Here is a 288,358-nt window from a genome sequence, read left to right on the forward strand (position 1 = left end):
TTTCGCTTCTCTGCTTTCTAATAAATTAAAATAATAAAATTCTTGACTTTTTATCAAATATCTTCAAATTTTCTTTTCCTTACATTTTTCAAGAATTAGAAGAAGAATTTCTCTCTAAAGAATTATAAAAGGGAAGTGAATTCCTTAATTTTTGTAAATTTTCCTCAATTCTTTTGAATAAAAGAGATTTTTGCTGAAATGCTACAAAATCAATATAAGGCCACCGGAATCTCAGCACTAATGCTCCTTCTCATATGAAGCACCCAACAACCAGGTTTAATCAGCAAAGAAGGGGGATAATTCATGTAATACCCCCTCATCCTAAATCCCTGTGAGCCATGTTCTTTTCCAGTAACATGAACTGAAAAGTAAAATTAATTGGCCATTTTTGGGAGGGTGGTGAACTGAAAGTTCTCCCATCAGGAAGAAAAAAGATCCTCCAAAAGGCACCAAATGAGGACGGAAAATTCCCTGCCTAGGGACTTTTTCTCTTCCGGATGGTGAGTGTGTGTTCATCAGGGGGCAGAGAGTTCAACAGCTTTTTTTGCAGTAGCATTTGTTTATGCTAGAAGATGAGGGTGGTGCGTTTTTTGCCCAGGCTAGTCCTCTAAGGGAAAACCCAGCCAACACCACATGTAGTGAATTACCCCTCTAGCCGCTGCAGGGAAGAAGAAAAAAAATGTGGGGATGGTCGCATGTTATCTTTGAATGACAGAGCTGGTTGTTTAAGATTATTGCAGATTATTACGCATTTTTTATTATTTGTCCTATCTCGAATCTTTTTTGCCCATACACAGAGGGTCACCAGCCTAGAGGGGCAGTACAGCAATCACCCGCTGTTTCATCTATCGATGGGCAATTGAAGAGGCGACATGATCACGACGAAGTGTATGAAAATTTCACAGGACATTTGGTCAAATTGCAACGAGGGTTGATTCGGAGCCATTAAATCTCTTCATCCCCTCTGGTGCACTTACCTTAATTTCCATGTAAAATATTTGAGATTTATCCTTTGCATAAAAAAAAACTCCTTAAAATATCACTGATAATCCTTTTTTTCGTTAATCCTTCTCACTGGAATCACTTTTTTATTTAATAAAAAAAAAATGCTTAAGAACACGATCGTCCAGCAGCTAAATCACAACTGACTGACACTTTACATTCACCAATCTCTTTTGCATATTCTAAAGTCCTTCGCATAACATTCCAATGAAGAATATTCCCCGAACGCTTGCGCGCACCTTTTTAGCCCACCCCACGGAAACTCCCCCACAATTTCCTGTATTCAAAATAGCTCCCACTTGAATATTTTCCCTAAAAGAAGGAAATTTTCTCAAGAAACTCCAATACATCCTTTCGCGGGAAGACTCAAAATTCGAATGAGGTTTCCTTTTTATCCCAGAGATCGCTCAACCCCTTTGCTATTCTTTAGTCATTTCACCCTTTTTTGTGGGGTTCGCCATCTTTTTAGCATACCCCGGTGGAAGGGTGACTAAAAAACCCTCTCCTGCCAATGGAAAATGCATTTTGGTGGGGATGAAAGGGTGAAAAGGCCTCTGAAGTCCAACCCTTCTGGAAATGTGCTCTTCCGGGATATTCTTTTTGCGATTTTTTAAAAGTTAAAAATTAAAAATATGCCTGAAGATCACTGATTTATTGGCTGTAAAATCAAATTTCTTAATTTTATTAATTTTAGAATTAAACTAAAAGTGGCTAAGACATTCAGAAGTCGAATAGGACGAAATCTTACCCTAAAAAACTCACAAAAAAGGGGTGAGTGTGCTAAAAAACAGCAAATAAAACGGCAAAAGGGGTAAAAGCCATCTATCTGGCAATACTAAAATCAATAAATATGTAGCTGAGCCATGGAGGAAGCTAACAAAGTAAGTAAATTAAGCAACTAGATAGAGAAAAAGTGCGATTACGTGTGATCTTTGGGCGATTGGGGTCCCCCAGAGAAATAGCTGAAGCGTAAAGTTCAAACTCCTCACCTGAGGATTCTCAAATACCTGTTGGTTTTTTAATGATAGTCATCGGTACACACACTTATGGTAATTTCAACCCCCTAATATTCAAATACAATGCTTTTTGCCCTCTCGTGACTTCAACATTTTCAATTTGTAACCAAGTGTGATCACCTGTTACGCTAAAAAATGCACACCGAATACAATTGTGAAGGGATAACTCCCAGGAAATAATTTAGGGGGATAGGACAGTGATGGAGGTCAACAAAGTGCAAATTGCAAGGTTTCTCTTGCATGATGAATAATTTTAATTTTTGTAAAGCGTACTCTTCTAAGTCTGTGTATGAATATTTAATTTTAACAATTCATTTGAAATGCTTTTAATTCCAGGAATTCTTCTTTGCTTCCGTGTTTCGATCATCACAAGTCGTTGGAAGTTGAAGAGATGAACGTGGAAGGAACTCATCAAATTATGACGGAATTGTTCCATAAAATGCATCCCTAAAAGTCTTTAGGAGGGATAACGTCGAAAGGGCAATGAAATTGGCTAAATTTTCGCGTCACATTGAACCAATTCTTTTTTATGCATTCTTGCATTTTTCCACAAAGGGAAAATCAACAGAATAAATGTTTCAATTTAGCTTACACGACAAGAATACAGCTGAGAACAATATCGAGAAGTATTTCAGTGAAAAATTCTTTGCAAAAAACGTGGAATATTCTAAGATCTTGGATGATTGGTAACAATTTGTCTTAACTGCTCAGTCAGGATTCTTTTTTTTCAAATTATCGCGAATTCTGATTTCAAAATTCTTGATATACGGATTAAGAAGTTCTAAAACTCATCTTCAAACCAAGTCCATTAAAAAAAATTCCGAGTGTACTAAATTGTATACAAAGAGTAAATCTAGGAGAAGATGGTCCAAAATTTGTAGAAATTAGAGTTTAATAGGCAATATTTGAGTAAATTTACCTTATTATGACGCAGAAAAAGCCTAATGTTGACTCAATTCCTTTATTTAGACTCAACCTTTGCTTTATGCAGACTCAATTTTTAACTAATGTAGACTCAGCCTTGACCTTATGGTGACTGTTAAAAATTGAGTCTACAAGACAAAACTGAGTCTAAATAAGGGAAAATTTGAGTCGCGATAAGGGAATTGAGTCAACATTAGTAATTTTCTGTGTCACGATTAGATGGAGTTAATTTTAAAGCAAAAATGATAATTTCTCTTCAAAATTGATTAAAATTTAATACTTTCAGTTTTTGGAAATAGTTTATTTTATCGTTCATTTGAATTTTTTATTACTTTGGACAGTTCGTTCCCGTATCGTAGAACTTCCTGAATCTTTTCTTATTGATCTTTCCTTGATTGACAAAATGTCTTAAATAATTTAATTACAAACTACAAACCAAAGAGCTACAAATTAATAAAAAGAATTTAAAAAAAAAAACTTCCCCAAAAACGTAAAAAAAATCATTTTAAAAACAGAAAATAGAAACACTTTCACATATAAATATTATGATCAACATATCAAATTCAGAACAAAGGGTGAGAAAATGAAATTACCAAGCACTAACTTAAATGCTGAAATGCACATGGAAAATTGAGAAGAAAAAAGGAAGAACAATACCTGAATAACTGAGTACATGGGGTCCGGTCCAGCAGATAAGAATCCCATCAGAATTTCTGCTTATCCTGCTGCATCCTCCTTAGTCATTATAATGAGGAAACCATCATGCTTTTCGGGAGACTCTTCGTCTGCGAAATTCAATGAAGACAATGCGAGGAGCAAACTGCAACGTGTTTTGGATTATAACAATGTTGAGGGTGTTCCAATGAAGTTGCTTTGTGGAATGAAAGAGTCGGAGGGTCCGAGAGCTGGGCAGAAATTAGTGCAAATGTCCACTGATTGGTAATTGTTGTGTTTGTCCAATGAATGGAAGAGACAATGAAGCGATTTTATACAAGAGGGTATGCGACATTAACTAAACTTTTTGCACAGATTCTCCATGCTTATACTTCTTACTCAGCCAAATTCAAGGAGAGGGAGGAGACGTTGAATTGGGGATCGAAGAAGCTACATAAGGGGTGTGCGCATATTGCAATCGGATTAATAGAATTAAATATTGCATTATTTAGCAAACAAATTAAGGAAGTATTTACTGGACAAACATGAAAATTTAATTTTCCTCAATGTATGTTCCAATCAACCTCCTGATTTAAATTAAAAGTTTCTATAAAAAATTCCAACGTTGTAAATTTTACTAAAAGAAGACTCCTTTGGGGATCTAAAAGGATGAAAAAGGAAGAATTCATTTCCACATGAAAATATTTATGTAATAATTTTTAGTGAGGAGAATTTTTCCACTCTCCATCGCCTAGACTTCCATTTCTATGTATATGACTCTTTTTCCATTCACAGCAGAATAAAGTAATTAATATAAATAATAGCGGGTTCTCCGGTGCTGCAAATGAAACTGAAAAATTACGTCGAGAGCAAAATAATCATCACACACCAAGAGTGGTCGCACCCACCGCCCTGTCTCGTCGGAAAATATGAAAATACGAGAGAAATATTGTGGAAACAAGAGAAAAGCATCTCCGCCCGGTGGTGGGTTGTGGGTGGTATGAGGGGGGCTACACATAGTAGCATATGTGGTACCGCAACTGGACGATTTATTGATTTTCATTGTGTAATTATAACAGCAGGGTGTCTTCGCATACAATCACACGAGATATTCATCTCCTACACCCTACTTTTCTTCTCTTTTATTCCTCCTCAGGTTGAGATTCTGGCCTTTATAATAAATAATTTTACCTCAAAAATGCAGATGAATGTTTGGGAGAAATTTTAATTAGATTATATTTAATAAATTTTAAATTAAATTAGATTATCTCAGCCATCTAGCTTAGAGTTTTAATTAAGATAAAAAATATCTTTTAAAAAAATGCAGAAAGAGATTGAATATTTTTAGGGTGAATAATTTTCTTAATTAGGCACTAATTAGAGGCCTAGTAGAGAAAATTGAGCAAAGTTTGATCAAACATTAAGGTCATACTAACAATCAACAATCGTAACAACAAGATTCGATAGAACAGAATGAAAAAAGAAAATTAAATATTTAAATATTGAGTAATTTGGACAATATTTGACAAATATTTGATTAAGAATTGGGGTCGATTCTGTTTCAAAATCTTTTCTTTTCCTACAACTTAAACTTTTGTAAGATTTTGACAATTTATGTTTTTAAATGATTCTATAAAAGAAAATTAAAGATTTTTTTTGTTCCAGAAAACAGTCGGAAATATCTTTAAAGAGCCTTGAAAAATTAATTTTCCTTATGAAATACGATCAAAGGATAAATAAAATGTCAAAATCTTATAAGATTTTTCGCAGAAACAAATTGTAAGAAAAAAAAAGATTTTGAACAGAATCGACCCCATTGTGTCAATTTTAATTAAACAAAAGGAAAGCAAATGTTTCGTTTTTTAAGGATATTTTTTTATCATAAACATCTGACGTGGTCAAATAAAAATTAAATATTTTCGTAATCTTTTGCTGAAATACATAGAAAAATATTTTAACATCATTACAAAATATTTCTCCACAATCAATAAAATAATTTTACCTTTAATCCTATTAAGAGAATATATTGAATTTTCATTGACTTAACTGAAATTCTAATAAAAATTCAGTTTAAATAACCCCCTCCCCACGTCTTGTCATTTGTTCATTATAAAATGAATGTCCCTCTGTTTCTGAGAAATTAATTAATTTCCCTCAATAAATTCAATTTATGTACATGAAGAGAATTTTTATATCATTCCCAATATTTAATTTTCTTTGGTGACTCTTCTTGGCCACGCATCGATGAGCTCGCGACGATGATCAATTGTGAATTAGCTAATTGAAGTTATAAATTAAAATTAATTGAAATCAATGGGAATTCTGTTATTGATAGTCAATCAATGAGTCGGTAGAATATGTAATTAATGCCCGCCATGGACTCTGACTACACTGGCGTGCCATTCCATATTGAGAGATTTTGAGATGAAAAGATCGTCTCCACTCTGGAGGCAGAAGCGGAGGGAAATGCGATGGCAAAAGAGTGCCAAATTGCGCGAAAGGTAAATTAGACTGCAAATGAGATCCATTGAATTGTCATTCACATAAAAAGCATTCAATCTTTTTTTTTCTACTTGTTCAATTGAGAGATTCCACATAAAAGAGGAATTGGAATTGAATTGCGATTCTATCCTATAGGCAAATTGAACATTAATTTATTGCATTTACCTGTTTTCATTTTAATTTTTTTTTATTATACTGCTTTTAGAATTTCTTATATTGTTTTCTTCTTTATTTTTTCATTGATTCAACATGAATTTATTTCAAACATTATTTTTGTCCACTTTTTGAATTTGGCGCCTTAAATGTAGTTCTAAAAGCCACCACTATTATTCTTTGGTTCTGTTGAGGAAAAAATTAAATGGATGACATGCTATTTCACCGCGATTCCTCTCCTCGCACGTCACTGATACTGTTTCACTCGCATGGAAGGTTTTTCGCAATTTTCTCGCGTTTTACATCAAATTTTCACGGGAAAATTGTGTTTTTTGTGACCGGGAAGCGACGGGAAAAAACACATTTTCCCGCATTTGACACTAAATCTGGAATAAAAATGCATAAAGTCCTTTTTATTTTCATTAAAATAAAACACATTTTCCTACATTTGACACTAAATCTGGAATAAAAAAATGCATAAAGTCCTTTTTATTTTCATTAAAAAACACATTTTCCCGCATTTGACACTAAATCTGGAATAAAAATGCATAATGTTCTTTTTATTTTTATTAAAAAACACATTTTCCTGCATTTGGCACTAAATCTGGAATAAAAATGCATAAAGTCTTCTTCTTCTTCTTCTTCTTTTTAAAAACTTCAGGGCCGGACGTATGCATAAAGTCCTTTTTATTTTCATTTCACTTCGGGATACTTCGGCTTCGTGCCCTTCGTCCACTCGGGGACGGTACTTCGGATCCCACTTCGGCTCCTGTCGATGACAGGGTGGGCTCGTTTGGCTGGCTCTCGCTCGGCTAATGCTCGGCTCTCGTTCGGCTCTGGCACAGAGGCTTTTTAGTTGAATTTTATTTCTATTTTTATGCTGTCCTGTTAGTATCAGTGCAAATGGCCGATGAAATCGTAGCCGTCTAGGATTTTCTGGCATTTTCTGGCAAAAATCCTAGACGGCTACGATTTCATCGGCCATTTGCACTGATACTAACAGGACAGCATAAAAATAGAAATAAAATTCAACTAAAATTGAGCCTCTGTGCCAGAGCCGAACGAGAGCCGAGCGGAAGCCGAGCATTAGCCGAGCGAGAGTCAGCCAACCGAGCCCACCCTGTCATCGACAGGAGCCGAAGTGGGATCCGAAGTACCGTCCCCGAGTGGACGAAGGGCACGAAGCCGAAGTATCCCGAAGTGAAATGAAAATAAAAAGGACTTTATGCATACGTCCGGCCCTGAAGTTTTTAAAAAGAAGAAGAAGAAGAAGAAGACTTTATGCATTTTTATTCCAGATTTAGTGCCGAATGCAGGAAAATGTGTTTTTTAATAAAAATAAAAAGAACATTATGCATTTTTATGCCAGATTTAGTGTCAAATGCGGGAAAATGTGTTTTTTCCCGTCGCTTCCTGGTCACAAAAAAACACAATTTTCCCGTGATTTTTACGGAAGCTCCCCGGGGCCCCCTAAGCACTCCCGGTGATTTTGGGGCCCCAAAAATGTGTTTTTTCCATGAAAAAAAATTAAACTGTTTTCACAACTTCAAGCGGTTTACCGCACTTTTTTATCCAACGGAAATTTTTGAATTCAGCCAAGAATTGCAAAAAACCGATAGTGTGAACGAGACAACTGGAAGAATTGTGCGAGATAGCAATATCTGTCAAAACAAACGTGGAAAAGTGAGGTTATGTCAGATTGTTTTGATTTTCCGCCTTTGCGAAAATCCCTTTATTTTTGGTAGTTTATCGCTAAATTAACGGCAATAAAATGGTGAAAATTAATTGAAATTGCAAAAATAATCTCAAAACTAACTAAACCTTTTGAAATTTACAGGGAAAACGGACGAAAACGCAAAAAATTCAAAAGCAGAAACTTGCACAGCTGAAAAGATTGATAAAACCCCGAGATCATCGATTAAAGGAGAAGGATAAGGCGCCCCCGAAGAAGAAGAAGCCAGATCCGTACACAATAAAGATCCACGATGCCCCCCAGATGAGTTCTGCCCTCTTCTTCCAGTACAACACCCAACTGGGGCCCCCATATCACATTCTCGTCGACACGAATTTCATCAATTTCAGCATAAAAAACAAACTGGACATCATCAAGAGCATGATGGACTGTCTCATGGCCAAGTGCATCCCTTACGTGACGGATTGCGTCATGGGGGAGCTGGAGAAAATGGGGCACAAGCACAAAGTAGCCCTTCAGATCGTCCGGGACAGTCGTTTTGAGCGCCTCACGTGCCTCCACAAGGGCACGTATGCTGATGACTGCCTCGTGAATCGTGTCACGCAGCACAAGTGCTACATTGTTGGCACGAATGACAAAGATTTGCGAAATCGCATTCGGAAGATTCCCGGAGTACCCGTGATGTATGTGGCGCAGCATAAGTACGCCATAGAGCGTATGCCCGATGCCTACGGGGTACCCATGTGAATCTTTTTATTGATTTTGGCAAAATATTGTAACTTTAAACTTAAAAATAAAGAATTTTTCTGAAGAAATCAAATCAATCTTGAGCATCAAGCATATGCTTCTTGTTTAATTCCTCCGAGTAATAAAATCCTAACTAATAAATAAAACAACAAATTAGTAAGTAAATGATGTTTATTAGAAATTTGTTTTCTAAGGGCTCTCCTGCGTGCATTACAAATAATAAGAAGCCTGAGGATGGGGGCGCTCACGTGTTGAAAAGAAAAGACGAATAAAAATACTATTCTGAGGATTAGTTGATGGTATTGACAATGTCGTCAATCTTGAGGATTGACCGCACCGTCTCAGATGCCAGGGTGACAGCTGATGTGGAGACCAGGAGTGGCTGAACCACATTCTCCGTGAGAATGTCCGTGATGGCGCCCTTGCGTACGTTAATCCCGGCATTCTTCTCGCCCTGTGCATGACGATTCCTCAGCTCGGTGACAGTTGAGATGGGATTGAGCCCGGCATTCTCAGCCAGTGTCGACGGGATGACCTCCAGGGCCTCGGCAAAGGCACGGAAGCAGTAGGCGTCAACGCCAACGAGGGTCTGAGCATGATTGGCCAATTGTAGGGCCATCTCGGTCTCGGGGGCACCACCACCGGCAATCAGACGACGCTTCCTCACGAGGCACCGCACAACACAGAGAGCATCGTGCAGGGAACGATCCACCTCCTCCAGGACGAGCTTATTGGAGCCACGGAGTACCACTGACACGGTCTTCCCTGGGTTCTGGATGCCTGTGATCTTGACAAACTTATTCGTCCCACTGGGAACTTCCTCCGCCAGGTCGGCAGAGACGAGATTCTCAGCCACAAAGTGATCCAATGAAGCAATGGGGCGGCAGCTGAGGGTCTTGCAGACAAATTCAATGTCCTCCCGTTCGATGTCCTTAACCACCATCACCTTAATCTTGTCCAGGAAGTGCTGAGCGAGATCTGAGATGGCATCACGGAGGATGGATTTCTGCACGAGGAGCACGTTGCAGCCGGTCTTCTTGATCTGCTTCACAATATTGAGAATGTACTCGCGCTCCTGCTTCAGCACACGATCCATGGCAGCGTAGTCCGCAACGATGACACTGTGATCCATGTCCGTCTTCGGGGGAGAAATGCAGAACTGAATGAGTCCAATACGAGCCTTCTCCAGGCGTTTCGGTCCATTATTCCCGGAAGCACGCTGCGTAAAGACGAGCCCGTCGACAAGTTCGGTGTCCTCAATGGTGCCACCGAGGCTACGGATGCACTTGATGTCCTTGAGATCAACCACATCATTGCGCGTGGTGTCAGCCACCTTCAGAACAGCCTCCACGGCAAGTGGGGCCAGGAGTCCACTGTACTGCGACACAACTTTGGAGTTGAGCGATGTGGAGGCACTCTTCACGAGACTCTCGTGGTCACCCAGTTCAATGGGAATGGACATCTCATCGAGAATCTCCACAGCTTTAGCAGCACACCGTTGGAATGCATCCGAAATGGCGGTGGGATGAATGCCCATCTGCAGGAGTTTCTCAGAAGCTTCAAGAAGTGCTCCAGCCACCACCACAACGGACGTAGTTCCATCCCCAGCCTCAATATCCTGTGCCCTCGAGAGCTCAACGAGCATCTTTGCAGCTGGATGGATGACATTCATCTGCTTGAGGATTGTTGCGCCATCATTGGTAATTGTCACCTCCCCATTGCCCGCCTGAATCATCTTATCCATCCCACGAGGCCCCAAACTTGTCCGGATGGCATCGGAAACAGCTGCAGGCAAGAAAAAAAAGTGAGGTTAGGAACAATGTCAGAAACTTCCAGAACTCCCACACCTTATGGTTGCTTCCTGAACATTTTTCCACCCTTCTTCTCTCCCTTTGGGTACAAAACCCAATCAGAAAGCCCCCAAAAGCCTCAAAAGACCCCTAGCAAAGCCCTAGAATGGGAATTATTTACCTTTTGCTGCATTTATATTGCTCATCCGGATATCTGCCGGCTTACTTTTATCCTTGTAAGCACTCGCCTGGGGCTTCGCCTTTTGAGTCTCATTCTTGGGCACCATTTTTCCACGCAGAAAACTTACAAGAAAACTGGGAAATTCACAATTTATCGGAGGAAAAATGAGCTCAACACGCGCTCTTGTTCTTTTCTACACACACACTGACACAAAACACACACGCACACAAAGTAAATTCTCAGCTTTTCATCTGATGAATGGTGTTTGTGTTGGACGACAGAGGGCCAAGATGTTTCAATTTGGCGCCAATTTTGAAGATTTATTTTTGAAGAAAAAAGTAAATTTTTAACGTTTTAGCTGTGTTTCTTTGAGACACAGCTTTTGTGTACCGAGCAAAATCGAAAGTCGTCAGATCGGGCTCAAACTTGGGATGAGCACGAATTAGGGTCCCCACATTCCAAAAAACGTATGCGCCAAAAAAATTTTTCCGGCCGGCCGGCCGGCTGGCCGGCCGTCCGTCCAGCCGTGGTTTATGACTGAATTGCGAGAGAACGGTAATAGATAGAGACTTGCGGTAAACGGCAAAGTTTAAAAGTCGACTGGAAGACGTCCGATTATGACGTCAAATTTTACCCCCCACCCCCCGTCCGCCATTTTGAATAACCTCAAAATTTAGTTTTCGCTATATCTCAGCCCCTGTAATAGCTAAAAATCTGAAATTTTTATATGTTGTGGGGGACATAAAGAGCTTTCCAACGATACCTCATTTTCGAAAATCGGTCAAGCCGTTTAGTCAATATGGCCGCCACAATTTTTCATCGAAAATCGACCATAACTCGAAAACGGCTTGACCGATTTTGATCAACCCGGAGTCAAATGAAAGCTCTCAACAAGCCCTACAACTCTCTAGAACATCCAAAGTTTCAAAAGTGACCGCTAGGGGGCCAAAAATCAAAAACAAAATTTTCGATGAGTTTTCGATGAATATCTCGAAAACGCCATTATCGATTTGTTTCATTTTTTGATATGTTATAGCTGACCATGTTATCTAGCTCCATGCCAAAAATGAAGAAAATCTATGTCTCCGTTCTCAAGATATAGCCTTCCAAAGTTGTCATGTTATATCTCGGGTTCTACAAGTCCGATCTTGATCAACTCAAGTGCAAATGAAAGGTTTCGTGAAGCCCTACAAATGTCTAGAACATTGCAAGTTCGAGAAATGACCGCGAGAGGCGCTAAGGTCAAAAACAAGATTTTCGAAAATTTCGAACTCGAATATTTCGAAAATGCCATTATCGATTTACTTCATATTTTAATATATTATAGTTGAGGTTAAGACCTTTCCAACGATAGCTCAAACTCGAAAGTCTATGGAGCCGTTCCCGAGATATGGCGTTTTAAAGATTTCTTGGGGGATGACTTTTCAACTTCTCCCGACTTTGCGCGTATTTAAATTAATTCGCGTTCTAGTTTGCTCTCACAAAATTGGTACACTGAAAGAAACACAGCTCTCGTAAGCTTGGTCAGCTTACCAGTACATTTTATTTAATTAATTCTTAATTTTAATATTAAATCAGCTATAGTTACATGTTGTTTTATCCCTCTTGCGTCTACCACTGACGTACCGTCGTTGATTACCAGCATCCTGGTCAAAAGAAAACTAATAAATTCCTTCTAATTTCTTAAGGATTTTCATAAATCACATTTTTCATTTTTCTTTCATTTAGATTTAATTTAAAATTCTTCCTAATAAATCCCACATTAAATCACATCCAGAGAGTCCCTCTGAAACATTATTTAAGTTAGAGGCACATTTTTTTTTAGAAATCCATTGTAGGCACTTCCAGGTCTATAAGATGCGTCTCTGTGATCTTTTGCTCCTCCTGCTCAGCTAGACTACTCGTTAGGAGGGTGTAGTCCTGCTGCTGCGCATCCGTAATTGCCTGATGGGTGGATTTGGGCTCCATTGTGAGCGTTCTATCCTGATCCAGGTTCATTATGCAACTCTCCGTGCTGAGGAACTTCATCTCATCGAAGGAGGATTGAGAGTTGTCCAGCAAACTGAGACAATTCTCGGGATCACTGCTTGGTTGATTCGATGGGAATGGCGAGAAGCTCGTGAGGGTGGTCCATTCGAGGGATAAATTGCCCCGATCGAGGCACATGCTGTGATCAAAATTTATGCCCAGGAAGAGATTTGGGGACAGGCGGGCACCACAGGACGGTGAGAGGGGTACTTCGTCTACTTGGGGGGCTTTCATGAGGTCCGAATCGAGGGATTGGATGGGGATTTCGGTAAAAATATCACTGGGAGCCACAACATCGGGCAGGATGTCCGTTGGGGGTGGTTGTTGGGTGGGAATTGCCGTGGATTCGGGGAATTGCGGGAGAGGCATATCGAAGCAGGGAGCATCGGGTGGTTTCTCCTGCTTTCGCCACTTGGCACGACGATTCTGGAACCACACCTGCACCCTAGCCTCTGTGAGATCAATAACACGCGCGAGGTCCTCCCTGAAGAAGACATCCGGGTAGTGGGTTCGCTGGAAGGCACGCTCCAGCTCCTGAAGCTGCAGCGAATTGAATGTGGTCCTGATGGGAAACAAAACAAAAAGAGCGGAACTCTCAGGAGTTGGAGGAGGAATTTCTCATCAATCGATGGTCGCACCTGTATCGACGCTGTTTCCTCTTCATTCTCACACACCACCACCAGCACCTTTCTACGGCTTCATCCCGATGACGACAGAAATTTTTCCCAGACTTTTCAGCGCTTTTTCCACACGTTTCACGATAAAATAAAATTAAATCCTCTTCTTAGCACAAGAAGACACTTGAATCCACCTAAAAATCATTTTTTCAAATTATTTTTTTAAAGTTTTTCTTGCGAAGAAAATTGGAAAATTCTAAGCAGCAGGAATATGATTTCCTCGCCACTATTGATGTGCAACTGAAGACACGGTCACAGAGAACCGTTGAACTCTACCCATTTTCCCAGCAAAGAGACCAAACTCACCAGAGAAGGGCGGAAAAGCCCTAAAAATGCAATTTCTTCACCTCTCATTCATTTTCATTCCATTTTCTTGCTTTTCTTCGTTTTTCTCTTCTTCCCCTCCTCTCTCCTTCAGAGCATGGCAAGAAAATCAAGGAGAAGAATTCAAAAGAAAATAGAGAAATCCATCAAAATAATCTCCATTTACAATGATTTCATATATATATTTTCTTCAATCTTAACCACCATACATTTAAATACTTTTTTTTTTCTTATTTATTCTTTCTTTTTATCTCTCTCTGTTGTTTTTTTTTATTTAAATAGTATATATGTAACCTTTTTCAGTCCATTTTCAATATCCATTGAAAGATTGATTTTTTTTATACAAAAAATTAAATTCTTTCCCACCTAATTGCGCCCTAAAAGTGCTACAAATAATTTTGTCTTTTTTTTCATTCACAAAAAAAACTACTCTTTCTCCCTTCTCCCCGTGCGTTTAAAAACTCTTAACTCAAAAAAAAATATTCAAAACAAAAAAAAACTTAAATCTACATTGAACTATGATACAGAAGGTATTATATTCGATTTATTCCGGACAATTTTCATTTGATTTTTCTTTTATTTTTCAAAAATATATTTTAAAATAAGGTGAGAAGTAAATTTTTTTAACAAAGTTTTTTGTCGTGAAAACTTTTTTTTTTAATTATTAAAAAAATATGAAATTTTAGTCAGGAGAAAGCTTTATAAGTTTTAATAATGATCATAAAAAATTTTATGATTTAAAATTTTCTGCTAATTGATCAGAAAATTATTCAAATGATTAGAAAAATAATTTAATTTTAATAAAAAAAATTCTTTTTTCTCTCAATCAGAAAAATGATTAAATTAATATGGAAAAAATTTTTTTTTCAATTTTTAAATAGATAATTTATTCTTCTAAATCACTTAGAAATTAAAATTAAAATTGAATCGTAATTTATGAATCTAATTTTTCATTTTTTTTTTAATTTACGTTCCTAAGTCTGAAATTTGAGTTTATTTAAAATTTATTAAAAAAAGGAAAAACAAAAAATAACCAAAAACTAAAAACTTGACTCCGAAATTTTAGAAAAAAAATCATTAAAAAGCATGAAGATTTAATTTAAATAAAATTGAAAATCTGAGGAATTTTAAATTGAAAACTTTGCTTCTTCTTTATTTTTCAGAGATATTTTTGATTTTTTTTTTATCAATCAGTTAATTTTCTTTCTAAATTATTTTGACGTTTTCATGGGTTTATTTTAAATAAAATAAAATACAATCAACGACTTCTATCAAATTCACAAATATTTAAGAAAAACAAATTTAAAAAAAATCAATTGAAAATCGTACAAAATAACTAGAAAAAAATCAAAAATGATGGTAAAATAAATCTAAAGATAAAAATTGTCACGAAACCACCATTAGATTCTTTTTCCTTAAAAAATATATATAGATATAATTTTATTTATATTATCTACATTAATTTTCTTTCTTCTCTTTCATGAGATTGCAATGAGAAAAATGCACAACCAACAAACAAAAATAGGATAATTCCTTCACATCTTTGATTTTTCTTTTCACTACATTTTCTCTAATCTTTTTTTTTCTTTTCTCTTTAACATCTATCACTTATATACAATTAATACAGATTGGAAAAACATTTTTTTCTTCTTCATAGGTAATTATACAAAACTTTAAAAAATAAAAATCTTCTTCAAATTAAGTTGATAAAGTTGGGATGTAACGAATTTTACAACAAAATTAGAAAAGGAAGAATTTTATAAAAGTTTTTCTTTACAACCATCTCTAAAAATCTTAAAGATACAAAATCTACAGCAAAAAATAAGAGATTTTTAGGGGTTCTCCGTGAAAGTTGCATTGAGGGAGATCAAGGAAGGGAAGGCAATAATCACAAATATTTTTTTTACGTCATATAAAGAGATTCCTGTCAATTGGTTTACTTTTTGCTTATAGAAAAGCTGCATTTTGCGACATTTTTTTTTTACCTATTATCCATAATTCTATTGCCAATATTTAATAGACATTTTTTTCGTGCTACATTATAAATTGTCTGAATTCCATCGAAAAATTACTTTTCATTTCATTTTTTGTTTAAATTCTTAACATTTTTTTCTTCTTTATTAATATTGTCAGATTTGATTTTTTTTTTTAAATATTTCTTTGTGATATTATCTTTTTCTTTTTTTTTGAGGTGCATTAGAAGAGGGTAGCTACCAATCAAGGGGGAGATTTGAAATGCAAGCGTGGGCTATTAGGGAAGTTTTTTGGTTATAAATTTTAATAATGAAAAACAGAGTTTTTTTTTAAATATAAAATATCAAAAAAAAAGGAATTTTAAATTTCAGTAAAGAAAAATGAAAATAAAAAGTAATAAATTCAAAATTATTTAAAATAAAAAAAAACCGTTGTGGCTTAATTTTTATCCTTAGAAAAAATTCAATATCGAAATTTTAAATTTCATAGTTCAATAATGAAAAATTTTCGGTTTCCTTATGGATTAGAAAAACAATTTCAAGAAGAATGAAAAGACTTTTTCTTACCGGGGCCTGAATTTTAAATTTCAGTAAAATTGGTGTTAGCCACGAAGAGGAACACCAAACTAATAAAGCTAATAAAGTTAAAATCGAAAAACAAACATTAAAAATTTCAGAATCTTTTAAAAAATTTTCTGGATTTTGGAGGCATAGCGTAAAATATAAAAACAAAGATCTCTTTAATTTTAAATCGTATTCTTTGGACCAATAAATCATTGAAATCGTTGAAATTTCAAGAACAAATTCTTGAAATTTTAAAGATTTCTTACCCACTGAATAGGACCGTTCTGGAAAAGTCAACTTCAGACCAATTATCCTGAAATTTCAATTAAGATATTTTAACTATTTTAAAAATTTTTTCTTAATCGAATTTCGTGGAATTGGAAACTCTTTATGTAATTTTTATGCGCTCCAAGTAAACAAAGAAAAATTGCCAAGCGTGCTAAAAAAAAAACTAAATACTTACCTATAATTTTTTTTGATCTTTTTGCTTTGAATTTTAAAGGCAAGATAGAAAAAAAATCTTACATTTTAAGCACAAATTAAATCCTTTTAATGTTTTTATTTTAAAATTATTTCTTTAACCCACAAATGTTGTTTAAAAATCTTTAAAAAAATAGTTTTTCGAAAATAAAATAATAAACAATGAACATACACAACTTGCATAAATCTCCCCTTTGGAAACATCCTTCCACTCTGTATATTACTAAAATAATCTCTTTTAGACTAAAACACACATTTGAGAAAAATATTCAATGTCTTGTAACTTACTTGCTAAATATCCTTGGAAGGATGGTGTTGAGGTGTGTGTGTAGAAAAGTAAAATGGAGGCGCGAGGAAAAAGAGTTTTTGGAGTTTTCTTCTCTTTTTCATTTTTTTTTTTCATTTCTTTTAATACTAATTATTTCTGGGCGGCTGCAGATTTGGCGGCTGCTGAGCTTGTGGCTGCTGTACCCCGTGTCCGGAGCCACGACGCCGTAGGAATGCCCTGCTACCCGTTGGATACATCCGCGGCAGCGTAATGAGAGCTGAGGCGAGTGCAAGGCCCACGGGGGAACGATACTTGCCCGGAAGACGAATGAACACCGTCCCAACGGCCGCCACACCATCGGCCGTGGGTTCAATGGCAACGGGACGCACATCTTGTTGCTGCCCTTGAGCAATCATCTGCTTCACCCGCCCACGTGTCCGGCGATTCTGCACCGGACTCTCCGTGTCGGGATCCACATGCACGGTGACACAGGCAAAGGGGCGCTTCGCCATGTGCAGCATCTCGACGACATGCCGCCGTCGGGCACGTCGCACATCGGCCGCCTGTTTTGCCTTCCACGCCACCACGCACACAGCCAGGAAGAGGAAGAAGCAAGAGAAGAAGACGGAGAAGAACACAAAGAGGTCAATGTGGAGTTGATCTTGGCGGAAGAAGACGAGCCCATAGCTCGCCGCGGGTCCCGCACTTGCCTTGAGTGCCATAAAGAAGCGCGTTGCACTCAAATTGTGAGCATTCTGCGGTAGCGTCAGCACCAGACGATTCTTCAGCCCAAACACCCGCAACAGTGTATTGCACTGATTCAGCGTTATGTACGTACTGAGATCCCGTGCGTGCTTATCCTTCACATAGAATCCACTCCCACTCAGGGATTTGCAGTCATGAATGTGCGGTGTCCAGAAGATTTTCTCCTCGGACGTTATGGTCATGTTATCAAAGTCATACCGTGTGGCTGGACTAATATCGAGCGGCGTTATTATTTCCGAATCAATTTCCGTCACCCACCTGTAGTGATGATCCAATGAGATGTGATGATACCCCGTTGTTTGATTCGTTGTCACCACAAATGAATCCTCCTGCGGGCTCATGTACAGATCCAACTCACCCTGCGTCACATCCACAATTATCCGTATGTCCACATTCATAAAACGCGGCTGGATGACAAAGAAAACCGTCTGTCCAGGCTTCAGGGGTGACGGTTTTATTTTGCATTCATCTTATAATACACAAAGAAAGATGATTTTTAATGATTCTGTTCCTTTCTTTTCCTTTGATGGACTTGAAAATGAATTTTGTAACACTTTGAGGACAATAAGCAATTTTGAATCAATTTTAAAGCAGTTCTAGCAATTTTTTTCAATATTTAGAGCAGTTTTAAAACATTCCTGTCAATTTTAAAGGACTTCGGATCGGTTTTCGGTCATTAAATGCAGTTATAGCAAACTTTTAAAGGATTTAATTCATTTTTAAAGCACTTGTAGCAATATTAGAGCACTTCTGACAATTTTAGAGCACTTTTTAAAGCTTAGAAGCAGTTGAATTTTTTTTAACACTTCAGAGAACTTTAAATCATTTTTTTTTACATTTCTAGTATTTTCAATTCACTTCTAGTAAATTAACATTAATTTCAAGCAATTCTCGAGATTTCTAAGCAATTATAAATCAATTTTGAAGATTTTCTAGCACATTTGAAGCACTTTAATTGACATTAAGCAACTTTACAACAATTTTCAAGTACTGGCAATGTGGCAATTTGAATGAATTCTGAGCACTTTAATATAATTTTACACTATGTGAGTGAATGTTAGAGCACCTAGATCAATTTTCTAGCACTCCAAGTAATTTTGCATCAATTATAAAACACATCTTGTTTTACAACAATTCAATCAGTTTTAAATCACTTAAACATTTTAGAAGAACTGAACTAAAATTTTACAGCTCTTTATGCAACTTTAAATACATTGGGCAAATTTCTAAATCAATTTTAAAGCACTTCTCGTAGTTTTAACACACCAACTTTAAGTAACTTGAAGTCAATTTTGAAGCAATTCAATGAATTTTGCAGTTTCATCAATTCATTGCACTTTATACAATTTTGAAGCACAAGAATGAAATCTCGAGCAATTCTAGCAATATTAAAATCAATTTAGACACACATTTAAGGCACTTCTAGCAATATTGAAGCACTTTTATTAATTGTAAAGCATTTTATTACATTTTAAAGCTGTTTCAACTATTTTCAAACATTCTTGGAAAAAAAACTTTTCGTGCAGTTTTAATGCAATTTTGATGCACTTTCACCAATTTTAAAGCAGTTCTAGCAATTTTAGGGCACTTTGATTTATTTTAAAGAAGTTTGACCAATTTTCGTGCATGCAAAGAATTGGAAGTAAATTTTAAAATTCTTTGAAATGTGATATCAATTTTGAAGCAATTTTAAAGCATTTCTAGCAATTTTGAAGCACTTCAAACAATTTTAGGGAATTTTGATTTATTTTAAAGAAATTTAACCAATTTTCGTGCATGCAAAGAATTACTGGAAATAAATTTTAAAATTTTTTGAAATGTGATATCAATTTTGGAGCAACTTTAAAGCACTTCGGGCAATTTTAGAGCACTTCAAGCAATTTTAAATCACTTCAAGCAATTTTAGGGCATTTTGATTCATTAATTTTCGTACATTCAAAACATCAATCTAGATTTAATTCAATACTGTTTGTGGCATTTTACAGCAGTTTGAGGAGTTTTGAAACATTTTAAGCAATTTCGAATTAATTTTGTAGCATTTCCAGCAATTTTATAGCACTTCTCACACAAATTTATCAAAAATAAGACAAAAGTAATAAAACTCACCAATAATTTTGGCATCGAAGCACATTTTGGACTCAACATTGATGTGCTTGTAGCACTGATGCCCCTCAATGGGATTCCCACTGTAGGTCTCCTTGCACTTTGAGCACTGAACACTCCAGCACTGCTGGGCGGAATTCTTGCTGGCCGTTGCCGAGCATGTGGCATCACTTTCAGTGTTATTGCCACAATTGCACTTATCCCCCGTCACGGGGTCACACGTATTCCCATGCCCGTGGCACTCACACGGTCGGCATGCATCACGATGATTCTCCGTACCGCGGAAGTGCCCCGTGATGCAGCCCTCGCATCGATCTCCATCTGTCCTGTTGTCGCATCGCAGGCAAACGGCATCGAGAGTTGGTCCCTCTGTGAGGTACTTCTCCAGTTCGTTGCGCGTGAGATTGAACACATGGGCGTCTGAGGACTTCATCACGCACAGATCTGAGTGCCCATTGCAGTAGTCAATACATGGCACACATTCCCCATTATTCCGTGGATCACCCACGAAGAATCTCTGACACTTCTCACACTGTGCCCCCATTGTGTTGTTGTGACACTCCAGGCACTCATCGAGGCGATCGGGGCCACCGCAGTTGGAGTGCCCATTGCACTGACACTGAATACTGCAGTTGGCACCCACGTAGCCGAAATGACATTCACAGAGATTCGGTTCGATGCAGTTACCCCGCACACAGCCCTGCGTGCAAACTGGTGTACATTCTCCCTGATCCTCGCGGAATCCAACGCCACAGATGCACTCGTAGCCAATCTGGAGGAATTTGTCGATGAGAATTTTTGCAAGAAAAAATCTTGGCAAAAATATTTTCTTTTCTTTTCTTACAATTCGTGAGCTATAAGGCTTTTTTTGGTATTCTTACAAAAAAAAAACTTTTATTTGTAACTAAAAGTAAGGACTTTATGCATTATTTTTATGCTCAAGTTTTACTTTTAGACCACGTAGCCGAGACACATTTTACGCCATAATTGAAAAGAAAAGATTTCGGTATTCTGGCTAAAATTTTTCTTATAACTTGTAAGAAAATCTTACAAAATCATGATGATTTGCAAGGACCTATCGAGGTGTTTTTTTCATCTTTTTGTAAATTTTGTATCCTAATAAAAATATTCGGATTATTCGCCAAATAAATCAAAATATTCAGCAGACGAACATTCCTTTTTTTTTTTAGACTGAGGAGCTAAAACCATAAAAGTACTAAATTCTAGCCAAAAGAAGTGAAATTCAATAAAAATTTAATTTAATACCTTTTCCCATTGTATTCAGTATACTTTTTCAGCTTGAATTTACTATGGCTTCGGCTAGAATTTAGTACTTTTGAAAATTCAATCTTAAGAAGTAAATTCAATAATTAAAGGTAGGTACTAAATTCTAATCGAAAACTTACTAAATTCTAGCCAAAAATATAGTAAATTCTAACTGAAAACGTTCTGAATTCAATCGGAAAAAGTACTAAATTTAATCATAAAAAGTACTACAAAAGCAAAAAAGTAATAAATTTAGCCCTAAAAAGTACTAAAAATAGGCAAATATGTAGTAAATTTAACCTTAAAAAGTACTAAAAATAAGGTGAATAAGTAGGTACTAAATTTAATCCCAAAAAGTACTAAAAAAGCGAATAAGTACTAAATTTAACCCTAAGGAAGTACTAAAAATAATGCGAATATGTACTAAATTGAATCCTAAGAAGTGCTAAATTTAACCCAAAAAAATGCTAAAACTAAGGAGAATATGTACTAAATTTAACCTTAAAAGTACTAAAAGGCGAATATGTACTAAATTTAATCCAAAAAGTACTAAAAAGGCGAATAAGTACTAAATTTAACCCTAAAAAGTACTAAAGAAGTAAATTTTAACCGTAAATTCTAGGTGAAAATGAGAATATTCAGATCTTCGGAATTCATTAATTTTTTTCACTTCGTCTACTTTAGGTTTCACTTCGATAAAACTTAAATTTCAACAAAAACAGCGGATGTCTGTGTATGTGATAATGTACTACAAAAGGATGAAAAAGAAATTTTTGCTGGAATACCAAATCATACAAAAAGCCATTGTAAGACGAATGTTGTAGAAAAGAAATTTTTTTTGCCAGAATTAGCTCCATTGGAGTCTTAAACTCACCATGAGATCAACGCACTGTTCGGATTTGGGATTGCACGTGTGATGTCCGTTGATGCATTCATTTTCAGGCGGACATTGGACGTAGTACCACTTGAACTCATCCTCCGGATCGACATTTGTGATGTTGTGACGACTGGCGTAGATGATGTCACACGTGGAGGCTGCTGGGTACTCCGTGGGGCTCTCAATGCTCCCCTCCGTGCACACGCCATCCCCTTCGCTGCCTTCACGTGAACACCACCCGCAGTGTGCGTGCCTGAGACATGTTGAGCACTGCGTGAAGGAACTGCAGGGTTCGGGACAATTGAGGGGATCTTCGTGCGTGAGAACAAGCCCACAGACACCGCCAGCACAGTAGAGGGGTTGATAGCTCGGCGAGATGCATTCATTGAGCTGTGTTGACCACAAGCAATGCTCCCAGCCACCCTCTGAGGTATGTGCTGCGAGGCACGTACTGCAATTCCTGTGAATATTGCATCGTGGTGGACATGCCCCAGCAATGGGCGTCCACTTCTCCTCCTCAACCAGCTCAGTTGCCACACACTGCCATGGATCTGTTCCATTTTGAGCCCAGGAACACGCTGAAAGAGCATGACAACTCTCACAATCCGTAGCCGCGCACTTGAGACTCGGACACTGATTAACGAGCCCAATTGTCGTCTGCGGAGACCCACAGTCGTCGTCTTTGTCACACTCCTGCCCTGCTGGGATACATCGCCCCTCCCCACCGCATGACTCACACCACTGACAAGCAGGACTGAGTTCTGCATGCGACGGCCACGAAGCCAAGCATGTCGTACAGGTGTGAAAAGTTGAGCATTTCCGCTTCGACAGCCACGTATCGTCACACAGGGCGCCGTAGTTGAAGATTGTTCGAGCATTCTGACCCGTACACACCTCTGAGCGCCCACTGGAGAAGCAATGAGACGTATTGTCGACGGAACAGAAGCTGCAACCCATGAAATTGCGACACATGTACTTCCCACTGCTCCACAACTCACACAAATCCGACGGAACTGTGATGCGTGTCACGCGACTTCGTGTATTCCCATCCCAACCGCCAATCACGTAGATTGATCCACTCTCCTGCTCATACGACATTGCCTGAGCATACGTGGGCGACGGCAGGTTCCCCACAATCTCCACTTCCTCCGTCAAACGCACCCAATAGTTGCATTTGAACACATACGCCGCCATTACGTCCGTACTATTGTACGGATTAGTTTGTCCCCCGAAGACAATCATGTACCCATCTGTCGTGATGGCAGAATGCAGGAATCTCCCGCGTGGCATGTGATTCACCCCACGGATTAGCTCACTGAACACCGGCAGCTCACTCCACATCATCTTGTTGTACTGCAGTGCGTACAACTTATTCGAAATCACCGTGCGTTGTCCCTCAAACTCAACCCCTCCGTACACATACAGCACCATATTGTTGGCATGGAAGACCGTCGTGTGTCCATACACACCAACTGGCCCTGCTCCCGTTGCAGCCAACTTCTCCCACTTGCCCGTATTCACGTCGTACTCCCACAACTCATTCTGCATCCCACGTTCAGTTGAGAAGCCCCCAATGATGACCAAACACTCCCGATCGCCATCCTTCACGAAGGTCAATGTGTGTCCCGCAAGTGGTGGAGGTTTCACATCTTCCATCTCAACCTCATCCCAACGTTGATTTTGCAGAGAAAACTGCCAAAAGTCCCCGAGAATGCTATTTGCATACCCTTTGCCCTGTCCCGTGAGGCCGCCGTAGACAAAGATTGCCTGCTTTGAGGAGACAATCTCAGCTGCCTGGAAGTACCTACCCTGGGGCATTTTGGCTTCAGGCGTTGAGTCCACTGTTACCTGCATACGTAGAGAAATTAAAGGAGATTAATTCTTGGTCAGAAAGGAATTGATGCAACGACATATGAAGGATGATCCTCTATCGCAGAACAATTTTAATCCATCTCATCTTGTAGGGGAACATAAAAAATAGAAGAATCGCGAGAGAAACTCCCCAATATCCACTGGGATCACATAGAAAAGTGCAGTGAAAGTACAGTCCGGGAAAACATAACCTCAATTTGGGAACAACATTTAAATGAATAGGAGGAACTCCATTGTGTTCGACCAGCGTGGCATCGGGACCTCTTGAGCTTCTTTATAACCTTCCCAACCTTTCCTGCCTACCCGAATGAAGATTTGAATGATTTTTGCTTCACTTCTGTCTTTCCGGACTTCCCGTCGTTGAGTTTTTTTTTCTCTTCTTGGAGTGCGACTCAACGACGGAAAGTCCGGAAAGACAGAAGTGAAGCAAAAATCATTCAAATCTTCATTCGGGTAGGCAGGAAAGGTTGGGAAGGTTATAAAGAAGCTCAAGAGGTCCCGATGCCACGCTGGTCGAACACAATTAAGGTCCTCCTATTCATTTAAATGTTGTTCCAAAAATGAGGTTATGTTTTCCCGGACTGTACTTTCCCGAAACTTTTCTATGTGATCCCAGTGGATATTGGGGAGTTTCTCTCGCGATTCTTCTATTTTTTATGTTCCTCTACAAGATGAGATGGGTTAAAATTGTTCTGCGATAGAGGATCATCCTTCATATGTCGTTGCATCAATTCCTTTCAGAAATGTAAAAAGGAACATCAATCTCAGGCCCAGAAACACTGAATTCTGATCATAAACTTCAGAAGTTACAAAAACAGAACATCAATTTCTGGCCAGAAAGGAGTTCATGCCCGAATGTATGAAGGATGATCTTCTATCGCAGAACAATTTTAACCCATCTCATCTTGTAGGGGAACATAAAAAATAGAAGAATCGCGAGAGAAACTCCCCAATATCCACTGGGATCACTTAGAAAAGTGCAGTGATAGAACAGTCCGGAAAAACATAACCTCAATTTGGGAACAACATTTAAATGAATGGGAGGAACTCCATTGTGTTCGACCAGCGTGGCATCGGGACCTCTTGAGCTTCTTTATAACCTGCCCAACCTTTCCTGCCTACCCGAATGAAGATTTGAATGATTTTTGCTTCACTTCTGTCTTTCCGGACTTTCCGTCGTTGAGTCGCACTCCAAGAAGAGAAAAAAAACTCAACAACGGGAAGTCCGGAAAGACAGAAGTGAAGCAAAAATCATTCAAATCTTTATCCGGGTAGGCAGGAAAGGTTGGGAAGGTTATAAATAAGCTCAAGAGGTCCCGATGCCACGCTGGTCGAACACAATAAAGGTCCTCCTATTCATTTAAATGTTGTTCCCAAATTGAGGTTATGTTTTCCCGGACTGTACTTTCCCGAAACTTTTCTATGTGATCCCAGTGGATATTGGGGAGTTTCTCTTGCAATTCTTCTATTTTTTATGTTCCCCTACAAGATGAGATGGGTTAAAATTGTTCTGCGATAGAGGATCATCCTTCATACATTCGGGCATAAATTCCTTTCAGAAACGAAAAACGGAACAATTCTTAGCCAGAAACTTTAGAAACAGAACGTCAATTTCTAGCCAGAAAAGTGAAAGGAACATCAATTTCTGGTCAGTAATTTCATGAAGGTATTCACTGATTTCTGACAACAAAGTTCGGAAATGAATAACAGAACATCAATTTCTGACTAGAAACTCCAGAAACATACTACGGAACATCAACTTCTAGCCAGAAACTTCAGGAACGTAAAAGGTAACACCAATTTTTGGTAAGAAAATAACGTCAACTTTTAAGCAGAAACTTCATAAACATAACTGGCCAATAATTTCAGAAATATAACGCCAAACTTTAATTTCCTTTGCTTCAGAAACTTAAGAAATTAAAAACAGAACATCAATTTTTGGCCAGAAAGTTCAGGAAATTAAAAACGAAACAACAATTTCCTAGCCAGAAACTTCAGAAACGTAAAAAAGAACATCAATTTCTGATTAAAAACTTTAGGACGGAATCTAGAAATTTCAAAAACGTAAATGGTAACATCAATTTATGATCAGAAACTTCAGAAATGAAAGTCAGAACATCAATTTCTGGCCAGAAACGTTAAAAGGAACATCAGTTTCTGATTAGAAATATCACAAACGTAAAACGGTAAATTAATTTCTGATTAAAAACTTTAGGACGGAATCTAGAAATTAAAAACAAAACATCAATTTCTAATTAGAAACTTCATGGAATCAATTTTCTTTACTAGTTTCTGATCAGAAACTTCAGAAATGAAAGTCAGAACATCAATTTCTTGCTAGAAATGTAAAAAAGAACATCAATTTCTTCAAAAACGTAAATGAGGCATCAATTTCTAGCCAGGAATTTCAGAACACAATTTCTAGTATAGAAACTTCAAAAACATAACATCAATTTCTGATATCCTAACAAGTTAAAACTTCAACTAACCTGCATCCATGTATTGTTCTTCGTATCGAACTGTCGGATATCATTTAAGGGCCCATGAGAGAGTGAGTAGCCTCCAAAGATCCAGAGATAGGCCCTCTTGTCGGCGACCATTGAGTGTCCAAAACGCGGAAGGGTTTTCCTTAAATGTTCCAGACTTTCGCTGATGAGTTGCGAATTGAAGAGTTCAGCCATAACAACGTTCCGCAGTTTGAGCTTCACCGAACAATCTGGGCCTCCAAATCCTGTTGCGCAGAGACATCGACCGTAGGATGTGTCACAAGTACCCTGATTGAAGGCTACACTGCAATTTCCGGGGCACCTTTCAATACTACAGTGAGGTCCTGTGAATCCCTGTGGGCAGACGCATTTGCCATTGTCTGTGCAGACATGTGGTGGCTGGCAGGTGCCGGATGAGCAACTGTGGACGCTGTACATGGCATTGAAGCCCTGCCCAACGGGTCCTTGTTTGTAGTACACCGTCAAGTGACCCGTGTGAGCCTCCACAGTCATCGCGGTGCTGTCTTGATTGCAGAAAACAGCCAACAGTTGACTCTGCTGCGTGTTCCCTGTCAAATCGGGAAGTCCATCGTACACGTAGACCGCATTATCGACGCAGGAAACATTGAGATCATCCCTATTGATGTGGAGCTGAATGAGGCTGGTGTTGAGGAGAGAACCACCCGGAGTACGTGGTCGGATTATCCAGAGACACTCTCGCGTATCAGCTCCGCCCCAGAGGGATTTATGGGACTGCATGGAACCAATCCCTTGACGTCCAATGTGCGTCAACATCCCACGAGCTTCGCATTGAAAGAAACACTGTCCACCATCACGAGGATCTCCATAAAACTCTCTATTGCACACTTCGCAGTGAAAGCCCTCCGTGTTATCCTGGCAGAAACATTCACCCGTCTGCACGTCACACACCCCCAACGCCTCATTCCCGTGCCCATTGCAATTGCACGGTTGGCAGCCGATGAAGGATGTGGCATTGCCGTAACTTCCTGGAGAACATCTCTCACAGAATTCCCCTTCTGTCCAATTCTGGCATTCATCGCACTTCCCGACCTCCTCGACGCACGTTGAGTGATTGTTGCAGCCACAATTTATGCTGCAATCCGCCCCTGTCCAGCCTAAATTGCAGCGACATTTGTAATTGGGAGCCCCCTCGCAATAGCCATGGATGCACGTCTCAAAGCACGTCCGCACACACGATGTCCTGCCATCGCCTATGAATCCCCGTCGACAGTGGCAATTATACGATCCGTGGGTGTTTGTACATTTTGCCTCTGGATGACAATCATGCAGCCCCAAACCACATTCATCAACATCTGGACACTGAGCGTACGCCCATTCTGCCTCTTGCTGCGTTGTGTTCAGCGCAGCAGCGCAATCCTCTGTTGATCTATTGAAGTCACCCTGCATGCAAATCCCTTCGATGGGATTGTCCCGATCGAAGCACCAACCACAGCTCAGGGAGCGCAAACAGGACGTACAGTTTGAGAATCTGAACATCACGTTAAAAAAAACCTTTTAGGATATTTTCACTCCTTATTCCTTCTCCATTTTCAACCCATAGCTCGTTTTTTAAATTGCCGAATTTTAGCTACACAGAAAATAAAAGTTCGTAGCATTGCTCGTCAAATTTCTTGAAAGGTTCGTGACTCTAATGCTTTTACATGGGAATAATTCACCTTCAGCAGGGTTGTAAACTTTAAATTACCATTACTTTAATCCCCAGAAAAGATTACGATTACTTCGCAATTTGTAATTGACTTTCGGATTACGATTAAAAAGTAATCGTAATTGAAAGTAATTGCAAATACATGAGAAGTAATCGGTAATCGTTTTCCGATTACAGATTACAAAAAAATCGTAATTGAAAGTAATGACCATTACTTAGGAAGTAATCGTAATTATAAAGTTTTGTTTAATAATTACAAATGGATCGACGGCGTGGACCAGGACGCCAAGTCAATAGGGGTGCCGAACTGGCGGACAGTGGCGCGGGATAGGGACAGATGAAGGAGGATCCTTGATCAGGCCAAGGCTGGAGACCAGCTGTAGCGCCGGTTAAGTAAGTAAGTAGTAATCCAAATTGTAATTGAAAGTTCGATTACTTTTAATCCAGTGCTCAATTACACAAATACAACCTCGATTACTGGATTACATTTCAATTACTACTTCAATTTTCAATTACTGGATTACATTAGGATTACTCGTTTACGCTTCAATTACATTTCAATTACTTGCTGATTTCCAGCCAAATTAATGTATTATTCGTAGGCGCGTAGCGCCTTCACACAAAAAACTATTTTTTTTATTAATAAAAAAACTATTCACACAAAAAACTTGAAGTTTTCTATTTTTATTTCTATTAAAAACATATTTTATTTGGTTATCGCCAGAATTATTAACCCCTTATTAATGTGAGGTGGTAACCCTATGTATATGTAGTGTAATTTTGTTACCATATATATACACAACGTCTCACTCTCAATCAACTCACGCATCAGCAAACATCATCAGCATCAGTGCTCCTAAGTGAAAAAGTGCTCACAATCAATAAGGATTTGCGGAAAACAGATTTTGGGTAGGTGAAAATTTTATTTAACCTCTAGGCCGCCAAGCGGGGTCGTTGAACGACCCCAGCCCTATATTTCGTGCTATAACTTAATAAATATAAAAGATACCATTCCCATCTTTTGGAAATAAGTTCCTTGGTTATCTGAGGAGGTTGTGTAAAAATTTCAGCTCAATCCGTCCACCACAAGAAAAGTTATTAAGGAAAATGTAGAAGAAGGGAATTCAAAAATTGGTGTAACGGCCATGCTGCGGAAAATTTCTTAGAATGAAGTTAGTCACATCATAAATCATATGGTTGAAGGGGGTTGAAGGGTTGTGTTTACTTTCTCACTTTACCATCTCAGTGTCAGAATTATCGCGAATAAGTAACATAAACAACATAAAACATAATTAGAAGCATATAAATGTGCAAAACAATAAAGAATATTCGAGAAATATTGCCATTTATCACGGTGCGGGAAGTGAGGGGAATGTGGGGAAGTAGTGAAAAAAAATAGCAGTTGCAGTCAACTTCGTGGCAAATTTCTCGCGAAGAAATTGTGAAAAATGAGTGAAAAATGTTTTTCCCTAATATCTTCTTCTGCGTGTTTCCGGGTGGCGAATTTGTGATGCAAGGGGCAAGAGGACTATATAAGGAGTCTAAAGGTAGTGACCCGACAGTCCCCGGTTGTATGGTTTATGAGAAAATCGACTTCCTTCTTGGGGTCGTTCAACGACCCCACCTTGGCGCTCTAAGGAAGCTCCAAGGTCTTGGCGGCCAGCAGGTTAATAACTAACGAGTTTCCCTGAGAATTTCCCCTGAAGATATAAAATTTTTCTCTGAATTTTTCGTGAAAAGAATTTGCAATTATTTTCATAAATAATTGCAGATTTTTAGTGGAAAATTGATAGCACGTGGTGTGAAAATTACATTTGGTGATCAATGAGTTTCCCTGAGAATTTCCCCTGAAGACACAAAATTTTTCTCTCAATCTTTGCGTTAAATAAAATTTACAACTTTGACCTCCAGGTTCGTAAAATGGGGTCTCACTCCCAGGGAGGTTAACCCCATTTTACGAACCTGAAGGTGAATTTTCCCATGTAAACGCATTGGAGTTATGAACCTTTTACGAAATTTGACGAACAATGCTACGAATTTTTATTTTCTGTGTAATTAATTTTTATTTTTGTGTCAAAATGCAGCACGATGTCTTTATGATTTCTCGACATTTTGAGATCACAAAAGGACATCCCCAAAGACTCACAGGATCAGGAAGGACGAAAAATTAAAAACTAAAAAAAAAATGGAGTTTTGCCCAAAAATGTCTAATTTGAGCCCAAAGAAACCCTTAAAAATTATTTTCGAGTTACGTTTTTGTTAATAATTACACCTTGAATTAAAATTTATTTATTTATTTTATTAAAAGAAAACTTATTTTTCAGAAAAAAATTCAAATATATGTACCTGCTTAGCAGAATAAAAGAAAATGAAAAATAAATATTTTAAAAAAATATTCAGGTGTAAAAAAAAATTAAATAATGGATCATATTCTACGAAGAAGAGATCTATGAAATTTCAAGAATTTGTACTGAAATTTTAATGATTTCAAAGATTTCTTGATCGCAGTCCGACCCAATATTAAATTATAGTAATTATATGTGTGTATGAAGTGTTGCATAAGCGAAGTATATCTTAAATGTGAAACTCATAATAAGGTGACTAAATTCCTTTTACTTTAATAATAAAAGATTGTTTTGGTATTCAGCTTAGAAGATAAAAGAATTTCTGTATTCACCATAAAAATTAGTCTCCAAACTTTTATAAAGTCTCGAAATATAAAAAATAAAATAAAATTGGTATTCAGGGTAAAAGTTTTTATCGAGTTTCTTTTATGATAAAAGGGATAAAAGTGAGTTTTGGAGGTCCTTTTATGAGCGTTTTATGTTTCATTTTATGCCGTTTGATGATGTGAAAAATTATGAATCTGACAGAAATTGATCTCAAACTAAAATTATGAGGGCAAAATCATATTTTTTGTTTAGTTTTTGCTGTTTATTAACTACATAAATTATTTATAAAAAAAATAATCAACTAAAAAAGAACAATCAATTAAAAAAAAAAACAATTCTGCCCATCATGCATTCGATAAATTCTTCACAATTTTGTGGAATAATTTGCAATGAACATTTTAAAGGTTCTACCCATTCTGATTAAGAAAAATTGAAATAAAATTTATTATAACAAAATCGGCATTCTGCGTAAAATATTTTTTATCTTATAAAAGATTCTTTTGCCGATTTTTACGATAAAAGTTCATAAAATAAAATTAAAAGATTTTTTACGCTGAATATGATTCTCAGTCGACATTTTTAGACAAATCATTGTAGAATTATTATTAAATTTTACTTAAAAAAATTTTTTTTTTCGAAAAAAATATCAGAAAATGTACTGGTAAGCTGACCAAGCTTACGGGAGCTGTGTTTCTTTCAGTGTACCAATTTTGTGAGAGCAAACTAGAACGCGAATTAATTTAAATACGCGCAAAGTCGGGAAACTAGAAAAGTCATACCCTAAGAAATGTTTGGAAGGCCATATCTCGAGAACGGATCCATAGATTTTCATAAATTTTTTTTTGTTTGAAAGGTCTCGAAGTCAGCTATAACATATCGAAAAATGAAAAAAATTTATGTCGCCATTTTCGAAAAATTCGAGTTCGAAATTTTCGAAAACTTTGTTTTTGACTTTAGCGCCTCTTGCGGTCATTTTTCGAAGTTGCAATGTTCTAGACATTTGTAGGGTTTCTCGAAACCTTTCATTTGCGCTTGAGTTGATCAAGATCGGACTTGTAGAACCCGAGATATGACATGCCAACTTTGGAAGGCTATATCTCGAGAACGGATCCATAGATTTTCTTCATTTTTGGCATGGAGCTAGATAATATAGTCAGCTACAACATATCAAAAAATGAAAAAAATTTATGTCGCCGTTTTCGAGATATTCATCGAAAACTCATCGAAAATTTTGTTTTTGATTTTTGGCCCCCTAGCGGCCACTTTTGAAACTTCTGATGTTCTAGAGAGTTGTAGGGTTTGTTGAGAGCTTTCATTTGGGCCCGGGTTGATCAAAATCGGTCAAGCCGTTTTCGAGTTATGGTCGATTTTCGATGAAAAATTGTGGCGGCCATATTGACTAAACGGCTTGACCGATTTTTGAAAATGAGGTATCGTTGGAAAGGTCTTGATGGCCCCTACAACATATAAAAATTTCAGATTTTTAGCTATTACAGGGGCTGAGATATAGCGAAAACAAAATTTTGAGGTTATTCAAAATGGCGGACGGGGGGGTGGGGGGTAAAATTTGGCGTCATAATCGGACGTCTTCCAGTCGATATTTAAACTTTGCCGTTTACCGCAAGTCTCTATCTATTACCGTTCTCTTGCAATTTAACGTTGTACTACGGACGGCCGGAAAAATTTTTTTTTTTTGGCGCATACGTTTTTTGGAATGTGGGGACCCTAATTCGTGCTCATCCCAAGTTTGAGCCCGATCTGACGACTTTCGATTTTGCTCGGTACACAAAAGCTGTGTCTGAAAGAAACACAGCTAAAATTAATGAAATTTTAAAGAATTATTCATGAGTAAAACAAATCGTTAAAAATCTAAATAATTTAATATTTTGGTCATTATTCTGCAACAAGAAATCTTTGAAATCTCATGAATTTTTTCTGAAATTTTAATGATTTCAATGATTTCTTGGTCGCAGTATATGATCCAATATCAGATTATAGTAATTATATTTGTGTATGAAGTGTTCCATAACCGAAGTATATCTTAAAAGGAAAAAATCATAAAAAATGTTCAATCTAGAGACGGATAGAGATGAAGTTCATTTGGGAAATACGGAAAATATGATATTTTGAGCTTTTCCTAAACCCTTGTCTGATTTCATTAGCCCCAATCTCCCCTAAAAATGAAAAATAAATAAATAAATAAATTTCTCAACTAACCTGGCGCATGATTTGCATTGCTGTGCTGGAAGAGATTGCTGAACAGCCATAGCTTGTTCATCCGTCATCACCCCATCCATTTGCACGGAAGACGGCGCAAGAGGCATTGTCTGATCCAGCCACTCACGACACAACCCAAATTGGTACTCGCTCGTATAGACGGAGAAGCTGAAGCATTGCTGCGTTGCTTCGCACCAAACACACCGTCCACGCTCATCGAGACACGCTGAGCACGTCTCTCTGGCATAGCACGGAGCAGGACACTGCGCCACATCAGTCACAGCCAGTGGCGCTCTGCCGCGTCTTGAGCAACGTGCATCCTCTGCCCACCATTCACACAATCCCGATTCAACGCATTGCTCGCACGAAATGTAATTGGAGCAGTTTGCACAGTGTGACGGCTGAAGCGTTAGGTACATCCACTCATCGTCCATCCTGCACATGTCCATCTCATTGTCCGTCCGCCTGAGGCAGGTATTTGTCACCTCACACCATCCACACGCCGAATCCGACAAGCAGTGCAAACAATTCCGGTACACATCGCAATTTGTGCCATTGGAAAAGGGTTCCAAATACTCAAAAGTGAAAGCTTTTGCATTCTCATTCGTACGATTGTGCTGTAAACCCATTTTACTGTGATGATGATGATGAAACATATTCCCATTGCCAACACTTCGTCTAGCCTGGAAGACAAACATTTAAAAAAAAATATTCAGCAAAAACCAGTTAAAACTCGAATCGCTAAATCGGCTTTTTTAATAAATCAGGTGATAAAACTTCTATGCTCTCTTGACTCTTTTTTTTTTGCTCTCTGTCTCTCCTAGAATTTCACCTTGAAAACATCTTTTGACTGTTGCGACAAAAAAAGTCGTGGTTTTCGGATAAATTAAGGTGGTTTTTTTTTGTTGTTGAATAAATGCAAATTGGCATCAATTCGTTTCTCACTCAAATCTCCTTGATAATTGATTCAAATTTATAATTTACCCCAAGGGGTGTTTATCTGCCGAATATTTTGACAATTTTGGCGAATAATCCGAAGATTAATGAATAATCATAATTCTCATTTTCAGCTAGAATTTAGTACTTCTTCTGTTTGAATTTACTACTTTCTCGGTCAGAATTTACTTTTTCTAGTACTTTTTGGTATTAAATTTAGTACTTATTTGCCTTTTTAGTACTTTTCGGATTAAATTTAGTACTTTTTCCTAATGAATTCAAAACCTCTTTCAGTTAGAATTTAGTATCTTTTAATTATTGAATTAACTTCTTAAGATTGAGTTTTAAATAGTACTAACCTCTAACCGAAAAAGTACTAACTTCAATAATTAAAAGTACTAAATTCTAACCGAAAGAGGTTTTGAATTCATTAGGAAAAAGTACTAATTTTAAGCCGAAAAAATACTAAATTTAAAGCGAATATGTACTAAATTTAATCCCCAAAAGTACTAGAAAAAAGTAAATTCTAACCGAGAAAGTAGGAAATTCAAACTAAAGAAGTAGGGGAAACTGTGGTAATTCGGTGAATTTTTGGGAGATAATTTTTCCTGAGTTCCATGGAAATATTTGAGATTTCCCATGAGAACTATCTTATAGGAAATTTTCCGGGCTACAACTTTGTCTCAGACGATTTTTCTCTACCTCAATGGGAAAATGCTTTTTCAGGCCATTTTCCAAACCCTTCCAAATTTGCCTGTACCAAAAATCCTGGGGTAAAACGGTTAATTGCGTTTTTTGTTCGCTAATCTTAATTTAATGAAATTATTTTAGCAAGGCACTATAATATCTATTGAGAATGAGAGATTTGTATACCAATTAAAACTTTTTTTTAATAAAAAAATACAAAAAATTAAAAAAACGTTAAATTTAAGAAATTGCATTTTTTATTTTTTTAGTTTATAAAAATTGGTAATAGTGAGTGATCAAACATCGTAAATTGTATGTAATAGTTATACTGATAAAGAAAAAATATTTTTTTCAAAAATTTAAAAAGTTATTTTAAAAAAACACCAAATTCACCATTTTGCCCCAAGCGGTACTTTTTACTATCAGTGTTTTACGGGAAAACTCGGAAAATTTTTTCGGAAAATTCAGATTAGATTCGTGTTTAGCAATAGTTACTCTGTCTAAAAATGCATTTGGATCAAAAATATTGCAGAGAATTTCGCCAAAACTGAATTTGTAGTTGAGTGGTCAGAGTAACTTTGAAGTTCGAAAAATTTGTTTTTCAAATAAAAGCCAAAATATTGGATTAATTATTATGAAACTTTCTAGGCTTAGGCAGGGGTAGGAAGTGCAACTACTGACAATATTAGACAGATTAGCTCTCACTGATTCGTGAGATATTAATTTTTATTTTTTTTTCAAATTCACCATTTTACCCCAGTTACCCCTACTAAATTCTAGCTGAAAATGAGAATACAGTGGGACCCCAGTACAACGACCACTTGGTTGAGCTACTCTTGCACATTGAAAATAATGAGTGTGAAGAGTACATCCGAGTGGTCGTTGTACTGGGGTCCCACTGTAGTGTAGTGTGTACTTTTAATAAATGAATTTACTTCTTAAGTTTGATTTTTAAAAAGTACTAAATTCTGGCCGAAAAAGTATTAACTTCAATAATTAAAAGTACTAAATTCTAGACAAAAATATAAAGTAATTTCTAGCTGAAAAAGTATACTGAGTAGAATGGGAAAAAGTACTAAGTTTATGCCTATAAAGTAGATACTAAACTGAATTTCACTTCTTTGACTAGAATTTAATACTCTTTAGGCTTTAAAACTTAAAAAATGAATTATTCTTCTGTTGAATATTTTGATTTTTTTGGCGAATCATCCGAATAATCAGAATATTTTCAATCAGATAAACACCCCTTGGTTTACACAAAGAATACTCTTGAGGGGTGAGAAAGATTTCTTTTTTTTTTAATTAAAAATTAACAAGAAACTTTATTCAGTGACCAAAAAATCCTTCAAATCTGTAAAATTTGTACTGAAATTTCAAGAAAATTTCAAAGGTTTCTTGGCCGCTGAATAAGGCCCAAGATTTGAAAATAATCATCAAAAACATTTAGAAAATTGATTTTTTTTACCTGCAAATCAACCATGATACGGCTGCTCTTGAGCGGCGGCCATTGAGCCATTGTGCACTGAGTAGCTTCCGTTGAGATGTTTGCCGCCAGCGTGATGTCCCCATTCGTTGACATCCGCAGCGTGGCATCGGAGTAGCTGGCACAAACACGCAGCATCTCTCCGGACTTCTCCCACGAAGGCGGTGGACGGATAAAGCCGGCCAATCGTGCCACCATGTCCCCATGGAAGGATTGTTCGGTGTGCGTATTAGATGATGGAGCATTGAAGTCCACCATTGTGGCATTCACGATGGTCACCTGATCGGGCATTGTCCAATTCACGGGATGGAGGTACTTGATGAATGTCAATCCAGGACGTTTATCGAGTTCCGTGCACTGATTCGCCGCAACAATCTCCGTACCCTTTGTCCCCCACCATCCGGGTGATTGTGACGGAGTATCCTCCCCACAGACCCCATAATTGTCATCCTTGTGATGACATCGAGCATTCTGAACGCACCACGTACACTGCCCCAAACCCAATTTGTGCGCCACTGTCTGATGATTCTTCTCCACAATATCCACAGCACCGTGCAAGAGGCACGAATGACAATCCCCAAGAGCCGGACAAATTCCCGGACAACGCGTTGTCTGCAAATTCGTCGTACAATTCGCCCCAACTGTTCGTCCATAGCAAACCCCATCGGCTGAACACCACCCGCATTCCGGATCGGAGAGACATTCCGTGACACTTGTGTGCTTGTAGCAAAGTGGCTCCGGTTCAAATGTCTCCTCATCCTTAATCACCAGCATCGGTGGAAGAGTGTACGCCAGGAGATCCCCATTGACATTCCCATGATACCCTCCAACAATCAGCAGGGTATTCTTATTCCTCAATGATGCCGCGTGCGCAAACACCCCCTGTTGCTTTGGATACCGTGACCTCTTCCCCACACCCAACACATCCTGATTCACCCACGTATGGCATCCCAGATGATACAGGTACATCTGATTGTCGTAGCAAATCTCCTCTTTGTTGTGCCGATGCGAATACCCTCCAAAAACAATTAAATAATTCCCCACAATGGTGGTCGTGTGGAAGGCCCTCTCACGCGGAATGTAGGCATCCCTCAGCGGCGTTCGTGGGTACATAATCTCCGTCCAATGCCTCTTATCCAGCTGAAAGGCAAACATCCTGTCCGATAGCTTCGAGAAGCGTGCAACACCCGCAACAACACCCCCATAGACAATCAGGGAATTTGATGATTTGTGATAAACTGTCGTATGGGCTACAACACGAACATCCAGCACCTTCCCACCGCGTGGGGTCACCTCTTCCCACTGCTCATCCCCATCTTCCTCCGTCTGCCCCAGCACTTTGATCCTGAACATGCTGCAGGAGTCAAAGAAGGAAGATTATGCTGAATTAGCATGAAATTTATTGCATTTTCTCAAGGAGATTAAATTCGCTTAAAAAGAAAATTAAGCTATAGGGGACAGTTGGGTAAGTTAAGACGAAAAAATAGAATTGTGACGTCACTGATTTCATTTTTTGGGCAAATCTTTGGCGATTTGTAGTTTTTTGGTGATTTCTTCCACAATTCTCTTCAAGTTTAATGGAATTCTTTTTCTCTCCACGAATGAAGGGTTTTCCCATACACAAACGGATAAACTCCTTTATGTCTCAAAATTTTAGAATATGGTGTTGATACTGTTAAAAATCTTTTCCATTCTTTCCTTACAATTCGTCAGTTAGAAGATTTTTTGTATTTTGAAGAAAATCTTATAGGATTTTTACATTTTATATCTTTCTTTAATCGTGTTTTTGACGGAAAATTACTTTTCCAGAGCTCTTTAAGGATCTTTCTGGCCGTTTTTTGGACCAACAAATTCTTTATTTCTTTTTAATACTTATTGTAAAATGAAAAAAAAAGTGATTGAACACTTGGAAAATCGAAGTTTCTAACCTCAAAAGTTTAATCTTCATTTTTTCTGAAAAGAAAATATTTCTCCAAGTTTTCTTTCGACCATATTGAAGTATTGAAACTTTCCTATATAAAGATGTAGAATTTATCAAGAAATGTTTAATAGATTTTAATTCTTTGGCTATTATATTGAAAAAAAAGTAGAATTGGCCACTTTGGCCAGCAAAATCCTCCAAGGGTTCAAAACATCAACTGTCAAAATCTTATAATTACTAATAAAAGAAAAATTTTTGTCAGAATCAAACCCATTTTTCATTTTTAAATAAAAATTTAACAATAGGTAAAAAAAAAACTTTTATTTTCCTTCATGCCCAGCAATAGCAATTAAATGATTTTTTTTAATTTTATTAAACTTGTCCTTCGTTCTTAAAAAACATTTTAAAAAAACCATTAAAATACCCATTTAAACAACAAACAATCTCCCCGCATTCCCCTAAATTTTATTACAAAAACCATCTGACTGGTCTGTGAGCTCATTCGAGAGATAATTAAAATGAGCAAAATGGGTCTGCTGCTGAATAATCCACACACTGGAGAAAAATGGATTATCAAATAATGCGCACGTGTCACACGCGAGAGTTCTAAAATAAAATAAGGAATACCTAATAATAGTAAAAAAATCACATTCCAGCAAATCTAGCAAAAGCCAGCGCAAATTCATGAGCAAACAAGGTAATTGCAATGTGGTTGAAAATTTTGTCAGAATGAGCAAGAAAAATAATTATTTAAAAATGAAAATTCATCGCTTTGAGCTATTGCGCAAGCTTTTCAGACTTTCTTTCCTGTGCGCTAACATCGACGTGCCCCTGAACTGCGCGGGGTGTTGGGTGGGAAGAAGAAGAAAAAAGAAAAACAAGACATAGGCACACATCTTTGCAGATTTATCTGTGACTCACCGTGATGAGAATTCTCCATTGTCTCGACTGCCACCGAACAAGTAGAGGTAGTCACCGGCTAAAGTGAGAGTGTGTCGCGTGAGAGCTGGTGGCTTCACCGTTGAATTCATCGCCCTCAGCGTCCACTCTCCGCCCCCATTGGAGACATTGTAGAACCACAGATTGCTGGACAATCCTCCACTGGCCAATTTGCCCCCATAGATGATGAATCCATCTGGCATGAGGCACGCAGCATGACCATACCGTGCTGTGGGACGCGATCGACCGATAATATCCTCGAGAATATCATCGGTCGTGCGATTTATGTGCGGATGATTCGTTGACTGTTTATCCCGTATGGCCAGCTGATGGTCCGTGAGGACGGTGGAGAGAGTATTGCGGAGAAATGAGGCTGACGCACTCAATCCCCACTGGCTGCTATCTGTCTCCAGTGCCTCCTTCACGTGTGTCTTATCGAATTTATGTGAGCTCTTCAATTTCATGCCCCACTCATCTTCCCAGCGGCTCTTCTCAAAACGATAAATCTACAAGAATTGCATGCGCCCAAATGAAAGAGAAACCGCGCGCGAATAAACACCATGCGGTGTGACAAATATATTTTTTTTACATTTTAGTATTAACAAAATGAAATAAACAATGGTGGTCATAGAAAATGCAAAATAGTATATTATTGGAGTGTCAGGTACTTGAGGTATTTGTGGGATTTTCTAAAGAATTTTTTCTGATTTTTTATGGAATTTAAAGGTTTTTATTGAGATTTTAAAATTTATTTAAAGATTTTTTGAAATTTTTGCTATGTTGAAAATCTTTTGAAATTATAAAAAGTAGGATTCGTGGTATTTGAGGAAGAATATTTTATTAAAAATTATTCTTAATCCATTAATATACAACAAAATCTTCAGGTATTATTTAGGAAAGAAAATATTAATTAGGATTTTCTTGAAATAAAATATGGAATTTGTGGTATTTGTGGTACTTGAAGATGGAATTTTGTAACTGTTGTTAGAGATATTCTCCAATTTTTTTTTATCAAAATTATGGGCACTTGATAATTGTTCTACCATAAAATGTAATTATTTTTCAAGAAAATATTTATGGGACTTGTGGTATTTTAGGCATTTGAGTTTTTTTTAATAAAATTCATGGGATTTCGTGAGTCTTTTTGTGACGTATTTTTTTTTATAAAATTCAATTTTTTCCCTTATGTCCGCACCAAAAGATTTTATAAATAGACGAGGTAAATTGTCGCTTCGCTCCAATTTACCTCGCTCCGCTTCGCGGGGATTTGTTGCGCTTCGCGCAAATTTTAGAATGAGAAAAATTGTGATAAAGCATGCACTAAACAATATCAAAAAAAATTGTAAAGAGAAAAAGTGAAGTTCACACAATATTTATGGCGCCAAATTCAAAAAGTAGTCAAAAAAGCATGAATTTTATATGGGGGCTATGTGAAGGGAGGCTCTGGGGGAAAATGAATGTCGTTGGTAAAAACCGCCTGGTATCAGTAGTCTCTGTACCAAATTTCATCGCGATCGGACCAACGGTGTAGAAATGCATAGCTGTACAGACACGAAATCCTTTCTTTATTATATAGATTTCAAGGATTTGAAGGATTTGTAAACAAAAAAAACTCATTTTTATAATACTGCGGATTGCTTTATGATTTTTTTTTTAAGGATTGATAGGATTTACGGTATTTGTAGGACTTATGGACTTATTATAAGTAGGTACAGAAAAATCATATTTTCTAATTTTCTTACAACTTACAAGGACTCTAGGAAATATTTATTGCGTTAAAGGGAACTCTTTATAATTTTTCTATAAAATTTAAAATTTTTGTTTAAATAATTAGAAAAAAAAACATTAAATAAACGAAAAAAAATAAACGATTAAATAAACGAAATAAAACTTTTAAACTTTAGTCCAAAGTCTCACTTTCAATGACCACCACTGTATTTCACAAAAGACTGCTAAAAGAAAAAGAAAAAAATGGAGCAAAGGCAAATTGTTTATTTACCTGCAGAGAACTGAGAACATTATTGAGGTCGTAGCCACCGAAAACGTAGAGAGAATCCGTTTCGGGCACATAGACTGCCGTATGAGCGGCACGTGGGGACAGGCCCTCAATGGAATTTGAGAGCCAGTGCCATTCATTGCCCACCGGGTGACTTTTGTGGAGGCTACAGCTCTGCCCTGAAAACTCATCGCGGCACTTGCATTCACCCGAGCACACGCCGTGTCCTTCATCCTCACCACAGCGATCTGGGCAGGCATTTCCACTGCAATCCACCCCCATCCAGTCTCCGTGGCAAATGCATTTGTGATTCACGCACTTGCCGCGATTTGTGCAATTATTCGGGCAGTTCGTGACGGAGAATTCAGCCTTGAAGCCATCCAGTACGTAATTCGTATCGCTGTACAGGAGAATTAGCATCTGTTGCGTGCAATGTCAGCAGAATGCATGAAATCGAAAAAGGCAAGGACCCCACCAAATTACAAATTTTCATTTGAAGCTGAACTCCTCAAAAAGAAGATTTTTGTTTTTTCGGAGGAAAACTTACACTTCCGGACGTGGCCACCACACGCTGTGGCTCCGTCTTGCCGCTAAAACTGCCCAAAAGGGGAGACCTGAAGCTATCCCCGTCGTATACGAAAATGTAATCATACGAGCATTCTGTTCCCATACTCCGGAATGTAAGTGTTATGTATTGGCTATCGTTTTTCGCCTTGATTAGCCATTCGCAGTGTGAATCCTAGAGGAGAGATCGCGAGAGAGAAATAAAAACGCGCCAATTAGCACACCATTTCCATACAATCTTGCGTCTCTCTGTGGCAATCAATTATATATCAGATAAAGCTCTTCTCGCTCATTCAGAGAGATGCCTAAGTTGCTGCTGCTGTTGCCCTCCCTCCCCACCTGCCTCCCAAATCTCGACCTCACTCTAGCGTAGGTGAATGTATAAAAAACAATGGAGAGGAGATTGTTTGTTTAGCAAAGTGCTCGCAGCTAAATTCAACAATATTCCTTCAATAAACTACATACATATTTACTAGTTAAGATGGAAAATCTTTACGTTTCCAAAGCTTTTTTGAGAGTCTTCGACATAAGATACTAACTTTTTATGTTTTGTTTGCAGAGAAAAAGATTTAATTAACAATTTTTTTTTCGCTTAAAACATTTAGTCACTATTTGAAGTGTGTTTTAACCATTTTAGCATCCTCTGAATGATATTTAGTAAAAGATAATTAAATAAAAGTTATTTATCTTATGAATTTATGTAAAATAAAATTTTTTTAGCGTCAGTTGTGATATAAATTAATTAAGTACGCATAATAAAACTTTAATTACATCGTTAATCTTCCAAATATGAGTCTGTTCTGTATAATAAATAAAATAATACATGTAGCAGTTTCATTCAAAACAAGATTGTTAGCCGAGGGGTTCTAATTACGGCCCATTGTACTCGACCAGTGAGTATGAAGGTTCGAATCCCGCCGAGGTGTCAACAATTTTTAATCTTTTTTTATGTGATTTATTGATATTTTTTTACGTTAAAAAATCCTTTTTAATCCTTAATTCTATAAAGGTGTCCTATAAACTATCCAAACAAGAAAAAAAAACAATTTTTCTAAATTTTGAATATCCTGGTTGGGATTTCCGTTAAATCTTATTAAAATTCAAATAAACTAAGGGTGCAATAGTTAGAAGGCTTAGTTTATATCTAAAAACTCGCCGGTTCGAGTAAAAAACTTGCTAAAAAAAAGAATATCTTTCTCCATAACGTGCAGTTAGAATATTTATCATTTTTTTAAAACATTTGTTGTGAGAATTGATACACTCTCATTTGTTAAAATGCCCTCACGTTGTACTATACTGAATGCCCCCAACTCCATTAAAAGATGCATAAAATGTTTCAAAAGAGATTGTAAAAAGATACTTTTCTTTCATATCTGACAAGAATCTTCATTTATCCGAAACTTCTGGGAGAAAAGAAACTTTGGAATTGTGACGGGGGCGGGGGAGCAGAAATTTGGCTCTGACGACTATCTGACGAAGACCGGAAGTTGCAGATAAGTAAGAAGATACGCTAATGAGTCACGAAAGATTCTAAAATTATTGTAACAGAGTTCTTGAAAACGTTACGGACATTACGGTCTGGAAAATTCAAAGAATTTAAGTAAAGAAATTTTTAGAGATTTTACACTTTATCACTGAGGACGTTCAATACGGTCTCACTAAATTTATAATTCAGTAATTAATAAAATCTAATAATTAAAATTAAATGTTGAAACGTTTGATTGATCAATTACAATACTGCTGCACCTTCCGCGGTTGGAGGTGCGAGCTTGGTGGGGTAATTTGGCTGAAAAACGGCATCACCTGAGTGTAATTGAATCCGGACGGACCATCGCTGATCTCCCCGTAGGGCTCCGTGAAGATCCTCCGGGTTCGGTCGCATGGCTGATTGGGCGGCGGAGTCCCGGGTGGGGCTGCCACCCGCAGAGGCTCCGCTTGAGCCTGATTTTGGAGGATGGCAAATAGGAGGAGAAGTGCGACCCCCACGGGCCACGACCTCCTACAGCCCCTGACGACTCTCCTGGCCATCATTTGTGTGTTCTTTGTGTCTCATCTGAGTAAATCATGTGTGGTGACAACGATTGCGACGGCCGCAATTTCCAGCACTCTCTAAAAAACCCCCAAGATCCCCAAGGTTCTGTCGCGCTCTCACTGTGGAAGTGTTCTTCTTCACTTTTTAGCACTTTTTGCACTCTTGCACCGCAGTCCCGGCACCTTTTTCACATTCACCGTTTGCACCACGCTCATTGAACACCGTCCTGCCCACTACATCACTGATATGTGAATTATTTTGCACAAATTTCAAGCGGAAATCGCGGAAATAAAAATTTTTCTTCCAAAAGTTTTTCTTTTTGACACTTTTGACAAGTTGAACCCAGTGGGACAACCACCCACTACAAAGTTAGTACGCAGTGTTTCCAACGAGAATTTCAAATTTAAATTGACCGTTTTCATTTTTTCGCGATTTTCTCACGGTTTTCCCCAAATTTTCCGTGAAAATTGGATTTTTCGGACGCGGAGACGGCGGGAAAAACAAAAGTCGCGAAAATTAATTCCGGGGGAAAAAAGTCGTATAAAAAGACAAAAACGAAAACTGCCGGCGGCTTTTCCCCCCAAATTAACTTTACAGAAAAACCGCTCGAAAAACCCCCAAAACCCCCCGGAACACATGCCACCCACTAACAAAAACCCTCCTGCGGCAGGAAAACCCGGAAAATTGTATCAAAAAGGAGAAAATTGAGTTTTCCCGCAGCCGCCGATTTTTTTGCGCACTGCTCCTTTGGAGGTGAGTCAAAAATTACGTAAAAATCACATTTTCTGCATGGAAAAACAACACAGAGGCGCCGGAAAAGCTAACAAAGAAGCAGGAAGAACGAGAAAATCAGCTGAAAAGCCGGAAAGTGGCACCAAAGGATTTTCCCGCAGCCATCAAATATTTTCGGCACAGCACACCAAAATTCGCGCGTTGGAGCAAAGAATGCATTTCAAATTCTTTTTGTTTTTTTCTATATTCAATTGACGCGGTGCCACCTTCTATGCAAAAAAATCCAATTTCCCCGGAGAATTTGGCGGAAAACGTGAGAAAGTTTTGAAAAACTCTTCGTGTGAGTGAGACAGTAAAAGTGAAGTGTGCGAGTGAGAGAACCGAGTTGAGTTGACACGTCAAACATGCAGCGCCACCAAACTTCATGGTGGTTAGTTAGTATGAAGCCGGCGTTGTTGCGAGAGAGTTTGTGAAAAATATTTTTGCCATTTATCGTTTGAAAATCATCCAAAAAGGACGCAAATTTTTGCAAAAAGTGTTCCTTGTGGCTAAAGGATTGTGGATTAAGTGAAAAATTGTGTGAGGATAGTTTATTTGTGAGAGTAAAGCGAGAGAGAAAAAAGTTTTCACACGCGGTTGCAAAATGGCCGACAATGATGATCTTTTGGATTATGAAGATGAGGAGCAAAATGACCCCGTTGTTGCGGAAGTCACCGACGCCCCCAAGAAGGACGTCAAAGGTACCTACGTGTCCATCCACAGCTCCGGTTTCCGTGATTTTCTGCTGAAACCCGAAATTCTCCGGGCCATTGTGGATTGTGGCTTTGAGCATCCGTCGGAAGGTAAGCAAGGGGGCTCATTTGAGGTTATGTTTGGTCTGTGGGAGTTTTTTTTTCTTGCTCAAAATGATGAAATTTTTGATAGGGACATCAGAAGTAACAGATGATCGATTTATCAGAAATCTGATTTTGCGCATTCCCATCCGGAAAGATGTTTCCGGAAGGAGTTTGTGGATGGAGATTAATTTTTTTTTCTCTTTGAATTGCAGTTCAGCACGAGTGCATTCCACAGGCTGTCCTGGGTATGGACATCCTCTGCCAAGCTAAATCCGGTATGGGTAAGACGGCGGTGTTTGTCCTGGCGACGCTACAGCAGCTGGAGCCCACGGAGAATCACGTGTACGTGCTCGTGATGTGTCACACGCGTGAGCTGGCATTCCAGATAAGCAAGGAGTACGAGCGCTTCTCCAAGTACATGCCCACCGTGAAGGTGGCCGTCTTCTTCGGCGGGCTCCCAATTCAGAAGGATGAGGAAACCCTCAAGAGTACCAATCCGCACATTGTTGTCGGCACACCCGGACGCATCCTCGCCCTCATTCGCAACAAGAAGCTCAATCTTAAGCACCTAAAACATTTCATTCTCGATGAGTGCGACAAAATGCTAGAACAACTTGGTTAGTATTTTATTTTTGTTTTTTTTTATTCTTTTTTTTTATCAATTCAAAAACTTAATTTTTTTACCTAAAATTTGTTTTTCTTTGAAAATTTTCCTTGAAAAACTCATTAAAAGGTCTTTAAATGCGTTGCAAAAGGCTTATCAAAAGTCTCTTATCACCCGTACAGGGTATTCCCTCATTAAAAATCTCTCAAATGAATTTAATTAATTTCCTAACAATTTTTTAATTACTCAGAAGATTATTAATATTCTTTTCTCCTTTTTTCCAGATATGCGTCGGGATGTTCAGGAGATCTTCCGGAATACGCCACATGGGAAGCAAGTAATGATGTTTTCGGCCACGCTGAGCAAAGAGATACGTCCAGTCTGCAAGAAATTCATGCAAGATGTAATTAGTTGAACACTTTATTCCTCCTGATTTACTTCTACCATCAAACCATCCCGAGACACAGCCTCCTCCTCCTCCAGAGTAGATACGTGTTCAGCCAAATGTGTCACATACTTTAATTGGTTTGTGCGGCGCGCGGCTTACTGACTCTACGGTGGATGGAGCTAGTGCCAAACCGGGGACAAGTTATGGGGTCCCTTTTTTGAGAGAGTCGCACCACTACCTTCCCCCGCATAAAAGAAAAAATGTGAGATGAGATCGGCCACAAATCGCGTATTTTTGGGAAAATATCTTCTGGGGAAATTTGCAAAAGAAATAAGGGGTTGGGAAAAAATGGGGCAGAGCCTGGATAAGGAGAATCCTGACGTCGATGGAGCACCGAAGGGAGCTTCCAGGGAACAGCCACATGGACAACGTTGGACAGGAGGATTCCATGGAGAGGCTTCACTTGAAAAATGAAAAACTATAAAATCAAACAAAACTAAAACACAAAAATCTAAAATGAAAGTGATCCGAATTCCCGAACAATGAGAGAGATCTTCAAGCAGGGCTGCAGATTTCGAGAGAATTTCGTATGTTTTCTACATCAAAAAATTAATTTTTCTATAAAAGCTTTCTAGACCTAAAAAAAAATATCTACCCATTTTCGCCGATAAAATCACTTTAAAATACTTAAAAAATAAATCACAAAAATAATACGGAATTGCTAAAGAGAAAAAAAGGAAGAGAGCCTGGCCAAAAAAAGGGATGTGCCACAAAGACGACCATTCTGGACCCCATAACGTGTTTAGCTGGACTAATGGTTAATGGTGGAGCTGCGGAGATGGAGATTTTAACTAACAAATCCTTTTTTGCTCCTTTCTCTTTGCAGCCAATGGAGGTGTACGTGGATGATGAGGCAAAGTTGACACTTCACGGATTGCAGCAGCACTACGTGAAGCTGAAGGAGAATGAGAAGAACAAGAAGCTCTTTGAACTACTTGACGTACTGGAGTTTAATCAGGTTAGTTTTAAATTATTTTTATGCAAAAACACTTAAAAAATCTGTTAAGCCTTTAAGGTCCGCGATCAATCTATCGAGCTGATTAAACTAAAAATGATTTTTGGGGGTTCCTTTGAGCTCAAATAAGACATTTTTAGCAAAAAATCCCAAATTAAAAATTTTCGGTTTTTCGTCCTTCCTGATCCTTGTGAGTTCTTGGGGATATCCTTTTGTGGTCATTAAATGATCAGGGATTATAAAGACATCCTTGTACTAATTTGGATTCAATATTCATAAAATAACTATACAAATTGAAACATTTTCAAAATCGATCTTTTGGGTCAGCGTATGACCCAATGGACCTAAAGGGTTAACAATGTTTTATTCAACAAAATAGTATTCTGACCGATTGACATGACTTTAAAGAATAATTTTGTCCAATTTGTTTCAAGCAGCCAAAGTTTGTTTTCAATGAATAACTTCTGCTCTTTATTTAATTTTGTTATTTTAACCCTTTCGCGTTTTTTGGTTCATACGTAGGACCACACGTGGAACATTTTATTTTCACCTAATTTTTTGAATTTAACATTGGAGAACCGAACAATTTTTACCTACGTAGAGGATCGAAATGGTCACAGTGACCAACATAATAAAAAGGTCAAATATTAAATGTTTTGTTAATTGTATATCTGTTTATTGAATGAGGATCGAAAGTTTAATTAATTCCTAATCTAATTGAAGTATTTTTGAACTCAATTTTTAAATAATTTATCAAAAAATTAATAATGAAAAAAAGTTTCGTAGAATCAATGCAAAATTGCCAATTCAAATGAAAGTTTTTGCTATAATTTTGCCGATTTTCTTAATAAGTCTGAATAATCACTTCATTCAATTCAGTTCTCTAAGTAACTACCTGATCACTTCCGGCAATAAAATGAGTTCACACTAATGATTTTCATTAGTGGAAAAGTTAACAAGTGATCCTGATTTGGAAAATATGCGGAAACATAACCTCAAAAGGCTGTCAAAAAAATGTATGAGAATTTGAATGGCCACTGTGTCCATTTTCATCCTCCGCGTATAATTTCGACTTTGATCTTAATTATTATCTGATAAAAAGGAAGATATTTTCCGGTTTTTCTTTCACCAACTTAAAGTAATTGAAATTCTTTAGATAGATGTGATAGATAGGTCCAATACATTTTAATCTATTACGATTTAAAAACTCGAATTAGCCAGTGTGTTCACATAAATTCTCTAAGTGTTAATTGTTTTTCCAAGTTATAAAAAAACGCAAAAGAGGTCAAAGAAGACGTTCTGACTGAGAAAAGTCCTCTGAAAATATTCACAGAATTAATATAGTGATAAAAACAGCGCATGTTTCAATGTTTCATGAGGACACGAAAGGGTTAATTAAATAACATCAGTCTTTTTGACTATTTAAATTCGCATTTTTATCATTTTATTTTAATCATTTTATCAATTTGGCTCAGAACATCATTTTGAACAAATGAAATATTTTGCTAAAGTGTCTTTTTTTTATTTATTTTTTCTTCGAATTTTCTTCTAATAAGAGTGAAGAAAACTCTTTAAATAATAAAACTAAATTCCTTCCTTTTAAAACATTTTTAGGTGGTGATCTTCGTAAAGTCCGTTCAGCGCTGCATGGCACTGGCTCAGTTGCTGACAGAGCAGAACTTTCCTGCCATTGGTATTCACCGTGGGATGGTGCAGGAGGAGCGTTTGTCGCGCTATCAGCAATTCAAGGACTTCCAGAAGCGAATTCTCGTGGCGACGAATCTCTTTGGACGCGGTATGGACATTGAGCGTGTGAATATTGTCTTCAACTACGACATGCCCGAGGATTCGGACACGTATTTGCATCGCGTTGCCCGGGCTGGACGCTTCGGTACCAAAGGACTCGCCATTACATTTGTATCGGATGAGGCAGATGCAAAGATCCTCAATGAAGTGCAGGATCGATTTGATGTGAACATCACGGAACTTCCGGATGAGATTGATTTATCGTCATACAGTAAGTTTTTCTTTTTAAATATTCTCTCTACTAGAATCATAAATTAATAATTTTTTCTCGTTTTATTTGCAGTTGAAGGACGATAAAAACAGGATTATGGAGAGACAACCCAGATAAATATTAATTAAGCGAGTTTTTTTTTCAAATATTGTACAAGCTGAAAATGTGTGTTCACATTTTTTAACCCGGCTGATTTTGGTAGATTTAATTCTCACAAAATTTCACATTCAATGGAATAATCATTTTTTTAATCAATAAAAATTAATAATAAATGTGAGAAGGAAGATTTTCTTTTATTTTTTGTTTATTTCTACACCGTTGGACCGATCGCGATGAAATTTGGTACAGAGACTACTGATACTAGGCGGTTTTTATCAATGATATTCATTTCCCCCCCAGAACCCCCTTCGTAGCGCCCCTAAATAATTTTTATACTTTTTTGACTACTTTTTGAATTTGGCGCCTTTTTTGGTACATTTTGTTGAAGAGAAAATGAGATGGATGCATTTCACCGCTATCCGTCTCCCTCACACTTTCAGTTTTTCGCAATTTTCTCGTGTTTCCCGCCGAACTTCCCAATGGAAGTGCGTTTCTTGTGACCAGGAAGAAACTTTTGAATTTTTGGCATCAAAAATTCCAGAAGTCACGAAAAGTTCGTTAAAATTCAAATTTTATTATTTGGCGTGTTTCAGATATTTCCGCTGCGAGTTACGGCGCTGTTGGCTGAGGAGAAAGTGAGACAGACATATGTTACATTAGTGTTCTCGTTCATGTGGAAGAATTTTTACAATTTTCCGCCGGATTTTTATGGAAAAATTGGGATTTTCATGCTCAGGAAAGCGATCCCGGCTACTTTAGGACTTAGGAGCTTGCAGGGCCCCAAAAAATGTATTTTTCCCTCATATCTACATACATACATACACAGCGTATGTGTGGTAAGTCTCACTCACACCAACACACAAGATCGGTAAACGCACTCTAGTGGAAGAAATTCGAAATAATATTGGGTTGTCCCATAAAATTCAGGGATTTTTCTCACATATTTTCATTTTTCCTTATGGATTAAAATACAAATAAATATTGGACAACCCAATTGATCTGCAGATCTCGATCGCAAGTCGAATTCAGTCAATTCGATTCAGTTTTGCGCGACGGGACTCCGCGGGCGCGTCGAAATTTACAAAGAAAAATAAAAGAATTTTTTTGTTTGCCTCGGAGTGGACTTCCGGGGAGTTTTGGGAGTGTTTCCGGGTGCAGAAAGTGCTCGAATTGGTCGCGCGGGGGACCTGCGGAACGGGAAGCGACGCGATCGGAATTCGAGAAACTGCTATTTTTTGTTTCACAAGACGCAAAACAAGTTCAGAGAACCCAGCAATTACGCTTTTTGCGTTCAATTGCCTTCCACTCTGGCCAGATTGGCGCTGTCAACTCCAGGCAGGAGGGATCGGTCGTTGTGGTCCTTGAGAGTGCGGGCTGTTTTTTTTTCTTCTTGTTTCTCTCGAGACCTTGGAAGTGTGTGAGAAACGCATGAATTTCTCTTGAAATTCGTATTTGAGAGTGAATTCTTTTCATTGTTTGTGTTCCTCCGCTCTTTGCTTGTGCTGCTGACTGGAAGAAGATCGGAAGTAGTGAGTGGTTGTGGGGATTTAACCTGCCAAAAACTCGTTTTCGGTTTGGTGTCTCTTTCTCCTTCATCTTGACCGATTGTGCCACTTTCCGGACACTTTTCTCTGTGGCTTCCATGCGATGAGTTTGTGACCTCAATCGTCATCACTCAAGAGATCTCTTCTACTGTGTGTGGGCACCATTGCCGAGATGTCCCCGTAGTGTGGATATCACGAGGAAGTTCAAGAAGTGAAAAAAGTGCGCGCGCAATAAGCAAAACCCGTTCTGACCATTGAGAATTCATCCCATTGAAATCACCTGACCGGCAGACAATTAGCAAGTGCACACACAGGTACCTGTTTCCATCATTCAGCTCGTTTTGGTGGTTCTCATCAGAAAGAGAACGCAGACGTGTGGTGTGTTTGAGTGAAAAAAAAAGAGAGAGCAAAACCTAAAAGATTGAATACCTGGACCCAATTTCCTCCACGTCATGTCCAACAGTAGCAGTCAGAATCACAAGATAGCAGGAAATGTGTTAACTCTGGCCACGACGAAGCAGTCGCAGCAGCAGATTCAGCAGCCCAAGAAGAATCCACAACAGTCTCAACTCCAGAATCATCCACCACGCTACCAACCACCACCACTACCACCAGGAGGTATCCTCAAGCACATTGCTGCTCCTGGAACACTTTCAACACACCTCAAACGCCAGACAGCCGCCTACTATCATCACCCAGAGCATCCTCCGAATCTCAAGTATCCCCCAGAAGTGCCCAAACTCTCGGGAGTGTACCTACCGGATAAAAACCCTTCGCGCATCGTCCCACCACGCGTGCAGCTTCGTCTCTCTCAGGGTGGTACTGCAGCTGGTGGTGCACAGGCGGTACCAGTTTCTGCGGGGCAGCATCAGAGGATTGTGGCAGGTCCACCGCCACCACCACCACCGCCATCAGTTGCCCCAGTCGAAGAGGAGCCACCCTTTGCGGCGAGACTCTCTGGCGTTCAGCCCACGCAGGAAATGCTGAAATTCGTGCGGAAGCCAGACAGCGAGCAACCGTCGCCCACGTCTTCGAGCGGCGGAAGAATCTCATCTGCTGAACATAATCGACATTTGCAGGTAAGAGAGATCGTGATGTGTCCAATTCAAAAGACACCAGACACCTCCCCAAACATTTCTTGTCTCTACTTTCTGACTGTGAAGTCTTTAATCCGCGCAATGAGAATCTTTTTTTTTTTAAGAACAATTCTTCCGTTAATCAACTAAAAGAGATCTTAATGATATTTTATTTATAAAGATCAATTGGGAGAGAGCTCAAAGAGTAAGCAACTTAATGATTTTTCAATGATAAGAAAGCAAAATTAGATGAAAAATGCAAGAACATTAGGCAAAATTAATTTACAAAAAAATTAAAAGGGCCAACAAAAGCTACGAAAAATCTGCGAAAATGGCGGAAAAACTAAAGCTAAAAAGGATTTTTTTAAATGTGTAGGAATAAAATGACATACGCGGAGACAGAAAGGGTTTTTGGGTTTCTAAACTTCTCCAAAAGTTTAGTAAGTTCAATCATTTACTTTGAGGTCAAAACAAATTATTTTCATGCTAAAAAATACATTAAAAATTAGAAAAGGTGTTTTCAGATGTTCTAATCACATTAAAGGTCAAAAAACGTCAAATATTTAAAAGAAACGTCAAACGTGAGATAAGATCTTTTAAACGTCCATAAAAACGTTAAACTTTAAGAATTGTGTCAACCATTAATGTTTTTAAAGATATAGCGTCAGTCATTAAATTGAACGTCAAACGTTAGAAGATAAATGTCAATTGATTATAAAGAAATGCTATTTTGTTTTTTTTTAACGAGTAGACCAGGAGAATTCTATAAATAAAATTTCTATAAATTCTACAAATTGCCCTGATTTGCTCGTTAAAAAAAACATTGCATTTCTTTACAATCAGGTGACATTTCTCTTCTATCGTTTAATGTTAATATTTAACGTTTGAAGATTCTTTTCTAATCCTTGACCTCTGTTTTAACAACTGATGCTTCTTTTCTAACAGATATTTCTTTAAAATTGACGTTTATCTTCTACGTAAAAAGTATATTCTTATTTAACGTTTGACGTTTGTTTTAAAGAATTTAGAAAATTAAATAAATAGTTCATTTTTTAGTGGAAAATAGAACAAAGTTCTTAAAGAAAATGCCCTCAAAGACCAAAATATTGAAACAATTGAAACAACTTTTCCATATTTTTGCATTTACATGAATATTCTTGAGAAGAAAGTGCAGTCTGTGCACACAAAACAATTTAATATAATACTTTAAATTACAACAAAGAAGCAGCCCAATGAACTCTGCCATTTCTTCTGCAATTTTGCAGTTTCTTTTGCGCACAGAGATTGGGGGGCTCTATTGTGCAATTTAATCCACTTTATTCTGCATATAAATCCCACTCTTGTGTGCCATCCTCGTGTGCATATACTATATGCAAAAAGTCAGTCTCACCAGTGAGCGCGGGATGGACAGAAAAGAGCGATTCTGTTTGTGGCGGAATCAAAGCATATTGCCGCAATTTAAATTGCTGGGCGGTAAAATGGCAACAACATAATTTTTTCGCCATGAGAGGTGAAAGTATAGGCATTATATAGCATTGGAATCCCAAACATGTTGGGGAGACAATCGAAAATTTTCTCATCACAGCAAGGGGCTTACTCTTTTTTATTGATCTCTTAATGGGATCCCCCCAGTAAATGATACAAAATGTGGCGGAGAATATCATTAAATTTTATCTGTGAAACGCTCTTCTGCACCCACTCGAAATCATTGGGAAACGTGCGAGCATTTTCAAAACGTAAATGAGCAACTCTTGGGGATTGTTTGATATGCGCGCGCGGTGCGAAAAGATGCCAAAGAGGTGTTCAAAGAATATAATTCTCACCTACATTTAGTTTATAACATACGTAGGATGTGTGATGCTAAAATTAGAGCCTGAGAGTTGGCTGGAAAAGTACCTCAAAATGCTGTTCTTACTGCGCGAATTTTCTATGCTCTGCTCAGCTCATGTTGAGGAGAGACAATTTCTTATAAATTCCTTTTTATAGCTTCCGCGTGATTATCCAATTAGAACGCTAAGAAGCATTAAAATGTGCTTGATTGGGAAATTTGCTGATCACGTTTAACCATCAAATAAAATTCAGGTCAAAGCAAAAATGAGCGATGAAATCAATTTTTTTAAAGCTGAAGGAATTATCACGTAGAAAAAATTCACAAATGGCTCAATGTATTAAAATTGCAGAAAAAAGAAGAAATGTAAAAGCAACTAAAAGAATTTCAGCAATAATTCTCAATGGATCGCTACATTAATAAAAAAATTAATTGAACGATAAAAAAAATCACCATTAGGATGTAAAAGCATTTCTTTTATGACTTGAACATTTTAAAAACTTAATTGTCTGCTATTAATTGTCTTTCGTCTAGAGTGTGGATAGTAAAATTAACACCTTTTGAGACATTAATTTTATTGCGTTATTATCACGCAGACAAAGTTCCAAAGTGTATGGCTTTTTGAAGTGCGGAAAGCGAAAATGCATTAAAATTAAGAGAAAATCGTACGCATTAGGAATTGTATATATAAAAAAAAAACCTTTTGCAACAAAATTATTACAATTAAATCTTTTTTATTGAATGAATAAAAAATCGAAAGGTTTATTTTTTTGGTTTTAACGTCATTTTTGTTTATTTTGTGAACTTTCGATGGGTTAGAGATTAATAGATATTGTTTAGAGCTTTTATTAGACCCCAATTTTATCAAAATCCGATGAATAGAACCAGAGTTACAGCCGATTTTAGATGAAAGATTTAGGCGGCCATATTGACTAAACGACTTGACCGATTTTATAGTATGAGCTATTTATTATAAAAGTATAATGATGGCCTCTATTACAAGCCGAAATTTCAGACTTCTAGGTGTCAAAAAAACTGAGTCATAGCGAAAGCAAAATTATCCTTTTCTAGAAAATAATTCTAGATGAGTTTACTAGAAATACTTGGTATGCCACGATTGTGGTATATACCAATTAATTCTCGAACTATTCGCTGATTACGTGAGCATAATTTTTTGAAAATAAGATTCTTTTTTGGGTTTTTCATTTCAATAGGTAATGGTTTTGTTTGTAAGGTCTTTCTTTGTAACTTTGTTACGATATTTTACATGGGGTGTTTATCCGGTGAATATTTGAAATATTTTAGCGAATCGTCTGAATCTTGACGAATAATCAGACTTTTGACAAATAATCTGAATCTTGACAATGACTTCGAATCTTCTTGAAGAAAAATCATTATTTTGACAAAAAATATTCGAATCTTGACGAATAATTTGAAACTTGACGAATAATTCTAATCTCGACAAATAATTCGAATCTTCTTGAAAAATAGTTCGAAATGTGACGAATAATTCGAGATTTAACACTTGGAGGACCCAACATTTGGCACAACGCGGAGGATCAAATTGGTAATAAGTACCAGCTGATAAAATATGCGCAATAATTAATTATTAATCAGTTTATTGAACAAGGATCGAAAGTTTCACTAATCCTTGATTACCTTCAAGCAATCCTGCACCTAATTACTAAATATTTAATTGAGAAAATCGACACTGAAATAAAATTGCGTCGAATCGATGCAAAATTGCCAATTCAAACGACTTTTTTAGGTACAATTTTACATAATTTATTATTGTGCCTAAATCATCACAAACTTTGATTCTTCAAGTAACTTTTTAGTCACTTCCGGCAATAAAATAAGTCCACATTAATTATTTTCACCGAGGAAAAGTGAACAAGAGTACTTTATTTGGGAAATATGGGGAAACATAACCTCAAAACAATGGCAAAAATGTATGGGATTTTGACTGGTAATAACTACCAATTTGATCCTCCGCGTTGGATTCTGACTTTGCCCTCAATTATCTTCCAAAGAAAAGACTTTTCTCGAGATTTTCTTTCTGCTATCTTAAAGTAATTAAAATTCCCTACACATAGATGCTAAATTCATCGAGATAGATCCAATAGATTTTATTCTGTGACGATTTTAAGGTTCAAATTGGTAGCAAGTACCAGTAAAGTCCTCCGAGTGTTAACAAAATATCCGAATCTTGACGAATAATTCGAGTTTTAACACTTGGAGGACCCAGCATTTGGCACAACGCGGAGGATCAAATTAGTAATAACTACCAGCTGATAAAATATGCTCAATAATTAATTATTAATCAGTTTATTGAACAAGGATCGAAAGTTTCACTAATCCTTGATTACCTTCAAGCAATCCTGCACCTAATTACTAAATATTTAATTGAGAAAATCGACACTGAAATAAAATTGCGTCGAATCGATGCAAAATTGCCAATTCAAACGACTTTTTTAGGTACAATTTTACATAATTTATTATTGTGCCTAAATCATCACAAACTTTGATTCTTCAAGTAACTTTTTAGTCACTTCCGGCAATAAAATAAGTCCACATTAATTATTTTCACCGAGGAAAAGTGAACAAGAGTACTTTATTTGGGAAATATGGGGAAACATAACCTCAAAACAATGGCAAAAATGTATGGGATTTTGACTGGTAATAACTACCAATTTGATCCTCCGCGTTGGATTCTGACTTTGCCCTCAATTATCTTCCAAAGAAAAGACTTTTCTCGAGATTTTCTTTCTGCTATCTTAAAGTAATTAAAATTCCCTACACATAGATGCTAAATTCATCGAGATAGATCCAATAGATTTTATTCTGTGACGATTTTAAGGTTCAAATTGGTAGCAAGTACCAGTAAAGTCCTCCGAGTGTTAACAAAATATCCGAATCTTGACGAATAATTCGAGTTTTAACACTTGGAGGACCCAGCATTTGGCACAACGCGGAGGATCAAATTAGTAATAACTACCAGCTGATAAAATATGCTCAATAATTAATTATTAATCAGTTTATTGAACGAAGATCGAAAGTTTCACTAATTCTTGATCTCCTTCAAGCATTCCTGCACCTAATTACTAAATATTTATTTGAGAAAATCGTCAGTGAAAAAAAATTGCGTAGAATCGATGCAAAATTGCCAATTCAAACGACTTTTTTAGCTACAATTTTACATAATTTATTATTGCGCTTAAATCATCACAAACTTTGATTCTTAAAGTAACTTTTTAGTCACTTCCGGCAATAAAATTATCCATATTTAGTGATTTTCACCGAGGAAAAGTAAACAAGAGTAGGGGAGAGCGGGGTTAAAAAAGTCACTTAAGGGTTTAGAAAAAGCTCAAAATATTATATTTCCCAAATAGATAAAGCGAAATGTATAGCTCATTTCTTTAGGAAATTTACTGCCCTACACCTCTTTCTCAGATCATTTTGTTCTATCTAGCTAGGAAATATGATATTTTAAGCTTTTTCCAAACCCTTAAGTGACTTTATTAGCCCCGGTCTCCCCTACTTTATATGGGAAATATGGGGAAACATAACCTCAAAACAATGGCTAAAATGTATGGGATTTTGACTGATAGTTATTACCAATTTGATCCTCCGCGTTGGATTCTGACTTTGACCTCAATTATCTTCCAAAAAGAAAGCTTTTCTCGGGATTTTCTTTCTGCTATCTTAAAGTAATTAAAATTCCCTACACATAGATGCTAAATTCATCGAGATAGGTCCAATAGATTTTATTTTGTGACGATTTTAAGGTTCCAATTGGTAGCAATTACCAGTAAAGTCCTCCGAGTGTTAACAATATATCCGAATCTTGACGATTAACTATAATCTCGACGAATAATTCGAATCTTCTTGAAAAATAGTCCGAATCTTGACGAATAATTAGAAGATTTTCGTTCAGATAAACACCTCTTGATATATTTTGCCACTGAGCCAGTAATTTATTATTTCTAGAATGGCTAGATTTTTTTCTAACCCAAAAAATTGGATTTTCCCCAACATTTTCGTTCTCCTTGTATTCTTTTTAATTGAAGAAAAAAAATTATCAACAACTGTAGACTTAAAAAACAAACCTCTTGAATGAATTTCAGATTATTTGTGCTCCGCTCAAAAAACCTTCCATGAAAAGTATAAAATTTCCTCCCACGCGCGTTCAATGCCCGTTTTTGGGAGGAACGAACATCGTCGTTAACACCATCAATTTACTTTCAAGAGCAAATACGTGGGCAGTTATTCCCATATTTGTGGAAGGCACACACAGAATTTTTACAACTCGCCACTACACTCTCTAGTTTATAAATATTTGATCTCTTCCGCAAAAATTGTTACGAAATCGGAGATGAAATGGAAATTTAAAACGCCCAATGACCGGATTTTTGGAGAAGTAAAACAAAAAAAAAGAAATATTCTTTATTTTACCTTTGAGAGGCGAGGAAAAAAATATAAACCAATAGAGAAACCTCAGAAATGCAGTTTGAAAGCGGAAGGGAAGATAATTTCCACGAGGAATGTAGTCAATGGTGATTGAATTGATTTATAAAAGTTTATTCAATCTACATATTATTCTCTGAATACATGTATTAAATTGCATTGTTGAGGGCAGGAAGAAATGCAATTTTTGTGGCAAGAAAATGGGAGGGAAGGGTCACGATTTGTGGGGATGTTTAATGGTTTCATTTCTTGGCAATTTGTAGAGTCTCATCGCTGAATTGAGGGCCCTGAAGGAGGTGAATCAGCGGTTGAGTGATGATAATCAAGAGCTAAGAGATTTATGTTGCTTCCTCGACGATGATCGTCAGAAGAGTCGCAAATTGTCACGCGAATGGCATCGCTTTGGGCGCTACACGGCTAGTGTTATGCGACAGGAGGTCTCAGCTTATCAGGTTTGTTATCCTTCTTTTTATTTTATTTTATTTTATTGACAAATTGACAAATTTGTTTGAATAAAATTTTATTATTTTGTGGAATTTTTTAATAGATTTTTCTTTAATGAAATTTCAGTCTAACAATTTTCTTTCTGACTCATTTGCTTTATTTTCTCAATTTTTGTTTTTATGGACGGCCAAAAATGATGGGGTAAAATTAATCAGTTTGATTTTAAGGCCAATCCCGCCAATTCTGATTTATTTTGATGGTTCTCTTGGTTTAAAATATTAAATTCATTTCGTTTAAAGTATTTATTAGTAGCTTTTTTAGTCTTTTAATTAAATTTTGAAATTTAAAAAATCATGGGGCTAAATGAATCAGTAATATTTCTAAATTGAACCATGATTTGTTTTAATTAATCTGCATATAAAGCGTTCTGTAAAGGTTAAAAATATTCAGTTTTATTCAATATTTTTATTTAAATAAGAGCTTTAATGTTTTAAAAATGTTTTATAAATATTATTAAAAGTCATGGGGCTAAATAAATCAGAACAATTTTGTGCTATAAATTTTAATTCAATTAATAAGAAAAAAATGATTATTTTTGCCTTTTATTGTCTTTTTAATTTTAATAACTATTTAAACAGTTTTCTATAAAAATTCTTGAAAAAATATTTATTCAAACTTTTAGAGATTGATTTACTTTACCCCATTTTCCCCTATTTTCAAAAAAAGAATTGAAATAAAATTTTGCTTTTTTCCTCAAATATAAATCAGAACAAATTGAGGCAACTGGACGATAAGCAGCAAGAATTAATTCGAGATAATCTTGAGCTGAAGGATTTGTGCCTGTATCTGGATGAGGAGCGTGCCAATGCAGCCGCCATGGCGCGTGTTTGTTCCAATTGTGGTGCCACGATGGAGCCGGTGGTGCGCGACGATGGGGATGGTAGCAGTTCCAGCACAAATGCAGATGAACCAATGCAGACTCTGCGGAATTTCGAGAGGAGCATTCCCGTAAATATGAAGATGCTTTGTGATTATCGCTTTCGTTGCAAAACTCCCACCGCGGAGGAGTTTCCCGATGCCGGCCCCACGGGGTCCAGCACAGCGGGGAGCTAATTGCGGGAAAAATGTTTCTCCCGTTGCAGGAATTAAACATCCGACCGACAATCACTGATCAAACACTGCAGTACGTGCGTTCGCTCGAGCGACGGATCCGGCAGCTTGAGGAGGAGAACACCACCCGGACAACACCCACCCCACAGGCACCAGCCCAGAATGCCGCCACGGGTGCTGCTGATCCCATTTCGGGGCGTCCCGAGGCTGTCGTGCGGGCCCTCCAGGTGCTCGAGGTGCGCGAGCAACTCGAGAGGGATCCCCGGCATCGAGGTCACATTGCACTGGGTGACTCCACATCCCCGTCCGGAGACGACGCCGAGAAGGTCCTCATGCGCGAAATGTGCAACGTAATGTGGCGCAATGGGGGCAAAATGGACGACACATCGTCTAATGAACCAGAAATGGATTGCTGATTTACACTGAGATTTTATAAGGGGGGTCAATTGAAATGTTTTTTTTTCTCTTTTGCAATATTTACTTTTATAGCATCCTCTCAAAGTCAGAGAGTCAGCTTCTAAATTGCTGTAAAATCCTTAACTTTTGAAAGTTTTTACTTTTGTTCGCTGTTTTAGTTATTTTATAGCTTTTTCGTGTCAAGTGAAATTTTATAGCAAGTTCCAGAACTAAGATCACAAAAGCTATATTTTAAGACTATTCATTTTATTGCAAGAACAGTATTTTATATCACTTAGGTTTATTTTTTATAGGAACTTTGTGACCGTCTGTAATTATGGTACTTGCCAGTGACTCAGAAATATTATCCTTGATAGAAACTGACTTATTTGATTAACACGGATTTATCGTTTTAATATTGGACCCATTTTTTGTAGAACATGCCATAAAGGGATATTTTATAATAAAGTATAGCTTACATAGGTTTTTATAGAAGATGAGAATACTCTTCGTCAATTTTATGACGATTAAAAATTGATTTTTATTTAATATAGGATTAAATATTAGATCCAATTTTATGGTACTTGCTATAAAAATCAATGTATTAGTAATGGTGGCTTCGATTTATAATTCCAAGAAGCTCCAAGGATAATTCTATAAAGTCTATTAATACTTATACATCGAATCTCAAGGGTCAGTTTTTTATAGCATCTATAAGTTTTATAGAATCTTGCTTAATTTATAGGAAACTTAACAATGCTATTTATCTAGAATGAGGTGTATTTACTTGTTCTTTTCATATCAAATACAAACCTTTAAACTTTTTTATAGGAAGTGTGAAGCTGTATTTATAGCAAGCTATGTATTGTTGTATTTGGGTTCCATTAATCTTATTTATGAGCAATGATTAAAGGAAAAAGTATTTAAATGCATAATTACTAATGTCCTATAAAATCCATTTTTATAGCACGTCTTCTAATGTTGATAAAAAATCCAGATTTTGTTTTAATATTATGAAAAATATGCTTATTTTGTCAAAAAAATATTCAAAATATTGCCATAATTAAAAAAAAAAAAACATTTTCAATTGGCTCTCCTTATAAAATCTCACTGTTTCTGTACAAAAGTGCCCGCCAGAATCTCTCCAATAAAATAAAAAACTCTGTCATCTCATTTTTTTTTCTCAAAATAAAACATTTTTCTATATTTATATGAAAAGAAAAAATCAACCTAAATGAATTTATTGGGATGTGGTGGAATTGGTTGGGATTTGGGGGTTCTCCTCTGTGGCTTTCTTCTTTTCAAACTCCTGCGACTCGAGTCGCTCTTTGGTCTTTCCGCTGAGCTGCAGCAGTGTCGGCACTTCCAGTTCATCGGAATCCATCTCATTCTCAGACAATGAGAGAGAGCCTCCCGTGCGTTTGAGCTTCAGTGGCTGCCCCATTGGGTAGAGGCTCGATGGTTCTGAGATGTAGCCGTCAAAGTAGACATCCTCATCCGTGGATGAGTACTGATTCTCCGTGTATGTCTCTGGGACACGGCAGACAATCTGTGCGAGATCCGTAAAGGTGTACTCATTGAGGGAATGTGGGGTGGCCTTGGGAACTCCCCCATCTTTGAGGGACCACTGATTGAAGAACGAAATCCTCCCGGATTTGGCCATATTTTCAAACACCTGCTTCCCATGGGCAAAACCCACATCTTTAATCGTATCAAACTGCCCAAATGCCAGTGTCTTGTACTGATCAATGGGCGGACGGATGTACTCGCAGTAGTCGCTGTTCTTCACCTCCTCCAACTGCCGCACGCACGAAACGTACGCCAGGCGTGACTGGATGTCCGGTAGATTGGGCACCTTCACGGGAGTTGTGAAGGGATTGAATTTCTTATAGATGAGCCACCAGCCAGACAAGTAGTCGCCATAGTCCGTCAAATTCGTCTCATCCTGACTCCCCACGTCGATGGCAATTATGTGGGCAGCTCCCTGAGCCCTCAGAACATCAGCTGCAAACATATTATCTTCTCATTATTCCATTCTCTCTCTATTTTATGCGGCGCGTTAAAAAAGCGACAGTTTTGTTATAAAAAAAGACAAACACAAGAACACACAATTGAATTGATTAATTTTTTTTTTTTTTTTTAAAGATAATTAAGAAAATTTTAATTTTTTTAAAGAATTTTTATTATTGTTTAAAAAATTAATAAACGATAAGAAAGCTTATTTGTATTTATTTTAGATTTATTTAGCATGCATTTAGTAATGCAATTTTATATTTTAGTCATTTTAGTAAATTATTTTATAGAATTTGTACGACATTTTCAGTTTACTTCAAAATTTTCGAAATATTCAACAATATTTCTTGAGTATCAAAACTTCTATTGCCAAATAAATAATATTTTTGAGCTAATCTTCTATATAATAAAGAAAGGATTTCGTTCCTGTACAGCTATGCATTTCTACACCGTTTGTCCGATCGTGATGAAATTTGGTACAGAGGCTACTGATACCAGGCGGTTTTTACCAACGAATAATTCTTCCATTAAATCTATTTCAATTCGTCACAAATCTCTTCTCTTTTAAAAATTTGCGCGAAGCGCAACAAATCCCCGCGAAGCGGGGCGAGGTAAATTGGAGCGAAGCGACAATTTACCTCGTAAATAATAAATTATGGTGCTTATGACAGTGGTGGTCATAAAGAAATTTAATCAAAATTGTGAGTTTTTTTTTAAATTTTTTTATAAGGAGTTTATTGTTTTCAATATGAAAAAAAAAAGATATCTCTTCGATGAACCAATCAAATCACGTCTAATTTTGTAGAGGATTAAAAGAAGAAACCGCTAAAAAATCTTGCCATTTTCCACTGCGATCAGCTGGAAAAAGCCAGTAAGGATTCGCTCAAAAATTCAGACTGTGACGTCACCATTGTGCTTTTTGTTTCTTTAAATACATGAAACATTTGCGCTGATGTTTCATAGGCCGGTTTTCATAAGATATTTTTATGAAATATCAACAAAAGATTCCCGGAAATTTTTTAACGTATCTTAAATATAATTAGATTCGTTAATTTCAAACAATTTAATTATATTTGTAATTTTAATAATAAGTCCGATATTGCCGCATTTGATAGAGCATTCGACTCGTATACAAAAGTTCTCTGGTTCAAGTACAACCAATGTCTTCTACAAAAACAAAGACACAAAATCTTGCATATTTTTTTGCAAACAAACAAATCAATTAACATATTACAGTGTAGTGGTACAAAGCAATTGTGTTTGGCTGTGTGGAAGGCTTTGAAGAAAAAAAGGAGAAAAATTCCCTCCAATCCCATAAGGCAGAGACAAATTAAACTCCTTTTTTTGTGCTCTCTTCATTCACATTAAACGTGCCATTAGTGTTTGGTGGCGATTGAGGATAAACATTCAAATTAGAGAGGTTCAAAAGAAATTAATGCACATTGTACTACAAACATTTTTTTTCTACACAAATGATGGAAGACGAAGAAGTTTTTGAGTTAAAAATAAAAAAAAAATAAGTAGGCGGGATCTTCATTCACAGCAGCAGCATTTACCTGGCACATTATTTACATAACAGCCATCAAGCAGAAGATGACCATCGGTGTAATCACAGAAAGGTGGATAAATTCCCGCGACACTCATACTCGCACGACAATATCTCCAAAGACATCCTAATATAATTATTATTATCGCCATTGTAAATCATTTCCGCCTCCAAACTTCTTCTCCATAAATCAATTCTCTTTCTTTTTTGCCTTTGAATTCTCTCATAACTTTTTTTTTTTTAAATTCATAATATAGTTCTGAAATCTTCACAAAAAGCACAACAATAATGCTCCTTTTTACCGGTTAAAAGGAATATAAAAAGGAAATTTTTTTTAAAGGTAAAGGTATAAAATATGAAGAGAAGAATAATAAAATAGAATGCTTCCGCCAACCAATTGCTTTGTGAATTTTCATTCCTTAACATTTTGTGTTATTTAGAATAATAAAATGAGAATAATAAAAAAAGAAGGAACAACAATTATCGAGTCATATTGACAACAGCATTACAAGAACAATGAGCTTCTAAATGCGTTTTTTTACAAAAGTTTGCGGCCTAACTTTTTTTTTTTATTAATTCTACAAAGAATTAAAAGAAATTAAATTATCCGTTCATATTGAAAAATTCTTTTAAAAGTCTTTGAGGATCTGATTGGGGCTATTGTTACTAAAATGGTTAACCCTTTGAGGACCATTTGACGGACAAAACAAATAGAATTTGCCATTTGTGAATGTTTCAACCTTTTGGAGGTAATGTATAATTATATGAAAAAAGTGCTAGAATTCAAAGATTCTCAACGTGCTAACCCTTTGAAGTCAGGCAAACTCTTACACGACCTTTCTTGATACTTTAAGCATTCAAAACCAAAAAATTCTAGCAGTTTTTAATACATATTTAGAATGAATATCACCCAGCTATACGTATTGCAACACCATTACATCAAATATCGTTTGATACATCAAATACATCAAAAACTGCTAGAATTTTGTCGGAATCCTATATGCGCTAACTGCTAGAAAATTAGAAATTGTTTTTTTTAAAAACGTTCTCCTATAATATTTAATTAAAGCTAAATCAAACTTGTGTAATTTTAAAAATATTCGTAAATATTATGTAAGAACTACTAGAAAATTTACAGGAATTAATATTACTATAAAAGTAATTCATCTGATATGACATTTTCATCATATGAGCTGACTTCTTTTTATCCTTTAACGATTTTCTCGCAATTTTTTTTCCTTCTCGAATAAGCAATTCTAGCAGTTTGAAAAAATCCAATTAAATATTTATTTTCAGGTCTGCTGAATTTCTTGTACTTTTTCCTTATACTGTGAACTGGCATTTAAACTCTGTTGCTCGATGAATTTCTGAAAATTCTTGCAGTTTTTTTTTTATAAGTTTTTATACCGACCTATTGTGAGTTTGATGCCTTCAAGTGTCCCTTGGCCACCGAAGGGTTAAGTTAAGCAAGTTCGTGTTGTGATAGGAAAATTCTAGCACTTCTTTTATTTCAGACCATCAGTTTTTTTTTTTAATTAAGACATCTAATGATCCTCAAAGGGTTAATGGATTACAAACTTCTCCCATTTTCCCAACCGTTTATCATCCAAATAATTTCAAATGCGACCAAATAAATTAAATTAAATTAAAATTCTCAATCCGTCAGGCCACAAACTTCCTCAATTTCTTCTGCGTGAGCGCCGCAGACAAAACACCAAAGGAAAAAAAAAGAAAAATGCAAATTACCTGGAAGATTGTTGACATATCCTCCATCGAGTAAAAGATGCCCATCTTTAGGATCACAGAGCGGTGGCATGTAGCCACTGAGGGACATTGATGATCTTATATACCGCCACAGGGATCCTTCAATCCAATTGAATTTTGTTTGTTTGTTTATTTGTTAAATTCACAGAGAAATGGTTGAAATTATTACGTCAACTGATGGACTCATTAAAATGAACAAGAAAAATGATTTTGCGCAAATTTTTGCAAAAATCTCAGAACATTTATGAAAGAGAAGATGATTCTTGGCGTCTGAAATTTTGGGATTACATTCCAAGGGGTGGTGTACTATGTATAAAAAGAAAGATCTTACCGTGTGTATGGACTCTAGCACAGCTAGCCGTGATGTCTGTCGTGAGGGTGAAGTAGGGGATCCACAAATCCTCAATGTAAATCTCCCCAAAAGTATCCCGGATTGTTTTGTTGAAGTCCCGTCCGGAAAACATTGACGTTATAGGGTAGGTCAGATCAAGGAGCTGCCGACCCCACTGCGTCATTTTCTAACCAGAAAAAGAAATGTACTGGTAAGTTGACCAAGCTTACGAGAGCTGTGTTTCTTTCAGTGTACCAATTTTGTGAGAGCAAACTAGAACGCAAATTCATTTAAATACGCGCAAAGTCGGGAAAAGTTGAAAAGTCATCCCGCAAGAAATCTTTAAAACGCCATATCTCGGGAACGGCTCCATAGATTTTCGAGTTTGAGCTATCGTTGGAAAGGTCTTAACCTCAACTATAATATATTAAAATATGAAGTCAATCGATAATAGCATTTTCGAAATATTCGAGTTCGAAATTTTCGAAAATTTTTATTTTGACTTTAGCGCCTCTCGCGGTCATTTTTCGAAGTTGCAATGTTCTAGACATTTGTAGAGCTTCACGAAACCTTTCATTTGCGCTTGAGTTGATTAAAATCGGACTTGTAGAACCCGAGATATGACATGCCAACTTTGGAAGGCTATATCTCGAGAACGGCGACATAGATTTTCTTCATTTTTGGCATGGAGCTAGATAATATAGTCAGCTATAACATATCAAAAAATGAAGCAAATCGATAATGGCGTTTTCGAGATATTAATCGAAAACTCATCGAAAATTTTGTTTTTGATTTTTGGCCCCCTAGCGGTCACTTTTGAAACTTCGGATGTTCTGGAGAGTTGTAGGGTTTGTTGAAAGCTTTCATTTGAGCCCGGGTTGATCAAAATCGGTCAAGCCGTTTTCGAGTTATGGTCGATTTTCGATGAAAAATTGTGGCGGCCATATTGACTAAACGGCTTGACCGATTTTCGAAAATGAGGTATCGTTGGAAAGGTCTTGATGGCCCCTACAACATATCAAAATTTCAGATTTTTAGCTATTACAGGGGCTGAGATATAGCGAAAACAAAATTTTGAGGTTATTCAAAATGGCGGACGGAGGGGTGGGGGGGTGGATTTGACCTCATAATCGGATGTCTTCCGGTCGATATTTAAACTTTGCCGTTGACCGCAAGTCTCTATCTATTACCGTTCTCTTGTAATTTAGCAAAAGGTTCCGGACGGACAGACGGCCGGCCGGCCGGCCGGAAAAAATTTTTTGGCGCATACGTTTTTTGGAATGTGGGGACCCTAATTCGTGCTCATCCCAAGTTTGAGCCCGATCTGACGACTTTCGATTTTGCTCGGTACACAAAAGCTGTGTCTGAAAGAAACACAGCTAAAATGTTTTTAAGTCTTCAATTCTTGACTTTTTTTTTCTGGGAAGTAGTTTACCTTGGACCACTCTCTAGCTTTCTGCGTTACAGTCGTGATATTCTTCTCGGAGCACCAGAGTGCCCCCATGAAGGCTCCTATGCTCACCCCACCGACCATATCGATGGGAATTCCAGCTTCTTGGATGGCTTTCAGCATACCAACGTGAGCTGCCCCTCGAGCTCCACCACCGCCCAGCACGAGTCCCACTGAATTCCCCGTCAACCAACGTGCCAGACGAGAGAAATCCGAATGGAGATTTGGCTCAGTCAACAGCACTTTGCTGTACAATTCATTCTGAAAGTTTTTTTCACAGTCAGATGGGAGAATTTTTCACGATTTTATAATAAGAAAAGTCAATCATAACACGTCCAGTTATAAGAGTTGGTATTCCACAACGCGGAGAGGTCAGTCTATGCGTTTAAATTTAATTTATGAGCAATATTAGTAGGCAAAGTTGATTTCTTTTTTTTAAATTCAGCAATTTGAAAGATAAAAATTTGGCCATATTTTAAGTTCTTTTAGTTTCTGATGTTCCAGAAAGTTGTAGAGTTTTGCAAAACCTTTAATTTGATACCAAATTGAGCAAAATCGGACAAGCCGTTCAAGAGATATGGCTCCTAGAACTTTTCAAATTCAAGAATTTTTCAAATAGCCATATCTTCTAAAGGGCGACATAGATTTTCTTCATATTCAGGCTTGTGAAAGATATTGAGTCAAGCTACAACATATCAAAATTTAAAAGATTTGCCTAATGGGGATTCGGAGATATTGCCCCTTAAAGTTAGGCAATTTTTGTTTTTGATTTTAGCGCCTCTTGCGGCCATTTTTGGAACTTGGAATGTTCTAGACAGTTGTAGGGCTTCTTGAAATCTTTCATTTGATCTTGAGTTGATCAAAATCGGTCAAGCCGTTCTCGAGTAATATCAAAAAAACACTTTTCGCATTAAGCCGCCATATTTGCTAAACGACTTGTCCGATTTTCAAGTATGAATTGTTGATGAAAACGTCTCACTGAGCCCTACAACATACTAAAATTTTAGACCTCTAGCTATAAGGGAAGTGATTGACGATGTTTCAAAATGGCGGACGGCGGCCATCTTGGATTTTGAATATGTGAAAAAATGAAATTTTACCCCCCATTTCTATAGAAAACTTCAAAGTAGAAGTCTCTATCTCTTGCCGTTCTTGAGATTTAATGCAAAATGTTTTCCACCACCATTTTCGTAATGTGGGATGTCTAAAACGTGCTCATACCAAGTTTGAGCCCGATCTGAGGTGGTCGGTTTTTGCGACGATTACAATACTTTGTGTGCCACGATTGTGGTATACCAACTAATTAATCATCCGGAAGCATAATTTGTAAAAAAAAAAGAATAAATCTCAAGCTTCCGGACATTTAAATCATCCAAAAAGAAGCAAAATCTGGACAAATATTAGATACTTACAATTCTGTACTGACTCTTCCTGGTAAACATCCTCTTCTTGCACTGAATGTGATGATGCTTCATCACCCAGGATCGCATGTTTAGCCACTGGACTGTGTTTGTGGGCTTTGTGGTCGAATTGTCAGGATGCAGGATGACCAGCTCCTTCTGCGTTCGCAGCATCAATCGATCAATCTCCCTCTCCATGCTCCCCACCCCAGGACCGTGATCTCCCACACCCACAATAAGAATAACATCCGCCTGGCGCCAACATCGCTGTGTCCACGGGGAGACGATGTTGTCGCACTGATAGAGGGCAATCATATTGCGATCCTCCTGCTGAGCCAACCAACTCGTCAATCGGTACTCATTGGCACTGTCGAGGATATTTGCCCCCAGAGTCTTCCTCACAACGTCCGATGTGAGCCTCAGCGTGGGTCCAATGGCGCACAGGGAGTGATACAGTTCGTACGTGAAGGCAGACAAGGGAACATCCTCATTGACCGGCACGATGGCAACTGTTGAGTATTTGTGCTTAATGTGCGTTGGTTCAACTGTCTGCGGTGCCATCCTCGAGGAATGCCTTCCCTGCACTGAGCCCAAAAGTCGATGACTTAGTAGCCCAAAGAGCTGCGTCACCACCATCGGATGACGAAGTTTGATCGCATTGAAGAGTCCCTGTGGCAATTTAGCTAGCTCCGAATCTCTCACGGCCATTGCTGTGGTTGTGCGCGTTGTATCGGTGATCATCTCCACGAGTCCAACGAGATCTCCTTTCCCGTATTCCCCGACAATTTCCTTCTTCCCATTTGCGTGTGTTGCTACCGATCGCACGCGTCCACTGAGGACAATGTAGGTGCTATCGCTCTGCTCATCCTGCCGGAAGACAGCTCTCCCGGATTCGAGGAACATCCAATCGAGTGCAAAGTCGCATTGCCGCACCAACGGAGATAGCTTCCGTACTACCATATTGGCAATGTCCAGGACAATTGTGGGACGTTCACGCATGATGTTGTACACAGTAGAACGACTTAGCATAGCCACGCGGGAAAAGTGCTTGGCACGAATGGTGTAGAGACTCGCCTCGCCCGTGATGACAGCCAGTCCTCCATCGAATTCTCCTGGATGGATGGAGAGTACGTGAACTTCGGTATTCTCCTGCTTAATGTTCCCATTGTTGGAGTACGTGTACCGGAACTGATAGACCTGCAAACTTCCGCTCAGGAGGAAGAGCAATGAGACGTCATCTGTGTTGTCTCCCTCCCGGATAATTGTATCTCCTGGTTGATACTCCCGTACTTCCATAGCTCCCTCCAGAAGATGCTTATCCTCATCCGGAAGCCCCAATTCCCGCGTAAAGCTGTCCAAAGCGTAGACATAGTGAATGGACTTCTCATCGCACATCTTTGTGCTCGAAAGCTTCCTCGCACACGATCCTGTGGCACATTCAGTCGTTGCCAGATCAGCAAGCATATCCGGACGATCCCCTGAATGCCCATAGAGGGCCATAACTTCTTCCAAGTAAGTGGAGTTTGTGCGTCTGTGACCAGGAGAATTTTTCATCTTTTCCGGTTTCTTTGAAGCTTTCGGAGCGTGATAAACTAACTCAGCATGTAGCCCAAGGTAGTTCCTCAATGCAGTGAAGGTTACACGCTCCAGGCGAACCATAATGACCTGAACAACTCTGACTAGAAGGTCTGGACTCTCAGAGAAGACATCCTTGAAGGCGTACATTGGCAGGCGGATCACCTGCGTGGGTTCCATCGCTCTAGCTGTGACAGTTTTGTAGATACTCGGTGATCCCGCCAGGACGTCAATAAAGCTCAGCAGGGAGGTCACAGATTCACCCTTCCGGATGATTTTGAGTGACATTGTGGTCCCATCGGCATTATTAATGGAAACATTAACACTACCCGTCTGTACAACGTACACACTGTCATCGGTGTCTCCAATCTTGAACAAGTACTCCCCAGACTGGAGACTGATAACCTCCGTGAATTTGCAGAGTCGAAAGAAGACGGGCTTCTCAAAGTGCCCAAAGATCCGGATACTCTGCAGCATGTACAGAACATCCGGAGGCATTCCCAAACTCCCTTCGTGACTCTCCTCGAGAAACTCAGCAGGTGGTTCCAGGACTTTCAGCTGCATCGGCATGTTATCTTTCTGCATTTGCAAGATGCGTTTTGCAAATCTCATTACAGCCCTCCGCTTCCGTCCCTGCCCACTGTAGGCCTGATCCGATAGCGATTTCATCTTTCGCAACATCCTCCGACCGTAGAACATCACCTTATCTCGCTTCCGGAAGCGATAGGGCGTGTTCTCGTAGCCAGACATCCAGAGAGCCTTCGCGGCAATCTTCTCCAGGGATTCCACGTGCCATTTGCGCCACCGATAGAGGCAAATCATGAGCACGGTAAAGGCAAAGGCCCCAACTGTCCAGAAGACCTACGGGTGAACAATGGTCGAGGTCAGGGAGGTCAGTAAACAAAGAGAATGCAGCCCAAATGCAAAATACTCACACTGTCCTTGACACATTCCGAAAATACGACGTAATACGTGGTATCAGCCACCTCAGTATCCTCCTCCGCACTGGGGCTGGACTTGAACACACTAAATACATTCATTCTACGCACTCTACGCAATGATTTTCACGGAAAATTCAGCATTTTAGTGATAAGCGATCAAAAATTGTTTTGACTTCTTTTGCAATGCACAAAAAAATGACAGTTCTTCTTCTTCTGGAAAGAGAGAGATGCAAAATGAATGCTCTTTGTGCGAGAGTGAAAAGGAAGAAAGCCATATAAAAATGAATTCGATCATAGGAAATGTCGTAAGATATCGTACGATATTCTGAAGTTGATAAGCTGTGAGTTAACCCATCTCTTCACTTGTTGCATTTTTTTTTTCAAATTTTAAGGTTTTTTTTATAATTCATTTATAATAGATTAATTTAACAATTTTTTGTAGACTACTAAACAAAATCTTCTTTATAAATGATAAAAAATCTCAAAAAGGCTTATTATTTACTTATTTTTCCCAATTTTAGTTCCTTAGTTTTAAGATGGCGGTCGCTATAGGAATTCTATTTCTAATTGATGAGTGGAGAGCCAAAATCCAGAATTTATCTCTTTCCAGCTCATTTTATTCATTCTGTGATGCAACATGAAATATAAATTGATTAGATTAAATACGTAAATTATTATAATAATTAATCGTTCTTCCGCCATTTTTTTATGATCTTGTTCAACTTTTAATAAGTATGGTATTGTTACGTAAAAAACATGTTTTCTCAGCTTCTAGTCTAGTATATAGTCCTATTATAGATCATTATGTATCTGTTGGATATAATAAACTACCTTCTATTATTCTATTCTATTCCATTCTAGTGAGAAATTTTGATAAAATTCAAATATAGTAAACGTTTCTCCCAACAGCATAAAAAAATTAAAACAAAATTGATTTTCACGACTTGCATAAAACGACGCTCCCAAAGATTATGAATATGAATTAAAAGATAGGAATATGGTTCTCTTCGGACACGTCAAAGATCAGAATTAATCTAATAAGTTATAAAAAAGAAGTAAATTCATTTTGACAAATTATTAGGGAAATTTTAAGAAGATCCAAAAAACACCCCATGAATATTATTGTATTAAAACTCATACTGTGGAAAGAAAATCTTTAACATTTTTAGATGATTTTTGAAGAAGAAAATGAATAGAAGAACAAGATAAAAGTATGTATTATTGCGTGAAATTATGCTTTGTTTACATTTCCCCGCGAAAATGCAAAGTATCTCTTTTGCATTCCAAATGCCTGCGGCTGTGCGCATATTTTTAATAATTTTCCCCCTCATCGCAAATTGAATTAAGAAAGAAAATGCTGTGAAATATTGCTTGAAAGACTCGCTATTTGATGCAATTTTATCTCATCCCCTCAATTTCCGACTTTCTCTTCCTGCCTTTTATCTTTTACTGATAAAAATTTGTTTCATTTTTATTTAGTTTTAAATTCCATTTGTCCTACAATAAGTCATCTCTTCTTGTGCACACACCCCAACGCGAGAAGAATGGAGTCAGGCCAGAAGAAAAATATTTATGAAGTGGTTTATCATAGAGAAAAAGAAGCAGAGCTCCCATTACTTTTTTCGTTGAGCTCGAAGGGCTCATTGAACTGTGTCTTGTGGAGCCTCAACATTGCCTCTTGGCACGATAACAAAATAACTATAATTGTTAATTATTGCATTTGTGTCTTATGGTGGAGCGAGAGAAGTTGGAGAAAATATAAAGAGAATCTGCGCCGCCACGAGAAATTGGTTAAAAATCCCATCGACCGTAAAACTGTAACGGTTGCCTTGTATTATTCTTCTAGTGGAGTATACATATTACTGAACGAGGTAAATTGTCGCTTCGCTCCAATTTACCTCGCCCCGCTTCGCGGGGATTTATTGCGCTTCGCGCAAATTTTGGAGAGAGAAAAAAATTTTAATCAACGATAAATATCGAAAGATTATCTAAAATATTGGTAAGAATTAAATATTTTATAGGAGAAAGATTTATGGGTGCATTGGTGTCAATTATCAATCCCAAAAGAAGAATTTGCAAAGAGAAGAAATCATTTTCATACAACATTTCAGGCGCCAAATTCAAAAATTTGCAAAAACTGCATGAAATCTCTATGGGGGCTACCTGAAGGGGGGCTTTGGGGGGAAAATGGATACGGCCATCTGAAACGGCCTGTTATAAGGGGCCTCTGTACCAAATTTCATCGCGATCAGTCAAACGGTGTGGATTTGTATAAAAAAGTCGGAACGACGATTACCAACAAACAGGCCTTTCTTTATTATATAGAAATTGTATTTTATATACCTATGTACATAGTATTTCTCTTAAAGTACTTCTTTCTTTCTTTTCACACATCGATCAGTCCTCCATATACTAACTTATAATTTCTCTTAATTATTGCAATTCCATCGCACGAATTGATCAATTTGAAATCCATTAATTAATCTTTCATGTAATTGTTAACTTTTTACATCGCGTTTTCTTTTAGGGTTTTTCGGGGGGCGACTTTCATTCCTTTTTGACATTTTTCTGTACCAATTAACACCGCACACTCAGAGGCCACTCAGGTGAGCATTTTTGGAATGATAATTGATTTTTCAGGGCAATTTCGCTCCAATTTTTATTCCATTCCTCACCATAGGCGAACACACACGCCGTGTATCTGATTAATTATGACTTAAAACGTGTTTTTGCTGAACCATACAAAATGCGGATTAGCTAAATGCGGAGATGCTACATTTATAAGAAAAATTTCACATTCAGCACAATACTTTATTTTTTTTATTTTAATAAATTACACAAAATACCAAATCTATTAATAGATGTCAAGGAAAAGTGAAAAAAGTATTATGAGAAAGTTAAGAGGATTTTATCTTAAATCTCAACTTATTTCAGCTTCTTTTTTTGTAAATATTTAAATTCATGACGTCAATAGAGCATGATTTTTTATCTTTTAGTATGAAAATAACATATGGGTAAACAATTGGACATTTTTGGGTTAACTCGATTGAGCTTTTTGTTGTTTATGAGGTCACACGTGCTTCATTGCAAATCTTTGCAAATACGAAAGATTATTCTTCTTAAAAATTGAATTGTTGATACTTTTGTGTGATTTATCGACACGATGAATGGATGTGCTGTCGAAGATGGCATAAATCCCATAAATCTGATTATTGGTAAGAAGTTCTTTATATAAAAAAATAATTGTGTTAAATAAGAAAATTTTATCTTCTGTTCATGTTAACCCATTAAGAACAATTAGGACGGACCAAATTTTTAAGGTTTTTGTCTTGAATTTCTAACAATTTATTGTTACAAATGGTAAAAAAAGAGAACTCAAAGGTTCTCTAAAATACATCTAAAAAATAATTTACGATAAAAATTTCGAAAGTTTCAATGCTTTAATGATTAACCTTATCGCGTCTTCGTGAAACATAGAAACATGCGCTCTTTTTATCACGATATTTATTTTATGGATGCTTTTAGAGCTTTTAAAGGATTTTTCTCAGTCAGGACGTTTTCTTTGACCTCTATTGCGTGAATTTGATATATTTCTAACTTGAAAAAAAAAGATTGAATTCTTAAAAATTTGGGAAAATTCAATGTTTCATGTTTGGATTAACATAACCCAAAAAATGCGAAAGTGTTAAAAATGGATGCTAATGGGTTAAAATATTTGATTTTTTTAACCAGTTTCCCGTAATTATCTTAATATATAAAGCTGAAAATGTTTGTTTGTCTGTCTGTGGCACATGAACTCCTCCGAAACGGCTGGGCCGATCTTGATGAAATTTGGTAGGGGGGTAGAGGGGGTCAATACGAGTTGCAAGCGCTATATGGGATTCCGCCCCAACCCCCCTTTATAGCGCCCCCACAGAAAAATTGATTTTTTCCCATTTTCTACCTGTTAAAGAGTCAGATAACGGGATTTTTTTATTTTAAAAATTTTTCGGGGTACCGTATTATTCATCCCCCTACTGATATACGCCCTATATTTATAGCTTAAAATAGTGTTTGCTCACACGTGATTGGGGGCTCGGGTTGACTATTATTTTATAAAGCGCAATTTATGCAATTTATATTCTGAATACCCTATATTATGTACCATTGATCCAATTAGCCCCAATAATTCAATTAACCCCTCTGCTTCAACTCACCCAATTTGGAGTACCAAACCTTTTTTTTTTACTTTCAAATTCCGTCCTGATTATGCTTTTTTCGTCTTGAGCAATTATTTGCAAAAAAAGAAAAAGAAAAACAGCTAAATAAAGAGAGGTCTGAATAAGAAATTAATAAGAGCACTCGCATAATACTTTTTCTTCGAGTTTTATTTGAAGTAACGGACCAAAGTGCACGGTAGCGCTGAAGTAAATAAGAAATTTCAATATAAAAGATACGCTCGATATGACAAATTTGCATTTTGGCTCGTTAATTTCTCCATTTGCGATGATTGAAATAAAATGTAATAAATCTATCTACAGTTTGGAGAAATTTCTTCAATGTTACTTCTTTTTGCAGCATTATGCTGTCAAAATGATCTTTGATGTTATTTTTTTCGTTTTTGATGATCCGCATTGACCAAAAAAATACCACCTCCAAGAACTGGAGTATATTGTGAAGAAAGTTACGCCGGTAAGTGCGTTTGCAATGTAAATCTTATGCCGAGAGCAGAAAGATGTGAAATTTTCCTAAATTCAAAGCTCAAAAAATAAGAAAGAAAGAAAGAAGAAAATATATGCCATTTAATGCTATATATTCAACATGTGAATGTTATTGTAACGAGTGAAGAAGTTTGCGGTGGAAAGAGATTGCTGGGTTAGTTGGTTTTCTTATTAGGAGTTTATCATTTTAAGCTCTCAAGTGTGGTGTGATGGTATCAAAAATTGTGTAGAGAAAGAGAGTCAGTCAGGGGAGCAGCCAAAGAGTGGAAAAAAATGCAAAATAAAAGAAATTTCTTCCTTCCAGCAAAATTCATTGAGAAGATGTTGATGAAAAAAAAATCATAACTGCAAAAATGAGGTATTTTTTTTTCGTAAGTATGGCAATTTTTTTCTCAATTCATTTTGCACCTTTCTCCGGGAGCTTCTCTTCGTTTTTTTCATCTTCTTCTCCCAATCAGCAGGTGTGGAAAAAAATTGCAAAAGAGATTCTTATCAAGGTGAGTGTGATCGTTCGTGTGGTGAAAGATTGGACTGTTGAATGGGGAGTACCTCCGACAGCTAAATTGATGCGATAATGGAGAATTATGACCAAATGCTGTGCGGGAGGTTGAGTTCTGGTGCAAAAAAAAGAAGAAGAGTCTATCATTCATTAGAAATGATAATTTTATGATCAATTAGAAATATCCACCTTTTTGCGTTATTGTTTGAGATTAAAATAAAAATAAATATGAACGAAATAATAATTGGTGTATTAATAATGGAACTAATTGGAGCGTTGTAGAATGGAAGCTTTTTAATTTAATTTCCAGTATAATATCGCGTAATCTGTGGTACATGTTGGTACACATCGATGAGGAGAGAAAACATCTCGCGCAGCAATTTTTATTGAAAAAAATCACAATCTAACACCCCGGAAAGCGTGTTATTCACGAAAAAAAAAATGAGCCAAAGAATTTTGTTTTGCATTATTTATTATTTTGTTAACACTTCCTCCACCCACATGAGATCGCACATACCGCCCTGCATCACGAAACCACCGGCCCGAAATCGTGTCAAGCCGTGCAAGCAAACCCGTGGCAGACAGCCACGTCCCGCCAGAATAATGGTGCGCCGCAGTGTCAAGGGCAACGATGAGTAATAATTCTTTTCCTCCTCCGAATGAGACATTCCTCGTATACATCATACACTTTCCGTGGCGGCTGAGTCAACACCGGCGCATGAAGGGTGCATACGGAGAAACATACAGAGAATTTATATATTAAGGAGAAATCCCTCTTGAATATGTCGAGATTGTCGCCAACCCTCCTGAAATGTGTTGCATTCGAGGGAGACGATATGTATGGTGGGCTAATCATTGACAAATTACAGGGACATGAATTTAGAATTTGTTTAAAATTGTATATCACAAAAAAGTTAAAATTTTCTATGTTCCCAACTGCGGACAAAACCGCGACTAAAAGAAATTTTTGTGCGTATGATTTTTTAAATATAGGGACCATAATTCGTGCTCATTCAAAGTTAGAGCCTAATCTGATGACGTTGCATATACAGAAGTTGTAAAAAATGTTTAAACATCGTTCCCATTTTTTTTCTAATTTAGCATTTTAATCACAATCACAGTTGCTTTAACATTTTTTGCAATTCTAACGTTTGACGTTTTTCTTAACGTTTGATGGTTTAAAAACAATATTTTACGTATTTTCGGTGTTTGAAGTTTTTTTTAATTTATTTAAGACATGCCCTGAGTATAAAGATATACATATATATAGGACTATACTATATATTATATGTTATTATTTTCTGTATGACACGTCAATCTAACGTTTGTGGAATATTTTCTAACGTTTAACAGTTTAGATTAACTTTGAAGATTACTTTCACGTTTTATTTTTATTTTTTAATAACATTTTATTTTTATTTTTTCAACTTTTAGAAATATAATTTTTGAATTTATTCCTGTTTGCAGTTAAAAAGAAATTTCTAAAAAAAAAAAATAAAAAACCTAAAAAACCTTACAATTAAATCTTACTGTGATCAATTCAACCCTTATCTGTCTAATTTTTAATTTGATTCGGGCAAGTATCTTACCTTCATCAGGCCTACTGAATAAAGCTTTCTTATTCGAATTCAATTTTTTTGATAATTCAAGTTTTGAAAAGAAATCATTCCTATTTCAGCCACAACTTTTAAGAATTTATAAAACTTTTTTTAGTTCTTTCCAATCAATCAAAATAAAATTAAAAATTCCTGAAATTAGCGTCAAAATTATTTTCCATTGCTATACCCTCTATGAATTATTGAATTCCCTTTTCTCTGCCCTCCCTGCCGCGGTGTGCAAGTCCATTTCGATGGCAACTACTGTAGGTACGTTAGCTATGGTGATGGCCAAAAAATTGGCAGGGTAGAATGAGAATGACTCGATGCATCAATAATCGTGTTCGTGCTGCAGCCAGAGGTCAACAACACATCTCTCGTGATTCTGCACCATTTTTTTTTCTTCTTCTCAGGTGGAGTTCCTCAGGAATTTTATTGGCAAAGCCACAGAAGCAGCTTGAAGCGAGTGGCTTGGAAGGCGACGAAGAAGAAGAAATGTTGAGTGCGGAGCGGACACGCGCGGTTTCAAATCCCTGCAACTGCACATCGACTTGCGCCGTGGATGCCAAACAAAACAGCCCGGAGATGCTGGTCTGGCCGGGAGGTTGAGGAGCGAGGGAGACCGATGCAGATGGTCGAGCAGCAAAAGAAGCCACGAAGCTCCTACTTCCACCAACACGAGCTCATGCGGAATCCGGCAAAGCAGCGAAATGGATGAGATGGTGCGCAGTTGTGTCGTCTTGCTCTAGCACTCCTCTCCATGGTGCCGTGGAGTTGATACCCAGTAGAGCTTCACCGGAATCAGCAGTCATTCACGGACAGTCCATTGCAAAGTGCAGACACGGTGTTCCTCTTGGTGTCCCACACACTTCCCATTGTGTTGAAAGGAACTCTGTTTTTGGTTGTAATAAGTAGAAAGTTTTTTTGTTGTTGAGACGCGAAGAAGCTGGAGCAGGAAAGACGAGACAAATCTTCGACGAGGGTATTTTTAGACATAAAAAAATCTCAAGTCTACGACGCCCCTAAAAGTTGGGACCCATCAGACACACTCCATCGACTCTTGGAGACATTTTAAGTGGCCCCCGCGACGAGACTCTCTCGGTTTCTCAAACAAAAAGCAAATTGCTTGGAAAACGCCGTGCGTGGAATTTTTTTATCGCGTTGCTGAATAACGCAAAAATCCCCTCGAAAAAAAAACCGGACATTTTGCAATTTAGCTTGCAAATTTTTACGTGTGTGAAAAAAAGTGTGTGCAAAAAGTCTGCAAAAAACCCTCGTGAAAATAAAAAAAAGAAGGATTATTAGTATTCTCAACAGTAGAAGAAATTCGCCCCCAAGAAAGCCGCAGCGCCTTGAGGGATTAACCGAGAAGCCGAAGCAAAAGAGGAAGTTATTCAGGTATGTGTGTGAGGGCAAAATGGCTGCAATCCTGCTATATATGCTTAGCATAAATTCCCATTGTCTGGCCAAAGAATATCCATCTTTGGTCATGCACAAGTATTTTTTTTTAAACATTAAATAATCCACACCCTCACCCATTGTCCTCAACATTTATTCCATTGGCGTGCTAATGAAGTTGCTTTTATCGGCGATCGAGACACATATAACATTGAGAGTTTTTTTTGTGAGGGGAAAATGCCGGGACGCTCGAGTGGGTGAACTTGACACAAGGGGGTGTAGGATTTTCCGATGGCTGCTGAAACAAGGTGTGGCATTTTGGGAATAAAACCAACCCTATGGGATTAATAACTAAAATATATAGCAAAACATATTATAGCGTAAAATTTAAATGGGCTCTTTGCAACACTTGAGCGAAAATGTTGGATCATCCTTTTTGGAATGCAAATTTCCGGCTGTAATTAAGTTTCCCTCCAAGTTTAGTCATCCCTATCGATTGGACAAATTGCGTGATTTTGTGTATGATAAAGGGGGAAATACCCCGAGAGAGTTGTGAACTCACTGAACTAATAAAAAATATAAAAAAAGAGGGATTCAGATGAACTTGTTCAGAGAATAGCGATGCAGATTAATTTAATTAACGTACAATACTACGTGTTATAAAAGTTTCCCCAGGTAGAAGGGAAATGAAGTTTTTTTTTTGCTTATAGTGTTGAGTTTTGTAATTTAGGGGAATGTAGCCTAATTATGACACTTCAAATTTTTCTAGAAAAACATATTTAAATATTGGATTTAATCGACGGGACACTAAGTTATGGGAAGAACATGAAAATTAAATCAATATTTTTTAAACTAATAAAGCTAATTTTCTATTTTAATTTTTTAATTGATTTTTTTTATATGAGCAAGAAATCAAGATCATAAAATTCTAATTTCGTTAACGACGTTTAAGATGTGTGAAAATTGTGATTTTTTTTTTGAAAAATTTCCTTAAATTTTTTTTTCTAAATGCTATCAATAACCGACTCTACATGGAGGAAAAATTAAAGAAAATCTTGTATTTTTTCATGGAAAGCAATAAGTATTAACCGTGAATGTTTTTATAAAAAAAGTATGATTTTATAAGTTGATAAAAATAAGTAATTTAGATAATAAGTTACTAATACATACGATAATAAAAGACTTAAATAGTAGGCAAATGAAAACTTCTTAACTCCTATTTACTCATAAATTCGGCAATTTTATTTGATTGTCTTTGAACGCATAAAAACGACTTAAAAGCTTTTATTTTTATCAAATAAATTCGGTTTATGGAGGAGATTTAGAAATTTAAAAAAATATATAGGTATTGGTTGAGAATTAACAACTCCAAACATTCTTTTTAGAAAATTCACAATTTTAAGAAATTCCTTGACATTTTTGGGTTAATCCTTTCTGGTCCATTGGGTCATACGCTGACCCAAAGGCTCGATTTTTAAAATGTTTCGTTTTGTATAATTATTTTTCGAATATTGAGTCAAAATTTTTACAAGACTATGTCTTTACAATCTCTGATTGTTTTATGATCGCAAAAGGATATCCACAAGGACTCACAAGATCAGGAAGGATGAAAAACCGTAAATTTTTATGTTGGGATTTTGTGTTAAAAATGTCTTATTTGAGCCCAAAGGAATCCATAAAAATTATTTTTAGTTTAATCAGCACGTTAGATTAGTCGCGGACCTGAAAGGGTTAAATTGATTTTTTTTTCTAAATAAAAACTTTCTAGGATGACGAAGAATTTTTATTTGAAGGAAGTTTGTCATAGAAAAAAAATAAAGCTTTCCATTTACAAAAGTTTTTACGCTAAAAAGAAAAAGTGTTACAGAATTTACTTGTTCAACATGTGACTAATGAGTGCCTTATGCTACACACAAGAAAGAAACTCATAACCCAGCCTGATAATGGCCATAAATCTCCCTGACAAAGTACAGTTTCCCTACCCAACAAACACCTTGCAACTTTAACTTTGGAAACTCTGAAGCAACGTTGCAAGAGAGTTTACTTCTTAGTTGCTAAAGTTGCGAATACGGTTGCATGGAAAACGATGCAGTATACTTTATCGCGATGTTGCCAAAGTTGCAAGATTTTTTTTATTATTTCAATAACTTGAAAAATTTAAGTGTTTTTGCATTCTAAAGTCTTTTCTACAACTTCTCAAAGAATAATTTACCTAAAAACACACTAAAATCTCAATTTTAAGCAAAATAATTAACTTTGAAAAAATCACCTTAAAAATAGTTGCAGGAAAGTATATATCAACGTTGCGCTAGTTGCAAAAAAATATCGAAAAAGAACAAATTTTCCTTGAAATTGAAGTTTTTTTGGACTCTAAATGAGTTTTATGCATTATTTATCCCTAAAATAATTATTTTTTATTGATAATTTATCAAAAATTGTTAATTTTATTAAATATAATTTATTTAGTTGCTTAAACGTTGCATCAGGGTATGATGGCGCAACCCAAGCACGTTTTGTGCCTATGTTGCGCCTTTCACCGCAAGGGGCGCGTCTATCGCGAGAAATAACCCAAAACAGACAGAGAGTGGAATAGAAAAAAATGAGTCTGTCTCTTTCATTTATGTTTACAAACAGCAAAACTAGCGCCGCCCTGGTGGGTTGCTACCGAATCATTTTACAACGTTGTTGCAAAAGTTGCTGCATCGTTGCCTCAGAGTTGCAAAAAATGTCTAACATGGCCGACGGCATAAAAAAGTTGATTTTTATTTCATTATTCCGAGCAATTGGGAGCCCAAAATGATGTGGGAAGGCTTTCTTAGGGATAGTTGGGTGCATTACTTGTGTTTAAATAATTAATTAAAAAAAATTAAATTTTTGACCCCTAAAAAAAAATAATTTTCAGTAAAAAAAATTAAGAAAATTGAGATGGGAGCATCATTTAAGTTCCTTTGAGGCGATTTCATGACGGTAGAACCGCATGGCATATTTTTTTTCATTTGGAAAAAATCTAAAAACTCTATTATTAAATAATATAAATTATCCATTAGAGTTTGTCATTTATTATGATGGGAATATGGACGCCATATGATTATTATGGGCGTGTACCATATTTCCCTCCATTTATGACAGCGGAATGTTTTGAAATATTTTTTGAAACATTTTTGTTTCAAAAAATTTTAGTTGCGAGACGGTATACGAGAAAGGATATTTCAGAGTTTTGCAACGTTGAGGCAACTAGTTGCGGCAACGCAGATATCTATTGACCATCTACTTCGAGGCAACGCAGATATATACTGTTAGACATGGTTGCATTGTAGTAAATGTAACTCCGCGCAACGTTTAGGCAACTATCAATGGTTTGTTGGGTAATTAGAATTAGAAATCCCAACAAACACCTTGCAACTTTAACTTTGGAAACTCTGAAGCAACGTTGCAAGAGAGTTTACTTCTTAGTTGCTAAAGTTGCGAATACGGTTGCATGGAAAACGATGCAGTATACTTTATCGCGATGTTGCCAAAGTTGCAAGATTTTTTTTATTATTTCAATAACTTGAAAAATTTAAGTGTTTTTGCATTCTAAAGTCTTTTCTACAACTTCTCAAAGAATAATTTACCTAAAAACACACTAAAATCTCAATTTTAAGCAAAATAATTAACTTTGAAAAAATCACCTTAAAAATAGTTGCAGGAAAGTATATATCAACGTTGCGCTAGTTGCAAAAAAATATCGAAAAAGAACAAATTTTCCTTGAAATTGAAGTTTTTTTGGACTCTAAATGAGTTTTATGCATTATTTATCCCTAAAATAATTATTTTTTATTGATAATTTATCAAAAATTGTTAATTTTATTAAATATAATTTATTTAGTTGCTTAAACGTTGCATCAGGGTATGATGGCGCAACCCAAGCACGTTTTGTGCCTATGTTGCGCCTTTCACCGCAAGGGGCGCGTCTATCGCGAGAAATAACCCAAAACAGACAGAGAGTGGAATAGAAAAAAATGAGTCTGTCTCTTTCATTTATGTTTACAAACAGCAAAACTAGCGCCGCCCTGGTGGGTTGCTACCGAATCATTTTACAACGTTGTTGCAAAAGTTGCTGCATCGTTGCCTCAGAGTTGCAAAAAATGTCTAACATGGCCGACGGCATAAAAAAGTTGATTTTTATTTCATTATTCCGAGCAATTGGGAGCCCAAAATGATGTGGGAAGGCTTTCTTAGGGATAGTTGGGTGCATTACTTGTGTTTAAATAATTAATTAAAAAAAATTAAATTTTTGACCCCTAAAAAAAAATAATTTTCAGTAAAAAAAATTAAGAAAATTGAGATGGGAGCATCATTTAAGTTCCTTTGAGGCGATTTCATGACGGTAGAACCGCATGGCATATTTTTTTTCATTTGGAAAAAATCTAAAAACTCTATTATTAAATAATATAAATTATCCATTAGAGTTTGTCATTTATTATGATGGGAATATGGACGCCATATGATTATTATGGGCGTGTACCATATTTCCCTCCATTTATGACAGCGGAATGTTTTGAAATATTTTTTGAAACATTTTTGTTTCAAAAAATTTTAGTTGCGAGACGGTATACGAGAAAGGATATTTCAGAGTTTTGCAACGTTGAGGCAACTAGTTGCGGCAACGCAGATATCTATTGACCATCTACTTCGAGGCAACGCAGATATATACTGTTAGACATGGTTGCATTGTAGTAAATGTAACTCCGCGCAACGTTTAGGCAACTATCAATGGTTTGTTGGGATGTCTTTGCGAAAAACTTTTTGATGAGTATAAAGTTTCACATAAAGAGGTTAAAGGTCAATGCCGGTGAATGCCAATGCATCTCATGTAGTTCAAGTCAACGAACCACTATCATCGTTTTTCCACTTCCCAAGGTCATAAATCACATCTTGTCGGATATAAACAGTGATCCATCAATACTGAAGAAAATCGACTCCAGTTTCATGGAGCAACAATCGCGAATTCAGCAAGAGAGATGAGAAAAAATGAGAGAAGAAAACGAATTTGCAATTTTATGATCATTTTGCTGTAGAGCAGTACATACCTATGTATATTATTTTTTTTACAAAAAAAGTGAGGCAATCATGTGTTACAAATTAATAAATTGCCAAGATTCACCGAATCAGCTTTGCACAAGAACAAAGACGAATGAACTCTTTCTCAAGAGAAGCTCGCAGTGGATTTCTTGTCTTCCTTGAAACGTGATGCCCTCCGTGCAATCATCTCTCGATGGCTAAAGAGAGCATTTTGCAGTACCCCATAAGATATTGTATAAATCATGGTAAAATGGAGAGCAAAATGCGGGAATTGAACTGTGGAAAATAATATTCATCTTTACTTCTTGTATAGTGTTGTGTGGTGTAAAATATGTGAAAAACTCCGCCTTGTGGATAGTTCAGTCAGCAATATATATTCAGCATTTCTTTCACCGTGTATGCGCTCCCAAATGGGTTGGCTGCAAATGAGTTTTGTGGAGCTCTGAAAAACGAAATGGCTTCAGAAAGTAATCTAAAAAGTACCGGAAACTGTAAATATCACATTGTTGCTTTTCAGCGATGATTCACGCGGCAGAAAAAATTCTTTGTCAGCCACGATGGCAATTTATTTGTCAAAATAGCGCCATGGAAGACCCTTTTAGCTCAACATACGGCATGAATATCTAATCTTTAGCTTCTCTATTTTTACATTCTCATTAAATATGCATCGTGCATCATCTTTATCCCAGGATGGTCTATAATGAGTTAAGAAAGTGCGAGGGGTTCGATGTGGGTTGCTTTGAAAGTAAAAGAACTAACGATGTTTTGCATTCTTTTCGACTGATTTTTTGTGTTCTTTTTATGGAAGCTTTAGAATGAATAAACTCCTTTTAATTTTACCTTCTTTTGTATTATTTGAAATTAAATTAATTTAAATTGATTTAATTTTCAAAAAGAACCTTTAAATAATTTATAAGAATTAATCAATTTTAACTCAGATATGCCAGATATTTTGCTAAGTCTGACTTCAGAAAATTATTTAGAAAAGTGAGAAAAGTAAATTCTAAACCAAAATTTTAGAAAATTCATATAAAATGTTCTGAAAATATTCCTTGTATTGAATCTAATCAAATGTTTCAAATGTATTTTTATTGCACTCTACTATAAAAATATATATAATTCTCAATTTATTCATTTTATAATTCCTATAAACTGATAACTTTTAACGAAAAAATGAACAGAATTTATATATTTTTTAATAAACACGTGCAATACAATTTTAAAGGACATCCCCAAGGACTCACAGAATCAGGAAGGAAGAAAAACCGAAAATTTTTGAGTTGGGATTCTTTGCCAAAAATGTCTTATTTGCTTAATGCTCAAAGGAACCCATAAAAATAATTTTTAGTTCAATCAGCTCGCTAGATTGATCGTGGACCTGAAAGGGTTAAAATTCATCAAAAATGTGCATTGAGGAGAATTCTCGAAATTTGTGAGGCAGCCGCGATGTACCCATATGGTTTGCTTTTTTGCCTCATCGTACAAGTACCTCGAGGCACTGGCGCGTTTCGCATGAACGTTTGCCAAGTTCAAGGTCAGTTACTTTAAACAACAATTTGCCGGGAAAATCCGCCGCATTTTCCCTACAAATCCAACCTAAATTGACAGGATTTTCACATTAACTTTGGATTGAGGTGGCGCGAAAAGAGTTGAGGGCATTCAAAAGAGCGCACAGGTAGTTCATGCTGTGCAAACTCGCCATGGCACATGATGGATGGGAGATACCTTAATTGCCTTGTTCCCATGGACCTTCACACAGTTTAATGTTGGGTTCTTTCTTTTTTTTTTTAGAAATTTTCATGTGGAAACTGTGAAGAATTTTTCCATTAAACACACAATAGGTGTTTTGTGGCAGGTTTCACAAAATGTGTACATTATATCCACCTTTTGCGCGCGGGAATCACAAATGATTCAACATGGGAGAACATCATCTTCGCGGTGTATAATTTTTCTAATCAATAGACTGACTTACCAACCTGTGTGTTCGATTACAATAATAACGGCAAAGTGAAACGTTTACGATGGCATAGTATATTTGCAATCATTGGCGAGAGTCTCGCGCAAGAAGTGAAATGTTGCGCGTGCTTCCCAAGATCTAGATCTCACAACTTTTGCGCATTATGTATGTATATTCTTTTTGTAATTACTTATCACGAGAACTCTCATCCACGAATTTGTTACACATGAGATGGTCTTTGCGCTCATCAGGTGGGATTGTATGTAATATGCACTTTTTGGATATGAAACGAGAGAAAATGGGCCGAAAAACATCAAGCGTTACACCATGTTTCAATTATTGCAAAGAAATTTATGATTGTAAATTGAAACTTTCAAGTAATTTCTCTTGAACTTTTCATTGATTCTTTAACTTCACTAATAACCTCTTTATCAGGTGTTAATAATTTGTTGCAAAAATTAAAAAAAAAAACTGTTGGCATGAAAAATATTTCAATGATATTTGATATCAGATGAAGAAAATGGAAACAACTTATTCAAAAAAAAAAAATATTGAATAGCAATTTTTCCACAATATATCACTTTCACCTTTTTAAAATTCACCTTTTGAACGAATATATTGATCGATATTATAATATGAAAATTTAAATAATGCTTTGTGGTGATTTATTGAAGACCTTTGACTGTCATAAAAGCTTCAAAATAAATTATTTACAATTTAGGGATCGTCTCGTTAGATTCAAAAGATTCAAGAGAAAAAAATCTAGAAGTTTTTCTAAAATATAATGTGCTTTGTTTACGAGATTGTAAACTTTAGAAAGGAATTTTTGTAATAAAAGAAATTATCTTCTCATGAAAAAAGTCTTTGAATGGAAGTTGAGAAAAGGTCAATTCGTAATCAATATCTACTTAACTTATTTTTTTAAAATTATATTTATTTAATTTGAAAACTATATGTACTTTGCAAAGCTTTATCTTTCCTAAATGTAGGTATACAGCGAGCTTATCTTTCAATTGGATATTTATACATAGTAATTCGTATATTAGACGTTCAGAATTGTTGAGTAATAAAAAAATCTAAATATAAAAATTAAAAGAAAAAAGTTTTGTAAAAGGTCAAGAAAAAACATCTTATTGCATTGTCTTAAGAATATTTAAAAAAAAAAATAAATACCTATAAATTTTAATCTAATATCTAAATTAATTTTATCTGCTTTAATTATTCAATTTAATACTTATTTAATAGAAATCCAAAAAAACATTTTTTGTTTCAAAATTCACTCAAAAAAAGTCCATAAGAGTTCTCAAGTTTCCATAATATATTAGACTATTCTTTATGGTATCAAAATAATAAAAAAAAATCTCTTACACCTTAGAAATATCACAACTGATAAAATAATCATCTAATCTGTTGATAAAGTTAGTAAATCAGAGGAGATAAATAGAAACTAATGTCATAAACAAAACTAATTAGCATCGGTCCCTTTGAGCAGTGCATCGTATTTAAATTCGTTTTTTGGAGAAATATTTCACGGAATATTTCAAAAATTAGCATTTCGCGAAAAATACCATAAGCACCGCAGCTTCTCCATAGCACCGGGAGATCTAACAGTTTATCTCTTGGTGTGAAAGTAAAAGAAAATTTTTCGTGTTTCGATACATTGTTAGCAAGGTGTGTTAATTCCACTGCGAGACGAATAATTTGAAATGTTGAACAGAATGATGAAGAAGTTGACTAACTGTAACTAAAACTCTAATTAAGTTGTATACATACGTGGTTTGCAGCAATTAGGAACATTGTTGGGTCTTTGCACATGCAGTTTTTTTTCTTAATCTTTGCAGATCTTGAGGGCGCGAGTGGTGATCACGTGGCATTGGCTTGAAAAAAAAAAACAATAAATAATTCTCGGGAAGGATTTAGGGAAGATGAATGGGCAGAGCATTGAGTTGAATGGATCGTCAAATGGGGATCTACTGGCGCAGAATCAAATGAAGGGCTGGTGGACAATTGGGCTGATAAATGGACTGCACAAGTACATGACAGCAGAAACATTTGGATACAAACTCAATTCCAATGGTGTGAGCTTAAAGAAGAAGCAACTCTGGACGTTGGAGCCATCAAATACTGGTGAAAGTGAGTCTCATTTCTCCACCTCTCTATGTTAAATGCTATTAAAGCTCAAAAGATGCCCCAACGTCTCAATCGATGCATTTTCCGTGCGCGATCTTCTTTCCATTTCAAATGAGTCTCCCATCAGACGCACACACAAATAACTGGAGATAATTGGAAATTGATAGAGTCTCGTGACTATCTAGTGCAGTGAGAGGAATATTTCTCTTCCACATACCAAGAATTTGGTGAAAAAAAATCATTAGAGTTTGCATTATTTTTCCCCACCTCACACCGTATATTTTCATCAATAAGCGCCATTGATGATGACTTTGCAGAGGAATGGGGAGTCTCACTGGAGAATGAAGAAAATCATTGTCCGAGACAAAGAAATTTCTGGAGCGTGAATCTCAAAAGAAGATCTTCCTCATGTGCCTCAATTTTTTTTCTCCTTCTTCTGCTCCAGCGTATTTTTATTGTTTATTGTTGCCTCTGTGACTCTTTCATGTGTGCAAAAAAAAAAAGAACGAATCGAGATGCGCGATTCTTTATATAAAGAATAAACATCGCATTTCCAAACCGAAGACCTATTATGGGTAATTTTCTCGACAATAGATACTCCCAAGAATGGAGCTTAGAGGCAATTGGAAATTACCGAAAAAAGATTCCATTTATTGCTCCAATTAAAGTTAGATGGAACAGTAAAACAAACCCATGGAGCCACACACAGACAATTTCTTTATTACTCTCAATCATTATTTGCAATCTAATGCGCGATATCTTTGCTATATGGATGTTGCTGTAAAACGTTAAAAGTATTTTCCGATGGAATATTTTCAAACAAGAAGATGCAACTAATGGCAGCGAAAAGGGTGAATAAGTAATGGAATTTTTCACGTTTAAAAGCTCATGATAAGAATTTTTTAAAATTTAATTTTCTTAATGAAAGGAGAAACTCATACAAAAGCTATTGGATTTGATTTTGATTTTCGTATAAATAATATGCTATTAAGAAATCAAGATCTTGACATATTGATTCCCGAATTTGAACAAATTCTACTTTTACAATTTTATAATTCTGAATTGGATCTGAAAGATTAAATAATATTTTTGCCTAAAGGATAAAATCGTAATTTTATAGGTAAAATAAAGCTCAAAAACTAAATTTTCAAAATGTTTGGAAGAAAAATTGAGTGAAAATAGAGGCGATTCTGAAAAAATTCTTTTCTTTCCTTATACTTTGCTATAAGAATTTCTGACATTTATGAAAAATATTGCAAGATTTTGACAGTTTGTTTCTTACAGTCAACTGTCAAAATCTTGCAAGAACTTTCAGTTATATATAAAAAAAATAGAAATTTTTAGAAAATTAACTTTTCCCCCGGTCAGCGTTGGAAAGCACAATTTTGCCAGAGCTTTCGGCACAAATTGTGCCTACAATTCTGGACTGAGATCCGATATTCCGACGCTGAATGCGGGAAAAGATAATTTTCCAAAAATTTCCATCACACATTTACGTCGGCTTCAAACAATTTCATACAAATAAATGATTTGAAACAGATGCAACCTTAAAAATCAGGAAAAGAAAAAAAGGAATCTTGAGGAATCAGAAAGCTTTTTTTACATTAAAAAAAATTATGCGAATACATTACTACAATTTCATAAATAATACACTTTTTATGACACTTTAGACATTGTGAGAAAGACCAGAAAAGTAATGGATTCTAGCATCCATAATTTTTACGTGAGATTTCATGTGGTTGAAGCATAAAATTGCAATTATTCCCTGGTAGCCACTCCTTAATCCCACACGAATTATCTCAATGCTGCATTTTGAGCACGCTATGTAATAAAAATGAATGGAATATGTCTTCAGTTCGCCTAATTATCCACCCCTGGAGGTGTGTTAGCAAGAAACTTTCACTGCGGTTTTACCTGAATGATGGGAAGCATCACACGGCAAAGATGAGCACAGTGAAGAATCTATTTTATATCTCCGGGGCAATTTGCCAGTGAGAAGTGGTTCATCAATTTTTATTGTTTCTCACCTCACTTTTAATGCATTGCCTGTACCTATACAATATTTTCTCTTGTGAAAAGGCATCATCTACTTGAGATCTCACCTGGGCAAGTACTTGTCCGTTGACTCCTTCGGGAATGTACTGTGCGAATCAGAGGAGCGCGACGCTGGTAGTCGCTTCCAGATCAGCATCGCCGAAGATGGTTCCGGCCGGTGGGCACTGAGGAATGAGTCCCGTGGATATTTCCTCGGTGGCACGCCCGATAAATTGGTTTGCACAGCAAAGACAGTCAGCAAAGGGGAATTCTGGTCTGTGCATCTTGCCGCTAGGCCTCAGGTGAGTCCGCCTCTTTATGTAATCTATATACTTTAGTAGACAAATTTTCCACAATTTCTCCATTGCCTCACTCTCTTGCAAAACAATGATTGTGATTCATTGTAAGTTCTTTGAACTTGGACATTAGAAGGAGATTTATTTGAAGCACTATAAGCTTTCTAAATTAAATAAAAGGCGGCATTTAGATGTTTTATATGTCCAATAGTGGCTAATTGTTGGAGTTTATGATTTTCAATTAAATTTTACTGCCTGCATTAAATTTCAAGATACTCCAGTTTAGATTATTCGATGAGAAAATATTTATAAAGTTTTTTGTCTTTGTAATAAAAATTGATATTGGTTACAGGAGAAATCCTTGGAAAGAAAAAGTTGTATGTGTATTTTGGAGATTTTCTCTTTGTCACTTTGAGAAATTAATATTTTTAAATGAATTTTTAAGAATTTTGGAAAGATGTTTTTTTTCGTTTATTTAACTTATGTTTTCTTAAATTTTGTGTTGAATAAAATAGTAATTTTATGTAAAAAAAATCGTGAGAAGTACTCTAATTTTATATTTTACATTATGCTAAAGTTTGTAAAACATCTAAAGAAACTTAAATGAAAAGTCCAACAAGAGGTTTTTAAGGCTTTCACCCACTTCTAAAAAAATGTTGGAAATTTTTTTTAAATAAACTTTTATCTAATAAAACCCAATATTAAGGATCACTAAATGATGAAAAGCTTCAGAAAAGTTCGATCATTGTTCTTCGGCAGAATTCGTCTAAAGAAAATTATCAAAATAAAAAGAAATAATTGTTTTAATTAATTAGAAATGAAGGAGAACATATTTATTTCTTGAAAAGAAAACAATTATTATTTTTTATGGTTAATCTAGACCATAATAAAAAAAATTGCAGTTTTACGAATTGTTTTGATGAATTTATCATATAAAACGAAAGAATCTGATGAGAATTCTTTTACTATTTAACATTCTTTTCTGGCACTTGCTGCGCATTCCACTGCAATCAGATAGAGAAAAGAAAAATATTTTTCTGGGGAAAGCTCTTCTTGTGTGCAAAGTTGAAAATAAATAAATAAATAAATAAAAAATCATCTGCAAGAGTTGCGGCAGTTGAAATTGATGATTATGGAGAGTGTTGAGGTTGCCTATTGTAATACACATTTTATTATCAGGTTAATTTGCGGTCTGTTGGTCGGAAACGGTTTGCTCACCTGTCGGAAACTCAAGATGAGATTCATGTCGACGCCAACATTCCGTGGGGCGAAGACACGCTCTTCACATTGGAGTTCCGAGCAGACGAAGGAGGACGTTACGCACTGCATACTTGCAATAACAAGTATCTGAATTCTAATGGAAAGCTCGAGTCTCAATGCACTGAGGATTGCCTATTTAGTGCTGAATACCACAGCGGTCACCTGGCGCTGAGAGATCGGTAAGGAGAAAGTCTTTTTCGCTTCACAAAACAATTCAATTTGCCGTTCAAACTTTAATATCACTCCACTAAATTATAATATTCATCAATATCTCAATTGAACTGCAAAATATCCAATTTAATGGAATTTCTCCGAACAAATATTTTTTGCTAAAATTCTTCCTTCTTCTTTTTTTTCAACATCCCATTTTCCAAAGTTTTGCTTTGGCTTTAATTTTTGTGCCAACTGTTGTTTATTCATTGTAAAGTAATATATTTTGGAAAAAACATTCATGCTAATGTTTGTTTGATTATGCTACAATGAATGTTTCAAAAAGCAGCTGTTTAATTACATTAAAGAAAAACTCAATGAAGGGTGGTATTCTAGGATAGAGACACCTTTCAAGATCAAGATAAAAATCAAAATAAAGACCAAGACTCTCGGTATTCTACTTTACGACGAATTATCCAGGAAAGTAAAATCAAAATTTGCGTTATCCTACTTGTCAGTTTCTTGTTTTCAGCTTCGCGCCAAGAAAACTTTAGCGATATCTCTTTCAAACGCATTAATTTTTTCTATTGCGCTTTATCGTTCGCTCTCGGATGACAATTGAACGAAATTTAAACACTTCATGGGAATTTCTTCCCTATTGCCATTACATCCAGGAGCCCTGATTGTATAATCTCGGCTATTATTCCCAGGCATTATTGCTCCGGGAATGGAATGAATATTGTCGGAGAGGTGCTTTCTGCCTCCAGATTATGATAATTTGGCGGTAACTGGGGGGGGGGGGGTATGCTACTGCAAAATTTTAAATTTTTCTTAGGAATCGTGGTCACTTCTTCTTGCTATTGATGGAGTGACCTCCGGATTAAGGATCTCATCCCAGGATTGTCGTATCCTGGACAATCCTGGGATTCTGGGGCAATTTTTTAATTTTTTTCCAGGATTAGTGGTCACTTCTCATTGGTAATGATAAAGTGATCTCCGGATTGGGCATCTCATCCCCGGATTGTCACATCCTGGACAATCCTGGGATGCTGGTGCAAAAATGTTTGTTTTTCGCCGGAATTGTGGTCACTTCTCATTGGTAATGATAAAGTGACCTCCGGACTAGGGATTTCATCCCTGAATTATCAAGCCCTGGACAATTAGGGAATGCTGGTGCAAAATTGTGGCTTTTTCGCCAGAGTAGTGGTCACTCCAACATTACTAATAGGAAGTGACCATAAATCCGTCGAAAAACCCACAATTTTGCACCAGCATCCCCTAATTGTCCAGGACTTGATAATCCTGGGATGAGAGCCTCAATCTGGAGGTCACTCCATCATTACCAATCAGGAGTGACCACAATTCCGTCGAAAAACCCACAATTTTGTAACAGCATCCCAGGATTGTCCAGGATGTGACAATCCTGGGATGAGATCCCCAATCTGGAGGTCACTTTATCATTACAAAGGAGAAGTGACATTAATTCCGGCAAAAAACAAACATTTTTGCACCAGCATCCCAGGATTGTCCAGGATGTGACAATCCGGGGATGAGATCCCCAACCCGGAGGTCACTCCACCATTACAAAGGAGAAGTGACCACAATTCCAGTGAAAAACAAAAAATTTTGCACCAACATCACGTATTTGTCCAAGATTTGACAATCCTGGTACAACCCGGAGGTCACTCTATCATTAGTAAGATGGAGTGAACACAATTCCGGCAAAAACCCGTCATTTTGCATCTGAATCCCATATTTGTACAAGAGTTTTCATATCTCCCATACTGAATTTACTTTGCCTTTACCTCATTTGAAAACCAATTTTTCAAAGGACCCCAAAACCGTCTTGGAATTTCACATAAATCCAAGACATTTTACGTTATAATAAGACCGTAAATCTCTATCGTAGAATACAGAATCTTGGAATATTTTTATCCAAGTCTCTTTTGACAATTCATTTTGTAAATCTTTATTTTGATTTTGATTCGTATCTCAGAATACTAAAAGTCTTGGAAGTTGTATGAAGAAACAAGATTTTTAGGTTATGGTTCGACCGTAAATCTCTATCTTAGAATACCAAATCTTGAAATATTTTGAATTTCCAAGATTATCCTGAAAATTTCTTGGAATTTTAAAGTAGAATACCAAATCTTGGTTTTTTTCTTTATTTTGATCTTTATATTTATCTTAGCCCAACGAGAACTATTTTCCCAAATGTTGACTTTGTGGAAATAATTTCCAAAATATGTCGAAAGTAGCTGCCCTATTTTGGAAGGAAATCATCTTTCGTAATATATTCGGCATATTTCCTTATCAAACAGCCCAATTTCTGCCCTATTTTTAAGTAAAAAAATTGGGCAGCCCAAGTGGAAGATATCTCGAAAAAGTTTCGACGCCTTCCCAATAGGGAATTGGGTGTGGACAGTCTGTCGAAATTTTTCCTTCCTCCATTTCCTTTAATATTAGGGAAAAAATAAGGCAACTTGTCGACTAATATTCGACATGCTTTCGACAATCTTCCCAATTTTTGCCCTATTTCTTCCCAATTTCTGCCCTTCTCCAGATTTTTGATTTCATATTTTGTCAACAGATGGACTTTAAGGTTTGGAGGTTAATGAGCTCAATGGCGTACTTATTCGTGCGCGGCAAATCAAAAATTTACTTGCTAAAATTAAATTCGATTTATTAATTATCTGAGACTTTTGAATCCAAAATATGTTGACCAACATGTTTCAGGATGTGTAAAGAAATTTTAAAAATACTTTCAACAAGGTTTTGGAAAATTTCATTTTTTAAGTGAAATTAAAATATAATAAAAAAATTAAATTTTTGTGAAATGCAATGGCATTTTATCGCCTATGGCAAATATTCATGACGGGAAAAGGGTGTGGCATGGTTTTCCAAAGACCAAGCGTCAGGATAAGTCGCAATATAAAAATATTAATATTTATTAATATCGTGTTCCATTATTTTGTCTTGGCATTTTATTGTTGTCATGTAAAATAACGCCATGGAGGCCCCAATATAATCATGTGATGTGTGAAAAGAGCAGAAGAATATAAAAATATGTTGTTTGAATTGAATATTATTGGAGAGAAAGAGACAAATAACGAGGAAATCAAAGCAATATATGTCGACATACTTTCGAAAATTTTTCCTATTTCTGCCCTATTTCGACGGTAGGTCGGAATATGGTCGGCCACGTTTCGACATCAGCTTCCCAATTGGGCAGAAATAGGGAAGATGCTTTCGACGAACTGTCGGCAGAAAAATTGGGATTTTTATTCCCCATTTTCGTCGAGGCGTCGAGATTTTGACCAATTCTCGACAAATCCCTGCCGACGGATTTACGAAAATTTTCCCTATTTTCAAGCAATTTCTCTCGTTGGGAGAATACCGCCAGAAGTTTTTATTACGGCCTATCTTTTATTTGCTGTTTCCGTTAAATTTGCGAGCCATTTAATTAATGAATGCAATTAAAATCTTCTCCTGCAGTTTTTTTTTTTAATAAAAAAGCTTTAAATTAGTATTTTTTAAAGGATTTTTTGCAATAATTTCTATGAATTTTGAAGAAGAATTTCCATGTTTAAATTATGATTACACGAAATTTTTCAAAAAATCTCTGTTAAAAGAATATTTGTTTTCTTTTAAGTCAATGAAATAAAAATAATTAATTAGATGGCAATAAAAATAAATTAAATGTGTACGATCTAGTTCAATTAATCAATTCCTTGGCAAATTTATTGAAAAGATTAAGAGTGAAAAGTACATAAAAACCTCGTGTTTGCTGATAAAATTTCAAATCATGTTTTAATTAACACCATCAGTGACTTTAATCGTTTTTAACTTATCTCTAAATTTGTGTGTATAAATTTTATATTTAAATAACATTTTCAAACTTCAATCTTTCGTATACTTCGTATATCAGAATTGAAGCAGAAAATTGAATTTTTATAGCTCCACGAGAGCTTCTTTTGGAATTCCCGTTCACGCGGAAATTGATAAATTCTGCAAATTGGAAGAAAATTGGTTGGAATGTGTTGTGTTTGCAAACAGGGCAATGGATCAGTTCATCTTTTGGCGTAATGAAGCGTGATCTTGTAATAAAAAATCAATGATCATGAAATGCCAAAGTGGGGAGTTAAAATGTATATAAATTTTTTTTTCTTGGGCCACAGAGGCAACATAATTTCCGCGATAGGTAATTAAAATATCGGCCAATGTCTCTGCTATGCCACCTACTCGCGTCATATTGAATTAGATAGTAATCATGTGAAAGTGAACGAGCTTTCCGTCTAATTTTACTACATATCACAGATCGCTCGCAATGACCGCAAAAGTCAGTGAGTTGAGCACAAAATGATGAGATCACGGGGAGATTAGTTAATTAAAGATCGGGCGAACTTGCTGTGTGGAAATAATTTAGCTGATGGCGTGTTATTTAATTGCAGCCATGGGTTGTACTTGTCACCAATTGGATCGAAGGCTGTGCTCAAATCTCGCTCTCAAACAGTTACCCGGGATGAGTTGTTCTCCCTGGAGGATTCCCTGCCACAGGCCTCCTTCATTGCAGCCCTCAACTCCAAATACGTCTCAGTGAAGCAAGGTGTCGATGTGACTGCAAATCAGGATGAAATTGGGGAGAATGAAACGTTCCAGTTGGAATTTGACTGGTCAGCCCATCGTTGGGCACTGAGGACAACCCAGGATCGGTACTGGTGCCTCTCAAACGGTGGTGGAATCCAAGCAACGGGCAATAGACGGTGTGCCGATGCTCTCTTTGAGCTCGTCTGGCATGGCGATGGGTCAGTCTCCTTCCGCTCCAACAATGGTCGATTCCTGGCCACAAAGCGCTCAGGCCACCTCTTCGCCACATCCGAGACAATTGAGGACATTGCCAAGTTCTACTTCTACCTAATCAACCGACCCATCCTCGTGCTAAAGTGCGAACAGGGCTTCGTCGGCTACCGGGCACAGAATAGCAATAAACTCGAATGCAATAAGGCCACATACGAGACAATCCTCGTGGAACGAGCAGAAAAGGGTATTGTCCACTTCAAGGGACACAATGGGAAATACTGGAGAATAGATGGAGATGGAATCACCGTGGATGCTGACACTCCAAAAGATGGATTCTACTTGGAACTTAGAGAACCAACAAGGATTTGCATCCGGTGAGTTTGTCTTCTTCAAATTGCATGAAATTTTATCAATTTTTGTGTAGAAAACGTTTGAAGACAGAAATTTTAGAATTTCTGTCCAGGTACTTCTAAAAATTCTAGGGAATATCTATTAGATAGGAACTTCAGAGTTTCTAGTTTAAATTCTCATAGTTTTTTTTTCTTCAGAAACTTCATAATTTGATAATAACTTTCTGGTAAAAGCCTTAGAATTTCTCTCAAGTAATTTCAGGATTTCTGTTGTGGACCAGGAGCTTCAAACTTTTTAGTCAAAATGCTCAGAATTTAACCAGAATTTATATAGCGTGGTGAAGATAAGGTGGACTCAAATTTTCAATCTAGAAGTTTCAGAAATTCTAGTTAGAAGTCCTTAAATTTTCTGGATACAAACTTTACAGATTAAGATCAAAAGTCTCAACTTTTCTCACTAATATTTTCAAAACTTTGCAGGATTATCAACATTTCTTTTTAGAAGTCACAGAATATTGGCTCTAGAAATTTCTGGTTAGAAAAATAAAAAAAAAATTCTGGAGATTTTTAAATTCTAGTTCTTCTAGTTATAAATTTCTAAATTTCAGACTATCAAGTCAAAAGCATTAGGTATTCTCCAAAAGTTTTATAATTTGTATTCAAATTTTCTCTTTAGAAATTCAGAATTTCTGGACAGGAACATCAAAATTTTAGATCAAGGCTTCAGTTAGATTTTTCTTGAGACATTTTAGAACTTCTGAAAAATAACTTCAGAGTTTTTTGTTAGAAGCAATTCCTCTGGATTTTTGCTTAGTAATTATAGGATTCTAGCCAATCTATCCAGAAAACTTCAGACTTTCTAGTCAAACAAATCTTCAGATTCTCTCCAAAATTATCAGAATTTATCTACACGGAGTTCTCAGATTATCTCTCCAGAAACTTTAGAATTTCTTTTAACAATTCTCAGAATATTTGTTCAGGAATTTCAGGATATCTCTAATTTTACGAATTTCAAAAGTCTTAACGGATATATTCTAGTCAAAAATTGAGAGAAAATTAAGATCGTGTCACCTCCAAAATATAAAGTCTTCAAAAATCGTGAATTTTCTAGTCTCTTACTACTCTTACTTAATACCTCTCTCTTCTGAAGTCATCAGGAAGTCCTCTATCAATGTATTAAATTTAATTTATCCCTCTAAAAGCTTTCAAATCAAATTATTTGTCAATCTTCGACCAAATTAATCATGTGCCATCGCTTTAATGCATCACTTTTTTTTCTTAATGGCTTCAATCTTGATGAAGAAAGTGCCAAAATCTTGTAAATGAAATGCAGAAATTCGTGTAGTGAAACCATCTGGGGAATTTGATACCTCACGGCGTCAATTTTGCATTAATGAAGCCCCCAAAAATAGCTCCAACTTTCTTCTCCCTCAAAACATTCGCGAGCGATGTTTGATGCGAAATTTGCGTGATTAACATAAATTCTACACTGTAAGTCAAAATTTCGTTATCATTACTAAAACTGGCACTGACTGGACTTTAGTAAAGAAATTTAGTAAAGAATTTTTACTAAAATTTTTAGTAATTGCCCAAAACGAAAAATTTTAGTTCTCTCAACAGAATATTTAGTTATGGCTATTAAAATGTTTTACGTCTGTATACTACTAAAGTTTAGGAATGCCAACAGAAATTTTCGTACACATAACTATTTGTTATAAATTCTTGGATTACTAAAATTTAGACATACAAACTAGAGATATAGTTGATACACATAAAAATCTCAAATTCGTTGACTACTAAAGTTTAGGAATGCCAGCAAAGGTTTTAGTGGACATAACTATTAATTATAAATTCTTGGATTACTAAAGTTTAGACATACAAACTGGAGATATAGTTGATATGCATAAAAATCTCAAATTCGTTGACTACTAAAGATTAGGTATAATAAATAGAATTTCAGTTGGGATTTCTAATAACCAATATTTTCCGGATAACTAAAATTCAGTCGTTGTAACTGGAAATGTAGTTGTCCTTAAAAAAATTTAAAACCATCGGATTAATAAAAATAAACTCATTCTTTTTGGGTTTTTTTTTATTTTGACAGTTACTTATAAGTAAAGGTATAATAACTTATAATGATAAGCTAATATGTTAAACTTAAAATATAATAAGAGAGATTATTGTAAAAAGGATCAAACAGCTTATTTTTGCGACTTTTAAAGTTTTTATAAAACCATTGCGTGTGAGCCAATCTTCTATCTCGTGCTGGTTTGGTTTATTTTTAACTTATTTGAGATATAAATAAAATAAATATTAACTAATTATATCTAACACTTACTTTTAAAACACTTACATTTATAATATTACTTCTATTTTTGTGTGAACTTTATTTTCTTTGATTTTGCAGTTTTAATACATTATTAGTAATTAGTTCCACTTCATGCTTAATACAAAGTTTACTCGTTATTCTTTTTTAAAAGCTTCTGCTCGATTTTAGCCACTGTGGCAGTTGGTTTCATGCTTTTGTTTTCATAAATGTATATATTGAGAAAAGACAGAAAATGTTTCAATACAGGAGGGAACTTAATATGCAGAACAAAGTAGAGCTTAAATAGTATGTCCAGGCATCGCAAGAATGATGGTGACGTCAATGTCACTATGAATCCGTCGACGCATACCGCCCTCATATCATCTGTCTTGGAAGACAGTATCATCGGGTATTTGGGGTGTTTTGGATTCACCGCCTCCTCCTTGAAGTCCTCGTGATCCACAAAAATTACGAGGGGTTTCAATATTTCATTCCGCTTGAAGATTGTAATTGCGCTTGTTGGTGAATTGCGTTTGTAAGCAAATGCCACAAGGGCCCCACATATGAACTGAAGAGTTTCTAAACATAAAAAAGAAGATTTATATTATAAGCATGCAAAGGTATTGTTTTGGCATGTTCAGGTTCAGTCATTTACCGTCATCACTTGTAAAAATTACGTCGAAGACGTAATTTTTAATATTTTCAATTTTGCCATCATGATCTGACAGTCTAGCAAAATCATTATCGATCTGTAAAAAAAAGAATCAAAGCTAAATATACTGAGAAAATGCAAACCTAATCTGCAACATAAATATATGTACGTAATATACCATTTCTCCGTTTGTCCCAAGAATATTGGGATAAATGTCCACAATGTCTGCCACAGATTTGGACGCCTGTATAAGTGCCCGACGTTTTTCAAAATCGTCATATTCTTCCCCTGCGACATTTTGTGAGTCCTATTAAAAAAAAAAGAGAGACCTTAAATTAAACTTTATTCAGTAAGTCTAGAGTAAGTTGTTTCGCTCAATCTTGTATCTACGTGTAGTATAAATTCTACAGATAGTTATTAGAATTGCTGAACTGATACATAGAAAAAATACTTACTGTCAGCTTTCGAATTTTTGATTGGCGCGGGGTGTATTTTTTTTCTTCTTGTCTCAAACGCCTCGCATTGTTCTCTAACCACTGTTGGAGACGACCAGCAGGTTTCTTTCCGTTCGCAGATCCATGGTCATCAAACCAAAGGTTCTTAAAAAGAAAATAATAAAAAAAATAATAAATAGATATCAAGGAATTGTACCAATAAATTAGACATACGTAAGCCGGTGTTCGCGGATGAAGATGCTTTTTAGCCAAGTACGGAAATGATTTTAGGAGAGCATGACCCATATTGTTTTTGTCTGTTGTTGTCGGATAACTGTAAATAAAATACACAATAGACGGTTAATAAGATTTTATGTACATAGTTTTAATATAGTAGAAATTATATAAATAATTCTAATGAAAAATATGAGATTTACACTTACTTTCCACATTTTGTCACCATGTCTCGACCAATAATTTCAGTCAATCTGCGTTGATCAATCTCTTCCAGAAATTGGGACGCAATTAGCTTATTATATAGATTTTTATAATCAGCTCCTTTTTTTGTCATTTGTTCCACAAGAACGGTAAGGTTGCGATCCTAAAAGTGATAAAGAAAAGAAAAAAAAATAATAGTAAAAAAATAATAATAAATAATAATAATAATAAATAGAAAATATATACCTTGGGATACACTGTACGTATGCCTTTCTCATGAACTTGTGTAGAAGATTCTAGCTGTTCTTCTTGAATTGAATTTTCTGCTTCAGGATCATAGATGATAATATTTTCTTCAATAGCACATGACGAAGTAGATGGTTTCAACATTCTTAAGACCCGCATTACCTTCTTGCGATCCGCCAGTGTAATATTGAGGGAAGCAATGTCATTTTCCGTCGTGTCTTGTAGTATGTCTTCATCCAATCCTTGATCTTAACGTAAATTATAATTATCTAACTTATATATTTAATTACATATAAATTTACTACTACGCTACTAATAGAAAATTCTAAATAACAAATACATTAAAATTTTTGAAAGAAATCGTTAAATATTCACAGGTTATATTATATTTTTTTGGTAGAATCTGTTATGTAATCTAATAACTAATAATAATATTTTACAGAAACGTATTCTTCATTAAATGAAACCCAAATTGAATTTGGATGAATATCATCTATATCAATGCCATTAATAATCTCATTTTGCGTTACTTTTTCAACTTTAAAGGCATTAAGCAGCTCATCATATTCTATTATATCAAATTTTTGGCATTCTACGTGTATGTCGTTATTGATTTTGAATATATCTACGATTTGGAATAAATCAGGATACGTAGAACCACTTTCTGTTAGATTATCTAAATTAATTATTAATCCTTTTTTGTACTCTACGCTATTCTTAGTAAAACTTTGAATTTTTTGAATATTGTCGGTGCAATCAGTATTTAAATTTATTGTCATGGATATTTTTTCAAACTTAGCTGAAATTATATCATTACACTGGCTCAATGCTTGACGCTTTATAATACTTTTTGGGACGTTTTTAAAATTTTTCCCCGCAACAATTTGCGTTTTAATAGGAAGATGCTTGCTTTCGTACCTTATACAGGACATGTTTGAAAGTGGACCTTTATTCCAAATACACTCACGGTAGTGCAACATATGATGAAGCTTATTTATCATATTTACGTCAGGAAAAAGTTTTTTAAATAAGTGATGATGTCTTTCAATTAGGTCATGTAATAACGTAATCATGTATTGTGAAAGCTGTCTTGAAAAAACTATTGAGGTGATTCGAGACAAATAGGACAATAATCTTATGTAATCCTCACAATCTTCTGGAATAATCCCGTGAAAAATGAAAGGTATGCACCTCAACAACAACCAGGTTTGAACTGATTTTTGTTTAATACAATTGGAGTTAGAGTTCAATACCATAGTTGTAAATGTTGGGCTCGGTTTATTTTTATTTTCTGTCTGACCATAATTGAAATAATAAAGATTATTATTGAATTGTGACAATGTCATAATTTTTTTCTTTATTATGAGATGTTTCAATACTAATTTTATTACTTTTGGTCCTACACCTTCAAAAATATCGTGCATAGGGTCAAAATTGTAATTAAGTGTGCAGTGATAACCTGGTACGGAATTTAAGATTGAATTATTCTTAACGCCACACAATTTGATGAAATCCTGATTTTCTTCTATTTTTCTTAAATCAGCGTTATGGCTCTCCACAGTACGATTAGGAGACCAACTCCTCCAGTCTGTTTGAAAATCTGTTCTATTTATACAACATTGTCTGCAAAAGAAGGAACTTGACGGACTACTAAAACCTAAGATATCATGAGCTGCCAAGGTGTCTCCAATAAAGTTTATAAGAATTGCACGGAGATCATACATTTCGCCATTGTTTAATGAAATTGATATTCCATTATATAATTCTTGCATTTCTGAAACAAAACGACCAAGAATTGGTTCGAATCCATATTTTTTTATATCTTCTGAATAAGCTGCGCATAATATGTATATATTTTTCAAATCTGAATTGAAAACTGCGCCGACGTTTTGGATTGTAAAGTAAAAAAGACCTATTTTATGAATAACCGTATGAGAACCTTGCGCATTTGCTGGCTCAACATCGTCATAATATAGGTCAATGCGCAAAGCATTTTTATTTTTATTAAAGTATTCATTTTTCTTGTAAGACTCACTGTCTTTAAACGATTTTATTATATTTTCATTATAATTCGTTTCCTCATTATTGATAAAATTCCGAAAACTGTCATTTTTTATCAATGATATGAGTGTTTCTTTAATTGATAAATAACTGCACGTTTCCTTCCTCTCAATTAAGAATCGTTTATTTTTACGATTAATGTATTCTTTTCTTGTTCCAAGAATGATCTCTTGATTTTTAATATATTCAGCGCTGCTTTTAAAAAAATTTACTTGTTTACTGAAAGTAGCTGAACTTTTAAAGAGTTCTTCGATATTATCTACGTTCGTATTCTTTACGTAATTACTTACTGTTTTAGTTATTTCAGTGCATACGGTATGAAAAGTTTGAATTTGACTTTCTGGTATATTAGTTTTGCACCTTAATGTGCAGAATTGTTTGTTTATGTACTCTTCAATGTTATTTTTACGTAAAAAAGATTGTGAAATTAATTCTTCTGAAGAGGAAGATGTAGTAGTTAAATGTTCTTCATTTAGCACTGGCGTCATCAATATTATTTTGATTTGAACTTATAGGAACAGATTGATTATGTCTCTTTATATGTTGAACATAACTTTTTAAATTTGAAAAGAACACTCCATTTTCACATCTAGGACATTGAATATTGTCATACCACTCTTTTCCTAATTCTAAATTGTGATGCGTTCTCAAATGATTTTTTAGTTCTGCAACGCATGTACAAACTACATTACATCTATAACAATCCATGTGAATGTATTTTTTTTATATATATAACTAACTTCTTAATAATGTTGCCACGCTCTCCGTAATACCATTCCGGATTAAAAATTGGTAGATTTCTTCCACATTCATCTTTACACGCTTTATGTGGTGTTTTTACTTTTCAAGGTTGATTATTTAGTCTGAAATCAACGTATTACAAAAAGTATTAATATAAAAATAAATAAAATAAAAAGTTTTAAAAGTAAAAAAAAAACAATATAAAAATTTTGTTATAAAACATAGAATTTGTATGAAATGTTACAAAATTGTGTTGAAAATCTTTACTTGCGATAGTTATGGAGTAAATCTCCCTCATTTTATTAGCTGTGATTCTTTCTTCAAAGAAGCTTAGCTTCTGTGTACACTCTAAAATGCAGTCGTCAGATCGGGCTCAAACTTGGGATGAGCACGAATTAGTGTCCCTACATTCCAAAAAAACATATGCGCCAAAAATTGGTCCGGCCGGCCGTCCGTCCGGCTGGCCGGAACCTTTCGCTAAATTACAAGAGAACGGTAATAGATAGAGACTTGCGGTCAACGGCAAAGTTCATATATTGGGTGGAAGACATCCGATTATGGGGTCAAATCCACCCCCCACCCCTTCGTCCGCCATTTTGAATAACCCCTAAACTTTGTTTTCGTTATATCTCAGTCCCTATTATAGCTAGAGGTCTGAAATTTTGATATGTTGTAGGGGCCACCAAGACCTTTCAAACGATACCTCATTTTTAAAAATCGACGAAGCCGTTTAGCAAATATGGCCGGCACATATTTTCATCGAAAATCGGTCATAACTCAACAACGGCTTGACCGATTTTGATCAACTTGGGCTCAACTGAAAGCTCTCAACAAATCCTACAACTCTCTAAAACATCAGAAGTTTCTAAAGTGACCGCAAGGGGCGCTAAAACCAAAAAGAAAATTTTTGATGAGTTTTCGATGAATATCTCGACCAGCGCTTTATAGAATTACTTCATATTTTGATATGTTATAGCCGACTTTAATATCTAAAACCATGCCAAAAATAAAGAAAATCTATGTAGCCTTTTTTTTTATTAAAAGGCGGATTTTCGGTCTCTCACTCGGCTAATTAATTTTTATTTCCGGCCAACGTTTCGGACTATTTAAGTCCTTCCTCAGGGCAAGTAATAGACAAAATTAACCACGTCAAGAAATAACAAAAAATCACTACATCCACAACACAACTCTCCTTATCTTCTCTCATTGGTGGCCAAGCTGTACTGATTTATTTAGTTATTTCTTGACGTGGTTAATTTTGTCTATTACTTGCCCTGAGGAAGGACTTAAATAGTCCGAAACGTTGGCCGGAAATAAAAATGAATTAGCCGAGTGAGAGACCGAAAATCCGCCTTTTAATAAAAAATACATTTCGCCTACGGTCGTCCCTTACAAATTGAAAATCTATGTAGCCGTTCCGGAGATATCGCTTTTTAAAGTTACCATGTAATATCTTGAGTTCTTAAGTCCAGCTAAGGCTTTTAATTAACGATTAAGGCTTTTCATAAAATTTCTGCGCGTTGGCTGTGATTCGGTGCGCGAGAAAGCCTTCCTCAAAATTTTTCCATCCCCAATTTTCAGACAATTTTACAATTCACTGACAAAGAAAGAATCACAGCCCGTAAGTTTTACTTACAGTTCATTCGCCTTATACTGTCTATCCATTTTTTATTCGTATACTAACCACTAGCGGAAACAAAATTTTAGGCATTGCATTCTTTGCTTTTTGTCTATTTATTTCTTTTTCTATAATTTTTTGTTGAAAAGACCAGCCATGTCCTTTTACGGGACGTATTGTAACTCTTCAAGCGATTCAACGAAACATTCCTGTGATTTTGCTTAAGAAGTCACTCCTTTTTATATCAACAAAGAATATGATAGATTTTGTTTTTTAAACAACACAATTTCATACTATTTTCACTCTATTTAACAAGATAATCACATTTTCCATTATTTTTGTACTTTTAAAATTCATTTTTCGAACCAGTCGAACAAAGGTGACAAAGGCAAACAAAGGAAGAAAATCTTCATAGTGAATAAATGTACAATCACGCATACAATTTAATAAGCACCTATTACTTACCTTTGATCTGTTTTCGTTCCACTGAATTTTAGCACTTTTCACCCACGAAAATTGTTCCAAGATCAATTAAACTAATATTCTCTAATCACAAAATAATTCCAGAATGTTCTGTCAGACCACAAAATATTTTGAGTTGTTTTCTACAGAAAATCTTACAGAGAACTGAATATTGTGAAATACTTACACGAATGCTCAAGAGAAATTTTCAGGAAGAGAAGATAAGGGTGAAAAAAGATGGATATGTAAAAAAAATACATACATTTTTCATATACCCCACACAAATCTCCGTATGTATATTTTCGGAACCTCGAAACCCTAATAAAGCAATAAAGTTTTTACAGTTGCAACATTTTTTTTTGTTGCGAGTGTTGCTATTATCGAACACGTTCCATCAACTAAAACATAAATCGATAGATATATGTAGTAATAATGGGTCTGATTACAACTTTAATATACTATAAAGAGCATACCAAATAATTATTTTCAATTGTCATGTCTTCTAAACCATGGTAGTGTACAATTTGGGATTTTTAGACATGTCAACTATATTTTCGTTTGCCATGTCTTAACTTTAGTAATCAAATAATTAATAATTGTAGTTATACCTACTAAAATTATGGTTGACAAAACTAAAAAACTTTAGTTTCTTATATTTACAGGAAACTTTAGTAAAGAATTTGACTAAATTGCCTACTAAACTTTAGTAAAAGAGCAATAAAACTAAAAATTTTAGTTACCTTCACTAAAAAATTCAGAGCCAAATGAAATTTTAGTAAAGATGACAAAAGATTTTAGTGATTCCAGGCAACATAACTAAAATTTTCTGTAATAACTACTAAAATTTTTAGTAATTGTTGCATTACTAAAGACTTTAGTAGCAGTTTACTAAAAATTTGACTTACAGTGTATGTTATGATTTTTTTCTTATAATTTTCAGATCTACCGACGGCAGGTACTTGGGCGCCACGAAAAATGGGACATTCAGAATAGTCGAAGGTGGATCAGATTCAGCCACGCAGTGGGAATACTAAAGCATTAATCTATGGATCTACCTAATGAAAAGAAAAACATATTTTAAATGTATTGTGCTTAATTAATTAATGCTATTTATATTATTACACCGTATATCATATTATCTTCTTTTTTATATAATATAAAATCCGTGTGCGTGGCTTTCAAGATTCCTTCTAACGGATTTTTTCTTTATTTCTTTCATAAGAAGATCTTTTCACTATTTAAGCCACTAAAAAAAAAACTTTTGCAATAATGATTGTTCTTTTGGAAGGAAAAATATCAAAGTTTTTTTTTTTATATATAAATGAGATATTTTATAGATGAGACGATGAAGTTGTGGGGAAATGTATTTCCTCGGATTAATTGTAATATTTTTTATTTTATTTTAAAGTATATTATATTGATTTATTATCTTTCATGAGCATGTTGGAAGCTGAATAAAGTCATTCTTGATATTTATATTTATATAAATAAAAAAATAAACGCATAATATTAGTCACACCACTGAATAATATCAAAGGGAACGAAGAATGGAGTACTTATGAGAACACCCAGAGAGAAACTGCCAAAATACTGTCCAATTTTTTTTAAATAATAATAAAACGTAAAAGTGGACCCATCACGAGGATATATAATTTTTTTTGATACCGAATAGGATTTTTGCAGACACACACTTACCGCATTTTGCAGCGCATTTTTGTAACAAGATAGATTTTTTCTAGAATAAATTATTGCTAAATAAAAAAAAAGAAAATTTGAATAGCGATATCGTAATTTACACGAAAAATTATAAATAAAGAAGAGATAAAAAATATTTTTTCTTGCCTTTTTATTGTGTTAGAAAAATGTGTATGTGGGGGGAGAAGGGAAATGGTGAGCTTTTAGTTCTTCGTCACACTTACTGGTGGCTTTACATTGCAGAGGCGACACAACTCATTCCGGATGGGACGAATTTCCGCAATATCCTGTCCCCAATTAGTTTCCGACAGCAAATTCAGCACCTCATCCATATTCTCCTCTGCAATTCCCGCCGTGTCACCGTGCACAATGAGTGCTTCGTAGAGTTTTATCGCTGCTGTCTTCCGCACGTGCACAACAGGACGCCCCAGGAAGACCATCAACTTGGACAGGATCTTCGGGCACAGCCGTGGAACTTGTATGAGTTGACAGTAGACATTAATGCTGGAGGCGAGCTTATAGATCTTCTTCTGTCCCGCAATTTCATTGCTAACCTGCTGGAACACCCGATCCGGGAATGTGGATTCCGGATCAATCAGAAGGCAATCAATTGTCCCCGAACCAATAAGGAGATCCAAGAAATTCAGCAGTGGACACGTAATGCGCTCATTGTGAATGTTCTCCTGGAAAACCATGAGAATCTCCTCGCCAATCCGCTTCACATGATCCGGATGAGATTTAAGGAATTGAAAGAATGATGCTGATGAATATTTAATCTGTACAATTAAAAAAAAAGTCAAACATAACGCGTCCAGTTATAAGAGTTGGTATACCACAACGCGGAGGGATCATGCGTTGTAATTTAATTTGTGAGCAATATTAGGAGGCAAAGTTGATTTTATTAATAAAAGTCAATCAATTCGAAGGACAAAGATGGTCATATCTGAAGTTCTATAAGATCTACAGAAATATCTTGACTAGTTTTGGAAAGGTATTGAAATAAGCTATAATTTGATATATATCTCAATAATTTTCAAGGTCACCTTTAGAACACAAAATGTCGGCCTTTTGTTTAACCAAAACAGTTTTTGGTATTTTTGTCATCAAGGAATAGTTCTAGAGGATTGTAATGTTCTAGAGAGTTGTAGAGAATTGCAAAACATTTAATTTAATATACCAAGTTGAGCAAAACCGGAAAAGCAGAACATAAGATATGGCTCTTAGAACTTTTCAAATTCAAGAATATTTCAAATGGCTATATCTTCTAAACGGCGACATAGATTTTCTTCATTTACGGACTGGTGAAAGATATTGAGTCAGGCTGCAACATATCAAAATTTAAAAGATTTGCCTAATGGGGATTCGGAGATATTGCCCCTTAAAGTTAGGCAATTTTTGTTTTTGATTTTAGCTCCTCTTGCGGCCATTTTTGGAACTCGAAATGTTCTAGACAGTTGTAGGGCTTCTCGATACCTTTCATTTGATACCAAAATGGTCAAAATCGCTCAAGCCATTTTCGAGTTATATCGAAAAAACACATTTTGCTTTAAGCCGCCATATTTGCTGAACTGCTTGACCGATTTTCAAGTATGAATTATCGATGAAAACGTCTCACTAATGCGTACAACATACTAAAATTTCAGACCTCTAGCTATAAGGGAAGTGATTGACGGTGTTTCAAAATGGCGGACGGCGGCCATCTTGGATTTTGAAAATGCGAAAAAATGAAATTTTACACCCACATTTCTATAGAAAACTTCAAAGTGGAAGTCTCTATCTCTTGCCGTTCTCGAGATATAAGGCAAAGTTTGAGTCCGATCTGAGGTGGTCAATTTTTCCAATGATTGCAATACTTGGTATGCCACGATTGTGTTACACCAACTAATTAAATATTTCATTCGTGCACCGCATAGACTACCAAACTCACCAGAGACTCAGAAAGCTGCCCAATACTGGCAGATAATCCCAGGAGAATCTTCGGGGAGTAGACGGGAAATGCGAGCATTTCGCAGAAAAGCGGGAAAGTGTGATCAGCAAAGAGCCAGAGGACACTATTGCTATCCTCCGGGAAGATTTCTTTCAATCTTTCGTGCTCCTGAATGTGCGGAATGGATGGATTGTGGTGGATGAGATTGCAAAAGAGCTTCCCCGCCAGGCCACGAGTTCTGTCAATTTTCTCCACAGCTTTCTGGGCGAATTCCGTCATGATGCTGTGAACCACACTAGGCTGGAGGATATCCTGCGGACAGGTGGTGACCACCGTGAAGAGACCATTCATACTGGCTTCCCTCACCCACGCTCCAATGTCTCCACGATTGTCCAGCGTGTACTCCTCGAGGGCCAGCAGGAGGCAGTTGAAGACTCTCTGTAGGATTTGGGGATTCCCAAAGCTCTTCTCCCCCTCAAATCCCACCGTCTGAGTCATATTTGTGAGAGCCTTGACACTTTCACAACGAGCTTCTGACCATTTGGCAGTGATGGGATTTTCCGTTGTGCCTGTAGTTGGAGGGACAAGGCACTGCTTCAATAAAACTCCAAGAATCTCTTCGAAATTCTGCATATACATGAATTTCGGAAGAGCTCCCAGTGCTGCCAGGAAGCCCATCCGGATGTTCTCTTCGAGATCATTCTCTGCCCCTTTAAGGTAGCTCCCAATAATCCCAGTATTGGCGTCTTCCCTCCCAGGAACTGCGTAGTAAGTCTCACAGAGAGGCTTAAGGGCAGCAATTGCAGATTCCCGGATTTGTGCATTTTTATTCGTCAAGCATCTATCGATAATTCCCTGCCATGTTGATAAGCAGCCAACTGTTGCAGGAATCCTGGCGTGGCTGCAATTCCGGATGAAATCCGTACAAGCTGGCTTCATAATCTCCCCACTCATTCCACGGAATTGCTCGCGATTTGTGAACTTCTCAATCAATCCATTCGCCTTCTCGACAATCTCCTTCGTCACGAGATCCGGATTAATCGTCCTGAGTGCGAGAATTATCTCTCCAAGCGCGAGAACACTTCCATGTCGTGTGGAGACATCCATTGAGTCTGTGAGATCAAAGAGTTTCGGAATGATTTCATCCCTCATGTATGGAGGATTGTGCTTTGTGAGCTTGTTGAGAGTTTTTGCAGTTAGCTCCCGGATTGCCTGATCCCAGTGATTAACCTTCCTGTCGATGAGATGATCAATCAGGGGCTTGGTGTACTCCTCAAATTGCGCAATGTAGTCACTGACAACGAGGTAGGAATTGTTCCGGATGCCGACTGAGAAGAAATCCGCCCGGGTGAGGATATCTATGCCATGAGGGAAGTTTCCCAGCCTCCCAACGCTCTCCTGAAATGCCGCAGAGGCAGCACGACGGCAATTAATCTCTCTGTCAAAGGATGTTGTAACCAGGAGAGCTGATGCAATCTTCTGGACGAATGGTTGGAGATCTTCTGGGTTATAAGCACGTGCAAAGGCCCAACTCATGTAGCACGCAGCATCCCGGATGTGCTGCCCCACGGACATGTAGCCCTTCATTTCATCGTACATTAGGGCTTGAATGAGGATGGGAACCATTGTGGAGAGACGATGAAGCAGGAGGAGTCCGTGTTTTGCCAATTCCGCCATGGCCAGTGCAGCTCCGTGCCATGCTTCATGGGGCTCAAGGGGGTTAAAGACCTCAATGAGTGTGCCCACAACTTCATCCCCCAGTGATTTAGGCAGTCTGTTTGTTACTCTGCCGATTCCCTTAGCTGCTGACCACCGAACTTCGCTACTACTGCTCCGTAGTGCCTGCAAAAGTTCCTCAATGATGTCCTCAATCTCATCCGGCACAACAATCTCTTCATGTGGTTGTTGAACATCCCCACCAGAGAAAGAATCTACAACTGGGGTATTTTCTTGCCCCGCCGGACGTTCCAAGTTCGCCACAATCGACCGAGATCCCCTCTGGTAGCGCCAGCGTGCTAGCTGTGGCTTCAGGAATACCAATCCCAGCCTCTTGACAATCTTCACGTGATACAGGTGCTTCAGGTAGTCGTTGGAGTCCTTGAAATTGCACCCAGTCACCCACTGGAGGATTCTATTTGTATGTGGGAGGATATCTTCCCTCTTGCCATGCTTCAGAATCGCCGAAATAGCCCGTAGTTGGCCAATTTTGATCGCTTCCTCATCCTTCTGGCTCCCCTCGATGATCCAATCGATGAATTTGGGTAGCAAACTATCCTTCACATCACTCCTGATCAAATATTTCGCCGATAGGAATGCCGCAACTTCGGAGCATGAGTCATTGCTATCGCAATTTACTTGGCATAACCTATAAATTCTCTCCATTTTGCTTCCTCTCTGGCCAGACGTTGGGCCACCTTCGGGTGAATAGGCATCCAAGCGACTCATGTGAAAGGGATTGAGGACGAGAATTGAGAGCCAAAGCAAGAGGACGTACCGGCTTTCCCAATTCTCAACATTCCCAGTGTCCTGCCGCTCTAGGAGCTCCAGCACAACGTCCAGGTCGCTAATCTCATGTGGGAGGAACTTCACGAAAGCCTTGTAAGTCCTCACCTTGGACAACTGATAGAGATACTTAAATGTGCAGTGCTGCAGCTCCTGATCGGTATTCTCGCGAATGTACCGAAGTAATTCCGTCACCAAGTCTCCCAGATGGGGATCCAGGAGGTGGGGCTGCTCCTGATATCGCGACAAGATAGCAGAGTACGTCTCGTATGCCTTTTCGAAGCTACTCTTGTAGATATTCACCAGATTCCGGATCATCTCCTGCACTTCGGGAAGTTCAGTGAACCACTCAAGCGTGTTCCGTGGAAGGTCGTCATCCTTTAACTCCTCAATCTGCTGCACCATTGTCTTATTTATCTTTTGCAAACTCAGTTAATTGAATAATTTAAAGAAAATCAGGGAAATCTCAAAGAAAATCACAGAAAATCCGCCGCAGATGGTCTTTGTTGTGATTTTCAGCTGTCACTGGAAATTCAAGGGGCCGGCAAGTCGTGTTTTCTGTGTTCCAATCGTTCCAGTGGAAAATGGAAATGTTTAAATTTTTACCCGACTGAAGAAAAGGGTTTTTTTTTTATTTTTAGTAAAAGTCTCAATAAAAGGTTTATAAAAATTAAATAATTGATGAAAATGATTTTATTAGAGTTTTTTTTAACACTAGGAGGACCGAACACTTTTTACCTACGCGGAGGATCAAAATGGTCACAGTGTCCATCATAATAAAAAGGCAAAATATTAAATGTTTAAATTATTGTAGATCTACTTATTGAATGAGGATCGAAAGTTTAATTCATTCTTAATCTATTTCAAGTATTATTACACTAAATTTCTAAATAATTTATCAAAATTAATAATGAAAAAACTTTCGTAGCATCAATGCAAAATTGTCATTTTAAATTAATTTTTTGCTACAATTTTGCCAATTTTCTTATTGAGTCTGAATAATCACTTCCTTCAGTTCTCTAAGTAACTACCTGACCACTTCCGGCATTAAAAATGAATTCACACTAATGATTTTCATCGTGGAAAAGTTTAAAAGAGATCCTGATTTGGAAAATACGGGGAGACATAACCACAAAAATATATGAGAATTATAATGGCCACTGTGTCCATTTTCATCCTTCGCGTATAATGTCGACTTTGACCTTAATTATCTTTTAAAAAGAAAAACTCCGGATTTTCTTTCACCTAACTAAAAGTAATTGAAATTTCCTACACATAGACGTGATAATTATCACGATAGGTCCACTACATTTTAATCTATAACGATTTAAAAACTCGAAATGGCCACGATGTCCACAAAAATCCTCCAAGTTTTAGGGATACTATTACCCGCCTCGTGCAGAATAATTACTCCCTGGAATAATTTGCAGTACTCACGTGTAGAGGCGCTGAAAAGACCACGAAAAATAAAGTTTGAACTTGGAAATCAAATCCTGTAACAGTCATAACGTTTCTAAATTGAATCAAAATATTTTTTTATTAATGAAAAATAAAAGAAATATCAATTGATAGTAATAATTTACTCTCATCATTCACCTCCACATGTCTCTGGGATACACTGGAGTTCATATACATAATGTAGATGTTTTTTATATGTTTAAAATAGGTATAATTTTGCGGTTATTGTCCATGGACGGTGATATACCTTAACAATATTAATTCAAAAGGATGTACCACAATTAATTAATATAATTTTGAATATTACTTCATCAATATAGACTATGCTATGTATATTGCAATATAATGATATAATTCACTACATAAAGTTTGGCATTGGTTTTGAACAATTTGTCATTTTTGTGTGGTTTTTATTTTATACAATTTTTTTTTTGAGTTAAATCAACTTCAGCAGACCATCGATTGACGATCCAAACAGCACAAAAGTTATATTACAGAGATTTTTTTTTCTATGAATAGGTATGCCACGCGCGAAGAAGGATAAATTTGAAAAAGGATTGGTGGAAGAAAAATCTTCATTAAATTGAGAGATTTCTTCTCATTTTGTTGTTAAGAATAAAAAGATCCTAATGTATATCACGAAGGTGGAACTCATATATCAAAAAATGTATCACTTACATCTTAATGGCAGTCAATAAAATCTATTACAACTGTGTATATAATATTATAGAGCATTAAACTACTTAAGTGGTATATTTTATTATGAATTTACACACGTAGGAATCGCGTCTTCAGATATAAAAGTTTTGGCCTTGCGAAACCCTCAGGGTGGTCGATTTTTATCTTTGGGACTAGAGAGCGTCGCGAGGGGGCTACCGCCGCTCTGGAGGATGGTGTAGAAGGCAATGCCCGTTGAGTCGCAGATTGCCTGCTGGGAGTCCTCGTCAAGTTGAACACTGCTGTCCGCCGCTGAGGGGATTGTGGGCAGGAAGCGGACCCCCAGACGAGGTGGTGAGGCTGACAAATCCGCTGAGAGTTCCTCCTGAACGGCGGATTGTCGCACCAATCGAGGCTTTGCCCCCGGAATACTGTTCCTCGGTGTATCTGTGTGCAATGAATAAATGATGAAGTAGTTTGATTGATAGGGGTAACTGGGGTAAAATGGTGAATTTGAAAATAAAAATTAATATCTCAAGAAGCAGTTGGAGCTAATCTGTCTAATTTTGTCAGTAGTTGCACTTCATACCCCTGCATAAGCCTAGAAAGTTTCATAATAATTGATCCAATATTTTGGCTTTTATTTGAAAAACCATTTTTTCGAACCTCAAAATTACTCTGACCTCTCAACTACAAATTAAGTTTTGGCGAAATTCTCTGCAATTTTTTTTGATCCAAATATGCATTTTTAGACAGAGTAACTATTGCTAAACATGAACCTAATCTGAATTTTCCGAAAAAAATTTCTGAGTTTTCCCGTAGAACACTGATAGTAAAAAATACCGCTTGGGGCAAAATGGTGAATTTGGTGTTTTTTTTAAGATAACTTTTTAAATTTTTGAAAAATTTATTTTTTCTTTATCAGTATAACTATTACATACAATTTACGATGTTTGATCACTGACTATTATCAATTTTTATAAACTAAAAAAATAAAAAATTCAATTTCTTAAATTTAACGTTATTTTTTTTTTAATTTTTTTTTTATTAAAAAAGGTTTAAATTGGTTCACAAATCTCTCATTCTCAGATAGGTATTATAGTGCCTTGCTAAAATAATTTCTTTAAATTGAGATTAGCGAACAAAAAACGCAATTAACCGTTTTACCCCAGGATTTTTGGAACAGGCAACTGTGTAAGGGTTTGGAAAATGGCCTAAAAAGCATTTTTCCCGTTGAGATAGAGAAAAATCGTCTGAGACAAAGTTGTAGCCCGGAAAATTTCCTATAAAATAGTTGTCATGGGAAATCTCAAATATTTCCACAGAATTCAGGAAAAAATATCTCCCAAAAATTCACCATTTTTACCCAAGATTCCCCTATTTTATACGTTGAAATCAGCATTACATCAGACAAGAGTGGTCCCAAAATGCAAAAAGTTCCAAAAATCTTCTTGAAGACAAAGCAAAAATTTCTCAAAATGAAAATATTAAATTTTTATCAATATTCAGTCATTGAATTTAATTCAATAGAAGTTATTGAATTTTAAAGATCATAAATTTGCATAAATTTTATCAGTTGATTTTCAAACTTTTGATTTTTTAAGAATTGTGAATTTGCTGTAAATGTTGAATAAAACTTATTGTAACTTCTTGTAAGGAGAAACTTCAATAACATTCAGTGTGTGTGAAGAGGATGTCTCATTCAGAACTTCTTCCCCAAAGACTTCTCTCTTGACTTCCTGAATTATTTTCTTACAGAGTGAAAGTACACACACACCTCTGAAACTTGTTAAGTTCATAAAAGTTAAAAGTAGCTTTGAACTAAAATTGAGATGTTTTTCTTCTTAAAACTAAAATACATCTTGAGTGCTGCTATTGATACAAACTAAAAGTTCTTTCAAAGTATCTCCTTTCATCGCCCACAATCTCTTCAACGTTAAATATTTTCTTCATATTTCTCTCGCCAATGAGTTATGTCGTTGTAAAGTGCAAATATTTACTTTTTTTACCCTTCTGGGAAGAGGAGAAATATCGCGAAAAATGTTTGAATAAAGTGCAGTTGAATGTACAATTTCTTTGAATAAAATGGAGAAACAGCATAAATCATTGGGAAAGCAATTGCGAGAAAAAGGGAACATTTTTCATCCCCATTAATAGGTCACAACATTTTCTTGAAAAACTTTATAATGCACATTCACTGCTGGAATTATCCTTTTCTCTTCAATTTTGCACACCCCATGTCTCATTGTCGACACTTATTGCTTAATAATTGATTTTGACGAATTTATGATCTCTCTTCATTTTATTTTTGATTTATTCTCGCCAATTTTCTTTTATTTTCTCGCTTAATATATTCCATGGCGCTCATAAATTTTATGATCCTTTTAACTATCAAATGAGATTAAACTTTAACTTGTAATTTGGGTAGGTAGGTACCCTAATAAAAAAGACAAAGAAATTTATTATATCAGGAACTTTTACTTACTAAGTGGCGGCATTGGTGTGGAACTCCCAGCACTGGATCTGGACATCCGGAATGTTGATGTGCTCGCTGTGGTTGCCGATGTGGAGGAATCATTGCGCGAGCTGGACAAATTGGAGTCCTGCGACGTCTTCCGCGTGACCAGCCACGAGGAATGCCGTCGTCTGGTGTCCAGAATCCTCAGGGGGATGCCACAGTGATGATGTGGTGGACCATGCCTCCATGAATCCGAGCGGGATGAGCTAAAATTCTCACTGGATGACATAGAGCCAGCCCTCTTGTGATGCTGCTTCTGCTGAATCTCAGCAATTTGGTACGCATACTGATCCGACTGGTTGCGTCGGCTATCAGGTGGGCGTTTGTTGCACATAAATTGTCGCCACATCTTCGACAGTGTGCTCTCTTGATGATGATGACTTGTCCTCTTGCGAGCTACTTGCTGCTCCAGCAGCTTAGCACACCCACACTGTGGCCCCGGCAGAAGGGGTGGCAATTCCTTTGAGGATCTCTCCACCAGCGAATTAGTATTTGCCGGTGTTTGACGATTGCTAAAATTGGAGCTGTGCCGGCAGCGTCCAATCCCACGTGTAACACGTGACTCCTCAATGGCCTTACAGATGAGGACACAGTCTTTCTTGAATTGTTTCGTGAGAATAGCATACAAGAAGGGATTGCAGCATGAATTGAGCGGCAGTACAAAAACCGTGAACACCTTGGCCTGCTCCAGGGAGATGAGATGCAGCCCAAAAGCCGCTGTCAAGGAGAAAAAAGCAATAGGAGACCAGCAGAGGAAGTCTGTGAAGACAAGCAGAGCCATTCTCTTGGCTATCCGGGAGTCATTGCTATTCCACGCCTGGGAACCACGAATTGCGCAGTACATCTTCAGGTAGCACCCCATTAGGATGAGAAATGCAATCCCATTGATTAGCATGAGGAACACCACATACGCCAGACTTGCTGTGCTGTTTGTCGTCTCAAATGGCAGACAAACAGCAAACTTCCGGTAGTCGGAAATTCCAAAAAGTGGCAGAATAGCCATTGTGAGGGCAAAAGTCCACCCAATTGTCATAATATAACCAGCATGACGCAGGGAGAGTCTCTTGTTGAGGTGCATGGCGTGCGTGATGGCGTAATTCCGTTCCAGTGTGATCACAGCTAGAGTGTAGACCGATAGCTCGGAGGAGAGAACCGCCAGGAAGCCTGCCAGCTGGCATCCGGCGCTCATTTGCCACGGAATGGCAAACATACGGAACTCTCCGAGTGTTGAGGCATCCACAACGGCCAGGATGCCAAGGTAGACGCCCATGAAGAAGTCTGCAGCGGCTAAATTGCAGACAAGAAAGCGCGGGACGTCCATTTTTGAGCGGGAAAAGATGAGGACGAACACAACGGTGCCATTGCCCAGCATGGCTAGGAGGAAGACTACCCATACTCCACATCGAAGGGTCCACCAATCAAAAAGGTCAGAGCAAGGCAGGAAAGGTCCTGGCAGTGGTAGGCATTGAATGGATCCTAAAAAAGGAAACAACGTTAGTAAGACTAAGAAATATTTAAAGAAATTCTTTTCCTCATTTTAAGAAGAACATTTAATTAGGGATTTTCCTGCTGTTTCAATACTAAAATAACATTTTTTTAGAAGAAGAATAAAATAAAAACTAAAGAAAATCCCTGGTTTTAAAGCTGAATCATTATTCTTCCTTTTAAAATTGATTTTTTTTTTTTATCAAAATCGGATAAAAAAATAGTTTAAAATTATAATCTTAAAATATTTTAAAAACTAAATTTTCCGTTTAACCGACAAGACATTTTTTTCAGAACTATGTAATTAAAATTATTTATAATTCTGTTTTATTTTTTATCAAAATCGGTTCAATTAATGATTTCTTCAAAACATATGAGCATAAAAATAAAAAATAAAAACCTGCATATAAAATTAAATTTTCCTGACAATTTAAATCAAACGTTGCACTGAGGCTCTAACCCATAATTAAGAATAATAGATTCTTAATTATTCTACTTATTATTTTTCTTTGATTTGAATTACATAACCTTCTAACTGAAGGCGGGGCTTAGATGCGAGGTTGAATTGAAGGGAAAATAATTTTCTCCAAGTTCACTTCTACCACAAAATTCTTCATTTAATGCTAAATTATTTACCACACGCACCTGTATGTTGTACCAAAAAAGAACTCAATTGGAAAATTTGCTCTTGAGGGAAATCGGGGAAATCATTGCCTTTAATGATTTACTTTAAGCCCAGAAATTGGATAAGATCAGTAAATTGAGTGGAGATTACAATCGATCCCACGGAAAGAACATTCGTGTTATTCGCCCCAACAGTTTGCCAACTTTAACGACACACAGGCAACTTTGCAAACTTCCTCCCCCGGAAGCCATTTCCCATGTTGGTACTACACACCACCAGAGAGACATTGTCGGGGTTGATTTTGAAAGCGAAATAAACCTGCTAAATCGTCACGGATTTGCAGGAGGGTGAATGAGGGGAGAGGGTGGTTTGGTGAAAATTAAGTTACAAATAATGTGTGTTTTACCTGGAAGTATTTCGGGTATGAAATTCCTCGTGGGTGCCACATTCTCCTCCTCAAAGTATTCCTCAACGTAGGCGGGTAAATTTCCCGGGTAGGTGAAATCCGATCCGAATGAATCCCACAATTCATTGATTTGCGGTCCGAACTTTTTGCTGAGATTGTGCAGCTGTGGCCAAATGTCGGTCAGGCTGTTGTTCCACAGACTCATGTCAAATTCATTGTCTGAGGGAAAGAGCACCGCTTCCTGCAGTGGAGGCGCCTTGTTTCGATGCCCAAGCGCAAGGAGGGGGAGGAAGGAGCAGCAATGGTAGGCGTAGGAGAGAACGAGCGTCTGGATGCGGGGGAATGTTTCGGGTGGTGGGAAATCACGGAGTTTGGGGTTGTTGAACGTTTTGAGATGGAGTAACCGATGGAGACCTGTTGCTGGGAGCTGTGGGAAAATATTATTGCCCAAATTGAGATCTTCCAGCTGCATAAAATCCGCAAAAGCATCAGCACTGATGCTGTGGATTCTATTGCTCTCGAGATCGAGCACTTGTAGCTTCTCTGCGCCACTGAATGCTTTTCGGGGGATTTCTTGGATTTCATTGTGTGCCAGCAGGAGATCATGTAGCTGCCCCAATCCCTGAAATGGTGCCCCATGGAGGGATGTTATGAGATTTCCTGCCAAATCCAATACACGCAACTCCTTGCAGCTGGACAGCTCGGGTACAACACGCAACCGATTGGATTTTAATTCTCTGTACATGATGGGAGATTTTGAGGGATTAGTTGGACAGTGAGTGGTGACAATTTAATTAACCAAAATACCCCACTCCGGGGCAATATTAGACAAACTTACAGGCTCTTGAGGCGGGGGCAGGTCTTACAGAGATTGAAGGGAACCTTGGACAGACTTGCCCTGTCTACTCGTAAAATCTCAAGAGCACCACACCCATCCAAACTGGGTAGCTCCAATAAACTCCTGGCGTCCGACAGCACTCTGCATGCATTTGGGGACATGATGCATAGGGGATGGCGATGGGGGTGGTGGCCAGATGACCCATACGGGGGTGGCAGGTGGATATGGAAGAATGGGGGGAATTAATTGAGCACAAAAACACTCACTTAACACAACATCGGCAGCGAGAGTCACATAAAATACGTACAATTTCCTTAACCTTGGCATGTTATTTATGGCACCCGGTTTAATTCCTGACAATGGATTGGCTCGTAAATCAAGGGCCGTAAGACTTCTCGGCAAATCGTGCTTCGATAGCCATCGAATTCGGTTATTGGATGCTGAACTGTTGTGTTGCCATCATACCCACCCCGAAAGTGGTATCCATCCGATTCGAAGACAATGGTGGGTGAGGAAATCAAAAAGGGAGCATAAGCATTGAATGATAAGTAAACATCCCTACTACGGAATTATGTATGAACGTATGAAGTGGCAGGGCTTCATTCTTGTTAATTAGAAAGTATTTAGTTCTATGAAACTTGGATTTGTAGTTTTTTTTTTATTTTTGAAAGTTTATTTATTTTTAGAATTTTTTTTATGCATTTTAAGCGAAATATTTTTTTTACTGCGCTTTTAATTTCATCAATAAATTCTAAATTCTTCGAATAAAGGTCCTTGTACTTTTAAATGACCTCACTTTGTACCCTTTGTACATAAGTGATGCTCTGAGTCAAAACAATTTTGACCCATATATTTTATTGAAAAGGATAATGAAAGGCTCAAGAAGAACGTGGAAAATGTCTACAAAGGTGAGGAGAAAATTATGATTTCCCGAGTGAAAAGTAAAGCATAAAAGGTTTCTCTTTCCACATTTTTCTTATCATTCAATATATTTTCTTTAAACAGCCTTTAAAAGCCATTCCATCATTAATGGAAAGATAAAAGGACCAAAATCTCTTTTTCGACTTAAATATAACATAATGAACATTGAAAGAGCTTAAATTTTATCTGTTTATTAAGACTTTCCAATGTCTAATGAGAAGGAGCTACCACAAGCTTTATTTTAATCAGGGAATTAAACCACTTTTCCTCCTTTTCAGACAATTATAAGTTGAAAAGAATTTATCGAGGAAGGAAATTCCAAAGAAGCCGCAAAATATTCCTTCATAATTTCTTTAAGAAATTAAAACTAATCAAAAGATTTTTTTACAGAGTTCCCGTTTTTCTTACAAAAGTTGAGGAGAAAGATAGGTAAAAAAATAAAATATTATACATAAAACCGTGTTCTTTTCACCTACAGAAGACCTTCAATCAAGAGCGTAATAAACAGCATAATTAAAATTAATTAATTAAGTGTTTTTCTCCAAACTTTCTCTGTAATATTTCTTACTACATAATAGTACAGCAGATTTAAAAATTTACCTCGAAATAATTAAACTAGGATATATGTAGATCCAATTTTTCTCGGGATCGGCTTAAAATTTGATCCTGATCAATTTCCCGTTGAAATTGGGGTCATACAGGTTGAGGAAAATGAGCACTTTCCCCGATTAATTTTCCCATATGTTTTCCAAGAATTTGAATGAAATTGTACAAGTGGCGCCAACTGGTGGTCATAAAATTAAATTTAGGTTGACGAAATTTATGTTTTTTGTGACTTTATTTTCAAAGAATTTATGCTGTAGTGTTATGTTTTTAGTGCATTTTATGCTTTTATATTAAAGAAATATGTGTAATAAGTGGATAAAAATCAGCCGAAGGGCAGTGCGATGTGAAAAAAGTGCATTTTTTGTGGTCCAAAAAAGTGAAAAACATCACTTTTTCCAGGTGAGTTTTCCGCATGAAAAACACCTCAGAATGCAATGCGACTACCTCACAACTATTCTAGAACGCATGCAGAATCTGAGGAAATCATATTTGGTCAGGGAAACCCTCCCAATTTTCCGGAACATAGCTCCAAAGTTTTCCCGCGAAATCATTGACAATATTGTCAACCCTTTGTTTACATTTTTTATGTGAGCTGATTTGAGTTTTTTTGGGGCGTTTTCCTAAAAATTGAGATGTTTTCCAGGCCTAAATTGATTTTCCTTACATTCTAAATGCATTGTAGGCTTTAAGTGAAGGGTTTCATAGCATTTTAAATACAAATAAATTGGAAAATTCACGCGATATGATGTCTCCACCACGACCCTAGGCAATTTCGCGGGAAAATTTTGGAGCTCTGTTCCGGAAAATTGGGGGGGTTTCCCTGACCAAATATGATTTCCTCAGATTCTGCATGCGTTCTAGAATCGTTGTGAGGTAGACGCATTGCATTCTGAGGTGTTTTTCATGCGGAAAACTCACCTGGAAAAAGTGATGTTTTTCACCTTTTTGGACCACAAAAAATGCACTTTTTTCACATCGCACTGCCCTTCGGCTGATTTTTATCCACTTATTACACATATTTCTTTAATATAAAAGCATAAAATGCACTAAAAACATAACACTACAGCATAAATTCTTTGAAAATAAAGTCACAAAAAACATAAATTTCGTCAACTTGAAATTATTTTTGTGTCCACTCGTGGCGCTACCTGTTCAATTTTATTCAAATTCTTGGAAAAATATATCGGAAAATGAAAATGGGAATGCTCAGTTAGCTCAACCTGTATGACCCCAATTTCAACGGGAAATCAATCAGAATCAAATTTTGGGGCTTTCCTGAAAAAATTGAGACTACATGTATCCAATTAATTATTTTGAGGTTGAGGTTAGAAAACATGTTAATTTTCTTAGTCTAATAAATGATTTAAAAAATTAAGATATAAACAAAAAATCATTCGCACTAATTTTTGTCAGTTTTAATTGCAAAAATTATCAAGTGAAACTAAATGGAATAAACATTAATTATAAAATGAGCTTTCTGCCACTCCATTGGAGATGCATTGAGAAAAATAAGTATAAAATGTAGTAAAGAAAAAAAAAAGATAAGAGTATCATTTGAGCACTCACAATTCTTGCAATTGTGTCATATTTTCCAATCCAAATGAAAGAGAAGTTATCAGGTTGTCGTCCAATTCTCTGAAAATGGTGAAAGGGAGCCAAGAACGAAAGGCATTGTGAAAAATTGCAACCAATTGGCTCGAAGAATTCGATTGCTGAGACAGAGATACTCACAGTACTCGCAATTTGGACAAATTGCCAAAAGCACCTTGCTTAATCTCGGTGATTTGATTTCTCTTCAGTAACCTGCAAGGAGATGGAGTGCGGAGTGTGGGGAAGAAAATTCATTATTTTTGTGTTTGCAATAAATTGCAATCTGTTCGAAACACTCGCGGCAGGAAATTTTGTTGGAATTGAAGGTGGATAAATGGGATTAATTGATAACTTACAGAACTATTAAATTATTCATCACGGGAAAGTCATTCTCATCGATGCTGACCAAATGATTGTTGCCCAAGTTTCTGATGTGAAAAAGAAAAATTGGAACATGAGATGGGAACAATAACCGATTATTTGTATTCCTCCCAGTTAGTTTATTTATTATTTGTCCTCGGGAGCTTTTACTGGAGTTTCGCCAATCTTTTTTTTTCTTTTTCTTTTTCTTATTCTTCTCCCCCAAAAGAAACAAATACACACTATACTTTTTCGCATACGAGGACTTTTTATTTATCCCCGCACTATGTGAACGAGTTATTGTATCATTTCTTTTAGGAGAATTTTATGGAAATTTGTTTCTTTAACCTACTTACGATAAACACCACATATTTTTCTTCAGCCCCCTCAACACCACTTACAAAGCTATCTTAAAATAATTTTTATTATCACTACACACACCAAAATTTTGATGATATTATATTAGAGGAAGAGAAACAAAGTTGAATAGACAGCAGATTGAAATGAAGGAAAAAAAAGTTTCGGGTGGGAAAGTGAAAGAATTTTGTGTCACAGGAGTTATTTTATGGCCAATTCGGTTCGTTTTTTTTGTGTGTTCGTCAACATTTATTTTACACGGAGAATCTTGAAAAATATTGTGGAAAATGGAATATGCTTGCAAATCCACGAGTCGGGAGCTTTTATTTACAGGAAAAAAAATTAAAGGTTTTTATTTTTTTTTAATAGAAAAATAGACTCATTTTACAAAGACGAGAATAAACGGATTAATAAAATACATAAAAAGTGATAAAAAATGAAAAGAAAATATTTTTAAGTCAAAGAAAGAATTGTTTTCACGAAGAGAGCACGGACGCAACATTTACCTTTCCTTTACAAAATATAATTATTTTCCGTAATAATTGGTTAGGGTTTTATTTAACAAATTTCGAACAAAAAATACCTACTCATCTTGTAATAAATTAAACGAATTATCATCATCACTATGAACTTGTTTCACGACGCGCAACAACTAGGGCTATATGCGCAAAAATTAAACGAATTAATTAGAAGATTTGTCTTGTTTTGTTTTGTATAGAAAATTTAGAATACGGCTGAGAAAATAATTTCCAATTTCTCTTTATTTTTATAGAATAATTAAAAAAATAGGATGAAAGCTCTTATTCATAAAAAATCCCAAATCGTTCATGAATTTATTATTAAAGACGACATAAAAAAATTGTAAAATTTTCTCCTGTTGCAAGAATCCCAATTGATTTTCTTAATAATATTCAACTCACTTTCAAAACACATAAAACATTTCAAGAATTTTTGGTCAAACAGAAGAGCATTCAAGAGAGCTTTTTAACGCTGCAAGTGAAAATATTTCCACTCCCATTCATAAATTTTCTTGGCGCGTGATTCAAATTTTTGTATCCTATTGTTTTCTTAAGTAGTTTCTTCACCTTTTCATACTTCATCCCCATTTATGACATCCCACCGACTGAGACGATTTAAAACACTGAATTTTTCCCTTGATTTACTACCCAAAAAAAAGGGAAAAAAGATCCTCCCACTGTCACCAACACGCCGTTTGGTTTGAAGAAAGAAAAGAAGCACATTAAGAAAAGATGAAGAATTGCTTTTGATATAAGTAAGAAAAAAAGCTCAAAGCTCAGACCCATGGATTTGTCATGCAATCTCCCATCTATTCAACTAAACTGGAACCTTCAGGATTCTCACAAAGCCACATAAAAAATAACACAACAACAGCAAAGTACCAATATTATGTCTATTAAAAAAGGGAATATTCCGATTAAGAAAAAGAAAAGTCAGGCCATTAAAAAGAAAAGAAACTCACAGTGCCTCAAGAGATGGAAGACCAGCTAAAGTTTCGGTGGGAACTTTTTGTATCATATTCCCCTCTAATCGCAAACTCCGCAATTGCTGAAGATGCCGCAAGTTGACACTGTCCAGATACATTATGGCATTCCCATCTATCTGCCTGGGACATTTTTATTAGTGTGATTTATGGAAACATTTAGCAACAAGAAATAATACACCGCCACACACATACGGGTGGTGGAAAAAAAGGAGCAAATTACATATTATATTGTCCTGCGGGGGTGTCTTTGTGTGTGTGTGTATAGTTCTGCACAGAAGATACATAACGCGTAAGGAAGAAAAGGGGAAGAGAGACAGGATGGATACAATAACAACAACAAAATATCAGAAAAGAATGAGAGCACAGATTGTCTTGAAGGGATAAATAAAAAAAGGTACATTCTTTATGAATAATTTTCCTAATTTCATTTCATCTTTTGCAGGATATTCTTTTTTTAGCCATATATCTTGCTGTACAGCATTGGGTTTAATTTGTGCTGAAATGATGGTATATAATATGCCGCCACCCACACTTACTTTTCACTTTTCCTATGTAAAGGTAGGTACTTACAGTGACGTCAGCGACGGTAGGTGCTTGAACGCGTCATCAGGAATCTGACTGAGACCACAATTGTGAAGGACCAATCGTTTCAATTTGCTCAATCCATCAAAGGCATCTGTAGCTATTCGTGCTAAGGTGTTATCAGATAAAATTCTGCGTAGAAGAGAACAAACATTGTATAGCGGCCATGGAATTGAATTAAGATGCAAAGCAAGGACACGACGGAGGGATGGAAAATGATACCAAAATAGGGGAAGTATCGTGGTACAACGAATAATTCGCAATAAATATTAATAGAAATGCAATTAACTTACAATTCCTCTAAAGATGGCGCCATATCAAAAGCTCTACTAGGTAAATTGGTAATATTGTTTGTTCCAAGATCACTGCAAAGAAAGAGAAAAAAATGTCACTTAATTACACTTTCTTCCTTTATCTACAATCATCTCCTTTTTTGTCCCCCCCCGCTCCATAGCAAATCTTCCCCATTGGGACCATATGCTGCTCTCTTCTAGCTTTTAAAGATGCGAGCATGACACAAAAATTACATAGTTTTAATTATCTTCCTGCAGCAACCCCCGACTCTTGGGGTGAATAAAAAGCTGCTAAAGTTCTTTCTGTTCCTCTTCAGTTTCGAGTATCCCTTGAAGGGAAATTCTCCATCCTCAATTTAATTCTTTTCACATTTTCTTCTACTTTTGTTACTTTATCTCTTTTTTTTCAGGATATTTTTTTGTGATTCACGTCCGATTAGTAGTTTACGTTTCCGCAATTCCATAAATATCATTTGAATTTCAGAGAATTCGGGAAATTTAGTGAAAGATTTTGGATTTCAGTCTAATTCACGAAATAGTTATGTATAAAACAGGTATGTACATATATAATAGACATTAAATAACAAGAAAAGTATATAGTAGAAATCTGAACAACTAATTAAGGACATTTTTATCAGGTATCTAATCAATTTTGCTAATTGATTTTTAATTAGTTTTTAATCCCTTTAAATTGTTATTTACCTGTTTTCGTATAACTACTAAAATTTAAAATTATTTTCTTTTCAATTGTGCGTTGTTATTATCTTTTGCAAAGTATATAATGCAATATACTAACTAATATAAAAAATGTTTTATTAAACAAACAATTGAACTCAATAAGAGAAAAGTCATTAAAAACACTAAAAACCGTTAAAAAGAGAAAATTTACAAACTCCAAACTATTGATAATTACCTACCTAGCCCTAATGCCTTAAGATTCAGTCTTTAGTTTAAGTTTAGATATCGCTTTCATAATTTCAGGCAAATTAGATTTTCTGGTAGTAAAAAAGAAAACGATAGAATAATTAAATTTAAATAATTTTGATTACAATTGTCTTATAATGATATAGCTAGACTTTTTCTTGTGAGTTGAGTCTGTTACAAAAGGACAATTGAATATCTTGCAAAAAATTTCAAATCCTTTAAGATCAAATTGAACTGCTTAAAATCATTCTGTATTCTTTTTAATAACCGTCGGGGAAGTCATTTTTTAGGTGATTTAAAAAAAAGAAATTTAGAATAAAACGATTATTGCTTTTTCATATCATTTTTAAGGATATTAATAGTACCCGACGGCTTTTAATTGTGTAAAAGTAAAATTATTCTACTTATTAATAAACAGCATTTATTATGTGATCATGAATCCCAAAAGAATCTACAGGTATCAGGATAATTAAGTTGTACCCAAAGTAATTAGATTCTTCTGGAATTTTCTAAAACTGACCGCAAGAGAAGTCATTAGGTTGAACAGGTAAAGGAATTCTTCGAGTCGAGCGCCTATAAAAGGGTACACCGCTGCACAGAACAGTCAGTCTTAGTTCAGTTTTCACTGAGAGTAGACATCTGAACTGAAGGAGTTTGCAGAGTATGTGTGCACTGATATGAATGATTTTTAAAAATTTATGTCATTACATTCATACTCTACAAGTAACTTCTAAATTACATCATATTGTAAAAAAAATTGAAAAAAAAGAAAAAGAAACTTCTTATAAGATCCCTTTCGGTTCACAGAGCCTCAGTGACGTTAAGAATTAAAATACGTCACCGATGCCTGTGCGCCAACAGGGACTTGGTATTCATCGTACATCAGTAATATTTTTCAAGATCCTTTCCGACTCACGAAGTTGCAGTTGCGCTAAATATTCTAGATCGTAACTGAGCATCGGGAGGCGAATAGTATCTTAGTCATCAACTTATTCATTCCTCAAGATCCCTTTCGGCTCACAGAGTTTCGGTTACGGTATAAAACAGCACGTAACCGTTTTCTGGGGGACGAATGGTACTTGAAGTACATCAGTAATATTTTTCAAGATCCTTTCCGACTCACGAAGCTGCAGTTGCGCTAAATATTCTAGTTCGTAACTGAGCATCGGGAGGCGAATAGTATCTTGGTCCTCAACTTATTCATTCCTCGAGATCCCTTTCGGCTCACAGAGTTTCGGTTACGGTATAAAACAGCACGTAACCGTTTTCTGGGGGACGAATGGTACTTGAAGTACATCAGTAATATTTTTCAAGATCCTTTCCGACTCACGAAGCTGCAGTTGCGCTAAATATTCTAGTTCGTAACTGAGCATCGGTGGTCGAATAGGACTTGGTCATCAACTTACTCATTCCTCAAGATCCCTTTCGGTTCACAGAGCTTCAGTGACGTTAAGAATTAAAATACGTCACCGATGCCTGTGCGCCGACAGGGACTTGGTAATCATCGTACATCAGTAATATTTTTCAAGATCCTTTCCGACTCAAGAAGCTGCAGTTGCGCTAAATATTCTAGATCGTAACTGAGCATCGGGAGGCGAATAGTATCTTAGTCATCAACTTATTCATTCCTCAAGATCCCTTTCGGCTCACAGAGTTTCGGTTACGGTATAAAACAGCACGTAACCGTTTTCTGGGGGACGAATGGTACTTGAAGCACATCAGTAATATTTTTCAAGATCCTTTCCGACTCACGAAGCTGCAGTTGCGCTAAATATTCTAGTTCGTAACTGAGCATCGGGAGGCGAATAGTATCTTGGTCCTCAACTTATTCATTCCTCGAGATCCCTTTCGGCTCACAGAGTTTCGGTTACGGTATAAAACAGCACGTAACCGTTTTCTGGGGGACGAATGGTACTTGAAGTACATCAGTAATATTTTTCAAGATCCTTTCCGACTCACGAAGCTGCAGTTGCGCTAAATATTCTAGTTCGTAACTGAGCATCGGTGGTCGAATAGGACTTGGTCATCAACTTACTCATTCCTCAAGATCCCTTTCGGTTCACAGAGCTTCAGTGACGTTAAGAATTAAAATACGTCACCGATGCCTGTGCGCCGACAGGGACTTGGTAATCATCGTACATCAGTAATATTTTTCAAGATCCTTTCCGACTCAAGAAGCTGCAGTTGCGCTAAATATTCTAGATCGTAACTGAGCATCGGGAGGCGAATAGTATCTTAGTCATCAACTTATTCATTCCTCAAGATCCCTTTCGGCTCACAGAGTTTCGGTTACGGTATAAAACAGCACGTAACCGTTTTCTGGGGGACGAATGGTACTTGAAGTACATCAGTAATATTTCTCAAGATCCCTTTCGGCTCACAGAGTTTCGGTTACGGTATAAAACAGCACGTAACCGTTTTCTGGGGGACGAATGGTACTTGAAGTACATCAGTAATATTTTTCAAGATCCTTTCCGACTCACGAAGCTGCAGTTGCGCTAAATATTCTAGTTCGTAACTGAGCATCGGGAGGCGAATAGTATCTTGGTCCTCAACTTATTCATTCCTCGAGATCCCTTTCGGCTCACAGAGTTTCGGTTACGGTATAAAACAGCACGTAACCGTTTTCTGGGGGACGAATGGTACTTGAAGTACATCAGTAATATTTTTCAAGATCCTTTCCGACTCACGAAGCTGCAGTTGCGCTAAATATTCTAGTTCGTAACTGAGCATCCGGAGGCGAATAGTATCTTGGTCCTCAACTTATTCATTCCTCGAGATCCCTTTCGGCTCACAGAGTTTCGGTTACGGTATAAAACAGCACGTAACCGTTTTCTGGGGGACGAATGGTACTTGAAGTACATCAGTAATATTTCTCAAGATCCCTTTCGGCTCACAGAGTTTCGGTTACGGTATAAAACAGCACGTAACCGTTTTCTGGGGGACGAATGGTACTTGAAGTACATCAGTAATATTTTTCAAGATCCTTTCCGACTCACGAAGCTGCAGTTGCGCTAAATATTCTAGTTCGTAACTGAGCATCGGGAGGCGAATAGTATCTTGGTCCTCAACTTATTCATTCCTCAAGATCCCTTTCGGCTCACAGAGTTTCGGTTACGGTATAAAACAGCACGTAACCGTTTTCTGGGGGACGAATGGTACTTGAAGTACATCAATAATATTCCTCAAGATCCTTTTCGGCTCACGAAGCTGCGGTTGCGATTTATTTTTATACGTAAGCGGGTTTCGTGTGTCGAATGGTGCTTGACTATCTCAGAATGATATTTTTCATGATCCCTTTTTGGTACAATTGATTTATTATTACTATAGATTATTTTTGATACATTAGTGCATATATCATACGATTTCGTTTGTGTATAATAAATAAATTTATTTGTGATAGAGAGCGCATCAACAAAAATTCTCTATCCATGGCTAGAGAGTGGAAAGATATGAGGTGATTGATCTGTAAAATCGTCAATCAATCAAATACGAATTCGCACACCAAGTCGTAAAGGAAAAAAAAAAACACCAGAAAAAGCTTCCGAAATGACAAATAAAAATCGCTGGATGACAGTTCTCTTGGTGTAGATGATTTTTGTGACATACACATTTCAGCGTGCTCTCGAATGGGGCACCCCCGTTTCAACATTAACCGCTGCCCCACAAACAAATACCACACGGAATTTTTTCCTCGCAAGAATTTTTTTGTTTACTCGGTCCCTTTTAAAAACTATGGTGCAGATGACAAGTCATGATAAATCGCACGATGCTTCAACACGAATATTATGGCATTCCAGAGAAAATCCACCCATCATCATCCCCCCTAGAGCTGCATAAATGCCCCTCGTGGGTGACAATTTGCCGAGTCAGTGTTTGCTGGGGGGATTCCCCGAACCACACCTGAGCAGTTCAGAGGTCGTTCTTCAACACCGAAGCCACGTAATCTTTGTGTTTAGTTTACCATTGGAGATTAGCCAGATGGAGGCGCCTGGTGGTACCAGGCGTTCGCATCGAATGCACAAAGAGGTGTTGCAGCTGCCGAAAAGCGACTCTCACTTTGCAATTCTGCATTTTAATGTGTTCTGAAATATTAAAAAATCCCAAAGACAGATGCTCTACGACAGCTTGTAGGAAATTCACGTGATCCCTTTGGAAGAGATTCACAAGGGATTTTTATTTCATTTTCACCACTTTTTAGGAAGAAATGTAGTGCTGAATTTTCAATGAGATTCCTAGGAATTTATCAATGTATTTTTTGTGGGAAATTGTGTCTTACAATTTGATATAAATTCAATAAGTTTATTTTGAAAATAAGGTCAGAATAAAGAATCTACATTGAAAATTCTCTTTATAAAGATTTTCCATTAGAAAAATCTCAGCCACGAGTCTGAGTGCAAAAAGCAAACTCATTGATTTTGCTTTGATTAAGTAATCTCTTTAAAAGCTGTCTTCTGCCAAAAATATTCAGTTTCATGAAGGCTGTATTAAAAATATTGCCAAGTAATGCCGTGAGTTGCAAAACTATTTTCCTCTCCGATAATTCTTTTTCCTCGGAATCCATTAAAGCTTTGAGCTTTAATATGACCAACTCATTGAATTTAATCCTGATTTGCAGTTGTATGTGTGGCAGAAAGCGCACGGGGTAAAGTTTTATGGTAGCACATACCCTGTTGATTGGTCGTTTCTGCATAAATTCAGCTATTTTCACAACGGTCTGTTGCTTAATTATCGACCGTTCATTTTTCTACATTCCACCAAGTGCCCTACGATGGGTAAATGTTGATAAGAACAGTAAACACCATGAAAACCACTTTGTGGTTTAAACATAAACCGAAGTGAGATACTATGAGCATGAGCAACCCCCGTGGGGATGAAAGGCAAACACGGTTGCCTCCGTATTCATTTGCAGTTTTCTTCGTTAACTTCTAGAGTATCGAATTGATTGTTTCTAGGAATTGAGCTTGCGATGGTGCTTGCGGGAGAGACAGGAAGGAAAAATGCGATGAAGAAAAAAAAGTGGAAGTTCTTGAGGGATGAAATATCCTCCCATTTCTTTCATCTATCCATAAATAGAACGCTATACCACAGAGGCCGTCCTTAACATATGACCGTCTCTCTGTTATTTCTCCCCACACCCCCAGCTTTGCCTCAAACTAGAGAAATTCTTATAACGCAATAAAAATTGGGTCAAACTCATAAAACTTTTACATGGTAGTGAAGTTGGGATTTGCGGATATATAAATATGCTTAAAGCTCCTCTCTATGCCATAGCATCGTGAACTAGTCACAGCGACAGCGGGAGTTTCAATGAGGGGAAAATTGCACACAAGATATGTGTTGTACATTTTTAATTGAAAAATCCTCAACTAAATAGAGCATATAATGTTAATTGTGCCATTCCCAAGAAACATTCCGCATGTCTCCTGACTTTTTCCCATCAAATGGCACTTTCAAAAGCACCAGAAAATACTTTGAGGGAATGTGGTGGCGACATATTTGTTACTTTTATTTTTAAAATCCTCCCCCTCTCCAGTCTGCAATAAATCCTTGGACATGGTGTTTCCGAGGAAATATATGTGTGAGATTGAACTGGTGGGGGGTGCAAGCTGAGTTGGGAGAATATAAGAAAATTGCTGTGAGCATTGCTTTTGTTTTCGTAACACTTTTCCTCCTTCTGCCATCCTCTTGAATCAACTATGACGCTGTTGTTCTGAATTTTCTATCACACACACGCCCCCACCTTCGCCCAAACCATCGTCAAATCATCGCAGATGGATTACATTTTCTTTTCTCGCCAATAAGAACAAGTACTACACATGAATGGAATATACACTACATATATGGAGGTCTTTCATCCCTCCCTAAAAAAGCCAACGTGATATAAGAGATGACAGCTGAAGTGGCCGAGAGCGATGGGAAATAGATAGACCGATGAGGGTAGGACTAATGCCAAGGACAAGAAATAATGAAATTCAATGAATACCTATACTTTTATGTAGTAAATTAAATAAAAGCTCCGAAAGCTCTCACCTCTCTCACGCATTTGGGTAACGATGAATTGAACTTGAATAAAAATTGTCTTTTAGCCCTAAATATAAATTTAATTTTTTTTATTTAAATAAAAGCTTTAACTCTAATTTAAATAAAACAGTAGACCTTCACTGATATTTTTAAACACGGCATAAATTGATTGAGATCCAAATTCCCTTAATAGTGTTTTCCAGAATTAAATTGTATATAGTGCAAAATGTTTGCCAAAACAAGGTTTCATAAATCAGGAGGGTCATTTTCATGTAATTTGGGATTTTATGGGCTTACACGGGTTTTGCGAAGAAAGGTCACAGTTGGGTCGTGAATTATGCTTCCCAACATTCTTATCAATTTAAATCCTTTGGCGCCATTTATTCAGACTTCCAGCAAGCATTTATATAGACTGCACTACTGAATATTATTTTCTTCTTCCTGGCAAAAGAGGCTTTAGGCCTTTATCTGCTGTGGCCAGAGTAACCCCACACCTCTAACCTCGATAGATCTTCCACTTCGTTGAAAGGAAAATCTTATGCGAAATGTTATTTGTTTTGGAATAATTTTCCTCAATGTGTCCCCAGCATCAGCATAATTCACTTCCGGATATTAGAATATTATCGATTCAATTTTTGTGTGACAGCATAGTCTTGGGTGTGTGGTGGGGGTTTGTTTGTCTCCTCGCAAATTCCACCGTCGAAAAGCTCTGTCAGTGACTTGAAAATACTCAACAGAGAGCAAATAAGTGGAACAATGGAGAGTGCCAATAATTCATTTTGTCATATTCTTTTCCACCGTGCCGCGAAAAAGTTCACGAAAGAGCTTTGTTCCTCGCACGAGGGGGTGGTTTTGGGTTGTTTGCAATTTTCACCACACACACACATTGTTCACAACTTCGCAGCATCCTCATACCATGCGTTTTTTATTTCATTCTGGCCCATCACCCCTGTCTGGGTGTGAATGAAAATCATGTCAGTGGAACAATAAAAATTCTCTTTCCCATTATAAATTTATTATTATTCCGCATTATTAACGTGTCATCGAACATTTGGCGGGGAGTGAATTGGTATGAACGAGAAGAAAATGCAATGGAGGAAGCTGGGGTGATCCCCAAAGTGATTTACAACTTTGTATGCTTTCGAAAACTGATATCGATGTGCAGACATAAAGTTTTCTCGTTCCATACACACAGATTACAATAGCTGGGGTGTAGTGAATCCACATTACGACAGTATGTGCCCTGAGTTCAGTCACACATAATAAGTCTCTGGTATGTACATACATCTTTGTGGGGAAATATATTGCGGGAGGGGGAAGAATAATGCGGAGACACACTTAATTTTATACCAATTGCTCCACCCACTGTAGACACCACCATTAATGTGCCGAAGGTTCATTGGAATTTTATGTATCTGGACCTTTTTTTCTTCTTCCACTTTTGGGGCTTTCTGGAATTTATCCCAGTAATTCAAGGATGTGTGGAAAATACACTGTGAAATGAGAAAAGAATCCCTGTCCAAATATTCATTTCAGATTCCTCCCTAGGGGAGGACACACCACCATCCACTTTATCACACAGTTGAGGAAATAACTCAATTTCTACATTTTGTTTTCAATCATCTTGTCCACTCTGCCATGAGCTTTGGAAGATGGCCTATAATGGGAAAAAGACCGTGATGATTGCTTTCGACTTCTGGAAGAGCAAACAATAAAGAAGGATGAGGATTTTTAAAGTAATCCACTACTGGATTTTTTTCTTTACTTTCTGTGAGTTTGATTCAATTGATTGATTTAAAAATCATGAGTGATGATGGAATTTTCTGCTCTGCAACATTTTTGTTGTAGAATTAAAGTAATACAAAAATCACAAAAGTGACGTCATTTTTTACATTTTCTAGCAAACTAGAGGTCTCTTTGGCAATTTCTTATTCTTATCCTTTTTGATCCTCTGCGAGATTAGGCGTATCCGCGTATCCTAATTGTTTTCCTTAAATTCTCTTCACGCGTACAGAAACGAATAAGGCCCTTCCAGTATTACAATTCTTTTAAAAATAATTCGGGATATTTCTTAATTTAACCTCTAGGCCGCCAAGCGGGGTCGTTGAACGACCCCAGCCCTATATTTCGTGCTATAACTTAATAAATATAAAAGATACCATTCCCATCTTTTGGAAATAAGTTCTTTGGTTATCTGAGGAGGTTGTGTAAAAATGTCAGCGCAATCCGTCCACCACAAGAAAAGTTATTAAGGAAAATGTAGAAGAAGGGAATTCAAAAATTGGTGTAACGGCCATGCTGCGGAAAATTTCTCAGAATGAAGTTAGTCACATCATAAATCATATGGTTGAAGGGGGTTGAAGGGTTGTATTTACTTTCTCACTTTACCATCTCAGTGTCAGAATTATCGCGAATAAGTAGCATAAATCGCATAAAACATAGTCAGAAGCATATAAATGTGCAAAACAATAAAGAATATTCGAGAAATATTGCCATTTATCACGGTGCGGGAAGTGAGGGGAATGTGGGGAAGTAGTGAAAAAAAATAGCAGTTGCGGTCAACTTCGTGGCAAATTTCTCACGAAGAAAGTGTGAAAAATGAGTGAAAAATGTTTTTCCCTAATATCTTCTTCTGCGTGTTTCCGGGTGGCGAATTTGTGATGCAAGGGGCAAGAGGACTATATAAGGAGTCTAAAGGTAGTGACCCGACAGTTCCCGGTTTTATAGTTTATGAGAAAATCGACTTCCTTCTTGGGGTCGTTCAACGACCCCACCTTGGCGCTCTAAGGAAGCTCCAAGGTCTTGGCGGCCAGCAGGTTAATATTAAAGTTTTTTTTACTTGAGTTAAAATTGAGAAGAAAAACTTCTAAGACTTTATTCACAAAAGAAAAGTAATTAAAGAGTTTTCTGGGAAATTCATTGAAATGATTCAATTATTTCTCTACCTACAGATCCTTTCTCACTTGCAACAAATTGACTTTCTCCTACACTGCTTTTTCGTATTATATAGGATGTATTTGTAAACTTTATATATACGTACATATAGTGTTTGAGTCCTAATCGATATCTTTTTAGCACTTAGCATTTTGCTGCCATACCAATAAAATGAACAAATGGAAGAACAAATGTTGATAAAAAGCAAATCCCAGATATTTAGCTTGCTCTATTGCAATGTATACAATTTTTCTCTTGCACTGGGAAAGCACAAAAATATGCTCTCGCCATAACGACTCTGTGAATTGCCTTCGAAATGCTTTTCAGTATCTCTTTGCTCTACATTTTTTTTGCCCACCCACATACCGTCAACCCCGTCCGGAGTGATTATTGAGTCTGTATTTCCAATTTTCCCATCAGCAGACTTTCTCACCCTACCCTATTCCATTCCGATGGACATTTGTGCTTTGGTTATCATTTTCCAATAAGCCACGATAAGTGTTGTTGAGCGGAAAAGTGTCAGAAAAATATTTCAAGTTCCATCCTCACGAATGCCTCTGGATTTTTTTTATATATTCCCATCTCACCGACACACCCCAATCTCCACACGCGGCTGTCGCAACAGGATGGGATCATCGTGTCATTTGGAAGACATATCGGTGAGATATGCGAATCAATGGGGATGGGGGTGGTAACATTCAGTGAGCACCCATGAAGAAGCGGAAATTATTCTAATCCACTCTTTTGGAGGGAGAGGAACATGAGAACCACCGTAGAGTCCCAAATAGAGATGAAGACGTGCTATCAATAGAGTCGTACTGTGCGTAGGTTGCCGGAGGGTATGTTGGAAATGCCGAGGAATTTAGACATGAATGCGAAAGAAGTGATGAATCAGATAAATTATCCAAAAACTCAATAATGGCCCAACAGAGTGTGCCGTATGAAAGGTCTGGGTGTATCGCATTTCTCTCCTAAAAGGGTTTCCTCGCCGGCATAACTACCTACCCCAACCTCACCCCAACCAAGCCATCATTAAGGGTGTATTTGTACACAAGGGGCCAAACTATATAGCACTTGATCCTCCAGCACCATCTTATACTTCTTATTTTGCTTCTGTTGTCACAGAAGATATGGACAAAAGCGACATGATTGATTATGTGTAATTTGGAGGCTGTTGAACTTTACACAAAAGTTTAATGAGTGCCCACAATTAGCTAAGATGCGTTTGTTTTCTTTGTTGAACCATAAATGGTACACCCGAATGAACTTGATATCAATCTAATGATTATATCACTCAAACTTAAAGGCAGGGATGTGCCGGAAATATTAAATCATTGATTGGAAAGGAAATCCTGTGGTATATCCGATTGGATCGAGAAGGAAACCTCATATATAAAGAAAAGTATCCAGAACTTTACGAGAGCTTTCAATTGAGATTTTGTGCTTTATGAGAAGTTTATTTAGAGAAATAGGTTTCTTTTTAAAGGGAAAGGATGAAAAGAAAAAAAACCCTTTGCTTTTTTGAAAAATTAAATAAATTCTTAAGTATTTTATATAAAGCATTTTGCAGCTTTTAGATAAAACTATAAATTGAACTTTCCGTACTTTCATTCCAATGCTGCACCACAATTTCCGGCACGATTCAGTCTCCGTGAAAGACGATCCCTGTGCGAATGTGACTGCTGAACAGACGCTGAAGCACATGAATTTGGGAAAAGAGAAGGATTTTGGTTTTAATGCCATTTCTATGAGAAATATCTCTTTTATTTCCTTTCTCACTTTCTCTGCGGTATATAATTCCCGGTATCCATGCCTGGGGGTGGGTGTTAAAGTAGATTTGCGATAAAAAGTTTTCACAGTGAGAGTAGATAAAATAAGCATTTTAAGAGACTTTTTTGTCCAAACACTTCCACTTCATAATCCCCTATTCGAATCTTTGTAAATTATCTGAAATTTCCGCAAATATCCACAAATCACCAGGCGTCTCCATTGAACCGCAAATATTTACTCAATTTTTATTGTTGCAATAACAGCATAGAATGGCGCTGTGAAATGGGAAAACTATCGCTTTTCTATATGGCCAAATGTTTTGCTTAAATAATCTCTGTGCGGAGGAAGTTCTTGTGTTTAAAGTTATTTTTCCCACCCCCCGAAAAATTCCTGCAGAGTCACAGTCTTTGTGCAAAATGGAAAACTTTCTCCCATACTTTGGAAGAATGCTTCCCGATGCGGATGGCTGTGAGCAAAAAGGGATGATGCCGAGGATATACGTGAAAGTATTAAATCGAAACTTTATAATTGAATTTTATTATTCACTTCCGTGTTCCTTTTGTTGTTTCCACCCGCGTGAATGTCAAGCGGCACACAACTTCCATGCGACAGTGAAAATCACATAATATTTTCCATACACGTTCTGCGGAGCATAGAAAAATCTTTCAAGATATGAGGAGGTGGAATATGATTTTTCTCAGAAGGTTTTGCTCCACTTAAATTTCATTCCCTCATCCTCGTGCTGTTCACGCAAGTGAAACCCCCGGGTGCTCCTGGACTAGAAAACAGTGATACGCGGCAATGTCCGTATAATTCGAGAGTCTCATAGTGGGGTGAATGAACACACTATCGGGGTGGCTTTTTTGGTTGCCATTTGGGGGGTGAGTTTCTCTGTGAAACTTTTCTCTATTTGTACAATAAATCAACGTGATTCCCGTAGTGAGATAAGAGGAGAGAGCGACACAGCAGATAAAGTAGTGTGAGAGTCTCCGAAGAAAATGAACTTGTCAATTTATTTGCATCCCCATCTAAAGGGACACACAGTGCATTGTTTATTAATTAATTGGTCTGTGCAAAGGCGTGGGTGAAGCACAAAAATCACCCCCTCATGCCCTTTGCAGTGTCATCATGGGGCAAGTTTTCTCAACGAAAGCGATGCATGTGCGATAGTGTGTTGTATATTCCGTGACGATGGAATCTCTAACTAATTAATGGGTAGCAGATTGCTCGATAAAACTTTATTGCATCAAATTTCTCTTCTGGGTACATAAGGCAACACAGCGCAAAGCTGCACCATGTACCGCTGGGGTTGCATTCTATATTCACCCACGTATAGTGGGGTTGTTGCCGGGAAAATGGCAATGCAAACGTTGTCTCACACAAGACCTCACTATGAGAGAGCTATGGCAAAGAATGGCACAGTTGCACATTCTAATACAGAAAACCCCATCAATATTTTCTCCATTGACTCCTATACATATGTAAGGATATCGCGTGTGGGGTTGTATTGAAAGTTCTTGCTTTCCTTATTTTGCTATTTTATCCTTTTTTTTCAGTTCCTGTCTTGATCTGTTCTTTTGCATTTTCTTTCTTCTTCGTCTCAGGTTCAGAGTTATAATAAAAAGGTTTTCCTCACTATTTTATCATATAGAGTTTGAAAAGTAACACTAAGGCGACGAAGAATTCGAGCTTATCTGCTGCAAGAAAAACTTCCAAAAGCTCCCAACTTTTCCACCAACCAAGTGCATTCTGCGTTGTTCTGGTGGATAGAAAACTAAATGTTCTCACCAAGTGCAAGGGTGAATGTAAAATCACCGTAAACTTTCAACAACTCAAAGTGACTTTAAAAGAGTCTTATACTATGAGCATTAATTAGGGGTAATGCATTAAGTTGGCATTGAGAAGGATAATGGAGGACATGTCAATGGAATTCATATACGAAATGAGTGGAAGGATGCTCATTTTGGCTTCCTAAAAGTTGCACTGTGTGAGAGAAAATTGAAAACTTGCCCCATCTGCTATGTGCGAGAAAAAGGTGGCATTGTACGACATTTGCTGATTCATACAGCAAAAGCGAGCGAGTCATTTTGATCTTGACGTAACTCTCCGTGATAGTGCCGAAGAGAAAATTGTGCAATATCTCCTCAAGCCACTTTGCAGCTTTCCCCCATGTACATAGCACACTGTACGGGACAATGTCCTTTTCGCATTCTCCAGCACAGTGGATATAAAATATGTGTATACAAGTTGGAAATACTCAAACTATAAGCTATGTATGTGCAACATAGCTATAGCACAGAGAGTGGAAATGTGTGTGCATCTTTCTTTTCAGCGAAAAAGGGGGACAACGATAATAACCATGAAGTCTGTGAATATTGCTACATACAAATGCAACAATTCCCAGGGTTGTGCGGGGAGGGTGAAAAAGAAATTGTATGTAGTTACACTTTATACTATTCCACGAGCACAAAGTGCTGGTATGCAAAACAATGTCACAAAATAATGTGCAAATCAGGCAATAAAGAATAAATTCCTCAACTATTTGCACTGCAAAGTGCTTCGTACTGGGGATGCGGGGACTCTTTTTTTTTACAGCAGTTGCCACCCAAGAATATTCAATCAGCCATAAAATGATTTTGCTGTGGATAAGAAACTTCTCTATCCCCCTGGTTTCATGTTGTATATACCCCCCAGTCCTTTTTTTGTCGGAGAAATTATCACCAACTTATCCTTTCTCATTTCTTTTTTACAACTTTAGCATTCAAATCCAAATTCTTACTGGCAGACTCCTTTTTGTCCCAATGCTCCCTCCTCATGTTCAACCTATACCAAGTAGTACAATGTTAAGGGGTGTGTAACTGATTTCTTTTTGAACGTTTGAAATTTCTATAGGATTCTCTATGATTTAGGGAATATTTTAAAGTACTTGAAAGCTCATAAAAGGCAACCTTATGCTAGATTTTTGTGTCTCATGTCTCGAACTTTATATTTATTGTACGAAATTCGCCTAAAGTTCGCTAAGCCAAGTAAACCTTAAAAAAAATTATACATGGAAGTTACATGCCCCTCATTTAATGCCATTCTTTCGGAATTTTCTTTAGTAGACTCAAAGTTTACGATTAATTTTCAACTTTGTATGAGTACAAGACGAACTAAGTGAGTTTGAGATGAAGTGAATGAATTAAAAGAAATTAATTCCAATTTAACACTCTGCAGTAAAGTCTTGTACGAGTCAATGAATTTTTGGTGAGGGAATGGTGTGAGCTTGAAATGGTATGGCAAGCAAACTAAACACGGTTGGAGAAGGGATAAGAATAATAAATTGCTATGGAGAAGTTTTGCGACAAGAATGTCCTCATCCAAAGTATGACTGCAATATTTCACGACGGATTGTACACACACAACAAATATCCCGGAGAGTTGTCCAAAACTTTCTGGCACTTGAAGAAAATTGACAATTGAAAAATTCCTCAGCTTATAGCCAAGGAGAGTAATTAATTTCCCTTCCATTGCCTATGAATAATGGGAGGGGATGAATAATAAATAAATCCGCGGGGATGTGCATGAAAATTTCTGTGTTTTTTTTGCACCCACAGCGAGCTTTCAATTTTGATGAATGAGAGAGCTTTCAGCCTTAATCTGCAGACACTTCATCTCCTGGGCTACGCGCGGCCTCATTTCTCGTTCCGTGAATCCATCTCTCTCCATGACAGCGAATGACGATGATTTTAGAGCTTTCTGCCACGCGATTAATGTGATATACTCTTGCAAAAGTTCCCCATCTTTTTCCTCCTTTTTTGCCACATAATATACTCTCTATACTTTTGCACACGCATCATAAAGACCACCACACCGTACAATTGCCAAGGAGAATAAGAAAAGAAGCTAACGTCCCTCCTTCACATTGCCATGCACTCGATGAGGTTACAGCGCTTTTTGTGCGGAACAAACTCTCAATTTAAGCATAACATAAAATTTTTATTTCCATCACCCAGCGACTTTTCTAATATTGAGCGGAATATATTATATTTCTTCTATGTGTAATTTAATTTGAATGAAAATACCAGTCAGATTTATTCATTTTGTGCTTAAAAGCTGCGACAGCTCTCACTTTATTAAAGTACCAGCTATATGTTAAGTTTTGATTATGCATTGATTATCATGGACAATGTAATAAAACGCAATAAATAAATCCCATTGAGATTTCATTTTTAGAGAACAGCTTCTATTCAACAAACTCACCCTATTTAAAATGATTAAACAGATTAAATATCCTGAAAGCTTTTCCACAAAGTAATATTTATTACATAAGAAAATTAAAAAAAAAATACAAAAATAAACCAATAAAGAAGGAAAATACGGAAATCTCTTTCACAAGAAATATTTTAGGCTTAACCAATATTATTTTCATAAAGAAAATTTCCTTTAAAATTGCGGAAGTGGATGTTTCACAGAAAAAAAACCCGTCCTTCAGCAGGAGATGGAAGAAGTCAATGAACATTTTTCCCCATTTTAGCATTGAGCACACAAGAAATAAATTCCTCGTGGCTTTTTTTCTTCGCCTACAACATCCCTTTGTATCCTTTCGTTGTGCAGCAATAAAAAGAGGAAGCGCTACGCAACACAGAGCATCCGATTTAATTATCGTCAAAAAGGAGATAAATATATAAAATTCAGCAATACTCTCACAAAAGGAACCTGAAACTCTTTCTTTTTGGCACACAACCAAATTTAATGGGAGTACGTGTGAATTATTTGAGAATAAAATTTGTCACTTTCATTGTTCACTTTTGTATTTTGTTTTGTATTATTGTGCTCGGGCAAGAGGAAAATGTTTATAGCCATCATCCCCAAAGTTGGAGAGTATCGTGGGGGCGCGTCCCTCTGGGTGGGCCGGCAAAATCGCACGCAAAAACAGCAAAATTCTGGTCAGAAAATTCTCATGACACCCGGTTGCCCAGACAAAGTGTTCTTATCGTAAAAACGGTAACTGTGCGGAAAAATCCTGATGGAGGACCATTTAAGTGGAAGAATGTTGTGCGTGTAAGTCCAATAAAATTTCCATTAGTATAAAAGAATAGTATACACAAAGTATCGGGGTACCTTATTCTCTTTTATATTGTGTTAGGCTCACACATTCAATTACATGGCATTCCCCAAGCAATTTTCTTCCCCCATGGATTTGGTAAAGAGCAGAGACATCCATTCGTTTCAAGACATGTGACTTTTTTATCAAAAGGATCAAAAAGAAAAAAAAAGTTCTAATTTTAAAGACTTTTGCTTCATATTTTATTGTATAACGTTTTTTGCTGTACCGTAGACGGCAATTGAAGGTTTTATTTACTTTATTTACTTATTAGTTGGTGTTCCACTTCGTGGCCAACACCAAGTATTTTAGTAATTTGTACAGGTTCAAGTCATAAGAAGTATTATTATTTTCCTCAAAGAATATCCTTAAGAGGCACGAAGGGAAAATTGGAGTGTATTACGTAATGCAGGAATAGGCTATGCCCTCAATGGTCTCAATGATGGCTAATTTAATAAGATACTTTAGCCATATTTCCTAGCCATTGAGCTGTGTATACAATTAGCCACCGTAGCCACCTAAACGCAAAAGTTGTAATGTTATGCCCATCACGTCTTTGGTATTCAGAAGTCGCTGCGTGGAAGTGAAAACCCCTCCTAAACCGAGGCGAGTGATAAAAAGCGCCTCAGACGAAAATCTCATGTCTCCTGACACCCAATGCAGTGTATATGTGGGTGGTGCCTTTTGGGGGAAAAGGAAATATCTCGGATATACAAAGAATGAGATATTTGTAGTGAATGACGAGAGCAGGAAGTTGGGGATTGGCAACAATAAGAAAAAATTGCACACAATATATTTGTGGCTTTAATGTGTGGCATTTCACACATCATTCCGCCTTGATCCTCTGCCACATTCACCCCCATAACTAAATGCCTACCCCAATCTCAAGTGTTCCGGGTATATAGACAACTTGTGTGTATGTGAAGAACTTTTTCCGCTGTAGGCGATAGATAACACATTTTTTGTGCCTCCTCTTGGAGTACCCACTTCTTGCATTAAGCTTCGGAATGTCTCTTTGTCAGTGCTTCAAACTTCGAGACGACAAACACTCTTTTTTCCCCAAAGTGTTTGTCCTCCTTCACATCCATACTTGGGCTTTCTTATGCCCAGCGACTGCCACAACACAAAATAATGTAATCTTCCGCCCTGACGTGTGACGTTCACAGCAATTTCTTCGTGACGCTAGAACTTTTCTTTGTCACCCCGTGCCTTTTTTGTCCTGTGAATGGATGTACTGAAGGATTTTCACACACATACACCCACCCACCCATTGAATAAGGAGGGGGAGAAAGCTCCTTGACACTACCGAAGAATTGAATTTTGCAAATTGATTAACGGATGGTCTTTTTCCTCTTCTACACACCACACCGGGAAGTGAATGGTATTCATTGAACTATTGACCTCGAGGAATTTTCCCAACACAACGTAGGGAAGCTTTTTTTTTACGAAGAAGCTTTTTTTTTTTGGGGATGTCTTTTCGAGTCACTGCGTAAATATATAGCAGATAAGATGGGTTAAGAGATTTTCATAAAGAAGAAAATTGAATGCAAAGTCTTCATAAATTGAAAAGAGATTCAAATCTGAATTGAGAAATTATTTTTAAAGGAGATTTATCACCGAGATGTACGTGCAACAATGTTACATTTGGGGCTTTTGGGTTGAATATTATTTGACATTTAACAAGAAGAATGTGATGCATAAAATATTTCAATTTAATTTATCTCATGCTTTAATTGATTTACAATGCTTTTATGCATGATAGAAATCTCACAATGTGATGAGTGGGATATAAAGTTAATTTATTGAAGATTAAAGAAAATTTGCATACGAAAATATTTCACAGAGAAGGAAAATTTGCCTGTAAAATTTAAATATGAACGGGTAGAGGGTTTATTTTGTGAGACTCTCTTAAAAATCTGATTCTTTTTTTTTACCATGTGACAGCAATAATGTGGCAGGATGGTAGTATCCTTGTTTTGTGACATGTATCGTGTGTACACAGAAAGTATTTATAATCCCCCAACATTGAATGACATCTTGTGTAATTTTCACACCCAGATTGTATTTCCAGCCCCTTTCCGGTGGTAAAATTTTGCTTACGACAGCATTTTCAACATTTACGACTTTGGTCGTAAATGAAAAATCAGCTTCTTCCAGCCAAATCACAAACGATCGTATCTCCCGCATGTGTGGTTGCCATCGACATCGTATCGGAGGTTCCTTATTTCCAAAGCATATAGCTCTATATACATACACCCACTGACTCCTTGTTATTTCAATTTATATATCCATTTTATAGATATTTATGGAAATAAACAAGATAAGAAATCATTCGATTGATTAATGTCATAAAAGTATGTGTGTGTATGGATGTGCCTTTAATTTTATCGCTAGAACCCCCCCAAGCTCTTCCTGCGCCACCCACCAGTGCTTTGTTGGAAGCTCCTTTTGCTTGAGATTTGAGATGAATTACGAGATAGAATATAATTTCCTCAGATACTCTCCTCACCCATATCACCCGCGCTAAATCCCTCGGATTACATTCTGGGGGAAACAACGAGGAGTTTGTGATTAATATTCCTTGACTTTTTGCCATATGCATTTGCGCGGGAACGGAAGTATGAGGGTGTTGCCATCTCACGATGGTCAACAACTCCCGTCCTTTCACCTCCCTGCGTGCGCATTTTCCAACATACCCCATATATAGTAAGTAGATAAATTCTCACACTCTTTGGGGGTGAAAATAACTAGTGAATAGTTTTGTTGAAGAATCCCCATATATAAACCATTCCACCCCACAACTCGCAACTAATTAACTCCCGCTGTGTTACGAAGGATGAGAAGGAAATTTCTGCAAAGCCACAAAACTTTATAGTTAAAACTTTTAGTCATAATAATTAACTTCTTATTCCGTCTTGGATCTCTTCACGCTTTACGCCCGGCAAAAGGGTGTGATGGGATAGCAATTGTTGGTTATATAGTTTACTTTAAGCTTTAGCACCATTATTATTACAAACTAACACACTTATTTGTTTGAGAAAATTTAGCATAAGTGTAGATCTCTATCATCCTCTATGTCAAAATTATGTGTTGAGTACTTAAGGACTTATTTAAATTACAAGAATAATGCTACAGTTTACAGAAGAAAAATTGTTTAAAAAGTTTTAATTTATCCCTACAAGAAGGATAATAATTCAGGTTTCTCTGTCCATTTAGTTCTATCACATATAGCAGTATACAAGGTTCTGGTCTTACAGAGATAAATAAAAGTGCAGGGTGAGTTTATTTGAGAGCATACGCCCTGAGATTGAGCGACAGCGAGACATTGAAGATGAAGAGTTTATATGTAGCATTTATAGTTGGATGAATTTCATATCTTTCGAGGATCTAGCCCCCTCTTATTCTTCATTCTCAAACATATTTGACAATGTACAACGATACTCTCGAATGCATGACACGTTCCCCATTGTTGCCTCTTTATTCATTCTCTCGGCGGTGAGTGACTCTCGCTATTGGATAAATAGTTTTGTCTCTTCTTTCCATTCCCATTTTGCTTTTTCGCCAAATGAGGTTGCCCCCTCGAGCAAGAGGCGACAATTTTGGGTTTTGCTCCATTCAATAATCGCACACCTCACAGCGTCATCCTGTCGCCCACCCCTAAATTACCCGCGTGCCATCGTGAATATAAAATGACACAATTAATTGCCAACCGGATGGGGTTCGCTGTATGACTGCGGGATGACAATTATACGCCATGAGAGCACTTCTGCCACATACTCCCTCACCCTGATAGTTAACCGTGGAAACAATTTAAATGAAAAAGCATGAATCATTAAACGCTGCAGCTCTGGCAAGTGCCACTCGCTACCACAGAGAAGTGACTTTCGTATTAATTGAATTTTGGTAGCTTTCGTGGTGAACCCCCTTCAGCGCAATTGCACTCAATTTACACACAAGTTACCCAAACCACCCGCCCAAAAAAGGAGCCACGAGCGGGCGGATTGAAAAGGCAGCAAGAGATATGCAAATGTGAATGGAAAAGCACCACAAGATGCTTCCCGCGCGAAGCTCTGCACAATGCAAGCTTGAATGGCAGGCGAGAAAAGTAGATAAATTTCCACAGCACCCGCGATACCCACTATCAGGCATGCTAACCAATATTGTGCTGGTAATGTGAGCAATATTTAGTTCGGAATCCCCATCAACAGTTACAGCGCGGGGGCATTCAATGGTATGCAGATGAACATGACAAGAATTTTAAGAATTAGGGAAATTTCCAAAAATTACTGAAAAATCTACAATTTTTTTTTAAAAGAAATTATTTAGTTCTTTTATGCTTTATACATTAAAAGAGATTTAAAATTAGCTGTGACGTCATTCTTTTCATTTTTAGAAATTTTTTTTGCAGTTTTTCTCAGCATATTTCAGAGAAAAAATAGAAATTCCTTTAGCTATTCCTTGGTATTTTTTGATCCTCTATTTCCGCGTGTTCTGATTGTTTCTTGATCTTTTCGAATTAAGAAAATTTTAAAATCATAGATATGAGATCTTTTGACAAAAATTTCCCAAATAATTAACTTCATGCTTCCCATCTAATAAATTCTTCTTTCCTCCATTAATTTCTTCCGTTTCTTCCTTACTTTTTTCTCTCTTTACTATGCCATTGAATAGGCAATAAAACGATATAATAATATTAGGCTTTCCCGTGTTTATAAATTATTATCCCACCAACCTTTCATCGCAGCTCTTGAATTGTGAGCTTGTTGATAAATCCGTTTGACCTAATCCTCTCAAATTTGGGGCCCCACAGAAAATAAACAAATTTGCATAATTGCTCTCTAGTCTATGAAATGTTTTATCATCACATCGATTCTTTCATCATATTATGGGAAAACCCTGAAATTTCTCCTGAAATATTTCCCAGTATCCTTGAAAGTTTCATCACCCAACACATCTTGTGTGCCAGGATTGAGTCATTTTGAGGTTGAGGAGCGTCGCCATTTGAGATGTGAATATTGAGAGCATTAGCATAAAGTTTTATGATCATTGACGTTCTTTTTTTCCAGCTTCGCACAGAACCCATTCCCTATCAAAGTGAAAGATGTGTCTATTGTGATGAAAATTGGTAACTCCTTTAGCCCCCTCCCTGCTCCGGAGCTCTCGACTGTGGCATTTAGCACAAAAGATCTCACAATTGAATTGCAATTTGAAGGAGTGAAGCACATCCTTTTTTTTTATTTTCAATCCAATTCCCAACGAAATGTGATGCTCCAAAAATCCAGCAATTAAAGAGCGCTCTAGGAGATTCAATTTAAATGGTTTAGCGTGGATGGAAAGGCTCATCTCGCGGAGACATTTCAGAAGAAGCTGAAAAGTCTGCTTTCTATATGTCTCAGCATGTGGTTACCGTGTGTTTTTCATGCTGAAAATGCGTACAGAACATGGGCACATCCATTGCGCACTCTAAAATTTACGGACAAGTGAGTGCTGAAGGAGCGATGCTTTTAACAAGAATCAACATTTCACGCTGAGCTGCTGCTGCTCCATTTGAGAATATTGTGTTGAACGGTGGGAAAATGGATAGATGAATGGTGGAAAGCGATCGATGGGAATGGTACTGACGTCAGTTCATCTCTTACTCCTTCGCCGGCACTATCGCAATCAATTTGTCGAGGGCAACGGCGGCTCGTAGATGGGAAATGTTTTCGAAGGATGATGATACGGACAAATCAATGGGGTTACACTCTGGCGTAAAATAAACTTTCCAAAGCTTCCCCGAAATCATTCTATTTACTTTCTCTCTCTTTCCAGGAAAATATTCAGGCACATATGGGACACGCGAAGGTTTTTCATGTTGAGAGGAAAGCTTTTATGTTTTGTTGATAAGTGAATATTAATTAAATGATAAAAAATTCACGAAAGCGAAGTAAAAGTATCTTAAATTGTAATTCCTTTATTATTTCTAAAATAGTTAAAATTTCCAACATATGCTATATGCTTATTTTTGTGTCATGTAAAACGATTTTTACAGCATAAAAAAAATCACAAATCAAACTTTTCTTTCAGTGCCCTTAAATTTAGTTATGGGGTCAATATCGATTTAAGAGATTTAAGTATAAAATATGTTTGCACATAGTAGAATAAGTACTCACAGTTTGATCAGTTCAATTGGCAAATCGACAGGCACTTCTACGAGTTCCAAACTTCTACACACGAGGACCACTTCATCGGCACTTCCTGAACACTGGCACCCTTTCGCTTCCCAGATGGCACAAATGCCGCGCAGGGTTTTCCCCGTGGCCACTTCAAATTGCTGAAGGGCCTTGTCGTACAGCTCCTTTGCCTCCCTTTCGGGATCGGAGCCTGGTATGACGACAGATTCACGGATGATGCCGTGAGTTGTGGATGATGGAGTGGCCATTGTGGTGCTTGTGGCAGAAATTGGGACGCAGAGGATGACACAGATAAGGAGGACAATCGGATGTCGTCCCACTGATGGACTGCCACTTATTTCGTTGTCAAGAGTAATTCGTTGTTGCACAGCCATAACCGACAATTTAGCAATCGTCGCTCACACATTACTCTCTGCACACTCCATCATCTGCGATCTATGCGATCTCACTGTCTGCCTTCAGCCTCCCCACACTCACTTTTGACAAGAACAACGCACGAATGTGTTGCTTTTGAGATCCACTTAATCACATCTCCCCCTGGCAGATGCAACTTGTGCTACAATATGTTAAATGTTGCAGACCACGTCGTCACTCTGTCTCCTTGTGCGTGTCACCTCCCGTCAATTTTCCACACGCTCCTCTGTGCTGCTGATGATCTGCCAAAGAGATGAGAAGGAGATTAGTGAGGGAAATTTCCAATTCGCGTGCTATATGTAGACGTTTTGCAAAATAAGTCGCTCATTGGTCGTAGCATGGGAATATTGCCTATTTTTAATTTTTTTTACAGTAAAATTTAAAGAAAAACTTCAGAATAGGGAAATGGAAAATTTGCAGAACATTTCAAGAATATTTTACATGGAAAAAACTCCATGAGATATTGATGTTTTTATCTGTTCTTTAACTTCAACATTAGACTAAAATTATCTAATTAAAAAATTATTTAAAACTCACGCATAAGAACTCCCAGGAAAAGATTCAGTATCCTCAGAATCATTAAGAAAGAATTTTAAGTAATAAAATGTTTCTTCTTTTTTTTTATTTATATCTTCGTATAAATCATTTTTTAAATATCTCATGGACTGTGCAATAAAATTCTTTTAGCAGATCTTTAATTTATTTCCTTGTCCGCATTACAGAGAAAATTCTATTTATTGATTTTCTCACGAAGAAAATGGACTAAATAAATATAATTACAAAAGTTATGCCACTTGCATGGCTTATGTGCGTCATGAGCTTTATGAATTTGAATATCTTACAAATAAGCAAAAAAAAAAAAAATCAGCATCATGACGCTATAAACATTCATCAAATTGACTATTCGACCCAATTTTGTGGCATCTTAAGCTCCAATTTCTATCACACAGTGGCATTTAATTGGTGAATTCGAGAGTGAAACACGTGTACACAGACAATTACTGCGTTTTGATCTCATTTATCTATAACAAAATATCTCTCAAAGAAATTTGCCAGAGGCTAATGTCTCCATATATCTCGTGAGATATATAAATTGTGTGGCGAGTTGGCAATTGGCGGGAATCCTCAACGGAAACATATGCGTGGTGTGTGGAGCATTTGAAAGGTGGGAAGGCAAAATAGACTTTGATTTACATTTTCTTTTGCCATTTTAATATTAAACTAAAATGGCTTTTTTACAAGAATAATAAATTTACGTGACGATCATGCTCCACAATGTGCACGGTTGTTTGATGTGGACGACTAATGAGAGCAAATGAGTGTGCAATTGGGGCCGTGGGAACTTTAAATTACTTCACCACTAATGACATCGATTCTCGTGCACTTTTGGGTGCAACAAAAATATATGTATTTTCGTATTTGCGGTATTTTCGGAATTTCTTCCAAAAGGAATTTACACTCTACATATACTCCAATTTAATTGCTTTTAAGCTGGGGCAAAATTTAACTTCTTACGCGATTTTAATTAACATTTTCAATTTATTCAATATACAAAACACTCCGTGTGCCAGCCACTAAATCATTCAAACGGTGTGTCTCTTGTCGTGGAAAATTGATTTAGTTTTTCGCGCGCGCACCAATATAGGCCAGCTGAGAAGTAAAATAACTTTTAAATAAAGTCGGCCTAGCCAAATTTTGCACCATTTGATTCAAAGAATTATAAGAAACCTTTTTATACTTACTTAAGTGCTCTAAAACTTATGCTCGTTTCAATAAATGCGTTTAAATGGTTCCATACATTTTCACATAGAAGCCACCAAAGCCATTGAACGAACAAGTGACGTTACTGGGGTGTTCCAAGAAATTGCTCACACAAACCACATAAAATACTATAGTTTTTACAATTTCCACTCAACAAATTATAACGAGGATTAAAAAAAGTACTTCCTACATGAGATAATGCAGAAATAATAAGTAAACACACATTATTTCACAAAAAAAATCCCCACAAAAATGAAAATATTTACTCGAAAATTCTCAACTGTCAAATCATACTTTTTCGGAACACGAAGTTCAGCGACGTCGCATGTTCGTTCAATGGCTTCGATGGCTTCTATGGAAAAATGTATGAAAAATTTTTCAAACGCATTTTCTGAAATGAGCATAAGTTTTAGAGCATGCACGTAAATATTAAAAAATTTCTTATATTTTTATGAATCAAATGGTGCAAAATTTGGCTAGGCCGAATTTATTTAAAAGTTTGGGGTCATTTTCCGCTAATTCCACTGGCCTAATAGAATTTTTCATGTAGCAAATATTTTTCAAGATGCACAAACACACCCAAAGCACGCAGATGATGCAACATCGCGAACCAATATTGATGCTAAAATATTTATTGGGCGAACAGGTTGATAAACACGTTTTCAATATTCAATAGGTAAGGTACTCAGTGTGGGGAGCATTGAAGAAGTGATTCCATTTCAGCAAGGAGTCGGGTGAAAGTACAAGAATAATGTGTGTGCTTTCTGTTTGTGACTAACTGGATGCTGGCTGCTATGCTTGTTCACAGACATATTTTCTAGCTCTCTCATGCAAAAATACTCGCACCATGGAAACTACGTATTATATATAATGGAGGCTCACTGACGAGAGATCAAATAGGCCATCGAGAGCTTATGTGAAATATGAAAATTATGTCAACATTAAATCTGCATATAGAGGTGACCGGGGCTATTTGAGCCATAATTTCAGAGTCTCTATTAAATATAAAGAATATTTTTTTAATAGATAATTGTTATTGGAAATATTTAGCTCTTTATCTTTATTTTTGAATGTTCTTGAGTGCAGAAATATGAGTCTTCGAACTCTTTCTATGATTTTTTTTAAAATTTATTTATATATCAAAGTCATGGGGTCAATTTATACAAAAGAATTTTTTGGTCTAGTTGCAAAACTCATGGAAAATTCTTAATTAGTTTTATTTCCAAAGGAAAAGAATTTCAAATAAATAATTTTTTGCGAAGAATTAAACTCTAAATTAAACTCTAAATTATGATAATTATACAATATAAACAATTATTTAATTTAAATAGCCCCTATCAGCTTCCCTACTTTTGTTAAATTCTCCTACAATTAAATTAATAAAAGCTCCTTATCTGCAAAACTTCATCTTGCACTCTTCCTGCAGATAATAGCTGAGAAAATGAAGTTCTTAATTTTAACTCATGATATAAGTACTACACGAACGAAGTATATTACTCTTGATTCATGAAATTACGAACATTAATTCAATTGAAAGTCGGTCGTGAAAATCAATTTAGCGAAATTGGAAAACGTTGCAGTTAAATACACCCAAAATGTGCCATGAATGCAACATGGTGCATGGCTTCTATCGTAATTTCGCTTGCATGAGGATAAATTTCTAAATCCGCGAGGCACAATGGGATATACTTAATTCGAGGGGATTTTATTAGTGCACTGTCCGGTTGAATAATAATTTTGTAAATTATGTATTTTTGGCCAATGTATTTGGGGCAAATGTTTTCGCGGCGAATTAGTGGATACAAATCGAGGGAAATTCGTGTGATTTTTCACGGTCATTGATTTTTGATGATGTGGAATGAAGTAAATTTGTGGATTTTCCTTTCTGCTCCTTTGCGTTTTGTTAATTATTTGCGATTAAGCTTCAAATTAGACAGACGGCTTCTTTATGCTTTGATATGCGCGCTATATAAAGTTGAATCATGGAGCAGATTTTGAGTTTAATAAGAAAATTTATGGGGGCTTCTGTTTTAAATTAATCTTTTCCAGTTGTGCGATTGTGATTTATCTCGACATTTTATCTCACTCGCTATGTAGTAAAACGACGAGACTCCTTCTATGCGTTATATAAGATTACTTAATCGCGACTAATGATTAGGAATCTTTATTATTAGGCCCACGGCAAACAAAATATTCACTTAAGAGGTAATAGGATAAAGAGAAAATTTATTCGTAACAAATTGAAAGGTTTATTTATGATAAATTTTCTTACAAAAGTTAGTGAAAGAAATAAAAAATCTTAAGATTGAAATATAACAGAAAATGTGTAAAAGTGTATGATTAATTAAAATTAATTATAGATTTCTTGGAAAAGATTAAGAAAGTTACATGTATTAGGTATTCAGTTTTCTTACAGAAAACTCAGAAAAGAACTTTTAATATTTTTCAAACAAACAAAATGACCGTTAAAATTGTAAATTCAATTAAAATGAAAATAATTCAAAAATAATATAAAATGTAAAAATAGCGATAATCACGACATATTCTCAGAATCGCATCGCATTCATCTTGACAAATTGCCAGCATAAAAGAAAGTAAAACAGAGAGCTTTCGTAATTGTTTGCAACATTCCATTTGGGATTCATTCATATTCGATTCAAGCACTGGACATTGCAAAAAAAAAATTGCCCCGTATTTTTTGTTGGACATTCCTCAACTCTCACCGTGTGTGTCACATTTTGTGAAATGGCCGCAAAAAGCATTTAAAATTAATTTGCCGCAGACAAAATATAGAGGCTGTGTGGGTTGGCCTTTTTGTCGCGCTATGCAGCAAAAATCTAATTCATCGAATATGTGCCCCGCACTAAAGAGGGGAATTCTTTTGTGAAGTTCCCATTAAATGAGTGTGTTTTTGGTGGATGAAAATAATGCAATTAATCGAAAATAGCAGCAGTGATAAATTCACTTTTTACACAAAATAGCCACGAACTATTTTGTTGTGCTTGTTTTGTTCACAAAATGAGCTTTTTTTTTGGCATAAAATGACACAGAAATTGGACTTTTTGTAGACCACCAGTGAAGATTTTTTTGTGTATACTGCTGAGCTTTATGAGCTCCCTCATTGAGACATACATATATGTCAAGTGGTGTGGAGTAAAAGAAATTAGTACAATTATAGTGCTGTCAACTACCAATTTTTCTCAACTTTATGACGTGCGCCAGGCGATAAATGAATTAATGGGGTCGGGAATTGGGTGCAATTTTCACTCATTTTCATCCACTTGAACTTTTCACCGACCTCCCAACCCTCACTGCCAACCCCTTTTGCCGCAACACGCGACTTGAATATTGTTTCTATATTGTGATAAATTGAGCATGTGGGAGATCCAATGTGGTTGGGGCTTGTTCGTGGCTGAAATTGTTAAAATTCACAAGAGAGATCATTTTTAACGCGCAACACTCAATTCCCGCGAAAGCCCTCCCGCGGCTTTTCGCCCTCAAACCCCCAAGAGAACGATTTTCTCTTTTCACTCATAGTTGAGCTGTTTTTTCTATCACACTGGCGTCATATCCTAGGCAAAATGCTTTTAGTATGTTGATTTGGACATGAGTGAAAATATAAATATGAAATGCTTGATTGACTGATTTATTTTTATTCGTAACATTTAAATAAACTCACTATATGTATCTGTTCGAGAAGACTGAGAGGAAGTGGAGGATATTAACCCATTGCGAGGCGCCAGTATGTGGCAATCCCAAAAGTTATAACTTTCGCAAGCACTTTCATTAATTTCTTTTGACTTATTGGGCTTGAAGGTTTGTTTTCAGTAAACACAGCAATTAAGAGAAGTATTTACTTTTTGTAGTTTCTTTTATATTAGACCTCATTAGTTTGATTTTCTATCACAAATTAGGGTTTTTTTTTTACTTAAAGCTTTTAAATAAACAGCACACGGCAAAGGGGTGTGTAAAAAAACCCGTGCAATGAATTCTTTTTGTAGTTAAAACTACAAAAAGCTTAGATCCATAAAGCTCTTGGAAGAAAAATTAACAAGCTTTAAGAGAAAAAGTGCAAGTTTACGTTACAATTATAGGTAGGTACGTATTTTAGCTAATTCACGGCACTTGCAATGGCAAAAAAGTGAAGAATAGGTAAAGAGAGACGAATAAGACTGTAATATAAGTAACTATAGGTAGTTCCGTATTTTTATTATATATTTTTACGAATGTAAGGGTAACATTAATGGGTTAACAGGGTGATTGTCCGTTTGGCCTGGTCGCCTGTGAGTCAGAAGGGTCAAATAATGGGTGAACTAGAAAATCAAATGATTATTTTTAATAGCCACCATAAAGACGGAATTTAGCAGACTTCATCAGCGCGCGTTTTTGTTTATCTCACCCATTTTGTGTATCGTAAAAAAATTGTTAATCATATAATAAAATGTGTTAAATGCTCCATAGGATTAGGTTTCACGTGGGGTATTTGGTGTGTGCATGAATGAGCTGCTGGAAGGTGGGAATGAAAACCTAATGAGCCATAGTGGATCATTAAAAGTATTTTAATATTTCTTCATTGGCGCTACGGTGCGTGGTAAATTTTCTCCCAGTGAGCGTCAAAGGAGCGATAAATTTGCAAGTTGCCAGACGTGTGGCGTAGGGAAGAAGTATCAACAAATTAATTTATGGGCTTTTCATGAGGTATATATGGGTGTGAGAATTCCCATTACATTTCGACGCAAGTGGGGAGAGCCCTCATCTACTGAGTTATTGGTTTTGCAGGCAGAGAAACTAACGAAAATGGAAACTATTTCAAGGTGGGCACCAGGCGTCCCCATCGTACTGTGACTCAAGCACGATGGATGGGACCATTAAATTAGAGAATAATGCCTCTTTGTGCCAATCATCCCACTCGAAAATTCAATCAATAACCCATAAATTTCAATATAACTACATATTCCTTTCCTTTCCGATCAACGTAAATGAGTGTGTGTGTGGTGTGCGTGTTTGTGGCTCCTTTGAAAGCTTGAAAGCTAATGAAGCCACAGCTTTGCCGATAAATAACTCAACACTCAAATTGCAAAAATGCACCAACAATGATGAAGAAAAAATTGCAAATTTTCCAAATTCGTCACATTACTTAATGTGAGAGAAAATTTTACAATAATAAAATATCCGTGAGTCGCCATGTGTCCTACTTGTAAAATCTAATTTTAGCCGCCGCCGATGAATTTAATATTATATATGAAATTCTACGTGCTATAATCTCTCCACACACTGCCAGGCATCGCAACATTGTCCATATAGTAAAGTGAAATATCACATGTTGATTTATCGCAACATATAATCATATACAAATACATTATAATGGATGTTATTAATTTTGTCGTATTTAGTATTATACCTGGTGTGCGCCCCGTGTTCCCCCGCGCATGATTAACATTTTCGATTGTAATGCCATAACTCAACCTGGCCTCAGTGCAGAAGCCAATTTAATGTGCGAGATATTCTCACCCAATACCTAATTATTATTATTTTTATCTCAACCGCTCGGTATTCTCACGCTTTTAATTAAGTCTTCAGCAGGGAAGAGATATTTACTTTTAATGAGATTTCACATCGCACCATATCAAAGTGAGTTTTCACAGCCCAAAGGAATGAGTAAAAAAAATCAAGGAAGGAAAAGAAAACCCAATACAGCTTTCTCGTAAGGATGATGAAGCAATGCGTAGATGAGAAAGTTTGAATTGAGCAGGTCCATTAATTTCACGCAGGAAATATTTTATGGGTTGATGTAACCCTAATTCTGTATTTTTTAATAAATATTTAGCTTAATGTAGGAGAAGAATTAATTTAATGAAGGCAATTGTGACGCAATATGCAAATATTCTTAAGGTTTTGTATAAAGGATTTGTTTTTCTTCAATATTTATTGAAATCTTTCTGTATACATAATGTGTAAGGGAAGAAGGTCTTTACGTTGTTAACATAGGGATTGAGTTTGTTTATATATTGCGTAATGAAATAATTTATTTAATAAAATGTATTTATAAGTAGCTTTTCCTGTACAAATATAATTCAATTTCAGGCAATACGTTATGAAGTTTTTGTGTTTCAAATAGAAAAGTTTTCCTAATAATAAATTCATTTTTGGCAAGATAGGCAAAACTTTTTTTTTAAGAAAAATTCCTCGCATAATCGTTTTTGGCGCCATTCCCTTGTAATTCATATAAGAGCATACGTCTGGACGTGTGCGAGACGATTTGCATGACTTTCCAATAAATTAGCCATAAGAAGTGAGGTCAATATATCGCATGAGATGCTGCTTGTTTTGTCATATCGGGGCATGGAAGTGCAAAATCTCGCGCCGGGATGTTTATTTAATCTTACAAGACACATCTGCATAACCTCTGGTCGTTATAGCATTCATTAGTGGCTATTTAAATAATAATTATTCGTATTCTTTTCCACAAATCTCTCAGCGGGTGCACGGATGGGGCTTTCGGCACCATCGGCAAGTGCAGGAAGATTGCACACTGGCGGCGAATGAGGGTGATGAGACGGTGTCTTCATCAATTGGCATCATTTTCACGTGCTCACGCCAAAATGTACTGACTCAGCGCGTGTGAACATAAAGTCGATTGAGTGTTTAATTAACAGCGGTGAAGTGACCTACCCAATTTATATTTCATGGTGCCACCATAAAATTTAGCAAAAAAAGAATGTTTTTTGGGTGCAAAGAAAAAAAAAGTGCGCCAGAAAGAATCCTCACCCAAAACGACATTCCGTCCATGAATGTTTTAAAGCATCTAAAAATAGTTTTTCACTTATCGTCTCGACGTGGTGAGAAAATTGTGGCAATTTTTCATTTCTCAACTTTTTCACCGACCCATCTCGCCTCGTCTGGCTCGTTTGTATGAGAGTACCACATCACATAAGTAAATTCCAGTGGAAACGAAAGGAGATTTAATCCACACAAATGATTTATGAGATGGAATAAATTTCATCCCCCTTCCCCAGTATTATTACAAATGTAATCCGCCCATTGTTTCCACCATCCAACCACCAAATCATTTGGCTTTGGCATACAAGAGTTTTGTTAGTTTACGTCTCCTCCTAAGTCAAATCTTTTAATCATTCCCCACTTGCTCTTTCCCTTTGGCTGATATGTTATTTTTTCCTCCTCCTCAAAACTATCCAACAGAGAGCTTTTATGCACTAGTGGCGCGATGTCCCCACGAGAGTACTCACGGGGTGTGAAGATAATTCAGTGAGCGGGAGAAAACGAAAAGGCGACCACCTGATAAGACTGCAGCGTGTAGCAATGTGAAACTTTTGGCCAAATCGTGGCTATTGTACAACTCCCACATATAGCCACGAACATACCCAAAAGAGATTTCGGTATTAAGTCATGTGCGAGATCCCTAAGACTCTTTTATTACAATTGCCTTTCGCAGCAGCACACGATATATACGGCGGATGGGACACAGAATGGTTCAATTCCCAGCAATTTATGGGGTGAATTTTGAGAAGAGAGGAATTTTTCGTTATATTGAAAATAAATGACGTACTCAACACATTGCGGGCAATTTATGCGAAAAAGCTCGCTCAATATCAACCCCATATATACGATGGGTGCACCACACAGCAAAAACTCTTTTGATGGGTGCTGAAGAAGAAAATGGCCACTGAGGCCATTGGGATCCGCATTTGGATGAATCAATAAATAGTGAATCTAATCGATATTGAACCCTGACACCCAAGCGTGTCCCTACAGGCTGGAAAAAATTGGTCTTGGGAAGTGAAAGATTGCATAGTGGCCATTGTGGGCAAGGTGGGAAGATTCTTGGGTTAAACTTGGGCAAAAAGGTTGTTGGTTGTATTGTGAAATGGTGAATTTATTAAAATAATTAAATTGATTCAATTTAGATGTATTTTCTGTAGATTTAGATGAAAATTTTCAGAGGAAAACTAACAATTAATTAATTTCAAGATTTCTTAATTTAGTCATTAAAATAGTATCAAAACTGTCTTAATATTTCATGCATAAAGTCCGTAGTAAGCAATAAATAAGATTATATGCAATAACAGAACGTTTTAAGAAGTTTTGAAAAACCTTTGAATGAGAAAAAGCTTTACAATAAAGCTTGAATGTTCTATATACACATAATCTATGCGAAATGGTTCATTTTACTTGTAAAGGGAGATTTTAAAGAAAATTTCTCGTCACTTTATGCACTCACATTGTTGTTGAAATCTGCATTAAGCAAAGTGGCTACTTGAGTAGAGTATTTCAAGCGTCAAACATTCCGTAGATTGAATTCTTTTGTCAAGACAAGCAAAGGTAAATATTTCCTGTCGGATGCAAGGACTTCCTCAGACGTACACCACTCCTGTGGAAATTGCCCTCCCTTGGGGGTAGTGAACGGGGGTGAAAATTCCCATCCCGATCAACCCTTTCCAAAATGTGTATGAGCTGTTGCCGCGCCAGGGATGTGTGATAGCCGGGAGGGAAGGTGGCATTGAGTGTTTTTCTCCGAATGGCCAACACATCGTCACCCATTCTTCTTTACAAAAACTATTTTCTTTGGCAGTGCAATAACAGCAAAATTGCGGGCGTGCCAGTATAGCGATAGGTGGGTGGTGGTGGTGGTGGAAAAAATGAGGTGGAACGCCAGAGAGAATTTCATTTAAATGTTTTCACCACATTTTGAGTGAATTGAAGGAGAAGACGCACACAATACCGACGATGGGGTGGAAATATTCATGCAATCTTATCTTACAATGGCTACAATTTAAATCCCTCTAAATTCGCTTTCTGTTGGATTTTCATGTGCGCTCAATTTATGGGATAATTGGTGGAAAAATTTTCTTGGCATAGACCATGGCTGTGTTTTTGCTGAAGTGGCTACACACAGTTGGGAACGAGAAGGGAAATGGATGGGTGAAAAGCTAACATTTGTGCTACAACCACACTCGGACTTTTAATTAATAATTGCATTTAAATTGTGGTCCATGGGGTGGGATATTTTATTGTGGACAGAAGGAAAATCATTGCCCTACCACAAACTCCCCTCTTCCTTGCAATTTTCAAAAGCCACAACACTTTTCTCTCCCCCCCCCTCTCTCCCGTCATTTAGTAAATTATCCCCATTGCAAGAGCGAGAAGGATTGAATGGAAAGCAAAGTTAATCTTCCACACTGGAATAACCCACAAAAGCAACCCCCCCCGTCCCACAGAGCTTTTCCAAAATGAAACTGTTTTCCTTGAGAGCTTTTATACTCCTCAAACCAAAATGTTTTTCCTTTCTTGCGACTGCATTTTCTTCCTTCTAGACTATTGGAGAGAAGGGAAAACTGCACCGATCAGCATTTTGGTAATTTTCCCTCTCTGTGGGGAATTATTTAAGCAGATTTCTCCATTAGGGCGACATTGGTTAATGAAATGAGTACATTTTCCACCAAATTAGACCACACACAGTGTCTCTTCGGGAATCAACATAAGGCAATTATGCATCATTTGAAGCAATACGAACATCAACAGTGAAGCAATGATGATTCGGAAAGAAAGCGGAAAATGTTGGAAATTGCAATGGGAAGCTTATTTAAATTTGAAGGGATTCTCTCAGTTTTCCTTTTCAGCACAAGAAATAACATTCAAACAATTTGCTTTTTGAGCAGAAATTTTCAGAGATGTAGTTCAAAGAATTGAGATTTAATTTTATCGTTGATTCTGCATCTTCAATGAATGGATATTTGTTAAAAAAAAAAAAAACTAAAGTATATGTACTTTAGCTTCATGTGCAGTAGATTACCATACTATGGGAGAATATGGATGGATTTTTAAAGAAACATTTGCTGTGAAATTACTTATTTAGACACAATTTTTTTTTTCAATATTAAGCAGATGTACAGTGCAGGTCCACATGTAGTGTACTTAGGTGTTTGTAGAAAATAATGTTTCATAACACGCGACAACATATCTCATAAATTGTATTTTAGTAAAATTCCTCCTCATACTACTTATTTAAATAACAAACTCCAAAGCTTGAAGGTACATGTGTACATATGTAGGGGAAGACGGGGTAATTTGACCACTTTGGCAAAGTCATTAATGGGAATATCTCAAGTATGGTAAATGCTAGAAAATCCATTTCTCCACAGTTTATACTCCCCATAGAAATAATCAATCGTACCAAGTTTGAGGAAAATCCGATCATTAGATTTTCTTTTATTTGATAAAAATCATTTTTTCACTTTTTCAAGTGCTTTTGGCATTTTGAATGTACGTCATTTTCGAAAAATTTTTAACACTTAAAAATTAACTTTTAAGCCATTAAGGGTCATTGATCCATCATAAACACGATAGTGACATCCATTTTCCGAAATCGCAAACAGATTTTCCTGTGGAAATGGTTTTATCCGGAAAATTGGAGTGGGGTAATTTGGCCACTTGAGTTTTTCCGGCACATTTTCCGATGCACATTTAAGATATTTATTGTGGTTATGCCTTTTAATGTTTTCTTACAGATTATAAGCAAAGTAGGATAAAAAATTTTAACTAAAAAAAGAAATTAACGATAATTTGAAAAATGGCCTTTTTTAGACTTTGCCCGTTAATGGTTCAGAAAATGTTAAAGTTTGAGGCTCTGTTAAATATTTTTATCTGGAAAATTACTGGAAATCAATCTTAGATAAATATCCTATCTTCCAAAAAAATAATCGAAAAAATAAAATTTTTTTATTGTCCAAAAATTTTCATGTTTAATAATTTGTGCGCCAAAGTGTCCAAATTACCCGTGCTCGGGGTAATTTGGACACTAAGCTAAGGGTCCAGGAGAATGGAAAATTCACCCATTTCTCATCGAGATAGAGAAAAGTGTTATATGGGGAAGTTGTAGGCCGGAAAATTTCCTACAAAATAGGGCTATTTGGTTTTCTTCATACTACCATACTTGCTTGATATATTCCAAAAACCGCCAAAGTGGCCAAATTACCCCGTCCTCCCCTATGTATATACAAAATTCAAATTCGACCCTCTAGTCTCACTGGACTTCCATTACAAAAGCAACGGGATTAACCATTAGCTTTATAATTTTCAGTTTAAATTTTTTAGTCAATGAAACATAATATTGCGTGTGTCCATCATCAATCATCATGCAAATAATCAGGGAAGAAAATGATCACGATTTGTAATTATAGCTATTACGAATTAATAGTTGAGCATTTCTGTAACAATCATTCTGAGCACAGTTTATTCCGATTTCACAAACAAACCGAGTATTCCAGTTTGTGCTTTTTAATGAGAGTTTTTCTTTAAAGAGTGTCTCGCTGTTGCTACCTGTGTGTAATAAATATTTATATCTGCCTGCAGATAAGGATTTAAGCTTCTTAGTTTTCAAGGATTGTTCTATTATAATTGAATGCTCAGTTGCGTATTTTATTCCACAGATAGGTAAAGAATAGCTAGAAAAATGCAGAGGTTTTGCACAAATTTAGCAGAAAAGTTCCATTTTTTTAAACCAAAAAATGAAGCTTTCCTTTTCATGTACATATATTGTTATGCAGCAATGCCATTTTCATACAACATAAAATTTCATTACAAGAAAAAAATTAAATAAAAAATACTCATGAAAACAATAAAATTTAATTTGTATGCTTATAACCTCATGCTAAAATGGTTAAAATAAATAAAAGAAGACTTTTATATTGATCTCCAAACGATGTAAACCAGTCTTGAGACTTTTAGTTATGTATGCCAAGCATAACTGCCACATGAAATTAATGAGCTTTTATGAGACAATCTTGATTTTCATTAATTTCCAATAATTAATCCAGAACACAAAGAAGCAAGAAGAACTCCACATAAGTACAAAAAGTTCAAAGATGTAATGAAATGACCAAAGAGAATGCAATTGAACTACCGTGTAAGATGATTCGAAAGTAATTGCAGTGTGGCATGAAGATATTAAAGGCGTATTGAGCTTGGGTGATTATGAAGGGGGACAAAATACAAATTTCCACGTCCACTGCATCATTTTTATTAGTTAGTGACTAATAAAAGTGCAAAAAGTGCAATTAAAGTTGAATTATTGCCATGAAACATTTTACAGAATGGCTCACACACACAATAAATGGGCATTTTATTGACTCATTGGGGTCTTTTCTCCTCCTATGATTAATAAGTATTAAAGCTCAAATACAAACACCATGGGCAATGGAAGGCGTGTGCATAATTTTGTGTCACATGCAAGTGTAAAACAATAAGAAAATATCTGCATTAAATTACACAAAATTACGCTCATGTGCAAGTGCCAGGGATGGTTGAAAATGTTACATGAACTCCGTCTCCGCACGGTTGCAATTCCTTCGACTCCCCAGGAAGGTATGGTGTGGTGGGAAAATTTCCTTCAAATGCAGGATTTTCATGTACTCCGCAGTCCCTGTTCTCATTCCGCTCTACCCTAAATTTCGGAGCCATCTCACAAGACAGATGGTTTAGCTAAGTTTTCTTAAGCTAGGGGAGGTTTCTTCTTTTAATATTTAAAACCATAATCCCATAGAGAAAATAGCGCGAAAAGCTACGAGATAGGCGAGAGCTTTCTGCCCCGGGGGTTGTCGAGGAAGCTCACAAGAGGAAAATGAACCCTTGGGGTCAGGAGGGTAGGTTGCAAAAAAAAGAGAATTGCTTAACATATGAGTCCCTCTTTACCCATGAATTCTCATAACATGATTCAACGGTTCCTGACTTAGGGAGGAAAATCACTGGGAAATCCCTGAAAATTTTCATTTAAAAGCTCTCTACATGGCTGATTTTTCCTCCGTATAATACGATGGATATTACAAAAGGCACCCAGAATCTTCTCAGCTAAATTGAGCTATGTATGGTCTCTCTTTCACTCAAATAAGACTTTTCACAGCGACAGTGTTGGTTTCTATTCTGTGTTTAAAATGAAATTTATAGGCAATGTCGTTAACCTTCATTGTCAAACTTGTAGCTCATTTTTCTTCTTACACTCCATACTTCTTGTACACATAACTTTGCCTCGAGTTCTTGCACATTATTTTTATCCACATAGCACACACCGAGACATGTGAATCATGTTTTTCTATGAGGCCCCATCTCATGGGACGTGCGGTACATGGCAAAATGATAAGTGGTTGGCAGACAGAGACCCAAATCGAATAATGTAGGAAAAAATCGCAATTTTGCATTCACATAAATTGAGAATGAAAGTTTTCATGGTTATTTGAACATTTTCCAGCGCGACAGACCTGGAAAATAGCTATACCCTTAAAACATTTTTTCCCTCAAAGGGCGAAAGATGGCATTTTATATGCGCTTTAAAAAAAACTAGGGGAGTAATGCAACTGCCATGTTCCAATTTTGTGATTACAAATTTTATATACATTTTTTATAGGTCAGAAAGGTTTCAAAGAGCTCGCAATAATATCCTTAATCTGTGAGCATAAAACTGAGAGAACCTGTCTGGCTGTTGCTCATATTGCGTTAATTCAATTTGTTCAAGCCCATTGGCAAGAAACATAAAATTTTTTCAAAGGAATTTTTATTTTATTTCTCCCGCAGCTGTTTTTAAATGTTTGCAAAAGTTTAATTCTTGAATAATTTTTTTTTTGATTTCTTTTCTTTTGAAGCTATTTATTTACAAGAAGTATTCAACTTAATTAAAAGGATTGGAAGCTTTCTTTTCAGTAGAATGTAAATATTTAATTAAAAAATAAACTAAATAATTTTAATTTTGATTTTTTTTAAATAGGAAAAAATCTTTTTTTAAAAATTTCTTTTTCATAAATAAGTTTATCCGCTATAATAGGGAAAATCCTCTCATTCGGGAAAACATTTGGAACATACATAATTTAAAAAAAAAATCCCTAAGATTCCCGTTTTTGACTGGTATCAACTTTTTTTTCAATTTCAAGCCAATAATCTCCTCAAAGTCTAAATAAAAAAAGAACAAGAATAATTTAAATCGATCCATGTTGAGACAATTCCTCCTAAATACCTTGATGTTGGCTTCTGAAAATTTTCCATTACATATTTCAAAATATTATTTTTCAAAAAAACAACGTTTTGCATTTTTTAATATCTGCTATTTTTGGTCAATTTGGTGCTTTCATTGCGCAATTCGACACAAGACTATACAACAACACACGTAAAAGAGGGCCCCTTTGTGAGCTTCAACCAGCTGTGCCGATCAAATGATTTTAAAACTCAGAGCGCAGAGATCTCAAATCCGCCCAGAATGGCTACCAAAAGGTTACCTATATGCAGTGTGGCGAAAAGAAAGCTGCGGCGGTACCCAATGCAGAAGGACCCAAGCTGTGTTAATTGGGCCTCCGCGTGAGAAGTACAAAAAAAAGACAATCAAGTTGAGGGGAATATTTTCACGTAACGAGACACAATAGCAATGAGGCGAGAAAGTACGTATGCGGGGCTTTTAAATGAGAATTCATTAATGAAAATCCAACGTCACCGATTGCGATCACTCACATCAGCTGAAGCAAAGTGGTCGACCCAGAGACTCTCTTGTTGGATTGTGCAGTGAATGCAATGAACAATTTTTAGTCTTACTCCACTTTGTGTGGCTTTGGTTGTGCACATGAAAATATTCCTTCAGGTGATGCAGATCTCACTCTTTTTTTTTTCTTTTTATTTTAAATTCTTCTTAATGCAACTTCACTGACACTGTAACACCTTCGTGGCGCGCAAATTGTGCCTCTTCACAACATTTTCACATCTCTGGAAAATTCACTTGAGCTTTTTTTCTGGAGGCTGCTCGCGTCACAGATGGTTACAAATGACCGTTCGAGAGGTGCTTGAGGTTCTCTTTTTTTCGCACAGCTCTTCAGCGAACTTTTTTTTTTTTCTTAAAATCTCTTCACTTTGTCCACACTCACGATGTTCCGACAAGAAAACCACGTTCCATCAACGCACCACGGTCGGTCCACCTGGCTGATGGTTATACACACTTGTAGTTATATATTACGTGGATAGGACACATGCACGCACTCCACAGTTTATCACTTCTGCAACTGCGAGCTTTGAATGAATACTGATGCTTTCACGCGAAAATGCCTTCAAAATAATAAAGAGGCAAAAAAAGAAGTCTCAAGATCCTCGTTATGTATTCCACACCGTGAGTTTCGAGAGGTTTTTCATGCATGTGAAAAACTCCAGAGCAATCGATCGGTCTGGTGTGGACTCTTCAACAACGAAAATCAATGCCCACACTTTTCAGGCGGTTGCCTGCAGAATTTACGATCTCAAGTCCGCACACAAGACGCCACACATATACATTTGGGAGCCCCCAAATTGCGCGAAATGGAGAGTGATTGGAGAGAAGTTGGTGAGGTGCCGAAGACGGGAGTGCAAAAAAAGAGCATTCACCGTGAGAAAAAAAATCCCGCCAAAGAGTCACTCGGAGGACAGTGAGGGACGTGCGCGCGTGACCGACTTGGTTGACTTCGCGAAAGAGACTGCTGCCGCTACTTTGTGTGCGAAATGTTGAGCTTGCCCGACACAGTGTTTGGGTGGGAGTGCTGCTGGGTGGCGATGGAGCTTCTGGTGGTGCACACGCATCAACACGGCTCCGAACTTCTCCTTCTGTGACCCACCTCACGCTTGTCCCCCACCGCGGCGTGACCGTTCCGCTGGCTTTCGGGGAAAATTGCGACACGCCGGCAAACGGAAAAACGTCCCACGGTGTACATTCACAAATCGGATTGACGTGCGGACTTGAATGCCAATTCCACATAGCAAGTGCTTTCAGTTTCTCACCTCTGGCGAATTTTTAATGAAAACCACTATTGATGGTTTTGTATGATACCTATACTTAATATTTATTTTATTTTATCGATTTTAACATGTTAACACGGTCAATAGTTAAATTTTTAAATTTATTTTTTAATGTAGATATTTAAAATAATATGATTGATTTTAGAGAGCTTTTACACATAACATTAAATAAGTTATTATTTATATATAGGGGAGACCGGGGTTAAAAAAGTCACTTAAGGGTTTAGAATAAGGTCAAAATATCATATTTCCCAAATAGATAAAACGAAATGTATAGCTCATTTCTTTAGGAAATTTACTGCCCTATAACTCTTTCTCAGATCATTTTGTTCTATCTAGCTAGGAAATATGATATTTTAGGCTTTTTCCAAACCCTTAAGTGACTTTATTAGCCCCGGTCTCCCCTAGTAAATTTTATAATTTAGAATGTAATTTTGAATATATTAGTTGGTGTTCCACTTCGTGGCCAACACCAAGTATTTTGTTTATGAAATCGTATTAATTAATCGACATTGCCATGTTTATTCCTTTTATTTATTTTTTTTAATAGATAAAAAAAATTTAAAAATGAACACTAAAAGCTTATCAAAGTTAGTTAACCAACTTAAAGGTGCTCAGCTCAGCTCAGCTCAGTTTAGTCGAGAAAATCGTATTAAAAACCACGTTTTGCCTTTTAACATTATTCGGTTTAAAAGAAGTTTAATTATATAAAGAAAAAAGTATATTTATAGTTTTTTGAAGAGATTTTTTCTTACATTTTCATGCGATATTATATATTTATATGTAATTAAGATACATGCTTTTCAGTGAATTTTTACAGAACAATAAATCCCAATAAAGAGAAATCTCTAATTTAATTTAAAGCAGGAAGATAAACTTTAAATAAATATGAGAGTTATGCATTTGCAAGCACGAAGGAGTTCCGTCGTGGTGGCTCTTCCGCCAGTCTTTCCCGTCACTCTTCCTGCCATTGCCGCGCCATTCCTCTCCACCTCCCCTTCCCACTAGCCTTCCCGCCAAAATTCCATTGAAAGTCTGAGCAAGTGGCGGGATTTTGCTGTGTGCGGCAAAGCAATTGCGAGATCCGTTCTGGATTCACGTCCTCGTCATGGAATTTGTCGTTGCATTTTTCTGCGGGGTCAGGGGGTTGTGTGGGTGATGGAGAGGAGATGGGTGTGTGAGGGGGGAAATGTATGTAATTTACCAAATGCGTTTGCTTCGGAACAAAAGGTTGAAAGACCTCCACAGCGTGGCTTTTTGGAGTAAATCGAGTGGAGACAATGCGGATGGCCATCTCATACAATTTCGGTTCATTCTGAGTGTAGCTCACAGACAGAAAGCCAATGGATTGAGCACGACTCACGCACTGTTGCCGCAGAAAAATGAGACGCTTTCCCGCGCAATTTCCTCACATTGTGATCCTTTAATGGGCCATCTCACTCTGTGCAATTTCCTCAAGGAATTGCCTGACGGCCGTGTGATTTCCATCCATTTTCCATGGAAATTTATTCACCTTGTTTGTCATTACATTTCCTCCTTGTTCGTCCTTTATTCGAGTAAAAGAAAGAAATTATCACATTTAGCAAATTGAACTTGATACTTGCTAATACAAAATGTTTTTGTGAGTCCTTAAAGTCCTTGAGCGAAAAGTGCTGAGGTCAGTTAAAGAAGTCACGTTGTAACTATTGAAAGTTTTATTAATGATATTCTTAGATCATAAAGATTCAAATCATTCAAATGTTTGAAAAGCTTCAAGACAAAGTTTTTGGGATGTTTTGTGCGTTTTGTGGTAAGAGTTAAGAAAAGAGAGAAAATAATTAATTTTGTACAACTCAAATATTTGTTTTATGATTTATTCTTTAATTATAAAACTTCAATAACATATTTTCAGTGTTTTTATAACTTTTTTAAATCATTTTTCAATTATTTTTAATTAAAGAATTTTATCTTTTCATTTATTGGTTAAAAAAGTTTAATTGAAATTATATTTTTTTATCTTAAAATATGTATAAAATCTTAATTTTATTTTAAAATTCAATGTGGTTCCAACTGAATAAAAGATAATATTAAAATTTTTATTTTAGAAAAAAAAATTAAAAGAAATAAAAAAAACTCAAAAATAAAACAAAATAAATAAAAAAATTAATTGTTAAGAAAAGGTAGGCATTTTTATTCTGGACACCTTCAAAGCTCCATCTTTAGGCGAAAATTAAGCTAGCTGGTGCAAAAGCTCCTAATAACCTGTCGAAATCGTTCGCAGATTATCGGCCTACTTTCACGGTGAATATCGGCTCTTCGTTAGATTGAGCAAAACAAAATTTTGGTCTTATCGCGAAAATGGAAGTGAGTGTGGAAAAAATGCAAATCAGCGAGGAGGGTGTGAATAATGAGGAAAATAGTGAGAAAGTTGATGCTGAGGATGGTACTGAGGAGGTAGAGACCAAGGAGGAGAGCAAAAATAAGCGGAAGAAGAAGAAAAAGGCCAATAAGAAGGCAGCAGGTTAGGCACATGCATTGCTTGTCTTTTTTGCCCTTTTCCCCGCATTTGGCTGCATTGAAGACTCATTCTCGACATGAAGTACTCCTTACCGGCTGATAAGGATGCTGGATGAGGGATTTCTGTGGATGATTGATGTTTTCTTTGTCAGTTGCTGGGGAAATTCCATTAACTTCGACACGGAGTGAGGTTATGTTGTGGGTGTTTGAGGAATGATTCCCGGAATTTATTTTTTGCAGAAGACGCCGAAGCTTCTGCCGCGGCTGAAGGTGCCAAAGAGAAGGAAGATGGAGAAGAAGAAAGCACCGCAGCGGGAGATGGTGAGAAGAAGAAGAAAAAGAAGAACAAAAGTAAGAAAGGTGGTGCCAATGGACAAACAGATCCACCAAGTGTGCCGATTGCCAAGCTCTTCCTCGACGGAAACTTTCCGGAAGGTAAAATTTTTCAATCTTGTGTGTTTTCTAACATTGTTCTGTGTATCCTAACCACTAGATAACATGGGAAATTTTTGTTTCTAACTTAAATGTTGAAATGTTTATGAATGGAACGAATGATTAATTTAAAATAATAATATTAGGCGAGATTATGCATCATCCAACGCTAGTGGATGATCGTACAGCCAAGGATAGATTCACAAATGAAGAGAAGCGTGCCCTGGATCGTTTACATTTGGACATCTACAATGATTTGCGACACGCCGCCGAGGCGCACCGGCAGACGCGTCAGCATATTCAGCGTTGGATTAAGCCCGGCATGACAATGATTGAGATCTGCGAGGAGTTGGAGACAACTGCTCGTCGCCTTATAGGCGAGAATGGTCTCGAGGCAGGATTAGCATTTCCCACGGGATGCTCCCTCAATCACTGCGCAGCTCACTACACCCCAAATGCGGGGGATACAACGGTGCTCCAATACGATGATGTGTGCAAAATTGACTTTGGTACCCACATCCGTGGAAGGATCATCGATTGCGCCTTCACTTTGACTTTCAACGATAAATACGACAAACTCAAAGAAGCTGTCCGAGAGGCCACAAATACAGGCATCCGCGAGGCAGGAATTGACGTTAGGTTGTGCGATATTGGCGCTGCCATTCAGGAAGTTATGGAATCGTACGAAATTGAGCTGGACGGAAAGACCTACCAGGTGAAGAGCATCCGGAACCTCAATGGGCACTCAATTGGACCCTATCGCATTCACTCCGGCAAGACCGTGCCCATCGTCAAGGGAGGCGAAACAACACGCATGGAGGAGAATGAATTCTATGCCATTGAGACATTCGGTTCAACGGGACGTGGTCAGGTGCACGATGATATGGATTGCAGTCACTACATGAAGAACTTCGAGGCTCCATATGTGCCGCTACGTCTCCAGTCATCAAAGGTGCTTCTAAACATCATCAATAAAAACTTCAGCACATTGGCTTTCTGCAAGCGCTGGCTGGATCGTGCTGGAGCCACAAAGTATCAGATGGCACTCAAGGATCTTTGCGATAAGGGTGTTGTGGAACCATATCCACCACTATGTGACGTCAAGGGTTGCTATACTGCTCAGTACGAGCATACAATTATGTTGCGCCCATCTTGCAAGGAGATCGTCTCTCGCGGCGAAGACTACTGATGCACCCTCACAGGTAACCTTCCCCCTCATTGATTTGTTTTCATTTTTCCTGCCACAAGAATCATGCCGCGATTCCAGACTCCACTGAGTCCCCTCCTTTTGTATGGCATTGCGTGCGAGCGTGGGCGTGTAAAGTTTTATTCTAATATACAGAAATGATGAGATGAAACAATAAAGAACTTACCTAGAAATTTTTTGAGAAATCATTAGTGGATCAATTCAAATGAATCCTTTCAATGTTGAAGCTAGAATTTTGAACATTACTTCCCGTCTTTAGATTGGTCGTGGAATTCACGGACATTTTATTCCTCTAAAATTTATTTAAATAGTACTTCTTTTTAATGTACACGTAATTTTGAATTTTAAGATCCATCGTGCTGATGAAAAGAAACAAAACGTTAACTAATCCAGAGCATCATAAAATACTTGCAATGGATCTTTAATGCCTTGGTCGTAGGAGGAGAGTTTTCTTAGAGCTGAAACTGCGGATGGTCACTTTGGTAGTAGAGGACTGTATTGCTGACGGATGGGTCAAATATCTCGGTCTTTCGTTGATTATTCTGAGAATTAGCTGTAAGAACAAATGGCATTTAGGGAGTTTCCTCTTTGTAACTTTGCAGGACTTCTCTTACCAAAATCATCATTTAGGGAAATAATTTCAAAGGTCGTCTCACTGCTGGAGGTGTTCTTGTCCATCTTTGTGGTTTCTCTGTACTTCTGCAGGTACAACTTCAGGGGGTCCACGTAGTTATCAAAACCAAGACTACTCATTGCAAATAGGATGTCTTCCCCATTGATGGTTTTTCGCTTTTCCATGTGACACCGATCACTGGCTTCACTTGTGATGAATGAAATGAACTCCGAGACGCATTCCTGCACGCATTCTCGGGCATCTTTTGCGATCTTTCCATTATCCGGAATGGCTCGTTTCATGATCTTCGCAACATTTGCAATGGGCAGGAAACGATCTTGCTCACGCAGTGGCTTGGAAGATTTGTTTCCATCTGAGTCATCAGAGTTATCCACAGTGTCTGTTGTAAAAAAATTGTGCCCCCAAACATTAGCACCCCTTTTTTTTTTTTAAGTTAGATGTTTCTATTCCTAAATACTAACCTGATCCAATATCGTCACTTGCGGAAACCATCACACTCTCCATCATGTACGAATGTTTGAATTCATTTTCTGAATCCATCCCACCCAAATTTTCTTCTTAAATTGCGTAAAAAATGTATAGAAAACTCGATTAGAAAACAAAACAAATCTCCTTTGTCAAAAATAGCAATTATTACTTTTAGGGCACAAGAAAGACGGAAGATGTCGCCTCGAATATAATGCTAATTCTCTGCCGAGAAATTCTGCATGGAAAGTGCTGAAAAATGAAGAAGTTAAATAAAAAGGCGGGAAACTTTTTTTTAACACTGGAGGACCCAACATTTGGCACAACGCGGAGGATCAAATTGGTAATAACGCTAATAAGTACCAGCTGATAAAATATGCTCAATAATTAATTATTAATCAGTTTATTGAACGAGGATCGAAAGTTTCACTAATCCTTAATCTCCTTGAAGCATTCCTGCGCCTAATTACTAAATATTTAATTGAGAAAATCGTCACTGAAAAAAAATTGCGTAGAATCGGTGCACAATTGCCAATTCAAACGATTTTTTTAGCTGCAGTTTTGTTTAATTTATTATTGTGACTAAATCATCACAATGCTTTTTTTTTTCTCGTGCCACTTCTTCTATTGTCATCATCCTGTTGTCTTCTCTCGATTATCGTAGCTTTTATCGTACACAATTACTTTGTTTTTTTTTTCTTCCCCTCTTAACCCTTCTTCTTTAGCCACACAGCCCTAGGGCTAGGCACCTTTTCTCTCTGCGTATGGACAACCCCTCACTAATTTACCCCCGTTCTAAAAAATTGTAGTCCCACAGGTACCATACAACCTAAGAAGGAGCTTTTCCATGGTTTTGCTCTGGAGGTTGGTTATCGACGCTAAGTCGGCCATGGCCGCAGTTGAGAGTTTTCCATCGCAGATGAATAAATAAATAATCTAAATCTAATCTAAATCTAAATCTTTAAGTAACTATTTCGTCCACATTAATGATTAATGATGAAGAAAAAGAGAACAAGAGTACTTTATTTGGAAAATATAGGGACACACATAACCTCAAAACCTCGGCAAAAATGTATGGGATGAGGGTAGTGAGTACCAATTTGATCCTCCACGTTGGATTCTGACTTTGACCTCAATTATCTTCCAAAGAAAAGACTTTTCTCGAGATTTTCTTTCTGCTATCTTAAAGTAATTAAAATTCCCTACACATAGATGCGAAATTCATCGAGATAAGTCTCGTTCAAATTGGTAGCAAGTACCAGTAAAGTCCTCCGGTGTTAAATATACTTTTTGTGTGATTTCTTGTTATTTTTTGATTTTCTTAAAATTATTGAGGGTCAAAATTGTTTCCTTGAGTCAGATCTCCACTCATATAAGCATGAATAAGCTTCTTCATTGCATTTATAGAGAAACAATGAAAATAATTTTAATTCCGGAAATTTTTTGACCTATCGAAACCATTGAACGCGAAAGGGTTAAAAAACATCCAGGGAAGAAAAAATGCCAGAAAAATTGTTTGTGGTTTTATATTGTCTGCATAAATTAATTCTTTACATATATTTGTCAGTTAATTCATTTAATGTATTATTTACTTTTCCTTAACTTTAATAAAATCTATAAGGTTTTTTTTTTTCATTTTTTTATGATAAAATATTTTAAAATGAACTATTTCTTTGGACACACCGACGTTCTCATTTTTTTCTCTCTACATCGAATCAAAAAACACCAAAACTTATTGCAAATTCAACGAAACAAAAAAAGAATCCAAAACAATTTTGGAATTATTTATAGCATTTTAAATTGATCTAATGCGCAAACTTTCGGAGATTAAAGTTCGTCACCAAAATTAACTCGAGGAAAACTTTGTTTTAACTATATACTTTTTCATTTCAATAACATTACAAGGTATAGTGACAATATATTGTACAGAAATTATTTACAAATTGAGTGTTTTTTTTACTTTGGAGGAGGAGAAATTTTATGCCTCTTAGTTTTTTTTCTTCCAGCAAATTAATGCTGAAATATTAAAGTTGAATTTTCAAAAGTTGTTTTTCTCGCCTCAAATCAAATTTATTCGCTTAGATATTTGATTTCTCATTTTTTTTTATTATTCCTCCTGCTGACAAAATTCATTTCTTTATCTTATCATTTTGTATGCTGAAACTCTTTATAATTCACGTTATGTCCTTTGCCATTTATCTATTCCTTTTTTTTGATATGTGAATTTTTCACACATTGAAAAATTGACGATATGTTTATAAAAGTGAACAAACACAAAATTTTAAAGATTTTCCATTTTGGATATCATAAGCTTCAACAATTTATTAGAATTCGTTTAAAATTAGGGAACTTTTTGTCATATTAACAGGAAAGGTAAAATCATAAGATCACAATTGACAGTTTTTTTTTATATGAGTTACATTGTTTTTTTTCCTAACTCGTCAATAAATTTATAAATTTGTTTACTTTTTTGTATATAGATTTTAATTCCTTTCCATCTGCTAAGCGTATATTTTAATATAATATTGTTTCTTGCCAAGTGAAATGCATTTTTTTTTGCAATAATGTAGCTCGAGATTTATAACGTTTAAATTTATCATTTTGTTAAAATAAAATTCAGTTTTTCTTCTAATAACAATAGTTCATTTCTTTTTTTATTAATTTGAATTTAACAGATTTTTTTAATACGAGATTAATTGCAGCAAAGCAACAATTTACCTCGTTTAATATAAGATTATTTTACAATGGAGCCTTTGCGCGTTTTTCATTATAACTTTGAAAAATATGTCTTTTTTGAACTAATATTCTGCTTTATCTATTTGTTAAAATATTTTTTTTAACCTCAATATCACAAACTTTCCAATCGAAATTATTTACATATGGCCAAAATTAATAAAAACTTACTAAGAATTATACAACAATTATATGTTAAAAATTCATCACAGAGCATCATTCAACAGGATGAAGAAACTTTTTTTTTTAATTTTTTTTTTTACTAAAATCTCTTTTCATTTAAATGAAATTATTAAAAGAAAAAAGAGAGAAGAAGAGCAAATTAGGAAATCAATGTTGCTTTCCAAATAGGAACTATCTATTTTTATAAATACAAAATACCACGATGTTCTATTTACAATTTTTCAAAAGACCTCTGTTTTCCCTATTTCTTATTTTTTTCTCTAAAAAAAATCATTTGAGTATGCAGACAAATTGAAAGAATTGTAGATTTACTAAAAAAAAAGAATTTGAACAAAATAGAAAGAGGAGTTGGAAGGATAATATTTGTCTTGTTTTCTTTTATATTACGTATACAGTGTAGTTTAGTAAAAATGTCTCAATTTATGGGCAATTTTTAAAAATAATATTTCAAAACTTTAAAAAAAAACCTAAAAAGGTTATTTTTTTAAGATAAAGACAAGAATAAGGATAAAGACAATTGAGATTAAATCATAACATATAGAATATAAAACAAAAATTAATATATATTTTTGCAGAAAAAAAACAGATAATTTGTGTTAAAATTTAATCAAAAGCGCCTGATATTGAGACATTAGCACTTCCCCACGCTGTATATTTAATTTTATTTACTAAGAAGAACTTCTTATGCATTTTTCTTTACGTTGGGTGACAGATTCATTTTAAAATATTTTAAACAACACTCCATTTTCCAAACTCGCGCAATTTAATCAGTTTTTATTCCTCTCTTGTTCAGCAACCTTTTCCCAATTCTTTTGAAATTCGCACAATGTTTAACCTCACTATTCAATGACCTATATAACTAGTTAACATTACTTTTTTTTCAATAATAATTTTCTCAATGAATTTATATTCATTTACCTTTTCATTTAAATTATTTTTAAGAGTACCTTTTCATGATTTCTTTTTTAAATGTAATAATCGTTGTTTCTACGGCTTTTTTGTTTTTTTTTTTTTAATATTTGTTGGTATTTTCTTTCTTCCTGGTTTAAATTTTTCGATTTTTTCAATGCAATGTAGTTTCTTTTAAAAGTTTGATATATAATGAAATTGGAGATAATTGGTTTCATGATTTTTTTTCACGGTATATAGTTTTGGTTAAATATCGTCTAAAAACTTTAGACTAATATCTTTCTTTTTTTGCTTATTGTGTCGGTAAAACTTTTCATTCTATGTCTTTGTTTTATAACTTCGTCTATTTTGTCATACATTTTCATCATTTCAAAATCGTGGTAATAAATACTCATCACTACAATTTATTAAGATAAAAAATCAATTTTTACATTTTTATTCTTTTGGTCATAACAATTTTTGTATATACAATTTTTTCATCTTGTATATAAGAATTTTTTCAATTTATATCATTTCTATTTCTCTATTTTTTTCTTCGCTTTTAATAAATAAACTTTTTTTTTAAAACTTTTTATCCTTCAATCTAATAAACAACATATTTTCATCATCTTTTTTATTAATGTACTGTTTCATTTTCTATTTATCTCCTTTCTCCCTATTTCCCTCTCTCACCCCTCTCATTTTAGTCAATTAAATCTTCAGTTTAACAATTTTTTCTTCTTCTTTGTGAATGGCTTTTAAGGCAGAGCAACATAAGTAATTCTTTATTTTTTTTTTAATATCATTTCTTTTTCATTTATAATATATTGAATTTTACAATTTTATCTTTTTTTCTTCATCTGTATATAATGTCACCTAGTTTTTTTTTAATTACATTTTATATTTTCTCTATATGTTATGGACTTTCATCTTTTTTTTTGGTATATAACATTGTGAGTTGTGTTTATTGTGAGAGACGTTAAAATACTTTTTTGTGATTTTCTGAGTTGCCTAAATATTTATGGAACTCCCGAAATAAAAATAATTTCCATGCAATTGAAAATGTATTTTCAGGCAGAAAAATATATTTGAGCGACAAACTTCCACAATTCTTTCTTTTCTTTTTCTTTGAAAATTATTCTTAAAGCAATTTTAATTTGTAATTATACTCTGCTTATAGGAAGACCATAGTTTGTGATAAATTTGATGAAGAACTTGTTCAACAAATTAATTCAATTAAATGTCAATTTTAAAGACAAAGTTCTAAACTCTATTCCCAAAATATATGGTTTCTATCTCAGATATTATAGAACTTCAATGTGATATTTAGGATGTTTCTAACTTCTTGGATCATTAAGCAAACAATCATTGCCGACTGATGAAATAAATTTTACTTTTCTGACAAAAAATATATTTTGACTTTCTCTTCAGCTGTTTTAAAGTTCTTTTATTCTTTTTGTCTTTTCGCAATGTCTTCATCAAATTTTTTTACTTGAAGCAAAATTAATCTCTAAAATTAGTTTGCAAAGCACTTAAAGTTGTTTGTTAATTAATAATGCTCTTGAGTTGTAGGAAAATAAACAGCTTCTGCTGAATAATAAATTTCAAGCTTTCTTTGGCAACAAAATATTTATAAAAATATAATTTGTTGAAAGTAAAATCGCTAAGAAGCTAATAAAAGAGAAAAATATAATAATTAAATGTTTTTTTTTAATGAGTGTATATTGGACTTACAAACTAGAAGCGTATAACAATTATCTTTTATATATATTTTCTTTATTAATTCATACATATAAAAAGGATGTATTTTCTATTTTCACCATTGTAATGTATAGTTACCAGTTAATAAATGGCTCTATAGTTTATAATTTTCATTCTTTTGCTATATTTGCTTGTTTTTCAGTTTTTTATTCATCTTACTTTTCAGTTGTGAGTCTCACTTCTCATTTTCTCTGCCCTGCAAATAAACTTTTTCCTTTTATTACAACGTTATAACACACAATTCTTTTATATTTTTTTTCACAAGTTTTTTTTCTTTGTGGTTTTTCCATCTTTTCCCATTAAATGCAATATTATGTATATAATATAACGCTATTACAATAAAGATAAAATATAAACGCGAATGATTTTTCAATGAAACGTATGCATGACATGCTTTTGTTAACTATATTTTATTTTTTCATTTCTTTTTTTTGTATATAGTGGCAAAAATTTTGAATTGTGAAAAAAATGTTTTTTTTTAGTGAATGCAATGTGAAAAGAATGATGTGAAAATGATGGAATTTTCTTCCTATTTTTCTTCAAATTCTATATAAGTTTTTTTTTTCATTATATATCAGAAAAAACATTTTGTTTATGTTTTCGGGGTTATACAAGATTTCTCATCTCATCTTTGTCATATACCAAAGTTAAATATTATATTTAACTATTACATTCTTCACTTATTTACATTACTTTGAATGCAATTAACATGTTTTGTTTTCGCTTCATTTATCATCAATAATCTTACTATGAATTAAATGAATTTGAAAAATTACGAATTTATCATCATCTCTGTAATCAGTAACATCTACAAATATTGCTTATTGCTTTGGATTTTTTCTTTCAGTATTTTGTCTTTTTTTATTCATCCAATATCGCGTGAAAAAATGTTTCTCACAAAACTTATATGAAAATTTGAATTTTATTCTTTTTTTTCGATCTTTTAAATATTTCACTTTTCTTATTTTCTTGCGGAATTGATTTAAAAAATGGGAATCATTCCAATTTATAGTGATTTGAAAGTTTAATGAAAGAACAGGAAATATCAAGGGAAATATATAGTTTGTAGCTAAAATATCAAATTTGGGTGGGAAAGACAACCTTGCTTTACTCTTTTTCTTTAAATATAAATATTTTGTATCATCGTGAGTTATATATATGTACGTATAGGCAGAAAAAGAGATCAGAGAGAGAGAGAGTGGATTTTAAATATAGAACTAGACGAGGGTTTTGTTTTCCATGAAAGAGGGGATAAAGTTTGTGGGATAGTTGAGGGAACTGTTTGAAAATATTTTATGCAATTTTCTCTGTTCATTCCTGGGGGAGCTTTTTGATAAATTCCATCTTCTTGCATTTGCAGGAAAGTCCATTTTCTCACCACTACCCCCTTATCATTATTTAACCTCTCACGCTGTATGTTTTTCTTAAACTTTTTCAAGATGTAAAGCAATATAGAAGCAGTTTAAATATTAAATCACTTTCTCCAAAAAAGCTAAACTCATAGATTTCCATCCACTGAAATGACTCAATAAATAAATCGAATGGAAATTTGTACTTTTTTTATTATATATGTATTTGCGATTTCACTTCAACTTTGCGTTATATTTGCTTATCTATGACATAATTCAGTATATATAGCGACAGTGATAAGAGAATTCTTAGAAGGAGATGCCATTTTTTTTCTTCTCAAAGGTAACATTTTCCATCATTTCAAGTGGCGCCAATTTAAAAAAAAAAATGTCGATTTTACATTCATACCAAATATGGGTGGTGAAAAGGGAAAAATATATTATCAGTCCCCAAGAATACAGTTTGTAGCAAAAGTATAAACGCATTGGAGGAGAATTATGGGAGTTGTGGCACCTCTTTCTTCTTTAATGATAATTTTGAGATATTTAAAGACAAGTAGATGCCTTTATTTTGATATATGGTTAATTTAAAATTTATTAAATAAAAATAAAATAGTTGGACGCCTCATAAATTGAGATTTTGTCTGTTTTAAAATAAATTTGAGAATCCCTATAGCAACCAGGCGCCTCCATTGTCATATGTAATTTATTATAACTTATTTTTAAATTATTTTTAATTTTTTTCTCGAGTTTACTACAAAATTTTACGTCAAGAAATTGAGTCTTAATCATTTATAAAAATCTTTATTAACCTGTTCAGAAATTTTTAAGATAAAAATAAAAAAAATTAAGTATTAAAGACAAAGGAATATCTCTTCATAATTCAAAAAATCATAAATATTTGATAAATCAACAGCTATTAATTAATTTAAAAAAAAACCTATTCTGATCCACAAAAAATCGAATCGTAAAATATTCCACAAGATTTCTTTTTAAACTTCGTCACAGAACTTTTGCAACGCACTGTATTCCATAGTTAAGTTGCAGGTATAGCGTTCCAAAAGGATAATAATAAATTGAAGTTATGTAGAAATAAAATGAATAATAGAGGATTTTTCTCATTTACTGCTCCTGAATTATTAATCATGCTATACAAAATTGATACATTCTCATTTCTCATACCCATTTCATCTTCCACACACACCGCTTTTTACCCCACTCGCTTATGAAATATGTTTTGTAATAGAGACAAAGTTAGTAAATCACAAGTAAAGTGCCGCTAGTGTCGCAATTTGTGTTTTTTTTTCAATAAGTTAAGAACATTTTTCATTTTTTAAAGTTGAGTTTTTTTCAATTTTTTTCGTTCTCTTTTTTTTTCCTTTAGTTTAATATAGCAATATTTTTTTCATTATTATAGAGAATAAGAGGAAGAATATTTCGAAGAATGGTGGAATTCAATACTTTAACTTCTTTTTTTTTGTCTTTTATTTTTTAAGAAAATGTTTTTTTTTGCTAATTCGACTACGTTTTTTTCTCTTTGTCAGTCATTTTTGACAATATATGACTCCTTTTATATAAATATTTGCACTAAATATTTTTTTTTATTAAATAGAAACGTTTTTTTTTATTCTGCAGCTCTTATATTGTTGCCATGTTATATTTTCGCTTTTTTGATGAAATTTGAAGCTGACTAATGTTTTAGATTTTTTTTTTGCAATTTTAATTTAATGTCTCATCGTTTTTTTTCCTATCCGCGCCGCAGAGCTTCGAACGAAAGGAAATTCTTTCTATATTGATTGTTTTTCATTTATAATATAATAATTCTTTTTTTTTTTTACTATTTGACATTATAAAACAACTCTTTTTTTATATACTTTGTTTAATGGCTATTTACGCGAAATTTAACTCCTTCAACTGCGACTTGGTGTGTATACGCGAATGACATTTTAATGGAACACTATTGAATGCAGTTTTGCTGAGCAAAAGTAGCATTTTCACGCAAGAATTTTAAACCATCCCGCAATATATTTTTTTTCTTCGGGGCCAATCGCTTTTGTTTGCTGAGAAAATTTTTCTTTCAGCTGCATCAATCGATTGGTGAATAATACTTCTGCAGACACTGGAGATTTTTTTTATATTATGTTGGAATCATTATGCGGGGAGGTTCTTCTTCTTTTATTTGGTATTTTCTTTTAGTTTGGGGGAAAATGCTGGGCGAATGGTGGGGTTCCCTATTTCCATTTTTTTTGTTTGTTTTTTGTATGTGTTCAAACTTAAACGGGGCACTCAATGAAATCGTACTCGAACATAAGAGACACGGCGACGAAGACAAAGTACAGCAAGAACATGGTTAGGCCGAGACTTTTGTTCATTCGCCATCGGAAACAGGCAATCGACAGGATGACAAATAATAACATCATAAATAAAATTGTAATTGAACAAACCATTCCGACCGAATTCACTGTGACCGGTTGTCCATAAATTATGCCATACAGCAGCCACGGCACTGGCAATCTAATTGTCCGTTGAGGTGTACGTTGCGGGGGTGGTGGGTACGTGATGTTCAGCAGATCCATTTGCAGCAGCAACACACATGAGGGGTTGGAAAGGCCAAGAAAGAGAATTTATACAAGGGTTAGTTGCGCAATTTCATTTCCGATACATCAAGCAACTTGAGAATAATATTCCATTAATGATGCAATCACAGTTGGAATGCAAACATCTACTAGGCTTTCTCCCCCACATAATGTAGTGTATGCTATAAAATTTAACGTGATTGCTACAATTTTATGCACACACATGCTGCTGCTATTTTACTTTGTGTAAAACATCACCCACGTTTGCTTGTACATAATTCAATAAATACGTCACTCACACGCTGAATTTTTAAAATTAATAATTTTTTTTATTTACATCTGATAGTAAAAATGCATCCTGCTTTTTAATTTCGGGCAGATGACGGTTTAAATGGATGTTGTTTAGAGAATTTTAATGTCATTTATATGTTTTTTTTGTACATATAAGAAAGCTTTCGGAGCTTTCACGAAAGATGGATCAATAGTAAATCCCGAAGAAAAGCTTTAAGTAATTTTGAAACTAACAATTAAAAAACGACTTAAATTAAACGTCTTAATATTGATAAAAAAAAGTGATTTACCCGTTTCTGTATGGAAAAATCTTTCAAAAGTGGAAACAAATTAGGATACATGTAATTTTGAAGAGTATTAAAAGAGAAAAAGAAATCGTCAAAAAGACTTCAAAGTTGTAAAAAAAAAAGTTGCATATTTTTGTCCAATTTTTTCTTTTATTTTCTACAAGATTACGCGTTTCGTGATTGTTTTCTCAAATAAGAGACTGCTCTATACTAAATCGGATAAACTCCTTTAGATAATTTGCATCTCATGAAAGAGTTTAAAATTAAATATGAGTTAAATGTTTTTCAGGGCATAAGAATTATTTGGGAAGAAAAGTTAATTTCTTTCCTGACAGTCATCAGACTGAAAGGGAAGTCGAGAAGAATGACCTATTTTCTTCAATTTTCTCCCTGTCAACGACTGATAATAGCTTAAAATGAGCATAAAGCTCAAGAAAAGTATTTACTTCCCCTTTATTGTAATCTTCTTGTTCTCGAGAACATCAATTTAATAAATAATATTAATACTCTTAAAGCCAATATGCTACATTGGAGGCTATTAAAAAGCATTTAAAAGGCTCTTTGGGCTCATTACTAATTGGTAAATGATTTTTTTTTAAATAAAACAAAAAAAAAGTTTAAAATACGTTAGGTACGAAAATTGTTCTATTTGCATAAATTTAAAACATTTATTTATGTTGTGAAAATATTGCATTTTCATTCAAAACGTGACCCAAAATGCGTTTTCAGTACAAAATGTATTGATTTTATCAATAAAAATAGTCCAACAATGATTCCAAAAACTTCCCAGACAATAATTTTTGATGGTTGAAATGATTTTTTTGACGTAATACGTAAAGTGCAAAGCATTTCAAATCCATCATACACCGTGCAGAAAAGGTACTTGAATTTTCAAAGGTCGTGGAAGCTTTTGTCATGTGGATGGGTTTTGTCAGCTTTCTTTTTCCTATTTTAAAATATTTTTCCCAATAATGCGAAAGCATGAAGGATATTTTAGCTTTTGAGCACTTACCCTACGGTGACGTCGAAAATGTTGCTACCCACGGAACTAGAGACAGCCATATCACCGAATCCCTTTCGGGCCACGATCACGGATGTAATGAGATCCGGAATTGAGGTACCTGCAGCTAGGAAAGTCAGACCCATCACCTGAAATTTAAATGCAAAAGGATTAATTTTTAGGATTTTACAGGAAATGTCCTTTCTCTAGTTTCATAGGTGTTATATGGTTTTGAAAAAAAATTGCAATGCAGAATGTTACCTCTGGTGGAATGCGGGCAGTGTCACCGGCGACGTTGGCCCACCACACCATCAAGTACGAGTAGGCAGCAATCCATACAATTGAGCCGATAAAGGTCACCGGAAAGAACCTCTTCCCTCGCGGTGTTCTCGTGTCGGGGAGCGTTAACCAGAGTGGAAAGAGGATGGGGGCCACTAGCAAATATGTTATCCGCTTTTTCCCTGTACTAGGCCACGACATACTGAGCGCCTCTGGCTCCTCCTCAATCTCATTTCCCTGTTGTAATAGATAACCCTTAAATAACAAAAATAAAACGGAGAAAAAAGACAACAAATCGGTCAGTTAGATGAGGGGAAGAGTTCACGCATCTTGATTCTCCTGTTTATTAGCTTAAAAAAAGAAAGAAGACGTAAAAGTTGATAAAAGTGGACAAACTTTTGGCACACACACATATAACATGATAAAAAGCTGCATGTCGAAAAATTACAAGAAGCCACTCATGGGGGAGGTAAAAATGGCACACGAAATATACGTGATCTGTAAGTGCTTTTTGAGGGCGGAGAGGGTGTGAGAGAAAAAGTACTCGAAGGACATTAATTGGTTGGTTACATCCTGATGGCTTTTCTCCAACTCTTCGCATATCATGTGGTTTTATGTGGTAGCACTCTCCATGGGAAAAGTACGCAGGCAAATTCATAAACATAACATTGTAGACAGAGGACTCACTTCTCGTACATTGGTGGAGTAATCCACATTAGCTCTAATGAAATTTTTTATGGCATAGTATCACTTTAAAAGAAACAATTACAAACTCCACAAGAACGTGATTTCTCCTATGGGGAAAGTAATTTGTTATTAAGCGAGCTGACCCATACTCCCACGTTTCTTTCATGTGCAAAAACTTCTCTATGTTGCAAGAAAGTTTAAGAGCACAGTGGCAGCTTTCAGCGTCATATCGTTATAACCTTATCAAACAAGGTCAGTTGTGCCAATAAATGGGAAATGATATCCTTTAAAAGTTTTTAAATTAATTTATTAACTTTGATGATAAATATTATTTTCAAATTCACCGGCAACATAAGTAGCTCCAAAAATGAATTAATATCTACTCTCAAGGTAAACTAAAAGAATCTATACTTTACTATGCAAGGTCTTGTGTAACTTACAATTTTTTATCCGAGATGAGGCATTAGAAAGCTATCAAATTTTCCTCTTCAAAGTTTATTAAGTGAAACAGAAAGTCCTCGTTTTTTTTTTGTATACAAGTTAATGGGTTAACAAAGTCACTTACTATTTAGCTTTAATATATGTGTTTTATTTTATATTAGCTTTATTTATATTAAAAGTTTCAAAAGCCACCTTATCTTGCGATAAATTAAGATCTCTGCAGCAGTGTTAATATTTAACATGCAATGTAAGCACCACAAGCAGCATCCATGGAATAATTTTCATGGAATTGTGCAAGCTTGAGGTAAAGTTTTGTGGCTAAAAGGGGAGGGGAGGGGTGAGTGTCGCATCTAAAGAGGATCCCTTAATGGAGCACCAACTTTTACAGCCACACTTTCGACTAATTTCTGTGTGTATGACACTCTCAAAACCTCCATGAGGACGTTCTTAAATGCATTAGTGGGGGCTGCATTTTATGCTCAAATTTCTTCAATGACCATTTAATGGCATCACCTAAACTCACTCAAGTTTTCCTGATAGAACCAGCATGACACTTTTTCCCCGCAATAAATGCGATCTTCCACGGTGATGGAGTGAAAATTGCAAATGGATGGTCAAGAGGGAAGTTTACTTTAGAAGAGCTTTCCCTGATAAACATCTTTGTATATACAAAAAGGTTTAAAATATCATGTTGGGTATATTTTCATTTTGAAGCTTTATATTCATTGAAATTCAAGTTGAAATTTAAGGAAAACTCCTATTTTGCTCCTTGTTGTGTTAAAAGGTGATTTTTGCATTGAAACATAGAGTAAATTTATATATAACAAACTATGTAAAGAAACATCAAAAGCTCAATGGCGGAAGTTTCGAGTTAAAAAGACCTCTCTGGTACTTGCCAAGAGAAGAAAATTTTACGAGGTGATATTATATCTTTCATATTATGTATGTACATAGCAAAAGCTCTCTTTGAGTGAGAGTTATTAAAAAGGATCATTCGAGAACAAATTGTCCACATAAAATAAGCATTATTTTTACATAAATTCTATCTTCTATTCTTATCTTGACCTGAAAAATTGATCGAAAAATGAAACTTGCTGAAAGTTTTGTTGATAAAAAAAAAAGAAAAATTATCCAATTATTTAAAATGTTATTTCGACATAATAAAATACGTTTTTGTAGAATTAATATTTTTTTATCGAATTTATAAAATATTTGTTTAGAAAGTTAAATATAGCGAGGGCTGCATTGTAAAACCGGCTAAGTCGGTATGAGCTCCGAACCGACTTAGCCGGTTTTACAATGCAGCCCTCGATAGGTGATATAAGAATTTCTCTTTAAGAATAAGAATTTTTCAAATTTAAAAGTAAATAGACTTTTTATTTTATAATTTGTAGGTATGACTTCAAAAAAAGATACAAAACATGCTTTAAGACAATTTAAAATTTTATTTTGAAAACTACTCTCAAAACTCTTGGATTATTAACAGCATTAAAAGCCATATGTTTGGAATTAGTATAGAAGTGAAAATTTCTTAGTAACAGCCTTGGTTTTAGCAATAATCGATGATGCTTTTCAAAGTTAATTACAAATTCCCTTCTGAGAGAAATATCTATGAGAGGTGTCTTCCCAGAAGTTATATTTATAATACTTGGTATAGTAGAACCTACTCACATATTTTCATCGCAACTACATTATAAGTTATTTCCTCCTTAAATCCTATTAAGTTTCTCCTACAAAACTCCCAACATTTGCTTCTTCCTACAAGGAAATTATTCCACCAAGGATTCCAGATGGAAATCACATGGAAATTCTCTACTAGCTATTCCTGCTTATAGCACAGAGACATGCTGCTTGAGAAATAATCAAAATAATCAATTTTACATATATGGTTATGTATCTACATTATGTTTTATGCGCATATAAAATGATTTTTTTAAAAGATATTTTATAGGAATTTCACAAAAATATAACTTGTAGAAGCTTCTGAATACGTTTTTATTTATTATTAGGACATTTCGAAAGTTTTCTTCTCTCTTCATCATTATTTATTCTTTCATTAATTTCAATGACCTCATTTTGAGAAATCAACTTTTTGCAACATCCCGTATTAATGAAACTTGCCAATTTGACAGGGAACCAATTAAATTCTCTGGTAATGTGATATTTTGTTAGGATTTCTTGTAAAGCAAATATTATGATTTCTATGAGATACGAGCACAAGAATAATCATGAGTTATACATACAATTAACGTTTAAAAGCATATATTATTTGAGGCTAATTTAGTCTTGAAATTTATTGTTTAGATTGGAATAAGATGAAGATGGAGGAATGAAATTAACGTTAATGTCTTCTGGTACGTTTATAATTACCTACAATCAATTAGTGTTGGTGGGGATATAAATAAAATTTTGAGCATTAGGTAATATTTTATATATGTCGCAAAATTGGCTTGAATTGACAAAATAAAGAGTACTTAATGGGTTGCAGCAATGAATGCTTGAAATACTCTCTCTCTCTCTCTTTAAACAAGAAGATTTTATTATATAATTCAATTTGTAATAATTTATTTAAAATACAAACATATGATGAATGTTAAAGAATGTACCTAATTTTATCTTTTAATTAAATAATCCCGAATGTACATAATATATTCCATTAAATTACAGAATCTTTTATTGGGTCAATAAGTAATTAGTTTGGTCAGAAAATAAGCAAATAAAATGCAATGTTTGATGATCAAACAGTACGAGAGTTTAATTAATTTAGGATTTTTCTGTAATGATTTGCGCATTAAATTTTTACTCGTCAAACTTTTATTGATTTAGCATTGAAAAGAACAACAATAGTGCTCAGCTATTGATAATAAATTTTCATTTTTTAGAGGACTTTTTGAGACGTTGCTCACGTTCATGTTGCCAATGGGAATTTCTTCAAAAATTCTTTAACAAATTTATCAACATTAAGTTGTGTTTTTTTTTCTTCCACCACAACTCTATGGAAGAAAGCCACGTGATACTAAAATTGTCTCAATAAACCAATGAAATTTTGTCCCATTACATTGAGCATCGCTCGTGGCCTCAAATGGATAAAAATCCCAAATAATCGAAGCAAAATAAATAAATAGAAAATACGGCAAGGGGTTGGGGGGGTTGATTGTCTCCCATTCGTTATGTAGAGAGTGGTGAAATTACAAAGTGGGAAAATACGTGACTTGACCCGAAGTATTGGATGTGGGTCCGGCATATATTTTTTGGCATTCTTTCAGAACACCATATTTCCTTATATATGCCACCATAGTGCGCGCCTTCTCTCAGTCACACCACTGCATGATACAACCCGGGTTATATTGGATGTGATGGGAAAATATTAAAATGCCTCATGAATTATGTGATGTGGATGTGCATTCAATATAGTGCTCGGGAGGGTGCCTGTGTGGCAGATAAAAGACAAAATAATAAAGTGCAGTCAGCAAGGAAAAATTTCAGCTCTCTATCTGGAATTGCTTCCTAAAGCTCCGGCAGAGATTGTCCAGCAACGTAAGCATACGTAAGAAAGAAAGAAAAAACACAGCAAAAGCTCCTTCATTTTCCATTCCAATATCCTTTATAGCGGGTAGAGGAATTGTCGTAAAGCAAAGAGGGGTGGAAAAAAACTAAATATGCGCAATGCTGTAGAGATTTAGCAGAGATTGGCGAATCCCATATACATATAATAGAAAGTGACTTTGAAGGTGACGATAGAAGAGGGAGGACAAACAGACGAGACCAAGTGCGCTTTGTAGAAGGATGTGAGAGTGGTGGAAGGAGGTAGGAAAAAAAATTTTTGTTGTTGTGGCAGAAAAGCTCTACACGAGGACTCACCGAATCGAGTCGCGTATCTATATTTCCATTAGGACGATCGCTAGCTAATGTCGTTTCTTTTAGGTTAATCTTAACGTGATTTGCGGCTGTGGAGGTGGCAGCTCCTCTTTGTGGTTTCGTGGCGTCCAGAAGCACTTTGAGGGAGGCAATGGCATGCAATTGTGTCGCTTTTTCATCCACTTTGCCTGCAAAAAAAAGAGAACAAAGTTAGAAAAAAATAACACCCTTCATCATGGCGTCACATAATATAATTTTTTATGTATTCTCACATAAACACATGCGGAATTTAATGGGTCTAGAGCGGAGCTTTTTTTTCACCCCATGCGCCCCTTCACTATGGCAGCGAGTTCCTCATCCCTCCCAAGAAGTAAAGCCAAAAAAAAGCCTCCTAGAAAGCAGTAGCCTCTCATCCCCATTGAATTGTGAATTCAAAGAGACACCAGAGATTTGTGGAAAGTCAAGAGGTCAAAAGGCATCGCAAGTCCTCCGTGGAAAGGACATTTTCTAAAGTTGCTTATGGCGGAGGATTTAGGTGGGGTATATTGTAAGAGAAGAAACATCAAACAAACTTAAGTGGACAAATTTTGTTCTTACTTCAAATTGATCGACCCCATTCCCTTGAGATCGAAATGTAGTTTTTGCTCTCCCAAAAATTTCAATGCCTTTTCCAACAAAATCATAATTCAATGGCAAATAGAGATGGACCAAATTAATTTTCACTTTGATTTCAGAGAGATATTGCCCACACTTGTGGTTGACCAAATAGAAAATCCATTTTCACAAAAACCTCAGAGGCATTATTAAAAAAAAGATTTTCATTTTCACTTTTATTACCATGAAAGGGATGAAAAATGTGAGTGGAGCGTCAGAATTCAAATACCATTGGTTTTTCAAATACAATTCGTTTGATCAAAAATTTCTATTTAAAATTCAGTTTAATTAAAAAAATATTTCATGACTATTTCACAGTATGCATACATAGTTTTTATGATTAACTTTAATTATAATTTAATGGTTGAGCAATAATTAATCTGTGTGGTTCCGGGACTCTCTGTATTGCAATCAAAGCAATTTTTTAACTGAACTGGTTTTTTCAAATAATTTGTAATTAACTTCGTGTGATATCATTAATATATTGTAGGAATCAGGAAAGAGTTTTTGATATGTATTAAAAAAAATTATAAAAAACAAAACTATTTATAAAATTTTCCGTAATTTTTAGAAAAATAAAAAAAAAAGCTTTACAAAGCTTTTAAATACCTACAAATATAATATCCGTATCTCTTCCGTTTTCCATATTGCTATATATAGAAATTTTCATTTCAGTTTATATATATACCTAGATATGTAAAACATTACATAATTTATCTATATTATTTTCACATCTATTAAAATAACACAGAAAATTCAATCTGCAATTTAATTTATTATTTTGAAAATCCTTCACTCGATAGTTAGCTTTAGCAATAAACTTAACTATATTTATTAGAATTCCTGTGACGAATCTTCTTGATTGAGTGAGTATTCACTACGTTATCCCAAGCGTGTGTTTGGCATCTTTATTTCGTCAGCTACTGCACCGTGCAGTTTTGCAAGAGATAAACCAATCCCACTCACACTGTAGTGATTCTTTCTCTTGACACTCTGACTATTTAGCAAAATTTGGGAATATTTTTATTTATTTATATTTTTATAGCTACTTTTTCGAATCTCTTACGCTTATGCATATCATGGTACAATAAAAGTAATCTATGAAATAATCTTATTGTGTTCATTTAGCGTCGTAATAAAATATAACAACTCATAGATAAGACTTTGGGAACAGTTTGATAGGGAAGTGGGGCGTGTAGTTGTGGCCCTATCATAAAATCATAAAATAGAGAGATTTTGATGGAATGCAAGAGCTGTGGGGCTTTGGAGAAAGTGAACCAAATGCTAAAGGAGTGTACACAAAAATGTGTGGGAGTTGAATCGTGAGGAACTCGCAAGTTTCGTGGATAAAAGAGAAGTATACGGTTGAATTTCAAAGAAAAAGCAACATTGCTTCTTTGAGCTTCAGAGCTTCTGCACACAGAAAAAAAGAAGCCAGCAATGAAGGAGAAAGAAAAGAGATAAAAAATATATTCAACTCACCATCATGAAGTGGATCAATGGTGTGTATCATCAATTGCAACAGTCCGTGGCGGAATTTGGCGCCTGTCACTGTACTCGTGCCAGCACTGGTGCCAGTGGCTCCGCTACTCGATCCAGGTGGCCCAGATCGACTTTCGGACGCAGCCCTAGAAGTAACTGAACCTCCGGGCTGGGTTGCCATTGACGTTTCAGATGAATTGGCCGCATTGCCCTGCAGTTCAAATGTCTGATTATTCTGTTTGACGTTGAGGGTTGGAACATACAAAAGAGAAAATGCATCTAATTTTACTCAATTATGTACACCGAAGCCGAACCACAAAGCAAACTATGGGAGAGAGAGAGTTTATGATAAGAAGGGGGAGATGGTTTATGAATTTTTATACATAATATTTATTTATAAAATAGCTATACACTTATTAAAAAAACATTTATTATTTTCTCAAGTATACCATCATAATTATATTTAAAACATGTATGGTAAATATTATGATGTTAATATGTGTATGTGGTGTGGAATGGAAAGAAATATGTGTGTGTATGAGAGAGGTCCTTAATCTACGTCATGGTAATATGAACACTGATTTCTTTATCCTTGATTTGTAACACACTGATTTTCTTTTTTGGCTTTCACCCTGCAAATGATAAGCATCTCAATTTGGTAAATGGCTCTTTAATTATTTACCCCCAAACACATACACTCTCTGCCCCAATTTTGGATTTATTCGCCCGAGAAAATTGCCCGAAAATCTATTAATAGACGCAATACTAATTAATTTTTCAACATCAATAGCAGTGATTTTTTTCCAAGTGTAAAAAAATAATCATTGCTATTTGATTGTATAAAAGCTCTTGATGTATTTTGGATAAATATGCATGCCCATGAAAATGTCAATATATAGTTTTCCTATTTGATTTATACATTCCCAGGTTGTCCCCTACAAAACTCAATTTTAGCACTTGTTCAATTGCAAACCAACCCCGAGGGTATTTAGAACATAGCGAATACAGGAGAATGGTTAAAACAAAACCCATGACATAAAATTTTCATCACGTTCGCGATAGAAAAATCAGTGTTTTAGGAGGATTATTTAACTGGATGAATTTTTCACACCAAAAACATTCTACAATTCGGTTTTATTGTAAAAGGATTTATGTTTATATTCCATCTGAATATTCAGGTATCTTCATATGTGCCGTCTTTTTCATGCACAAGACTTTTATTTTTCTGGCACAATTCCAAGAATATTTAATAACAACTCGTTGTCTTTATGTGAATGCCTCAGCTGCTTTAATGGTACCAAGGGGCATAAATTTGATCTTTTAAGATGATCTGAGTAGTAGACAAACACAAGTCTTGGGATTAATTCATTGGAATTTTCGGGGAAAATACTTATATGAAACGTAAAGACTGAAAAGTTTACAAAAAATTTAAGATTTTTGGTTTTTTGGCTCATTAAAAGTTTTTTTTATCTATTTTGTCTTATATGGAATTCAACTTTTAAGAGCCAAAGCTCAGAAACAAAAAGCTCTTGAACAAACGGTTACACACAGCTCCAAAATCAACGAATAATCTAATTGTGAGAATTAAACTTGAAATTAATTAATGTTGAAGTTTGGAGCTTAATTTAACCTAATTTCAAAAACAAGTGATTGTTATTAAAAAGTATTTGAACATTTTATTACATAATTCAATATTAGTTTCAAATATGAAAAATTGTTAAATTTTTCAATAAATTTCCTTTGTAATATTTTACACCTATTTTTGATTTTTTAGCTGTGATTCTTTCTTCAAAGAAGCACAGCTTCTGTGTACACTCCAAAATGCAAAGTCGTCAGATCGGGCTCAAACTTGGGATGAGCACGAATTAGGGTCCCCACATTCCAAAAAACGTATGCGCCAAAAATTTTTCCGGCCGGCCGTCCGTCCGTCCGTCCGTCCGTCCGTCCGGAACCTTTTGCTAAATTACAAGAGAACGGTGATAGATAGACACTTGCGGTCAACGGCAAAGTTCATATATCGGGTGGAAGACATCCGATTATGATGTCAAATCCAATCTCCCACCCCCCCGTCCGCCATTTTGAATAACCTCAAAATTTTGTTTTCGCTATATCTCAGCCCCTGTAATAGCTAAAAATCTGAAATTTTTATATGTTGTAGGGGCCATCAATACCTTTCCAACGATACCTCATTTTTGAAAATCGGTCAAGCCGTTTAGTCAATATGGCCGCCACAATTTTTCATCGAAAATCGGCCATAACTTGAGAACGGCTTGACCAATTTTGATCAACTCGGGCTCAAATGAAAGATATTAACGAGCCCTACAACCGCTCGGAACATTGCAAGTTCAAAAAATGACCGCAAGTGGCGCTAAAATCGAAAACAAAATTTTCGATGAGTTTTCGATGAATATCTCGAGCACCGCTTTATAGAATTGCTTCAAATTTTGATATGTTATAGCTGACTATATTATCTAGCTCTATGCCAAAAATGAAGAAAATCTATGTAGCCGTTCCGGAGATATCGCGTTTTAAAGTTAACATGTCATATCTTGATTTGCATAAGACCAGCCCCGCGAAGCGGGGCGTTTTATATATACACACTATACACATATAAAAGTAAAGTAAAATATATATAAATGCATAGATATATACATTATATATACATATAAAAATGCAAAGATAAATATTAAATAAAAATATAGCATGGATGGAACAGTATAAAGCGAAAGAACGGTAAGTAAAACTTACGGGCTGTGATTCTTTCTTTGTCAGTGAAATGTGAAATTGACGGAAAATTGAGGATGGGCAAATTTGGAGGAAGGCTTTCTCGCGTACCGAATCACAGCCAACGCCCACGATTAAGGCTTCTCACAAATTATCTGCGCGTTGGCTGTGATTCGGTGCGCGAGAAAGCCTTCCTCAAAATTTGCCCATCCTCAATTTTCCGTCAATTTCACATTTCACTGACAAAGAAAGAATCACAGCCCGTAAGTTTTACTTACCGTTCTTTCGCTTTATACTGTTCCATCCATGCTATATTTTTTTTCTCCAATGACTTTTCCAAAGCTCGAGAAAATAATTTATGACAAATAAATGAAAACAATACAAAATGCTTAAATTAGCAATTTTTTTTTATAAATAAAATAAAATAAAATAAATTAAATTTGAGGAAATATCTCATGAGGCGTTTTGTTTGTAGAGTGCGGCTGTATGTGAAAATTTTAATTGAAACAAAAACGAGGAGAGGGTGTTTTATGATACATGAATATTCAGAGAATTAATTACACAGTAGATTTATTATATGTATAGGTATCCTAAATTACTCAAAATGTTCACCTTATCAGTGAGTGAAATTCTCCAGACAAATATCCCTTGAGTTTCATTATTTTTGTTGCAACTATTTACCTTTTGTGGTGAAAAGAAATAATCATTTAGCGATTTTAATGCTTTTTCTTGTTGAAAATGCTGAATGAGAATGTCTGTGAAACACAGCACTATTATATAATTATTATTATATACAAGATAGAAGTTCTATTTGCAAGGCAGCTTCTATTGATTTAAGAAAGTTATATTGAGAAAAGGGGACTATGATACAGAGAGAATTTCAAATTAATTAAGGTAAATTGTATCTAAATGCATGAGGAAATACTTAATGACGCTGAAGGAGTGATGAAGTTGAAAGAGAAAAGAGGAAAGAAGTGTAAAGCCATAATTGGATACACAGAGATCCGAAAATCTATTGAGAAAATGGGGTTGTTTTTTTTGGGGAAAGATTGTGGGTGTGAAAGGTCACAACCACACTAGGTGACCTCTTCTCTCCACCTCAGAGCTATTTTGTCACATGATGCAGAGAATGGTATTATAAGTTTTGCTATGTTCTAATTATATTATTTTGTTCCCAAGCTAGGAATTTGTATAAATGAGTGGGAGGGTATTGTGTAGAATATTTTATAGATTTTCCGCTGATTCAGCACCACACACACTCACTTTTCTAAAATGCCCCCTATTCCCAAATTTGTGGGGATTTGGTATGTTTGAATTTTTCATTTTGTCCCCTTGTTTTCAATTAGTTGCACTCACCATGAGTAAGAGCTTTTTGCCCTTCCATCCACGCATGTTGCCCTTCCATTAAAGCTTTAGCGAATTGTATGTGAGAAAAGGTTCAAGTTTGCGGAAGAAGAGATAGGCGGATGTGGTGGATTTTGGGGGGCGGGGAGAAATGGGTAGGAGAAGAGTGAAAGCTCTACGCTAAAAGGACAATAATCAATCATCTGTAAGTGAAAATTTCATGATTTTTTTGCACCCAACAAATCATCCAAAATAGAAAGGAAGATGAAGAAAAGGAAAATGTTTGTATGAAGAGAAATTTGCCATATTTCTTCTGAATCTGCGAGACCTATCCCTCAATTTCAAATGTATTATTATATAGAGATGACGCACACACACCCATAATTATACAATCATATTTATTTCATTCTTAAATTTTGTATTCATCTTTAATGTTCCTCGTGAGCTTTTATTTGTGCTTTGAGATTTGGTTAATTTTCAAATTAAACTCTCCATAAATCAATTTTAAAGTCGACGGGAGCAATTTTGGACAAAATAAAATATATTTTGTCTTTTGTGAAGTCTACAAAAGACATTTTATGAAGAGCAATTTTGAATAAAATATCTTTTGGGAGACTTTTGATATATTTTGTCGTCTTTTGTGACGTGTTTTTTCTTTCGAGTGGAGAGTTTCAGATGGAAAAAATAAGAAGAAGATAACATTCCTATTAGGTTATGTTTACGATACGGCAATTGAACAATCTGAATTGAATTAATTTTTAGGGAAATTAAGTCAAGCATGCGTGTAGTCTATTTGATACCCTAAGGATGTTGGGAAGATCAAAAAACCATCTGACTTCTAGCTCATCAGTTCGATTTTCATTACACCAAGAAAATGTTAATGAGTCACTCTGATATGATTCTCTTTTACATGAATTGATTGACTCATATTTTATTGCATTAATTAGCCCTACATATTTCGTTTTTGCACATAAGAAGTCGCATCGGGAACATAGGGAAGGGATCTCTGATCCAAAATCCTGATTATATAGGGTTAGAACTTGTCAGCGATCTCCCAAATTTTTGCCGAAAAGACACAGAAATTCTCCATAACATTTTTGCCCAACACCGTGAAAAGGAAAAATGGACACAGCTAAATTGGCTGAATTTCATATCATTCCACAAATTCCCTTTGCACAAAGCTTCACAATTACCCGAAATTGCATTATTGTCCATTGCTATTTCGAGAAACATGACAGAAAACTTCTAAAAAATGCAACGCGTAAACACCAATTTGACAAAAGATTTTGATTTTATAAAAGCACCTCGACGAGATGCTTGTAAAACACAAAATATTTCTTGTGTAATGTATAAATTATTTTGTGCAAAATTACAATTCTCCTATAAAAATCTTTTGTGGAGACGTTCTCACAAGATTGTCAAAAGATTGACACAAAAAATCTTTTGTCTTTTGTCTAAAATTGCATTAAACGTCAAAATTTTTCAGTTTTTCAAAATATTTCACCTATTATTGTACCTAAAATTGCAAAAATTTGTTTTGTGGAGAGATTGACAAAAGTTTTAGAGAAATATTTTGTGCAAAATTACATTTAATGTCAAAATATTTTGTATTTTCAAAATATTTTGTCTTTTATTTTGTCCAAAATTGCTCCCGACATTACAAAAAATTACAGCACAATCTGTTGTTTCAATTCTTTTTAAAAATACTTAATTAAAATTTATGTCTGATGAAAGCTCGATACGATTCAAAAACAAATTGCACAACAAAAGAAAATAATATGATGAAAAATGACCTAAAAATTAAAACAGACAGAAACAATGCTGAGCCAATCGTAATGGAAAATTCTTGAAGAAAAATCGACATTTGGTACAAATTGCTTTTCATAAATTCTAATGAAAAATTACTGAATTTTCACAGAAATTTCTGAAATTGAAAGACTAATTAAAATCTTACAATGAAAATTAAGAGATAAGATTTTATTTTTATCCAATGATGCGGAGCATTGATTTTAAATTTCAATTAACTTTGTATCGAGAAAATGAACAAGTTGGAGGATATTTCTTTCATTGCTGCTAGAAAATTTTAATTAACGAAAGCTCACAAAAGTTTCTTTTGTGAGATATATTGGAAGTTATGAGAACGAAAGTGTCATAAAGTTTTCCCTTTAGAATGCAATTAAATGAACATTGCAATAGTATTGCATATTATAAACTTTCATGGAAAACCAATACATTTTCTCTCCGTTCTTAGTTCTCCTGCGCGCACACGGAACAAATCAATTTTAGTGAATAATGTCTCTTTGAAAGTTCACCCAAGAAGGGGGTGGTGGTGGTGGGAGTTCTTTTGCCATGGAATTCTTTCTCAATTTGGATCATGCTGAAGAAGTTTTGAATGATTGTTGTGGAATTGTGAGTTGTGTGTGCACGGTGTTTTGGGGATGAAATGGATTTTCAGGAAAAGAGGAAAAACATAATTGTGATAATACAGTGAACCACGCTAAAAGAAAACGCACGGAGAAATCGCGGAAACACCACTAACATAAAATTGCAAATGAAAATTTTAATCTCTATCATATACATTCAGATATACATTAGGAACGACACTTAATGTATTTTGATGTTGGTTTGAGATGTGGGACATGGGATGCGGGATGGGGGCAGGGGTGGTATGGAATACAGCAAAGAACAGCAATATAGCAGCAACAGCAGCAGAACATTAACGGTCGTTTTATATATCAAACATACTGGGGAAGATGGTCTGAGGGAAGGGGAGGAGGCTTCCTTTTGTGCTTTCCTTGAGGGAAGTGGCAAAGAGATGCTTTCCATATTATATCTACATGCCTGTATAGTCAACACTTGGGGAGGTGGTGAATGGAGGCCGCATTGTGTGGGAAATGAGCAAGACAGAGATGACGGGAAATTGGAAGTGATGCTAGGAGATTTTGGGGGTAAGTGAATAAGAAGCCAACCAGGAAAATCCACCAAAAAGACCACTCTCTTTGGCTTTCTTGCTCACGCACGTTGGATGTTCTACTCATTTTGCCATCCATAAGTGAATGTTCCAGTCGAATGTAATTAATTTTATTGATTGATTAGGAATTAACTAAGAAATCACAATAGTTTGCCTTCTTTTTATCGCTTTTCCAAACGAAAGTGATGCAGTAAAATCCATCTCCCCACAATTTTACGCCTCATGCTTTTGATTTATTACCAGGATGTGCACTGTCTTTTTATTATATTTCCATGAGTTTTATTGCAATAGGACTGAAATAATAAATGAAATAGACTTTCATTGACTGATAAATCCCTGCATAAATCTCAATTTAATTATTTACATCTCCTAAGAACTAATGTTCTTAAAACTTGTTTCCATTCCCTCATTATGCTAAAATGTGAGCCTAGAACGTTGTGTTCTAAGTAGTTATTCTGGGTTTCTTATTATTCAACGTATTATATCCTATTTAGCATAGAACATTTGCTTCTATGTACCTAGATAAGTATATAGGAAAATTTTTGCATATTAAATGGTATGTAGAAATTATATAGAACTCGGGATGAAGTTAGTACCAAAAATGTTTCGAAAAATTCTATGAAATACATTTCTGTTTGAAATAAACCTTACTATAATATTAAAAGATTTTTATGATTGTTGTAACTGTTAAAACTATTTTTTAAAATTACTTTTTAAACATTTTAATACATAATTATTTAGACAAAAAATCTCGATTATATACAAACAATCGTTCGATTGAATAATAAAATTCAACTTTTATTTCAAATGAAATTTAATCGGGAGAATATATTTTAATTAAAAAATTATTTTATTTTCCGCTGTATAATTTTTTGGGTAATAATCATAAATTCATGCATTTATGGCTGTATTACAAAAATGAAATAATTTGTACTTCGATTATCATACAATATTTATCTGTCGATATAATTAATTTAAATAATTTAACAATGAAACTTAATAAATATTCATACATATGTATCAGTTTCATTTGCAAAAATGTTGACTGGAATGAGTTAATATTGCTTTGTGTTAATTACACACTGTACTTTAAGCTCTGTGTAACAAATAAAAAAAATTGTGATTTATTTAAAGATTGTGCACATCCGTATTTTCTTATAATTTTCAACACAGAAATAATGTTGAAATTATATTAGGCTTTAAACCTTAGGCTTTGGACCTTCAGATAAAAAAATATCCCATCATGGTTAAAAATCTCCTTGCTTTATGGGAATCAATTGAAGGCAATTGTAGGTTTTTCATTCATTTCACAAAGTTTTTCCTGATATTTTCATGTCAAAACCTACACCGAGTGGCATTGTATATTTGGCTTTTTTGAGGGGCCTAAGACCCTGTCATGTCTGGGGCATTTTGTGCTTTTGTTAGAGATATGTCATGTATCTAGTCCTTGTGCTTCACACACCCTTTCCTATATAGAGCCGCATCTTTCAACTTCTATCCCCTCGTGACCATGCCCTGGGGCTTGTCTGAGCATTTGTTCATCCGGGGCAGACACATGGACAGTGAGAAGGAAGCTGATTAAATGGCTTTTGGATCGTGTCCAACTCCTCTCTGATTTTCTTTTGACCCACCCCATCTCGCCACTTTATTGTTGATTTAGCACCACCACGTCTACACGAAGAATTTGACTTGTCTGTATGTGGTCGACCAGGAAAATCCTTTCCCTTGCATGAGAAGGTAGGAGGTGGGAAACAGAGGGTACGGGCGGAAAACATTCAATGGAGGTTCCAAACTTAAGCTGTTAGGATAGGGATGCGACTGGGGGTTGTTCTAAAGGGAGTCATGGTTGTCGTTTTTTTTTCTTTTCATTTCTTTTCTCCCAAAATTTCCACGCGGAAGTTCAAATTACTCAATATGGGCGGTGGTTGGGGGAGGTAACAGCAATACACAGAAGCGACACAGAGCATTCTCTCAAAATTACTCCATTCGGGCGGGGTTGACTTTTATCATTAAAAGCTGGTACTCTCTTGCAGCTTTTGCCAAAAACGGCTACGGGGGAGGAAAGTTGTAAAAAAAATTGATAGCACGGGATGGGGATAACATAGAAGATTAGTTGCATGAATGCCCATGAATATCCATCTTTTTTTACGGTCTCTCTTTTTCATTTCTCATAAGCAGAAATGTAATCATATGGCGTGTAAGAAATTTATTCTTGTGTGTCTGATGTCTTGTTGTCTTTGAGGGTGGATATGATCGCAAGAATTGGTTGTGTGTGTTGATTTTCATTTTTGATTGAAAATCATTTTCATTTTTCGAATTCATGAATCGTGTCTGTGAACTGTGAGAGTGGGAGAGAGAGAGAATGTTGAGAAACAGAGATAGAGAGAGAGAGAATGTTGGAGTTCTATATCATGCTGGTTGTCAACTACTTACTGCAGGCATTAGTTGATCAGTGCTTCGTACTCTGGTCACCTTGTTCTTGTAGATAAATTTTTTCACGCACCGCTCCACCTGCTGGTTCCACTTCATGAAGCTAACGTAGGCTGCATAGATGAGGAAGAGAATGAGCGCCTCCCACCACTCGATGAGGTTATCACGAAAAAATATAATGAGAATGAGAAGACTGGTACTGTAGAAGGTGCAATCGCGGAAGAGGGGCCACCATGTTAGGGTGAGTATCGTCTTTGAGAATAATGCACACATGCCGATTACGAATAATATGTTGAATACCGCACTACCGACAATTGTACCGATACCGACATCGTCGAAGGACACAAAGACACCAATGACACTGGTGAAGAGTTCCGGAGCACTACCACCGGCTGCCATGAATGTGGCACCAGCCACATCATCGGCAATGCCCAACTTTTCGATGATGACATCCAGAGAAGGCACAAAGAACTCGTCGCAGACTATCGCGAGAGCGACAAACATGTAGATGACACCAATTATGTGAAAGATAACAGCACCATTTCGACGTTGCTCCAATGTGAAGAGGTCTTCAGGAAAGAGGGGATCCTTGTGCGTATCATTATTGGTACCTGAAATATACAAAAGACACCATTTTACCAACGCTTACAGCATACTTTTCACATAGTTTTCTTTATGTATTTTTTAGGGAAATGCAGGTATGTACTTTTTACATACTTCTTAGAAGTAAGTAGTTATTTAGAAATAATATACATACATATATAGTAAAAGATCTATCAAATTATAGATTCAATAATATTTGTTTGAATCTTCACAATCACAGCATTTTCAGGGTAGGAAGACCATAAATAGAAGAAATAGTTATCCCACTCTTCAAAATTGTTTGGTATGCTCATAAATCAGTTTATTTAGCATCTTCCATCATAATGCAAAACGTAGGTGTAGTAAAATTATGGTAATACCACTCAAGCTAAACAAGAAAACTTTATTCCACGAAGTTGAAGTTTTTATGCAAAATCAAATTGCTTAATCGTTTAGAATTATTTATCATTAAATTTTGATGCTATAAACAGAAATTTCTTTATAAACTTTCTGATGTTTCATGTCAAAAAATAATTATTTCCAAGATTTTGCTTTTAAATGTCATAAAGTTTGATAAATATTTGATAAAATCTGCCACAAACGTAATCATTCATTTTTCAAGAGAGCTCCTTTGGTTTTTCTCTACGGTAATAAATTGGTTTTTATTACTTTATTAGACACAAAAAGTAGCTCTAAAATTCACATTCGGTTTCAATTTCTGCGCCTTTTATTTTAAAGTGAGCCAGGTAGTTGATTATCATGCGAGATTGTGTAAATTGGGCAATATAATGCGTATTAAGTTTGCTAAAGTGTTTGCATAAATTACATACATTGTATTTAATTATATATACAAGCACTACATGTGAAACAATATCCAAAGCAAGTCCATGAGAAACACAAAATGCAATTACAAAAGCTTCTTCTGAAACCACATGAAGTTAAACTAACTTTGTGCTTTTAAAGTCATTTTTATAAATCAAAGCATCTCTAGGATAGAGAGCTTTAATTTTTCACTCTCTAGTAAATTTTGCTACATACAAAATACCAGGTTGGATGTACAGTACATATTTTAAAATACTGTTTCATTTAAAAAATATATGTTATGAAGGTTATGGCAGAGTGGCAAATCACGAAGAGATTATGAATACGTACTGTAAAAAAACAAAGCTTTGATACCTACTTTTTTGTTTGAAAGCTATCAAAGCTCCAAAGAGCTCAAAACATTGCTCACTGTTACTGGAATTTTACCCTTGTGATTAATAATATTTTTTTAGCTCCCTTTATTGAATTTTTCTATTGTTATGTAACGCATTTTTCCCCCAAAAAATAAGCTCCGGCTTATGAGGATTTTTTCATCTATGCTATAGCCTTAAAATGTACAAGGTAGTTATTAAAAAATATTTAGTAAAAATTAGAGATAAATTAGAGAATTATAAATTAGAGATTAAAATTAAAATTCTAATTGAGCTTTGATCCAAAAAGATATTTGGGCGAAAGCTTTTCTTTTGAAAAAATCTCAAAAATCAAGAGAACCTTTTCATCAACTTATTTATTTCTCTATGAGAAAATTTAAATAAATTTACAAAATACTTTTCCAACTATTGGGCAAACATATCCTGGGAAATGCAACTTTAGATGGAATTCAATAGCAAGATAATAAATTAAAGTTTATTTCTCTTTCTCTTTCAATGCATCTCGTGAATATATTTTGCAGTAATCCCGAGACATTGTTTAGTTCACATGAACAAGGGTGAAAATGCATAAATTCCTTCTTTGTACCATAGAGGATAAGTTTCAAGAAAAAAAATGACATGACAGCATCCAGACACCAAGTAAAGGAGTAAGAAAAACGTCCTCGGTTTCACTGCAAAAGCTCGTTGAGTGCGTCACTAATCTTTCTCAAGTACGTGATCTGTTTGCCTCTCTACAGCCGCTACGGCGCCGCGAGGATGCATTCAAAATCATGTGATTTATTGAACATGCTAAATTTGAGTGTTATTCAGGGTAAAGGGTAGTTCTCACACCCCGAAATACAATATTAAATTGATATGAATATAATATTAGAAAATGAAATCAATATATATTGCAATTCTCAGTGGATGCTCACATGTCAGTCTACGATTTTGTTATGTGTATTGAATATGGAAAATGTCAATTTTCTCCTATATAGCTTTTTCTAATTAATTGGACTTTGTCGAATGCACGAGGAAATTACATTTTTGATTGCATTCGGATGTTGAAAGCTGAACAAAGAGTATCACCAAATTGGGGAAAAATTTAATGGGACTAAGCTACAAAAACTACAAATATTTTATGAATTTTCTGTGAAAATAGTTTGAATTTGAATATTTTGCAAAGTATTTAAATTGATGATTTTTCTTTAATTATAAAAAAAAATTTCAAGTATTTTTAATAGTTTAACACAAAATAAATAAATCGAGAGCATAATAGTAAAAGTTGGAGTGAGAAAAGTTTACAAATTAGTCCCTTCGAAATAAATCTTCCTGAGTATTTACAGCTGTTCACCCCATCTAGAGAATCACATCCTTGGGGGGCTGAGAGTGGATATTGTTTACTGGTGTACCGTGAGCTTTTTCCGTGCTAATATGGCTTCTATCTCGTGTAGCCTTCATTTAATAATAGCTCCAAAGCTCAAACTAATTCAAACTTTTCATCAAAATATATATATTTTGGGCACTTGGTGGTGGGTACATTTTTGGGTTGGCCCTGTGTGAAAGGGGTTTAGTGGAAGTTTAAGGGGCTTTGAAGATATGGTTAATTATTGCGTGCAGGTCTCACGCGTGATGAACTGGAAAATGCGAGACACTCTTTGCCATTGATGGGTGGCCTATTAGCACTTATTTACAACTTATTGACACCATCCATTGAAATTTGTACATTATGTTGAGGAAGAAGGGTTTGTAGGGGGAGGGGATGGAGTTCTTTCTTAATGGGTGACATGGGGGTGACGGGTGGTGACGATGTGGGGGGTGTAGGTGTCGAAAGTGCGGTATTCGGACGCGCCGAACTTACGGCTGTGAGGGGGCCCTTCGACGAAAGGTTAAATCATTTCAAGAGTAATTTTCTGTGTGCTTATAATGGAATAAGGTCACAAATCCACTATCTATCCCGCTCGCACTCAGGCGGGGGCTCCACCCGCACAACATTGGAAAACACGGAAGAAATTGTGGGTGAAAGAGCTTCAAGGATGGTGTGTGGAATGTCTTAAGAGTGCGCGCGTTCAATTCTCACTGAAATTTCTTAACATGAGCAACCCCCATGCCATTGGGCCCATACACCAATTAATTAATTTCTCTCCCTTTTCGCCACAACCAACACTTTTTTCCACCCCTCCACCGTACCTGCTATGAAGTTTTATTATATACGGTATGGTGTATATGGTATTGTATGAGTTTTAAAAAGGAACACATGGATCTCTTTTAACCTAGCATGAGATATTGAGGGGGTGTGAGACTTATAAGGTTTTTTTCTTTATGAAAATTTCCGCAGATGGAAAATATTGCTCAGTGTATCTTTCAATCCACCTTCCGACCCTCAGCTGCGTTGTTCTTCAAAGACGGAAATTTCTTTCACAAAACGACTTGGGAGGGAAAAAAAGCGGAGAAGAAAAAAAACACAAGAGCTTTTCTCACGCTCTCCGTGTTTGTATTTTTCTCCTCCAACATTTGCTCGCGCGAGATTATGTAATCTCAACCAGCAGTCTTTTTTTTTGGGGGGTAGGGAACGGGGGCAATGGGGTCCGTGGGTGGTGGAATTTCAATAGAGTACCCAATATAATGGAATTATCTCTGTGTGTGCGATAGCTCCTCCAACATCAGCGCAACACCAAACTTGGTGGCTAGATAGCAAAAGTACCGAGATTTCGGGGGGCGGGCTGGCTTAGCCAAACCCCAATCGATGGGGGCTGTCGAGGTCCCGCAGCACCCCAAATAGGGGTTGTGTGGAATGTTTGGCTGCGGATCGATACGCACGTCACTGAATTTTGAAGTATTATATTCTCTTTAAAATGGCAAAAAGCACCAACCATGCACATCAACATTTTTTTATGCCTTCTATTCCATCTATCGACCCGCCCATAGTCACACAACCACCGCATATACTGAACTTTATGTACAAAGATCTCACTCCTATGCCACGGATCGCGAGAATATACTAAGCATATATAGCAGGAAAAAAAAACAAAAACGAAAATTTCATAAAATGAAAGCTCCACCAAATGAGCGTACCATTGGGTGAGGATCCGTTCATGATAATGATGGTGGCGGTGGCATTTTCAGGTTCCAACTCCAGTTGGTGGCTGTGGAGGTGTTGGTGGTCAGCACTGACTAGCATCTGCGACGGCAGGAACAGGGTGGTGGCCGCAACTCCCAAGATGACTTTGAGGACGATGGCTACGATTGTTCGGTGCCTCTCGCCGGTGCCACCCTCGGTGGCACCTGGGGCGTCTCTTGGGGGCCCCATTCTTCTGCCTCCTTCACACACAATGTCCGGATGTGTACTCAGGCAATCCCTTCTACCATGGACTGGTGGATTGTGTGGGTATTCTGGGTGACGGCATTTCGTCGATTTGTGCTCGCACGGCTGACGAGTTTACAAAAATTTGTATCCTGGTGCCTCCTCCACCTCCGCCCCCGCCTCACCTCCTCTGCTACGTTCCCGTTTGCAAATCCAACACGGGAATCCACTGCAGAGGATGGTCCAATTTTCCTTGGGAATTTTCACACACAAAACTCCCCTCGACTCGCTTCGACACTCAGGACACACTCCTTCGGTACCACTTCGTCCGTTTAACTGTGCTCAAGTCCAAATGGCCCAGAAAAGGCTCTCCGCCTCTTTTCCAACAAGGAGGGGGCTGCACAAAACTTTTCTCAATTTTTCCTTCTTTTTTTTCCTTGCTATTTTCTCTCCCAGTTCTCACGAAGGTCCCCCGCAGGAAGAAGGAAAATGAAAATCCTCAAAATGTCTCCCCCCGAAAAAATCCAAAAAGAGGCCCCTCGCGCGCAAATCTCACGCCAAGGAGGTCAAAATGGGAAAAAAATGTTATATTAGAGAAATGTTGGAGCCTAGTGCTGTGGGAAGAGTCCTTGGAATTAATGGTAGCTGATATCCCTCAGACTTATCGGTCACACTTGTTCGCCTCTGTGCCTTCGAGGTGGTGTTTAAGAAGAAAAAATAATTGATATTTATCGTGAACTGGTGTGGCAAAAATATATGGATTATCGTGTGGAGATGTGTCTACCGCAATGGACGCGCACAAACTACTGTGCAGGCAGGATACGGAGAGGCACGAAGCCCCTTCTGCAGGATCCTCCATGGAAATTTCCCCAATATACATTTTCCCCGCCACCGAGGAATTTGTCAATATGACTCGCAAGTTATATAGTAAATGCCATACCCTTCTCCGGTGCGCAAGATTCCCCGCGACACCACCGAAAACCTTTCCCAACCCGTTCGTGAGTCCTGGCAAAGGAAAGGTCCTCTCACACGGGACCGTCCTTCGTGTGAACTTCATGTGGGCCACGAAATATAACATGTCTATTTCGAGGATATGCGCGAGCTCTAACATTTTGACAGTGAATAAGACTACTGAAGGATCAATGCTGTCCTTCCAACGGTACGGGGGGTGCTGTTCCAAAGAAGGTATGGGAAAAGGTGGGTAGCCTTCGTGATTGCTGAAAAGTGGAGGAGTCATGAAGGAACTTCTCGAGCATATAAGAATTGTGTGCAAAAAGGGGATGGAAAAGAAGCAACCACAAGCACAACTTTTCTATTTGAATGGGATTCTCAGATTAACCATGCAACACCACACCAGTGTGCGGAGTTATGTAACAAACATTGCTTCCGGAAGGTGAAGAACATTTAATTTGATAAATTAGTTCTTAAACGCTAAATTGCAGTTCTATAGAGTCTCTGAAAATATTGCTTCGAAATATTTATAGTTTTTTTTTATTCCAAAATTTATTAAATCACAGCGAATGCATATTTAAAGAAAAAGAGCTTTAAGCTCTATAATATTTTCTTGGAAGAAAAAGAAAAATGTGTTTCATTTGAGGAAAACTTTAATATGGATTTGTAAGCACAGTTGAAAGTGCGATAGATGGGTAAACTTAAATAAAATAAATTCAAGAGTAAATGGTTAGAATAATGAGTAAAGAACTTTATTCATTTTAATGGTCCCACAATAAAATTTGCCCAGTGTATAAAAAAATCAAAAAAAAAAGTTGCAAGAAATTGCAAAATTTAAAATAAAAAAATTGGGTTTTATGTTTCACAATCTCAATTTAATTTAATTTATTTAAAAAAATGCGTTTCAATTCTTTTATTTAGTTTTTTTTTTTACATTTAAGTAAATTTAGTAGTAAAATCACCCAGTCTATTGTACAAATTGCATCAATTCCATACTAATACCTCACATACTGTATGTAAGAGTAAAATATTTCTCTAAAGTCGAGAAAGTTTTAGTTTTACGAGGTGCTTGGAATCTCGTTTAACTCACGAAATGTGATACCTAATCTGAATACCTGATTAGACGTGGTTTTTTTTTGGGTAAGAAAATCGAAGAACCACATATAGCTGTGACTCCCGCATAGAGCTCGATGGTTGGGAAAAAATTGTGGATTTCCGATGTGAATTGCGCAGTCTCCGGGCACACGGTGGGTTCGATACGATGCAGAAAGTCCAAGTCTTGCGTATCCCGATGGGAGCTTTTCTCACACATACGGGCCCCACGGCGACAGGAATTGGGTGTGGAGAGGTATCGCGGCACGGTGTACGGGGCAAAAACGCATGGGGGGGTTTCCTCTCGCGCTGACCTGAACTCAATCTGAAAAGAGGCACCACGACCGGATGGAGGGGTAGACAGCTGGGGGGAGGAAGTCTCCTCCATTTGGATTTTCAAACGCGAGTCCATCCGGCTGGCGCAGTTCGCGGTGGCGGCAGGAACCGAAACACCACTCGCCAAAAACTATATCTAGGGTAGACGAGCAAAAGGCATGCGCTCTCCTAGGCCAAGTCGCACAAACAGAAGAGCCAGAACGGGGGTGGTGCCATGACCACCTCATTTGTATAGACACTCTCTCTCATGTTTTGCTACAAATTCAATCCCAAATGGACACAGCACGATCACGCGGCTGGGGGCTGTCTGGTCATATCATAAATTACCTATTTAGACCAATATATATACATGGGGCGAGTATGCACAATTTCGCGGTGTGGGTGCGTGGGTGGGAATGTTGATACCCTTCTCCTCACACCATGAAAATCAAGTTATTATGAACTATTGTGCTCTGATTTGAAGGTTGCTCTATTGACCGGAAATATTCTCTCGAAAATGAGTTTATGCCTCGTAAATCAAATTGCAAATTGTAAATTGTAAATCATGAATTGCAAATTAACAATTTTAAAGAAACCGAAACACAATACCTATAATAAGTAATTTTATAATTGAATAATGGTTTCTACCAAAACTCACTTTTCATCATATGGGTGCAATGTACTTTACTTCCTTCGTATTCGTAAAGTTTAAAAATTTGTAAAGGTTTAATTTTGATGTCTTTCTGATATTTTTAGGTTCAAATCAAACAAATTTCTCATTTTACACTGCTTGAAATAAAAAAAAACTTTTATAAATTATAAAAAAACGCATCTTTTCCTTTCTTTAATCTCTTTGTCACATTTTCTAAAGAACTTCTAGAGAAAATATAAACTTAAAAATTATGAAATATACTTCAGCTTTATAATTCTAAACCATAAATGTGTTTAAAATAATAAACAGTTAATTTGTGGCGAAATCGCGGAATGCCCCCAATTCCCCCAATCACCTTAACCGAAATTAGAACACAAATTGTACATATAAATATGGCAAAAATATACAATAAAGACAGTTTGGAGTCAAAAGTCAAGAAGCTAAGGCAATTTTACTACAAATTAATAAAAGAAAAATTAGGTAAATTTTTATTGTAAGCAATAAATCCTTCTAAAAACTTTTTTTTTTCAAGAAAAGTTTTTTCTTTTGTAAGATTTTAATAAGAAAGCAGATATTTATATCATTTTGATTTGATGCCACATCTATGTATATTTCATACCTTGACATTTTTTCAAATTTAATAACTTAACTTTCTTATTCACAAATCTCTTTCTAAAGTACTTCAACGTTGACTTCATCAAAAAGTTTTCGAGTATTTTTGATGTTATTCCATACGTGTGTAGCGAAACTTCCGGGTGGGAATTGCAAAATAATGGAATTTTAAGAGTTTGTGCGAGAAATCACATTAAAAAGTCTTCGGGAAGAGCTCAATGGAGGCGCCCAGTAGCTGGTGTGGTTCCCAGTGGCGTTATGTGCGGAAGAGTTATGTGAATGAATGCAAAATATGACCCCATAAAATTCTTCCGCCGCCATCCCTTTTTCACCCTGTCCCTCGGTGGAGTATCTGTCTGTATGCGAAACAAATGCCGGGCATGAATTTTCCAGCCTCGCACATAGCAATCAACGCCGCGTGGGGTGATGGGGTGGCAAATAGTGCATGAACAAACAGCCCCCCGTGCAATCGTTGCATCTAATTGGAATAAATTAAAACTTATTAATTATGCCTCGTGCAAACGATGTTGTTTTCCTCGAAATATCTGCAGATGCAAAGCCGAGAGGATATACGAATTTGGATTACCCGTGGACCGGCACCCACTGTGACCGACGTTTTTTTGTTGTTGTTCACCCAATATGGCCCTCGTCACTAGTAAAAAGCAGGAAATCCCTCCTGTTTCACTTGCACACCTGAGTTCTCTAATTAGAGTTGTGAAATTCGCAGAGAAAAGTTAATATTTCCTACAAATGCGAAAAGGTGACACGAGCAGAAGTTTTATAGTGTGCTATTCAAACCATATAATGTACTTTTTGTAGTTTAATATCAAATACTAATTTATAAGCGCGTAAACAGCATCGAGGCAATATTCATTAGCAAACTTATATTATGGTTTTATAAATTCATTATGTATACTGTTTTTGTCATTTAAAAAATATATAATATACATATATATTTGTTAAGCTTTTTTCGTAGAAGTTACAATTTTTGAAATTGTATATATGTAGTAAGTAAGAGCATAAGAGCTTATGAAAGCTTTGTACATAAAAAAAATGGTATATAAAAAAGTTTCGGAGCATATTCTTTTGGAAACGTCGAACAATTAAATTTTCTGGTCAATTTCGCCAGCAGAAGTTGATTCAATATAGGTAGATTTATGGTAAAACAAAATTACTCTGATTTTGATGAAAAATTTATGAATATGTAGACCTCTATAAGCTTTATTGTTCAATTTTAATATGTATCTAAATATTTAAAGAAACAAAAATATGTAAAAATATAAGTAACAATACCATGTTCAAATTATTTAAGAAAAGGTGTTTTAGTCAATGAGAACTGACCCTATATAGATCACGATATTCCTTTATTATCGCTCTAAAAATTCAGGTTGAGAAATTAATCTTAATTTTGTTTAAACATGAAATAGAAAAATTGGTATATTATGGTTATAGCGTTGGCGTGATATTTTTTTAGTGCTTCCTCTAATTGCAAGGTAATCATAGGAAACACCCTCTGGACTGGGCAGTGTTACCCTCCTGCAATCTATGCCCGTCAAGTGGTTACCGATGAGCCAATGGAGATTTCACAAGGACCCTTGAGCTTTTGCGTTGAGAGCTTTGGGGTTTGGAATGGTGAAAGAAAACAATGCTCTGTTGGATAAATTGCCGTGCGAAAATTGGTGTGTGTGTGTGAGAGCTTTTCAGTTCACCTCCTCCTGTGCAACTCACCCACAACTTACCACTTTTCCCAACCAAAAAGGAAAATCCAACAGCAAGCACATTCATCACACAGTGAGAGAGCGAAAGAGAGCCAAAGCTCTGGAGAAAGAGCTCTCTACTATAATATTGATTTTTTCACACGGCTTTTCCCTTTTATCTGTACATCTGTTTTACAATGTTTCCCATGAATATTGAATTTCCTCGTGCTCTCGCAAAAGGAATATCATTTTGTATATATGTGGCAATATTCGTGGCCTGGGAGAGAGCTCTGTGAGAGAGTGAGAGAAATACACCGCAGACGGTGGACAAACAGCCTTTTTTTTCGAGAAATTCTAATCCCTGATTTGCATTTATGGAATTTTTTATTCACTTTATTCCTCAACGTATTTTATTCCCAATACAATTTTCCTGGGCCGTGAGCGGTGGCAAGGGAATTGAAATGGCATAAGTTTGTGGCGGGCGGTGAACGAGCACAAGACACCCATATTATTGATTTTAATATTAAGGAGCTTGATGTACAACTTTCATGGTACTTTGGTGTTTTTTTTTTTTGCCTGCTGCCACACTTCTTTTTGCACCCTCGTGGTGTTCTCTTTAGCACTATCGCTTATGGGTGGTAAAGTGCATGCTTTCCAGAAGTGGAAGGAATGCCACACTGGAAAAGGACACCAAGGAGGTTGAGTGGGTGATACCATCGAGACTTGCAATCGCGCATTCGATCGTCGTTCACTTCTCTTCTTAACTTTCCTTCGTTCTTCTGAAAATGTTTTTTTTTTTCACAGATATTGCAAAAGACTTTTTTTTAACTTAAATTCTCGTGACACTGGATGTTATATCAAGATAAATGATTTTCAGGATATGATGAGAAAGTAAATTTGTACCAAAAAAATGTTATATATGAAAGATGATTCTATCACGATAACACCATCATCCATCAGAATAAATTAAAAACCTGCCAAAAGCACTTTTGTAGTGTGGAAAAATTCTGCTGGAATCACATTTTTTTTTGAAAATTGCTACTCTTTTGTTTTAATTTCCCAAAAAACTGGTGGACATTTTGAAACCTAATATTTGATAAATATATAAGTGGGTCAATTTGAATAAAGCTTTTTCTTTTTAAACAGTCTCACTGAAATTCGAAGCAGAACTTCAAAAGATTATTTTTTGGAAATTTTCTTTGCTGAAGCATGAAGAAAGTTGTTTTTTTTTCTTTCACAATTTTTTTATGATTGGAAAGAGAAATTAATTCTTAAAGGACTTTTAACTATTTTAAGACACTAAACCATTTTTTTCTTGAAAAAATCTGCAACATTTGTACGTAAAACTATCCCGATATTAGTGAAGGCACTGGAAAATGTACATTTTCTCTTCCTTTTTTAGCTAAAATGAACTAGAATTAACTTGGGTGAGATTTTTTGATTAATAAACAATGTTTATTTATTATTCATCAGGTTAAATGATTTCGACTCCTAGGATTAATCTAATTTTCTTAAAATAGATAATTCAATAATTTCCAAAACTTCACATTTTCTGACCTAAATTCAGGACTTTATCATTTAATGCAGAATTTTTATTGCAAAACAATCTCATTGAGATCCATCTCGAGATGACTGTCTTAAATTTTCTAGCAATTCATTCGTCCTTTTCAAGAGCGCCGACGAGACTTCTTATCTGCACATGTTTCTCCTTGTGAGATTACAACCAACTACCATCACTCAACCAGGCGTCTCCACTGGCAGTTGATGGTCGCTTTTGGTGTGGGATTTATTGCTCCGGGCTCAAGGAGAAGCAGAGCCTTGGGGGTGAAGGGGCGGGATTTGGGAGGGGGGTGGGCGAAAAAAAATGATATGAAGCATTTTGTGATGGGATAAATTCTATGGGCTCTCAACTACAAACAACAACATGCCAACAATCAAACATGATGGTCCATGGGAGCAAGAGTGAATGATAAAAAAAATAAAGGCCATAAAGATTTTTATTTGGGCAATGAAATTCATACTCTATGTATGATTTAATTTGTGGAATTTGTCAAACAAGATTTCGACATATTTTCCATTGTACCCGGATTCCCCGGCCAGCACTCCCCCAATTGGAATGTTGATTGCAATTTTTAGTGCCCTTGAGGCAAAACAATGCGAGACTAGGGGCGGAATAGTCATGCGCCTTTTGTGCACTCGTGGCACCACTTTCACGATAATCTCCAAAGAGGAATTTTTGCTACATAATTTCGCTTTGGAGCACTTCCACAATCATTATTATGTTGGGGGAGGTTTTTTTTCATCTCATACGTTAACCCACCACATTTGCTTTCTCCGGTATACCATAAATTCCAGATAAAAATGCCATTAATAGTGCAAAGGATGGTGCTTAGGGAAAAATTATATGGCAGGATGTTGAACATGTTCCAATAGACATACATATTAAAATGAACTACATATAAGGGGTAATAGGAAGCTGTTTCGCGAAAGCTCTTCTCTTCCGTTCTGGGAGCTTTCAAATGGAATTTGAGCTTCATTTCACTATGAAGCATATGCTGCATGGGTTCTAAAGTCACGTCCACATTAAATTAAAATGGATAAAGACTTTTAAAATCACGCAATTATTTTTAATTTCCTCTTTCTAATTTAATTATCCCAAATTGTCATTTAATAAATGTGAAGCTTTTATATGTATAAAATCCTTTTCCATTTTCTGCTGCCTTCTAGGAAATTAATTTAAATTGTACAAAGATTTTCTTTTAAAAGCTCAATCTATTTTTTTTGTACAAAATACTTCAATTATTCCCTCAAAATTAAGTAAAGATTTTCTGCCATTTCTTCAGTGATATAATCAACATTTAAGACTGCGATGGATGGTAATAAAATTTCAAAATAAATTTATTATTATTACACATCACAATCTCCTAAAAAAATTGATGCTTCTCAGTTTTTTTACAGCGGCATCATCTTCAAGCATTCACACGAGATTTCTCAAGCCCAAATTCACACGCGAATAACGTTACCCAATTTACACAACAGCTCGTAAATAATAAAGTTATTTTGTGGTGGTTGTATTGGATGTTTTTTATTCAATTTTTTTTCTCACCTAATTCTTACACTTTTTCCCCGTGACGTACCCTAGATTTCCGCATGGTGGCCGCTTTAAAAATTTATCCCTTCAATTTAGATTAATGCGATGGGGACGCCGGGTGAGGGTACGTGCCCCAAAAATGCCGCTATATATAAATTGACTCCCACATTTTTCCTCTTCAGTTGCAATACTTTCAATTTTTCAGAATGTTGCGGTACTTATTTGGTCTAGTGGTGCTGACTCTCGGTGCTGAGACGTGTCTGGGGGTGGATTGTGAAAAATTACTCGCTTCCGATGGTGCTTCTCCTGCGATAAATGCCTGGGAATTGCAAAACCCTAATGAGCTAAACGAGTGCCTTTCGACGATTGGATCTAAACCCGTGAATGAGGACGTAGCACAGAATGTTTGGAAAGCCATCAAGAGCGTACGAAGCGCACCTCTTGTTTAAAAAATTGCCAATCTATTCAGTGTCTTTTACCTTTGCAGGTGTACAAAGTAGCTAATGCTGTTCCACGTGAATGCTTCAAGAACATGGGTTATGCTCTTGTGGGAATTCCCCCTGAGGATTTTGATAACATTACTATTGGAGACATTGAAATGGTGGAGATTTTTGGGCAGCATCGTGGTTTCAATCCTGAGCAAATGTACGCGATTTTGGGACGTGTTCAGAGTGATTGGGCGGAAAAGGTTCCCGAAACCTTCTCTCAGTACGATTTGGAAGCTCTACGGCAAATTCTCTGTGTGATGAATCAATCGGAAATTGAGAGAATACATGCAGATGCCTACAAAGGTGCCGCACAGGTGATTGGAGGTCTGCAAGATTGTACACCGGAAGTCATTCAGGGCTTTGCAAAGTTAGCAATTCAGGAGAATGCTTTTGGTCCACCAGATAGTTGGACAAAGCTCGATGTAGTCACCATTGGTGCAGTAGTCTCCGGTTTACCACCAAATCTCTACAACAGTATCCCATCGGGAAATCTTGCAAAGAAAACAGACAAAGATAAAGATCCGAATGCACCCAAGACGGAAATGGAGATTAAAATAGACGGTATGTCTGATTCAATGTAAGAAGGCAACAGTAATACATATTTTAATGTTTGAAAATACAACAAGACTTTAAAGAGGCAATTAAAAGCTCAAACAGCGAAACTCCCAGGTTAAAAGCTGAACTTTCCGCGAACTTTGAAGAATCCTAAATTGTTCTTATTGTGAAACACAGCACCGATCCCCAAATAGTTCTCCAGAACAATTGGTGCCTCATCCAGAATGCAATTGTAATTGACATTGGCGGACTCAATGTTAGGCTGTGGATTATTAATTAGTTGAACTAAAACCTGATGAAAATGCTCAACTGAATAGTTTTTGCGTGTAGCTTCTATTTCCTCTCGAATACTGGGCAACGAATTGTATTGATCTGAAAGAGATTAGGAGAGAGCTCATTTAATTTGCTAATGATGCAATATTAAGGTATTATGTAGGTTTAAGACACTAATTAACTTTTAATTAAATACAAAATTTTCTTTTGTCAAGCAAAGATGAAATAATTATCATACATTTAGAGATATAGGTCGATATCATACCTATATTCATTGATGATTTATTTTAATGAGATTGATTGAGTTTATTCGTTTTATTAAAAACTAATACGAAAGAGTCTTTTTATTCAAAAGAACTAATTAAGCTGAATGTTTTTACGTAATTAAATAAATTTTTTTTTAAATTCTGTGAATATTAGTTTTATTTATGAAACATAATTTGCTTTTAAACAGGCCTTTGAAGGCCAAAGATTGTGAGTCAGTCTTTACATCGCATTAATAGACAGCTTAAGTTCCAAAAGGTCATCCTAAAAGGTCTTGCAATATGCATAAAAGATAAAATAACATTCCATTCACATTTTCCTCTTCTCATTACTTTGGTCTTTCTCCTTATTTGACTCAGCCGAATATGTGAAAGCATTAATTTTCTTCTTGCAATTAAAGTCTAGTTTATTAGATTGCTTCGAGTGAAAAAAAAATGTTATTTAGCTTTTTAGCCTAATTTAAAATAATTTTTTCTCATCAAATGTAGCTATGATCGGCTAAGATTGTTCCTTGTTCAATAAATTTCTCCTCTAGGCGCCTGAGGAAGGTCAAAACACTGCCGGCGAGCCTAAAGCTCATTCTCTCCCAATTTAAAAGATTTTTCGAGCATAACAAATCTTACATAAATCATTTTCTTACCGTGATATCCATGAATTGGATGATCTGTAAATGTCTTCCATGGAATGTCAGTTGCAAATGGATTCCAGGATGTTGAAGCTGGAAGAACTTGTCCTTTATTCCACATTAGGCGAATTCCTATTTCATTTCTATCACTGAAACACAATAAAATAAGACGATTAATCATTTGATTGACGCCAGAGGAGGTAAGAAATGTTTTTCTGTAAGCAAGAGTACATGGCTTGAAAATGAGATAAATCGATTTTCTTTCTAAAGTTCATCCCACTACAGGCTGGTTCTCTTTCTGTTGTTGACTTTGGTAGAACATCCCCTCGGAGGAATGCCGAAAAACCATTAGAAATTCCTTCTAAACGTCTTTAAGCAGCATTAAGAGACAACAAAGGCATGGCATTTTATTTTTAAACAATTTTGTGATTTTTTTAAGGGAAGTTTTTCATTTGTTTAATAACTTTAATACTTACGGTACAAATGAAGCTGTTGGGTACGTAAGTTTCCCATGGATAATCGTGTCAATCTTGTTTAGTAGAATTTTCTCCTTCTTTAGAATCCTCAGTGCAATGAAGTCAAACTTGATAATATAGAGAGCTTTTGTTGTCAGTATCACAATCCTCTCTCGCTCATGATCCCAGTGACTAATTCTACAAAGATACCCCACATTTTACCAAAAAGAATGATTTATGATTTGGAAAGGTTTATCATCTCATTTTATCTTAATGTTACTCACTCTGTAAGAAGCCATGTGCCTAAAATTTCAGTATCATAGTTTGGCTTTAGCACAACTTCCTTGCAGTCCGTAATGGCTTGCTCAAAGAGTCCCTTGCGGAAGCAAAAGAAGTGACGAGGAGAACCTATTTTAGGACGTACCGAATCAGCAGTTACCACAGCACGGTTATGGGCTGTTGCTCCTATAAATACAAAATAAATGCTTTTTTTTATTAATCTTATCAGCGTGATGTGTTTCTCAGTCAATGATGAATCCATGAGAAATTACTGATAAATTAACAATGTACATATTTTAATTGGAGGTATATACCGTCATAGTTGGTTAATCTAAGAATATTATTTTTTTTTCAGAATCGTTGTGGAGGATATTTTAAAGCTTTTCCTAAGTTTCTAAGTTCATGTTTGCTGAGAATTTTTTTCTGGAGCTTAATTTTTTTTATGCAAAAAATTACTGTATTAGTCCAATTCACTCTAATAGACAGTATAAAAATTTTAGAATACTGCTCTTCGAAATGAGCTTTAAGCGCTACATATAATGATTTTTCCAATTGTGTTGAATATTTTGGTTTTCTACGAAACCATGGTAATTTATATCCAGTTAATTCAAATCAAATGAAATGAAAATTATAATTAAAAATTTTATTAAACTAATAAAATTGCACAAGTTTTTAATTCCTTAAAGAATAAAATAAAAAAAAATCGTCCTTCCACTTTTCAATATCCTAAGTTCATTATATAGACACATTACAAATCAACCAATGGTAAGCACTTAATATGGAGCAAATAACACTCATTCAAGGTATTTCCCAGCCACTTAACTTAAACGGAAGACCTTATCAATGAAATATCCTTTCTTCTCACCCCAATCATTACCTGTTGATGATTGCTGTGGGCTGTTGGGTGTTGTGGCATCTCTTCCCGTCAGGACAGCGGGTTGGGAGGCAGCCTGATTTGCTGCAACGGCGTGTGACTCATTGCTACTGCTGATGGTCAGCGTGGCACCGCGGAATTCATTGTCCTCGACGGAATCCCCAGCACTCGGTTCAGAAGAATGCACTTCCTGACTTCGATACATTGCACACCCTGGCTATTCCATCCACTGCAATTTATCACAAAATACAAGAAAACTTGTGTTCTGCCCAAAGCTGACGGTCTCTTTGTCCACAAAATGTATTTTCTTATCAGAGAGAAAAATAATTGTGTGAAGTCTGTGGAACGATACGCGATGCGCCGACGCAGTGGGTGCCGATAAAAGTTGTTGTGTGACGAGGATGACATCACCAACGTGACTTCGGCATTAGAATTTTCCCCGCACATTTATGGATAACAGACATGGGGAAATATTTGACTTGATCCATTACACTTTTCACGGTTTGACTATTTTTTACGTTTGTTTTGGGATTTTATTTTTCTTGGGATTCACAAATCAATCCAAAGCCCCCGAAGCCGTGTATTGACTTCATTGAGTCATTGATGTGTATCATCACGTAACAGTGTTGAGTAACTATGAGAAAGCTTTTAAAATGAATAAATTCATAAAAGAACTTTAAAGCATAAAGTTTTGTTATCACTTCAGTGGCAATTTGTTATAAATTTTTAAAACTCTTGTAACACTTAAATGTAAATTACTTGTACCACATTGAGGGCTATAATACAATTTAGTTATAAAATTAAAAATTTGATGAGGAAATGAATATAAAAAAATTAGTAATTATCACACCAGTTCTCCTTATTAACTTGCAGCTGAAGAAGGAACCATTAATCTCCGAAACGTTGCGATAAATAATATTTGAGAAAATCTTTAATCTCTGTTTCTTTTTATTAATATATTTTGATCTGTGGTAGCTACAATATTTTAGAAAGACATTGACTTAAATAAGAACTAAGGTAGAACTTTTTGAGTTTACGGCGTAAACTTTACGTATCTTTTTGTGGTAGAAATTAGATATTTTAATTTAAATAAAATTATTTAGCTGTTAATATCATGATTTAATTTCTAGGCCTTCAGTAGGTATGTAAAGGTTCTCATATGTAGAATATAGAGTAAAAATGTATTTTAATTACACCTTAAGTATATAGAATATATAAATGGACTGTAAGCACTTAAATTTTTAAACAAAAGTTCGAATTAATATCTAAAATTCTATATGTACAAAAGAAGATGAAATTCCTTTAATAATTGATTTCTCAAAGGTTACCAAAGGTAACTAAATAAGGGCATCTCATTTCATCGTAAATTTGTTGAGAAAGAAATCGATTTTTGCCCTTAGCCAACAGAGTAGGGTAGTTCCGGGTAAAATTCAATGTTCTGGAATAGATATAAGCAACCCATTAAGGGTCATAATTTGGCAATAGTGCCAAGTTACATTGCCACATTATATATCAGCATCAGTATATAGCTACATATACCTATTCGTTACATAACATCACAACCCATAAAGGATGGTTGCAAATATTTGGGTTGTTCTTACGATAAAAATTTTCAAATATGAATTTGAAATCTGAAAATATTTTTCAAACTCTTATTTAAATTTTTATCAGAACTTTTCTTCCATTTCTTGAATTTTCTATAAAAACTTTCCGAATTTACAATTTTCTTTAATTCGTTCTTTTTTTTACTTTTGCGATAGCGTCCCAATTCTACATCCCTATGCTATGTAGAGTCAGAGAGTAACGTTAGTTTGAAAAGTTGAAAACCAATTTTCTTATCTAAGGAAACTTTTATCAAATATTTCTCAAACTTTTCCTAGGGCGTGTTTCACGTCCAACTTTTTCTCTGGATTTATGAATGTATATAGTTAATAAATCCAATTTGAAAGCTTATGTGCAAGTGTTTATATATATTTTGCTTTGGTCTTTGTAACGTAGAGGTTTGTATGGTTTCACCTGGTCGTAATAGAAATTTATTACCTATCCTCTATTCTTTCTTCCTTTTCTCGTTCTTTCATTTCTGTCCGATCGAGCGGTCGTGGGAGGTCACATTGTCTTCCATCAACTAAACATGCTATCCCCCATCTGTGAGGTATCTCAAGTACTGTGTAAATGAAAAAAAAAACCCATCTGCGGACTCAAATCCTCATCCTCGCAGCACAGAGCATTATTTACTTCAAAGTCTCAACACATGGTGGGGCAGGTGTTTTATGTAATCAGAGGATCGAGCTCAAGATCTCTGCAACGTGATGTAAATATAATGCGCATTTAGGGTGCTCCTATACATGCAAAGAGACTGCGGGTTTTGCTATGTTAATGGCCTTTGGTATAGAAATAGCATTGTCAGAGTGAATAATGGATGAGAAAGACCGTGTAATAAGAGACGTAGAAAAGAAGAGAACCAAGAATTTCAGCGAAAACTCGGGATTATAGAAACCATAAGTTTTTTTATGAGGGTATTGTTCGATCAAGCTTGGGCCATAATACGTTATTCACGCTGTTCATTTCTTTTCAGTGATAGAAATGTTAAAATAATATTTCTATGTGAAAACTGTTTTATTAATTTTGAATAAAATGTAAAATAAAATTAAAAAATTTATTATTTTATTATTTTTGACTCAATTTTAGAGTTTCCCGAAAACTAAGAGATTTTATTCCAATTTAACCCTTTAAAGAAAACCCTCTTCATAAAGCGAAACGACCAGCCTTACAAGGCATATTTTTAATAGGGTCTAGCATAATGGAAAATTGGAATTTTAGCACAATTTTTGTTAAGAATTGAACAAAAGGTCAATCTAGGTTAAATTTTAATAACTGTAAGAAATACCGTAAGAAAGACTTTATATTTTTCTCTTCACTCTTATTCGTTTATTTTAGAATTTCCAAGAAATAAATCTTCAATTTACACATCTACTTACTTAGCAAAAAATTTCCAACTGAACGTCATTTCAATAAAATTTTCGTAGAAATGCAAAATTATTTTGAATTGAATGCAAAAATATTCAGCAAAGTTTTTGCTTAAAATGCATTTATTTTTAATTTCTTGGGAAATTGGATTAGTGCTGACATGTGCTTCGTATCGAGCAAGGGGTGTTTATCTGGCGAATAATTCGATATTTTTGGCGAATCTTTGGCAAATTAATTTATACACCCTATAATATAGTAAGTTCCCACAAAGTAAGACGAAGTATATGATAAAGATGTAAAAAAAAGTATCAAGCCTTATAAGATTCCCACAAAGTGTTGCGAAGACGAAGTATATGATTAAAATGTAAAAAAGTAACAAGCCTTATATAGGTCCACACAAAGTGTTTCGAAGACGAAATATAATAAAAATGTAAAAAAGTAACAAGCCTTATATGGGTTAACACAGAGTGTTGCGAAGACGAAGTATATGATTAAAATGCAAAAAAGTAACAAACCTTATATAGGTTCCCACAGAATGTTGCAAAGACGAAGTATATGATTAAAATGTAAAAAAGTATCAAGCCTTATATAGTTTCATACAAAGTGTTGCGAAGACGAAGTATATGATTAAAATGTAAAAAAGTATCAAGCCTTATATAGTTTCATACAAAGTGTTGCGAAGACGAAGTATATGATTAAAATGTAAAAAAGTAACAAGCCTTATATGGGTTCACACAGAGTGTTGCGAAGACGAAGTATATGATAAAGATGTAAAAAAGTATCAAGCCTTATATAGTTTCATACAAAGTGTTGCGAAGACGAAGTATATGATTAAAATGTAAAAAAGTAACAAGCCTTATATGGGTTAACACAGAGTGTTGCGAAGACGAAGTATATGATTAAAATGTAAAAAAGTAACAAGCCTTATATGGGTTAACACAGAGTGTTGCGAAGACGAAGTATATGATTAAAATGTAAAAAAGTATCAAGCCTTATATAGTTTCATACAAAGTGTTGCGAAGACGAAGTATATGATTAAAATATAAAAAAGTATCAAGCCTTATATAGTTTCATACAAAGTGTTGCGAAGACGAAGTATATGATTAAAATGTAAAAAAGTATCAAGCCTTATATAGTTTCATACAAAGTGTTGCGAAGACGAAGTATATGATTAAAATGTAAAAAAGTATCAAGCCTTATATAGTTTCATACAAAGTGTTGCGAAGACGAAGTATATGATTAAAATGTAAAAAAGTAACAAGCCTTATATGGGTTCACACAGTGTTGCGAAGACGAAGTATATGATAAAGATGTAAAAAAGTATCAAGCCTTATATAGTTTCATACAAAGTGTTGCGAAGACGAAGTATATGATTAAAATGTAAAAAAGTAACAAGCCTTATATGGGTTCACACAGAGTGTTGCGAAGACGAAGTATATGATAAAGATGTAAAAAAGTAACAAGCCTTATATAGGTTCATACAAAGTGTTGCAAAGACGAAGTATATGATTAAAATGTAAAAAAGTAACAAGCCTTATATAGGTTCATACAAAGTGTTGCAAAGACGAAGTATATGATTAAAATGTAAAAATGTTACAAACCAAGTTTTAACTCACTACACCGCCAAGGTAGCTACGCTCATAGCGAATATTCCGAATCTTGGTGAATAAACTGAATCTTTGATTAATAATCCGAAGATCCGAAGATTTTCATTCAGATAAACACCCCTGGGTATCAAGAGTTCAATGAAAAATTCCTCTGAGTTCAAAGATCCAGTTACAATGCTGACTGGCGCACAATCTAGACCGGAGAAAGCAAATAATTTTTGTATTTGGAGAAAGTAACATGCACCGATTTTTTTTATTTATTCAGCTATTTCGTATATTCAGCAAAATTTTCTACTGGAAAGAAATTAAAAAAAAAAACGACTATGAGAAGAAGTTAGAAGTTATTTACATTTTTCTGTTTTTATTTTTTGATAAAATAAACAGGAAAAGAAGTTTTCCAGTTGTGTAAATATCGACAACTCTTTAGCATTAGAGATGCATGTAGTGAAAAGTAGGGAACATAAATCATTTGATCAGGTGTAAAAACATTGCATAATGAATACCCATCCCATAAAAAACAACGAATTATGATTTGTAAATGTAGAAAATGTTTATTTCCGTCATAATATTCTACTGTAAATAATAATAGTATTTATCATAAAATAAAGAACATTCCAAGAATACATAGAAATTAACACAAATTATGCTGAATTTTATAGCACTGCTTTTAATTATTTTCTTGCTAAATTATAAATAATATACAATGGATAGGTTTAATATTAAGTTTCGTCAATACAATATGTATTATAAATCAAATAAATATTTCATAAAGTAACTAATAATCTCAAAATTAATTCAAAATTAAAAGAAAATTGTTTCAAATTGAATTTTGATAAATTAGAAGATAAAATTTACATTTTTATCTGTTATTGCAGGAACATTGTTATATACATTATTTTCTTACAATCTATATTATAGAAGACGAATAATTCTTTTGAAGATTCTAATTCTGACATACATAATAATCTTTAGGAAGTTAGGAATTTTTTATAGACTAAAACTAGTTAATTCTTCTTTTTTTTTGTATACATTCTGATGATAATCACATTTCCTTTGATTCTCCATCATTGGCCACGGGGGATGAGGGCTATTTGGGCAGGATGGACTTTATTGGTCCTAGAGACAGGACACTATCAGCTCCGATTGTTTGAAGATTTGACAGAGCCATATTTGGAGCACCTTTGAGGCATACCAGGGGTAAGCCGAAGAATCCGTTTGAGACTTTATTGATATTCCCCAGTGGGATAACATTCCTTATGCCCATGCTGAGGAGCTTCATTCTACTTTGGGAATTATTGAGATCCACAATTGGGATCCCTAGCTCCTCTCCTGGCATTCTTGTGGTCTTATGAACGCGTCTCTGATGGATGATGAGACTCTCCGATGAGGGGAACATCACGCTGCACTTTGTACACTTAAACCGGATGTTGCTGTGATGTCCCTTCTGCGTGTGCCTCTGTAAGGCCTCCTCCGTGAGGAATTTCTTCTGACAATGCACCTCCGGACAGGACAGGAAGGTGGTGTGTCGTGGTTTGAGTGTGGGAATTTTGGCAACGTCGGTTTTGGGTGAGGAAGCAGCAGGAGCGGAAGCATTCATTTCCTCTTCAGTCACATCAATCGTCAACACGGGAGTTTTCTTCTTTGAAATTATGCTCACTGAGCTATTGAGAGCCAATTTCTGTACCACACTATCCGTGTCATCGGGTATCTTATCCTTGGATCCACCCTCGATAACCCTTTCATTCACAACACTCTCCTTGCTCTTGCTGAGATCACTCTGAGTCACGGTAATTCCACGCGTCGCCAAGATATTCGCCACTGCTTTGGGACTCTTCTGTCCCGATGGTGTTGGGCTACTTTTGCTCGTACTGCATTCCGATGGCTGTGGAAGAGCCACCGCCGGACCACTTTGAACACTTTCAATGACCGGAACACCCTCTGCCCGTGGTGGCATTGTTATCATTGGACCATCCCCTAGGGGTTGCATTCCATCAGTTCGGGGTTTCTTGGCAGGCGGTTGGAATTGCCCGAGACTCGGTCGAATTCCAATTGGTGCGATTGAATGACGTCGTGGCGGCAGAACTGGTCTACCACCACGATACATTGGTCCCATTAGTGGAGACTGCATCTGTCCGGCCTCACCCATCATATGTTGCGACTGTGGGTAGCCGTGATCCATTACAATTGATCCACCATTCATCATCATCCCATTCGATACGGCAAACCGATAGCCTGGTGCTTGATTAGAACCCATCATATGGGGTTGCTGTTGCGTCTGTGGCTGCATGTGCATCTGCTGCTGACGATTTGCAAGTTGAGACATCGCTGGTGCATTGGGCTGCATTCCCTGCGGACTACCAACCCTGTACAGTGGTGGAGGATGACGAGTTCGAATGTTGGAGAATTGGACGGGCATCACAGGTCTAAATTGACCATTTCGCATTTGCTGCAGACGCAATGCCATCTGCCCTCCGGGGCCCTGATGGTGCGGCGGAGGTGGATGAATATCACGAATCCTTGGCCCATAGCTCATTGCATCATGAGGACGGTACATCGGATTTCCAGGCATGCGTGGCATCTGTGGGTGTTGTTGACTCATTGGGTACGGTTGTCCTGGGCCGTGTGGCGGCATTGATGGTCCCTGTGGCGGTAATTCATGCCCCGTCTGCCTCTGATGCTGGAACAGTAGCACCGGATCCGTAAAGTTCATATGACATACCCGACAGACATGCCCTAGCTTTTCAATTGAGATAAATTCATTCGGTACCTGACCATTCCATTCGGGTTCCATCATTGGGGGTTGCTGATTGAATTCCAGTAGATTCTTAAGAATATCCGAAGCATCCTCGCTACTCGTGTCGCTGTTAAATTGATCCAAACCATCCAATGTGGGGCACTCAAAGTGAATCCTATCCGGGGGAATTAAATCATTCGGCAATTCCGGAATGGGGATCAGCTCTCTGGGTGCTCGATTTGTCAATCCCGGCGACCCAGGTGGACTCTGCTTAATTTCAGACGCTTTCAATATCTTTTCGCCCTTTTTCTCAAACATTGTCCGCCGAAATTCATCCCTGATCCCATTTATTCGCTGATCCTCCTCATTGTTCATCTGAACGTTGTGGAATTTAAACTTCAGCTTCAACCCATCACCATCTGTTGCCGAAACCGTTGGTTTCTTCAGCACAAAGTGTGGAGAAGTCTTTTTCCGCGCACAGAGAAATTGCTGCCGACCCTTCTTGAGATACTCCTGGAATTCAATCTCTCTCTGTGTTAGTTGCTTCAACCTCAGAATGGGCATCGCTACGTGCTTCCGGTGGTGTTCAAAGAAATCATAGTGATGCTTGAAGGTGAGATTGCATGGAATGCACCTCCTCTTTGCTCGCTTTGGTTTCAATTCGGAACTAGTCGTCGACCAACTGTCTGATGATGCAGACGAGGCATTGCCCAGCGGAGAGAGCTCCGGGAGAATTGCATGCTGCTCATCTGAGGTCTCTTGGGGAATTTCAACCAAAACTGGCATCTGTTCCGCCTGAGGCTCTTCATTTTTTTCTTCTTCTATCCGCTCTTCATCGATATTTGGAACGAGATCTACAGCTTCAACTAAAGCTTGAACATCTCCTTGGTCTTCCGCACTAAGGATCCCCGATTGATCTCCTTCCTGGGATCCACCATCAATGGGTACAATATCCTCATCCCTGAAGATATCGTCTATTTGCAAATCACACAAAACTTCGAGTTCCTCTGAAAGGATAAACAAGAAGAATTTATTTTAAGTAAAAATTATTAAAAGAATAAAATTATGATTTATTCTTATGAAAGAAACATCTAAAATTAAAGCTCCACTGCTTTTTAGAACCAAGAAACCAGGAGAAAAGGTGCAGAAAATAAGCTTACAATGTGATTGGACAATGAATAGTTTTTCAGTTTTAAACTTTACAAGGAATTTCATGCAGATAACCATCCCTTGAGACCCCAAAGAGACAAACACCTGCAGCAGCATAAAGCATAATGATTGGCTCTGTGTTTCATGTATGTGTGAATGTAGAAAATAATCTGGCATCAGGTGCATTTAAGTCCATAACTGATGTGACTGAGCTTTCCCATCTACTTATTTTATCTTTTTCTTAGAAGTACAACATATAACTGAAGAAAGGTTATTATGAGTTGAATTTTATTTGCACAGATGCTTATAGAAGACCAGAAGAGGTTTTCTTCTTCGGTTTTCTTCGGTTGAATGACCTCAAAAAGGCGTTCCCGTTAAGATATTAAAGACATCGCTATGAATTTCTTTAGAGAGCTTTAAAGCTCAATACTTTGCTTCGGAGTGAAAATTTCTCTTCCATGAACTACGGAAAATATTCATATCTCGTGTCTAGGATCTAGATTATTCTTCTATTTTTTGGCTGTCTTATCTACAATTTTGAAATAAAGCTGGATAATAAAAGAAAATCTATACAAAAAGGGTTGACAAGGGTTAAGGAAAAGCTTAAAATATTTTTTTTCCGGGCAAGACAGACCAAATTTTCCGTTTTACCTAATTCTTTGTAAGACGTGTTGAAAAATCGTTAATTTTACAAAACTTAATCTATTGAAAAAAAAAAAGTTCGTTTTATTCATTTCTTTCCCTATTATTTTAGATAAAAAATATAAAAATAAAAATGCCTTTGAACAAAGGAAATTGGGGCCGTTGATGGGAATCGCTGATTTCCTGAAACGGAATATGGTCTTCCTGTAAGGCAACTGGCTTGGCTCAAGACTGCAGTCTTGTAGTCCCCTTGTGACTACAGACTTTCTAAATCGGGTGGGAGGGTGGCAAAAAAAAAAAAAAAAAATAAAAATAAAAATACAAAAGAGAAGTGGAAAGAAAAATGATAATTCTATTAATGATACCCTTTTTAACCTCAACCATTCAATTAAGATTAATTAAATATGATAATATTTACGTTTTTTTTCATATCTATTATCATTTATATATATATTTTTTTATAAAACGAATAAAACCATTATTTAAAAAATAAACTTTTAAAAAATTGACATGAAAAAAGAACAATTTTTCAAATCAAATATTTAAAAAAAAACCGAATGAGCGAAAACGAGTCATAAAAGAAACGTTATCGCAAAAATTTGCATAATAAACACAATACTTCAGTTTTATATGTCGCATAAAATTTAAAATTACATGTATAAGAATAACTAAAAATTTTATTGTTCAAAATTTTCCGGTTTCTTTTTTTGTGGATCAACTGTTTCCAATTAACGTGTCGGTCTCGTTTTATGAGTTTTATGAAGTTTTTTTCACTATTTTTGAAATTGCAAACCCATTTAATGAATGTATTTCGTTAATATAAAATAATAAAAGAGAAAAAAGTTTTTTCTTCCTGATTTATAAAATTAAAACAAAAAAATTCTTATTAGATTTTCAGAACTTTCATCCTTAAAAAAAATAGAAGTTCTTTGTTAAAAAACAATTTTTCTTTTTTAAACAGCTTTTAGAAAAAAGGGTAAATTAAATATGTAAAAGACAGCTTAAAGATCCAAAGACTTTGAGTTTTAGAGTGGACACAGAAGCTGTGCTATTCTTTTCTTCGTAAGAATCACACATAAAAAGAAAAAAAAAAGTATAGATGAAATTCTTTTTAAAAAAAAACCGAAACCATTCCATATACATTTTAACAAATCTTTAAAAAGCAAGTCATTTTACCAAAAAAATCTAAAAAAGGAAGAAAAATGTTTCCTCCTTGACCTTTTATACATCGGAATCCTCCCTTAATATTTAAAAAAATATCTTACAGTCATTTAAGATTATTGAAATAGGTTTAATAGAGTCAGCTAAAAATGGAAAAATAATATCGTGTGACTAATTACCTATTTATTTATTAATGCGCATCGTTGCGTCTAATTTTGGAAAATAGTTTTGAATTTCGAAAATTATTTTATGATTTCTTTTCTAACGTTTAATTAAAAATTTAAATTTTTCAATTTTTAAATTATAATTTAGGACTTTTTTTCCTTACAGCGATGATTCATGTAACAACCCTATTCTGACAAACTACTTAAACTTAATTAATGTTTAATTTAGTGTATGCCTAAACTCTACGTAATTTTTGGTTATTTCTTGGTAAGCTAAAATAGCCAATTTTACTTTACGTCAGAAAAACGTACTGCCGGTTTATTGACACACTTGTCAAATTAGGTCCCTTTAACGAACTGCACCACATTATTTTGATAATATCTCTTCTTACAATCTTTAGTTTTATTGTTACGTATTATACGTATTACGTAAATGTAAGTTCCAAAGTACGCTAATATTGTCAATGAACTTCTTTTACATTTTACAGTGAGTTCCAAGTTTTTTTTTGAAAAAAAAAACTAAAAATTGAATTTTCTTGTGTACAATTTTATTGATCTTGACTATTAAACACACAAAACTATGTGTGATAATTAGGCCTTCAGTTTATCCTGAGTGAGTATTATATTCCAGCCAAGAATGGATAATAATTTGTACACTTGGTGAAGACATCCAACATGAAGTCTGTGAACCAGAAAATCCATTGCGCATGTTTGCAATTCCGTCAAGAAAAAAAAACGAACGTCTTGGAACAGACATTAGAACGGAAATGTTATCCGTGTATGATAAAAGAAAATTGTATGAAGGAATAGGAGATAGATTATTTGTTTAGTTGTTCTGTATTTAAGAAGCATGAGAAGTCAAAGCATTTTTGTAATGAATTGTTTTTGTGCAAAAAAAAATTTTCGTATGCCGGGTATTGTAGAGAGTGGTGTGAAGTATTGGTGTAATAAATTCGAGGGTGGGAGGGTGTGAATTGAAGCACTAAATAGTGGGAATGGCACGTGCTGCATAATTAGCGTCAAAACATAAACAGAAACATAGATTGAGTGCTTTCAATTTACCTGACTCAATCATTTGAGAATATCTGCGACCTTTGGGGAGCTTTTTCACGGACGTTTTTTTTTTCAATGTGAGCTTTCAAGATATATAGCAAGGATGCTGTATCCCCTTTTGCTGTGTGTTGCTTTTGATTTTTTTAATTACCTGCTGTTAATTCTTGCATTGTATAATATTCTTTTCTCTCCTCTCTTTCTCTTAAAATTCTCCTCACATTTAATTCAGTTTCGCCAAAAACACATCATCCGTGTATCTAAAGAGAAATGAAGAAAAAAGCACCGGATTAATAAAATTGTGATATTTTGGTGGTTTTAATGTGACTCCAACACACTTCTTACATGCTATAATGTTTATGGATGATGTCTTGTACAAGAAGTTGAACAACACACTGTGCTATGTATAATTGTTGTTTTCAATTCACCGTGCTGTTGAGCACCCCTTGTGCAGCAAGTGCTTACGCCTAGGAATCTCCTGCGATACTAAAAGTCTCTCCGTGTTTGTGCAGAGCACACAGCGGTGCTACACTGTAAAAAGTTTCTTTGCTTCTCTTTTGAACTGCTCTTTCTCCTCTCTTTCGCTTACTCCCGCTTGTGAGCACGGTGCTGACTACAGAGAAACTACACACGCGATGCCCATATAGCATGCAATCGGCGTCACTACACGCTCTCTTCGTAGCCAAATCGGTATTTTCGAAAATGCCAATTGGATGGGAGAGGAAAATGCTCGACAGCGAGCAAAAACCACGTTGCTTCTCGTTTAGGATCTCCGGGTCTACTGAGGGCAACTGAAAGTGATTCTCGACGACGCTTTCTGGGAAATATGTGCTACCAGCCTGCAACGGCACAAGAGTGGGGTACGTACCGACTCCGGCCGATGACTTCCCGAGAAAACCAACGCCTTCTAACTACACCCAGTTGCGGCTCTGCGTTACTACCGCTACGTCAATACCTACTGCCTATATACCTACATATATAGTACATATTACTTTGCCTTGTTTTCGCAACCCACACTACCAGACCAAAATCTCGTTAAGCAAACGCGTCGTTAATTTATCTATGGAAATTTATTGTAACTGCGCATTTACATTTTATCTTGTCTTCAGTATTAGGCTGTAGTTTTGTTTAACCAAATTAAGTATTAAATTTATGCTGATTGGTTGCAGCAGTACAAATTAGTTTTATCAAGAGTTTTATTCATTGTAACTACAATTATAGCATTGAGAAATATTTGGATATTATAAATAAGAAAGAGTAGAGCGTAATTAGGCAATATTAAATATTTTATATAAAATCATATAAAAAATCTATTTTCTTCATTTTGAGATAAAAATGTACTGGTAAGCTGACCAAGCTTACGGGAGCTGTGTTTCTTTCAGTGTACCAATTTTGTGAGAGCAAACCCAAAACGCGAATTAATTTAAATACGCGCAAAGTCGGGAAAAGTAGAAAAGTCATCCCCCAAGAAATCTTTAAAACGCCATATCTCGGGAACGGATCCATAGATTTTCATAAATTTTTTTTTGTTTGAAAGGTCTTGAAGTCAGCTATAACATATCGAAAAATGAAAAAAATTTATGACGCCATTTTCGAAAAATTCGAGTTCGAAATTTTCGAAAACTTTGTTTTTGATTGTAGCGCCTCTTGCGGTCATTTCTCGAAGTTCCAATGTTCTAGACATTTGTAGGGTTTCTCGAAACCTTTCATTTGCGCTTGAGTTGATCAAGATCGGACTTGTAGAACCCGAGATATGACATGCCAACTTTGGAAGGCTATATCTCGAGAACGGATCCATAGATTTTCTTCATTTTTGGCATGGAGCTAGATAATATGGTCAGCTATAACATATCAAAAAATGAAAAAAATTTATGTCGTCGTTTTCGAGATATTCATCGAAAACTCATCGAAAATTTTGTTTTTGATTTTTGGCCCCCTAGCGGTCACTTTTGAAACTTCGGATGTTCTAGAAAGTTGTAGGGTTTGTTGAGATCTTTCATTTGACCCCGGGTTGATCAAAATCGGTCAAGCCGTTTTCGAGTTATGGTCGATTTTTGATGAAAAATTGTGGCGGCCATATTGACTAAACGGCTTGACCGATTTTCGAAAATGATGTATCGTTGGAAAGCTCTTGATGGCCCCTACAACATATCAAAATTTCAGCCCTCTAGCTATAATAGCGGCTGAGATATAGCGAAAACAAAATTTTGTGGTTATTCAAAATGGCGGACGGAGGGGAGGGGGGGTGGATTTGACCTCATAATCGGATGTCTTCCGGTCGATATTTAAACTTTGCCGTTTACCGCAAGTCTCTATCTATCACCGTTCTCTTGCAATTTAGCGTTAGGTTCCGGCCGGCCGGACGGACGGACGGACGGACGGACGGACGGACGGACGGCCGGAAAAATTTTTTTTTTGGCGCATACGTTTTTTGGAATGTGGAGACCCTAATTCGTGCTCATCCCAAGTTTGAGCCCGATCTGACGACTTTCGATTTTGCTCGGTACACAAAAGCTGTGTCTGAAAGAAACACAGCTAAAAATATATTGTAAAGATTTTCATGGATAAAACTATTTTTCCATAACATTTTATAAGGTATAAAAAATTACATACCTACCTAATCAATAAATTTTTTTTTCACAAAAATTTAAAAACTTAAAAATCTTTTTATTCGAAAGAAATTATTTTGTTTAATTTCCCAAGAAAGAAGTGATTGCGTCAGTCATAGTTACATAGAAATCCAGGAATTTATTTGGCTTTAGGATGACTCATTTGGTCCATTTCACAATTTTACGAAAAATAATTCAATTTCGAAAATTGAAGAGATTAAAATAAATAAATCCCAATTTTGGTTCATGTTGACCTAGATTGTTTTGAATGCTCATTTTCTTCACAAATCGGATACCATAAAAATCTGTTTACTTTTGCATTATTTGATCAAAGCTTTACATTGGTTAAACTACGGTGCTATAATCAAATCATTCACTGTAGTCTAACCAACTGACTTTTCTTTAATGGTTTTAACGTAAATTAAAAAAATAAAAAAATATCCGATAATGATGTTAACCAAAAAGCATAGATAAAATTTTTTTTTTGTTTGCATATTTTGGCATTCACCACTCATCAATATCTTGGCTCAAACTAATCTGTGCCAAGTCAATTAAGTAAACGTACATCATAAAAGTGCCGTCTCACTTTCTCGTTAACGGTTTAAAAATCAACGAATATAGAAAGTTTGTGGGAAAATCCAAAAAGTTTATAAACACTGGAAATGAATTTTATTTCGGTTTAACCTGGAAAAATTCATCTCCTCAACATGGAACAAAAGTTTCGTATTGAAAGTTTTTTTTAATATGAAAAAGCAACATTAGCACGAATGGTGTGTGAAGCAAAAGGGGAGGAAATTTTCAACTACATTTCTCTTCTAGCGTGTTCGGCTATATTCCAAGAGCTGCTAGAATGTATTTTCCACATAACCTGAGTTGTGTTTTTTTTACACTCTTTCATCATTAGCTCTGCAAGAGAAACCACTAACGGTGCTTGAGATGGTTATTTTCTTTGCATAAGACAACCTTTCATAATCTTGGTTTTTTGTGTGTTTTGTGTGCATATTTTATTCATTTTTTTTCAATTTCGAAAACTTTTTTCTGTAAAAGAATAATAATTTATTAATTTGAATTTCAAATCATTTTCTTTTGCTGATTTAAATAAATTTTGTTGAAATACATAATGAATATTGTTTGAAATGAAAATTTTGTATTTTAGAAAGAAAATGAAGAACAGCGTGATCCACAAATGTTGATTAATTTTTTTCTGGTTTAAGAAACAGAAAGCTCGTTCACAACAAGAAAACTTTGAGCTCAATTGTAGCTTTTTGTAGTAAAATATTTTTACGTATCTACAACAGCTCAATTCCTTTCATACACAAGCTTTTCTTAAACTAGGATTACTCAGCAAAAAATCTTAAAATATTGAAGAAACTCCGAAAAGAAAAGTTCCAAAGACAATAAAATAAAGACTTCTCACATTCTTTTAAAACGATTATAGAAATCGTATAGGGGAGGGCGGGGCTAATAAAGTCACTTAAGGGTTTGGAAAAAGCCTAAAATATCATATTTCCTAGCTAGATAGAACAAAATGATCTTAGAAAGAGTTGTAGGGCAAGAAATATCCTAAAGAATTGGACTATACATTTCGCTTTATCCATTTGGGAAATATGATATTTTGAGCTTTTTCTAAACCCTTAAGTGACTTTTTTAACCCCGCTCTCCCCTAAGCAGGATATTTTTGCAGAAACCAATAATGAAATAAATATATAAATGTTTGATTTCAGTAACATGGAGCTTTAGCATTCGAACTTTCATTAGCTTTATAATCGCGCACGTATGAGCTTTAATCTTGTTATCTCCATGATAACTCTGCAGCGAAAAACAAGAGAGGTGTGTTAGCGACATATTTTATACCTGAATATGGATATAAAGGGCAGTTAATTTTCTCAACTTTTTAATTTGAAAAAGTAGGATCAAATTGAAATAAACTAATAGAGAAAGCTAATAAGATTTTTTTTTTACTTTTACTTGTTTACAGTGAAATTAATAAATTCTTTTTTATTATTTCAGTTTTCATAAAAAGAAATAGAATTTACGGACAGAAAATTTAAGCATGTCTGTTAAACCAAACGCTGTTAGATACCAATCACTGTCAAAATCAATAGTTCAAAAAATTTCATAATTACTGACAAGAACTGGTTACTGACCAAACCAGTATCTAGCCCAAAAGATCTTCATTAGAAGGTAATAAGCAAAACTACCTCTATTTTATGGCACTACGGATACACAATCAGCAGTCAATAAAAAAAGTCTTAAAAACAAATCAAACATTGCTGCTTCTCTAAATCGTCGCCCTGGGACATTTTAAATTCATATTATTTGAGACCTGTTATTTGTGTGTGAAATGCATCATGGTGTCATTGGCAAAGCTTCTTTCATTATTAATTCCAATGGCTTACGCTGGTGGATCAAAGAAACAAGGTCACTGTATTGATTATCGAACAAATTAAAATTTTACTTGTATTTGTCCTTGTCTGTCAATTGAGTGTGTTCTATTTTTTATTTCATGAATCCACCACAAAAGCTTAGGTGAAAATGTGTTTTGAACAACTACCTATATGACCTCATTTTATGCACAATTTCCTCTTCACCCTCTCCTTGTTCGTTAATTAAATGTAAACCGGAAATGTGAAATAAAACATCCAATCCCTCGGTGAGTTTAGCCATATGGCCATTTGAGAAAGTATGTAGGTTTTGTGGTTCGAATGTTTAACAAAAATGTACAATTCAGCATAAAAAGAGAAAACTTGGCAAAACGAGCTTGCTAGCTTGCCAAAATATTTTAAAAATGGCAATTGAGGTAAAAATTAGGAAATTGAGTTTAAGATTAGTTTTAAAATAAAAATTGTTTGAATTATTGTGGTTTATTTTCTTGTATAGCACATCACTTTATAGCCGTCAGAACGGAATGCGACATGCTGTGGCTGAAATTAGACATTTTATGCGAGTGGTGTAAATAAAATAAATACCACTTCAACCGATATAGGTCATAAAATGTATAGATCGTGAAGTTGGATGTAATTAAATGTTTTAAATAAAGGATATTAAAAAGCGGATAACGTTTTATCGTTAGAAATATAAAGCTTGGTTTTTTTTATTTTATTTTAAATACATAGTGAGAATTGCCCGTCATATTTCATTCGGCTCGCATTTCTTATCGGAATTCACATGAAAAACAAACAAAGATAAGAGCTGAGTGGAGGCAGGCTGACTTTTGGACTTCCAAAGAAATTCCTTTTCCGACCTCGCTTATCTAAACATTTTACAAAATTAATTTTCAAGTCGAATTATCGCATTAGTGATAATTTCTCATGAAATTCCTTACATTTAGCCCAACTCCAGGGTCATGCTAGTGACGTGAAGAATGTAATTATAATAATAAAAGGAGCTTTTCGATGAACGAATGGTGAGACCGCAATAAATTGCTGAATTGTTCGACCTTAATTAATCGCGCACCCGAGCGGTTCGAGTTTATTTATTCAACTCTCGCACTCAGAGCTCCGATGGCGGCGTCCCCTTGCTCGGTTCAGAGAATGGACTCGCCCAGACAGTTTCAACATTGATCGCAATCGTATTTATACTTGGATATAGCCATGAGAGTGGGCTTCAAGCGGAAACACGAACTCGGCAGCGAACGTTTCAGCTCAACGGTCGGACGGGAGAGAGGAGGGACAACTGCTGTGTTCGTGTCGTTCGTATAATTCCCGCACCACGGGGTTATTCACATACCATTCCCAAAGTAAATTCTGTGCCTGGCATTTTCTCTCCACCAGTAAATGCCACATCATCAAGTTGATGGGATTTCCAGTGCAGATGTCTAACATCTGCAGAGTCCCTTTTCGTCTTTCTCTTCGTTTTTGTTCCCTCATCATATTTCTATAGAAGCAAGCTTTATCACCAAAAAAGAGGGTTTTTTTTTCTTCATCCCAGGACAATGAGCGTGAAGATAAAAATGGCCTGTCGAACCGGTTTTCAAAGATTTTTATTTTTTTCTAAGAAAGAAGAAAACCTCATTTTAGCGTAAGAAGACCCTCACATTTATGACTGTCTGACATTTTGTTATTTTCAAAGAACTCTACGTCATTAAGGACCATTATTTTTTTATTATGTGCCTAAAAATAATTGAAAACGATGCCTATCTATTTCTGTGAAAGCATGGAAACCTTTTTTTATGATTTTTTCTTAAGAAATAAGTTTAAAGTTTTAAAGTATGTGCTTTGAAGGCTTTAAATACCGAAAACAGTTTTTAAAGATATTTAATGTGACGCCATTTTGTCATAAAGGTTATACAGAAAATAAAAGTTCGTAGCATTGTTCGTCAAATTTCGTAAAAGGTTCGTAACTACAATGCTTTTACGGCTTTTACATGGGAAAATTCACCTCCAGGTTCGTAAAATGGGATCTCACTCCCAGGGAGGTTAACCCCATTTTACGAATGGGGTTAACCATTCGTAAGGTGAATTTTCCCATGTAAAAGCATTGGAGTTACGAACCTTTCACGAAATTTGACGAACAATGCTACGAATTTTTATTTTCTTTGTAGGCACTAACTATTTGGAACGATTTAAAAAAAAACTGATATACTATTCAAACTAACTTTGCACTGAAGTCTTACTAGTGGATGGATTCTGATCTGATACGCTGCCTTTCTTTACGACTTTTCTCCACTTTCATGACTCAAAATTTTCAGTAAAGTAAATGAAAACTTAATAGAGTTAACCCTTTGGTGTCAATTGAGTACGATTTAATTGGATAAAGAAAGTGAACACAATTAAAATTATTTCAAAATGATGAAACTTATGGTGCGGAAAAAGTATTCGCATTTATCAGAAGCGATTGAAAGCTTACACTAGGACTCTTACTAATATACGTAAATGTTGAGAGTTCGGTTGAATGATGATTATGCTGATTAAAACACGGGAAGGACCTTCTTTATATTTTCTCGATTTATTTTCACGTGCGACGTTTCGAGTGCGTGAGTTTCCCTTTTCTTCATCCCCTTAACATTTCAATATTGTCACGAAAGGGTTAAAATTAGATTTTTATGTTTGATTAAAAAAAAAAGTGTTTTTTAAATGAATAGTAAATAAATAATATAAATAAATAATAAATCTACGTATTTACTTTGAAAAATGATAACATAAACATTTTTCGAATTATTTTGAAAAGGCTCACTTCACCGATCGTTGATCATTACAATTTTTAATTAGGCAAATTGTTATTAACCTTACTCATTGCCATTCGCAAAATTATATTTTTTACGTTGTATCTGAATCAGTAACTTTGTTATCGGAAATGCGATAAAAAATTGAGAAATTCATTCCCCCCTCGCAACTCAACTATGCAGTTGAATGTCGCAACATATCATCAAAAATTTTAATGCAAAAAAAGTTTTATTCTCAATACTTGAATTTATTGTGATTAGTGTCTTGATTTAATGATTAATTTATTCCCAAATTTGTTTACCCTCGAAGGAATTTCGAAAACCCAATTAAAGACTTTTTAAGACCTTAATTTAACCACTTAAAGACCTAAAAGTTATAAAGGTTACATTACATAGAATGTAACATGTTAAATTACATAGAACATAGCTATGCTCAACCATGGAATTTATTATTATTAAATGAGTTCAATTTATAAATACGAGCTCAAATACTAATAGTGTAGATTATTTAGTGTTCTATTCTAGTCTACAGCAAATCAACAGCTACGAACCACCTACACGTTCGTGAAAAAACTTAAAGAATTAAAAAAAATTGGTTTAATTTTAATGTATTTTTCAACTAACAATTTTCTACAATTTATCGCCTAGCGCTATTAAAGGTAGTTTATTTTTTCTGAAATAGTTCACCGGTCTTGAAATCGTTGACCCGATAATTGACTTTCAAATGCCTCCACTTTAAATAAATTGCCTCTTTTCCAAGGCACTGTAATTGCGCTTTAAGGCAGAAATATACAACACTACTTTCATACACCTAAAACAGGCACATTTCATGCTTTACTGGATGTACGAGGAAAATAACAAATTACACTTTATTAGATATAGATTTATTTGCTGAGCTCTTTAATATTATTCTGGAAAATTGAAATGTTTTTGAGGAAAAATATAGAAAAAATAGGGATTTTAATTGATTCCTTCACGTCCTTATGTAAATAAGAAATACTCAATGTTTGCTTGAGCATTGGTTGTCTTAATGTTGTTTTTAAACTTTTAAATAAATTGACTGAAAGTTTCTATTGGTTTAATCCGTTTAATCTTTTCGTTATGATACTTCAAACGATTTTTCTTAGATCGTACAAAAAACAACTTCCGTTGCTTAATTTTGGACGAAAGCTCTTCTTTTTTTGTTTAACCTTTCAAGAAAAAACTAATCAAACTAGTGGTTCACTGTTCCCAATAGCATACCCATACATACCCTATATACTGACCAAAAACATTTTCAGCAGACATCATTTCCTTCTTTTGCAGTACCCTTTCAGATAGGAGCTTTCACATTTTTTTAGAGGTTTGTTCGTTATGCTAGTATGTTTAAAGGGGGTGATTTTAAAAAGTCTCACAAAAAAATTGAAAGCAAGTAGACGATGACAGAGTTAATTACCATAATTAAATATTCCAGAGTTTTAATTTTAAAGGAAAATTCTCTGAATTTCCTCTCCCCTTTTAACAAGTAGGAAAAAAATTTAAATGACAATGGCGCATTAATATTGATGAAACTTTTGTTATTCTATTCTCCAAAATGTTGTTACGTTTCATTGTTACAAAAGCTTCTTTTTTTGTGTGGGTATATTTCATAAAACGCCCTCTTCTATGAACACAATTCGATCTTTCGACCTGCATAGAAGTTGACCATATGGCAAATGATTTTATCTTTCAACCTACACATTTTTCACCCATAAAATAAACCAACATTGTAGATCTTTCTCTGGTGGACCTTGAAATGCATTTTGGATTGTTTTAACATTAACGAAAAAATACTTAAATATTTTTGTGTAGGTAATGTTGTGTAGGAAAATCTCATAAGTATAGTTTATATATAATTCACATTGGATTCATAAATAATAAAAAAGCGTGAGACTGTGAACACAAGGCTAAAATAAATGTTATTATAGCTTGGCTAAATATAAATTTCTCTACACCTACCTACATTATTTAATGGCATCACGAGGACGTGTGGTGTAATTTAAAAAAAACACGTGCTATTTAACTTCAAAAGACGCCTTCTATATTATTTTTATAATTTTTTTATTTGATTCAATTTGATTTTTTTTTCATTCGGTTTAATTACTATAATTTCATTCAATTAAGGACATTTGTCCGGACGTTTTATAGTAGGTATTGATTTTAAATTGAAGTAATCAAGAGAGGTTGAGTTGTGAGCAATAAACTTTTATAAATTTATGAGCTTTCTTAACATTCATTTTTCAATACAAAGTTACACACCCTCTTTTCTGCAAATATTGTGGTGTAAAGTAAACACATAAAATATGTAATAAGATGAGTTGTTGTAATACTTTTCAGGCGCAACTGTGAAGATGATTCGTACCATAGCTTTATCCTCAAATGCATTATACGAATTTTTTTTAAATAAAATATAGGACATAGTTGGTTAGTTAATTAACGTTATGGCTTGATTATTCAATATGTAGGGGAGGATGGGGCTAATAAAGTCACTTAAGGGTTTGGAAAACAGCCTAAAATATCATATTACCTAGTTAGATAGAACCAAATGATCTGAGAAAGAGTTATAGAGCAGTAAATTTCCTTTAAAAAAATGAGCTAAACATTTTTCTTTATCTATTAGGGAAATATGATATTTTGAGCTTTTTCTAAACCCTTTAGTGACTTTTTTTTTTAACCCCGGTCTCCCATACATACCAAAACACTACATCTATATTCTACTTACTAATTTAATTATTTTATTAAAATAGACTACTCACGATCACTGAATTTTTAACACTGGAAAAACTAACGCAATTTTTTTTTCTACGTATGCATTTATTTTTTTTTCAACTGATTGACGTGATCCATTGCTATTCCCTGCTTCTATTTCAGTTTGTCATGTGAGTCTGTGAATGATGAGGCCTCACGTGTTCACATTGCAAAACACAAAACAGAAGAGGGTAAGTAAAAGTTAGTAAAATAATTGATGAAGAGCAAATTGGCGTGGAAAAATGTAATAATTGGAGTTAACTACCCACATGTGTATTTATAATATAATAGGTACCAGTTCTGTGTTAATTATTCCTAGAATTTTTAACTAATTAAAAGTAATTAGTAGGTATTATATAACAAACTACCCCTAAAATATGTAAATAATATTTCTGTCTATTTTTTTAAAGATTAATTGTTGAGAAGCATACTGTAACGTTTTGAGTTCTTACTGTGAGGTTATTCTGAAAGAAATGAAGAATGGAGGCGGATTATCTGAGAAACCATAAAGACCCGGTTCTCTCTACCTTGTTGATGGCTTCATAAGCCTTATGATGGGCCTTTTCCCTGCTCAACTGAACTTTACAACTTAAATTTTTCATAATATTCCTTTTTTTTTTTTTCTAATTTTGATCTTTTCTACAAAGATATTTTTTTATCCTCGTCGCCAAATATGGTAATCTACCGATCAATTGCCACTCTTTACTACTTAATAATCACTATCAATCACTACATTACACTACGGAATTTACACACATCACTCGTAGTAGTCGAATTTCGTTGATATCTATCACTGTCATAACTTGAGACTTGTATTCATTATTTTAAGAAAATTCAAATGCTTTAATGTTTAAACTTCTGAACTCTTATCCTTTCTGCCTGTGACTAAATCGTGCTAACATGAAATGCAGCCCTCTTGATTTTTCTTCGATTTTGTCAATGTGTGCTTGAGAGCTTTAAAGGGGTGTTCGTCATTTTCGTCTTTTTTCGGGAGTGTTCAACTTACACATTCACAAAAGCAGCGAAAGAAATTAGTGAAAGGTAGCATTTTATGGATCTATTCTAAAGTTGTAATATTAGGTCTAATATTAAAAGTATAAAACGTATTTTATAATTTTCAGTAGCTTCGAATACGCCATAATACTTGATTTCTTTGTGTAGTTTCATCCCCCTCAAAATATCTAGAATTTTCCATTGTACGACATTATGTACCTTCTTGTGTACTATATAAAGGAAAGTCGTGATATTTTATTGATTTTATTGATCTACCAATAATATTTTATTTAAGAGTCCTTCGAAGAATTTTAGGGGGGTGTTGTTAATAACGATCGCTTAAAATCACCTCTAAGCTTACCCCTAAACGTTGAAAGGGGTAGCAGAAGATATACAAAAGAGCAAGGTTTGTAACTACTTAAAAAAATATTTAGAAAGCAGACACTCTCAATAAATTCATTTTGTGATCAATAAAAAAAATACTTACCTACTCATATTTATTTAATGATTCATATATAATTTCGTCGAATGCTATGTACATATATACATAAGTTATTGTGAAATCATGTTAATTTCATTATTCGTGAAATACGAAACGCAAAAGTACATAGGCGAGGTGAAAAAAAAGTGGTGTTAATCATGGAACCGTGAACGGTCATAGCGTGTAGATATGTATGTATATATTAAATTACCCATGTTCCGTAGAATGGTAGTTGAAGCGCTAATTGCGTAACTTTATCTAGTCAGCGATTGAGTTAGCGCTGAGTGAGCATCGTGCGACGAGAGTGGTGCTTAAAAAATCGATGGGAGTTTTATTCCTGTTGCTAGGGTAACAGAAATAATATCCCATAACATCTCGGAGCTGGAACGATAAAATCTTCTTTTATGAGCACCTTTTTCGCCATTATACTATGTTGCTTTCCCACCCAGGAAGAGAAATCCATTTTAACGAAAACACAATTTACCCTGGGCCGATGCTTTGGCCTTATCGAGCTTAGTTTGGATTTCATTATGTTTCCCATATATAATGTTGGAGATTAATTTTGAGTGATGTTGCGATCGATCATTCATTCTCATAGCATGGTGGTGTGCTTGAAATTGCGACGGAGAAGAGCCTCTAGTGTGCAATGCTTTTTGAGCCAGTCAGTCCTCTCAACGTGCCTGAGATATAATACTGCACATATGTACCAAAGTGGATTGTATATAGAGCCATAAAAACATTCCCCGGAGCGGAACCTTGCTGTGTATGGCAAGTAGAGCACGTTCATTTCTGTATACGGGCTGGGTTTATAATGGAAATGCTGCGAATGCTTGGTCGAGGCCATTCTCGCATGGCATATAATACGAAAAGGGGAGGCCGCCTAGTCAGGCAACATGCCAGGGCGCACAAGCTATTTCCACAAACATACTTATATTTAGCGTTTTCGGACCCGTTTCGTCGTCTCTATGCTCACCAAATAATAAATTATGCGGGCTCAATAGCAGAGAAAGCGGCATGAAAAAATAAATGATACGTCGTGCGAAGAATTTACATATTTTATACATTGCCACACGATTCCATTCGTGATCTACCTACGGTTACATAATAAATAAATAAATTTCTTATCTTGGATAATGTTGGATAAGGGGATTAAAAGAAATTATTATTTTTCCTTGATATAAAACATTTAGAAATTGTTTATCTAAAGATAAATAATACTAAATTTGGATAATTTAGATAAAGGAATAAAAATTCTAAGTTTTGTATTTGCACGAGTTTTGTATTAATACTTCCCAGTCCTAGATATGTGTTATCCAAGAAAGTATCTAGCTATACGGGATTTAGATAACGAATATATCTATGTACCTAATAATTAATTCTAAAGCTTTATTTAAGTTTTATAACTTTTAATGTCATTACTATAGTGAATAAACTATACTGCAATAATATCCAACAACTATCCTAGTTTTGGATAACATAAAAATTCTACCTATTTACGGAGTTATCGGTTTCTATTAAAATGTGTCTAGCTTTATTTTTTCGACTATTTTTGTACTATCTCAGTTTATCCCAAATATTATACGAAAACACCTTGGATAAACGAGTTTGCAGATGATTGTTATTCACATTTAAAGCATTCCATGAATTTCAATGAAAGACCAAACGTTGTTTAAATTAGTTTCAGGGTGCAAATACCATTGTTAGGATAAACCACACGAAACATCCACTCTGCTGTGTGCTGTGTGACCCTCATCTACCACACGAACCACACAAAATCGTTTTCATGCCTGAACATGACTCAGCCCATGTATATAATGTACATAATAAAGTGCGGTATATAAGATGGAAGTTTCACAATATAGAAAGTTTTTTGCAGAATGGGAAAAGAGGCATTGTTATATAGATTTGCAAACCATGCTGAGAAATATTAAATCTTCCGAGCGTGTGTGCCAAAAGCTATTGTATATAATTGTAGAACATATCAGATTAAGCTAGCGCCCAGAGATGGTCGTTGGACCACATAAATCCCTTTTGGATGCTTTTCTTTTTCTTTGTTCTGAGAAACCACTTCAAGTTCAGGAAACCCTTCGTTATTGCGTCGTTTCTTTTGAATTTCGCTTGGTTTCCATCATCCATCCCATCTAACCATTGTTTGCAGCTGAACATTGTGCGCAGTAGAGTGAGATAGAAATTTCTGCTGACGTGGGAACACAGCGGTGTGCTAAAGAGGAAATGCCATTATATTACTTAGGCAGAAACAGCTCTTAGCTCATAATAATTTACAAAATGAGGTTCGTGTTGGAAAATTGTTGGTTACTTGTGGTTGTTGCTAGAATAGGAAATGTGGGAAATGTGAATACCAATATGCTATGAATTTCTTGGCTCCATTGGGTGTTGCTATTGGTGTAATATTAAACTAAACCGATACTTTCAACAGCAATATGTAATTTGATACATTGTTGTGCTTCTTCTTCAGATTGATATACACCTCAAAGGTTTGTCTTTTTTATTTGTTTTTTTTTTTAATTTAATTTTAGCTCATGAATTTATCAAATATTTCTTAAGCCCTCAACTGATCTGAAACCTAAGTTGCAACGGTACCTATATCTTTTTCTAGATTTTTTATGCATTTGGAGATATCAGTTTTAGGTTTATGTTAGGACTTAACAAACGGACTAAATATATATTTTTATAATCTACTATTGAAATTAATGGAAACGAAAGTCAAATCTTTTACAAAAAATTTACAATTATTGGAATAATTTAGAATTTATAGATTTCTATTTTGGCTTTGCTTTTGCATGTTAGGTACAATAGGTATGTAATAACATATTGGGATTTTCGATTAGTTTAAAATTTAGGAAATTTTCTTTTGTTATTTTAGCAATTAATTATTTTAATAATTTATGACTTCCAGTGTTTGCCTGTGCAAAACTACTGTTTCCTCAAGGAAAAAGTAGCAATTTAGCCAAATATTTTTTTATAGAAAAATTTTACAAACACAAAACTTTTTATTGCAACAATTTATTTAGAATTTTTTTTAGAATTCAAAACTGAATGGTTTTCTATGCCAATAAGTAGCTTCCAAATAATCAAACTTCATTTAATTTTGTAAAATGGCAAAGAGAATCTTTCTGTGCATGTGACCTCTTCTATGAACTATGTAACCTATTGGTCATGGTTTCAATGGTTGCCAGAAAGAGGGATAGGATGTTGGATAGAGAAAAGGTAGGGGTTGAAAAAGGTTGTTCATGGGGGATGAAGTACGATTAGTAAGCCCCTCTGTATCATCACTATCTTCCAGCAGGTCGACTATACCCCGAAGAATATAATCCTGATTGGCATCACTGGGAAAACCATCGTCACATCTCACCTCTCGTTTCGTTCTATCCACCCTTCGGGTAGTCATAGTCTGAGCTATGCTGCTGAGTATGATGTCCTTACGGAGTTTCTTGTGCTCATGCAACTTCTTTGTATCGATTTTTCGGGGTGAACACTTCAAAACGGATGAGTAGAGTTTCTTCTTTTTTGCCCAACTCACATCGTCCTTTCGAGCTGAACTGTCATTTAATTTCCTGCTGTTCTTCCCCAGAAAATCATGTCCTTTTTTGCTCAATGTTGAACATTTTGTATCATCATTCTTCTTTGGATTTATCCTATTTTTTTTATCTGGAATATATTTTGTATCATATAAAATAATATGAGGAAGAAAAAAACAAGTTTGTGATCTTACCCGAAAATAGCGAGAATGTTGCGTCTAAAATTGGGATTCGTGGATTAAATATTGATGGTTTGAGCTCAAGTTCTGGGAAGAAGCAATTTAGTGCCCCTAGTAAGTCGCCTCTTGCTAAAATCCTAATCCCACTTATTCGGTCTCCGGAGCTAAATTTTCATATCAAGACAAAAAAATATATACAATAATGAGGATTTAAGACGTTTGAGGGGGAAAAAACAAACAAACTTTCAACCTTTTCTCACATTGCGGCCTTAGTTTGGTTTCGTGTATTTGATTCTTTATGGATGAATTGAGAATAATCTTGGTATGGCTCCTTCGCATGGCATCATTTTGGCATCCTGTAGATTTATATCTCTTCCTATTACCAACTCCATCCACATGCGCACCCCTTGAGCCTTCATCCGAATACCTACCACAGCTGGATCTTCTATCAATTCTCGCCGTTTCTCCATTTATTCCACCCTCTTGGCATCTTTCTTCCTTCACCATAAGACCTCTGTCTCTGGCCTGAGTATTCTTACGGAAAGTTTGATCTCTCGTGCAGATTGCGCTGTCTTCGTGGCTTTAAAGTGGAATTGAAAGGCATGAGAGAGAGATGGGATTAACGACAAGAAATTCCATGACAGCACTTCAAGCTCTTTTACTTACTTCTTTCTCCTCAAGTCATTCCCACTCATTTTTCTTCGGCGTTCTTAATACACGAAGACTTTCTTTACAAGCTGTAAACTATGTATGTATGTCACTTTTCTCGAAAATTTACAAGTAAAAAGCTTGTTTGAAAGCTCTCTTTTACTCTTCTTTTTGTGCTGAATTTGATATTTGATTTTCAACAATTTCTTTTTTACAAAAGCTCACTAAGTTTAGTTAAAGAAAATATTTAAGCCAAACTAAGAAAACAAAAAGGATATTACGCAGAATATAATAAAGCACAAATAAAGAAAAGATAAATCGCTAAATATAAAAATCAACTTTCAGAAAATTTATGAAACAATAATTTCCTCATTAGTTAGTTAAAGAATAACAATAAATTTAGGGAATAAATCAGTAAATTTATAAGCTTTATAGTTTCAAATAAACTTTTGCTCTCTGCGTCTGATATTGAACAGAATATTGCTATTTTGAGCACAATCAAAGTAAAAAATTAGTCTCTTCTTTTTAAGAAACCCATTTGTCTGATTTAAATGTGAATGGTATATTGAATATTTAATCAAATTAAAAATAAAATAAAACTAATTAAAAATATCCTGCAATGTAGTCTATTTTTAAGATAAACATACAACTACACTTACTTTAGTGCTGACCTTAGAAATAATTTATTTATTACATAATATCCCTTCCCACCACACCACTATGAACGCGATGTGCGTTTATTTTATCTTTTGAGGTTTTCCTTGAGGTCATGCGGGAATAGCAATCTTCATTAAATCTGACCTGAAGCATAAAAATAAAATAATTCCGAAGGTCTTGCACACAAGATATAATAAAAATTCTCTTTGTTTTCGGATACAAAGTATAAAAAATGAAAAGATAAATATATATATACTGCAAAGATAAAAATTAAATATAGCATGGATGGAACAGTATAAAGCGAAAGAACGGTAAGTAAAACTTACGGGCTGTGATTCTTTCTTTGTCAGTGAAATGTAAAATTGACTGAAAATTGAGGATGGGCAAATTTTGAGGAAGGCTTTCTCGCGCACCGAATCACAGCCAACGCGCAGATATTTTGTGAAAAGCCTTAATCGTGGGCGTTGGCTGTGATTCGGTACGCGAGAAAGCCTTCCTCAAAATTTGCCCATCCTCAATTTTCAGTCAATTTTACATTTCACTGACAAAGAAAGAATCACAGCCCGTAAGTTTTACTTACCGTTCTTTCGCTTTATACTGTTCCATCCATGCTATATTTAATTTTTATCTTTGCAGTATATATATATTTATCTTTTCATTTTAATATGTATATATAATGTATATATCTATGCATTTATATATATTTTACTTTACTTTTATATGTGTATATATAAAACGCCCCGCTTCGCGGGGCATTGGTTTTATGCAACTCAAGATATAACATGTTAACTTTAAAACTCAATATCTCCGGAACGGCGACATAGATTTTCTTCATTTTTGGCATGATGAAAGATATTATAGCCAACTATAACATACCAAAATTTGAAGCAATTCTATAAAGCGGTGCTCGAGATATTCATCGAAAACTCATTGAAAATTTTGTTTTCGATTTTAGCGCCACTTGCGGTCATTTTTTGAACTTGCGATGTTCCGAGCAGTTATAGGGCTCGTTAATATCTTTCATTTGAGCCTGAGTTGATCAAAATCGGTCAAGCCGTTCTCGAGTTATGGCCGATTTTCGATGAAAAATTGTGGCGGCCATATTGGCTAAACGGCTTGGCCGATTTTCGAAAATGAGGTATCGTTGGAAAGGTCTTGATGGTCCCTACAACATATCAAAATTTCAGATTTTTAGCTATAATAGGGCCTGAGATATAGCGAAAACAAAATTTGAGGGTTATTCAAAATGGCGGACGGGGGGGTGGGGGGGTGGATTTGACCTCATAATCGGATGTCTTCCAGTCGATATATGAACTTTGCCGTTGACCGCAAGTCTCTATCTACTACCGTTCTCTTGTAATTTACGAAAGGTTCCGGCCGGACGGCCGGACGGACGGACGGACGGAAAGATTTTTGGCGCATACGTTTTTTGGAATGTGGGGACCCTAATTCGTGCTTATCCCAAGTTTGAGCCCGATCTGACGACTTTGCATTTTAGAGTGTACACAGAAGCTGTGCTTCTTTGAAGAAAGAATCACAGCTAAAACGTCATTATGTCTGAATAAATACCAACCATTAAAAACGGTAAGTAAAACTTACAGGCTGTGATTCTTTCTTTGTCAGTGAAATGTGAAGATGGCTGAAAATTGAGGATAGGCAAATTTTGAGGAGAGACTTACTCGTGAGCTGAATCACAGCCAACGCCCGCCACGATTAAGGCTTTCTTCAAAATTTCTGCGCGTTGGCTGTGATTCGGCTCGCGAGTAAGTCTCTCCTCAAAATTTGCCTATCCTCAATTTTCAGCCATCTTCACATTTCACTGACAAAGAAAGAATCACAGCCTGTAAGTTTTACTTACCGTTCTTTCGCTTTATACTGTTCCATCCATGCTATATTTAATTTTTTCATTTTTATATGTATATATAATGTATATATCTATGCATTTATATATGTTTCACTTTACTTTTATATGTGTATATATAAAACGCCCCGCTTCGCGGGGCGTTGGGCTTCTGTAACTCAAGAAATGACATGTTAACTTTAAAAGGCGATATCTCCGGAACGGCTACATAGATTTTCTTCATTTTTGGCATGATGAAAGATATTATAGTCAACTATAACATATCAAAATATGAAGCAAATCTATAAAGCGGTGCTCGAGATATTCATCGAAAACTCATCGAAAATTTTGTTTTTGATTTTAACGCCCCTTGCGGTCACTTTAGAAACTTCCGATGTTCTAGAGAGTTGTAGGGCTTGTTGAGAGCTTTCATTTGAGTCTGAGTTGATCAAGATCGGTCAAGCCATTCTCGAGTTATAGCCGGTTTTCGATGAAAATTTGTGACGGCCATATTGGCTAAACGGCTTGACCGATTTTCTAAAATGAGGTATCGTTGGAAAGGTCTTGATGGCCCCTACAACATATCAAAATTTCAGACCTCTACCTATTATAGGGGCTGAGATATAGCGAAAACAAAATTTTGAGGTTATTCAAAATGGCGGACGAGGGGGTGGGGGGTTGGATTTGACTTCATAATCGGATGTCTTCCACCCGATATATGAACTTTGCCGTTGACCGCAAGTCTCTATCTATTACCGTTCTCTTACAATTTAGCGAAAGGTTCCGGCCGGACGGACGGCCGGCCGGCCGGACGGACGGAAAGATTTTGGGCGCCACCGTTTTTTGGAATGTGGGGACCCTAATTCGTGCTCATCCCAAGTTTGAGCCCGATCTGACGACTTTGCATTTTTGAGTGTACACAGAAGCTGTGCTTCTTTGAAGAAAGAATCACAGCTAAAAATGTGGGTACAATGCATTAGATTGGAATATCGAGGTATTATGAGGGCTAATAATACTGGCTATCGGAAATCACCCCTATAAGGCCTCCAGGCATACTGAAACATGTTTTATGATAATTCCTTGAGCTAAATGAGTACAGTAGGGTCATAAATTTGAGAAAAAAGTTGTAAATGTAATATATTAGTAAAAACTTTAAAGACTAGAATAAAGTCAATCATAACGCGTCCAGTTATAAGAGTTGGTGTCCCACAACGTGTAGAAGTTTGTTTATGCGTTGTAATACTATTTGTGAGCAGAATTAGTAGAAAATTTAATTTTTTTGTAAAATTCGGCAATTTGATGGATAAAAATGGTCATATCTCTGGTTCTATAAGACCTACAGAAATTTCTTGACTAGTTTTGGAAAGATATTGAAATAAGCTATAATCTGATATATATTTCGATACATTTCAAGGTCATCTCCAGAACACAAAATGGCGGATTTTTATTCTACCAAAACAGTTTTTTGCACTTTTTGTCCTCAATGAATGGTTCTAGAGGTTTCTGATGTTCTAGAAAGTTGTAGAGAATTGCAAAACCATTAATTTGATACTAAGATGAGCAAAATCGGTCAAGCAGTGCAGGAGATATGGCTCTTAGAACTTTTCAAATTCAAGAATTTTTCAAATGGCCATATCTTCTAAACGGCGACATAGAATTTCTTCATTTTCGGACTGGTGAAAGATATTGACTCAGGCTACAACATATCAAAATTTAAAAGAAATCGATGATGGGGATTCGGAGATATTGCCCCTTAAAGTTAGGCAATTTTTGTTTTTGTTTTTAGCGCCTCTTGCGGTTGTTTTTGAAACTTGAAATGTTCTAGACAGTTGTAGGGCTTCGCAATACCTTTCATTTGATACCAAGATGGTCAAAATCGGTCAAGCCGTTCTCGAGATATATCGAAAAAACACTTTTTGCTTTAGGCCGCCATATTTGCTAAACCGCTTGACCGATTTTCATGTATGGATTATCGATGAAAACGTCTCACTGAGCTCTACAACATACTAAAATTTCAGACCTCTAGCTATAAGGGAAGTGGTTGATAGTAGTTCAAAATGGCGGACGGCGGCCATCTTGGATTTCAAAAATGCGAAAAAATGAAATTTTACACCCACATTTCTATAGAAAACTTCAAACCGGAAGTCTCTATCTGTTACCGTTCTCGAGCTATAAGGGAAAGTTTGGGCGACCGGCCGGCCGGCCGGCAGGCCGGCCGGATCAAAAATTTTCCACCACCATTTTTGGAATGTGGGTTGTCTGAAACGTGCTCATACCAAGTTTGAGCCCGATCTGAGGTGGTCGGTTTTTCCGACGATTACAATACTTGGTGTTGGCCACGAAGTGGAACACCAACTAATAATGAAAGTTTTCTAGGAATTTTAGTTTTGGAAAAAATCTTTGTAAATATGTTTTAATGCGAAAAGAATTTCGGAGAAGAGAAATTTGGATATAATTTTAATCAAAAAAATTAATGGCAGAAACAAGAAAAACTTATTCATAATTAGAAAAACGTTTGAAGAAAATAGTATTTTACCCCAATTTTAGTGGTTGATGAATAAATTTATTTAGTGGTGGAATAAATAGAAATTCCTATCTTAGATTAACTTGATGAATTATGATAGAATGTGGTAGAGAATGTGATGGATAGTTGGTTTGACGTAGTTACGAACATCATTAAAACTAAATGACTTTCCCCATATTAGTCGCCGTTTAGAAGATATAATCATTTGAAAAGTTCTAAGAGCTATATCTCTTGAACCGCTTGACCGATTTTGATCATCTTAGTATCAAATTAAAGGTTTTGCAAAACTCTACAACTTTCTAGAACATCATAAACTTCTAAAATGATTCTTTCAAGACAAAAAATGCCAAAAAATGTTTTTGTAAAACAAAAAGTCGCCATTTTGTATTCTGGAGGTGACCTTGAAAATTATTGAAATTTATCTCAATTTATAGCCTGTTTTAATACCTTTCCAAAACTAGTCAAGAAATTTCTGTAGGTCTTATAGAACTAGAGATATGACCATTTTTATCCATCAAATTGACGAATTTCACAAAAAAATCAATTTTGTCCACTAATTCTGCTCACAAATAGTATTACAACGCATAATAAAACTTCTACACGTTGTGGAACACCAACTCTTATAACTGGACGCGTTATGATTGACTTTTCGTTGATTATCACCCCTAAAGACATAAATCAGGGTAATCAAAACAATCTCCTAATACTCGTATTAAATTGTTAGAATGTTAAAAATCCTCAAAATATATTGAATACATTAGCATACATTTGTAGCTAGATAACGAATGAAAAACTTCTTTAATTTCTTTCTATTCATCCTTGTATACCAATTTATTTTCTTTAATTATATCACTTATTTTGAAGAATTAATCATTTTGAATTCAATTTATAAATATATAGAAACTCCTCTTGGTAGGTATATAGCAGCGTAAGCATAGTACATAAGCACATCGAACAGATTTCGGTTCCCATCCTTAATCCGGGCTTTATTTTAATGAAGATGAATAATTTTAGGGGTTCCTTTTTCTTTGCACATAAAAAGGGACAATCCGCGCAGATACTGAGGCTCAAGCATCCCCTAAAGGGATTTTCAGAGGTAGTGAAGAGATAATTCTGAAAGAAACAAAGCTAAAATCGATTTTTTAGTACACAGGAAAGATGTGGAAGTTACGGATTGTAAATGAAATACGACACAAAAAGTAATATGATGATTCAGGAAATTTTATTAACAGATCTTATGACACCTAGCGTTCTTTGAAATTCATGCGCTCTAAGGTTTCTTTTTTTACGATCACTTTCAGAGATAACTGAAAGTTTGTTGCTCTTGTGACTGACATTTCCTTATACGAAAACCTTTTTTTGATATTTTCATTATTAAAATAAATTAATTTAGAAAGGATCTGAAAAGATTTTCTGATTCATTAAAAAGGTCTTGAACAGAGAAATAAATCCTTATAATTACTTATCAAATATTGTCTTAAGGATATTTTTAACGCCAGAGTTAGAAACCAGAAAAAATCGTAATTATAAGAAAAACGTCATTTGAGAACACAGAAAAACAGATTCGTCAGCAAGAGGTTAATTTAACGCTGATGTGATTTATCATTAAACTCATTCATTTCGTTCATTGATTAATTTATTATCTTAGTGACTCCATTGCTAATTAGTAATAGAGACGTTCATGCTAGCACTGAAAATCTAATTAAGATCTTACTTTAAAATGTGTATTTTTTAAACTTTAGTTTTGCTCTAATACTCTATAAGAAAGCTTTTCTATAAAATCTATTTATTACATTTTTATGGGTCTGATGAAAAGGGTGATTATTCTCGAAATTCATAAAAAATCAAATATTGGGCCTTATTCAGCGACCAAGAAACCCTTGAAATTCGCTTGAAATCTTGAAATTTCAGTACAAAATTTAAAGATTTCAAGGGTTTCTTGGTCGCTGAATTAAGCCCATTAAGACTGAAATATCAATATGTGTTTTAATTCAAACAGCGATCCAAGTTTTTCTCCTTGTTTCATCATTTTCTTTGTAAAAACTAAATCTCAGGTGATTTGTTAATTAAAATTGAATATTCAAGCATTTCTATTTCTTTCAAAATGGATGCAGAAGATTTCTCATAGCTAAAGATTTTTTAATCGTATAAAATATACAGGAAATCCCTTTTATATAGGTTTAGGTAAATTGAGACTAATAAGTACAGGAACTTTTCTAGAGCTTTTAAGGAATTTGACCGTTATTGCAAGACTGAATTCGAAAATATTTAATTTTCAATTCGTTTGTTTTTAGCTCTTTGCTAAAAAAGCTTAGTCTAGTATTGCTACTTTATAAACCATTGGATTTTATTAGTAGTCTACAATTTATTACAGTAGTTCAACAATTATTTTCCATTCAATTAAAAAAAATTGTTTTCTTTTAAATACCAAGGCAGTAAAATTTTTCAGATTTCGTGGTACATACTTGATTAAGTGAAATCAAAAAAAAATTATTTAAAATACATATATAAAAAATTTAAATTTTAAAACGGGGATATTTGCAAATTTAATTAATGAAATAAGAAAAATCACTGAAATATTGTAAGAGCTAGGAAAATCTTAATCAACCTTTATCCTATAATTTTCGCTGTAAAGAAAATATTTAGATTAAATTATATAAATGAGCAGAAATGGATAAAAAGCTTTCAGTATGTAAGCAATAGGCAAAATCTCTCTCACACTATCATTCTCGTGTTGTTTCACAGATTGTGCTGTTCATTGAATTTTGGTTTCTGTTTGAGATTACATTTTCCGTGTACACTCCATCTGAGAGCTGATAGTTAAAAAAAATCCCCTGGTTGGGTGAACATTGACATTTCCTGTGGATGCAATGCGAGTAAAGTGATGTGAGACGTTGTGTTAAAAATGTTTGGAAATATCCGCAAAAAGCTTAATTCTGTGATCCAGGAGGGGCTCAACATCTCCGAAAATATCTCCAGTCATTACATCAAACCATCCAGCCCCAAAAGTCCACAATCACCTGTCTCACCAGGAGCTACGAGTAATACCGGAGTGCCTTCTAGTTTCCCACAGTCCGTGCCTCCCTTCATAAATCTCTACGCCGGATGTGATCTACTGGCCATCAATGAGCGTCAGTGGACAGAGATTCGGGATCTGAATGAGCTGAATGCCAAAAAGGCGGCAGATGTTGATGCCACGATCTTGGATATTCGAGACAGGACGGAACGCACTCTGACCACAATCCAGGATGTCAATGTAACTCTGGCAGCTCTGCCAGTTGTCGTGACGACGCTTAATGGATGCGTGGATGTGATCAAGGATGTTGGGGCTAAGTGTGAGACACTTGAGAAGAAGCTAATGGAGTTGGAGGATTTACTGGAGGTGCTGGAGCTGCAGGAAAAGCAACTTGATCATCGCTTTGAGATGGCAATGTATAAAGAGAAGAAACTTGGTGAGAAGATTTCTTTTTTTAATTTTTTATCAGAGTCTTGCTTTAAAATTTTCTTCAGATTAAGAGAAAATTCTTCTAAGGACTTTTTATGTATAATTTCTTTAAAGAGCTTCATGGTTTTTTTGTTCCTTTTCTTTACCTTTACAGCTGCCTTGGAGAAGGTTCGAGAGGAATTGGCAAAAAAGCATGCAGATAGCGTGATGAAGCACGAGCTGAAGATGCGAAAAGTTCAACAAGAACGTCAGAGTGTCTTTCAAGATGCATTCCAGGATGATATGAAATTCTACAAAGAGCAGGGCACCATTCCAAGTGAGTTTCCCTTTGTAATCATTGAAATACACTACTCAACGAAAGTTTTTGAACAAAGGAAATCTTTTTATTTATAAAAATGTTATAAAGCTACTGATATTTTTTTTTAATTCTGAGGTTGATGAGTAATTCTTAAGCATAAAACAAACTCAGTTTTGCCCAAAAATATGTTAAATTTGTGCAATTTCAAAATTATTGTCAATTCTCAAGCGATATTTGTAAAATTTGGATAGATGTTGAAACTTTTTTTTTTCACAAAATCATTAAATTTATAATAAAATGAAAAGCTTTTGTGCTTTTTTATGGTCTTCAAATAAACAGCGCAAAATTGTCAAAGGTATTAAATTCCTCTTGATCGAAAACTTTTCGTGAGTAGTGTTGATAAGTTCCACCACAGAAGACTCTTCAATTATTGAAAATCCACTACTTAATAATTTTCTGCAGAAGTTGAGACGAGAGTGGGTGAGAGAAAACTTTCATTGGAAGAAGTAGAATTGGATGATACGGACACAAAAGACGCCTTGGATGAGTTCCTAAATAATTGACAAAGTCAATTTATGCAAAACTTCTCCAATGTGCCATGTCCGAGACTTCTTTTTGCTGTGAGCCAAGGACGAGACTGCCGAAATTGTTGTTTGTTGCTGAAAGCTTCGGTGTCTTGTTGAAATTTTTCGAAAGCTCCCTGTATTACAAATTAAAAAAAAAGAAAATCTGTATTATCAAAGAGAAAATGTTTTTAAATATCGATTTATTTCTTCAATAACATCTTTGGTGTCACAACAAGGATTTCGTGGTTTCGTTTTCTGCATGGTCACACTCCCAAATCTTTTCTTTTAATTTCTCAAATTTTTCTCTCTACAATCACTTTTCACCTAAAGAAATTCAATGATGACAGAAATATGAGAATTCGACAACTTTTTTCATATTTTTTCTTACATTTTGATAAAACAGACGATAAATACTTGTTTTAGTTTAGCTTCTATTTTTTTTATACTTGCTGTCCTCAAAAAAACTCTTCAACACCGAAATCTCTCATCTAGCCGGATTAGAGGATTTTTTTTATATACATTTTATTGACGATTTTTTCCATTTTCTTTGAATAACATTTAACATATAAACAGATTTACGGCCAGCTCCTTTTATTTCGGAAAGTATGCTCAATTTGTGGAGTTTTCCTTTCTCCCTACCGCGTCCTTATATACTTTCTAATACACCTTTTTTATAATCTCAAATTCAATCACTTGTCGATGCTGTCTAACTCCATAAAAGTGATATGGCGGTTTAACGATCATTCACTTGAATTAAAATAGAATTTTTTGAAAGCTTGTTGTTGAATATTCTTTTCAATCATAAGGATAAGTTTTTTTTTCTATCATTTCACTGTCTTGTTACAAATTTATCATTTATTCATTTTTTTTCGTAAATTAGGCACACAATTCTCATGTTTTTATATCTCTTAAAATTCTTCTCTTTTATACAAACACTAAATATCTTTAAAGGGATTTCTCAATTCTGTCTCATTTCATTACAATTTTATGGTTCATTTTGGGAAGAAGTTTTTTTCTATTAAAAGGTGTTGTTTTTGTAAAGAAGATTGAGAGATATGGGGACATTCCGTGCATAACCATAAATTATTAATCTAATCAAATTGTGAAATGGATATCCTTTTTCTTTGATTTAAAATTTATTAAAAAATTGTTTTTAAAAATTATTTTAAAGCTTCCATTCCTGAAAATATTTGGAAAATATCAAAAATTAAAAATGTTTCTATTCACCCCATTTTAAAAATATCTGAAATATTCTCAAAATTGTTAAATAAATCTTTTTTTCTTTATAATCTGAATATTGATATAATTTTATTTTCAAGAAAATATCCTGGTGTATTCATTTATCTTTTCTACAAACTCATGATTAACACGACAAAATATCCTTGCAGAGAGTTTATTTGTTTTAAGGAACAGTGGAGCCTTTTACTTGTCTTTTAAAGAAATTTTTTTCCATTCAAATCAAAGTGAAGAGACGCTTGAAGATTTTTCTTTCACACTTTATTCTCTTTTTTGTGGATTTTTTTTTACTTAAGAAATGAAAAGTCGACGAATGGTCTTTTACTTGAGTTGTCTTATCGTTAATATACGCGAAAATTAATCTAAAATCACAATTAACAGTCTGCAATGGCGAAAATGATGTGGAAGGACAATAAGGAAATTTATTGTTTGAACGTAAAGAGCCCTGTGGGGTCCCATTCGTCCTTTTCCGGTGGTCCAAACATTTCATCAAAGTAGTCCTCCATGGTCTTGTACACGTGATACAGAACACCCATTAAATCGTGATCTTCATCCGTGTAGATCTGCCAGATAATGAGTTTGAATTATCATTAATGAAACAAACTTAATACAATCTTAGTTGGGAGGACTTACTTGATGTCTGTAGGAAATTCCCTGCTCAATGAGTTCTCTGGCAAAAATGAGCGAATGTTGTTGGTGGACCAGAGTATCAGCGGTGCCGTGAATAAGGAGGAAATTCCTGGATTCCATATGTTGGACACGAGACATCAAATCAGACTCCTGCAGAGCTCTAAGATAGTTTTCGTTCTGCGGAAGGTACCTTTCCGTAAAGAATGAATCTATTGCGGATAAAAATGTAGTAATTAGAAAGCTATTAAATAGTTTACAAAGTTCCATTTAGAACTTACTATGATATGCAAATGAAACAATGGGATTAACAGCAACTGAGCACTGTAGGACACGCTGTGTATCCTCTAGGAGAGCACTTGCTGATGCATATCCACCATAGCCCCATCCGTAGGAACAAATCTTGCGTCTATCGATGAAGGGGAATGTATCTCGGATGTACATGAGTACCGCTAGTTGATCATCAATTTCGCGATCGCCAAGGTAGCCAATAATGTCAGAACGCAACCTCTCCCCACGAAAGCCACTGCCTCTTCCATCAATCTGAGCTACAATCATCTGAAGCTTGCTAGCAAGGTACCAATTCCAATCCACACTGAACTTGTCTGAGACCAATTGACTACCAGGAGCTGCGTCTATTTGGAGGATCAGCGGAAAGGCCACCTCTTCGCCATCTCGCATTCCGGGTGGAATGAAGAGACGCACCTGAGCTATGGACCCATCCTTCATTTCAACACTCAATGTTCGTATTTGTGGCAGAGCTAACTCATCAAGGCGCTCCCGTAGTTCAGCTCCATCATGCAGAATGACAACTTTAAGATTTGACCGGATGTCTACAACATAGACTGAAGGGGAATCCGGTCCTAGGCATTCCTAGAAATTCAAACTTAAGTTAGTTTGTCTGCAAATCCCAAAAAAATTAAATTTAAAAGATCTTCTCACCTGAACATAATACGAGTAGTCCTTGCTAAGGTAGATCTTGTTGTATAGGCAATTGTTGGGTACATAGAAGGTATCTTCATCAGTCGTATTATTGGTAGAAGCCATGCTTAGGACATCGGGATGGAATGTAGCGCGTGTGTTGATGCACGTTAAGCAAAGCGGAAGCGATGTCGTCACGTAGACTCGGTTGGAACGTTGTGTAAAGTTCAACTTAAGATCTATACGGTAGAGATGCCTCTGGCTGGGTGAGTGCTCTGGAGCTGCCATGAAGTAGACCAACTCACGTTGTTCATCCCAACCCAGAATCTCAGTTACCTCAAATTGTCCCATTGTCAGTGGGATGGTCCTTGCATCGGCCGTTGAGACAAAGACTACGTGTCGGAAGTGCCCGTGTTCACCATCACGCACGGGCAGGCGTTTCAGGAGGTATCCCCCCGTTTCGAATTCGTACTTTGAATTAATCGTCGATTCCGTTGCGTTTGTCACCGACACTTGAGTCGTTGTCTGTGGCGCAGTAGTTGAACCTGGACTTTCGGATGATTTGAATTGCATTTGACTACGCGAGAAGATTGGTCGATCAGTTAGGAGTACAGTGATATTTTCCGTACTGAACTCCGTAAAGATTTCTCGGCACACAAAGTTAGGTGCACGACATAGGACAGTCATGGCGTAGGTTTGCTGACGATTGGTGAATGTGATGGAGAGATCCGTTGCAGATGCCCACATCATTGCACCAACGTAGCTTGTATTAGCCGCAATACTGCTTGGCAGGCGGACAGGTTGTGGAAAGATGAATTTGAGCACTGATAGATTCACAACATAAACCGTCACGACTGGGTTCGGTGTATTAGCTTTCGGGTAGCGGATAGAACGCACTTCCGGGTAACGAAAGCCTTCACCAACGTACGTGTAGCTGTTGAATTTAACGTAATATAAGAATATTGAACATAAATTTTATGTAAGAAAAAAGGTTTCTAGGACATACCGGTACTCCTTTACTTCTGTATCATTGAAGGACAGATACGAGAGGTAGAGTCCATCCGGTGAGAAAGCAACAGTGTCGCTTTTTAGTTCTGAAACATTGGAGTACATCCAATTTGGAACACCATTGTAGATGATTCCTTTCTTGCCTGTAAAAGAAATGGAAATTATCTTACTCCGAAAAAAAAGGTTTGTAGCGATGTTTGTCAAAGTTTGTTAAAGGATATTAATTTGGAGGTAAATAAATATAAAATTTAACAATCATGTTTATTATTTGGAGGCTCCAAAAAACCCAATCACACACAACTGCGAACAAAAAACTCGGGCGATATTAAAAAAAGCCTTTTTAAATAATAATAATAATTATTATTTAGAGATTATTGGTTGTAAAATGTTTGTAAATTGAAGAAGAAATACAAATAAGTACAATCTTTAACAAACATTTTACAAATTTTGGCAAACAAATTTTAATAAATTTGGAAGAACAAACTTTTTACATACTAGGACAAATATGTTTGTATGCTGGTTTGTTTATAAAATCAAACATTAACAAAAATTTTTGATAAAGTTTGATATTTTGTTGCATTAACAAGTTTAAACAAACAATTTTGAAAAAGTTTGTTGAAGATTTGTTATTTTTGTACGTTTACCAGAAGCATTATTTTCAATTGTGCAGGTGATTAAAATGGACGCGATAGTGAAAAATAAAAAGAAACAAAGAAAATAGTGTATTTCTCGGCAGGATGGAGTACGATTTCATTGAGGAATATGTGGAGGATCCCCAGCTGTATACTCTGTGTATACAGTTTAGGGTGCCTGAAGCATATAATCCACTGAAAGGTATTTTTTTTTTAAAATATAACCTTAATGTATGGCATCAACCTTGGACTGAACATTATTTTTTTTAATTTTATCTTCAGATAATGGACTAACAATACAACTTTTGGAGAAACTCCATGACGCTGACTACAACATGATTTTCTCCCACGCAGCCACCAGGCTGCAATTCCGCAGTGAATGGGAAAATTATCAGGCAGCGCGTATACAGGCATATCATAAATCGACGCTCCCGAAGATTATGAACCATACTCCTGTGTTAAAAGATAGGAATATGGTTCATAATCTTCGGGCACATCGAAATATAGAAAATGAAAAATTCGAAATTTGTAAAACCTACTTCTGTAGTAAAAGAAAATGTTTAACCTTGTGAATAAATTTTGATAATTTTTTATTTAAAACGATGTCTCTTATTTTAAATTAAATAAACATAAGCTTGTAATTGTTTGCTAAGGTTTGTAAGGAGAGTCATGCGAATTTTCATACAAATCTTAACAAACAATAACAAACTTCTACTAGCTTGGATTTTCTTTTTGGTAATAACAAACTAGGAGATTAAAAAGTAATCTCCTTTGACAAAAAAGGGCTTTGACTCCTTATCACTTCCATGTTTGTTAAAAATTGTATGGAAGTTACCAACTTTGACAAACTCAAATACAAACCTTTTTTTTTTAGAGTACATATCAAAAGCTTTTAAATACTTTAGAGCCAAGAAAATGTATGGAGGTTTGTAAAATATAAATTCAAATGATTTCACATTGTCTCTCCTAAATTGAGAAATAATATTTTCAAGCTTGAATGATAATTCAAATCATCATTGGAATCTCCTTGTTCTTGTGCCAAGAGAGTCTACTTTTATGTTAATTTTATTTCACAAAAAATATGTACATATAATCACAACATAATCTCTTTTACTATCTGGATTACTTCCAAATAAGAGGGAAAATAGAAATGGCGAGAAGATGTTAAGCTTTTTTGAAAAAAAAAGTGCTTACCCGTTGTGGTGATTCGACACACCAAATCGCTCTGAACTTTAGGTTTGTAGTACAAATCGTTGTCATACACGAAAGCGATGGCTTGGCTGGGTGTTTGGGACGTGACCTCTGGGCGTTTGGAGGCATTTTCGCCAGCGCCTGTGGTATTTGTGGGCGTAACGCGTGGTACTCCACTTGGCGCCCAAAGAATGTGCTGCAGCCGAGGGGCATCCCGGGCTTCGTCCCTCGGCGACAGCGGGTATGTATTGAGGGTGTCCACTTCGAACACATGAACCTTTACACCCTCCCAATTCTCATCCGAAAGCAAAAGGACGTACTTCAGGTCTGGTGATACTAAAAATTTCTTTGCATCCAGCTGCCTCTGCGAAAAAGGAGAAGATCAAATCAACCAAAAGCTCTCTTTTTTTCGTCTCGAGTAAAGGATCTACTCACGAATGAGGAATTCGTCATGAGTTGCCGTACAGACAGACCATCTACATCCAGAATGGACAGTCCACCGGAGATGTCTCGATACACGAGTTCTGTGTCTGAAATGAGATATGCGAGGATTTGAATGAGGGATGACGTACCCAAGGAGCACGCCGGCGACTCTAGCCATTTTGGATAACCATACACCTATCCATATGGTGTCAACTCACGGAGTGTGCCACGACTGAAGTACAATTTCTAATATTTTGAAGAATTAAAAATATTTGGCAATTTTTTTTGATTAGTTTTAGTTAATATATGATGGAGCAGATGTATTCAGATTAAAATAATTGTAAATTATCTAAAATTAACAAAATCAGTCGTGATCAGTCTGCTCCACGCCTCAATTTTGGTGCCAACACAGAGTCGTGGCTACGCGTGAATTTTGGTTCCAACAGAAATCGCAGTTTACGCCTAAATTTTGGTGCCAACACAGAGTCGTGGCTACGCCTAAATTTTGGTACCAACACAGAGTCGTAGCTACGCATCAGTTTTGGTGCCAATACAGAGTCGTGGCTACGCGTGAATTTTGGATCCAAAACATTTAGAGATTACGGCTCAACGTTGTTTCCAAAATACAGGCGTGGCACGCGTGAATTTTGGTTTCAAAATATCAGAACACGTGGTTTTATAATAATCATAAAATATTCAAATCATTTTCAGAGTATTAATCCATAATTAATATTTTATTGATAGTTTTCTAAATTTATGTTAAAATTTTATCATATTCTGAATTTATAATGTGTTTTAAAATAATTTTGTATCATAAGTAATTCTTTGGATGTATCCGGGAAGATGTTCTCCGGACAAGCGACGAACTGTAAACAATCCAAAATCTTTGATAAATTACAATTTTCCGCAAAAGATAGACAAAAGAAATTATTGAAACATATTCTAAGGATTATATTGAGTATCATTGAACATAATTTTATGCTCTTTTTGTTACCAAAATCGCTATTTATTAAGATTTTATTGAAATTAAATAATTTTGGAAGGATTGTTTGTGTGATTCTGTCATTTTTTGGGTAACACCACCCTATTTTTAGAAAACATGATTCAAAATTTAACTAAAAAGCCACCCAAATAATATATAAAGAATTATTAGTTATAATGAAATATAAAAACTATTCTTTTAATACCAACATAAAAACACTATTGCATTTCCCAAAAATGCCATTTTAATATACATACATACCTATTAATTTAATGAATTTAATATAATCAATTATAAAGTTTCTTATTATTAGGTAAAAATATTTTAAATTTTTTTTATCTACATAAGATTCAGTTAGCAAATGGGTCCTGTAATAAAAATTAGGTACCTGATTGTTCTTAGAATTTATATTGAAAAAATTTTAAGACATGTAATCCTTTTACAATATGAGAGATAATTTTTGGGTTTTTCGAAGAATTAGTAATTAACATATTTTTCATCTGAGGGAACAATAATGCAGCCCAAAGAAAAGACCTTCTCCCAATTACAGGTAGATTTTTAATAATTCTGATTTTTTTTCAATTATCATTTTTAATGCTGAATACAAGATGTGTTTCCCAATGATTTCTTAGAGCAAATGCGTCAGCAACATAAAAAATGCTCTTATGTGCTGAAGAAAATTGTACTGAAATGCAAAGCTTTTTCATGTATTCGACGAATGGTTGGCTTTTTGAGGGTATTTTCAGCAACACGTGGCATGTATATTTTATAAAATCTTATTTCTTGAAAACTAAAGCGATTTATGCCATTTTAATAATGTTTCTAGCATAAGAAACATAATGCAATGTTGTATTAAATAAGCATAATGATGTGGGTATAATTTTATTTTTTTTAATTGTCTAATTTTTCAAAGAAATATTAATTTTTATGAAATGAGAAGGTCATTTATGACTCTTCTAATCTATATCCTATCTGAAAATCAATCTCGCATATGTTTTTCACGCGTTTAAACGCGTGAATTTTTCTTTGTGAATATTATTGCCAAGACGAGGTATTTTTGCCGAAGTATCTCCATGAAATTTGGCCATTTGCCTCCCGGTGAGGTAAAATAGAAAAGGGAACACTATTGTAAAAGGAGAACATTAGGTAGAGAAAATAATGTGTTTGTGAGAAAGAAAGATAGAAAAAAAATAAGTGAGAGGGAAAGAGAAAAAAAATGTCAAAATTTTTGCCTACATGTAGGAGTTTTTTCAGTCGTGGCAGAGGCTGTTTCCAGACACCATACGGATATCCCTATGGTATTCCCAAATTTAGGCGTAAAATTTTACCTGCTATGGAGCCACGACCTGATTTTGGGTACCAAATTTTTCCCAATACCATCATATATGGTGCACCATACGGTGCCTGAGCGGGAATCCCGCGCGGAATACATTTTGGCCGAAATGGAATACGGCCGGGTACCGCCGTGCTCTTTGGGGTACCCTTTTTCCAAAAGAGGATGTACAAAATAAATTAATTTAGAGCCACTCTAATCCACTCTTTGCAAATCTCCACGATGGGGTATGTAGATGAACCAGCAGAACAAATTTACCAAATTGAAAAGGTTCTCCCTCGAAACTTTAATGTGGAATTTATATCAAATTTGCACCCCTCAATTTTGTACGAAATTCCCTCTATTAAATAGCATAATTAAGCTACACTTTATGTTGCATATGCTCTCAAATTGTGTGCTGCAAATTTTATTGTCACCTCATAATAATTTTTGTTTATCACCCTCCACTATATATTTTGAATTCAATTAGGTTACTAAATATAATTTTTATCGTACAAAATGTGACGAGATGCATATTAATTAATTAGAAGCGTATACTTTTGTTAATTAATCAAGCATAAAAAGCTAGGTTTATTGAAAAGCACTGGAAATTTTGAGTTAAAGCTCTTTTCATTTACCACATATCAATAAAATGTGGAATGAATGAAAAAGTAGTTTGGACTTGGATATGGATGTGAACTGAACATGGAACATCAATGAATAATCAAAACTACAAAAACTAGTAGTTGGAATTGGATATTTTTGTGCTTTTTCAGAGGTATCCATGCATTCAATTTAGAATCGCTTTCTAATTACTATTCTATAAATAACTAATTTGAAACTAAAGTTTTTGGGGGCTTTTTGGGAGTATTTTAGGGTTCCTGAAATAGTGGTGAAGGTTGGGATGGACGCCATATGCAATCATTAAGCTCCCATCCTCTTCTTCCCTTGGAGGTTTCAATTATCTATTATCCCTTGCTTCGTAAAGCTCCTATCAATGAAACATACATAGCATCGTCAGAGCTTTGAATTAAAGCTTTTTGAATAAAAGTATTTGGATTTAAAGCAAAAAAGTTTTTCAATTAAAATCGAAATATTTCGTTAATCTTAGCCTCAAAATTAATTATTTTCAGTACGCTTGTATTTCGATTTCAATTATTTTAGTTTAATTTTAAAAAAAATCGCTGACATGAATGTCTAATTAAGCTTTTGCATTCAAACTAACATGCAATACTGTGTATTTTATATTAAATATTCTTCCAACGTGTTACAGGATGCCTTAAATTGTCATACTATAGTCATGAAGAGCCGTGTATACGTATTTTCCAGAAATACAGCCCATATGAAGCTCCCACGGAGGTGATTTTTGATAGAGCTTTGGGAATTTCTCTAATCGTAAGTATGGTTGTTGTCACTTAAGTGGTGTACTTTTGGTAGCAGATGCCGCAATTTAAATCTTTCTCGGTATGCAAACATCTTAGATATAGGGGAAAGTGTGGTTGCTTTTCACTCTCAGATTTCCGCCATGGGGGGAGAGAGAACTGTGGTTTGACATGCAAATCGAGAGGGTGGCCAAGGCGTCAGTTGGCAAATTTATTCAGCTACACCTTCTATGTTTTGGGGCGAAACAATCCCCCAACAAATATGAGGATTTTGCCCCAATTTTACATCTTCAATGTCACAGACACAGGCTCTATAGGAGAAACAACATCTCCTCAATACCCAAAATCATCCACTCTCACAGACAACCCCAAGTCGCCACTCTTCTCCGTATTTTGCTGGCTAAGAAAATGGTGTGTATTTGCTCCAAAATCGATATTGATTGGGAATCGAAAGTGAAATCCTTGCTTATATTGCTCTCACTTTGTTTTCAATTTTTCTTGCTTTTCTCAAGATTTATTTACTGCCAAACTCCATCCCCGCCTCATGCCTCATCATTTCGATACTTTCAACATTTGTGGCGTCGTCTGAGTGTCTCTAGACTTTTTTTTCTTCCACGTGGGAGCTTTTTTATGCCTCATATTATTTTTTCTTACCGCCCTTCTCGCAACATTCTTAATACGAAATAATCGTAAGATGGACCTTTCGGCATTTGTTGGAAGAACTTACTCATGAAAAATATAGCGCTTTGGATTATTATTGTGTTGTGTGTGCTTCAGCTGAAAGCTTGCTTGAAGGCTCTTCGTATGGGAGTTATTTTGCAAAATAGTCCATTGAGAGATTTAAGGATGGTTAAAACGTGAGATAATAAATGAAAGAAAAAAAGGACAAATTCTCAATAACCATAGGTTTAAATTTTTAGAACGATTAAGGCTCATGTTAAAACTGAATTAAAGATGCAAATAAGAATTTAAACATAATCCAAAAAAACTTTTAAGCAATAAAGCAAAGAAAGTGTTTATAAAATATTAATTTTCAAGTATTTTTACAAGAATTAGTTTTAATTTTTGATAATATATCATTTTATATAAAGTTTTAGCAACTTTTGCTTTGCTCTGTACATCCACCTGGCGCCTCCACTGCAAAAATACCAATTTCCATCAATTCCGCTGCGAAACTTCCTTCAGCGGAAAACTACCATAATTTGCTACTATCGAGAAAATCGAAATAATAAGGATATAGGGCTTGAAAATGCTGTGTTGGGAAAAATTTTTAACCTTTCGTCCTAGAGCTTTCAACATGTGGGGGCGGTCCAAATGATAATACGATGGAATCATGCATAGACGATGAGGAATGTGAGTTGTTTTTTATGACAAAGCTGGAAACTTTCTAGGTCAGATTGAGATCTGGCGTTTCCATTAAATTGCCATGGTTCTCACAAAAGGATGCTATGCGAATTTACATAGAAGAAAGCCGTTTGGAAGGAATTGACCCATGATTAATCTATTTTTGAATCTTTTCCATTCGATGGAGTCTTTACTTTAACATCACTCCTTCACTGTCAGGAACCATTACTTTTTGTATTCGTCGTGGAGCGAAAGAAAAAACAACCAAATGCTTTGTGCTGAAAAGTTGTGCTCCACATATCGCGCTGTTTTACATGAATGAGGAAAGTCCAAAGCGTGTGAGAATGAAAGAATTCAGGAAAGCGGATTACTTTCGACTTCACTGGATTTTGGTCAATTTTCGGAGCGCACAGTCCAGCTGAGATCTTTTTTTTACGCCACAGGGAGAAAATCTCATGAAAAAAGCCATTTCTGGATTCACTGAAGTGAATGATATCAATATGAGGGCCCTACTCAATTTAAATATCCTTCCCCGGGTTAATTGGGAGCATTGATGGGGGTGCACATGATGAATTTTCACAGCTTCATATACTCCCAAACCTGCAATATCTGAATGGAAATCATTTAAAAGCTCACAGTGAATTTATTTTTCCCATATTATGCTCTGACATATTCAAAGGATTCAAAAGACTTTATTCATTTTGAAGCTTTCATAGCGTCATTGGGATACAAACCAGGCATGAAAATATGTAGAAGATAAGAAAATACTCCAGAAAATCCAAGAGTTGAAAAGTGTGCATTACCTATTCGGCATTAAATCATAATCAGAAAAAATAGCGAAAGATTTGTCTATTAAAATTCATACAAAATTGTATCTTTTTTGGTTTTTTTGTGCATGAAGAATACATCAAAGATTATGATTAGTTCATAAATAATGTATTAATGTAAAGACCATAGATTCAACATTATTCTCAAAATGAAGAAAATCAAAATAATTTTGATTTTTTTCATTGAATCTGTATTTGATTGTATATCCCAATATGATGTCACAACGACCTCAATACGAATTTCAAAAAATTGGATCGATTGGAGTAATTGAATTGTTAGGTGATTGGCGAAAAATTCTGTTTGATTTTAATCATTCTATTGAACAAGCAAACTAGTAATATCCCCATAGCGTGGTTTTTTAAATTGAAAAAAATTTTAAGCGCCTATTGATAGCACATAGCTTTCTTTCTCATAGCTGTAGGCACCTAATCGTTCAGCATGTGCACTGCCTGTGAATAATCTATAAATAACCCATGCATGGTGCAAATTTGTGCAATTACATTTATTGTATAAGGAACGATTGGGGGTGGAGAGGAAATTTTCCAATTGAGAAGCTTCACTTCCACAATGTATATTACGTTTGACTTTTGAGCATCAATAAGCTTTAATGGAGAAACTTTTTTCTCCTATATTTGCTTTATTTATGAGTTTCCAGGTGAAGAACTCTTCACTTTAGTGATGTGTTGTGGTTGAAATTATTCAACAGATTTCATTGGCAGATTGTTGCTTATGGCTATGCAAATTAACTTTTCCACAGATTAAGATTTAATCTTAATCAATTACAAATGAAGAGAATAAAGGAAAAGCATCTCGTGCTCATAATATGAGCTTTTATTGGAGTTTGAGAAATTTTTTTCTCGGAATTATTCTTCTTTTCATCTCTAAAATGAATAAATATAAGTTTCTACATTTACGTGCATGCCTTTTGTGCATAAATGTGCATAACAATTGAATTTCATGGATTATCTACGTACGAGCCCCAAAGAATAATCCTTCCTAGAACTTGTGATGTAGAATCATGAAATATGAAACTTTCTCGGTTAAAGAAATTATAAAGGACTTAATGTACTTGTACATACCTACGTATTTTTTTAACAATTGGAAAATAATTTCATAATAAAGAAACTTATTAAAAACCATGATAATAAAATCATATTTCTGGAATACTTTAGAATGTTCTGGTTCATTATCTACACTCTACCTACAGTATACTAAAAAAAAAAACTTTCAAAAATTCCAAAAAATATTTTAAGTCTTTAAAATATTTTTGTACATTCTGCAACAATAAAAACTTCTTACTCGGTTTGGAAGTTTAAAACTTAAAGCTTTGTGCTTCTCGTTGAAAAATAACCGCCCAAAATTGTGCTTGTTTGACAAATATACAACATACAACATGTTCGTTCATCATTCTTCTTTCCACGCCTTTTCCTGGCGAGTCAGACACCAGCTGGAATTCTCCCATGACATCCATTTGAAAGCTATGTGGCAGAGGTTTCGTGCAACTTTAATGATTTCAGGATTCCAACCTCCCTCGCATTTGTTTGGCATTTCGTTCTCATCTCGTCTGTGACCATGGCGGCCGTGATATCCAAAAAGGGAGACGCACATCGTAAAGATAGATATATAAAATAATCAATAGAAAAGGGGTTTCCATAGCTACACATCATCATCATCTTCACCACGGGGAGCACCCAGAGTGGTGGATTGAATGAAAGTATCGCTCGGAGAATTGGCAAAAGCGTCGATCTCGGAATGATGTTATACTTTCTTTCTAGTGGGGGTGCTAACTGCAGGTCTCCATTTGTCTGCGGGTGATTGAATGCTTTTCTCACTGACTCCCCCAACACAACAGGTTTTTGCAGGAGGAAAATTTTTCCAAAGAAGCAATGAAAATTTTTACCACCGCAAAGAAACTTTCTCAATTTAACTCAGCACACAAACTTCCATCGCGTTTTGATTGATTGATTCAGCGCCACAGGGAGCGGCATGGATGAAGAATTCCTAATGAGGGCGGTCTCGAAAGGGATGAACCAGGCAGGTGTGGATCCCACATGGCCCCCTCAAAAGATTCCGCCACAGTCGTCAAGTCGCATTAATTTCATGATCTGCCGACGAAGATAAATCACAATCCACTTTGATTAATCGACGGAGAAGGTGTTTTCATATATGAATATGAAATTTGGGTGATTGGCCCCCCGGAAAAGGCACCCCTAATGAGCCACCCCCTTTGTGAAGTTCAGACCGAGACAGAATTTGTGTTGAACAAAACTTTCGCCATGGAACTTCAATCACGATAAGCTCTCGAGACTCCCTTAATGGCCGCGAAAGCACAATTTAATCGAAATAATCAGCAATGTAGGAAGTCAGTGGATTGCCAGAAAATTCCATTCTTGAACAAAATTGACGGGGGTTGGCGTATATATTGATTTTCTCGTGGGTCGATTAATTAATCACTAAACATGCAAAAGTCGAGTCCACTGAAACTTCTTTTTCTTCCCAATATTAAACTCAAATATTGTGCCAAAAGAAAACTTGGCAAGTTGCAAAGTATTAATTGAGAATCAAGTTGCGAATGTTCCAAAACTGCAGGGAAAGTTTTCACAAAAATATCACATCCAATATTAAAGTAAAAAGTTTTATTTTACTTTGATATAATTTAATTGAAAGTTATCTACTATTTATTTGCTTATAAATTTAAGAAAATTTATTTGAATTTATTCAGGGAATTTTCCAAACTTTTTCTCATGAAAAATATGGTAATGATTTTTTTTAATAAATCCTGCCTGACCTCTAAGTTCAGCAAGCAGCCGCTAAACACAGGAGATTTTCAAATTCACTTTTTAAATCATCCGTCTTGTTAATTAGGAACTGAAATAATTTTAATATAATTTAAAATTAATAAATAATGTAGTATTGTGTGAGCTTTCTAAATGTATGTTTCACCAACTTAAAAAAATCCTACTCTCCCCACTCTCCTCTACATATTCAAAATTTAGCATAAATTAAATGAATTAAATATTGTTCATTCAATTTGGAGGACAAAACACTTCATTCCTTAATAATGAAAGTGCTTACAAACCATCGCTTTTAGCGAGAAACATGACTGCGACATGAAGCTTTAAAGCTCATTACTGGACCATTGTATATGTGTCGTGTATCCCAAAATAGATATTAAGTGATTTCTCCATGGCGTGTGACTCCATTAGATGTTTGAGGGAGAGAAGAAGAAGGAAAAAAACGAGAGCGGAACATCGAAATTGCAGGGTGGCAGTGAATGTAGTTTAGTACACATATACATACTTTAAATGGATCACCCCAAGCGTGTTGACGTGAAGAAGAAGTTAACACTATATAGATTGGGGTGGGATGAGGATGGAATTGGGTCAGTGAAAATGCGTACTATGAGCAGACGGGGTGCTCTGGGAGGTGGAATGACACGAAAAAAGCACACCGTGTTCTCCAAGACAAATCATTAAATTTAATTAATCCATGACACAAATTCACTTAATCCACAGTCTTTAAATACAACTGATGCTGAAGAAAAAGGAAAAGTGTAAATTCCTAGACGCTCGGATATTTACTTTCTCCTCTATTTAAATTTATTCCCAGAGAACATTCTATACTCCTCCATCTCCCCATTCTACTTATAATTGGATCAAGAATAATATCTTCCTTGTCATTCCGGGCTAAGAAAGGAATAAAATTTACCTCCGTTGATTAATGAGGGTGAAAGAATCCCACAAAAAGAAGTGAACCATCTGGAAGGGCACAAAGCTTACTCTATCGTCGCAATTCTTCCGCAACTGTAGGTTTCTTCACGGACATATCCAAACGAAGCATTGATGTAAAAAAAATAGTTGTGCAGGTGATGGAAAAAAATCTATTAAAGTGTCACCCGCAGGTGATTTTCCATCTCAAGGGTGTATATCTTCTGATTTTCCATGCAATTGCTATGGAGAATATCGTGCAGAAACTGATGGAAATGGTGATTGGTAGTGAAATAAATAAATGTCTTATGTCGAAATCATGGCATATCGTTCACAATATCCCCCATCATGAAGATTCCACCAACATCTGGGATTTTCATAAATTATCCAACAGCAAATGCTCCATAAAATCAGGGGTTGATAGCTACTAAACTACCGTGAAATAATTGATGAATAAGTTTTCTGGAAATTCAATTTAAAGAGAATTAGAAAGGTTATAGCCCTTGAAGGAAAGATCGTACCCAGACCCTTTCTGATAACTTAAACATCTATTTAATAATTTAATCTTGAAAATTCTTCAAAATCTTCAAAGTATGTACAGGAAAAATCGCAGAATAAGATCAGACTTCATTCTAGACATAAGGTTGATAAAATTTTTCTTATTGACTTGAAATACTGTAAATTTTGGTCTTTTAAAGACTGCACGTTTTATTTGTAAGATTACTGGCTTTGCGTACTGTTGGTAATCATTTTGGCTAAACGCACTGAAACCCAAAAGAGAACTTATCATCCTCTCACTTGGGGAGATTGCGACTTTGGATTGAAGTGAGCTCTTGCGTAGATGGTTTATACGTGAAGGGAAAATCCCAAAAAGGAGGATCCACATATGTATGTAGTACACAATAAATTCCATTGCGGAAGGGCATCAATTGGCACTTCGATACTTACCACTAATCCACGATCCATTGAAAGGCCTCCATTTGAGACGACCACTTAAGATATCCGATATGCTAATCTGATGCCCTTTGATGCGATTCCCTTCATCCTCTGTAAATAAAACAAAAGGAGCAATCGCCCCAAAATTAATTCTTCCTAATGCAATAAATTTTGGTGACTTTGGAGAAAATATTTACAAATCATTGCCCTCTCATATTCAATGGCACGGATTTTTTTTCGCTTTTGCCTTTTCTGCCAATACCAATTGGGGATGTGATTTAGGGGTGTAGAGAAGAATTGACTGTGTGTGTTTTGTATCTCATCCCCAGAACTTTTCTTCTCTTCGTCTTCTTTTTTTTCCACGCTACCCCAATGGCAGGGAAATTGTAGCAATAAATCATGTCGCGTGGGGGTGTAATTTTTTTCTTTCGAATTTTCTTTGAGCTTTTTTTCTGCGTCTAACACCGGTACCGTTTGCCATTTTATTATTATTGGGGTGCTTTCTTTCGGCACATAGAAAAATTTCATTGATGGAAATTTGGGACTCGAAGGGACATCCCTGGAAATGAATTTTTCTTTGCCCGAAGCCATACGACGGATATTCTAAATGAAAATACAAAAAGGAAAAAAAAGGAAAAATGTATATAGTAATCAAATATGAATTACATCCATAATGTCACGTAGTCAATTCTGTGGAAATTCTCTTGGAATATTGCTGTAGATTTGATGGCTCTTGGAAAAGCAAATTGAGAGATATATAATTTTTTAGTCAATTTGCAACAAATTTGACAGAGTAAGTGGATTAATTTAAAGGAAGAAAAGGATTATTTAATGAAAATTTATTTTCTTTGGAACTCCTTTTGAATGTAACGCTAAGGCACAAGTTATTCGTGCAAAGAATAATTTAAATAATTGCTCTTCTTAGCTTTTATATTGCATTTGCTGCAGTTTGCAAACTTTGTTTACAACAAAAACTTTCTCATAGTTCTCAGCACCATTAAATCCAATTAGAACAATAACAGAGACAGAGACATTCTCTCTATATTTTATATATTACTCTGTTGGTTTTTGTAAATTATGAAAATAGCATTATTATTAAGATGAAAATTTTATGGCATAGGAAAAACGTTTCTCACGTTCTACATAAACATTCTTCTTCATTCATTCGTCATGAACTGTGCAATCTGCAAATAATTTTGGAGTGAATGAATTTGCAACTTTTGAATCGCATTGGAATAAGATGAAATTTCGAACACGAAATGGTTAGAATATTTTAGTTTTCTGCAAATTGCAATTTCTAATTGAGACGTGATGTGGAAGATCAAATATTTGGAGCGAAGATAATTCAATTGTGGTTAAATTCACACCACATACTTGAGATCACATTCATCCCAGCTTCACCTGCACGGGAAACGTGAGAGGATCTACCACAAAGTGCATGAGGAAAATACCCAAAGAATTTGCACCGAAAAAGCTTCTTCTTCCCTTGAGTTCGTTGAAAAGCTCTTTTTCTCAAATTTCTTCCAATTTTGCACCCTCATCCCACTTCCGTGTGTCAAAAGAGTGAGAAAAAAGTGGCAGCAGCTCTTGTGTGGCGCGATAGAGCTTCTTGTGTACAAACTTGAAAAAACTAACGAACTATGTTCATCCTATTTATCTTCCTTCCATAGTGAGATACGCGATGAGCATTTTAATATTTTTCTTTTTCATTTCTCTGTGAATTTGTGTAAAGTTACTTTGAGATTTCAGAATATTAAGTGAAAAATTTACATCTCTTTAGTTTCTACTTCATTTTTCTACCTTAAAAAAACTTCTACCCATCTTGCACTTTGTGCTCTTTCTTCAAAAGATTTATTCTTGTTCTACTTCTTCTAGATTGTACAAAACCATATAAATAAATCTCAAGGGACTGCCCTAAGGAGGGGCAAGAGCATTAATTTGGCATCTTATAAATGATTGTAGACGGAAATTGAACCACTTAAGGACACAGCCAAATGCATTGCTATGACTTAATTTTAAATAAATTTTAATTGAAAGTCACTTAATTGGCAATTACTTGAATTTACGATATTACACAGCACGAAGAGAACACAGAAAATGTGAGAAAATATTTTAGATTTCATTATTAAGCACGGGAATGGAAACTAAAACATACTTCTTGCGCAGTTTGAAGAAGTAATAGACTGGGTGTGTGATAAATAGATTGATTAGTGGAAAGCTCTTACTACAGACTAATCCACATAAAAAAAAGCATGATTAGAAGGTCAAAAGTTATCAAAATTAACAACAATAGGGCTAACATCATCTTTATGTTTTTTTTTATTTAATCCGGACATGCTGATTTTTTTTAATTTTTGCCCTAATATGACTTCAAACATTAATTCTTAAACAATATTTTTGTAATCTTGTGTAAAAAAATCTAAAATTGTTTCTTAAAGGGGGTCTCTTGGGAAAATTGTTAGAATTTACATAATTTTTAATGATGTAAATTTCGGGGTTTTTCTTAAACATGGTTTTCCGATGTAGGTTACATTTGTAGCCTAGTTATTGAAGTGTAAGAAAATCACTTTTCGACATTTTAGGTGCGACGCCACCTTGTGGTTTTCTGACTTTTCCGCAGAACTGCCCTAAAACACAAAGGTAGGTTTTTCTCAGGATCTACTGGATGGATTTTGATGGGGTAAAAAGGGTAAAAAGCAAATGAAAGAGGACATACCCGTGCATATTTTGATGTACCAGAATTTTAAATTTCCATTCTGGGGCTGAGAAAAGTGGAAAAACGTCAAAAATATCTGAAAAAAGTCACATTTTTCCACTTTTCTCAGGCCCAGAATGGAAATTCAAAATTCTGTTACATCAAAATCTGCATTGATATTTCCTCTTTCATTTGCTTTTTACCCCATCAAAATCCATCCAGTAGATCCTGAGAAAAACCTACATTTGTGTTTTGAGGAAAATCTCAAGATGGCGTCGCATCTAAGATGGCGAAAAGTGATTTTCTTACTCTTCAATAATTAGGCTTCAAATGGAACCAATATTGAAAAACCAAGTTTGAGAAAAACCCCAAGAAAAATAAAAATATTTAATTTCACTAGCTCTCAAAAGAGATCCCCCTTAAAGAAATCAATTCAATTATAATGAAAATAAAATCTTTTTATACCTAAATGGTCGAGCATAATTTATGAAGTACAATGGATAAGTCCGGGTTAATTAAATCAATCTCTTAATTTTCTTTAAGAATTCACTTCTATTGTTTTTTATTGATAAATCAAATATTTTTCATAAAGAATAAATGGGAAAAGCTATTCAATAAAAGTTTCTGTGTTTTTTATTTCTAGCTCTGTTCTCTTATGGATGGTAATTGGTAATAAAATTGGAAATAAGGGCTTCAAGAAAAAAAAAAACAACTTAAACGATATATTTTTTATGTCACCAGAAAATAGAACAATTTTGATTTTACTTCAGAAAGTGTAAGAAAATTTCACTTTTTACATCCGCTGCCTAACATTTTTATAACGGAACTAACATGGTTAAACGTAAGAATCACAAATCATACATGACGGTAATGACTTCCGGTAAACTACATAAAAGCCATAATTTTATTTCCAAGTTCATCTTCAATTATCACATTAAATGCAAACAAAGTGAAATTGTTGCGTGATGAGAAATAATTTGCCAGTTAAATTCAGAAATGAATGTCACCCTTTTATACGTTTCCCTGTATATATGTATGTATGTATATTCCATCAATTGATCCCATTATTGTTTTATAAACAGTTTGTGTGGCACTAAATGATGAGGGTGACGCCAATTCTTCCCCCTTGGGGGTGGAATTCAGAGAAAATTGTTATTTCCCCTTTTTTGTTTCTATTGGTTTTGAATTTTATTTGTGGAATGGAAGTAATTTTGTGAGAATAAAAGCTCCTCGAAATGGGCGACAGTATTTGGGTGTGTTTGCCACTGAAATTGACGTGAAAGACATGGCAAGAGGGAAAAAAAAGTGGAGAGGAAGAAATGCCGACAAACCCACCAATAATTTCGTTCTTCCATCTCCAAGGGAAAATCCACATAACTTTATCATACGTGTTCGGAGATGTTTGGATGGCACATTTCTTAGCTTTGCGGAGCAATCGGAATGTGAAGGTGCCGTATAATGTAATATCGAAAGGCGAGAATTTTCCACCCTTGAGCGTTTGCAAACATTTATTCAACTTCCCGTGTGAATTTATCGTGCGATTCATTTGGGATGGAGAGAGAAAAAAAGCAAAATTCCGTCACATTGTGCGACGAGAATAGGTGCAAATAAACTTGTGAATTGTAACGAAAATTTTATTGTTGGCCCAGAGAATAATGCGAGGGTGACCTATCGATAGTGTGGAAAGGTTTAGCAAAAAAGGCATGAAGAGGTCGCTTACCTGGTGAGAGTAGAAAAATGGAGAACACGATGAGTCCCAGTACGGCGGCAATAACCAGCAAAGCAATGAAGATACCACGCCAATTCCGGCGTCCTGGCGAAGAGGCGACCAACTCCTGCAAGAAAAAAAAATAAAATGATGATATTTTCCAACAGTCCTGCATAAGACATTCAAAGCTGTGGGTTGAAAAGGTCAAACAGATGCTCGATAAAGAATTTAGAATATCACATTTATGAGACGGGTTTGTCATGTATAAATTGGGGGTTTCCCATGGGGTCTCCCAAATGGTTATACACACATTAGCATTTGATTGAAAATTTTCTGAAATTCAGACAGTTGATGGAAAACTAATGGATTTCGAAAATTGACCTATAGTATAGATAGAAAATCATGCCTCAATCGTTTCAATATTTTCACTCACCCACAAAACCACAATTCACGGGAAAACAGAGTTGATAACCATAAACGTTAACCAGCAACAGATAAGAATAAATTTTCTTTTTCTGTTTGAGTTTATCTTACAGTACTTAAGAAATATTTAAAAACACATTGAGAAATTTTTGTCTTCAATCTATTAATGCAATCTGTCGCCTTATCGTATAGCCATATTTTTAACCTCTCTGAGAATTTATATTTTTAACTTTACAATTTTTGTAGTTAATCTATTTTTCGAAAGTTTTTCCAACTCTGAATTGGAGGCAGAAAAATAAAACACATCAAATAGGAAGAAATTCTTAGCAATATGTACATTCAATTAGCTCCAAATGGCTGAATTTTCAAATCATCCGAATGAGTTATCTTGCAGATGGATCCCAGACGCTACCAAGTGATGTATTTTTCCGATTATGTTTACATATCGAATGCTCTCTGTTTATTAATAACGTCTTTATTTTTACCAATATAGCCAATAAAGCCACTGAATTTCTAAAAATATATAAAGCTCCTTTGTGTGCAAAAATATGTGGGATCTTTTATGCAGAGTTTGGCATTATATATCAATAAAATTTAATTTGATTATTCAGTTTTAATTGATTAATTAAATTTTATTTAAAATCAATTTGCGGAAAAAGTTCTTTTAACTGTCCATTTCCAATTAAATCCGTCGAATTAGGAGCAATATTATCATATATCTCATAAAATATCATAAATGCATTGTTTATTCACACAATTCAGTAATTTCAGAGCCATAATGGTATGAAAATAGCTATGTAGGCTATGTAAGTATGTAGAAATAGTCAGAAATTCATGGGGTGACCGCTGAGTGAAACAACAAAGCTGCGATAAAGTCAAAACGAACAAATTTTAATTAGTTTTATCTCACGCAATCCTCAAAGAGCCTTATTTTAATTTATATTTCCAAACTGAACGCATATCAAACAGTAAAGGAAATCTCATAAATACCTAAATAATTGCATTTAACAACTTATTTCAACATTTGTGAAACATTTATAATTAAATTTATTAAATACTATTAAACCTTTAAAAGTATTTTTGAGGTAATGATTTGTATTTGTATTTGTATAAATATAATAAATATTATTATAATAAATAATAATAATATCAAATAATAATAAATATTAGCCTTTAATTTTATAGAAAATTTTGGAAATTATCGTTTTAAATGTCTAATTCCTTAAATTTAAATTAAAAAAAAAACATCATATAGATGTTATTTAATTTTCACTTTAGATAAATCTGATGAAATGGATGAAATTTAATTAAAGCTTTAGTACTTTTCTCTGCATTACCTTCCAGGGTAAATTTTTCCTTCCTTTGATTTTTCGTCAATAAATGTGAACAGGAAAATCAATCAGCCAATGCACATATATGGTTTTACATACAATTTATCCTTCAGGGCTATGCAAAGTCTTCTTCTAATATTTAGTTAATCAATCCAGCAACATTTCACGTGCAGAATATTCTACATTTTGCAGAGGAACGTGTAACGTGCGTGCGATGTATTAATGGTTTCGGATCAATGGATTTGTTTTGTTCTGTGCCAATTGGTAAATATTTTGTTGAACGTTAATGTTAAATTAAAATAGTTCTCAAGTCAATCTAGCAATAATTGTTCAAAAGCACATAATCTAATTTTCCGCCTATTTGAATTATTTCTCAATGCCCAAATGATGACCATTAGAACGCATTAGGTGAAAATAAATAGTGAATACTCGAGAGAATTTCCCGAATTCCCTGTCTATTGCTCCGCCTATGTAATGCTCTGAGCGACACTGAGGTCAGTTGGGGAGGTGGGCTCGATAATGACGTGACAATTGACTGAAATGCCGAAAGTTCATCAAATTGACCACAATGGGATGGGGAACGAGTGTGTCTGGCTGATAGATCGTGATTCGTGATTCAATTGAAAAGCGTGACGTGGAGATTTTTCCACCCTGTGGCACTTTTCGGGTGTGCGGTGGTGATTCCAACCCACTCGCTTTCGGCCCATATGATTGCAGTTATGGGCCTCAGGGGCTGTGAAGTGGGCGAGTGTGTCCATAAAGTGGATAAAAGTGCCAGGTCATGTGAACACCCATTGAACCATTAAAATGTAGTCCTCACGAGAGTTACTGCCACGGTAGGGCATTGCCATATGTAATAGAGAAGTTACCGAGGAAATTCCATTCTGTTTCTTATGAGTTTGCTGATGGCTTTAATACAAGGGGTTGGTATAAAAATAATTACTATACGTATTGATTTAATGTAGGTCAAGAATTCAGGTTCAAGCGTTAAATATTCGGTTGAAATTCAGTGAAAGGGGTCTAACCTTTTTACAAGTAAGCTATCGATTAATATACAAGAGAAAGGTAGGATAGGAAGGTAAATGGATAGCCCATTATAGTATCTTAATTATTCAAAAAGCCTGGAAAAAAAGATTTCTCATGCAAGGAGATTTCAGGATCGGAAAAGTTTACGAATTTACGATTTAAAAGATATTTTATACTGACAGAAAAACTAAACTATCCCCTCTAAAACCTAATAGATAAACTATATGAGAATTGTGTTTTCAGAATTTCCGCAGAATTTTGTGGAACTCCAGGAGAATTTTGTGGAGCTTTCAAAGTTATTCCTGTTTACATTTGCAAAAGATTTTCAAATAATTTCCCCATGGTTTTGTGAAGCAAACAACCAAACAAAACCAAGCAAGTACTCTTCAATTCTCTCAATATATAGCAATTTCTTACCACATTGACCATTCTTGCATTTGCATGGTGAAGCTTTTCCACTTGAGAGCTCTAATTTTGCCAAGTTTGAAGACGATTGCGCGGAATTCCTCAAATAAACCACAGATATTCAAACAAAGTGAAGCACCATCTTTTGAATTCCATAGGGGAGTGGTTGATGGGATGAAGGACAGTTGAGGTTGATTGAGTAACTTTAGCACTGTATTAGCAAGTTTTCTCCCCCAATTCCCAAACTCTGGCGCCTTTGCCCGTCAAATGGCATTAAAACGAGCTTAAGGGGTGGCTTGAGTGAATGGACAGATGGCAAATTGACGGGCTCAGGCAAAAAGTTCAGTGAGTTTTGAGACGTGTAGCGTGTTATTAATTAAATATTTAATGCCTTTCGCAATTACAACTAATTCAATTTCCATTCTAACAACCCCAACTTCTCGCGTTGGTGTTTTGAGGGTACGCTAAGCTCTCATTTCCATTTTCCCAAAACTCGGGGGAGCTTTTCCACGCCAAACAGCCTCTCAAAAACACCCCCAAAAACCCAAATGAGATCTTCAATCAGAGTGGGAAAGTAAATGAATACACGAAGAAAGGGATTCGCAATGGTCTGTTGATATTTTAATAAATAGAAGGTAATTAATTTCTTTGTCGTACACAATATTGAGTGAAAATTACATTGAAATCCCAATGAGAATTGGACTGATTAGGCAGAATTCATGTTGGGCTCAATTCCAATGGGGTGAGTGGGTGGTAGATCAACTGATGGGGGAGGGAGGGTAAAAGGAAATAGATGGATGCTACTTAATTTCCCTCAGAAATTATCAACAGCAGAGAAAAGTTTCTTTTCCCAGAAAGGAAATCATTGTGGGTTTCTATGGCTGAGAAATCAGACACTTGAGGAATGGTAAATATTTTTTCGGCGAAAAGCTTCCGAAGGATAATCGGAATTAGGTTAAAAGACGTTTTTGCGGAGAAGAAAGCAAAGCTTTTTTTTCTCCCGTCAAATCTTGAGGATTATGAGGGGTTAGATCTTGTAAATTCTTTTCATTTAACATCTTCATTTGAACTTAAATTACGATATGTAAGCTCTAAATGTAATTTTTTTTTCTTCACTTATTATTAATGAGGTTGGTTTCAAATGAAAATAAATATTTTTTTTAGGAATTGTGAATTATGAAACTCGGTATTATCAATTCACAAAACCATTGAATAGTGTGAAAAAGAACGTAAATAAAAAAGCTTTTGGATTTCAAATATCTAAAGAATATTTTCCACTGTTCCGGTTCGCTTCATTTTACGATATTCAATTAATCTTTTATGGAAATATTTCAAATTGATTAAAATTTTTACGATACAGAATCTTCATTCAAGAAATGTTCTTTCACATCTAAACTTTCTTGAATCCGTAACTTTCTCGCATGTTATATTTTTAGAATCTCATGATAAATTACAGCCACTCGAAAGGATTATACATATGTCTAAAAGGAAGACCCTTTTGCCCCGGAAATGATGTTGAATTGAATAAAAATTGAAGGAAATAAATAGAAGAGAAGTCGGAGGAAAATTAGTTGGTATACCACAATCGTGGCATACCAAGTATTGTAATCGTCGGAAAAACCGACCACCTCGGATCGGGCTCAAACTTGGTATGAGCACGTTTTGCACATCCCACATTACGAAAATGGTGGTGGAAAATTTTTGATCCGGCCGGCCGGCCTGCCGGCCGGTGCGCCATACTTTGCCTTATAAGTCGAGAACGGTAAAAGATAGAGACTTCCGGTTTGAAGTTTTCTTTAGAAATGTGAGTGTAAATTTTCTTTTTTTCGAATTTTCGAAATCCAAGATGGCCGCCATCCGCCATTTTGGAATATTGTCAACCACTTTCCTTATAGTTAGAGGTCTGAAATTTTAGTATGTTGTAGGGCTCAGTGAGACGTTTTCATCAACAATTCATACTTGACAATCGGTCAAGCCGTTTAGCAAATATGGCGGTCTAAAGCAAAAAGCGTTTTTTCGATATAACTTGAGAACGGCTTGACCGATTTTGCTCATCTTGGTATCAAATTAAAGGTTTTAAGAAGCTCTACAACTATCTAGAACATTCCAAGTTCTAAAAATGTCTGCAAGAGGCGCTAAATACAGAAAACAAAAATTGCCTAACTTTAAGGGGCAATATCTTCGAACCCCGATCATAGATTTCTTTTAAATTTTGATATGTTGTAGCCTGACTCAATATCTTTCACCAGCCCGAAAATGAAGAAAATCTATTTCGCCGTTTAGAAGATATAGCCATTTGAAAAATTCTTGAATTTGAAAATTTCTAAGAGCCATATCTCTTGAACGGCTTGTCCGATTCGGCTCAACTTGGTATCAAATTAAAGGTTATGCAAAACTCTACAACTTTCTAGAACATCAAAAACCTCTAGAACCATTCCTTGAGGACAAAAAGTGCAAAAAACTGTTTTGGTAGAACAAAAATCCGCCATTTTGTGTTCTGGAGGTGACCTTGAAATGTATCGAAATATATGTCAGATTATAGCTTATTTCAATACCTTTCCAGAACTAGTCAAGAAATTTCTGTAGGTTTTATAGAACTTCAGATATGAGCATTTTAATCTGTCAAATTGTTAAATTTTACAAAAAATCGACTTTGCCTACTAATCTACTCAGAAATTAAATTACAACGCATAGACTGACCCATCCGCGTTGTGGTATACCAACTTTAATAACTGGACGCGTTATGATTGACTTAATACCCGCAAATGAAGAGATTTTCGGAGCTTTCGGATGGAATACATAATGTTTTATTTGCAATTCAACAAGCACGTTTGTCGGAATAAATATGTACATATGAATGACAAGGAATGAGCAGATGGTGTTTCGGTTTTGTTTTATTAATAATTAAGAAGCAATATATGGGTGAGATTGAGAGCTGCGGGCTGGTTGGGCAAGAGACCAAGAATAGATTTTCAAAGTGATATTGCAAATGGGGATGAATGAAATGTTAAGATGAAAGAGGTGCGGGATTTCAAGTGAAAGGCTTGAGGGCATTTTGTAACATTTTCTCTCTTGAAATTTCAATCATGCGCTCATTTTAGCACTTGAAAATTGAAACTGCATGAATCGTGTGTCTCAAATGGGATGATGTGCAATTTAATTTCACACCAAGATCGTTGAATTTCATTAGAATTTCATTAAGAAAAAAGTACGCCTCAAGTACATTGTTAAATGGTGAGGAAGAAAACTTCCTCGCAGACGTCAGCATTTTAGTGGGTGTGACACCAAAGAAGGGGATTGAAAGAATCAAATAAAAATGTTAATGTTGCTCCTTAAAAGTCGGAATGATATAAAATGTAATTTTATGGGTAGTTTGATAATTCCCATAATCCCTTATGCTCAAAAATTCACACAAAATCATAGGAAAATGATATGGGATCATGGAAATATCATATTTTGACATTTAAATTATGTTCAACATTTTGAATTTTCACACTGCAATTTCTAACGACAATTGAGATGGAATGAATTATGACAATTTAATTAATTTATCCTAAACCCTGTTCGAACCACATTCACCTTAACACCCTCCTGCAACCGCATATTAATTTCATGTTAAGGGGAGAAAAGGGGCGCAATTGCTTTAGCACCAAGTTGAAGGAGCTCCTTGTGCTATTTATCGAGCGTGCTCATGACAATCAGGATGTTCACATTATATTGAGACACTCTGTGGAAATTGATATTGCTTCCTTTCTCATTTGACACAAAAGGAGCGATAAGGAGACTGGGTGTGCCTCATGTTTTGGGTGCAATCGATCTGTTTTCAAACATTCCCAAAAGCTCCCATATAGACAAGCGTGAGAAGAATTTAAGGGATTCGCGAACAGCGTCTAGGATGGAACAACTTGTCATGAAAATAAACTACCATTACAAGTTTCTTCCTCCTTCAATGTCTTTACAGAGCCATAATTGCTTCCTTCTCGTAGATAAAAGATTAGACGTCGATGAGAGGGCGAAAATGTAAAGAAAAATCTCTAATCATGAGGAAACTTTAACTGAGAGCTCACAATGAGACCTTCCTACCGGATTTCCACATTGATGCTGTGCTATATACATACATATATAGGTATGTACATAAAAGAGAAATATGGTGAAAACGTGTCACTCAAGGGTACAATGAGTTTGTTGAAAATCCTTTATTCAGAGCTTGTAAACAATGAAATTTCAATCGACCAAATATGACGGAATATTAAGATTTCAAATTCAACAACAGAAACTTTCTTAGAAAGGTAAGAGTGGACGTCAATTCATTTGCAAGTGATTTTGATCGTCAAAGTAATATAAAAAATGTATGTAAGTATGTAGGGGTAGAAAAATAGATAAAACGAAGAAAAAAATCACAGATTAAAGACAAAAATCAAGCTGAAAGATGACAAAAGACAAGAAAGCTTTCTTAAACACTGATAACGTTTTCCTTATATCCTTCAGACTATTAACAAAGCAATTACTTAAATCATAAATAAGGCATACAACTTATTTAACACCCTATTTTAAAAATTCCCACAGAAGTTTTCACAAAAGTTGTTCCTTTTTTTATCTGGCTAAAAATCTTCTCAATATATTTTCCCAACTCTACCATGAAGCTTTCAGAGGGAAAGCTGACTGGCGTATCACATGCGAGAGTCTTTTATCTTCCAATACCACCCAGTAAAGAAGGTGGGTGTTAGAATGGCCATGGGGAAGTTTGTGAAATTCGCAAGAATTTCCTTCTTATGGGTGGGGATTTTCCATTCGTGACTTTTGACATTTCGTCTCAGTGATTATAAATGTTCCACGTTATTTTTCTTCCCACTTTATTCGATTAAAAATTTAATTTGATTTTTAGCTGACTCTGCTGTATATGGAGCTTCCTCTGGGAATTTTACTGTTGATCATCCCTCATTTTGTACCCTCCCCCCCTTCCCCAACTTCCGCATGGAATTCCAGAGAGGACATCCCCAAACTTCTCCGAAATCCATAGGGTATATTGGGGTGAGAATGAGGAGTGTCTCACACACAGACACACCTGCTTGTGACAATTGAGAAAATCCCGGAGGTAATCCAATCTTTATTCGATTTTTTATGTAATATCATATAGGGGTGTATTACACTCATAAGCAGGGAGAATTACGTTAATAGAAATAAAATTTGCTCAGAAGCGCACGCTTTTTCATCGAAAGCAGTCTCATGAGATATCCTACCTATCCTATACCAAGATTTTCAAGGGGCTTTATTGTGCTTTCAAGTTCTTTCGCAGGTCTTATGCCACATGAAAGGGAAACGTTACGAAAAGATATGCTTTTGCTGGATGAAAGACTGGTGGAAGTTTAAGGAACTTCCCATGTTACATCGGAACACGGTACACGGAAATACCTCGAAGATGATGTCTTAAATCTGTCACATAAGCTTTATTTTGGATTTTCCCCTTTTACCAAATTCACCCTCTCAAGGCAACATTTTTATCTCTTACTGTCGCAAATTGTTGTATATGTTGTTCACTCCTTTGAAGTTTATCTTTTATCACAAAGTCTACGAAACTTATTTTCAGATGTTTTTCCTGGATTCGTGAAAACATTTTGGTGTATTTAGTCAATTCAAAGCTAGAAGCTTTCGTTGCAATGCATTCGAATAAAATTCAAAAGAAAAAGAATTCCTTTAACGAAATTTTGAAAAAGAAAAATATCTTTTTTAAGGATGTTGATTCTATAGAAATACTAAAAGAAAACTAATTTTCACAAAAAAAAAACAAAACTTTTAAAACTTTAACTAATCCTGCTAAATTGTCTCCCAAACTAATGATACAAAAAAGCACAGAGAAAAAAATTAAGCTCATTTTGTTAAACTTACAGCAATGCGTTTAAGTTAACTTTCAAAAGCAATTACGATAGAGAAGTTTAGCAAACGAAAAACCTTTACCAACGTAAAACTTTGTCGCTCTTCTTGTATTTTTATATGACAACAGGGAGCTGTGTGATAAAAGAGGGGGTGTTAAACTTACTTCAAAAGGAGCATTTACCTCGTCCTTTCCAATTAGTGTAACTTTCTTTATTGGCGTATTGACGACGATGGTTTCTCGTTTGCTGCTCTTTAAATTACTCTTATTTATCTGTTGTGCCATCACCATTTTCCTCTGTAATTTAAACTATTTCCACTAAATCCTCCCTTGAGACACACATATACACACATATAAAAAGAAGTGAACAACAATATTTGAGAGTCAAACACCTTCGACACAAAATTGCGCACAATTTAGCAAAGATCTTGAATGATTTGCATGATTCGCATCACTTTGGTACACATAAGACAAATTTCTATGACGACATAGCTGTAGCACATGCATATTGTCTTTGCAAATCCATTAAAAGTTTGTCGTTGGCATTTCTTGGCGAAAAGCTTCTTCTCCTTACATTGTAAATACAATGACAATTTATTATCTCTGTAACACTCACAAATACAATGAACAACGCCAGCTATAAAAGGATCTTTATAAAATTTTCTATCAAATTGTTTATCTTGTGGGGATGTTGGTGCAAAAAATGTCGCACTTGTGGTGCTCTTGATTTACAGAGAGCAACAAAAGGTGGCAGGCGTTAGGTACATATACAAAAATACTTATAGCAAAGGGGATGGTTTTATTTTATTCTGAGGGAGGCGGGATGAAGAGACAGTGTTTGATAACAAGTGGTCAAAGGTGACCGAGAAAGAGCAGAAAGCGCACGAGCTTTGCAAACGTTGAACTGATACTGAAAGGTTTGTTGACGAAGAAGTACCACCACCGTTTGCATGGCACCAAAACGACGCATCGCTCAAACTCACGAGATTTTCCGACGCTTTCCCCACACAGCAAATCTCTCGCACTCCATAAATTTTCCCGCCAAGCTGTGCACAGACACACAAGTGGACTTGTAGGTTGGAAGTTTCGTTCAATCTACGGTTGGGGCGTCATTAAATTAGGCAAGTCGGAAATTAATGCCCATAACGATTAGAAATCATTAATGCTTAATGAATTCCTAACGCCTCACTTTCAATTTCCTCCCTCTTTTTGTTTCACTACATCTCATCATTCGAGCATTCTCTCCTGTAGCCTTCCTAAAAGCTCTGAAAGCTCTCACTATGTACAATCGTCAAAAGAGAAATAAGAGAGAAGTGAAATCGTCCGATTAAAAGCACTGAAAAGCTCACCAATATTCGAACCATTCCGGGAAACCTTTCAAGAGTCAACAGTGAGCTTTTAATTTACCGCCAAAGAAAAAGTCCGAGTGAAAGTTCTCCCACATAGTCACTTTCACCCCACTTACGCGTCGGTGTGGAAAGAAAATCTTGGGTGGCTTCCTTCCAAGACTTTCTCCTTTTTGGATTCCATTCACGAATCCCTTCATGGTGTGCCAAAAAACAACCTGACATTATTCCACCACCCCATCAGGTATGTGGGATTCACTGCAGATGACACATCCGGACAAACCCCCATATACCTCACACCATATAAAATTGGAGGTGAATATTGTGAGATTTGTCAGCTGGAAAATTTATTCACATTCAATTTATGTGCCATGCATCCCAATATGATAGTGTGGAAAATTTTTGAAATAAAATCAAATCAAAAACACTGCATATAAAATAAATATAATTTTTTCCCATATTTTGTGGACAGTCTGAAATATACAGAAATGACTTTAGTTTTAATTATAATTTTAAATTTAAAAATGAAACTTTTTCGCTTGTCGTGTTTGTTGAGATTCATTTGACATTTTTTGTGTGTAGGCAGAAATATTTTTTTGCAAAAACTTTTATTATATAAAAAAAATATATTTTCTTATTTTTATCGCTTTAAATTGAAAAATATTTTACACAATTTTAAATTAAAATTAAAAAATTCCTCTGCAGAAGGCATCCTTAAGACTAAGACGATGCTTTCTATGCGTAAAATAAATGTCATGCATCCAAAAACAAATGTCATGCATCCAATAAAAAATGTCATGCATCCAATAAAAAATGTCATGCATCCAAAAACCATGTAAAGGTAAAAAATCTTGCGTTCTTGGTTCATCTTAGACCACAGTTTAACACCCCTTAACTACCACCCTTCCAATAATAATAATATTGTGCTAAGAGGTTCCACATCAGGACCAATATGGATTTAATGATTTAGATAACAAGAAAAGGATGCTTCGATAGATATTCTTTTAGGAGCTTAATCCTACAAGGAAAATAAACCCACAGAGAAATAAATATTTATATAGGTATTAAACCATATTACGTTTTCCTAAATACACATTTTAATGGATTTCCTTGTATGTGGTTGAGGGCTTAGACCTTCATCAAGCTTATAGCAGTCATAACTCTTTGAACTTTCACTTTGCTCTACCTCAACAATTAATTATATCAATTAAAATTTAATATTTTATTTAATAATAATTTATTATGCCACAAGGTGTTTTGTGTTAATTTATTTAATTCATCCAAATAATATTTCAAACATTTTAAGCTTCACCTGAGGAAGCGATGAGCTTTATGTCATACAAAATATTAGGAAATCTCTTCCCTCGCGTGACCACTTTAGCAAACATTTACCTCTCGAGGGAAAATGGTTCAAAAGTTGAAGATTTTCCCAACCATAAACCACTCTGTTATTGGTAAATCCCTCTTGAGCGATATCTTCTTACGAGGAACAATCTCTTTCAAGTTACTCCCGCACGTTCAATGGCCATGAATGTTTGATATTCACACCCAAAATCTTGAAATTTGAAATTCATGACGAAAACCACATCAAGGTTCTCAAATGGTGCCAGTACATGGGAATAAAGTTTCCCGTGCCACGCCATTTTATCGTAGGCAATAACTTACAGTGGCTCAGTGTAAATCCCTTCAGGAGTATACAGCTAAGTCGTGTTGCCATCCCCCTTAATTCTTTCCGCGAAAGAGTGAACACAAAAGAAAGTGCGAAGGAAGTTCACTAGAGGGCCAACTGAATGGGTGGGATGAGGGTGGCTTAGGGTGCAAAAAGCAACAACCAAAGATTAATTACATTGGAAATTTTTCTCTCTGTGCCTATTTTTATATCGCTACCACAAGAAGCCCTCTCGATCTTTTTAGTG

The 288,358-nt window shown here is 35.7% G+C and overlaps 20 protein-coding genes across 41 annotated transcripts in view; 7 read left to right on the forward strand and 13 right to left on the reverse strand.

Annotated features, from left to right (window-relative positions):
- Positions 1-7,910: 7,910 nt before the first annotated feature.
- On the forward strand, positions 7,911-8,703 carry LOC129791074 (rRNA-processing protein FCF1 homolog). Its single transcript, XM_055828994.1, has 2 exons — positions 7,911-8,025; positions 8,089-8,703. The coding sequence occupies exons 1-2, from the start codon at positions 8,023-8,025 to the stop codon at positions 8,689-8,691; spliced, it is 606 nt and encodes a 201-aa protein (XP_055684969.1). The 5' UTR covers positions 7,911-8,022; the 3' UTR covers positions 8,692-8,703.
- Positions 8,704-8,844: 141 nt separating this feature from the next.
- LOC129791073 (T-complex protein 1 subunit delta) lies at positions 8,845-10,898 on the reverse strand. Its single transcript, XM_055828992.1, has 2 exons — positions 10,663-10,898; positions 8,845-10,476 (listed from the first exon to the last, which is right to left on the reverse strand). The coding sequence occupies exons 1-2, from the start codon at positions 10,766-10,768 to the stop codon at positions 8,981-8,983; spliced, it is 1,602 nt and encodes a 533-aa protein (XP_055684967.1). The 5' UTR covers positions 10,769-10,898; the 3' UTR covers positions 8,845-8,980.
- A 1,469-nt stretch (positions 10,899-12,367) lies between these two features.
- Positions 12,368-13,674, reverse strand: LOC129791076 (retinal homeobox protein Rx1). Its single transcript, XM_055828996.1, has 2 exons — positions 13,329-13,674; positions 12,368-13,252 (listed from the first exon to the last, which is right to left on the reverse strand). The coding sequence occupies exons 1-2, from the start codon at positions 13,352-13,354 to the stop codon at positions 12,484-12,486; spliced, it is 795 nt and encodes a 264-aa protein (XP_055684971.1). The 5' UTR covers positions 13,355-13,674; the 3' UTR covers positions 12,368-12,483.
- Positions 13,675-13,852: 178 nt separating this feature from the next.
- LOC129791075 (multiple epidermal growth factor-like domains protein 8) lies at positions 13,853-43,811 on the reverse strand. 2 transcript variants are annotated; one of them, XR_008750664.1, is made up of 11 exons: positions 43,251-43,811; positions 41,431-41,622; positions 40,887-41,303; positions 38,870-39,393; positions 36,010-37,381; positions 32,922-33,604; positions 26,349-27,855; positions 21,985-23,835; positions 19,848-20,616; positions 16,997-18,210; positions 13,853-15,901 (listed from the first exon to the last, which is right to left on the reverse strand). XR_008750664.1 is itself a non-coding variant. In XM_055828995.1 (10 exons), exons 1-10 carry the CDS (start codon positions 43,476-43,478, stop codon positions 17,123-17,125), a joined length of 8,631 nt encoding a protein of 2,876 aa, XP_055684970.1. In that variant the 5' UTR covers positions 43,479-43,811; the 3' UTR covers positions 13,853-17,122. The 2 variants fall into 2 exon arrangements, 1 of the variants encoding a protein (XP_055684970.1); XM_055828995.1 differs by having other exon boundaries at positions 13,853-18,210.
- A 538-nt stretch (positions 43,812-44,349) lies between these two features.
- Positions 44,350-49,355, forward strand: LOC129791077 (ATP-dependent RNA helicase WM6). The gene is made up of 6 exons (XM_055828997.1): positions 44,350-45,053; positions 45,260-45,664; positions 45,936-46,054; positions 46,926-47,057; positions 48,669-49,071; positions 49,144-49,355. The coding sequence occupies exons 1-6, from the start codon at positions 44,855-44,857 to the stop codon at positions 49,155-49,157; spliced, it is 1,272 nt and encodes a 423-aa protein (XP_055684972.1). The 5' UTR covers positions 44,350-44,854; the 3' UTR covers positions 49,158-49,355.
- Positions 49,356-50,164: 809 nt separating this feature from the next.
- On the forward strand, positions 50,165-61,203 carry LOC129791079 (coiled-coil domain-containing protein 85C). The gene is made up of 4 exons (XM_055829002.1): positions 50,165-51,793; positions 58,349-58,537; positions 59,298-59,537; positions 59,672-61,203. Exons 1-4 carry the CDS (start codon positions 51,167-51,169, stop codon positions 60,053-60,055), a joined length of 1,440 nt encoding a protein of 479 aa, XP_055684977.1. The 5' UTR covers positions 50,165-51,166; the 3' UTR covers positions 60,056-61,203.
- On the reverse strand, positions 58,179-71,285 carry LOC129791078 (neuropathy target esterase sws). Of its 3 annotated transcripts, none has more exons than XM_055828999.1 (6): positions 71,050-71,285; positions 68,552-70,975; positions 67,125-67,400; positions 65,690-65,876; positions 65,341-65,457; positions 58,179-62,039 (listed from the first exon to the last, which is right to left on the reverse strand). In XM_055828999.1, exons 1-6 carry the CDS (start codon positions 71,152-71,154, stop codon positions 61,276-61,278), a joined length of 3,873 nt encoding a protein of 1,290 aa, XP_055684974.1. In that variant the 5' UTR covers positions 71,155-71,285; the 3' UTR covers positions 58,179-61,275. The 3 variants fall into 3 exon arrangements, with proteins under 3 accessions (XP_055684974.1, XP_055684973.1, XP_055684975.1); XM_055828998.1 differs by lacking the exon at positions 65,341-65,457 and adding an exon at positions 63,605-63,721 and having other exon boundaries at positions 71,050-71,260; XM_055829000.1 differs by lacking the exon at positions 65,341-65,457 and having other exon boundaries at positions 71,050-71,270.
- Positions 71,286-78,559: 7,274 nt separating this feature from the next.
- On the forward strand, positions 78,560-107,887 carry LOC129791081 (protein singed). The gene is made up of 6 exons (XM_055829004.1): positions 78,560-79,247; positions 88,110-88,401; positions 90,478-90,734; positions 91,908-92,167; positions 96,590-97,312; positions 107,189-107,887. Exons 2-6 carry the CDS (start codon positions 88,194-88,196, stop codon positions 107,280-107,282), a joined length of 1,542 nt encoding a protein of 513 aa, XP_055684979.1. The 5' UTR covers positions 78,560-79,247; positions 88,110-88,193; the 3' UTR covers positions 107,283-107,887.
- LOC129791082 (uncharacterized) lies at positions 99,023-101,645 on the reverse strand. The gene is made up of 7 exons (XM_055829005.1): positions 101,367-101,645; positions 101,126-101,283; positions 100,917-101,016; positions 100,704-100,847; positions 100,427-100,555; positions 100,252-100,345; positions 99,023-100,175 (listed from the first exon to the last, which is right to left on the reverse strand). Exons 1-7 carry the CDS (start codon positions 101,523-101,525, stop codon positions 99,745-99,747), a joined length of 1,215 nt encoding a protein of 404 aa, XP_055684980.1. The 5' UTR covers positions 101,526-101,645; the 3' UTR covers positions 99,023-99,744.
- Positions 107,888-108,019: 132 nt separating the features above from the next.
- Positions 108,020-112,908, reverse strand: LOC129791080 (tubulin-specific chaperone D). The gene is made up of 2 exons (XM_055829003.1): positions 109,871-112,908; positions 108,020-108,719 (listed from the first exon to the last, which is right to left on the reverse strand). The coding sequence occupies exons 1-2, from the start codon at positions 112,775-112,777 to the stop codon at positions 108,147-108,149; spliced, it is 3,480 nt and encodes a 1,159-aa protein (XP_055684978.1). The 5' UTR covers positions 112,778-112,908; the 3' UTR covers positions 108,020-108,146.
- A 1,029-nt stretch (positions 112,909-113,937) lies between these two features.
- On the reverse strand, positions 113,938-167,151 carry LOC129791083 (lutropin-choriogonadotropic hormone receptor). 3 transcript variants are annotated; one of them, XM_055829006.1, is made up of 13 exons: positions 166,167-167,151; positions 149,463-150,139; positions 126,573-126,644; positions 126,268-126,411; positions 125,674-125,817; positions 123,833-123,904; positions 123,618-123,689; positions 123,453-123,521; positions 120,667-120,804; positions 120,360-120,500; positions 119,522-120,258; positions 116,973-118,481; positions 113,938-114,934 (listed from the first exon to the last, which is right to left on the reverse strand). In XM_055829006.1, exons 2-13 carry the CDS (start codon positions 149,855-149,857, stop codon positions 114,654-114,656), a joined length of 3,774 nt encoding a protein of 1,257 aa, XP_055684981.1. In that variant the 5' UTR covers positions 149,858-150,139; positions 166,167-167,151; the 3' UTR covers positions 113,938-114,653. The 3 variants fall into 3 exon arrangements, with proteins under 3 accessions (XP_055684981.1, XP_055684982.1, XP_055684983.1); XM_055829007.1 differs by lacking the exon at positions 125,674-125,817; XM_055829008.1 differs by lacking the exons at positions 126,573-126,644; positions 149,463-150,139; positions 166,167-167,151 and having other exon boundaries at positions 125,674-125,813; positions 126,268-126,351.
- Positions 167,152-169,733: 2,582 nt separating this feature from the next.
- LOC129791084 (methionine aminopeptidase 2) lies at positions 169,734-171,779 on the forward strand. The gene is made up of 3 exons (XM_055829010.1): positions 169,734-169,971; positions 170,208-170,402; positions 170,546-171,779. Exons 1-3 carry the CDS (start codon positions 169,809-169,811, stop codon positions 171,586-171,588), a joined length of 1,401 nt encoding a protein of 466 aa, XP_055684985.1. The 5' UTR covers positions 169,734-169,808; the 3' UTR covers positions 171,589-171,779.
- Positions 171,780-171,888: 109 nt separating this feature from the next.
- On the reverse strand, positions 171,889-172,892 carry LOC129791085 (uncharacterized). The gene is made up of 3 exons (XM_055829011.1): positions 172,702-172,892; positions 172,221-172,619; positions 171,889-172,159 (listed from the first exon to the last, which is right to left on the reverse strand). The coding sequence occupies exons 1-3, from the start codon at positions 172,778-172,780 to the stop codon at positions 172,059-172,061; spliced, it is 579 nt and encodes a 192-aa protein (XP_055684986.1). The 5' UTR covers positions 172,781-172,892; the 3' UTR covers positions 171,889-172,058.
- A 1,323-nt stretch (positions 172,893-174,215) lies between these two features.
- Positions 174,216-206,508, reverse strand: LOC129791086 (sodium/potassium/calcium exchanger Nckx30C). Of its 12 annotated transcripts, none has more exons than XM_055829013.1 (8): positions 205,473-206,508; positions 200,647-201,254; positions 194,511-194,579; positions 191,175-191,385; positions 189,042-189,226; positions 184,035-184,289; positions 183,786-183,922; positions 174,216-182,133 (listed from the first exon to the last, which is right to left on the reverse strand). In XM_055829013.1, exons 1-8 carry the CDS (start codon positions 205,705-205,707, stop codon positions 181,893-181,895), a joined length of 1,941 nt encoding a protein of 646 aa, XP_055684988.1. In that variant the 5' UTR covers positions 205,708-206,508; the 3' UTR covers positions 174,216-181,892. The 12 variants fall into 12 exon arrangements, with proteins under 12 accessions (XP_055684988.1, XP_055684987.1, XP_055684998.1 ...); XM_055829012.1 differs by having other exon boundaries at positions 184,035-184,307; XM_055829023.1 differs by lacking the exon at positions 194,511-194,579 and having other exon boundaries at positions 200,686-201,254.
- Positions 206,509-214,721: 8,213 nt separating this feature from the next.
- On the forward strand, positions 214,722-215,180 carry LOC129789239 (uncharacterized; the record flags this gene model as incomplete). The annotated part of the gene is made up of 1 exon (XM_055825888.1): positions 214,722-215,180. A coding segment is annotated over one exon (459 nt), but the record flags the coding sequence as incomplete, so codon positions are not given.
- On the reverse strand, positions 215,166-219,872 carry LOC129791088 (tumor protein p63-regulated gene 1-like protein). The gene is made up of 5 exons (XM_055829025.1): positions 217,928-219,872; positions 217,056-217,236; positions 216,793-216,969; positions 216,332-216,465; positions 215,166-215,526 (listed from the first exon to the last, which is right to left on the reverse strand). The coding sequence occupies exons 1-5, from the start codon at positions 218,127-218,129 to the stop codon at positions 215,270-215,272; spliced, it is 951 nt and encodes a 316-aa protein (XP_055685000.1). The 5' UTR covers positions 218,130-219,872; the 3' UTR covers positions 215,166-215,269.
- A 3,151-nt stretch (positions 219,873-223,023) lies between these two features.
- Positions 223,024-230,232, reverse strand: LOC129791089 (uncharacterized). Of its 2 annotated transcripts, none has more exons than XM_055829027.1 (3): positions 229,744-230,232; positions 229,411-229,658; positions 223,024-226,239 (listed from the first exon to the last, which is right to left on the reverse strand). In XM_055829027.1, the coding sequence occupies exons 2-3, from the start codon at positions 229,421-229,423 to the stop codon at positions 223,586-223,588; spliced, it is 2,667 nt and encodes an 888-aa protein (XP_055685002.1). In that variant the 5' UTR covers positions 229,424-229,658; positions 229,744-230,232; the 3' UTR covers positions 223,024-223,585. The 2 variants fall into 2 exon arrangements, with proteins under 2 accessions (XP_055685002.1, XP_055685001.1); XM_055829026.1 differs by having other exon boundaries at positions 229,553-229,658; positions 229,744-230,192.
- A 13,508-nt stretch (positions 230,233-243,740) lies between these two features.
- LOC129791093 (dysbindin protein homolog) lies at positions 243,741-255,290 on the forward strand. The gene is made up of 4 exons (XM_055829034.1): positions 243,741-243,906; positions 253,544-254,250; positions 254,398-254,559; positions 255,004-255,290. The coding sequence occupies exons 2-4, from the start codon at positions 253,704-253,706 to the stop codon at positions 255,102-255,104; spliced, it is 810 nt and encodes a 269-aa protein (XP_055685009.1). The 5' UTR covers positions 243,741-243,906; positions 253,544-253,703; the 3' UTR covers positions 255,105-255,290.
- Positions 244,420-246,456, reverse strand: LOC129791091 (uncharacterized). Its single transcript, XM_055829033.1, has 4 exons — positions 245,796-246,456; positions 245,380-245,709; positions 245,145-245,293; positions 244,420-245,080 (listed from the first exon to the last, which is right to left on the reverse strand). The coding sequence occupies exons 1-4, from the start codon at positions 245,822-245,824 to the stop codon at positions 244,587-244,589; spliced, it is 1,002 nt and encodes a 333-aa protein (XP_055685008.1). The 5' UTR covers positions 245,825-246,456; the 3' UTR covers positions 244,420-244,586.
- A 2-nt stretch (positions 255,291-255,292) lies between the features above and the next one.
- Positions 255,293-288,358, reverse strand: part of LOC129791090 (inactive dipeptidyl peptidase 10) — a 109,094-nt gene continuing 76,028 nt past the window's right edge. For 3 of the 5 annotated variants that reach the window (XM_055829031.1, XM_055829029.1, XM_055829032.1), the window contains 9 exons: positions 276,052-276,166; positions 271,649-271,747; positions 261,158-261,252; positions 260,726-261,086; positions 258,898-259,042; positions 257,913-258,825; positions 257,252-257,843; positions 256,977-257,182; positions 255,293-256,906 (listed from right to left, as the gene is read on the reverse strand). In XM_055829031.1, the coding sequence (XP_055685006.1) occupies positions 256,766-256,906; positions 256,977-257,182; positions 257,252-257,843; positions 257,913-258,825; positions 258,898-259,042; positions 260,726-261,086; positions 261,158-261,252; positions 271,649-271,747; positions 276,052-276,166 (2,667 nt within the window). In that variant the 3' untranslated portion in view covers positions 255,293-256,765. Of the gene's footprint in view, positions 256,907-256,976; positions 257,183-257,251; positions 257,844-257,912; positions 258,826-258,897; positions 259,043-260,725; positions 261,087-261,157; positions 261,253-271,648; positions 271,748-276,051; positions 276,167-285,261; positions 286,009-288,358 lie in introns of those variants that run through there. The other 2 variants (XM_055829030.1, XM_055829028.1) reach the window with 2 other exon arrangements.

This window comes from Lutzomyia longipalpis, chromosome 2 (assembly GCF_024334085.1).
Source record: "Lutzomyia longipalpis isolate SR_M1_2022 chromosome 2, ASM2433408v1".
Lineage (NCBI taxonomy): Eukaryota > Metazoa > Arthropoda > Insecta > Diptera > Psychodidae > Lutzomyia > Lutzomyia longipalpis.

Bases quoted from the DNA above. Each gene is read 5' to 3' on its own strand.
- LOC129791077 (XM_055828997.1), top strand. From the start codon at position 44,855: ATGGCCGACAATGATGATCTTTTGGATTATGAAGATGAGGAGCAAAAT. The intron at 45,665-45,935 runs GTTAGTATTTTA...CCTTTTTTCCAG, and splicing joins CAAAATGCTAGAACAACTTG to ATATGCGTCGGGATGTTCAG. The intron at 46,055-46,925 runs GTAATTAGTTGA...TTCTCTTTGCAG, and splicing joins GCAAGAAATTCATGCAAGAT to CCAATGGAGGTGTACGTGGA.
- LOC129791081 (XM_055829004.1), top strand. From the start codon at position 88,194: ATGAATGGGCAGAGCATTGAGTTGAATGGATCGTCAAATGGGGATCTA. The intron at 88,402-90,477 runs GTGAGTCTCATT...TCTTGTGAAAAG, and splicing joins GCCATCAAATACTGGTGAAA to GCATCATCTACTTGAGATCT. The intron at 90,735-91,907 runs GTGAGTCCGCCT...TTTTATTATCAG, and splicing joins ATCTTGCCGCTAGGCCTCAG to GTTAATTTGCGGTCTGTTGG.
- LOC129791088 (XM_055829025.1), bottom strand. From the start codon at position 218,129: ATGTATCGAAGTCAGGAAGTGCATTCTTCTGAACCGAGTGCTGGGGAT. The intron at 217,237-217,927 runs GTAATGATTGGG...TTGTATTTATAG, and splicing joins CCCACAGCAATCATCAACAG to GAGCAACAGCCCATAACCGT. The intron at 216,466-216,792 runs GTAAGTATTAAA...ATTGTGTTTCAG, and splicing joins CCAACAGCTTCATTTGTACC to TGATAGAAATGAAATAGGAA.
- LOC129791083 (XM_055829006.1), bottom strand. From the start codon at position 149,857: ATGGCTGTGCAACAACGAATTACTCTTGACAACGAAATAAGTGGCAGT. The intron at 126,412-126,572 runs GTAAGTTAATTG...TCTTCTACGCAG, and splicing joins GCGCCATCTTTAGAGGAATT to AATTTTATCTGATAACACCT. The intron at 125,818-126,267 runs GTAAGTACCTAC...AAAATGTCCCAG, and splicing joins CTACCGTCGCTGACGTCACT to GCAGATAGATGGGAATGCCA.
- LOC129791078 (XM_055828999.1), bottom strand. From the start codon at position 71,154: ATGAATGTATTTAGTGTGTTCAAGTCCAGCCCCAGTGCGGAGGAGGAT. The intron at 70,976-71,049 runs GTGAGTATTTTG...GTTCACCCGTAG, and splicing joins CGGAATGTGTCAAGGACAGT to GTCTTCTGGACAGTTGGGGC. The intron at 65,877-67,124 runs GTAAACTACTTC...TTTTCTGGTTAG, and splicing joins AAGCTAGAGAGTGGTCCAAG to AAAATGACGCAGTGGGGTCG.
- LOC129791080 (XM_055829003.1), bottom strand. From the start codon at position 112,777: ATGGTGCAGCAGATTGAGGAGTTAAAGGATGACGACCTTCCACGGAAC. The intron at 108,720-109,870 runs GTGAGTTTGGTA...TTAATTGTACAG, and splicing joins GGCAGCTTTCTGAGTCTCTG to ATTAAATATTCATCAGCATC.
- LOC129791085 (XM_055829011.1), bottom strand. From the start codon at position 172,780: ATGGATTCAGAAAATGAATTCAAACATTCGTACATGATGGAGAGTGTG. The intron at 172,620-172,701 runs GTTAGTATTTAG...TTTTTACAACAG, and splicing joins AAGTGACGATATTGGATCAG to ACACTGTGGATAACTCTGAT. The intron at 172,160-172,220 runs GTAAGAGAAGTC...TTGTTCTTACAG, and splicing joins TTCCCTAAATGATGATTTTG to CTAATTCTCAGAATAATCAA.
- LOC129791093 (XM_055829034.1), top strand. From the start codon at position 253,704: ATGTTTGGAAATATCCGCAAAAAGCTTAATTCTGTGATCCAGGAGGGG. The intron at 254,251-254,397 runs GTGAGAAGATTT...TTACCTTTACAG, and splicing joins GTATAAAGAGAAGAAACTTG to CTGCCTTGGAGAAGGTTCGA. The intron at 254,560-255,003 runs GTGAGTTTCCCT...AATTTTCTGCAG, and splicing joins AGAGCAGGGCACCATTCCAA to AAGTTGAGACGAGAGTGGGT.
- LOC129791073 (XM_055828992.1), bottom strand. From the start codon at position 10,768: ATGGTGCCCAAGAATGAGACTCAAAAGGCGAAGCCCCAGGCGAGTGCT. The intron at 10,477-10,662 runs GTAAATAATTCC...TCTTGCCTGCAG, and splicing joins CAATATAAATGCAGCAAAAG to CTGTTTCCGATGCCATCCGG.
- LOC129791079 (XM_055829002.1), top strand. From the start codon at position 51,167: ATGTCCAACAGTAGCAGTCAGAATCACAAGATAGCAGGAAATGTGTTA. The intron at 58,538-59,297 runs GTTTGTTATCCT...AATATAAATCAG, and splicing joins AGGAGGTCTCAGCTTATCAG to AACAAATTGAGGCAACTGGA. The intron at 59,538-59,671 runs GTAAATATGAAG...CTCCCGTTGCAG, and splicing joins ATTTCGAGAGGAGCATTCCC to GAATTAAACATCCGACCGAC.
- LOC129791076 (XM_055828996.1), bottom strand. From the start codon at position 13,354: ATGAAGAGGAAACAGCGTCGATACAG. The intron at 13,253-13,328 runs GTGCGACCATCG...GTTTCCCATCAG, and splicing joins AGGAAACAGCGTCGATACAG to GACCACATTCAATTCGCTGC.
- LOC129791082 (XM_055829005.1), bottom strand. From the start codon at position 101,525: ATGCGGGTCTTAAGAATGTTGAAACCATCTACTTCGTCATGTGCTATT. The intron at 101,017-101,125 runs GTAAGTGTAAAT...TTTTATTTACAG, and splicing joins ATGGTGACAAAATGTGGAAA to TTATCCGACAACAACAGACA. The intron at 100,848-100,916 runs GTATGTCTAATT...TTTCTTTTTAAG, and splicing joins ATCCGCGAACACCGGCTTAC to AACCTTTGGTTTGATGACCA.
- LOC129791084 (XM_055829010.1), top strand. From the start codon at position 169,809: ATGGAAGTGAGTGTGGAAAAAATGCAAATCAGCGAGGAGGGTGTGAAT. The intron at 169,972-170,207 runs GTTAGGCACATG...TATTTTTTGCAG, and splicing joins GGCCAATAAGAAGGCAGCAG to AAGACGCCGAAGCTTCTGCC. The intron at 170,403-170,545 runs GTAAAATTTTTC...TAATAATATTAG, and splicing joins CGACGGAAACTTTCCGGAAG to GCGAGATTATGCATCATCCA.
- LOC129791091 (XM_055829033.1), bottom strand. From the start codon at position 245,824: ATGAGTGGGAATGACTTGAGGAGAAAGAA. The intron at 245,710-245,795 runs GTAAGTAAAAGA...TCCACTTTAAAG, and splicing joins AATGACTTGAGGAGAAAGAA to CCACGAAGACAGCGCAATCT. The intron at 245,294-245,379 runs GTTGAAAGTTTG...ATGAAAATTTAG, and splicing joins AGGCCGCAATGTGAGAAAAG to CTCCGGAGACCGAATAAGTG.
- LOC129791086 (XM_055829012.1), bottom strand. From the start codon at position 205,707: ATGGGGCCCCCAAGAGACGCCCCAGGTGCCACCGAGGGTGGCACCGGC. The intron at 194,580-200,646 runs GTAAGTAGTTGA...TCACCACAAAAG, and splicing joins CTGATCAACTAATGCCTGCA to GTAAATAGTTGCAACAAAAA. The intron at 189,227-191,174 runs GTGAGTTGAATA...TTTTTTTTGCAG, and splicing joins CATTGATCCACTTCATGATG to GCAAAGTGGATGAAAAAGCG.
- LOC129791075 (XM_055828995.1), bottom strand. From the start codon at position 43,478: ATGATGGCCAGGAGAGTCGTCAGGGGCTGTAGGAGGTCGTGGCCCGTG. The intron at 39,394-40,886 runs GTAAATAAACAA...CAATTCTTGTAG, and splicing joins ATGTTCTCAGTTCTCTGCAG to ATTTATCGTTTTGAGAAGAG. The intron at 33,605-36,009 runs GTAAAAAAAATC...TTTGTCTTCCAG, and splicing joins GTATCATGGTTGATTTGCAG to GCTAGACGAAGTGTTGGCAA.